This window comes from Microcaecilia unicolor, chromosome 2 (genome assembly GCF_901765095.1).
Source record: "Microcaecilia unicolor chromosome 2, aMicUni1.1, whole genome shotgun sequence".
Lineage (NCBI taxonomy): Eukaryota > Metazoa > Chordata > Amphibia > Gymnophiona > Siphonopidae > Microcaecilia > Microcaecilia unicolor.
In genome coordinates this window covers 441,233,561-441,473,080 of record NC_044032.1, presented here as the reverse complement: position 1 = coordinate 441,473,080, position 239,520 = coordinate 441,233,561, and the positions used below count along the sequence as shown (strand labels likewise).

The 239,520-nt window shown below is 44.5% G+C and overlaps 2 protein-coding genes, 1 long non-coding RNA gene and 1 other non-coding gene across 4 annotated transcripts; 1 reads left to right on the top strand and 3 right to left on the bottom strand.

Annotated features, from left to right (window-relative positions):
- Positions 1-4,364: 4,364 nt before the first annotated feature.
- LOC115462541 (BCL2/adenovirus E1B 19 kDa protein-interacting protein 3-like) lies at positions 4,365-54,110 on the bottom strand. The gene is made up of 6 exons (XM_030192536.1): positions 53,948-54,110; positions 22,361-22,544; positions 21,391-21,475; positions 20,327-20,433; positions 17,370-17,555; positions 4,365-5,291 (listed from the first exon to the last, which is right to left on the bottom strand). Exons 1-6 carry the CDS (start codon positions 53,985-53,987, stop codon positions 5,243-5,245), a joined length of 651 nt encoding a protein of 216 aa, XP_030048396.1. The 5' UTR covers positions 53,988-54,110; the 3' UTR covers positions 4,365-5,242.
- A 63,589-nt stretch (positions 54,111-117,699) lies between these two features.
- Positions 117,700-233,525, top strand: AUP1 (AUP1 lipid droplet regulating VLDL assembly factor). The gene is made up of 12 exons (XM_030190873.1): positions 117,700-117,867; positions 122,165-122,302; positions 122,851-123,001; positions 132,266-132,453; positions 146,837-146,909; positions 152,487-152,560; positions 176,122-176,188; positions 176,702-176,807; positions 192,572-192,715; positions 214,875-215,026; positions 215,908-215,996; positions 232,537-233,525. The coding sequence occupies exons 1-12, from the start codon at positions 117,827-117,829 to the stop codon at positions 232,583-232,585; spliced, it is 1,272 nt and encodes a 423-aa protein (XP_030046733.1). The 5' UTR covers positions 117,700-117,826; the 3' UTR covers positions 232,586-233,525.
- On the bottom strand, positions 145,325-148,548 carry LOC115461206. The gene is made up of 2 exons (XR_003940672.1): positions 148,484-148,548; positions 145,325-145,358 (listed from the first exon to the last, which is right to left on the bottom strand). It is a non-coding gene; the product is annotated as an uncharacterized LOC115461206 (long non-coding RNA).
- On the bottom strand, positions 218,840-218,906 carry LOC115463945. Its single transcript, XR_003941200.1, has one exon. It is a non-coding gene; the product is annotated as a small nucleolar RNA SNORD75 (small nucleolar RNA).
- Positions 233,526-239,520: the final 5,995 nt, after the last annotated feature.

Here is a 239,520-nt window from a genome sequence, read left to right as displayed (position 1 = left end):
CTCACTTTTCCTCCTCAAATCAACCCTGCAAAACAAATGAATAAATAACTCCAAAACATAACAAAAAATGACAAAAGCCACAGATGCCATCTTCTTGTCTAATCTATCTCCTCATAAACTCTTGAATAACCACACAAACTAAAAATGATGTCCCCACACTTAAAAGCTTGATTAGAACTCCACCAAAATGTAAATTGCAAGATATTTTGTAAATTGTAAGCCACTTTGAACTGAAACTTGTTTTTGGTTAACAGTAGGATACAAGAATGCATAAATAAATAAATAAATAAATAAATAAATAAAATAAATCGGAACACAAGAGAGTTGTTAGATTTTGTCTTTGTTCCCCCCCCCCCCCCAATTATTTATTATATTGACTGGAGAAGCTAGATTAAGACACTGGCTCTTTTGGTCTCTAGATGGACAGGGAATTAAAATGATCTGCCCAAGATCACACAGAGTACATGACAGAGGCATATCTTGAGCTCATGTCCCATGACCTCTCCTCAACATAATCTCTAAAGTACTCCTGCTCCTCTTGCTAAACCAAGCATTCCCTGAAATCAGAAGGTAAAGCAGTGCATCTGCACAAGTGACAGCCCAACACCCCTCCTATCACAATTAAAGCCATATTGCATAGATCTGAGGCAGGGAGTGTCCCTCTCAATAAGGACCAGGGGAGAGTTGTCAGCTAGCTCCCAGCCAGTGTGGCAAAAAGTTTTTATGTGAACCACTTGCCAGCTAGCAGGTCACGTGGTCAGAGCTCCAAGACTGTTAACCTTATGGCACAGTCCGCAGGTGCTTTTAACCTGTGGACCTTTTATTTCAAAGTGCACCTACTTGGGCACTTTTGCTTTGAAACTTGCTACAAGTATGAAGTATCCATGGATATTTGCACCTGCTTTTTCTGCAGTATTGTTTTCATGGAAAATAATAGACATACATTTGAACATGTAATCCTTATAAGTTATTTTTTTCTCCTTCACCCCTGAACTAAACACACCCCCATGACCTTGAGTGTGGCTATAAGCATACAGTTTCTGGAACAATCCACACACTTCTAACTCCAAAAAACACCTACTGTGAACTGCACTAAGTGAGGACAATTTCCAGACAGTGAATTTATCCAGTGGATTGCTATATACACACCTCAAATGGCTTTGAAAAATGCCCTAATAAAGATCTCAGGATATTGGAAAGTGTTGTTGGCCTTCCTTTCAAAGTAAACTCCTGTGCCATAAAAACTGGCCGTATCAGTATTGCTAGGTTCCCCTACCCCACCTAAAAGTTACAAAGCGGAGGGGGTGGGGACACTGATTCTAGAAATATCCTTGTCTATCTCTGAAGAGTGCAAGAGCAGGTACAACTACTACTACTACAAATCATTTCTATAGCGCTACCAGTCGTACGCAGCGCTTCACAGTTGAACAGCAATTCAAGAGGTGTGAGGAAGACAGCAGCTGTAACTGAAGAGGGTCCCAGGGCAGTCTGGTATTTATTAGAAAAGTGGTGTGCTTGCTCCTACAAACCTTGCATGAATATTAGCACGTAAAAGTCTTTTTATGTCCTCTCGATGTGGATCAGCAAATTGGTTGCAGAGGTTTATTGCCGCTGTCATAGGATTATAGATCCCAGGTCTCAGTTCCAACAATTGAAAGATGATACAGTGTCTGGTCCCATTGTTTCCAAGATTGCAATCCTGCTGAAAATTCTAGACTTTGGTTTTAGCTAAAGACAACCCTCCAATGAAACATTATTAAACATCCATCAGTTCTGAAAGGAAACAACCATTAATCCCAAACTGATAAATTTTCAGGTTATAGCTTATACATAGAAGCATTGAAATTCAGATGTTTTTTATGTAATAATTTATATTTACATGTTTGATAGCCCTACCTCTATGTATATGTGTTGAAGAATATAGGGAATAATTTGAAGCAGCTAGATTACACATTTCCAATTATTATATAAGATCACAGCTTGGCCGAATATAAGCATCCCCAACACCTGGCTGTACACATATTTTAAAGTACCAAGACAAAATAACACTCAGTATAAATACAATAGCCTTTCATTGTCAGGAGAGAATATTTCCACATATAAATTATAAAAGCCACCACAAACTCAATTCTAAATATTTCTCGATCCTTTGGTGGTTATTTTAGAATCTCTATTCTTGTTTTAGATGCCCATGTTACATGGACGTCTAAATCCCAATTTTACAAAGGCGGGATATGGACATCTAGCACTGCAGGACATCCATATCGCAAGGGGGTGTAGTCTGGGCATGTTTTGAGTGGGACTAGGGAGAGCCCAAAATATGGACCTCCAACTCTGATCACAGAAGTGGAAGGGACATCCATGTCTAAAAAAGATGGACATCTGTATTTAGACCTGATACTTGGCACGTCCAGGTTACAGAAAGGTGCTCTGAACCATGCATTTATATGTTTATAATTTGTATTTCTTAACCACTTTTCCATTTTTGTTATTTAGCTAAAAATGGTTTACAACATTTTATCAGGTCATTACAGTACAAGAAAGGAGATTTGGAGGGGCATTTTCAATATAAGGTCTAAGTCCGACTTTGGATGTTTTGTTCAAAACGTCCAGAATCTGAATAGCAAATATAGCCATTTTCGAAACAGCAAAACACCTATTTTTTCCCTGAAAGTGGCCACTTGCTAGATGTTTTTGTGCTCTGTGCATTTATCTTTTTGGGCCATTAAAAAAAAAAGTCCAAGTGAAAAACGCACAAAATCATGTCATTGGGATGTAGGAGGAGCCAGCATTTTTAGTTCACTGGCCACACAGACAACCCAGCAGAGGAGCACCCTAGGGGGCACTGCAATGGACTTCACATACAAGGACCCAGATACATGTCAGCAATCGTTGTCTAGGGATGGTCCCTGGTCCAGTTCACAGATGCAGTGGGTTCATAGAGGCAGTCGGGTCCAGTTCACAGTATTGTGGGTTACCAAAGAATACACAATCCACATGGGTTTGGATATATATAGAAAGTATATTGCATGTACATATATAGCCTCACAGCACTTAGTACAGGGAAATAGTACAATTTTGTACCTGTGTATGTGTTTAGATGGGAATCAATGAGAGAAAGGTAAGAATGGGAGCGGGGGGTGCAGAGAAAGATAAAGAGAGAGAAGTGCCTAAGAAAGCAGAGCCATGTGCTCTGGGAGAGAAAGCTTTGGGGTAGAGCTGGGGAAGAAAGGGGGGCCAGAACCGGGGCTCTGGTGGCTGGAGATGGGTGTGTGCAGGGAGAAAGACAAAGAGAGAAGTGACCTGAGCAGAGCCGTGTGCTTCTGCTTTATACCTCAAGAACAGAAAGAGATCAAAAAACTTATTTTCTTCCCAGCCTTTGATTTCAGCTCTTTCCTTTACAAACTGCAGTTTACTTTCTGAAGTCAGGAAGGTGACCATTTTCACAGGTTCTCCTTTGAAGTCCCTAGTTATGGAGCCTCTCTGTCTGGCTTCCTTTGTTCTCACAGAGAGCACTGCTCCCAGATGCCCAGAGAGGACATAGTTATGCTAATCAGGAGTGATTGAGAAACAACAGGGCTATCAGCCAGCTGGGCAACATTTAGGCCATTTGCTATCCTTAGTGATTCCTGAGGGAGGGGGGAGTTCTCTGAAATCAGAAGCTGGTTTAATATTAATCTAAGTGTGTCCAGCAATCCTGACAGTACACATCTCACCTTACCCCTTTATATTGTATAGTGAGCCCTCCAAAACCCACCAAAAACCTACTGTACCCAACTGTACACCACTACAATAGCCCTTGTGCCTGCAGGTGTCACCTCTATGTGGATACAGTAGGTTTTTGAGTTTTGGAGGGCTCACATGTTCTACCACAAGTGTACTAGTTAAGAGTGGATTATGGGCATGGGTCCTCTTCTCCATAGTGCACTGCACTGACCACCAGGCTGCTCTAATAGGATTGGCCTTAACATCTGAAGCTGTTATGGAGGCTGGTATATACTGTTTCTTTTACATCTTTGGGGAGGTGGAAGGGGGTCAGTGACCACTGGGGGAGTAAGGAGGGGTCATTCCTTTATTCCTCCAATGGTCATCTGTCATTTAGGTCACTTTGAGACTTAGTCATTATTAAAACTGGTCTAGCTCAAAACGTCTTAGTTTCAGTCCTGGACGTTTTCATTTTGCTCCATTATGGCTGAAAAATATCCAGGTCTTAGGAACGCCCAAATCCTGCCCTTAACACACCCCTGACAAGCCCCCTGAGATTTGGATGCACTGTAGATGAACTGCATAGAAAAACATCTGGGAAAACGGGTTCCAAAAATACCAATTTGGACGATTTGGTGAGAAAAACATCCAAATGATGCTTTATGCCACTTATTGGATATTTTTTTCTCTTTTGAAAATGAGCCCCAAAGTGACCTGTCCAAGGGCATAAGAAATGTCAGTGGGAGAAGTCAGATTTGGACCTTGGTTTATTCTCCTTTGCAGTCTACTACTCTGACTGCTAATAGTGAACAGAGATCTGTCTTCTGTAATTCACACAGAAAAGCCTCTCTTATTGGAGACGGAGGCTTCAGGCTCTAGTCCCTACTGACCACTATCTTCTCAAAGAAGCATTTGCAGATATGAATCCTTGCATCTGGTCTTAGATGCTCCCTTGTTAACTGCAAGCACCTCTTTTTCTTTTTTTAACATGTATGCACTGAATTGACTCGTGTTGTGATCTCTGGGCCGAGTACTGGATAAAGATGACAGGAGGTGGAAGGAATCGCTTGAACTGGGACATGAGTGTGCCAGTGCCACTCCTGAGAGATATTTTCCGCAGGAGCAAGTAACAGTGCACCTACTGCTGGAGCTGGAAGTCACTGCTTCCCATTCAAGCAATCACTGTTGGGAATCCATTGAGGGGATGGGTAATTGCACCTCTCCATAGTTCTAATGCTGATGATTGCCATGTCATTGCAACAGGCCTCCAGGCTCCTGCTCTCTCAGGTTCACAAGCACCAGCCCCAAAGAAAGAAAAAGTTGTTGAATCATTTGCTTCCTTTTCCTTTCTTTGCTTTCAGGCATCCTTCATCCTTACAAAACAAAGTTTCTGTTCCAGTTCACATGAGATCAGCATGGTCAATTCCTTATCCAGACAGTGTCCCATCTACAGTTCCACAGAATTTGGAAGTGAGAGGAGGCAATAGACAGGGAGCAGGGGAGATGTCCTGAGCTTGCAGTTTTCTGTATTCTGGACTCACAGGCTGCTTGCAGAGGATGCTGCCAGTCTTTTGCCAATATAGATTCTGAGAAGAAAGGAAACCAAAAGAAAAGTAGATTAAGTGCTGCATGGGGGAGGGGGGGAGTAGGTAGCACTGCAGGGTCCTGTTTTCTAGCAAACAATTATCAAACTCAAGCCAGTAGGTTTCCTGGCGTTCAAGACCTTGCTTGCTGCAGTGCAAAAGAAACACCAGTAGAGGGCAGAGTCTGATTTCCATGAATCTTACTTAATTTTTCACTGAAATTCTTTGCCTCCTGGCTAACTCATGAACAAGCAAACATAAAAACCATGCAGCAGTATCATACAACATAAAAATAAACCAAAACCCTTAGCATGTCCAAGTTATACAACAAAAACCTATAAAATACTCCAGCCATATATAAAGTTTCAAAAAAAATCATGTGCTATTAAAAAAATAAAACACTACATAGTCATAATAATCTTTATACAAATTATTTCATCTTTTTTACTGTGCTGGGACCATCATATAAGGGGCAGTAAATCATGCCCAATAAATGCAACACTTTCATTTACTGCTTTTATCTTGTTATAATCATAAGTCCCAATTTATATAAAAATGAATGTTAAAATAGTCTGTCATCATTTACCCTCCAACATTACTTTGTGCAGAGAATCTTTTAAAAAATAATAACAAAGGACTTATCTGGCAGTCACTGTTCCTTGAACATAGGGTACTGGGCAAATAGTTCCACAGGAAAGCCGATGTGATCACGTTTCGAGCTTTTACAAAAAAACACTTGCGTACTCTCGGATTACTCCAGGGCAGCATAACATTTTCTTTTTTAAAAGAGATTCTTGTGAAGCATTGAAATTTTGCAGCCATGTCTTGACGCAGAGCTTTAGCTCGAAACGTAATCATGTCAGCTTTCCTGTGGCACTGTATGTGCTGTATCCTATTTTCAAGGAACAGTGATTGCCAGATAAGTCCTTTATTATTTTTAAAGCTTCTTTGCATAAAATAACATTGGAGGATAAATGATGAAAGACTATTTTAAACATGCATTTATATATAAATTGGGACTTACGATTATAAGAAGATAAAATCAGTAACTAAAGTGCTGCGTTTGTTGGGCATGATTTATTGCCCCTTATTTGATGGTGCCACCACAATAAAAAGACAAATAATTTGTATAAGGATTCTTATGACTATGAGTTTTTTTGAATAGCACATGGTTCTTTGGAACTATAATATGGCTGGAGTGTTTTAGAGGTTTTTGTGATATTTAAGCCTTCACTTCTTTGCAGACGAGAGATGTACAAGCTACACAGCAGGCAGGAGACAACTGAAAAGATCCCCACAGATGGACCAAAGATGGGGGAGAGAAAAATGCGCGCAAGCCCAGTGTCACGAAACGCCTAGCAACCGTCTGTCCCAGCACTGCTCATGCCCGCCTGCACATGTGCATGGTGTTCTACACTGGCATGCCCTCCACCCCACTGCAATGGGTTTCTCTTGCCTCTGGGCAAGTCTCCCACCTGCAAGTTAATTCCCCGGTGGTTTCTAAGAACACTGGGGCCACAATCCCAGGGGTCCCATAGTTCTTAGAAAATACCCACAGTCCAAAAACACAAACCACCAGGATTCTTAGTCAGTCCAAGACAACAGAGCTAATAAACTAATAAGTTTATTATCAGAAAAGTGTAACAGTGAACTGTAAAAAAAAAAAAAGATAAAAACAGCAAACACTAACAGGTAAAATAACTGGTATCAACAGTAAAACTAACTAGACATTTTCTTACTACCTGACTAGTACGTGAGGAGTTCTGGAAAATAACTGCTCACAGGTTTTGAACAGGGTGTCAGTGCAGAGATCTTTACCCTCCACACTCCCTCTCTGAGACTGGGGATTTCCAGCACATACTGCCTGGATTTTGAACCTCAGGGCCAATCAGAGGCCTGAGCATTAACACTGAAGGGTATTTGGCGAATAGCAGTGCAGATTACTTTCCCTCAGGGCTCAAGACGAAGAAACAGTCACCTCTGCAACAGCTTTAAAGCAGAGGACAGACACCACCATACAAGGGAAATACATGCCATAAGAATAACAATACAAATCGCAAGCATGAAACTCCTCTATTTTGCCACACCTAGGCATTTAAAGCAGCGGCAAATGATGAAATGCTAATAAATGCGCCACGTCCTCTGGCTGGCAGTGCACCAAGTTCCTTGTCCTCAAAGAGCGGACCAGCCAGCCAGCCTGCCTTTCATCACGATGCAGCCAAGCCCCAACTCTCAGTTTGGGACAATTATTTAAAGCATTCATTGCACCACTGACACACAGCGTTCATGGAATTGTCATGGTGCAGCAGTTCCCTAACAGAGACCCCCCCCCCCCCAATATTCAGCCAACGGCGGTGAACATTTTTGAAATGCTTAACATCGACGGCTAGACTAGCCATGTCCAAGCCCCAGCACTGTATATTGGGGGCTAATTTCTGTGGGATTTGCTGCTGGAGTTTATGTAGATCCCGGCAGATATTCAGCCAGGGCCTGCATAAGACACCAACCACAAGAGGTTACAGCAGCCATTTGCAAAAAGGCAGCGGCAAGAGGCAGGAGTGAATGGGCTTTGCTGCTGCCCATATCGTCCCCCACTGGACCACCAGGGATACAGGTAGGCCCATGGAGGCCTACCCAGACTCCAGGAGAGAGGAGGTTTGGGGCTTCAAATAGCAGTGATTAGGGGAGGGAGAAGAAAGGCAGCTTCAGGGGACTTCAAATGGCGGTGGATTGGGGGAGGGGGAGGAAAGGCAGCAGGGGACTGGGGAGGGTTTAACTCCCAGCTTCTCCCTAATGCCGACCCTGAGCTGTCCACTTTTTCTGGGGCCAGTCAGAGGCAATATTCAGCGACACTGCCTGCTTCAGTGCTGCCAAATATTGAGGGTTAGGCGGTGGAAAGCAATTTAAGCAGACAGGAGCCTCACTTTGAATACCGGCCAGAGAGGGTATGGTAATCACATGCTTCTACTATCTGCAAAGGGGGGTGGGGGCACATCTCTGCCCTCTCACCTACAGTCTACAGGAACTAACATTCTTATACAATAAGTGACACCTTCATGACAAAATTAGGGTGTCTCTCTTTGCCTCCTTGACCTTCAGAAGATGACTTATTCTGTGTACCAGTAATTGGATTGGGCACCCTGATGCAAGCAGAACGTTGAAATATGTTGGGCTGAAAACCATTTGTATCAGAAAGGTTACTTGTTGCTGGTCTGAAAGATTTGCAGTGTCTTTTAAACTTGATTTTAATATTGACTCTTTGATGTGAATAAAGTTTTATGATGCTGTTATTTCTAAATCTTTTAGTTAACAAATAAAATGCATGCTTTGTGTCTGAGTTATTTATTCAGCAGGGTTGCCTTTCTCTCTTCAGAGTTTATATTAGGATCTAATCATGTTTTATGTATAACACTGTGTTAAATTACAAAGCATCCTTGGGGGGTCACAAGCTTTTTTATTTTCAAACTGCATGTGACTCATGAGGTACAGGAGTGTTTCACATTGAACCATGTAGATATTGGAGGCTGGATGACCAAACTGTGCTTCAAATAGAGGGACATTTGCTTGGGTGTTGCTCTTTTAACTCCTGCCTCATAGTGTTATATATTATAGCCATGAATTATAACCCTGTATTTACTATTGCAGAGTCCAATGTATATCTTGGAGTTAAAAAGCAGGGCTGCCCAGACCTGCATGGATGTGTGTTAGCCAGGGGCGTATCTGCGTGGGGCCACAGGGGCCAGGGCCCCCGCAGATTTCGCCCTGGACCCCCCTACCGCCGTTAACCCTCCCCCGCCTACCGCCAACCCTTTCCCCGCCTACCACGGTCACCTACCCCCGAGGTCCGCTCCTGCTGCGACGTCAGACTCCGTCTAACTGGAAGGATGCATTGCAGGTTTAACAGCACGATGAAGAAGTTAAAGACCTCGGCTGGGCTGGCGGGGGTTGGGGTCCCCCGCCAGCTGAAGTAATATTTTTAAAAAACGGCAGGAGCGGACCTCGGGGGGTAGGTGACCGCGGTAGGCGGGGAAAGGGTTGGCGGTAGGTGGGGGAGGGTTAACGGCAGTGGGTGGGGGACAGCGGCCGGGGGGGGGTTATAATGTGCCCCCTCACTCTAGCCCCTGCCCCCCCTACCGCCGAACCTCAGATACGCCCCTGGTGTTAGCAGAGCTATGTGAAGGACAGGCACAGCAGGACAGTTCCACAATTCTGTTATTTCATTTTATGAAGTAATCAAACCTAGGAAGGGAAGCCTTCTTCTCCCAGTCATTGCATCCCCTCTCCTGCATGCTCTTTGTTGTAAAAGGGAAGAGGGGGTCGGGCCCAATTGCAGGGCAATCCCGAGGACTTTGTGAGCAGTGCAGCCCCACAGGGAACAAAGGAGACATGATGTAAAAATTACTGCCTGGCCACTGTCTCCCCTGAAGTGGTCATGGTGCAGTGGGTGGAATGGAGACCTAGGGAGCATGTCACACAGGGCACGATGCTGGCTCAGGGTGATTCTGAGAGAGTGTGCTGGGGTCAGCCTTGGGGAGTAGATCACCAACAAACCCATCCCTCACCCTCACAATCATCACCCTTGCCCCTTAACCTTCCCTGCCCTGCAGGCCTTTTTTTAAACAGTTTTGGAATAGTCCTGAGGCTGTCAGGTTTTAAAAAAGCAGTTTAACCTTAAAGAGTGCAGGAGACCAAATCAGCATATGTGACATGCCCAAGTCCACCTCTATCATGAAGCCTAGAGCAGAACATGCAGGGCCTCATTCTCTGCCCATGCCCCTTAACGCTGAACAGCTGCCACTGTCATCGGGCCTTGGGACAGTCCCAGTTGAATATAACAATCCAAGAAGGAGGGAGACTCTGGCAGTTTGGAGCCTAGTGTTCCACAGAAAACCAGTGCTTCCATTGCAATTTTTTTTTTTTTAGTTCTGCCAGCCTCTCTTCAAGAAAACTGGACATGCCAACCAAACATCAGCTGTCTGGCAACCCTAAAGAGAGGAATGAATGCAGTGGCGTAGCCAGAAGTCAATTTTTGGGTGGGCCAACAGGATGGATGGGTGGGCACTAGACAGTGGTTTGCTGGTAAATGTTTAACAACAGGCTCTCTCCCCCTCTGCGACCCCACCCCCCGTCCACCTCCCCTCAAAATTGCAGAGCTGGCTATAGCCGGGGAGAGAGCCTGGGGGGGGGGGGAGGCAATGCTCTCTCCAGGAAAAAAAAATTAAATGATCCCAGGTTCCAATCTAATTCATGTTTAATGTGGGATAATATGCCATAAATAAGTAAATAAATAAATATAAACTTTTAATGTTGAGCACCTGATTCTCAAAGCGGACATATTCCAAACACTATAATGAAAATAAAATGATTTTTTCTACCTTTGTTGTCTGGTGACTTTGTTTTTCTGATCATGCTGGCCCAGTATCTGATTCTGCTGCTATCTGTCCTCTTAACTCCGTTTCCAGGGCTTCCTTTCCATTTATTTCTTTACTTTCCTCCTTTCTTCTTCATTTCTTGCTCTACGTCCGTAAGTAAAAGCTGGGTCCTCCGCAGACTTGACTGTCCAGTGGATCCAGCTTCTGCCTATTTTCTCCATCCATGTGCTGTTTTTCTCCTCTCTTCCTTTTCCCTCATATATCCTTCCTCTCTCTTCCCTCCCCTCCATCCATGTCAGCATTTCTTCTCTCTCCCTTCCCCTCCATCCATGTGCATCTCCTTCCTCTGTCTTCCCTCCCCTCCATCCATGTCCAGAATTTCTTCTTTCTCCCCTCCATCCATGTGCATCTCCTTCCTGTCTTCCCTTCCTTCCCCTCCATCCATGTCCAACAATTCCCTCCCTGCCCTCCCCTCCATCCACCCATGTCCAGCAACCATCCTCTCTCCACTGCCCTTCCCTCCATCCATGTCCAGCAACTCTCTTCTACCCTCCCCTCCATCCACCTATGTCCAGCAACTCTCCTCTCTCCTGCCCTCCCCTCTATCCACCCATGTCCAACAACTCCCCTGCCCTCCATCCATCTATCCATCCATATCCAGAAATCCTCCTCTCTCCCCTGCCCTCCCCTCCATGTCCAGCAATTTCTCCTCTCTCCCTGGTCCTTGTCCTCCCATCCATGTCCATCGATGCTTCTCTCTCCCCTTTGATCATCTCCCTCTCATTCCCTCTCCAGCACTCCCATTCCCCCCTCTGTCTCTCCCTTACCCAGTCTCCTAAATTCCTCCCCCATTTTTCACCCAGTTCATTAGTCCCCCATTCCCCATACTCTGTACTTACCACTCCTCCCAGTCCCATCTATCTCCTGCTCCTTCCTTCTGCTCACCACTCCTCCCAGTCCCATCCTTCCCTCTGCTCACCACTCTCTGCTGAATAAAGACAACGTGGATGCAGGCAGCACAGCAGCTCACTAGGTTTGCTTGCTGTGCTTTAAGTGAATGGCAACGACTGCGCAGGGGAGTAGAAACATATTTTAAATGGCTTCCTTCTGTAGTCGCAGCAGCGAACTGGCGGGCGGCGGCACTAAAAGCATAAAGCAGCGAAGCTCTTCGATTCCGTCCTTCGCTTTCCGTTTCCTGGCCGCTCAGTGTCCCGCCTTCCTTTGATGTCATTTCCTTTCGGGCGGACGGGACGCTGATGTTGGATTATTTGTAGTAAATAATTAGCAGATTTTAGTACACACAGCTTCAGCTTTAGAAATGTTAATTTCTTTCTTCATCTCTCTCTCATTCACCCCTGAATAATTCACTGCTGAGTCACTTTAAAGTTGAAGTAACAAAACATCTGTTTACTCACAGTTTGTAGTTAGATTATAATCAGACAGGCTTATATATACATATTACTATACATTTGTCTTATCAGCTCCTTCCATGTGCTTAGATGGTAATGGATGCTCACACCACCATAGATCCTCTCAGGTTAGGAGAGATCATGAGCTCCATGTGCTCCATGTGCTGCATGTGCTGCATCTAACCCCCAACAGGAAGTTGCATAGCAGTGTGACCTCTCTAAGTAATTCACATCAGAGGTCACAGAGTAATCACAGAGAAAAGATTGCTGACAGGCAATGCATGTTAAAATACAATTACATTCCAACAAACCCCTTCTCATGCATAACTGTCATGCAATTATTTATTCATACAAAGTCCAAGCTTTATACGCAGATTCACAAAATGTTCTCTGGGTAACGGTTTGGTCATGATGTCAGCTGTCATCTCACTGGTGTGACAATAGTGTAGACTGATGACCCCTTCTTTTGCCAACTCTCGCACGTTGTGGTATTTCGTTGCGATGTGCTTGGTGCGTGACTGAACCTTGTCATTCTGTGACAGTCGGATGCAGCTCTGATTATCTTCCATTATCTGGATTGGTCTCTTTTCAGCTATTCCAAAATCCAGCAAAAGTTTTTCAATCCACATCAGTTCTCTGCACGCTTCCGATACAGCCACGTATTCAGCTTCTGTAGAAGACAAACTCACAATACTTTGTTTATGACTGGCCCATGAAATTTGTACATTTCCATACATAAACACATATCCACTTGTGGATTTATAATCAGAATGATCCCCTGCCCAATCTGAATCACAGTAACATATTAGTTTTGGATTACTATTGGCTGAAACCTTTAATTTACAATCAATGGTACCCTTTAAATACCTTACCATCCTTTTAACTGCAGTCCAATCTGATTTGGTAGGTGAGCTGACCCTTCTGCTCAAAATTCCTACTGCATTTGCTATATCAGCCCTGTATGTGGTAGCTAGATATAAAAGCTTACCTATGGCTGATCTATATTGGATGTTATCTGGTAAAGGTTCTCTTACTGTTTCATCCTTCAGAAAATCAGTGATCATGGGAGTGCTTACAACTTGGGCATCTTGCATACCTAAACTTTCAATAAGCTCATTTATTTTCTGCTTCTGGCTTAGAAGATAAGAACCATCATTTTGTTTCTCAATTTCTATACCAAGATAGTATGACACATTACCAAGTTCTTTTATCTCAACATTCTGGTTTAAACACTTTACAATGTCCTTGTACTCTTGCTCACTTTTGCTTGCAATGAGCAGATCATCAACAAAAGCTAAAATGTATGCATATTGTCCATTTGTGCACCTAGTGTACAAGCATTTATCTGCTTCACCTTGCTTAAATCCTAAATTTGTCAATATTTCATGCAATTTGTCATTCCAACATTTTGCACTTTGCTTTAATCCATAAAGACCTTTGTTTAATTTACACACTAGCTGTCTTTGTTTTGTATTTATGAAACCTGTTGGTTGTTCCATGTACAAGTCTTCAGTTATATCTCCGTGAAGAAATGCTGTTTTCACATCAATGTGGTTGACTTGCATGCCTTTTGAGACTGCAATGCTCAGAAGTGTTCTTATTGTCGTGTGTTTCACTACAGGTGCAAACACTTCATCAAAATCTTCTCCATATTTTTGAAGATATCCCTTTGCCACTAATCTTGCTTTATACCTTTCCACTTTTCCTTGTGCATTCCTTTTTAACTTGAATACCCATTTGCATCCTATAGCTTTCTTGCCAGGAGGTAATTTTGTAAGAATCCAAGTATTATTTTTATCCAATGCATCAATTTCTTCTTGTGCAGCTTTATGCCATTCAGCAGCTTCTTCTGCTGGCATTTTCTCAATCTCATCCCATGTTAAGGGCTCTTGAGCTTCTGCTGACTTTGTTAGGTAAGACAGTCTTGGGGGTGGAACACCTTTGTTTTCCCTGGATGAGCGTCTGACAACAGGTTGGTCTGACCTTTCCGCATCCTCTAAATCTGAGAGTTCTTCTCCAATTGATTCCCCTTCTCCAACTGTACTGTCTTCTTCAATGATCCTTTCTGTGTCTGCTTCCTCTGCCTGTTCCTCGTTAGATACAGGTGAGTTGCTTTCAGACATCTGCCTTGGTATGGCATTTATATACACTGGCATGTCTATTATGGTTCTAGTTTCATATTCTGGATGATAAGGCTCATCTGGGATAATCCAGCCTTTATCAACCCTTTTGTTTTCATCAAAATATGTAACATGTCTTATGCCAACAATGCCAGTTTTCAGATTCAAAATTCTATATCCTTTGTGTCCTGGAGCATAGCCAACTAAAATGCCCCTTTCTGTTGTGGAATCCAGCTTATGCCTTCTTTGCTTTGGTACATGAGCATATGCTGTACTTCCAAATGTTCTTATGTGTGACAGGTTTGGCTTCCTACCATGCCATGTCTCATGTGGTGTGCGCTCAGCGCCTTTAGTTGGCATTCTGTTTTGTAGGTACACTGCTGTGAGAATGGTTTCCCCCCATAGTCTTTTAGGGAGATTGCTATCTGACAGCATACATCTGGTCATTTCCACAAGTGACCTAAATTTTCTCTCTGCAACAGAATTTTGCTCTGGTGTATAAGCTACTGTTGTGATATGCTGAATGCCTTCTTGTTCTAGAAATGTGCGCATGCTTTGTGAAGTGAACTCACCACCATTGTCGGTCTGAAGAACCTTTGGTTTTCTTTCAAATTTGTTGCTCACCATGGCTACGTATTTCTTCAGCATGTCTGTGACTTGACTTTTCTCTTTCAGCAAATAGGCCACACAATATCTAGAGAAATCATCCAAGAATATTAGCACAAATCTGTTAGTTCCCAATGATGGGATATTAAACGGTCCACATAAGTCACTGTGTATTAAGTCCAGCACTTTATTACTCCTATTTCCTGTGTATGCAGGAAATGAGGGTCTCACACCTTTTTGAGTAACACAGTCTATGCATTTCTCCATTTTACCAGCATCTGCACTTATCTGAATGCCGGTGGCCAGTTGCTTACTGTAAAGATCCTGGATCACCTTACAATCACGATGTCCCAGGCGGCGGTGCCAGATTTCCAGACTACATTTACCATCATTCTTCCTTACTTGCGCCATATGTGAGGCTTCACCTGAAATGTTCAGCTTATAAACATCATTATGCATAAAAGCTTCAGCATACACTTCATCATTTTTAGAGATTGTGCACTTACTGTTTTCAAAATGAATCACAAATCCCTTCTTATCTAATGTAGATACACTAAGCATATTGCAAACTGCTTGGGGAATATACAAGACATCACTTACAGGAATTTCTTTAACTTCATTAGACACTTTGCATTTTAAGAATCCAATACCTTTTGCTTGGATCTTAGCAGTCCCTGCGTTTGCAGTTTTAAGAATACCTTCCTCTGGACACATTTCCTGAAAGAAATCCTTACAATTGGTTAAATGGCATGTGCTCCCTGAATCCAAAATCCAAGTACTTTCATTTGAATTTTTATTTACCATAGTCAAAGATTTTTCTGCCATTAGAAAGCCCTTGTGTTTATCTTTGTCCTTCATACATTTCCTGGTTTGAAAATTCTTTAGTTCCATTGGCTTAGGTGAGCTAGAGGGAGTGTTTTGTGTTTCCTTACACCATTTAGATACATGTCCCTCCTTTCCACATGAGTAGCAAATCAGCTTGCCCTTGGGTGGAGTTTTCCCATAGCTCCGCCTTCCTCTGTTCTTTGCCAAGAAATTTGTTTCATTTCTCTCTGACTTGCTTTGAGAACACATCTCCTCAGAATCATTTATTATGCATTCCTGCCTTAGTTTTGATGTTGCCTGTTCAAAAGATTGCCCTTCAATGGCCTCATTTACAGACCTAAAAACATCAAACTTCTTTGATAGTGAGGTAAAAAGAAATGCTCTTTTCAATGCATCACACATGGGAATTCCAGAAAGTTCTAGCTTTTGAAATGAAGACATAAGATGCATAATGTGATCATTACATTCACTTTTATCCCTTAATTTGGTTTCATTCAACTCTGCTAACCAAATTGGTTGCTGCTTTGCATATGTAGTTGCATACATAGTTCTCAGCTTACATAAAATGTCCTTTGGTGTATCTTTTCCCTCCACTAATATGGCTTGTTTCTCTGAGAGAGCTTCCAGAAGCATGCACTTCACATAATAGTTTGCATTGTCCCATTCAGCCATATTTTCAGCTGTTCTGTCTTGGTCTAAGCATATATTTAATCTTTTTGCTCGAAGGAGACATATGAATCTTAGTTCCCACTGCCGATAATTAAACTCAGTTAATTTAGGCACCTTGAGAGAATAGAACAATGGTGAATTTCCTCCCTCAGCCATTTTCTTAGCCTTCTGTCTGCTGTGTGGGGGGAGAGAGAGACAGACTGAATCTTTCCTTTAAAACTTAAGAGAAAAATGTGGCCTTTTTTTCTGCCTGGTAATATTTCTCTTCTTTTTCAATTCCTGAGCCCTGGGCCCATAACCCTTTTGTTGGATTATTTGTAGTAAATAATTAGCAGATTTTAGTACACACAGCTTCAGCTTTAGAAATGTTAATTTCTTTCTTCATCTCTCTCTCATTCACCCCTGAATAATTCACTGCTGAGTCACTTTAAAGTTGAAGTAACAAAACATCTGTTTACTCACAGTTTGTAGTTAGATTATAATCAGACAGGCTTATATATACATATTACTATACATTTGTCTTATCAGCTCCTTCCATGTGCTTAGATGGTAATGGATGCTCACACCACCATAGATCCTCTCAGGTTAGGAGAGATCATGAGCTCCATGTGCTCCATGTGCTGCATGTGCTGCATCTAACCCCCAACAGGAAGTTGCATAGCAGTGTGACCTCTCTAAGTAATTCACATCAGAGGTCACAGAGTAATCACAGAGAAAAGATTGCTGACAGGCAATGCATGTTAAAATACAATTACATTCCAACAGCTGAGAGGGCAGGAAACGGAAAGCGAAGGACGGAATCGAAGAGCTTCGCTGCTTTATGCTTTTAGTGCTGCCGCCGCCCGCCAGTTCGCCGCTGCTGCTAGTCTGGAGAGATCAGCTGGGTGGGCGGGCCTGAGCTGAAATTGGGTGGGCCTGGGCCCACCCAGGCCCACCCGTAGCTACACCCCTGAATGAATGTGAGAGATTGCATGTACTCCCCTCCTCCCCCTAACACACACATTCTCTTACCCCATCACCAGTAGTCTACTTATGTCTTGGGGTGACCAGAACTCAAACACTCCCAAGTATGCTCCTCACCCCAATCCAATGGTCAGCAGGTGACTGAAGAGTAAAGAGGGGATGAAAAGCATCAGAAATTGTGTGGAAAAGATCCCAGCACTGCCCTTCTTCAGGCCTTTTGATTGCTGGAGGCTGAGGATGGCTTGTTTCTGTCTCTGTGTCTGAGGGAGCTGCTCTGTCTGCGGGTGTTTAAACACAAATTCCCTGCAGAAAGAAGTGAACAATGTTAAAGGAAGGCAAAAGCTGAATAAAGTTGTAAAAAAGGGCTTTGACTGCCTCGGTCCAGGAATGAGACTTAGCGGCGTGTTGTGGAGAAGGGACTGAACGAGTGATGCTATGATGTGAATAAGATTTCAACTGCCACACCTCATTTTTAAAATGCTACCAGACAGCACTGTAGACTTAAGAGACAGTCCCTCCACCACAAAACTTACATAAGACAAAGAGAAGGCTTCAGAAAATGTAGTTTACATTAACAAGGCTCTGATCAGAGAAAATTAGGATTTAAGATTTAATAGCAATTTCAGAAAGATGAGTCTTTAGTTGGGACTTGATAGGGCCAGAGTGGTAGCATGACATACCAGTTTATGCAGCGCAACGAGGTGGAATACACAAAGTGAGGAGCTGGTGGTGGAGGAGCAGGGCTCAGATAAGAACAACAAACCCGGTATTCATAAAAATACTGAGCTCTTAACGTCATCCTCCTAAGTTATGCCCCCAAATGTATGCCCTATTTTCAGCCAAACGTAGGACCGTAAATTTTCAGCTGAAAATTCATCTTAATTTAGAAGCTTAAAATTTATGCTTATACTGTAAAGTTAGGCCTACTATTCATTTGTTTATATTTATTCTAAAATTGGATATACTACTTTAACAAAAGATCAAAGTGCTTTATATAAAATTATTAACAAAAAAAAGAAGGAAAAGGCATGCCTTTAAAAATAGGAAAGAACACACCACATGAACAAAGCATATACAATCTGTAAAAAGAACATAAAATCAAACACATCTGAAATGGGCTGTTTCTGTGACTGCATAGAGTACCCAATTTATGAGCATAGTGATGAAAATCAGTGCTAATCTCCTAAACTGATTTGCCCTGCCTTAAATTCGCCCCTGTTGCCACCCACTTTTTATGCTCCTAAGTTTAGGAGTTTACTAAAATTTTGAGTATAAAGTTATGCACTCAGCCCTAGTAAAGTTGCAAAGGGACAATTAATTAGCATAAACCTCAACCCTTGGGGTTGATATTCAAAGCAATTTAAATGGACAGAAGAGCCTCCTGCCCATGTATTGCTTGTACCTGCCTAACCACCAGTATTCAGTGTCACTTAACTAGACAGTGTGCTGAATATTGGCACTCACCAGCAATGTCCCCAGTGGGCAAGTCAGAGGCATTACAAGTTGCAGAACCAGGAACTGGGAGTTAAGCAGGTGCTAGCAGTATTCAGTGCTGGCACCCCTATAGCTAACTGGGTACGTATAAACTGGGTACATATATACTTTGTCCAGCTAGCAATGCAGGTCCCAGCACTGAATACCTACCAGCATTTGCATAATACCAGATACCAGCCTTCAATGTACTGTCCTGCCCTCCGTCCCTCCCACTCTGGCAAGCTCTGATCCTTCTCCTAACCTCCTCTCCAATACAAGCTGCAATCCCACTCCCAACTCCCCCCCCCCCCCCAACTCAAAGACCAACTCCCCTCCTCCCCCCGTTAGAGGTGGTCTACTGGGGTGATGGGGGCAGGAGCAAAATGGCCACTGTGATCTCGAACAGTAGTCCCATGGTACTAGCACTAGTACCATGAGACTACCGTTAGAGGTCACGGTGGTAGCCATTTTTACTATGGAGTTGCGAGTAGGGTTTGCTCCTGCTCCATCTGGGAGTAAGGTAGGCATGGGGGGGCTCTTAAATAGGGAGGGGTGAAGAACAGGATTGATCATTGTGTCTAGGGGCAGTTGGGAGGAGGATCGCAGCTTGTGTTGAGGAACAGGAGGGGGTAGGCCCCTGTGTTGGGGGGGGGGGGTGGGGGATTGTAGCTTGTGTCAGGGGGGTCGGTCTTTGTGTCACGGCGGGGGGGGGTTGGGAGGGGGATCACAGCTGTTGTCAGAGAGGTGGGAGCAAGGTAGACGTACACACCCAACTTATGTGGGTCCTGGCCGATATTCAGCCAGGGCCCACATAAGTGTCTTATGCAGGTGCCACCTGAATATTGGCTGAGACCCAATTAAGAGCCTGCAGCTTGACCGCATCTAGTCAGTTGCTGATATTCAATGCCAGTGTCCAGACATGGTGCAGCATTCTGCACCATGGCCTAATTCTGCTGGTTGAATATTGACACGTTTGAATATTGGGCCAACATGCCCAATGAACAGAGTTACTGGGGAGCAGTGTAATGAGAGAGAAGACAGAGAAGACAGGAGAGATAGAATGGATTTATAAAATGAATGTACTTGTAGGTGAGCTAAGAAAAGCTTGAACTGTACACAGAAGCAGGGGTCATTTTAAGTACACATTTTAAGAACAGGAATTAAATATGTAGAACGCTGGCAAAAAGTAACTCTTGAAGATCAATTTTGAATGGGTTGTAGTGGATATAGGGAGTTCAGTGGGAGATCTGTGAGCAGAAGGCTGCAGTAGTCCACTGTACACAGGAGATGATGAGAGTGGATAAAGGTTTTAATAGTGTCTTTAGAAAAAGATGAATTTTGGTGATATTATACAGAAAAAAATGACATGTTTTAGCAAGGCTTTGCATGAGTACAGAGAAGGAGAGAGAGGAGTCGACTGAAGGGTCTATCTGTGGAAACAGACAGAAGGAGAGAAGTGGGTTTCAGAAGAAAGATAAGAAGTTCTATCTTGACAGTGGTCCATCTAAACAGGAATGTTACAGGAACAAGCTCAGATTTAGGGAAACAAGCATTATATTATACTAGCTGGCTACAGGAAGAAAAATAAAAGTTGCATTTACTTTAGCTGCAAGTGTTCAGGTCGACTGGCCCAGTGCCAGACCCAGTCAGGACTCCCTGTCAGCATAAGTCCCACCTCCCGCTGCTGGCTCTGTCGGTTGTTCTCTGGCTGAAAAGGAAAAAGAGCAGCATTCAGGCATAAGAACTTTCCAAGCATGGTCTCACTTCTGTGAGTACAAAAGAGAAACCTTTAAAAAAAGCCAGCAATGAATGTCACTGGGTACCTTATCTTGAAACTCAGAGCCTGACAGCAGCAGCTTCCAGTCTGTCCATTCTCCCTACCTATTGCACTGCAGGCCTCCTCTGATCTCTAACTCCACTGACTTCCCCTCCAGTGAGAATCCTCTCTGGATTCATCCATGCCCTCTTGAATTTTTATGTCAATTTTGCATGCCCCCCCCCCCCCCCCACCACCTAGGTATTACTAGTAAGAGCATAGAACGAGAACAAGGAAAACGGAAATATTGAATGATAACAACAAGAATAAAGAGGATAAAGAGGACAATTCACATGAGGAAAAATTACGAACACCAGTCAGCTGTTACAAAAGACGTGAAGGCAGAATCAGCATCAAGATGAGACAACACTGCACCCATAAGATAAGTGATTATTAAGTCAAATAGAGGAAGTCCTCTGTCATATAAAAAGTAAGTTAATTGTGAGAATCACAGGAGGGAGGCAGGGCAGCAGTGCCATGATGTCTGGTGAACAGCATTACTAGGAAAATTTATTTCCATTGTAACAGGTGATAACTGAGCACTGCACATTTATAATAAGATATCACATATTTTAAGCATTATAATCACATTAAAAGTATATCACATGAACAGCAAACAAAAAAGACAAAAAAAAGGTTTCGTTGTATACTAAGATATAGAAAAAAAACGGAACGGTTAGTCAACCCAGAACAATTTAGTATTGCCTACATCATCTAAAATGGCACCATAAATAAATTTAGGGGCTAGCAATGTTTGGTTTATAGCACAAGTGAGAATAGTGACCTTCTCTCCGTAACTAATCCCTCCCTATGCATCCATATTTGCCATATGTTAATCATCTCACTTACCTGTGCACTGGTTTGGTTCCCACTCCATGCAGCTTCTACTTCTGGTGGCTCAGGGGAGCACTGCAGGCTCATGGTTAATGGAGGACTGAAATAAAGGACACTGAAGTCATGTCTGCTATTCTGCAATGCACATTTCAAGTTGGATGGCAGAAGAACTCAGGTCTCAGCAGGAAGATCCTCCCCTCCCCCCATCACATCTCACAGTTCCAAATCCCACAATGAGCCCCAAAATTCATCCAATCGTTTGCTCTTAAATATGAATATTAAACCAAAATAAAACCTTTTTGTGATCTATAGCTGATGATGAAAGGGTACCTTGCACACAATATTCTTTGATTCAGTTTCCAGTTTGAATTTATCTTTTTTAAACTCCTGCTTTATTGTTTTGTATGGGCTCCTCTGCTGAGTCCACCACCACCACCACCAAGGAGAGATGGTCTAACTGCTGGTGCAGCCCTTCCATCTTAATACACTTCTTGTAGGTTTTGGCTCTGGCGTTGCTGCTTTAGCATCTCTCAGACCAGAGGCCAAATCAGTAATGCAAGTCCTGCCTCTGTTTTGTGTATTTTACAGCTGGGCTTGTCTCAGACGACAGCTGCTCTGAGATATACTGTCATGACAATTTCACCTAGTGCATAGCACCAATCTTTCTATATAAATTATAGCCATGTCTTTTTGTGTTTTTTATTGTTTCACTGTCTGCATTTCGGAGACAGGACAGGCCTGCTCTCAGGCATAATTGAGCAGCACTGTCGAATATAAAAAAGAAAATGGAAAAGAGAAAGCAGGCAGTGATGGGAATTAGAAGCTGTTCACATAACACAGCGTTTGGGGCTCTGCTGTGGCACCAGCTCACTTGGGACTAGACTTCAGTCACTAATCTTACACATGCTCAATCACCATGCTAGTATCCATCGGCAATTATACACTGCTGAACCACCATGCAGTACACACATACACTCACTGGTACCTGCCACAGCTAGATCCTCCTCGTGAGCTGTTCTTCTCAGACTCCAGCTGAGCATCCAGCAAGATCTGCTCCATGTTCTCATTATGAATGGAAGAAGATGAGGGAACGTGCTCGAGGCCCCCACTGATTCCATGGGGGTTGCTGCTGCTGCTGTTCAGGGTGTAGTGCAGCTCCATCCATGAACCTGCCCAAGAAAATCCAAACAGAGAATGACCCAAAAGGGAAACAGGGATGGAGGGAAGAAAAGTTATGTGGGAATGGCCAAGAAGGGTTAATTAAACGGAAATGCTGAGGCCTCGTGGGTTTCCAGGATATCCACAATAAATATGCATGAGATAGATTTGCATGTACTGCCTCCTTGGTATGCAAATCTCTCTCATCCATATTCACTGTGGATATACTAAAAACCGACTGGCAGGGTGTGCCCTGAAGACTGGGTTGAGAAGCTCTGTGCCTGTTACTTGCTATTGTTGTGAATGTATGCCTTACTAGATGTCAGTGATTTATTTTTCAGTTCTCTAGGGTTTGTTACTGACTCAAAGACAATCACATGATGCTGCAACGTCATCTAGAACCACCAAAGTGATTATATCCCGGAGTACTCAGCAGCATCCATTGCCACAGCTGCACGTTTCCAAGGAGCAGGCCATGCTCCTTGGAGTGACCTCCTGGAAGCAGTTCTTCAAAGGTTGCTGTTTGTCTGCTGGGACTAGGGTTGGTTCTGATGGGCTCTCTCTTTCTTCTCTCTTTTCTGACCATTTTTGTAGTTTAAATGACTCAGTCTAACTTCATTCCTATAATTTGGTGACACTGTCCGAATCATCCTCATTCCTGCACTAGGTCTCGTATGATGAGTAATCTCATTTTATGTTCTACATCTCCTAAGGCTGATGACTATCATGTGTAGGTCTGTGAAAAAGAAAACAGATTTGATCAGGGATCTCTGTTGTTCCCACAGCCTAGATGTGCCATATTTGATAGAAACATAGCTATGTCCAAAGAAGGAGTCTTAATTTTTTCATTGCTTACCCCCTGATTTCACAGCCTTTTATTCAACCAGCCAGTCTAAATGGAGTGGAGACCTTGCTATGCTTACTTCATCTATGGTGAAGGCCAAGTCTGCCATATTCTGAATTACTTCTGATAGAACTTGATACTTTTATTCTACTGTCCTCCCTCAAGTGCAGTTCAATGGCACATGCTGCCCTCAAGTTTCCCTCTCTTGTAATATTAGGAGACTTTAACCTTCATGTTGATGTTATGCTTCAACTGAGGTCTCTTTCTTTCACAAATTTCTTAACAGACCTCGGCTTATCCCAGTTTATTTCTTTCCCCACACATCAGGCAGGGGCAGGGCACGCTCTTGATCTAGTAATTGATCACAGGTTTTCTGCTTTGAATCTTAGAGACTTTCAGTCTTGGCCTGTCCGTTGGTCAGATCAGTTCTTAATCATTAAATGAAAAGATAGATATAACAGGCATACTAGGGGGCTCATTTTCAAAGTTCCATAGGTTACTATACTTTGTAAGTCTAAGTGCTTTGAAAATACGCCTCCACTTATCTCAGTTAACCACTGCAAAGAAGAAATATTATTCAAAACTAATCCACACATCACCTAATTCTTCAAAGCAACTGTTTACTCTTTATAACAGGCTTACGAACGGGAAATGTTCTCCTGTACCTGGGATCCCTTCTGTGGAATCTCTAGGTTCATTTTTCTCAGATTAGAGTCAACTTTTCCAACACCAAAGAATGCCCCTGTTTCTCTAACATTATCTGAACACTATGGATCAGTTTGGTCACAATTTAATCCCACTACACTTATGTCACTGAAGAGACTAGTTTCATCAATGAATCTTGCTCCTTCTTGCTTAGACCCAATCCCACCGAGTTAGCTAAAGATCACTTCAATGGGGCTTCTACCACTAGCATTGCAAATTATCTCCTAGAGTCTATCTTTAGGGTCGCTCCCACTGGCCTGGAAGAGGGCAGCTGTTTGCCCCATATTGAAAAAATTCGCTTTGGATACTTTGCTGTCGGCTATCTCCCAGTTTCCACTGCTACTTTTCTTTCAAAACTTACAGAAAAACTAGTTTTTCAACAGCTCCTTGCTCATGTCAAGGGCACCCATGCCTTACATCCAAGGCAATCAGGGTTCTGCTCGGGTCATAGTACAGAAACTATTCTTATCTCTCTGATGAGTGAGATACATGTTAACTTGGACAAAGGTTCAGTGATGCTGTTGGTTTCCTTAGATTTAACGGCAGCGTTTGACCTGATTAATCATTCTCTGCTGCTCCAATGTCTCTTTTCCTTAGGATTATCAGGTACAGTTCTAGCTTGGTTTGTCTCTTTTCTTCAAAACCGTTCTTTTGCGGTAACACTCGCTGGTGCTACTTCCTCATCTTTTCCTCTAGGGTGTGGGGTACCTCAGGGTTGATAAAGGGCATGGAACTCCTCCCATATGAGGAAACGCTAAAAAGGTTGGGGCTTTTCAGCTTGGAAAAGAGACAGCTGAGGAGGGATATGATTGAGGTCTATAAAATCCTGAGTGGTATAGAACGGGTAAAAGTGAATTAATTATTTACTCTTTCAAAAAGTACAAAGATCAGGGGACACTCAATGAAATTACATAGAAATACTTTTAAAACATATAGGAGGAAATATTTTTTCACTCAAAGAATAGTTAAGCTCTGGAACTTGCTGCCAGAGGATATAACAGAAGTTAGCATATCTAGGTTTAAAAGGTTTGGACAAGTTCCTGGAGGAAAAGTCCATAGCATGTTATTGGGCTAGACATGAGGAAAACCACTGCTTGCCCTGGTATTGGTAGTATGGTACTACTCCTAACTTTAAGGGCGCTTTGAGGCTATCTAACTAACCTTACTATACCCTACGTTCCTGCCCGACTATTATGTTCACTCAACAAGGTGCTGTTGCTGGGAGATTTCAACTTGCCTGATCTGGATTAGAATGTCCCGTTGGCAGAATCAGAAAGAAGCAGAGAGATCACGGATGCCTGTCAAAGTGCTTTGATCAGACAAATGGTGACCGAACCCATGAGGGAAGGATCAATGCTGGATCTAGTTCTCACTAATGGAGGAAGTGTTTCCAACGGCCTGGTGAGTGCCCACCTAGGCAATAATGGCCATCACAAGATATGGTTTGATGTAAGAGCGAAAGTCAAGTGCAGAAGCACAAAACTCAAAGTACTGGATTTCAGACGTGCAGATTTTGGTAAAATGGGGGAATACTTGAAAAAGGAGCTGACGGCAGGGGTAGGTATTAGAGAAGTGGAAGCACAGTGGTCCAAGCCGAATGCTGCTTATATATATGGCAACAGATCTTTATACAAAGAAAATAAAAACAAGAAAAACAGGAAGCCGAAATGGTTCTCTAAACAAGTGGCTGAAAAAATAATGGCAAAAGAGATACAAGAAATACAGAAAAACGCAACAAGAGGATCACAGAAAAGATTACTGGAATAAACTGAAAGAAGTGAAGAGGGAAATAAGGCTAGCAAAAGTGCAGGCAGAAGAAAAAAAAATGGCTAAACGTAAAGAGAGGTGATATGACCTTTTTCAGATATATTGGAGAAAGAAGAAAAGCTAGGAATAGAATTGGAAGACTGAAAGTGCTGAGAAAAGCTATGTGGAAAGTGATGAGGATAAAGTGATTGTGCTAAACAAATACTTCTCTTCAGTGTTCACGGAACAAAATCCTGGTGAAGTACCGCTGTCGGCTGTCAAGGATATATCTGGGAATGGAGTGGATATTGCACTGTTCACAGAAGAAAGCATTTATAAACAACTTGAAAATCTGAAAGTGGACAAAGGTATGAGGCCAGATGGGATACATCCAGGATACTGAGGGAGCTCAGAGAAATCTTGGCAGGACCTCTTAAGGATTTATTTATTTATTTATTTATTAGGATTTATTTACCGCCTTTTTGAAGGAGTTCACTCAAGGTGGTGTACAGTAAGAATAGATCAAACATGAGCAATAGGCAATTACAGCAGTAAAAATATTCAAAAACAATACAAAGTATGGCATGGTATACTAGCAATGTCAACACAATACGTAATAGAATATTATAATTGGTAGTGAAGGGTAAGGCAAAGTTGTAACATATAGATGGGTAAGCAAGTAGGAAGAATTAGAAAGTAAGGTGACTGATTTGAAGAAAGTTGCACATGGAGGAGTGGATAAACATGTCCCACTGCAGTATGTGCAGTCCGAGTCACTCCTTGTGTGTGTGTGTGAGATTAACAAGTTAGTTACTTCTTCCATTAAAGGCTTGGTTGAAGAGCCAAGCTTTCACCTGCTTCCTGAAGTAGAGATAGACTTGTGTTAAGCGAAGCCTTTCAGGCAATGCATTCCAGAGTGTGGGGGCTACTCCAGAGAAGGCTCGCTTGTGGGTATCACATCGTGTAATGTCTTTTGGAGAGGGTGTAGTTAGTGAAAGTCCTTGGGAGGACCTTAGTGTTCTTGGCGGTGTATGGAGGATCATCCTATTCTTTAGATACTCAGGGCCATTTCCTTTCAGGGCCTTGAAGATCAGACATAGAGTTTTAAATTTAGCCCTGTATTGTACTGGTAGCCAATGAAGTTTTTGCAAAAATGGTGTGATGTGGTCACATTGCTTGAAACCTTCTATGAGTCTTGCTGCTGCATTCTGAATCAACTGGAGCTGGTGCAGGCCCTTTGTAGTCAGACCATTGTATAGTGCATTGCAGTAATCCAGTCTTGATGTTACCATGGCATGCACAACTGGGATAAGATTTACCTTCTCGATGTAAGGAGAGAGGCAGCGTAGCTGTCGCAAACAGTAGAAGCAGCTCTTGAAGGTTGCTTTGATTTGGGGAATCAGTGTTGAATCTTGCTGTATTCCAAGGTTCCTGACTTGTGATTTGAGGGGGAGTTCATACTTCCCAAAAGGGATTTTGATGTCAGGTATGTATCCACTTGTGTTAGGGACCCAGAGAAGCTCGGTTTTACTTGGGTTCAGGCAAAGTTTGTTGTGTTTAGCCCATTCTTGAATTGATGTTAGACAGGTAATCAGTTTATTCATGGCTGTAGGTAAGTCAGGTTCAATGGGTATGAGTAGCTGCATAGATGTAGAACTGAGAGTCCATTGACTGAATCAGCTCAGCTAGTGGCTTGAGGTAGATATTGAACAGAATAGGTGACAGTATCAATCCTTTTGGTACCCCGCAGGTCAGTGTCCATGGTGGTGATGAGTTGTTGCCAAACATTATGGATTGTTGCCTGTCTGATAGATAGGATCTGAACCAGGCAAGTACTGTTCCATTGATACCTGTTTCTGTCAGTCGTGCTAGCAAGATATCATGATCCACAGTGTCAAATCTAGCAGTACTAACATTGAGGCAAATCCCTTGTCTCGGTTTCTATGAAGATCATCTAGCAGGGATACGAGGACCATTTCTGTTCCCTAACCGGGTCTAAATCCAGATTGACATGGATCTAGCCAGTTACTCTTTTCTAGCCATTCATTAAGTTGAACACAGACTGTTTGTTCTATGAGTTTCCCTAGAAACGGGAAGTTGGATAATGGCCTGTAACTTTCAAGTTTGTCCTGGTCAAGGTTGTTTTTCTTCAGCAGAGGGCGAACCACTGCTCTTTTTAATGCTGTTGGTAGTTGCCCTTTAGAAAGAGAGGTGTTCACAATTTTTGTGGCACCTTCTATAAGGCCCATACTTGCCTGCTGAACTATCTTTGATGGGCAGGGATCGAGGAAGCAGGTAACTGGTCGAATGTCTCTTAGGATTTTGTCAAGGCTCTCCTTTTGTCAAGGTTAAAAGTGTTCCATCTGTCTCTGTTTGGAGGGGGCGAGTTTGTGCACCCCTGGTTGACTGGTTGGGCACTGGGTGGGATTGCCTGTAAATCCTGATGGAGACTTTTAATTTTGGTGGCAAAGTGTGTAGCAAAATCATTGCAGTTCAGTTTAGACTGGACAGGCTGGTTCTGTTTACTATACTGAACAGCTGCTTGGTTGAATTGGCAGCCTGTGCCATGCATTGTGAGAAATACTGTTTTTTGGTTGCTAAGGCTTGGCGGTACTTTGCAATGTGCTTCCTGCAGTTTAGCTTGTCTTCAACCAGGTGAGATTTGCGCCATCTCCTTTCCAGTTTTCGTCCTTCACGTTTAAGGATCCGAAGTTCTGGAGAAAACCAAGGTGAGCGTTTGTGAGTGGGGCATAAGACCTTTTTTAGTGGTGCTGTTTTCTCTAAGGTCTTGGCTAAGTGTGTATTCCAGATGTCAACTTGTTCTGACAGTGTTGTCTTTTCATCTACATGTGAATAGTCCAAGGCCTCTAGGAAATTCTCAACGGTCAGCTTTTTTTTTGTCTCTGATCTCCTTCCAAACTCTGGGAGGTGCCATTTGTTTCAGGTGGTCACTTAGGGAGAATTTAATTAGAAAATGGTCTGGCCATGATAGAGGTGTTATTTCAATACTGTTATCCCAGAATTCTGGGATATCCACCCCTTTGTAGAATACCAGATCTAGTATGTGACCCTTTTCGAGGGTTGAAGAATTGATCACCTGTGTAAATCCTAGTGCTGTCATCGTGTCCAGAAAGGCAGCTGTGGTGGTATCTGGGGTTTTGATGTGTAGATTGAAGTCTCCCATGATCACCAGCCTAGGATAATTCAGGGTCACTTGAGTGATTAGGTCTAGTAGTTCTTGCACAGATAATGTGTTGTTACGAGGTGCTCTGTAAACCATGAGCAGCCAGATTGGTTTCTCCTCTTTAAGTTGGATTAAAAGAGATTCTGATCCATGTAGCTGGGGATGGATATTCTGCACAGTTTGATTGTGTCCAGAATCAAGACTGCTACCCCTCCACCCTGTCTTCCAGGTCTTGGTTGATGTTGGATGTTGAAACCTGTTGGGCATAGTTCAGCCAGTGGTAAACCCCCACTTTCATCTAGCCAGGTTTCACTTGTTCTTAGGATGTCAAGATGCTGTTCATTTATGGCATCATGGATCACCGAGGATTTCTTTGCAGCTGATCTGACATTCACCAGTCCTATAGTTCCCAAGGGTGGTCTGGGGATGCTATGGGTAGTTTTGGTGTGACAATGAGGTGATCTTTTAAGTACTGTTATGTAGGTGTTTGACCTCTTGCACTTTTGCCTTCTCTTTTTGGTTGGTTGGGGTTATGGTTTCCTCTCCCACACACCACTGGGATGCTTGCATGACACATTTTTGTGTCAGAAACTAGTTAGGTAAAATTTCTCTGGGTGGTACTGCAATCCACTCTTTGGAGTACGCCCTGTAGATCAGCAGTCTTCCTAGTTGGCAATGAGTCAGAACAGGTTCTTCAGGATTGGCAATGAGCAGATGTGGTCCCTCTTCACAAAAGCGGGGAAAGGGAAGAAATGGGAAACTACAGGCTGGTAAGCCTTATGTCAGTGGTAGGGAAAAAAATGGAGTCCCTGCTGAAGGACAAGATAGTTAACTTTCTAGAATCCCAATGGGTTGCTGGATCTGAGACAACATGGCTTTACCAAAGGAAAATCCTGCCAAATGAATCTGATTGATGATTGAACTAGATGAAGGACTTTCGCTAGATGAAATCTATTTGGATTTCAGCTAAGTCTTTAATATGGTTCCTCACAGAAGACACCTGAATAAACTGAAAGGCTGAACTTAAGACCCAAAGTGGTGAATTGGATTGGAAACTGGTTGACTGACAGGAGGCAGAGGGTGGTGGTAAATGGAATCCGCTCAGAGGAAAGGAAAGTGAGTAGTGAAGTGCCTCAGGGGTTGGTGCTGGGGTCAATTTATATATTTGTGAGAGACCTTGTTGAAGGGTTAGAAGGAAAGGTTTGCCTTTTTGCAGATGACATGACAAAGGTAGCCAATAGAGTGGTTACCCCAGAGGGAGTAGAAACCATGAGAACAGATCTCCAAAAATTAGAAGAATGTTCAAAGGTCTGGCAGTTAAAATTTAATATACTATTAAAGCTCTGTATTTTTGTTCCTAATTCAAAAACAAATTAAGTTAAATAAAAATGTACTCTAACATTTTTGTTAGAACTGTAACAAGAGTTCTAACAAATTCTTACCATTACATCTCGGGTAAGGGTCATACATGTAAAGGGGCATTTTCAATATGACATCTAAATCCAATTTTAAATGTCCAAAAATCAAGTGGTGAACATGGCCATTTTTGAACCTGAAAAACATCTTTTTGCTTCAAAAATGGCAATTTCCCAGACATTTTTAGCTGTTTTGTAATCAGTGTGTTTTTCTTTTGTGACCATTTTTGGAAAAAAAAAAGACCAAGGGAAAAATGCACGAAAACAAACGATTGGTATGTACCGAGGGCCAGCATTCTTAGTAGACTAGCCACAAAGACATCCCAGAAGAGCAGTGGGGCACCCTAGGGGAAGGTTCCCAGGTACACACCTTACTGTTATCCCCTTATATTGTTTGGGGAGCCCTCCAAAACCTACCAAAAACCTACTGTACACCACTACAAGAGCCCTTATGCCTGCAGGTATCACCTATATTTACGTACAGTAGGTTTTTGGTAGGTTTTGGAGGGCTCACACTTTCCACCACAAGTGTAACAGTAAGAGTGCAATATCGGCCTGGGTCCCCTTCTCTACAGTCCACTGTAGTGACTACTAGGCTACTCCAGGGACCTGCTTGCTGCTCTAATAGGACCGGCCATAACATCTGACACTGTCATAGAGGCTGGTATGTACTATTTCTTTCACATCTTTGGGGGATGGGAGGGGGGTCAGTGACCACTGGGAGAGTAAGAGGGGTCATGCCTTAATCCCTCCGGTGGTCATTTGTTCATTTAGGGCATCTTTTTATGACTAAGGGCCCCGTTTACCAAGCTGCACTAGAGGCGCGTTAGTGCTTTTGGCGCACGCTAACCATTAACGTGTGCTAACTGTGTAGGCATCCACAATATTCCTATGGGTGCCTACACAGTTAGCGTGCGCTAATTTTGTGCATGTGCTAAAAATGTTAGCACACCATAGTAAACAGAGCCCTTAGTCATGATTGGTCCAACTTTTAGTCCTGGATATTTTTGCTTTGTTCCATTATGGCAGAAAAATGTCCAAGTTGTGGAAACACCCAAATCCCACCCCGACATGTCCCCTTGTGATTTTGATGCACTGCAGATTAATTGCATAGAAAAACATCTTAAAAATGTGTTTTAAAAATAGCTATTTGGACATTTTTGCAAGAAAAATATCCATCTGCCACTTTTTGGACATTTTTCTGTTTTGAAATACTGCATTTCTGTGGTACAACCAAGAAGTTTACATATTATATATAGGCACTTTTCTCTGCCGACAAAGCCCACTGAAAATGAATGGGCCGTAAATCGCTAACATGGTTTGGTAAAAGAGGCCTTTTTTTGTACTTGGGGCAATGAAGGGTTAAGTGTAAAATTAAGTTCCCTTTATAGTAGGGGTAGACAATGATTAAAAACTTTAATTGTAGTTAATAGTGTGATTAAAAATTGTAATTACATGACTAATTGCACTTAATCATGGCATACATTTTGGGCACATGCTTTTCAATTTTTTAATGTTGACCCAAAATTCCTTCTGAATAAATGCTCAGCATGGCTGATTATCCTGCACATGCTTTTCTGGCTTTTCCGGCTTCAGGGACCCACTTGCACTATTCACCTGATTATCTGTAAGACATGGTAGGGTGACCCCCAGCAAGTACCGTTGCATATCAGAGGTTACTGCTTGCGTTTCGGAAGAGTATAAGGCTTGGTAGAAGCGTACAAAACAATCCCTCAAATCCTCAGGTTTAAAATGCTCCCTGCCATCACTATCGCGAACAGACACGACCTGCGACTGCACCCGCTGCTGCTTCAGTTGAGAGGCCAACAATTTACTAGCCTTGTTGCCCTCTTCATAGAACACTTGCCTCACCATATTCATATGGTGCACCACCTCGCCTGCCCAAAGAGCTTGCAATGAGTGGCACACCGCCTCAATCTGGTGCATCAAAACAGGAGTGGGGGACTAGGCACACTGATGGAAAGACACCATCGTAGGTTCTTATCTTGCCTGTTGTGATCCTTTTTCAGCTTACTGGCCCACATAATCAGTCGGCCTCTAACAAACGCCTTAAAACTGTCCCATAAAGTACCCAGAGAAATTTCTGGTGTGGAATTCTCAGCAAGGAACAAAAGGTATTTCTTGATTAAGATTCTGGATTACCCGGTCCTCATCTAGTAGAAACTCAATCAGTCTCCAAAACTGAAGTTTCGGATCCGGGCTCTGTGCTTTATATGCTAATCAGAGCGGAGCATGCTCAGACCATACTATATTTTCAATTTCTACCTTTTCCATATTAGAAAGAAAGCCCTTATCAAGGAAAAAATAATCTTTATGTGAAAAAGAAACATGGGAAGCAGAATAATAAGTAGATTGCTTATGTGTTCCATGAAAATGCCTCCACACATCTACCAGCCTCAAGTGCGCTAACAGGTCATGCAAAGCCTATCAACTTGCTTATATATGAGTTGTGTGGAAGAGTCTAATTTAGGGTGAAGCGTTACATTAAAATCACCCCCCCAAACACAAAGTCCATCAGGCCATTGAAGCAGATACCTCTCAAGGTGTCACATCCCTCACCTGTTCAACGCTCCTCCCGGCTAGGTCATCCCGCAGTTCCGTCTGAAACGGACGAGGATCAGGCTTAGGAGGGTCTGTTTCTGTTTTCCACCCGTGTCTTTCCTGGGCGACAACCTCGTGTGGTTCCAGAAGACCTGTAGACCGCCGGCACCTGGAGGCTCAACTTCCAGGGAACGGCGGCCTTCCCAGGCAAAGATTTGGGGTTGTCCGGCCGCCTTCCGACACCGACGTTGGACTCAGCTAAGGTGTGGGATCAAGGCACAAGGGCTCACAGTCTGACACTAGGTCCAAATAAAAAGCCCGTTGGGCTTCATTAGGAGCATAGATGGTGACCAGATTATAAATATCACCCTGGAGCTCTATTTGGACAGCTAAATAACGGCCATTTGGATCTGAAAACACATGCTTTACTATAGGTTAGAGAGATCCAGAAATCAAAATACCTACCCCTTGCTTTTTAGCAGAGGAATGGGAAGCAAAAAAATTGCAGCGGATATTACCTGTGGTGCAGAAGTCCATGGTGGCGTTTTAATAAATGGGTCTCCTGCAAAAAGCATATAGATGCAGAAATCCTAGATAACTCTTTAAAAAGACATTGTCTCTTATAAGGCAAATTAAACCCTTTGACATTCAAGGATACTATCTTGAAATAACTAAAAAAAAAAAAAAAAACCAGAAAAGAAACTGCTGCATATCCAAACCCAACATCACTCCCCAGCTAGCATACACAAGACTCCAATAACACGGTAAACCCAGTCCATACTCCCTTCCACCTCCCCCCACCTCACGAATGACAGCTCCCCAAACCCCAACTCCTCCTTCCCAAACCCCCTATACTCCTCCCTCCGGGTATAGTACTGTTCATCATGGAAGAAATGAAACCCCGCCCCCCCCCCCAAAGCCCTCTCACAAGAGCACACAATATAAGGCACATTTTAATAAAGCAGCCATGCACACTGACGCACGCCTGTATAAACCCCGCTAACAGCATGAAATAAACTACTGTGCAGTAATGCTCAACTACAGTGGAAACATGCAGAAAAACTAAAAATATTGCAAACGCTCTATTCAATCCCACAATACTTGAGCAGTACTTAATCAGTCATTGCATCTTGCCAGAAAAGTTAGAAAAAAATAACAGTGCATAACACAGAAAAAAAAATGCTGGGCATCCAGATATCATTTTCTGCTCACGATCCCTTTAAGTCCACAGAGCCCCTCTGGATCTTGCATGGAAAAAAACTAATCCTGGAAGCAGTAGTCAACAGGCAGCGAGGTGGAACCTCTGCCAGGCTTGTCAGAGAAGCTTGATGCTGCAAACGGCGGCTTTTAGCATTGGATACCCTTTGCCACTTAGGACAATCCTAAATCTTGTGGACCACCGGCTGTATCTCCTCCTCCACATGATCTGAATCAGGACACGGGCAAAGCTGAGAGGCTTCTACTGGAGACTGTATGTGATGCAGCTGCCTTCGCAAGAAAAAAACAGAGCAAAGGGGCACTTCCACCGATATCGCACTCCTTCCTTCCTAGCTGTTCCGTGAGAAAACAGAGTTCACCGCAATGTTTCAGAGTAGATGCAACTAAATCCTGTATAATGTCAGATGATATGTATCCCACACAAAATCTTCTTTTCCTCGGGCAGCCCTGAGGACTGCCTCTTGCACTTTTTAACTCTGAAAGCATGCCACTATATCTCTGGCTATATTGTTCCTGGCCTTCCCCAAGGACCAGTGCGTTCTATCTCAATCTGCTCCACCGGAATTATTGCTCCCCCCCCCCCCCCCCCCCCCACTCAGAGAGAAGGCAGCTGGCCACACGCTGTGCCACCGACTCACAATCCATATATTCTGGTGCCAAAGATGGGACCTGTTCTCTAGGTCTTCAGTTTTAAGTGCAAAATCTGTATTAGCTGTTTTCAGGTCCCCCAATTGTTTGTCCATGAGGGTGTTGGCCTCTGAATGGTCTTTGAGACGCTGATCTGACTGCTCATAGTAACATAGTAACATAGTAGATGACGGCAGAAAAAGACCTGCATGGTCCATCCAGTCTGCCCATGACAAACTCATATGTGTATACCTTACCTTGAATTTGTACCTGTCCTTTTCAGGGCACAGACCATATAAGTCAGCCCAGCAGTATTTCCCGCCTCACAACCACCAGTCCCGCCTCCCATCACTGGCTCTGTTACAGACCGTATAAGTCTGCCCTCCCCTATCCTCGCCTCCCAACCACCACCCCCTCTTCCCCCCAACTGCTCCACCACCCAATTTCAGCTAAGCTTCTGAGGATCCATTCCTTCTGCACAGGATTCCTCTATGCATATCCCACGCATGTTTGAACTCCGTTACCGTTTTCATCTCCACCACCTCCCGCGGGAGGGCATTCCAAGCGTCCACCACCCTCTCCGTGAAAAAATACTTCCTGACATCTTTCCTGAGTCTGCCCCCCTTCAATCTCATTTCATGTCCTCTCGTTCTACCGCCTTCCCATCTCCGGAAAAGATTCGTTTGCGGATTAATACCTTTCAAATATTTGAACGTCTGTATCATATCACCCCTGTTCCTCCTTTCCTCCAGGGTGTACATGTTCAGGTCAGCAAGCCTCTCTTCATACGTCTTGGAACGTAAATCCCATACCATCCTCGTAGCTTTTCTTTGCACCGCTTCCATTTTTTTAACATCCTTCGCAAGATACGGCCTCCAATGCGTCTGCCCAACTCAACCAGATCTCTCCACAGATCAGATCCTAAAGTGGTCAGCTCAGCACGCACAGCTTTAAGATCAGTCTTAATTTCATGCAGCCACTCACGAATATCACCCGCTGTCTCTTGCATATCCATCTGCAATCCAACTACACCAATCTGAGTTGCCTCATAGTGTCCGCCCATGCCATCATCTGCCATCTTGCCCAACTCCATAAGTGGAGCTTGCACCACCACTGAGTACAAAAACTGGGAAAAGTTTATCCCCCAAGACTTAAGAGCCACAGAGAAGGATATAGCTGCAATTTGGCAATCCTCTGAGGTGCTGTAAACAATCCCACAACTCCGGATGGCTGCTAACAATCAGCGATAAACAGGGCTTTTTTTGAGGGGTTACTTGGGGAACTGAGTAACGGCACCTTTTCCATTGTCTGCTAAAATTGACCCATGGTCCTCAAGTTTTAATGAAAGAGCTCAAGCTGTAAACACCAATTCTGCCTTGTTATAGATTCTGTGACTGATTGCAGGGGGCCTGGCTATTGTGGGGTGGGTCCCTCAGTGATCACCTCACCCCTGAAGGGTGGCCTGGAATTTGTGTGCCGGCACCTTTTTCACTAGAAAAAAATGCAATGGCGAAAAAGCTCAGGAAGCGAGGAGCATCTGGCTTAAGCGGCCATCATTGGCGGTGACATCACCTCCAAACTCTGATGTATTTTTACTCTTATTTATTCCTGGCTTGTGTATAGCCACAGTAACACAGTGGTGATGTAGTTCTTATTTAACCAGTTGTGGTTTGGTGGTTAGGCATTCATGAGTAGGCTAGTGGTTTTTCTCACAAAGCTTTAACCTGGAGCTTTATGAAGTATTACCTGTTTAAAAGTAGTAGTACTGCTTACTCATGAAGATCTCTACTGTTACTCTGCTATGATATATTTTGCTGTGTGACAGACACTACAGAAAAGGTATTTTTAGAGTTTTGAATGTTTTTTAGTTCCTGTTGATCACCTAGCTTTTATGAATGGACTAGTAAAAATGGCCCGTTTCTGGCACCGATGAAACGGGTGCTAGCGGGCACGGGACTCCCTTCCCCTCCCCTTACGGTACCTGTTCGGTCGGGGCAGGAAAGAAAGAGCCCCCTCTTTCCTGCCCATAGCGGTGGTGGTAGCTTGCATCGTGTGGGACAGGGTTGCCAGATGGGAAAAATTTTCCCAGCCCAAAATCAGCCCTAAACCCGCCCAAAAAAGGCCCAAAGTCAAACCCCGCCTCCCACGTCACCAACCCCGCCTCCCACGTCACCAGCCCCGCCTTCCACGTCATTAACCCCGCCCCATGATGTCACCACTGGCGTCGTTAACCCCACCCCTGACGTCAACCACGCCCCTGAAAAACTTCTATTGGACCACATCGGACCAATAGAAGCCCCAGGAAAGCTTCTATTGGACCAAATTGGACCAATAGAAGCCCCGGAAAAAAGCGCACAGCGGCCACAGGAAAAAAGCCCAAACCCGCACCCTGCAGCCGCCGAAAATTTTCCGCAGCTGCTCGCAGAAAACCCGCCCAGTGTTGCAGGAAGACCGCAACCCTGGCAACAATGGTGTGGGAGTCCGGCTCTCGGCGGTTCAAAATGGCCGCCGAGAGTTGAAGTCTCGCGAGGCAGCTTGAATTCTCGGTGGCCATTTTCAAACGCCGAGAGCCGGACTCCCACACGATGCAGCAAGGAAGCCACCACTACGGGAGGAAAGAGGGGGCTCTTTCTTTCCTGGGCCGACGGAACAGGTACCTCTAGACCACCAGGGAGACACGCGTAAGGGGAGGGGAGGTGACAGGGGGGGAGGGAGGTTGGTGAGGTTAAGCGTGTGCTACCGTGGGCGGGGCAGTAAGTTGTAAGGGGCGAGGCTATGTGGCGAAAGGGGCTGGGTTCATGTGCACGGCGGCGGCGGCTGGGATTTGTTGGAAGGGGAGGAGTAGGGAAACATGCGGAGCGTGTTTCCCTACTGCTCCCCGTGCGTTAATTTGTTTTCGTGTTCCTCCCTTGACGTCATCACGTGTGACGCAAGGGCGGGGCATGAAGATGTTGTGGTTTTACCACCATGAAACCACGAACCGGTGTGTGAGTGACTTCAGTGACGTCAGTGTCCTCAGAACGTTGAGGCTGCGTTTTATTATAGTAGATAGTTTTGTTAAAATAGGAATATTTTGTTAAAGGGAATGGGACTTGATATACTGCCTTTCTGTGGTTACAATCAAAGCAGTTTATATATTATATACAGGTACTTATTTTGGACTTGGGGCAATGGAGGGTTAAGTGACTTGCCCAGAGTCACAAGGAGCTGCAGTAGGAATTCAACCCAGTTCTCTAGTAGCAAATGTCACTGCACTAACCACTAGGCTACTCCTTTGCATTGCTTCTGAATCAGCAGAAAACATTTTTACTGTAATTTATTCTTGGCTCATTATTAACAGTAGTACCAGAGTGGCATTCTGGTTCTTATTTAACTAATTCTGATTTTGTGCCTAGATATTTGTGAGCAGGATAGTTGCTTGTTTTTAACTTTAGTTTTATTTGCTGAAATAGGGACTTGGAAGGTCAGAATCATTGATGGAAATACTTTTTTTTAAACACATCTTGATAATCATAATTATATTTATATTTTTTGTGGTGGGTTGTTGCTTTCCTGTCAGCTGAAACCTATAGAAAGACATATAATTCTATATCTAAACTGATGATGTACAACTACTCATACCTACTGAACCAGATCGACCCACAGTTTTGAATAAACTGCCTGTCTAACCACAACTCAGGAATGAGCAAAAAAACAACAAACTCTGCCTGAACCCAAGCAAAACAGAGATTATTTTTGTACCTAACACAAGTGGACAAATACCATGACTTCAAAATACCTGTAGGGAAGTACGAACTCCCCCTAAAATCACACAAGTCAGGAATTTTGGAATATTAAAATATATTAATATTAAAAGAATGTTAGGTATTATTAGGAAAGGAATGGAAAACAAAAATGAGGATGTTATAATGCCTTTGTATCGCTCCATGGTGCGACCGCCCCTTGAATATTGTGTTCAATTCTGGTCACCGTATCTCAAAAAAGATATAGTGGAATTAGAAAAGGTGCAGAGAAGGGCGACGAAAATGATAAAGGGGATGGGACGACTTCCCTATGAGGAAAGGCTAAAGCGGCTAGGGCTCTTCAGCTTGGAGAAAAGGCGGCTGAGGGGAGATATGAGGGGTCTATAAAATAATGAGTGGAGTGGAACGGGTAGATATGAAGCATCTATTTATGCTTTCCAAAAATACTAGGACTAGGGGGCATGTGATGAAGCTACAATGTAGTAAATTTAAAATGAATCTTAGAAAATGTTTCTTCACTCAACGTGTAATTAAACTCTGGAATTCGTTGCCAGAGATTGTGGTAAAGGCAGTTAGCTTAGTGGAGTTTAAAAAAAGGTTTGGACAGCTTCCTAAAGAAAAAGTCCATAGACCATTATTAAATGGACTTGGGGAAAATCCACTATTTCTGGGATAAGCAGTATAGAATGTTTTGTACTTTTGGGGGATTTTGCCAGGTACTTGTGACCTGGATTGGAAACGGGATGCTGGGCTTGATGGACCTTTTTTTCTTTCCCAGTATGGCAATACTTATGTACTTATGTAAAAGCATCAGTTGGACCGGTAGATGACTGAGGGGTAAAAGGGGCAGTCATGGAAGACAAAACCAGAGGCTTGAAGTAGATATTAAATAAAATGGGAGACAGTAGGTGACTTTCAGACGCAAATTTACCTGATCAGAGAATTGCTCTATATATTTATTTGGACTTGATATTTTTCAAAATGGTGTGAAATAATATTCAGCATTATTGTGGTACTTCCTTTTATGACAGTGCATACTTTCTAAGGAGGGAAATTATCAACATGGGCTACAGTTAAGATGTGCTATTTCACTATTAGCCCTAGTTCCTAATAACTAAGTCTCAATGCATAAAATGAGGCTTGTGTTAAATATCATGAGGTAGAGGTAAAATAACATGTCTTAATGACAGCTCATGTTGATAACTGTGCCTCAGAGGCTGTGTATTCAGCAATGACAGTAAAGGAGGGAAATTATCAATGTAGCCTATCATCAAGATGTGCTATTTTACAGTTAACCCCAGTTCTTAGGAACTAGGACTCATTGCATAAACCTGTACTAAAACAGAATGAGTTAGTGGTAAAATAACACATCTTAACGGTAGCCAACCTTGATAACTACAGTCCTAAATGTTACTGTTTTGCAATATTTTTCCTACGTAATAATTTATTGCCTAAAAACAAAATCAGTGGTAAGGCATATCATAAAGCAATATAAATAATGAACCAAGCCAAAAGACCATCAACTGATACAAAATATTAGTGGTCGGTAACAAGTAGGTGGATAAATTGTAAAATATTTGTACATAAACATCAAGAAAGGCAATTGCCTAGTGCACCAAATATCTGAGGTAACCAGAAGCCTGATTCCACTTGCTTTAGAACTGTGCTCTATGATCTCTATTAGAGAAAGCACTTCTGTCCACCACTCTATGGTCCTGCCTATAACATATTAAATCCTTCTCTGAAAAAAATGTAGGAGGCAATATTCAGCCCCTTGCACTGTTTTAAACACTGGCTGCTGTGGGCTTTTTATACCTGGATATTCAACACTGAGCCATTCCTAGATACCAGCAGCAAATATTTATTCAGTAATTCAGTGGCTGTCAGCTCTTATCCAAGTACCAGAGATATTGAGACTGGTATCTAGATAACAACAGGATAAAGTTAGGATTAGAAGCCGACCAAATTTCTGTTTCCATTTCAGATTCAGCACCGAAACCAACCCAAAATCTGGGTTCGGGTTTTTGACAAAAATGCCTGAGCAATTTCAGCTGAAACCAAACTTCTTTCCTCCCCCCCCCCCCCCCCCCATGATCACTCTTCCGAACTGCCCCTTCCTATCCAACTACCCACAGGCCCTTCCCGAGCCTACCTTAGTGAAGCCCTGGTGGTCTAGTGGCCTCTTTGGGGGCAGGAACAAATCCAGTCAATTGGAACCAACACGGGCAGGACTGAGTCCTCTGTCTATGCTGGTTCCAATCAGAAAATGGCTGCCAGGACCTCTCACAGGAAGTCTCAATAGCCATTTGGATTGTAACAGCACATGGGGTAGGAACAAGTGGAGACCATTCCTGCCCCTGAAGAGGCCATTAGACCACAAGGGCTACTTCAAGAGAGCAGAAGCACAGGGCAGCAACTTGTGGGGTTTGTTTCTGCCCCCGAAGACGCCACTAGATCACCAGGGTTTCACTAAGGTAGGCCCAGGGAGGTCCTATGGGTGGTCGGGTGAAAAGGGTAGGTGCGGGAGAGTCATAATGGGGGGGTCACCGCTGGGAGAGGGGGGGGTTTATGGTTGGGAGGATGGAGTAGGGGGCAGTTTCTACAGTTTCGGTTTCTGCCAAAACCGAGTGGTCAACTTTGGCTGCAGATTCGGTTTCGGCAGAAACTGAAGGTCCTGGGTTCAGTCAGGCTCTAGTCAGGATGGCCTTTTTGCTGTCCTAAATGTATCCAGATATTACCCGCTTACCATACTCAATACTGAAGCTAACTGTGTAATCTGTGGCACTGCCCAGATAATGTTCAGGTGGTCTGTGACTGCCTGAGTTTTCAACGGCATTTTCCATGTCAGTGACACTGAAAATCCATTTATGACTCTGTCAGTAGAACCTATCTAGGTAGGAGCAGTTCTTACCTGGATGTCCTACTGAATATAGGTCCCATATGTTTTCCACCTGTTCTGTTATTTAAAGACTCTAGGTAAATTCCAATGGTTCAGAAGAAAACCTGGGATGATCTGTGAGTCACTGGAGGTAGAAGTGGCAGAGTGAATGATTGCAGTTTAACTGATCCCATCCCAGAATCCTGTATACCAGGAATGGTAGACCTGATCAGGACAGCACTACCTCCTATCAGGTATATACCCCAGGTCTCCCCACTAAGAATGCCTATTCAATGACAGACCACAACAAACCACGGGGCTACATATATGTATCTAGTCAGAGAGCACTCAGCATCACTTTTGTCAGCCTAGGATGAACCAGGTGATTATCCAATGGGTAAAGTCAGATCTTTAGGGGTCATTTTGGAAAAGGAAAGTACAGGACAAGAGTAAATTTTGAATGTGACCAAATATGCTTTCCTAAAATTAAAAAGTATCCATCAGTTGAAACCTTATTTAGATGAGAAAGCATCGGTCACTGTGGCTCAGTTCTTATTGACAAGTACATTGGATTATTGTAAATTACTTCTTTCTCTGCCATCGCTTCTCTGGCACCCCATCAAAAGACTGCACACACTCTGAAGTTTATGAAAATAAATAAAACATGGAGTTCCCTGTAAGGTGGCCATACAGCATCCCTTTAAAATACTATACGATACAAGCTATGCCACCAAGCATTACCAGGCCTAATGGAGTCCAGAACAGAAAAGAGGCCTCAGTCTTTGTTCCTTCCAATTTAGCCCAATGAGTGACAGGAGCCTATTTCTCCACTGGCAGATTGCCCTAAAGTTTCTCTGCCAGCACTACAAGCATTTTCAAACATCACAGCTCAGCACTTCTGGATGTTGATCTCATACTCTGAGCTCAGCAGCTAGGAAATAGCAGCCCAAGAGTTTAAGAAATGCTTGTGGTGTTGGCACAGACAGTACAGTACATTCTCAGCAGGCGAAGAAAAGACTCCACCACCTAGGTCAGATGAAGGAGAGCTGCACACGAAGGGGGGAAGATGCAGGCAGAATGGATGCAGAAAAATGGAGGCGGAGAAAGGCATGTATGCAAAGTGAGGAAGATGCAAAGGAAATGGATGCTGGGGAAGAAGAAAGGTGGGGCAGATGCTGAGGAAAAGGAGGAAAGGCAGCAGGTACATGAGAAAGGGAAGGAGAGGGAAATGGAAGGTTGCTAGAGACCAGAGGCATAGCCAGGTTTTGATCTCAGGGGGGAGCAGACTTTTATAAAATAGGCGCCAGTTGGTGTCAGCTGGACAGCAGTGTTTGTGTTGTTGCTCAAGGGCTGTGGCGGACAATGATTAATACAGGCTGTCTCTGTTGCGTCCTGCCTACAAGGAAACAGTAAGTTACATCAGGAGGCAGGACGCAGAAGAGGTCCCTGGACTGGCCAGAGTAGGCAACCTGTCTTAACATCAAATAAAAATATTCAAATCGAGACCATCACCTCAGGAATAGCACACCCAGTCCTTCCACTGCTAGACACCTTGTTTAAATCAAGATGGGCTTTTGTTTGTGTGGTGACTCTACAGGATATGAAGAACACTAGTCTTGAGCATTTTTATTTTGGGTGACAAGGTGGCCCTTAGAGACACAGCTTATAAAATATGGAACGATGGGAAAGAAGCCATTATAAGAATGAACAATATGCTAGAAAGCATGTGCTCTCTCTGCAAAGACTTCCACACTGAGCAGAAGACTCACATTTGGAGGGCCATCTCCCACCCAAAATCAGGAAACTCCCATGAAACACAGAAGACTCAGGAGCAATCAGTCAGTGTTTTCTTTGCCTATACACAACCATTACCAGCTTCAAATCACATAACTGACACGTCCTAGTGTAAGATTAATAAGCAGGAAGTGTGGGCTGCCAGATCTAAAGCTTTTAAGAGGAGACGTATTAGAGAGAGGGGTGGAGTGGGTGGGGGATCATGGGCAAAATGGGGAGGGACATGAACGGGTAGGGGGGGAGTGAGGTCAAAATCTTCCATTTCAAAATTGCTCCCCTTTGAAACAGAATACTGGCTCTTAGCCACATGTTTCTATAAAGTCTAGCAACATTGCCATATTCTGTATTTTAAACAGGATCTTTGCCCAGCAGTCCCGTACTGGAAGGAAGACGCTCCCTATCTGATAATCATTACATGTGTTTGTGGGAGTCACTACTATGAAGATATATAAAGTTCAGCGTTGCCATATTGGGACAGACCGAAGGTCCATCAAGTCCAGCATCCTATTTCCAAAAGTGGCCAATCCAGGTCATAAGTACTTGGCAAGATCCCAAAACAGTACAATACATTTTATGCTGCTTATCCTAGAAATAAGCACTGGATTTTCCACATCTTAATAATAGCTTATAGACTTTTGTTTTAGGAAGCTATCCAAACCTTTTTTAAACCCCAATAAGCTAACTGCTTTTACCACATTCTCTAGCAACGAATTCCAGAGTTCTATTACATATTGAGAAAAGAAATATTTTCTCCCATTTGTTTAAAATTTACTACTTTGTAGCTTCATTGCATGACCCCTAGTTCTTGTATTTGTGGAAAGAGTAAACAAGTGATTCATGTCTACCTGTTCGACTCCACTCAGTATTTTATGGACCTCTATCATATCTCCCCTCAGCTGTCTCTGCTCCAAGGTGAACAGCCCTAGCCTTGTTAATCTTTCCTCATTGGGAAGTCATCCTATCCCCTTTATCATTTCCATTGCCCTTCTCCATACCTTTTCTAATTCCGCTATATCTTTTTTGAGATGCAGTGACCAGAATTTCACATAATATTCGAGGTACGGTTTTACCATGGAGCGATACAAAGCCATTATAACACTCTCATTTTTTTCCATTCCTTTCCTAATAATACCTAACATTCTATTTGCTGTCTTAGCCGCCGCTAAATTGGTGACTTCTAATGTAGAACCTTGCATTATGTAGCTATAGTATGGGTTCCTCTTTCCCACATGTATCACTTTGCACTTGCTCACATTAAACATCATCTGCCATTTGGATGTCCCGTCTCGTAAGGTCCTCTTGTAATTATTCACAATCCTCTTGTGATTTAACAACTTTGAATAACTTTGTGTCATCAGCAAATTTAATTACCTCACTAGTTACTCCCATCTCTAGATCATTTATAAATATGTTAAACAGCAGCGGTCTCAGCACAGACCCCTGGGGAACCCCACTAACTACCCTTCTCCATTGAGAATACTGACCATTTAACCTTACTCTCTGTTTTCTATCCTTTAACCAGTTTTTAATCCACAATAGGACACTCACTCCTATCCCATGACTCTCCAATTTCCTCTGGAGTCTTTCATGAGGTACTTTGTCAAATGCCTTTTGAAAATCCAGATACACAATATCAACCGGCTCACCATTATCCACGTTTGTTCGCCCTTTCAAAGAAATGTAGTAGATTGGTAAGGCAAGCTTTCCCTTCACTAAATTCATGTTGGCTTTGTCTTATTAATTCATGCTTTTGAATATGGTCTGTAATTTTGTTATTTATAATAGTCTCAACCATTTTGCCTGGCACCGACATCAGGCACTGAATTTCCAATTATAAAGAGCTGGCCAAATTACAGCCAGTTAAGGGGCCCTTTTACTAAGTACATAAGTATTGCCACACTAGGACAGACCAAAGGGGAAAGGTAAATGGGACTTGATATACCGCCTTTCTGAGGTTTTTGCAACTACACTCAAAGCGGTTTACATATATTCAGGTACTTATTTTGTACTAGGGGCAATGGAGGGTTAAGTGACTTGCCCAGAGTCACAAGGAGCTGCAGTGGGAATTGAACTCAGTTCCCCAGGATCAAAGTCCACTGCACTAACCACTAGGCTACTCCTCCACAAAGGTCCATCAAGCCCAGCATCCTGTTTCCAACAGTGGCCAATCCAGGTCACAAATACCTGGCAAAATCCCAAAAAAGTACAAAACATTTTATACTGCTTATCCCAGAAATAAGTAGTGGATTTTCCCCAAGCCCACCATGGGCTTACCGCAAGCCAATCTGGAACTACTGCCAGGCTACCGAAGGAGATAGCAGTAGTTCCTGCCCCTAGCGCATGCCATTTTCAGCACTTCAAAAATATGTCCTATTTTTGAAGCACTGGAACATAACCAGTGGTAACTGGGAAGCACCGCGCAAGCCCTTACTGCCATCTCAATGGGTTGCGGTAAGGGCTCCCCTCCTGAAATGGCCGTAAGGTAAGTGTTTCACTTACCGCACAGCCATTTCTTTTCTTCAGAAAAAGACAGCCTTTTACCCGCTGCGATAAAAAGGGACCTCAGAATGCATCAAAAACACACGCTAATGCTAGCACAGGCCCCCTTTTCCGCAGGTTAGTAAAAGAACCCCTGAATTCAGTATTTGGCACTTAACCGGCTATAAAGAACCACATAAAGATAGGACTGCCTTTTAAGCAGTCCTATTTATGCTGCTCATTTTAACTGGTTAAGCACCAAATATTGTATTTAACTGGTTAAGGGCCAACTCTAACCCCAGAACAGCCCCAAAGTAGCTGGTTTCTGCTTGAGTGCTAACCAGGCATTTTCAGCAGCATTATCCAGTTAAGTCTCTCTTGGCCTTTTAAATCATTTTGACTGTCAGGCCCTAAACATTTTCAAGTAAATAAAATGAATAAATGTATATTTTTTCAATCCTGATTGAAATACCCCTAGGAATGGCTCTGTTAAAGCTGTTCAAAGTGTGTCCAGTGTAGAATACCACACCTTCTTTCAGTCATATGGAGGAAAAATGGTTTTCAGAAAGCCAGTTGACCTGCAGATGTTGCTAATTACCAGCATAATGGCTTTGAAAATTTCACTTGCTGTTGTGCTTTTTAGATGACATCCTCATTCGTTAAACATTGCTGTGATAATTCACACAATTTTTATTTGTTGCATTTGTATCCCACATTTTCCCACCTATTTGCAGGCTCAATGTGGCTTACAATTTTCCATCATGACTTATGTCATTTCAGAATACATATACAATTGGTAATATATATAGAACATGAATTCTAAATGAACAGTCAAGTAAAAAAGGGAAAATATACAACTGGTATCACATATTGAACATGTATTGCATATTAAAATTAAACAATACGATATAGGGAGAACATAATCCGATTGTTAAGTAAATGATGGTGAATTACAGTTCCAATTTTGTCATAAGATACCAATTCTCCCCACCTACATTTCCTTTAACCTGAATTTTTTTTTTTAAATAAGTTTATTTAGAGCCAAGGAGGAATGAGAGTGAACATCCAGGGAGTTTGAGCATAGAGGAACTGTTTGCTACTGAGGCCCCGATGCTCAACGCTTACTGTACTTGCAACGTTTGATTTAGACTGGTTGTAGCCAGACTAGCATGCATGTTATTTAGCGTCTAATGCACAAAGGGATTTTGCGTCGCTTTTACCGTTTGCAGTAACAACTACCAATAATCCTATACAAATATATTACAACAGGTTCATTAGTATTAAAATGAACATTCCGTGTGATGCACCAACGTTTCTGTGCAATGCACACAAAGGAGCGCCTACCTTTAACGTTCAAATTTTCCGGCAGGTCTGGAGCTGTCGTTGCATGAGGGTAATTTCTCAGTGGAGCAGTCTGCTTGCCTTTTTTAACAGTATCTGCACGTATGTGAAATGTGCCCTGTATGTGTATTACATGCACTTGTGTCCCAGTAGTGTTAAAAATTTGTTATGGAAACTCCATGTGAAATCACTAGATGTACATCTATGACGTAGTTGTCACCTTTTTTTTTTCCTGGGCATGCACAGAACATCGATGCTTACTGCAAAACTGTTCTGCACATATGAAAGGCACTTTCTCTACCTAGCTGCTTGCAGAGTTTCCGCACATCTCATTTGCATGCGATTTCCTTCGAGCATCGATCACTGTTTCAAAATCGGTTATTTCAACCACAGATATATAGGCACACTCGGTATTTAACGGCGCTTTTTGAGCATCAGGGCCTGTGAGAGAGTGCGATGACATACTGGGATTAACCCTTGCCCTGAGGATTAAACTAACTGATCAAGGAGATAGAGACCCCTGACCAACAAACAATAAAGGTGCCATAAAGTGTGAGGATTTTTATAGCTATGCAGCCTGTGAAAAAAGTGAAAATGATGCTTGAACAGAGATAGGGAATACCCCTTCAGAGGAGACAAGACCTATTACTTTAATGAAACTGTTTAGTACTTTGTGCAACTACTTTCCTTTGTTTTTATGGACTATTTCTCTTATAGGCTTTTTTAATTCATTCTTGCACACTAATGCAGAGCCCATTAAAAAGCTTTTATTATAAACTGAAAGCAGTCTCCAGTCAGTCACCTTTTCGCCTTTTGTTTACTGTGCCTAATTACTATTAACTACAAACCGTTTAAGCTCATTGTCAGGGGATCCTTTAACTGGTCTGTGTGCTGTGAAGATTGTAAGACTTAGCGTGTATTTTTGGCTATAGACATTACTGTAATTGTTACATACCTGCCTCTGGGGTACCTCTCAGCCCCATTATATGAGAGGTCCGCTACACTAGTGATAGCTATAATACTTTAAAGGTTGTTGTTATTCCTATTGATCCAAGTACACTTTCACTGGAAATGACTTTTAATTAGTACTGGCTTGGAGGAATGGTACTGGACCCTTGTGGTGCAATCGGTAGCTTGCTTGCCTACTACACCATGACAGAGTTTCAATCCTGTGCTAGCACGGGATTTATGCCAGGTAGCCAGCCTCTGACCAACTCAGTCATCCATCCAGTTTCAGTCAGTAAATAAGTACCCAGCCTTAATCAAGGAGTAAAGAGGACTGAGGTAAAAAAAATGGCAAACCTTACCACTCCACTAATACTCTGCTAAGAAACTGTCACACAAGTTGCAACCCCAATAAGTCACTTGAACCATGGTACATGCATACAGGTAAATTAGAGAAGGTATAGAGAAGGGTGATAGAAATGAAAAAGGGGATGGGATGACTTCCCTTTGAGGAAAGATTAACAAAAGGAGATGCAAGCCGCAATCCAGTGAGAGAGTGTCCCTTTAGTGAGTGACTGGTTGCGGCTGATTATCTGAACAAATTGATAAAAATAATTGCGATAGTCTAGTTGGCGATGCTGTCCTTCTGAGGTAGACAGATAATGAATGCAGACAATCTAAAGTATGAAGTCTTCTTTGACTGTCATCCACATGTGGAGGAGGATAAAAAACTGGAAGAGTAATCACTTGGTTAAGATGAGCTGGAGAAACCACCTTTGGTAAAAACTTTGGGTGGGTCCGAACTAATGCCTTATCATGGAGCAGCTTCATGAAAGGTGGAGCAGAAGTTAATGTGATAAGAAACAATGTTTTCCACGTAAGATATTTGATCTCTGCTGTATCAAGTGGTTCAAAAGGTGCATAAGCGACAGTATTGAATACCAAACTGAGGTCCAAAGCAGACGTTGGAGGACGAACTGGGGGATGGAGGTGCAGCAACCCTTTGAGGAATCTTTGGAAATGGGGTGTTGCATAAGCGTCAAATTATCAATAGGATCATGGAAAACTGACAAAGCTGCTAAATGAAGTCTCACTGATAAATATGAGAGTCCTGACTGAAACAAATAGAGAAGATATTGTAAAATATTGGCCACAGGAACAGTCTATGGAATGTAACGGTGACGGACGCACCGGTGAGAAAAACATTTCCATTTTGCAGAGTATGATCTTCGAGTGGATTCCTTTCTGGAAGCTAGAAGAACTTGGAGAACTCCTGGTGTGAAAATCATGTCTGTTGTGGAGTTATGAACCAAGCTGTGAGTTGTAGAGACACTAGCTCTGGATGAAGTAATGTTCCCTGCTGTTGAGTGATCAGGTCTGGTTCCAGTGGAAATGGAATTGGAGATTGGGAGGAGAGGTTCAGGAGAATGGGAAACCAAGACTGACGTACCCAGAATAGTGCTATTAGCAGAAGAGTGGCTCCCTCTAATTTCGCTTTTTGGACTGTCTTCGATATGAATGGAAACAAAGGAAAAGCATATAGGAGTCCACTGTTCCAAGTTTTTTGAGACGCGTCTTCCACTTCCATTTGCGGACTGGGATACTTTGAGCAAAATCTGCTGCATTTGGTGTTCTGTGGGGATGCAAACAGGTCGATGATTGGATGTCCCCATTTGTGGAGTGCATAACAGTGGTCTTGAGTGGCTATTCTTGGGGTAGTAATTGTCTGCTGAGTGAATCCACCAGAACCTTCTGCTTTCCTGACAGGTGTAATGCTGAGATCGTGGCCTGCAGGAGTACATTGAACTGCCAAATGTCTAGAGCTTCTCTGCATAGACTGCGAGATCCTGTCCCTCCCTGCTTGTTGATATAATACATTGTCACCTGATTGTCTGTATGTATGTGTATGATTTGATTGGTTAGATGACCTTGAAACGCCTGAAGGGCTAGTTTGATTGCTTGCAGTTCTAGAAGATTGATACTATAAGTAGTCTCTTGGACTGACCAGAGATATCTTGTGTCTTGTATTGATGCATATGAGCACACAATCCTTCTTTCAATGCATCTGTTGTTAAATAGATAGATGGATGAGAAGGATGAAATGGCATGCCTTGAAGGAGATGGAGTATGTGAGTCCACCATTCAAAGGATTGTTTCGGTGCCTAAGTGCAACCATCTGTCCTGAGATGCCACTGTAATGCTCTCATGTGAAGTCTGGCCAATGGTACTGCCAGTATTGAAACCGCCATGTGGCCAAGAAGGACTAACAGTGTTCTCACAGTTGTGAAGGAGACTGATTGTAACTGAGAAATTATTATTTGAATTTGGTGAGCCCTGTTTAACAGAAGGTATGCAAATTGCAAAGGAGTATGGATGACATTGAAATCTATCTTCTGAACTGGTAAAAGTTGGGATTTCTCCTCGCTCATGAGGAATCCCAAGTTTGTCAGCAATGAGGTTGTCTTTTGCAAGGCTTGAAGGTTTCACAAAACTGCTTCCTCGGGAGACAACCGGTAATATACTTTTTACCCCGAGGGAGGAGCAGGACAAATGAAGTGGAGAGCAGACGCAGGAAAAAAGTACAACAGCCAGTTGTCTCCCAAGGAAGCAGTTTTGTGAAACAGATACGCTCTGCTGACAGAATTTCTCAAAATCAAGATAAGTGTTGGTGTACTCTCTTCTATGTAGTACGGCATCCTGGCAATTGAAAGTAACTCGGTAGAATAACGTTAAACCATTTACATAAGCGTTACCCATATAGAAGCCAGAATAGTAAAGAAAATCTGAGACCGGTGAAGAACTTCTTCGGCAATCCAGGGCAAAATATCTTGTGGAAAAAAGCCGAACACCTGAGGTTTTTTCCTCCTATAAAAAAAGACTCATTAATAACCACTCTTGTCATTAGAACACATGCATATCTAAGATAGTGCCTGTAACAAGAGTGCTGCCACATATTCTAGTTAATTGATAGATAGAAGGCAAGTAATCTCTTCCTGTAACTGATTTATATGTGCTGCAGGTATCTTCGGAGCAACCACATGAGTGAACGGTGGAAGATAGGAGAAGTGAATTTGGTAGCCCCTCTGAACAATAGGTAGTACCCAGATGTCCTTTGTGATGAAAGACCAAGCTTGTGCACAAAATTGAACTCAACCCCCATTGGTATTTAAGTTGTGAGTATAGGGTCAAAAAGTAGGAGCTGGTTTTGATGTCAAAGAGATCATTGTCTTAGTAGATCCCTTTCTCTATAGGATCTTTTTTGTTGTTGAGGTCTATTTTGTTTGTTGTTTTTGTAATTGGAGTTATATCTGTTATAAGGGTATTGCCTCTGAGGATTATACCGTTTATTAGGAGTATAATAAGAAGATTTGTTGTATGATGTTCTACTGTGATCCAGGTTGTCTTCTAGCATGTCAAGTGTCGTGCAGTCCTGTTTGATGTTGTCGATAATTTCTTTGACTCGATCTCTGAATAGATTGTTTCATGTGCAAGGAGTGTCTGCAACCCTATTGTGTACATCATCACGGAGAGCTGATGTTTTCAACCAGGCTAAACGTCTAGTAGAAATACCTACAGCAGCTCCCCTAATTGAGGTGTCATATGAATCATGAGCTGCAGATATCAAGTAAGTTGCCATTTCTTGAAGAGCTAAACGTATGGGAGATTGTGAAGTTGGCGGTAGATTATCAATCAACTTTAGTAATGTATCCAGAATAGTAAACTGATAATCTGTATAGTGAAATATGTGTAGTCCAATACGGGCATTTAGCATGGTATTTTGGTACATTCGTTTTCCAAGTAAATCCATCAACTTCATAGCTTTAGTAAGAGGAAAATTGGAATGATCTCTTGAACTCTTATTCTTCCTCATAGCCAAGTGAACCACTATGAAATGATGAGACAGCTAGGGTTTATCAAAGCCTAGGGTGCTTTGGACCTTGTACTTAAGAGGGTCTCGTAGTAAAAGATATGTTCCATTTGAAGAAGGTCCTGAGGATGTTCTGTATTCAACAATTGTGTAGAGGAAAGTTCTAATTGGTGAGTTGACATATGAGAAGGGGCAGAAGGATCAAATTGAGATGTCTGCTGCATACTGACAGAATCAGTTTGATTGCTGTGATGCACTTGAACAGATAGAGTGACATAGAGTGGTGCGAGGAATAAGATGACAATGTGTGCTCTCGGTACCGAGCTGACAATGAATTCTTTCAGTGCTGATGAGGAAAGGTAGAACCACTGTGGTGCCGATGTTTAAAGGAGGAGCTATGACAGTGCCAATGTGCAGGGGAGGAGCTATGACGGTGCCAGTGAGAAGAGGAATGGTCTTGATGTGCATGAGTCTGTCGGTTCTGATGTTGTTGTCTAGAACCATGTCAGTGCCGAGAATTGTTTGATGAATTGTCTAGACGACATGTCTGCTTTGCAGGAGACTGCCTCGGCTCCGAGACTGGAGCTTGCATTGTGACGCCAGCACTCTGTGTCTCGGTGCCAACTACTGAATTCGCAGGATTCAGGGAATGCTCCGAAATCACAGAAGTCTGAGGATTCTGAAAAACACCTTGTATATTTGTGGTTATAGCAGGTTCCGACATTTCTGCTGTGTTTTTGCTTTGCCACAGCTTTTTTACCCACTGGTTTTTAGTTGGTAGAGGACTGGTTATTTCAGTAGTTACTGATCTCATTTTAAGATCTTGTATCTTTCTTGTTCTCGACAGCATCTTGGCACACATAGCACAACTGGAATCTAAATGTGCTTTGCCAAGGCAGTGAATGCACTGGTTTTGAGGATCAGAGTTTGACATTTTGTTTTTGCAAGCCTGCTTTTTTGAAGACATAGTCAGAAATAAAGCCGAAGCTAAATCAAACTCTGCTAACGAAAAAATCTGAGAAAAGATGAATAAAATAAGAAAAACAACTAACAAACTAAGAATAATGAACGGGATAAGAAAATTGTCTGACAGGAGTGCTGAGTTGCAAAAGGTCTGACTGTTACTGTGGAAAGAATAAAACTGGAAGGGGGTGGTGACTGATTAATGTTATATTACTGTACTAAGGCAGGAATATATGCGAATGCATACTACAAGTTTTTATATGTAAAAGCTTTTAAGATTGGATACTGGTCCAGGTCTGTGACGTCACAGGGAATCACTTCACTTGTGTGGCTGCAAGATAATTCTGTCCAGGGAGAACCTTTGTGCACATGTACACGTTCCTCGGCCCACCTCCCCAAGTTTTCCATTTAACCACGCACAAAATTTAAATATGGTATGCTTCAAGCATCATGGTGCTATTTTTTTTAGCATTGCTGCTGTGGACTAAACTGCACAGGCTTTTGCATGCAGCTTTGAGAATCGGCTCCATAAGGTAGACAGCATAAATGCTGCCTTGCATTAAGATAACGCTCCTAGTTTCTGTCTTGGGCCCCCAAGATCTAAGTGTTACGCCCAAAAATATCTTCATGTGCTGCTCCTGCTCCTTTCTGTCTGCTCCAGCCATCATTCTCCCTTTGGACATGTTCAATATCAGTAGCAACCGAAATAAACCATAAAAGCAAGCTATTTGATCATTTGTACCTATTCCACAATTCACAACAGTTCTGCTATTAGAGTTGTCAGAAAACATGAATTATAGGGCTTCAACACAGCGAGCTTTATAACGGTACCCAACTACAGAATATATTTTAGAAAATAAATATACGTCTTTAGACATTAAGATAACATAATCTAGACTGAACAGCGGGTATTCAAAGAGCTCGTTTCTCCTCTCCACTGAAATGCACTACTCCCAAATGCACGTTTAGTATTTTGCCAGTGGCATCTTTACACCGAGGAAGAGTCAGCCACAGTTTGACCACGATCCAAAGAGTACGTGCAACAATTCATGCACCAGCTACAAGGTTATGGGGGTGGGGGAGACTGAGTGCCTCATACTCACTGTGGAAGCTGTCCTCATCTGATCCCTGGGGAGCAGACATCCTGGATCCCTCTGCTGCTCAGCCTCACTCTTAGGCTGCTGCTGCTGCTATGTCCTTATCCTGGGACTCTGGGCTTCTCTCACTTCTGTTTCGATAATGTATTGGCACCAAGCACCATTCCAACTTTCCCCTCCTTTTTTTTTTTTTCTAAACCTGCTACTGTTGCGAAGCTGGATGTGGATCTCAGACCCTGGCCACTGACAGTGCTGCTGGAGTGTCATGTGACCCCGCCAGGCTCAGCCTGTAAACAAAAGCTCTTCTGCTCCTCTTAAAACGGCAATGCAATGCTATACTAATACTACACAGTACCAGTGTTGTTGCCTTCAGGGCAGGAAAGAGGGTGGGCGTGGAAAAACAGGCAAGAAAGAAAACAGAGTATACAATGGGACCTCTTCAGACCTGCAGTAAACAAACCCTGCAAATAAATAAATAATCTAGTCACCTACAGTATATATAAAACTTGTTATAATGAAGCTGCACTCCAGGACTTAAATAGCAACAAATCTACCTATAAAAACAATTTACTTCCTGCTGGAAAAAAACAGATGTAGCCTCCAATACAGAATAATCAACCACTAACTAAAAATAGGAAGTCTGAACACAGTGCAGCACTGGAGATACAGAAATGCTTTTCCTTCTGTACAGAAAGAGGCAGACCCAGTAAGGGGAGGCCACCCACAAACGGGCCGAAGGTCAGCGAAGACGAGGGGGAAGGGGAGGGGCACCAAGAGACAATCACCAGTGGCCAAGGCCACAAGATGGGTCAAAAAGCCTACAGCAGACAAACGGGGGGCAGCCAAACAAGGTAAAGCCGCACGGGAACCCAGAGCCACTACAAGAGCGGCACTGAGAACCGGAAATTCACAAGGAAACCATCCCAGGACATTGATGCTCTTATGACGGAGCTAAGGAAACAGACTGAGCAGCACGGCGTGCCGTCAGTAACCCAACAGCTTCAATCCATGGGAGGCATAGTGGTGATGCCTGCCCCACAACTACCCAATGCAACCCTGGGACCAGTTCCAGAGGCATCTGTTGCTACCCACGTGCCGGAGGGGGGTAAGTCACCCAATACAGCCATGGCCAATTCACAGATAGCATATCCTACTACACAGAGCCAGGACACCTCTTTAGCCGTGGTAATTAGGAACGCACTACATGACTATGAGTTGAGACCAGCTGCAAGCTCTACTATGGGGCAAGCAGATAAGGTGCCACTCAGTACGTCGATGCAAACATGTAATGTAGATGGCACAGCTAGCAAGCAGCTGGGGGAACCCCGAAGGAGTACGTTACCCCAGAAGTGATGTACTATGTGGGGTATCCATGCTCTCTAGTTGCGTGTCAAAAGCCATGAAAGAAAAAATGTGGAAAAAAGAATTTATAGACATATTTTCACTCCTCTTTCGGGAGCAGGATGATGACAGCAACTTTAGGGACAAATGTTTGTCACCATTTGAACGGGACAGAAAGCCCAGAATATTTAAATCCATTACAAATTGGATATCTGCATTCTACATATTTATGACAGTCATAGTTGAGATAGAACCAGAAATGAGCCCTTATCTAGTCAAGTACATGGGCTCCATTATTGCGCATAAGCGCTATGGGGGTTGGGCATGGCTTAATTACGATATCAGATTCAGAAAGAGTATGGCGGATGACCCATCCATATCATGGAAACATGGGGTCGTAGATTTATGGCTGGATCACATGTCGGTTTACCAGCCTTTCAAGCAGGAAAGGGGTTATAATCATACAGACACAACAGGGCACAGACAGGAGCAATCCTTTCCGACAACAGTGCCAGGTCACAGGCACTATGGGTCACAGACAGGGAGAAAACCATGCCGGCAATACAACCAAGGCCAATGCACATGGCACCCTTGCAAGTTTCGCCACTACTGCTCAGTGTGCGGTGGACACTCTGCAGCGCACTGTAGACTCCCCAGGGATAAGAGACAGGCAAACTTTCAGGCAGGACAGAGTTCTGAAGGAGTTAGATCCCTCCCCCATCAAGCATGAAGCCATGTCACGGTGGTTAGCAAGGTACCCGGATAGATTAGCTGCAGCATCCATTGCTGCGGGCTTCAAAACCAGTTACTCTATTCCATACAAAGGGCCACAACATGATGCAATGAACTACCCAAGGAATGCAACTTCTATTTGCATACACCACCAGGAAGCAGGGGAAACAATTAACAAAGAACTGCTGTTGGGGAGAATAGCGGGCCCGTTTACAGAGCCACCATTTACTGCGATGATAATTTCCACAATTGGTATAGTACCAAACAAGGAACCGGGAAAATTCCGTCTCAGTCACAATCTTTCCTACCCAGTTGGAAAGTCTGTGAATGACTACATAGACCCGCACAGCTGTTCAGTGCAATACGTGTCATTTGATCAGGCTATAAAAATCATAAGAAATCACGGCACACACGCAAATATGGTGAAAGCCGATGTCGAGTCTGCATTCCTCCCAGTCCATCCGGATTCATTTCCCCTATTAGGTTTTAGGTTCCAGGAACACTTTTATTTTGACAAATGCATCCCCATGGGCTGCGCAATCTCTTGTGCATACTTCAAGCAGTTCAGTTCCTTTGTTCACTGGGTAGTCGAAAAGGTGGCACCGTGCGGAGCGCTAGTCCACTACCTCGACGATTTTCTCTTTATAGGGCAGAATGCTCACGAATGCGCAGCCATGCTGAAAACCTTCACTCAGGTGGCAAGTGACTTTGGCATTCCACTAGCAACACAAAAAACAGTTGGCCCATGCAACATTATTACATTTCTGGGTACAGAGCTGGATGTGAATAAGCAAAACTCCAGGCTCCCAGAAGACAAAATACGCAGGCTCACCTGGTTGTAAAGAGCAAATAATCAAGAAACTTCAGACAGCCCAAAACACTGCAGCCAGACTCATATTCGGAAAAACAAAATATGAAAGTGCTAAACCCCTACGAGAAAAACTACACTGGCTCCCACTTAAAGAACACATCACGTTCAAAATATGCTCCCTAGTTCACAAAATCATTCACGGTGATGCACCAGCCTACATGTCAGATTTGATAGATCTACCACTCAGGAATGCCAAAAGATCATCCCGCACATTCCTTAATCTGCACTTCCCTAATTGCAAAGGTCTAAAATACAAATTAATGCACGCGTCAAACTTTACCTACTTGAGTACACAGTTATAGAACACACTGCCGCGCAACTTAAAAACGATCCACGAACTAATGAGCTTCCACAAACTACTGAAGATCCATCTCTTTAACGGGGCATATCACAAAGATCAATCAATGTGAATACACAAAACTCCTCCACATATATTCAGGACTATCTAACAATATCTGCTTGGAATAATACTATTATGTTTTTATCATTATCATGTTGACTAAGATCCTTCTGAAACACTAAATGTTTATTTTCTAATATTTCCACCATTCATGTATTGTAAGCCACATTGAGCCTGCAAAGAGGTGGGAAAATGTGGGATACAAATGCAATAAATAAATAAATGTTACAGAGCAAGAAGGCGACCTTAAAACAATTTCAGGAACTCCTGGGTCTCCTCAGCTTCGCCACCAAAGTCATTCCCATGGGGCATATCTTTGCAAGGAAGTTAGCATTAGCAACCACGGGGGGTAAGAAGACCACACTATCACATCACAGTTACTAAAGACATCAAAGAAGACCTAGTAGTATTGGCACAGTTCCTCAGGGCATTTAATGGAATATCGTTCTGGCAGGATGCCCCAATAGAACATAAGTACATAAGTAATACCATACTGGGAAAAGACCAAGGGTCCATCGAGCCCAGCATCTTGTCCATGACAGCAGCCAATCCAGGCCAAGGGCACCTGGCAAGCTTCCCAAACGTACTAATGCTCTACAATTATATACGGATGCAGCTGGGGGAGAGGGTTCAGTATATATTTCCAGGGGGCCTGGTGTGCGGCTTGGTGGCCTCGGATTGACGCAGGGACCACGAGAGATATCACATTCTTGGAGTTGTTCCCTATAACGGCGGTTTTCCATGCCTGGGGCCAATGCTTAGCGGACAAGGCAATCATCTTCCACTCCGACAACATGGCTGTGGTAGAAGCCCTTAATAAATTGTCAGCCAACAAACTCCCAACGATTAACCTGCTCAGAGAGATAGTGTTACAGTGTCTAGTTCTCAACGTTACTATTAGAGCTAAGCACATCCCGGGAAAAGAGAATTCTATAGCAGATGCTCTCTCTCGTTTTAAGTTCTCAGAGTTCAAGGCCCGTGCCCCAATGGCAGACGAGATGCAAACTCCAGTTCCAGACAGCGTTTAGCAGTTTGGCCCATAGAGGTTTGGAACTTGGTGCTACAATCCTTGTCAGACTCAACACGAAGAAGATACACGGCAGCATTCCTATCATTCATCACATGGAAGAGCAAGGTTATGCGGACATATTCAGTGTAAATGCCCTAGTCCACTTTATTCTAACGTCCCGTAGAGCAGGAGTCAGTAGGGCACGTATAACAACCACGATAGCCAGCATCAGCTTCTTCACGAAAGCAGTAGGTATAGATAACCCGACGAGGAAATTTACCATCACTAGAATGATGAAGGAATGGAACAGGGCGACGGTGACACAGCCAGATAACAGACACCCCATTACACTAAATGAATTGACTCACCTATTTGGTACAATCAAAGAGGTATGTACCAGTGCTTACAAGACCCGCCTATTCAAATGTGCTTTCTCCTTGGCTTTCCATGGTGCCCTTCGAATTAGCAAATTGGTTGCAAAATCAAAAGCAGCCTGTCTAGACATGGGTTTGCTACTCCGAGATGTGACCTTAAAAAGGCACATCCATTGATTTATTCATTCGGAATCTATACTTGACTGCTTAATTTACACTATAATTTACTCTATCATTTATGAACTTTAATGCAATGCCACTTTGTATTTCTCATTCCGGAAATGGCGATCGCCATTACGGCATAATGTAAGCCACATTGAGCCTGCAAATAGGTGGGAAAATGTTGAATACAAATGCTACAAATAAATAAAACAGATCAATTGGCCAAAGGAACCCACATCCTTCTAAACCAGAATGTGGAGGACCTCACATGCCCCTTCAGCAACTTCAAAGTATATTTGAGGGAGAGGCCACAGGCACCCGGTTGGCTACTGATTCATGCCAATAATACCCCGTTAACCCGATTTCAATTTTCCAGGGTACTACACCTTTGTGTCCAGCGAGCGGGCATGCAGCCAAGCATGCACTCATTTAGAATTGGGAAGGCTAATACTGCGGCAGCCCAAGGATTGCCCACGGAATGAATCAAGGAGCTAGGACGATGGAAATCTAATGTATATAAACGTTACATTAGACCCAATAATCGGGCAACTCGACAACATAACGGTTTCTAATTAATCAATGGGGTTGACCCAATGTTCCTTGTTGCACTATTCCTTTATAGCTTGATAACATCCCACTTCACATATGACTTACAGGTCACCAGGATGAACAGAGGCGAATTTGGATATGCGGACACTTGTATGCTCACTAGGCACATAGAAGGGCAGCTCTCAGACCGGCCGGGGAGAACTTCGGTATGCATGCAAAAAAGATATCAGTCACTTGGATAGGTATTAGAGGGATGACATGGCCACAGCTAATGCTGACCTTATTATGGAAGCTGCAGACCCAACCACCTCCGGATACAATAATAGTACATTTGGGAGGCAACGATCTGGCACGGGTCAACAGCATATCACTCTTAAAACACATACAGAATGATTTCCTTAAATTGGCTTGCCTGCTACCAAGGTTCCGCTTAGCATGGTACAATATCATCCCCCGGCGGGTGTGGAGGGGTGAAAGATCGCACCGGTCTGTAGATAAGACCAGGAAAAGATCAATAGATAGATGGAAAAATTTATGCACAACATAAAAGTCCATGTTATCAAGTATGAGCTAATAACAGAATCTTGTGAGGGCCTGTACCGAGCAAACGTGGTGCATTTATCAGATATAGGCTTAGACATTTTCAAGTCGGACTTTCAGGATTACATTGAGGCAATAACTTTCTGGAATGGCTGCAGTCAGGATCAGGGGGCGCCCGCGGCAAGCAAGGAGTCGCTACCGCGGGCAGAGGCATCAGGCTACAGCAGTTATACAGTAACAGCGACGGGCACACAGCAGATTAACAGATAAAAGTTATAAGTTATGTGGAAAATCGTTATTTGGAAACGCTTGATTGTAAAATTGAAATGTAAGCAAAGAAACATATGCCTGCATCGTAGCTGATTCACAGCTTTTCTCCTGGCTTTGACGGCCTGGAGGCCCAGATCATCAGATTGGGAAAGATCGTAGGTGAATCCTTCAACGGGATACACCGGAGAGACAACGGGTGCTACGAGAGGCAGCACAGAGAGGAAACAGGGTGCTTGGACGGCACAACCTGTGGGACAATAAAAGAAGCTGTGTACCCAGGCATGAGAAATGTTAACAGTTATGATGTCAAGTAATGGAATATGCATGTATTAAGTTTAGAAATACAATGTTAAGTGTTTCCTGGCTGCAGCCAAATAAATTCCAAATTTTGTCAAAAGCAGACTCCGGTGCATTAATGTCTGACACAAGAGGTTATGTCTGAGCATGTGCCGAGTGCCCGAGTTGTGTGTAAATATAAATTTATCAGGGTTGAACATTTCAAAAGCTGACATATTCCAGTCACTTAACTGAAAATAAAATAGGCTTTCATTTGTTGTCTGAGCATTTTATTTTACTAATCCATTTGGTTCCAGCCTCTCCTTTCTGCTTTTCATGTCATCTTCATTTATGTTCTTTTCCAGAGTCTTATTTCTATTTCTTCTCCTGTCTTCCTTTTCTCTCTGTCTCCAGCGTTGATCAATCCCCTTCGTCGTTTTTCTGTCTCTCTTCTGTGCATCTGCACTCAGCAGCTAGATTTTACCCCTCATTCTCCTTTCTCTCACCCTCTAGTTTCCTTTTATTAACGTCACCTACTTATGAGCTTTCTATCTTCCACTCTCATCCCTCTCCAGCCCTTATTTATCTTCATCCAAGTCGCATTCCCTCACCAACCCCAGCTAGTTACCTGTCATTCAAACTCCTCCTGTTTCTCTTACCTCATTCCCTTCTAAGGTCTGTCCCTTTCTTCTGTTCTTTTCCGGTGCTTCTCAACCCTTTTCCACCCCCTACAGGTCCTTCACCTATTTGCCTTTCTCACCCTCTCCCTCCCTCCAGTCTTCCTTCTCACCCCTCCTTCGTGATGCAAATGAATTAGCATCTTATTTTTCAGAGAAGATTATGTTGATAAGACAGTTTTTAATACAACAGCCTGTATTATCTAATGAATTATTAGAAGTTAATTCTATCTGCAATAAAATTCCAGTTGACAGGCTCTGGTCTACCTTTGACTTAATTTCTCAAGCAGAACTATACCTTAGGACTAGATTCAGGGGGTCTTATACTAAGGCGTACTGGTGTTTTTAGCACGCATTAAAAATAGGCGTGCACTAAATGCTAAAGACCCCCCTTGTATTCCTATGGGCGTCTTTAGCGTTTAGCACATGTCTATTTTTAACACGCACTAAAATTGCCAGTGCACCAATGAAAAAGACCCCCTCACTAAATTGTGCCAAAACATCGGTGTGGAAAAAATTATGCGTTGAGCGGTATTCTATAAAGGGCATCCACACTTTATAGAATAGCGCCGAAGGACCTCTTTTACAAAGCCACGCTACCGATTCTGGGTGTGGCAAATGAGAGGAAGTTCATTCAATTCCTATGGGCTTCCTCTCATTTGCTGCGCGGAAATCACAAGTGGCTTTGTAAAGGAAGCCCTAAGTGCCTAATCCATGCCTAACTTAAGTCACCTGGGGTCTTTTCTGCATCTTGAAACGTCCAACAGTTGCGCTTTTGGGTGCTTCATTCTTGCCATGAGATAAGCAATTTTTCTTTGAGCACTGACATGCGTAGTCTGTATTTTGAATGAAGTCACTCTATCCTTGCAAAGGTTTTTGCTGATGATGGGGTTTTTTTTTTTTTTACCAATATAGCTCTGTAAAATTTTGTTTCGAGCTACTTTGAGGCTTTTCCTTCCCTGTTTTCTTTACAACTTTTCTTTATAAGTGCGCTATATTACAGTTTCACACTTTGTGGATTACTGTTTGTTTTTGGTAGATTGTGTTTGTAATTCCACACCCATTTTGTCATTATAGTTAACTTAAGTCACCTACATTTACGCTTACTGAAAGGAGACATAAATGCCTGTGCCTAAATTAGGCACAGATCAGGCATATTCTATAAGAATGTGAATAATTCATTGGAATGCCCCTGAAACATCCCCTACACATGCCCCCCCCCCCAAAAAAAGTAGGCATCATGGAATTTAGCACAGATTGTTATAGAATACGATCCACGCGTAAATTCCAACAGGCCAATTAATACCAATAATTGGTTAGCAGTCAATTATTGGCGCTGATTGGCTCATTAATGAATTAAGTTCTGCACACAAATTGGCAATGCATGCTGATTTGCATGTGCAATTTTAGTCACCATATAAAGAATCCGGGGGTTACTATCCAAATTATCCAGATCTTCATGTTCACTGTATTCTTGTCCAGCTTATTTACTTAGCAGCCTGCCTTTGGAAATGATACAATGGATAGTGACTTGGGTGAATTCTATTTTGCTAACATTTTCATTCTAATATGGGAGAAATTGTTCTTACACCCATACCCAAGTCCTCTGTTTTAGATCTGACTCTTGCAAATAGTTATAGACCGATTGCCAGAATACCATTATTCACAAAGCTGATAGGATCCATTGGTAGTCAACAACTTTCCAGATATCTGCAAAAGTTGAATATTTTACATCCTTCACAATTTGTATTTAGAAGTCTACATAATACTGAAAATCTGCTTCTAACCCTTGTTTCTCATGCCAAGAAGTTAATTAGTAATAGTGTTCAAGCAGTACTTTTACAATTTGATACCTTGGCTGCTTTCAATACAGTTGACCATGTATTATTGCTGACTAAATTAAGGGGGTCTTTTACAAAGGCACGCTAGGATTTTTTGCGTTCGCTAAATGCTAGTGACACCCATAGGAATATATGGGTGTCTCTAGCATTTAAAATGTAAAATGTTTCTATAATATTTTATAAAATTTCATAAGTTGTTTAGAGAATAGCAAACCAAAAATGGGCAGCCTAGTACACCCCATTGACAAGTGTGGTGAGTCATGAGCTATGCTCATGTGAAACAAGTCTCCACTGAGGGAATAAATATAATGTGCATTTTAAAAAACCCATGGATGAGGAAAGAACAACAATGTCCCACGGGAAGTCACAGGAAAAGGAGAAGAGTGGGAACAGTATCAGTCTGTTAAAAAACAGACCAAAGATGCTCAAAGTAGATATTAAATTTTAATAAAGGATGACTCAACTCGGTACCATGTTTCGCCACTGGAACTGGAAGTGCCTTCTTCAGGAGTTTGCACAAATACAGATAATAACAAATATAAACATCATGAGTATACATCAAAAAAATCAAAATAAAAGTAGGTTACAGAATTGAACAATCAGTTAAAATACATTTACAAAAGGGTAAAAAGAGGACAAGCAAATGTGCAACATTGTTTTAAAAGGACCAAAAGGTATACAAAAAATGGTCTTAAAAAATAACATGCATCTATTAGAAACAAATGCATGAGGTTGAAAATGTGTATATGTGTCAAAACCATAAGAGTATGTGTACGCATGGTAGGTGATATAGAAACCAACCTTGGTAAACGTGTCTAACAATCCTTATAGTAATGTCTTTAAAAATAAATCTTTAATAAGTAAAACGTTGTGGTCTGAAAAAAGAAATAATGAAAATGAGATGCGGAAACAATGTGATACAAAAGACATTGATAACATCACACATTCTATATAGTGTGAAGTGTTTTTATCGTTGTTTCTTTTTAGTTTTTAATTTCTAATCACACATTGTTATCAATGTCTTTTATGAAGACCAAAATGGGCACCGACATTGGAAGGAAGCCTACAAGGTATGGGCATGGGGTAAAGTGTCAACACTGGCTGGATGGCCCCAGGGCAGCATGATTGGGTTAAAGCAGCAATAACATTGGCTGGAAAGCACAGGAGTCAAGGAGGAGAGCCAAGGTTTGGCTGGAAGGCCATAATGGGCTAAATTCTATATATCACGCCTAAAAAATCAGCTCTGAAAAACAATAGGAGTGGCCTAGTGGTTAGCACACTGGTCTTGCAATCCAGAGGTGATCGGTTCAAATCCCACTGCTGCTCCTTGAGATCCATTGCCTTAGGTACAAAGTTAGATTGTGAGCCCGCCTGGGACAGAGAAATATCCAGAGTACCTAAATATAACCCACCTTGAGCTACTACTAAAAAAGGTGTGATCAAAATCCAAATAAATAAAATACACGTAGGTGTATTCTATAAACCACACCTAAATTTAGGTGTGCTTTATAGACTATGCCCAACACCTGTTTTCTGCAACTATATTTAGTCACAACCATTTATGCCAACGAAAACCTGGTGTAATGCTGACACCTAAATTACGTGCAGAACAAGCATATTCTATAACACTGTAAATTCTAGGAACGTCCATAACCCGCCCATTCTACGCCTATCATCATGCCCCTTGTTTAGATCTGTCTTAGAATTTACATGCATCACAGTATAGAATATGCTTAGGCTTTTGTGCTCATGAATTTGAATGCCAATTAGTGTCAATAATTAATTGTTAAGTTCAATTATCGGCACTGATTGGCTTGTTACGCTAATTAAGTTGCACTATATAGAATCCAGGAGAATATGCCCCAAACCTGCCAACTCAGATGTGCTGTACAGTTGTAAATACAAGAGGAGAGCCAGCACAACAGCAAGACAGGCTGGAAATGGTCTGCCAAGCTATGTACCTCCAACTTATAATTCTGACACTGAGGACTTTTGTCCCAGCTTAGAAACCTGTAGTGAAAATCACCTGGGGTGAGGGAACAATTCATGGAGTGCTCAAATAAGATCTTGAATACTGGGTTCAATTTTGGTTGCCGCATCTCAAAAAAGATATAGTGGAATTAGAAAAGGTGCAGAGAAGGGCGACGAAAATGATAAAGGGGATGGGACGACTCCCTATGAGGAAACGCTGAAGCATCTAGGGCTCTTCAGCTTGGAGAAGAGACAGCTGAGGGGAGATATGATAGAGGTCTATAAAATAGTGAGTGGAGTGGAACAGGTAGACGTGAATCATTTGTTTACTCTTTCCAAAAATACTAGGGGACACGCGATGAAGCTACAAAGTAGTAAATTTAATACGAATTGGAGAAAATTTTTCTTCACTCAACGTGTAATTACATTTTGGAATTCGTTGCCAGAGAATGTGGTAAAAGGCGGTTAGCTTAGCGGGGTTTAAAAAGGGTCTGGACTGCTTCCTAAAGGAAAAGTCCATAGACCATTATTAAATTGACTTGGAAAAATCCACTGCTTATTTCTGGGATAAGCATCATAAAATGTATTGAGCTTTTCTGGGATCTTGCCAGGTATTTGTGACCTGGATTGGCCATTGTTGGAAACAGGATACTGGGCTTGATGGACCTTTGGTCTTTCCCAGTGTGGCAATACTTATGTACTTATGTACCATTGCTGATACTGATATAGACCCTGCTGATACTAACATAGACCCTGATTGCCACACTTCTCTCCTTCCAAATCCACATTATTTAGACCCTCTTCCCTGCTCATGGTTTAAGCATTCTAAACATGGTCTTTTGCCACAGTCATTCATTATGATAGAACATAGCCTTTCCACTAATTAACCTGTATCCAATCTCTGTTTTCTATCAAAATTAACAAAAAAAGTTGTTTTTCAACAATTATCTGATTATGTTGAGCACAGGTTTATTCTTCATCCTCTCCAAGCCGGATTCCAGTCAAATCATTGTATAGAAACAATAATAACTTATTAAGCGATCTTCACTCCTGTCTTGACAGAAGCCAAGTCATCCTTCTTGTCTCCTTAGACCTGTCCTCTGCTTTAGACTTGATTGACCATTCTCTCTTTCTTAACCACATTATCGATATTAGTCTTTGTGGACAAGTTTTGAAATGGTTTACCTTATTCCTCTCTGATTGACCTTTCATAGTCAAAAGTCAGAACCTGTCATCTTCTCAATATTCAATCACTAGTGGTGTGCCTCAGGATCCGTACTTTCACCACTTCTGTTTAACATCTTTATTAGTCCCTTAACAACTATAATTCAAAATTCAGTGATAAAGAGTTTCATCTATGCAGATGATACCCTTCTTTTCTTCCCTACATGTGTATTACAACCTGACCTACAACCCCTTCAACACTGCCTTTCTTCAGTAGCCAACTGGCTTTCTAGCCACAAACTAGTACTCAGCTCAGAGAAAACCACTGGACCATGAAATTTTATAGGGCCTGATGGATCAGTTTGGCATTTGCGGTGAAGTCCTGCGATGGTTTGCTGGTTTCTTCAAGTCTAGGCAATATCAAGTTACATTATCTGGTAATTTATCTTCACCCTGGCTCTCTGTATGTGGAGTGTCCCAGGGTTCCCCACTTTCTCCCATTCTATTTAACATAACGATGGCCCCACTAGGTAGATTTCTAGTTTCATGAGGCTATAACACCTTTATTTATGTTGATGATATTACACTTTACTTATCATTTATGGAGAACTTAAGGGGTCTGTTTACTAAGCTGTACTAGCGGCTTCTGAGTGGCTTTGATTAGTAAACCCCCAACATTAATGGAGTCCTACCTAGGATTAAATCCGGCTTAGATTTAGGAAATGGGAAACGGGACTTGATATACCGCCTTTCTGTGGTTTTTGCAACTACATTCAAGGTTTACATGGAATATACTTATTTGTACCTGGGGCAATGGAGGGTTAAGTGACTTGCCCAGAGTCACAGGGAGCTGCAGTGGGAACCGAACCCAGATCCCCAATATCAAAGTCTGCTGCACTAACCACTAGGCTACTCCTAGGCTGCTTTCAGATTGAAGGTAAATAGAGACAAACCAAGTTCCTAATCCTAACTAATTCTGCTCTCCCAGTGACTAACAAATATTTCTCTATTGATAATGGGCTAGATTCTATATATGGTGCCAGAAAAATCCACATGGTAAAAAAATATGCCTTAGCGTATTCTCTAAAGTACGCCTAAATTTTATAAAATAGGCTTAAATTTCTGTGTGGTATATAGAGTAGTGTGGTAGCCGTGTTAGTCCACTCTTAAGGTTATCAAGAGAAATCAAACAAAATAAAACATGGAAAAGAAAATAAGATGATACCTTTTTTATTGGACATAACTTAATACATTTTTTGATTAGCTTTCGAAGGTTGCCCTTCTTCGTCAGATCGGAAATAAGCAAATGTGCTAGCTGACAGTGTATATAAGTGAAAACATTCAAGCATTACTATGACAGTCTGACAGGGTGGGAGGATGGGGGTGGGTAGGAGGTATGCATGGGGACATCAAAGCATATCATTGATATTCTAACAGGATGGGTGTGGATAGGTGAGGGGTGGGGTGATCAACAGAGACATACAGCTTTATGGTTTATAATGGGCTAGGAACCTGTGTGGTATATAGAAAACACTGAGCTCCTCTCCACGTGACCAAAGTTGGTCATGTCCATTTAGGCCATGTTTTACTTGGTGTAAATCCCGACACCTAAATTAGGTGCAGAGCGGGCATATTCTATAATAATGTGCATAGATTGTAAAAATGCCCATGCGCCACCCATGGTCACGCCCCTTTTTAAATATACAACTTAGAATTTACACACACCACATTACAGAATACACTTAGTGAGTTGTGCACGTAAACCTTAATGCCAATTAGTGCTGATAATTTTACTACTATTATGCTGTTAACAAAATTGTAAGTTTTATGTTAAACGGTACCTGCTGTACACCGCCTTGGGTGAATCTCTTTATAAAGGCGGTTAATAAATCCCACTAAATAAATAAATATCCAGAGTCTGGACATTTGAGGTCTATTTTTCTCCTTATTTAATAGTTATTGACTTTGCCAGTATACGCAAGTGAGTAGAGCTCACAATTTCTGCAGCTAGGAAGTGTGACTTTTTGTGAATATTTTGCTGAAGTTGAGTTATTGAGTGAAAAATATACTTGCCATACAGTGCTTTGCACATACTAATAAAACATTAGCCTGTTTCTGTTATGTAAGGTTTATGAAATAATCATGGAACATGTGACAGCTTTTTCTTTTGAGATGGCAACCCTAGTGCAAACATTTGGTTGTAGCAGACTTGCCAAGTCTGCTACATTCAGTGGGAGACACCCACTTTGGTGGGTCATCTCCCGTACTCCCGCAATAGCAGGAAATTCTCCCTCTGAGCCACTGCCACTGCTGTGCTGCTTCTCCCGATAAGCAGCGGTGGTGGCAAAACAAAAAACAGGCACAAGGCTGAAGCAGGGGCGTATCTGAACTTCAACGGTAGGGGGGGCCAGAGCCGAGGAGAGGGGGCACATTTTAGCCCCCCCCCCCCGGCGGCACTGACCCCCCCCCCCGCTGAAGACGAAGACGACGACGCCACCACTCCCCCCCGCCCGACTACTTTAAACCCCCCCTCTCGCGGAAGACAGCTGCAACTACTTTGACCCCCCCCTCCTCCCGCCGTCGCGCCTCACCTCCCTTTGCTGGCGGGGGCTGGCCCGCCAGCCGAAGTCTCCGTCCTTCCTTCCGTCACTCTGCCGTCATGCCTCACTTCCCTTTGCTGGCGGGGGACCCCAACCCCCGCCAGCTGAAGTCTCCGTCCTTCCTTCGTTTGGGTTTGGTGGTTTCTGACGTCCTGCACGCTGCACGTTGTACGTGCGTGCGTGCAGGACGTCAGAAACCACCAATCTCAAACAAAGGAAGGACGGAGACTTCGGCTGGCGGGGGTTGGGGTCCCCCGCCAGCAAAGGGAAGTGAGGTGCAACAGCGGAGTGACGGCAAGAGGAGGGGGGTTGAAAGTGTCATTAGTAAGGGGGTCCAGGGGCAAATCTGCGGGGGCCAGGCCCCTGTGGCCCCATAGCAGATACGCCCCTGGGCTGAAGTCTTCAGGCATGTGCTGTTGGCTCTGCTGGTCCCCTGTTCCAGAACAGGAAGATGACATCAGAGGGTGCAGGGGACTGGCAGAGCCAACAGTGCATGCCTGAAGATTGAGGCCTCAGGCCTGCTTATTGCTGTTTTGCCACCGCTGCTGCTCATCGGTAAAAGCAGCTGTGGCCACAGGAAACAGAAGATATCGGATGGAAGGGGGAAGGGAGAGAGAGAGGTGGGATGCTGATTAGAAGAAGGGGAGGACAAATTATGGATAGAAGAGGGGAGATGCTAGACGGAAAGAGGTAAAGAGAGAGAGAGAGAAGATGAGTGGAAACAGGGAGAGAAAACTGAGTTAGAACCAATCCTTAGTCAGCTGGAAGATTTTTTGGAGAGAACTCATCCTTTGCACTCCAGTCAGATTAGATTTAAGAAGCACTGCAGGACTGAAATTAAACTTCTAGGGCTGATGACTTTACTGGGTCAATATTTGTACCAAGATGGTGTGGTGAACATTGTATATCTTTGATTTTTATTGTATAATTTTGTAAACCACTTAGTTACTGAATTATATGGTACATCAAATATTAATAAACTTGAAAATTGAAAACTTAGAAACTGCCCCCATCACCCTTCTCTCTTATTTCATACTCGGATTTATAATCCTGTTGTCCTTAACAAATCCCAAAATTCAACGAGACAATGCTAACATTAGCCTAGCCCATGTCTGTCTGATGACCTGTGGTATAAAGGATCTCCTCTTCCAGTGTGGCAGCTGGTGCTGGCAGAGGTGAGTAATACCAGTTGTATGAATTACTGTTGTTAGTTTTATTGGTTCCCAGGCAAAGATGTGACTGGCCAACAGGTAAAATGTGAACCTTACTCGGTAGGTTAATTTTCAGTATTATCTAGTTTAGTGTGCAGCTTCCGATAGTCACGTGCCATCCATCAGATCAAAATAAAAACTGGAAAGGTGAGAGCCACTTGCACTCAGATGAAGGCACATGTCAGAGTGAACAGGAAGCAACACCCAGACCCAGGATGTCTGTGCCAATGTTCAGAGGTACAGACCGTGCAGCCCATCCAAGCTCAGTATACTTCTGCCATTATCTAAAAAAAAAAAAAAAAAAAAAAGAGGCAAATCCCCCCTAGCACAGTGTCATAAAGAAAAAAGCTCCTTACTTACACAGGAACTTAACACTAAAAACCAACCTGTTTAAAAAGGCATACCCTACCGATCCAACTTAAATGCCTAATCTCTGCAACACAACCAAACTAAAGCACGTAATGGGCATAATACAACTCTTCCGTTCTCCAATTCCCTAATGTGGCTGTGCCACATGAACTTGATCTTACCACAACATCACCCTGTATTTGTTCACACCGGAGCCTGCAAAGGCCTCTCCAGTACTATGTAAGCCACATTGAGCCTACAAATAGTTGAGAAAATGTGGGATACAAATGTAACAAATAAATAAATAAATAAATAAATAAATAACACCTGTAATGGTAACAACCACTACTACACCTGCCTTGTGCCCATTTAAAAGGTTGACAAAAGGAGAAAAAACAGGGGGGCAAAATTAGCTACAGAAAACTCCACATGAAGCAAACCAGGGTGGATGCTAGAAATGCAAATACAGCAGTCTGTAGTAAGAGTAATCTGCATGAGAAACCAGTTTTCATGCTGTAATGCACATTTCACCTTCATTGTGGTGAAACCCTAGCAATAAAAATGACACAATTTCCATCCAGTTTGCTGTTGTCTCCTTTATTTCACCTACTTGAAAGTTCAGTTATGTCCAAAGACAAGACTTGGGGGGGGGGGGAGGGGGGAAGATCGCTGCCAGACTGGTGCTAAGGCCCCTTTTAGATTCCCCACTAAATAAATGTATATCGTTTATAGGAGCATGTTAATAACTGTGTACACTGCTTTGGATGAATCCCTTCATAAAGTCAGTTAACAAATCTTAAAGAAATAACAGTCAGGGCTAGTGCTACCTTTTTTGTGGACCTGAGCAAACAACGACTGTCCTCACTTTTCCTCCTTTCCTCAGAGATTCTAAGAGCCCTTCACGAGCCTCTCAGCCTCTTGTCTGTCCTGACAAAAACTTCATGAGCGTGTGAACATCCTTTAACCTCATTGCATGTGTACAGTAAAGAGCTAGATTTCTGGTGAGAAGCACTTGTTCCTCATAATGTCAGTAGTGGACAAGCAGTTTCTTTTGAAAGCAGGGGGTTAATCTGTGGACTGTCCCCATGGAAAATGGTAGTAATCTGCTTGCAAAATATACTTAGACACATTCTTTAAATTTTGTTACCACAACATATTTGACTCAGCATAAAACCTCAGGCCTGGTGGGTATATCTTATATATGTGATTAATCAGGTGTGGATGCTATTCAAAACTACCATCCTGGAAGCCCAGACCAGATATATTCCATGTATTAAAAAAGGAGGCAGGAATGCCAACAGACAGCCAGCATGGTTAAAAAGTGAGGTAAAGGAAGCTATTAGAGCTAAAAGAAAATCCTTCACAAAATGGAAGAAGGATCCAACTGAAAATAATAGGAAACAGCATAAGGAATGGCAAGTCAAATGCAAAGCGCTGCTAAGGAAGGCAAAGAGAGACTTTGAAAAGATCATTCCGTTGGAGGTAAAAACTTTTCTAGGTATATTAGAAGCAAAAAGCTGGTAAAAGAATCAGTTGGACCGCTAGATGACCAAGGGGTAAAAGAGGCACTCAAGGAAGACAAGGCCATAGCAAAGAGATTAAATGAATCCTTTGCTTTGGTCTTCACCGAGGAAGATGTGGGAGAGATACCAGTGCTAGAAATGGTATTCACCCTCCGAAGGGACACCACCTTGTAGAGGTGGAGGGGCTTGTGTGTTTCAATGACTTAGAGGGATATGCTGAAGGGTTACCCATATCAGACAGGCCGCTGAGGAGAAACCAGACAATGAGTGTCCCAAACTGGGAGAGTGGTAAGATGGTGACCTGAAGTTCGTGTGCCCAATGGCCCAGCTGCCCTCTGAAGTTTTGTCTTCTTTACGTAAATTTCCTCTCTGCAATTGCAGTTACCTTAACTGAGAGGAAGGGGACAACTGGCGGTCAGCCGCCGATGGCCAGCGTTTTATCCCCTGAGCAGCAAGTGCGGGACCGCTGCGCGACGAACTGCCCACAGATGAAAGGGTTGGCGAGTCCTTTGACTAGCGCCGGCGAAGGAGCGTCGACGCTCTTGGACCTGGAAAAAATAACTCCATCGCTCCCGAATTATTCAACCACCATGTCCAAAGGAGTGGAGGAGTGAGTTAGAGGTATATGCTGAAACGGAGGACGTTTACAGCAGAACCCAAATCGGCGGAACCACTCCTAAACACCTATGAGAAATCAACTTGGAGTTTTTGGCTCCCATGGAGGTTACATTGAATACCATCTGGAAGGCGCTTCGGGACCTAACGGTGGCAGTAAATAATTTTGTTTCAGATATAATTTTATTAGAGAGTTACATTGACAATTCAACTGAACCCTTTGAGAGTAAAAAATTGATATAACAAATTATTCTACAAGAGCAAGAAGTGGTTATGATAACAGACCAGAAATTTTGAATAATAAAATGAATATTATTATAGATGATTAATATCGAGATTATTGTTTTCCCAGAGTTCCGGGTATGACTCCTAAAGTTTTCCTGAGAAATATTTCCTCAAATTATTACTTTAAAAGGTGTGACGCTTGTGAAAACTGGGATTACTTTAATCAGTGGGATTTGAATTAGAGATTTTGTATATGTATTGTTAAATAACTTCTGGTTTTTAAAAAAGAAAGAATGTAATCAGATGTATTATTTCTAATATTGGACAATAAGTATGTTTTTCAATGAAATGATTTGACTATACACTGTATTGGCCTTGAAGAAGCCAACCAGATGATCAATGTGGAATAATGAATTAGACGAGTAATATCTGGGGATAATCAGGTTAATGCCACGGGGTTTTTTTTCTGTTTACTGTTTAATTGATCTCCTTATCTTGTTTCACTCTCCCTATTTAGTGGTCTAAGGAAGAGAATAGAATTACCTGACTGAAATAATTCCTACATATTACTTTCTCTGTATTTCCAGCAAGTTGTTTTATCGCTTGTAAAAATTTAAATGGTTATAAATAAAAAAATTTAAAAAAAAAAGAAATGGTATTCAATGCTGATGAGTCAGAACTGAAACAAATCTCTGTAAACCTGGGAGATGTAATGGAGCAATTTGATAAACTGAACAGTAGCAAATCACCTGGACCAGATGGTATATATCCCAGCGTAATGACAGAATTGAAAACCGGACTTGGCAAACGCCTTTATGGTACTATGTAAGCCACATTGAGCCTGCAAATAGGTGGCAAAATGTGGGGTACAAATGTAACAAATAAATAAATAAAAATGAACTTGCAGAGCTATTGTTAGTAATATGTCATTTATCTTCAAAATCAAGCATGGTACCAGAAGATTGGAGAGTGGCCAATGTGATGCCAATTTTTTAAAAGGCTTCCAGAGGGGATCCAGGAAATTATAGACCAGTGAACCTCACGTTGGTGCCCAGCAAAATAATAGAGACTATTATAAAGAACAAAATTACAAGCTTATACACAAGCATGGATTAATGAGAGAAAGCTACTAAGTAGTAAATTTAAAACAAACCGGAGAAAATATTACATAAGTACATATGTCCAAAGGTCCATAAAGCCCAGCATCCTGTTTCCAACAGTGGCCAATCCAGGTCACAAGTGCATAGCAAGATCCCGAAAAAGTTCAATAAATTTTATGCTGCTTATCCCAGAAATAAGCAATTGATTTTCCCCAAGTCAATTTAATAATGGTCTATGGACTTTTCCTTTAGGAAGCTGGCCAGACCTTTTTAAAACCCCTCTAAGCTAACCACTTTTACCACATTCTCTGGCAACAAATTCCAGAGTGTAATTACACATTGAGTGAAGAAACATTTTCTCTGATTCGTTTTAAATTTACTGCTTTGTAGCTTCATCGCATGCCCCCTAGTCCTAGTATTTTTGGAAAGAGTAAATATTTCTTCACTCAACACGTAATTAAATTCTGGACTTCACTGCCAGAAAATTTGGTAAAAGCATAGTTTGGAAGGGATTTAAAAAGGTTTGGATTCTTTCCTAAAAGAAAAGTTCATAAGCCATTATTAAGATTGACTTTGGAAAATCCACTGCTTACTTCTGTGTCTGCACGTTGCTGGTGAAGTATATGCAAGTTCCCTTGACAAAGCGAGGCACCGCGAAACAGGTTCCTGTCGGGACAAAACATTCACCGGCTGTTTAATGGAATGCTGACAAGTGAGATCTAAGCAATGCAGGAGGGCTGAATCCACAGCATGAGCTACAAATTATAAAGCAGCAGGGGGTTTTTCAGCCAGATAAGTCTAAACATTGATCCTGCTTAACAAGTATAAACATTGTTTCTGCACAGGTTTAAGCTCTGTATATAAGCTACAAACGATAGCGCATAAAAATTTACAAAAAAATGATATGAACCAAAGAAGAATTTTTTGTTATATAAGCACAGTTGAAATATGGATTAATTTACTGTAGAACTCTTGATTTTGAGGTGGTTGACAGCACTATCGGTGGTTGGGGGTAGTCGATGATTATAACTGAGTCACTAAAGCTGAGGCTTTAAGGAAGCACAAAAAAGAAGTGCCTGTGTGACAGTATGAGACATCCCCTCATTAAAGCATAAATAAGTGTGAGCTGCTCCACTGACAGTTTGTTGTGTATGGTTCAAATTATAAGTGGTGGAGGGTTGCCATTTTTTGTTATATTTTTTGATTACTTCTAGGATAAGCAGCATAAAATCTGCTTTACTGTTTTGGGATCTTGCCAGGTATTTGTGATCTGGATTGGCCACTGTTGGAAACAGGATACTGGGTTTGACGGACCTTCTGCCTGTCCAAGTATGGCAACGCTTATGCTCTTATGTTCTTATGTAGTAATTGTACTGGGTCAGCCAGGTGGTTCTTGAGATACAAGTTGAAACCCTCTGCTCAGTGTGCTGTGGCAGTAAAGAAAGCAAATAGAATGTTAGGTATTATTAAGAAAGGAAGACGTACTAGGACTACGGGGCATGCAATGAAGCTACAAAGTAGTAAATTTAAAACAAATCAGAGAAAATATTTCTTCACTCAGCATGTAATTAAACTCTAAAATTCATTGCCAGAGAATGTGATAAAAGCAGTTAGCTTAGTAGGGTTTAAAAACGGTTTGGATAGCTTCCTAAAAGAAAAGTCCATAAGCCATTATTAAAATGGACTTGGGAAAATCCACTACTTATTTTCTGGGATAAGCAGCATAAAATATATTGTACTGTTTTGGGATCTTGCCATGTACATGTGACCTGGATTGGCCACTGTTGGAAACAGGATACTGGGCTTGATGGACCTTTGGTCTGTCCCAGTATGGCAACACTTATGTACTTATGACTTTAAGTAACAGTCTTTTAAAGGAGGAGGATGAAATTAAGGCCTATAAGATGTATTTAGAGGAATATGTGGACAATAACTTACAGGCTTATTTTTGAAAGAGAAGGGCACCCATCTTTTGACACAAATCGGGAGATGGGCGTCCTTCTCCCAGGGTCGCCCAAATCGGCATAATCGAAAGCCGATTTTGGGCATCCTCAACTGCTTTCTGTCGCGGGGATGACCAAAGTTCCCGGGGGCGTGTTGGAAGCATAGCAAAGGCAGGACTGTGGCGTACTTAACACATGGGCGTCCTCGGCCGATAAAGGAAAAAAGAAGGGCGTCCCTGACGAGCACTTGGCCGACTTTACTTGGTTCATTTTTTCTTGCGACCAAGCCTCAAAAAGGTGCCCGAACTGACCAGATGGCCACCAGAGGGAATCGGGGATGACCTCCCCCTACTCCCCTAGTGGTCACTAACCCCCTCCCACCCTAAAAAAAAAACTTTAAAAATATTTTTGCCAGCCTCAAATGTCATACCCAGCTCCCTGACAGAATTATGCAGGTCCCTGGAGCAGTTTTAGTGGGTGCAGTGCACTTCAGGCAGCCAGACCCAGGCCCATCCCCCCCCCCTACCTGTTACACTTGTGGTGGTAAATGTGAGCCCTTCAAAACCCACCACAAGCCCACTGTACCAACATGTAGGTGCCCCCCTTCACCCCTTAGGGCTATGGTAGTGTTGTAGAGTTGTGGGGAGTGGGTTTTGGGGGGTTCAGCACCCAAGGTAATGGAGCTATGCACCTGGGAGCAATTTCTGAAGTCCACTGCAGTGCCCCCTACGGTTCCCGGTTGGTGTCCTGACATGTCAGGGGGGCCAGTGCACTACGAATGCTGGCTCCTCCCATGACCAAATGCCTTAGATTTGGTCGTTTCTGAGATGGGCGTCCTCGGTTTTCATTATTGCCGAAAACCAGGGACGACCATCTCTAAGGATGACCATCTCTAAGGTCGACCTAAATGTTGAAATTTGGGTGTCCCTGACCATATTATCGAAACAAAAGATGGACGCCCATCTTGTTTCGATAATACGGGTTTCCTCGCCCCTTCGCCGGGACTTCCTGCGAGGACGTCCTCAGAAAAACTTGTGCGCCCCATTTGATTATGCTCCTCTTAGTCTCTGGACCCTCATTGTGGGTAGTGCGGGATGCTCTTAGGCAGTCACATGAGGGTTCTTTATAAAAATTGCATTGCAACGTAAGAGGGCCTGAGAATCTCATAAATTAAAATGGAGAACTTAAATTAAGGAGGTTTTAGATAAGTGTATAGGCTCTCAGTGGGTCTACAAGCAACTACTGTATGCTAGATTGAACTTGGAGGGTCTAGTAAGTGAAGAGTTGGGATATATTTGTGGTCACTTGAAACTAATCAATATGAATATAGTTATAAGGCTTCTAGATTTCTGACCTGTCATTTGCAACAAAACAGGCAGATCAATATGTTGTGAAACTAAGGGGAAGTGATGGGCAGCTTCTGTCAGGTTCGCTACTCAGTTGTGACTCACAGATTAGAAAAATGGATATGGACCCTATCTGGGCTCAGTCACTGTGCCTTCTCTCACACCCAAGTTCTTCATTCAGTTGTGACCCACAGATTAGAGAAATGGATCCCTCTCTAGACTCAGTCAATTTACCTTCTCTCACATCCAAGCAGAAAACACTCTTGGAAGTGACCCAGACTATTAAGTCCTTACCAACTGGTAAAGCACAAGGTCTGGATGTCTTCTCTGGGGAATTTTATCATACCTTCTGGACAGAACTGCTCGTAAACATTATTAACTCTGTCCATGAAAGGCAGCCTCTCCCTATGTCTATGCTGAGGGTCTGGATATCAGTTTTATCAAAAGAGAGTAAGGAAAAGACAGATTGTAAATCCTAGTATCTAATTTCAGTCTTAAATTTTGACACTAAAATTATAACAAAAGTATTAGCTAATTATATGGCTAAGGTTCTTCTTGATCAAGTTGGTTTGGTACCTCATAGACAGGCTTCTGATAACATATGTCCAGTGGCGTACCAAGGGGGGGCGGTCCGCCCCAGGTGCCAGTGGGTGGGGGGTGCTCCGCTCCCGCCGCCTCCCGTGGCCGTTCCCGCGGCGCCGCACATTAAAAAAACCGGCGAAGCAGCGTCGCAGGCAGCGCCTCGCGCCCTGCTTGTAAAAAAAAAATAATCAAATCTCCTTCCTTCTCCTCCTCGTCTTGACGTCTTGACGTCGACTCGGGTCGACGTCAAGACGGAGGAGAAGGAAGGAGATTTGATTTTTTTTTTTTACAAGCAGGGCACGAGGCGCTGCCTGCGACGCTGCTTTGCCGGTTTTAACGGGACTGAGGTGGGGAAGGAGAGGAGCGAAAGGGACTCGGGTGGGGGTGTTCAAAGGGGAGAAGGGGACTGGAATGGGGGTCTCAGACAGGGGAGGGGAGAAGGGGACTGGGGTGGGGATCTCAGAGGGGAGAAGGGGACTGGGGTGGGGATCTCAGAGGGGAGAAGGGAAGGGGAAGGGAGAAGGGGACTGGGGTGGGGATCTCAGCCAGGGGAGGGGAGAAGGGGACTGGGGTGGGGATCTCAGAGGGGAGAAGGGGACTGGGGTGGGGATCTCAGAGGGGAGAAGGGAAGGGGAGGGGAGAAGGGGACTGGGGTGGGGGTGTTCAGAGGAGAGAAGGGGACTGGGGTGGGGGTCTCAGACAGGAGAGGGGAGAAGGGGACTGTGGTGGGGGTCTCAGACAGGAGAAGGGGAGGGGAGAAGGGGACTGGGGTGGGGGTGTTCAGAGGGGAGAAGGGGGCTGGAACTGGGGGCTGAGAGAGAGAGAGGGGGCAGATCCTAGATGGAAGGGGGAGCGAGAGGGAGGGCAGACCCTGGGTGGATGGGAGAGGGAGGGCAAATGGTGGATTGAAGGGGCAGAGAGAAAGGGCAGGCAGTGGATGGAAGGGACGGCAGAGAGGGCAGACACTGGATGGCAGAGAGAGAGAGAGAGAGAGTGAAGACAGATGCTGGATGGAAGGAAGACGGTGAAAAGAAGATGAGGAAAGCAGAAACCAGAGACAACAAACTGTAAATAAAATATATTTTTTTAATTTTTTTGCTTTAGGATAAAGTATTGTAGATGTGTTAAATGTTTATAATAGAACATGTAAATAAGGTAATCTTTTTATTGGACTAATTTTAATACATTTTGACTAACTTTCGGAGAACAAAACCCCCTTCCTCAGGTCAGGATAGGATACTGTAACAGCACTATACTGTACTGACCCGAGGACGGAGGTTTTGGCCTCTGAAAGCTAAATGTATTAGTCCAATAAAATGGTATTATTTTACTTTCTATATTTGTTTTATTTCTATTTGTTAATTTGTAAAGTGGTGATTGGTACTTGTTAGTTTTTTTCAAATTTACATCTGCTGTCTTTATATTTTGCACAGTACTAGGGGACAGTTTCTGTTTCTGTGGTGTTGCATTGTATGCAGAGTCTGGCATTGGGGGTTCAATTTAATTTTTGTCTAAATAGAAAGTTTATGATTACTTATTCTATAGTGGATTAGGGTGTATCTGTGTTTGTGAAAAAGACATGGCTTTCAGTTGGCATTGACTGTGCAGGATCTACGATCTGTACTATTCTGTCTGGTTTCGTTTTACAATAGGTGAATTGATGTTCTAGTGCTCACTGTAGTGTTTAAGATGCTTTCCTTTTCCTTGTGTGACTCGTAGAAATGACTGCTTATGGTATGGTAGAATTGCTCTATAGGTCCTGAGTGTTTTGTATTCTCGGCATGCCTAGTACTGGATTTGGGGGGGGGGGGGGTGTTAAAAAATGACCGGCCCCGGGTGTCAACTACCCTAGGTAATATGAGCTTGTAATATGATCTAGCCGGGGGCTTCTTGAGGCAACATCTCCTCAAATGAACTATATGTATTAATTTCTGTCAGAGAATTAAGCCGATGCTATCATCCTTATATCTCCTCCATATTTGAATGAACTACCCTAGGTACGCCACTGCATATGTCACATGATAAATTTGATGCTGTGCTAACTTGCCTTTTAGACATTGATGCTGAGAAGACATTTGACCAAGTCTATTGGGGATTTATAGATCAGGGGTTAGCTAAGGTGGGGTTCAGTCATAGATTCAGAAGATGGATTTGTGCTCTGTACATACAACCTTGGGCTTATGTTAGAGTGAATGATCGTAACTATTTTTTTTTTAACTCAGTAGAGGTACGTGTCAGGGCCACCCTTTATTGCCTCTACTGTTCACTCTGGTTATTGAACCATTGTCTGAGGCAATTTGGGTAAACCCTGATATTAGGAAGCATGAGGTGGGTGGTCAAAAATATAAAGTTGCATTGTTTCCAATGACATTTTATTGACTCTTATAGACTTTTGACTACGCCTCTGAATTTAAGTGAATTTATATGTTATTCCAGAGTTTCTGAATTCAAGATTAATTTAACCAAGTCAGAAGGTCTTAATGTTAACTTAGACAGACCTCTGTAATGAATTATGGTCCTCTTTCTTTTCAGTGGGTAAAATCCAAGCTTAAGAATCTGGGGGTTTAACACCACACTACTCTGACTTGTTTCAAGCAAATTATCCTTGTTGTTAAAGAAATGTGAAGGGATCTAGAGCAGTGGAATATATTACCACTTTCCTGGTTTGGTAGAATTTTGGTGCTCCAGATGAATATCCTTCCACATTTGTTAAATTTGTTTCAAGTGTTACCAGTAAGCATCCCCAGACAGTTCATAATCCAATTACTGGACTTCCTCGAATAGTTTATATGGAATAATAAGAGACCAACAGGCTAATTTTCGAAAGAGATGGACGTCCAAAAAATGACATAAATAAGCATTTGGACATCCATCTCATAGAAACGTCCAAATCAGTATAATCGAAACCTCATTTTGGGCATCTTTCTCCAAAGTCCGTCAGAACAAAGTCCAAATCTCAAGGGGGCGTATCAGGGGCATGTTCGAGGTGGGACTTGGGCGTTCCTAAGACTTGGACGTCTTTGAGTCATAATGGAACAAAACAAAGACGTCCAGAACTAAAATTTTGATGTTTTGAGCTAGGCCTGTTTTTATTATGAATAAGGCACAAAAAAGTGCCCCAAATGACCAGATGACCACTGGAGTGAATCAGGGATGACCTCCCCTTACTCCCCCAGTGGTCACTAACCCCCCTCCCAACCCCCAAAATTGTGATGAAAAACATTACTTGCCAGCCTCAGATGTCATACTCAGGTCCATTACAGCAGCATACAGGTCCCTGGAGTAGTTTAGTAGTGGGTGCAGTGCACTTCAGACAGGTGGACCCAGGCCCATACCCCCACTACCTGATACACTTGAGGAAACTGTGAGCCCTCCAAAACTCACCAGAAACCCACCGTACCCACATATAGGTGCCCCCGTCACTCATAAGGGCTATGGTAATGGTGTACAGTTGGGGGTAGTGGGTTTTGGAGGGCTCAGCACACAAGGTAAGGGAGCAATGGTGAGATGTGTACCTGGGAGCTTTTTATGAAGTCCACTGCAGTGCCCCCTAGGGTGCCCAATTGTTGTCCTGGGATGTCAGGGGGACCAGTCTACTGGCTCCTCGCACGTCCCAAAGGCTTGACTTTGGACATTTTAGACTTGGACGTTTTTGTTTTCGAAAATGGCCAAAAATCAAAGATGTCCAAATCTCAAAATGTCCAAATCACAAGATGACCATGGTATTTTCAAACACACAAGATGGACGTCCATCTTTTTTGAAAATGACCTTCTTCCCGGTTCGGAATTTGGACATCTTTTTAAAATGTCCAAATTCTGATTTAGACGTTTCTTTCGAAAATGCCCCTCCAAGGCACTCTGAGTTTGTCCAATTTCAAGACTGAAAGTTGAGGGGCCTGGGAGTTCCCAACTTGAATATCTATTATAAAGCTGCCCAAGTTAAAATCATGATTGAATGGTTCATGAACTCTGTCTACAAACTCTAGATCAGGATCGAGCAAACCTTTATCGGCTCTATGGACCTCTCCTGTCTCATGTGGCTACTTCCTCATTTGCACCAATTGGAGGGCATGGGAAGTCCAGTTATTACACATGTCTTTTGAGTATGGGACACCATTGATTCTGATTCTAATTTTTAGTTATCCAAATATACCCCCATTGTGGGCAATCCTCTGTTCCTGATAGGGCTCAGTCTCAGTGTCATTGAGGAGTAGTTTATGTTGGGAGTCGCTAAATAGGGTTAGCTATTTGACAGTGTGGAGCTGGTCATCTTTCAAGAGATAGGCCATATATAGAATAAACTAGAGAAGTTTTTTTTTTTTTTTTGCTTATAGACAATTGGTTCATCTTCTAACTTTGCTGATGACACAAGAATATTCAAAGTTGTTAAATCAGAAGAGGATTGTGAAAAATTGCAAGAGGACCTTACGAGACTGGAAGACAGGGCATCCAAGTGGCAGATGACGTTTGATGTGAGCAAGTGCAAGGTGATGCATGTGGGAAAGAGGAATTTGAACTAAGGTTATTTGATGCAAAGTTCCACATTAGGAGTCACCAACCAGGAAAGAGATATAGGTGTCATCGTTGATAATACATTGAGACCGTCTGTTCAGTGTGTGGCGGTCACTAGGGAGGCAGATAGAATGTTGGGTATAATTAGAAAAGGAATAAAAAACAAAAATGAGGACGTTATAATACTCTTGTGTTTCTCCATGGTGCGGCCGCACCTCAGGTACTGTGTGCAGCTCTGGTCGCTGCATCTCAAGAAAGATATAGTAGAATTAGAGAGGATACAGAGAGGGGCAATGGAAATGATAAAGGGGATGGGATGAAGTCCCTATGAGGAAAGACTAGGGTGGCTGGGACTCTTCAGCTTGCAGAAGAGAAGGCTGAGAGGAAATATGATAGAGATCTATAGGAAAATGAGTGGAGTGGAATGAGTTACTCTTTCCAAAAGTACTAGGACTAGGGGACACGCAATGAAGTTGCAAAGTAGTAAATTTAAAACAAATCAGAAAAAAAATATTTCTTTACTCAGCGTGTAGTTGAACTCTGGAATTCATTGCCAGAGAATGTGGTAAAAGCAGATGGTTTAGCAGGGTTTAAAAAAGGTTTGGCTAACTTCCTAAAAGGAAAGTCCATAAGCTATTATTAAGATGTAAGAATGTAGTCTAAAAAACAATTCATATTCCAGTTTCTCATATCAAGGTACCAAAATTTGGAACTCATTACCTAAACAAATTAGACATATTTAAGGATTACATGTAATTCTGTAGCTCATTGAAGATCCATTTCTTTACTTCAATCTTCAACAAATCAATGAATTCAACCCAAATCAATGTTATACCTGACAATTCCTTCTAATCCTTTATTCTCTTTACAAACCCTTTGCCACAGAATCTATTCCCTTTTCACCCATCCTTATACTACTGATTATTACTACAGTATCAAATAGTTACTCTATGCTCAATTAAGGTTCCTTTTGTCTACCTTCTGCAATCCTAGAGCCATTCACTCTTTTCCTATCTATATTGGTTCAGTTCAAGATATTAACATTTGTATACATTCTATACACCAATGGTTTCTAATTGTTCTCATACCTCACATTAACATTATCAGCTTTTGTCTCACCTACTACTACTACTTATCATTTCTATAGCGCTACTAGATGTATGCAGCACTGTACACTGGACATAAAGAGACAGTCCCTGCTCAACAGAGCTTACAATCTAATTAGGACAAATAAGAGATAAGGAAACTACTAAGGTGGAAATGATAAAATATGGGTACTGAACAAGTAAGTAAGGGTTAGGAGTTAAAAGCAGCATCAAAAAGGTGGGCTTTTAGCCTAGATTTGAAGACGGCCAGAAATGGAGCATGACGTACTAGTTCAGGAAGTCTATTCCATGCATATGATGCGGCAAGATAAAAGGAATGGAGTCTGGAGTTAGAGGTGGAGGAGAAGGAGAAGGGTGCAGATAAGAGAGATTTACCCAGTGAACTCCCAGGGAGGAGTGTAGGGAGAGATGAGCGGAGTCAATAAGAGGAGTTTGAACTGTATGCAGAAATGGATAGGGAACCAGTGAAGTGACTTCAGGAGAGGGCTAATATGAGCATAGCGACACTGGCAGAATATAAGTCATGCAGCAGAATTTTGAACAGACTGAAGAGGAGAGAGATGGCTAAGTGGGAGGCCTGTGAGAAGCAAGTTGGAATAGTCTAAGCGAGAGGTGATAAGAGTGTGGATAAGGGTTCTGGTAGTGTGCTCAGAAAGGAAAGTACGAATTTTGGTGATATTATAGAGAAAGAAATGGCAGGTTTTAGCAGTCTGCTGAATATGTGCAGAGAAGGAGAGAGAGAAGATGACCCCAAGGTTACGAGCTGATAAGACAGGGAGAATGAGAGTGTTATCCACAGAAACAGAGAATGGAGGAAGAGGAGAGGTTGGTTTAGGGGAAAGATAAGAAGCTCAGTCTTGGTCATGTTTAGTTTCAGATGGCAGTGAGACATCCAGGCAGCAATGTCAGATAGGCAGGCTGATACTCTGGCCTGGATTCCTGCTGAGATTTCTGATGTGGAGAGGTAGAACTGGGCGTCATCAGCATAGAGGTGATACTGAAAACCATGGGATGAGATCATAGTACTAAGGGAAGAAGTATACAGTGGGGGAAATAAGTATTTGATCCCTTGCTGATTTTGTAAGTTTGCCCACTGACAAAGACATGAGCAGCCCATAATTGAAGGGTAGGTTATTGGTAACAGTGAGAGATAGCACATCACAAATTAAATCCGGAAAATCACATTGTGGAAAGTATATGAATGTATTTGCATTCTGCAGAGGGAAATAAGTATTTGATCCCCCACCAACCAGTAAGAGATCTGGCCCCTACAGACCAGGTAGATGCTCCAAATCAACTCGTTACCTGCATGACAGACAGCTGTCGGCAATGGTCACCTGTATGAAAGACATCTGTCCACAGACTCAGTGAATCAGTCAGACTCTAACCTCTACAAAATGGCCAAGAGCAAGGAGCTGTCTAAGGATGTCAGGGACAAGATCATACACCTGCACAAGGCTGGAATGGGCTACAAAACCATCAGTAAGACGCTGGGCGAGAAGGAGACAACTGTTGGTGCCATAGTAAGAAAATGGAAGAAGTACAAAATGACTGTCAATCGACAAAGATCTGGGGCTCCACGCAAAATCTCACCTCGTGGGGTATCCTTGATCATGAGGAAGGTTAGAAATCAGCCTACAACTACAAGGGGGGAACTTGTCAATGATCTCAAGGCAGCTGGGACCACTGTCACCACGAAAACCATTGGTAACACATTACGACATAACGGATTGCAATCCTGCAGTGCCCGCAAGGTCCCCCTGCTCCGGAAGGCACATGTGACGGCCCGTCTGGTTTGCCAGTGAACACCTGGATGATGCCGAGAGTGATTGGGAGAAGGTGCTGTGGTCAGATGAGACAAAAATTGAGCTCTTTGGCATGAACTCAACTCGCCGTGTTTGGAGGAAGAGAAATGCTGCCTATGACCCAAAGAACACCGTCCCCACTGTCAAGCATGGAGGTGGAAATGTTATGTTTTGGGGGTGTTTCTCTGCTAAGGGCACAGGACTACTTCACCGCATCAATGGGAGAATGGATGGGGCCATGTACCGTACAATTCTGAGTGACAACCTCCTTCCCTCCGCCAGGGCCTTAAAAATGGGTCGTGGCTGGGTCTTCCAGCACGACAATGACCCAAAACATACAGCCAAGGCAACAAAGGAGTGGCTCAGGAAGAAGCACATTAGGGTCATGGAGTGGCCTAGCCAGTCACCAGACCTTAATCCCATTGAAAACTTATGGAGGGAGCTGAAGATGCGAGTTGCCAAGCGACAGCCCAGAACTCTTAATGATTTAGAGATGATCTGCAAAGAGGAGTGGACCAAAATTCCTCCTGACATGTGTGCAAACCTCATCATCAACTACAGAAGACGTCTGACCGCTGTGCTTGCCAACAAGGGTTTTGCCACCAAGTATTAGGTCTTGTTTGCCAGAGGGATTAAATACTTATTTCCCTCTGCAGAATGCAAATAAATTCATAGACTTTCCACAATGTGATTTTCCGGATTTAATTTGTGATGTGCTATCTCTCACTGTTACCAATAACCTACCCTTCAATTATGGGCTGCTCATGTCTTTGTCAGTGGGCAAACTTACAAAATCAGCAAGGGATCAAATACTTATTTCCCCCACTGTAGATGGAGAAAAGAAGAGGTGCCAGGACAGATCCCTGAGGTACACCAACTGATAATGGGATAGAAGTAGAGGATGATCCACCAGAGTATACACTAAAAGTACGATGGGAGAGATAAGAAGAAAACCAAGAAAGAACAGAGCCCTGAAATCCAAGGAGTAGGCGGTTATCACCAGTGTCAGAAGCAGCAGATAGAGAAGAATGAGGATAGAATAGAGACCTTTGGATCTGGATCTCACCTAGATTGTAAACCACACTGAACCCTGGAAAGGAGATATTAGCGGTATTTTATTTTTGTTACATTTGTACCCCGCGCTTTCCCACTCATGGCAGGCTCAATGCAGTTTACATGGGGCAATGGAGGGTTAAGTGACTTGCCCAGAGTCACAAGGAGCTGCCTGTGCCTGAAGTGGGAATTGAACTCAGTTCCTCAGTTCCCCAGGACCAAAGTCCACCACCCTAACCACTAGGCCACTCCTCCACTCAAGAATTGATTTGATTTGATCTACTGTAGGAGTGTTTAAAGTAAATTAATGGGAAAAATACTTTCTGGGAAGATATATGTGTGGATATTTGGGAAACACTACTATTACTACTACTTATCATTTCTCTAGCGCTACTAGACGTACGCAGCGCTGTACACTTAAACATGAAGAGACAGTCCCTGCTCGACAGAGCTTACAATCTAGTTAGGACAGACAAACAGGGCAAACAAGAGATAAGGGAATATTAAAGTGAGGATGATAAAATAAGGGTTCTGAACAAGTTAATAAGGGTTAGGAGTTAAAAGCAGCACCAAAAAGGTGGGCTTTTAGATTGGATTTGAAGATGGCCAGAGATGGAGCTTGACGTACCGGCTCAGGAAGTCTATTCCAGGCATATGATTATGATAATACTGAAATTACAATATATAAGAAAAGCATAAAAGGCACTTTGCAAACAACCATTTTATGAATTGGAGAATAACATTTTCAGATCACAGCAGCTTTAGTTTCCCTTGCTTTTCAGTCTAGTAGCTCATAGGAATCTGTTCTGGTTTTCTTGGGCTGCACTCAACACTGAGAAACCAATGTTTTGCATCAGACACCACAGAAGCAGTGCCAGCCTGGAGGCATCTAGTGACCCAATGTAAGATGAGACCTCACTCTGAAGTGCATACTGAGAGGAGTTAGAATTAGAATGATCTTAAGGCGGCCAAACAGGTAGAAAAGGTGATGGCGGAAGTTGGAAGGATGCTTGGATCCATAGGGAGAGGAATGGCCAGTAGGAAAAAGGAGGTGATGGTGCCCCTGTATAAAACTTTGATGAGAGCTCATTTAGAATATTGTGCACAATTCTGGAAACCCCACCTTCAAAAAGATACAAACACGATGGAGTGGATCCTGTGAGTAGCTACTAAATGGTCAGCGGTGTTTTTCAAAGCATATGGGGACAGACTTAAAGATCTCAGTATGTATATGATAGAGATATTTAAATGCATACGTGGCATAAATGAACAAGAAGCAAGTTTCTTTAAGGAAGCTCTGGAACGAGGGGGCATAGGATGAAGGTGAAAGGAAATATTGAGGAAATACTTTTTCATGGAAAGGGTGGTGGATGCATGGAATGGCCTCCCAGTGGAGGTGGTAGAAATGTTTCTGTTAGCCATGTGAACCATTTACAGCTACAGGCAGAACTTCCAATACCTAGGTCAGTCTGAAGAGGTTGATGCATACATTCTGCTTACGCAGCCCCTGCAGTGTCGAGGGTCCACTTGCAGCTGATCCTGGATCTTCTGAAACAGACACTTCTCACTTTGGGGTCTGATTCAGAATTTGTTGCCTGGGGTCTCTTAACTTTAATTTCTGTCACTGTCTCCATTTCATTCATGAACTTGTAACTAACTTCCCTAAGAAAGACAGGAACGGATTTGCTACAGCTGAGTGCAAATATTTCTTTGTGAAACAAAGGGTCTAATCTTGTTATATATAAACACCTTTGAAGCAGAGCCCCTAAGGCACTTGCTCACTGGGAAGCTGAACTGGGAGTGCATTATGAAGAGCAGGAAGGGAGACTGCATTAGCAAAAATTGGAGTAGCAATTGATATTCAGGAAAATAATGCTTGTTATGTAGTGTTGGCATTTGACTGCAGCCTTCCTACACCATTGTTTCCCTTCTGTCTTGCCTATCTTTTGGAAGCAGTGCAGGTAGAGGGGAACTATGGGTCATATTTCATGAAGCTGTCAAAAGGCTCAAGGTTATTGGAGAAATATTGAATATAGAATTCAGATGTGGACAGGATGGGTAATACCTTGGAACCCAGGCATGTTTTATGGAATAAGAAGTTCCTGCACAGAATACCCTTCTTAGACACTGTTTTAGTGCTGCAAAATTAGTACTTAAGAGAACTAAAAATGTGAGGAGGTTCCCCTGTGATGCAAATGGTTGGCTACACCTGTTTCCCAACTTCTTCAAGCCAGGTACCCCTTAAGTTGAACAAATTTCAACCGAGTACCCCTGACCTCTGATCCATAGAGATTTTGAAATGGAAATTCTATTAAACAGTTAACTAACTTGACAACAAACATTACAAATATAGGTCACTGGAAATGGCATACAGACCAAGACACAGTTGGCATGATCTGTTATATTTCACTCTCATATAAATTGGTCCCTTGACAGGTGGTGTGTTGTTCTTACAAACTGAATAAAAATGAACAATGAGAATCACAGAGGGGGTCTATTTATAAACGACATGAGAAAAAAAAAAGTTTGTTTTTTTTTCTCATTTCCTTTATAAATAGACCCCCTCTGTGAGTTTCATTGTTCATTTTTATTCAGTTTGTAAGAACAACACATCACCTGCCAAGGGACCATAGAGACCAATCAGATTCCTTGTTTCATTTTCCCAGAAAATAAAAAATGAAACTTGAATGGTCACGATGGGCAGCTTCTCCAGGTACTCTATAACTCCTCCCCTAGCTTATTTTGTATTCTCCATTCAGTTTCTGGCCTTTTCTGCACTGACTCCTAAGCTACACATATATTCATATTTGATCCCACCAGAAAAGATACCCTGAAATAATACCCGTAGCACAAAAACACCAATAAGAATTCATTTTTTTATACACTCAAAGAACCCATAATAGCTGGAAAATAAACACCCAGGGCCTGATATTCAGTTGTCAGAGATCAGAGTCTTGCTGACCACTGCCGGCATTATACCTGGAAATTGAACGTTGGATCATGTCCGAGCTCTGGCACTGAATTTCTGGATATATGGAGCCGACAAAAACATAGCCTGTTGAGTGCGATATTTGGCATTTAACCAGCTATGAAGAACCGAATAAACATAGGATTACATTTTATATGGTCCTATTTATGCGGTTATTTTAGTCGATTAAGTGCTGACTCCGCCCCCAGAATGGCACATAAAATAACTGGCTTTGTCTTCGGCACTAACTGGGCATTTTTCAGTGGCGCTATCTGGTTAAGTGGCACTGAAAATGCCCGGTTAGCCCTGGATAGGCGATTTAAATGGCCAGGAGCCTCTCCTAGTTGTTTAAATCATTTTGAATATGGGCCTCCAGATTTACAGTTTATAAACACCTAAGAACAGAAGCCCTATTTGTACACAATAATGTTCCAAAAAAACCCTCTGTGATCTGTGCATGAGAAATAACTAAAACCTATTAAACTAAGATCATTTACAGCAAATAGCTGCCATAGAGCACAGTCTCTGACCTCTCTGCATGAACTGGTGTAGGATGGTAGTACTAGACCAGCTGGACAGCACTGACAAGGGTGTGGTTTATAAACTATAAACTCTGCTTGAACTGGCAGGGCCTAAGTGTAGTATGAATGAACTCATTGCTGTCTCACTGAACAGCAGCAGGGCAGGGAACTGACTGTCAGCTCCTCCTTAATTAGGAGGGAGTGAGTGAGGGACGTGACTGCAGTAGAGGAAGGGATGAAAGAAGGGAGAGCAGAAGACATGTACGTGCTGAAATACACGCAGCAGGCTGGCCTGTACAACTTTATGTCAGCTACTCTCTGGGTTCTGCCATTTGCTTGCTTCTCACTGTCTCCTGTCCAGACTCCACCGGTAGTCTCCCAGTAGATCAGATGCCTTCAGTAATATCCAGTGGCGTAGCAAGGGCGGGGCGGTGGAGGCGGTCCGCCCCGAGTGTCAGCGTGTGGGGGGGTGCTCCGCTCCCGCTGCTCCCAGCCACCCACCCTACCTTAAAAAAAATTTTTTATGAAGCATCGTTGCAGGCAGCGCCTCGCGTCTGCCCTGCTTGTAAAAGAAGTAAATCTCATCTCCTCATCGTCGTCGGGTCTCGCTGTGTCCCGCCCTCCTCTGAGGTAACTTCCTATTTCCGCGAGGGCAGGGACACAGCGAGACCCGACGACGATGAAGAGATGAGATTTACTTCTTTTACAAGCAGGGCAGACGTGAGGCGCTGCCTGCAACAACGCTTCACAAAATGTTTTTTAAAAGGTAGGGTGATGGCAGGAGAGTCGGGTCGGGGTGGGGGTTCTTAGATGGGAGAGGGGTGTTGTGGGGATTTTTTTTCTACTGTTTGGGTTTTGCCTTGTTTAATGAAACCTGTGATAAACTCCTTGGATTGAGACAACAGCAGTGAGTATAGCAGTTCCTGAGGCTTGAGGTTTCCTTTTTTAAGAATTATAGGTCTTTGCTTGCTTATCTTACACTTTACTACACTGGCAAACTTTATACAGATGTATATTTTGATCTTTGAGTTTGCAACCTTTTTTATGGATTCAGCTCAAATATGAATTAGTTTTCCATTTTTATAGAAGCACTGAGGCGCTGTGCCCTAAACCACTGAGACTATATTATATTTTATTATTACTTATTCTATAGTGGATTAGGTTGTATCTGTGTTTGTAAAAAAGACATGGCTTTCAGTTGGAATTGACTGTGCAGGATCGATGATCTGTATTATTCTGCCTGGTTTCATTTTACAATAGGTGAATTGATCTAGTGCTCACTGTAAGATGCTTTCCATTTCCTTGTGTGACTCGTAGAAATGACTGCTTATGGTATGGTAGAATTGCTCTATAGGTCCTGAGTGTTTTGAATTCTCGGCATGCCTAGTACTAGATTTCGAGGGGTGGGAAGGATGTTAAAAAATGACCGGCCCCGGGTGTCAACTACCCTAGCTACGCCACTGGTAATATCATGTAGGCCACAAGGCAGTGTTTCAGTGTAGCTGCAGAGATATTCTGACTTTTGAACCATTAGTAGAACATTTTGGTTTTCCTGAGTGTCCTTGATGGTGCTTTAACTCAGGTGTGACCCATCTGATCATCTTGCACAATCTACTGGATAAATGAGAACTATTCTCTTAGAGGCCAATGTAATAAAATGTGTTCTGAAATTTTAATGTGGATTTTTTTTAACTCATGCCCCATAAAAAATTAATGCATGATACGGTAAGCAAATAACATGCAAATGCATCATGAGTTTTAAAAATTGTGCAAATCGAAACTGTGTATAAAATATGAATAATTGCTGAAGGGTTAGAAGGAAACATTGCCAAAAAGTTAGAAGGAAAAGTTTGCCTCTTTTGCGGAGGATACAAATATAGCCAACAGAGTGGATACCCTGGAGGAAGCAGAAACCATGCGAAGAAATCTGCAAAAATTAGAAGAATATTCAAAGGTCTGGCAGTTAAACTTTAACGCGAAGAAGAGCAGAGTGATGCACTTGGGTTACAGAAATCAAAAGGAGATGTACAAGATAGCAGGTGAGAGACTGATGAGCACAGCTCAGGAGAGGGACCTTGGGGTGATGGTGTCTGAGGATCTGAAGGTGGTGAAACAATATGATAAGGCCCCACTTGGAAGACTGTATTCAGTTTAGGAGGCTGTATCTTGCTAAGGACATAAAAAGACTGGAAATGATTCAGAGAAGTGACAAAAAGGATATTGGATTTGCACAATAAGATGTATGAGGACAGACTAACGGGTTCATTTTCAAGTGGCATAAGTCTGCATTTGGACGTTTTACTCACAAAAACGTCCAAATCAGTATTTTCGAAACCTATTTTTAGACGTTTTTCTCTGAAGTCCGCCAGAAGTGCGTCCAAATCTCAAGGGGGAGTGCCAGGGGTGTGTTCAGGGTGGAACTTCGGCGTCCCTAAGACTTAAATGTTTTTCAACCATAATGGAAAAAAACAAAAACGTCCAGGACTAAAACTTAGACGTTTGAGCTAGACCTGTTTGTATTACTAATAAGGCACAAAAAGGTGCACCAAATAACCAGATGGCCACTGGAGGGAATCAGGAATGACCTCCCCTTATTCCCCCAGTGGTCACTAACCCCCCCCCCCCCCCCAAAAAAAAAAAAGTAAATGTGATGAAAAACATTGCTTACCAACCTCTATGCCAGCCTCAGTTGTTATACTCAGGTCCATTAGAATAGCATGCAGGTTCCTGGAGTATAGTGGTGGGTGCAGTGCACTGCAGACAGGTGGACCCAGGCTGCTACCTCCCCCTACGTGTTACACTTGTGAAGGAAACTGTGAGCCCTCCAAAACTCATCAGAAGCTCACTGTACCCACATATAGGTGCCCCGTCACTTGTAAGGGCTATGGTAGTGATGTACAGTTGGGGGTAGTGGGTTTTGGAGGGCTCAGCACACAAGGTAAGGGAGCAATGGTGAGATGTGTACCTGGGAGCATTTTATGAAGTCCACTGCAGTGCCCCCTAGGGTGCCCTATTGAGGTCCTGGGATGTCAGGGGGACCAGTCTACTAAAAATACTGGCTCCTCCTACATCCCAATGGCTTGATTTTGTGCATTTTGCAATTGGACGGGGTTTTTTTTTTTTTTTTTTAATGGAACAAAAAACAAAACGTCCAAATCACAAAACATTGTTCGGAACAGTATTTTCGAAAACAAAAGATAGATGTTTTTCTTTTTTTAAAATGACCTTCTTTCCTATTCGGATTTTGGACTTAGACGTCATATTGAAAATGCCCCTCCACATGACCTCAACATGTATACCCTGGAGGAAAGGAGAAACAGGGGTGATATGATACAGACATTCAAATATTTGAAAGGTATTAATATACAAACAAACATTTTCCAGAGATGGGAAGGTGGTAGAACCAGATGACATGAATTTAGGTTGCAGGGGGGCTGACTCAGCAATAATGTCAGAAAGTATTTTTTCACGGTGGTAAATACCTGGAATGCAAGAAGAGGATAAATGGGTTGACGTTTGTACAGTGTTTACTCATGTTTCTCTGCTTGAGCATAATATTAAGTGCAGAACTTCTTCAAGAAGAGGAGCCAAACAGGAGACAACCGAGAAGGGGAAGAAAGGAGAATGGAATGAAAAAGAACTTTCAGTGTGAATCTCATGGGGACCCTGTGGTATACAAAGATGATAGGACCATGAGAGGAGGGAATAAGTGGAAAAACTACGATTACAAGAAAAGGAAAAAAAGGTCCAGTGTGGGGCCAGAAAATCCATCCCTGTCAAGAGAGCTGCGACAGTAGGTCCAACAATGGGATGTATGAAGAAAAGTCATTGAGAAACAGCATGACAAGGCTTAGGAGGACTCTGGACTTGGAGAGGGTCAGATGTTGTGTAGGGATAACTGATAACATAGTAACATAGTAACATAGTAGATGACGGCAGAAAAAGACCTGCATGGTCCATCCAGTCTGCCAGGCTTCATAACTGAAAGAGGCTACATTTTAAAAGTTCATGAAGTGGTGTATCCGTAAACTCAGTAGTGGGTACAAAAGCTTTCATGTTGAAAACCCATGGTGAAGATGAAAGGAGATATGTATGTGTGTGTGTGTGGGTGGAATTGTTAGTGGAATGTCGGGCCGACATTTCAGTCTGCCGGGTGATGTGTGTAAAGGGGTCTTAAAAATAATTTGTTTTGGAAAAAAAAGTAATTGTAGGCTCACCTTGTAAGTCGGGGTTTTTTGTTGATATGTGAAAGTAAATGTCGTACAGAGACTGTGAAATGTTGTGGACGTCAGACATGCTTGCTGAGTCTCCCTGCATTGCCCTGGTAACCCAGGGTAAACATTCTGTTAGTAGCTGTTTGTGGACAGTTGGGAGGGAAGCAACTTACTGACTGCATGTGTACACTTTGAAGTCTCCTGTCAAGCCTAAAATACCTTTAAACTTGATGATATTGGTATCAGAGGTTAACAGAACATACCATGGCAAGGGTGTGAAACTGAGATTTAGTACAGCCAGAACTGTGTGAGACTGTGGAGAGCCCCGCAGTGGTTTAGTGAGCTCTCCAGCGGTTGTGTGTGAAAGAACAGAGCCCTGACAAGTTTAACACTGCAGAGAAAAGTTTGTTTCAGAGCTATCAGCCCAGAAACTCTCTGAAAGATTTCTGACCCTTAAAGAGTTCCTATTGGGGCTGAACTGAGACAGGGAATATACTGAAGACACCTCAATCTCAAAGTGTTTGCAAAGAAGTATTTTTAAAGGACCAGTCTAGCTAAAATAGTTAAAGCGGAGTGGAAGCCTTGCAGAGGAGGCCTGTCCCATTTCCTATCCCAGCATATGAGTTATGGGTTGGGACAGCTCACCTGCACTGCTGTTGTTTGAAGCCTGGCGCCAGAACAGTGAAGTTGATGGTGATGCCATATTAAAGGGATATCACTGTTATTTTATTTAGCAGAAGAATTAGTGATTCCCTGCAGAGATTTTAATAATCTGACTAATAATTGGTGAAGCTGTTGTGTGAGGAGAATAGCCAGTCTGTGAGTATGAGAGTATGAATGTCCAAATTTGAAAGGGAATCGAGAGGGATAATTAGGAAACCTGATTACCATTTCCTTTCCTTAAGCTAGACAGGGACTTTATAGAGCAGGGAAGAGAGTTTAACACCACTAAAGCCAAGTATATGACAAAGCTGTAATTAATTGAGATACAGGAATAGTTAGTTAAGGTCTTCCTACTTTGAGTTCAAGTTAGGAAGCAGGTACAACAGGAGCAGAGCATCACAGCTGGAGATAAAGATGGATGCTGGATCTGGAGGAAGGAGAGCTAGCAAACGCAAGAAAGCATCGAGCCAGCAAAACCAAGTAATTACCAGAGATTGTGGTTGTGGGGAGAGATAACAAAATTGGGTACAAAGACGGACACAGAACACACAAACTCGTACTTACCTGGGTGAGTTGGATCCTGCTTTGTCCTGGAGATCCTTGTCTGAGAAGAGAAAAAAAAAATTAAGAAATGAATCATTTCTATATAGTTAGTGGGAAAGTAAAGAAGGCGTGAGAAACAGAAATCTGAAACTTATCTGATAGCTGGCATTTCAGTGGTAGCTCAGAAGGGTATTTTGAAAAGGAAATACAAATGATGTTAGTGATATGAGCTTGACACTGTTGTAACATGTTATGATAATTATGATATAGCTGTTTTATAAATTTTTGTTAGCAAACTGTTTTACTTAGAGATCTGTATAGTTAATCTATTTAATCAACTAAATAAAAAAACATCCTAAATATCAAAGTTAATGTACTTGCTCCCACTAACAAACCATTGGGATTGGGAAACAGAAGCATCTAATTCCAACAAAAATATTCTCTTTGTGAGCATCTAGCTGGTATGAACTCACTTCAAAACCTGAACAACCCCAACTGTGACAAGTGGAGGAGTGGCCTAGTGATTAGGGTGGTGGACTTTGGTCCTGGGGAACTGAGTTCAATTCCCACTTCAGGCACAGGCAGCTCCTTGTGACTCTGGGCAAGTCACTTAACCCTCCATTGCCCCATGTAAGCCGCATTGAGCCTGCCATGAGTGGGAAAGCACAGGGTACAAATGTAACAAAAAAAAACAGTAAAAATAAGCAAAGGTGCAATTTTGGCAGTGATTAGATGGCAACTCCAGTAACTGGGAAGCAAAGTAAAGTCTATGCCATGATCGAGGCTGGACAGGTTTGGGTAGGCTGGAATGGAGCTTTGATGACAGTTTCAGTAGTTGGTGAACAAGGTCAGTGCCAGGCAGACTTCTACAGTCCATGCTCTGAAAATGGCAAGGACAAATCACGATCAAGTATGCACATGTAGTATCGCTTCGTACCTTATGCTATAAATTATCTTGTTGGGCAGACTGGGTAGACCAAACAGGTCTTTTATCTGTTGTCATCTACTATGTCAATAAGGTGCTCATTTTCAAAGCACATAGGTTTACAAAGTTACATAATAGCCTATGTAACTTTGTAAGTCTATGTGCTTTGAAAACGAGTCTCTATGTAATAAGTTTAGTGTACATTTTTAAGTTTGAAGGTGACCTAAACACTGTAATAAGACCCTACCCTGCTTTTTACTTCAGTGGTTAGGGGTGGAAGTTAACCATAAATTTAGGGGTCCTTTTACTATGATAAATTGAGGGAAATGGTTAAAAGGAAGCTAAAAGGATCAGCTGCAATGGTTAGGACTTTAAATCAGGCATGGATGTTTTAAAATACCATCTTGGAAGCCCAGACCAGATGTGTTCCATTTATTTACAAAGCTGGAAAGAAGAGCAAACAGCAGTCAGCATGGCTAAAACGCTATTAGAGCCAAAGGAACATCCTTCAGGTAATGTATAAAGGGGTGTTAAAAATTATTTTTACTTTTCCCTGAGATGGCTACTGCAGTATGCAGGTTTTTACTGTTCTGTTCTCTTTTCTGATAAGCTCTGTCTACTCAGGTGATTAGCATGCAGTTAACCAGAGTATAGAATATCACTGTGAAGACTCAGAACTCTTGAACCAAACTCTTCTTTAATGCAAATCAAACAAAAGAAAATAACTTACAGATGTAGATGTGTTGGACAAGAGTCTCTGCCTTTCAGAACTGAGAGTCTGTTTGCTACCAGCTCACCCTGTATTTCACTGCAGAGATAAGCTAGGGTGGCTTTCAACACTGAAGAGTGAATGCTGTAAATATTTTTAAATGGTAAAAACCTGGTCATTTGCAGCAGGGGCGTATCTGCTATGGGGCCACAGGGGCCTGGCCCCCGCAGATTTGCCCCTGGACCCCCTTACTAATGACACTTTCAACCCCCCTCCTCTTGCCGTCACTCCGCTGTTGCACCTCACTTCCCTTTGCTGGCGGGGGACCCCAACCCCCGCCAGCCGAAGTCTCCGTCCTTCCTTTGTTTGAGATTGGTGGTTTCTGACGTCCTGCACGCACGCACGTACAACGTGCAGCGTGCAGGACGTCAGAAACCACCAAACCCAAACGAAGGAAGGACGGAGACTTCAGCTGGCGGGGGTTGGGGTCCCCCGCCAGCAAAGGGAAGTGAGGCATGACGGCAGAGTGACGGAAGGAAGGACGGAGACTTCGGCTGGCGGGCCAGCCCCCGCCAGCAAAGGGAGGTGAGGCGCGACGGCGGGAGGAGGGGGGGGTCAAAGTAGTTGCAGCTGTCTTCCACGAGAGGGGGGGTTTAAAGTAGTCGGGCGGGGGGGAGTGGTGGCGTCGTCGTCTTCGTCTTCAGCGGGGGGGGGGTCAGTGCCGCCGGGGGGGGGGGGGGGCTAAAATGTGCCCCCTCTCCTCGGCTCTGGCCCCCCCTACCGTTGAAGTTCAGATACGCCCCTGATTTGCAGTACCTTGAAAGTATGCAACAGGGACAGCAAAGTCAGCTTATAGTCCTTAGAAAACCATGCTGTAGTCACACTCTCAAACCCCACAAGGAAAGAAGAAGGGTGGACTCCAGCCCAAATAACAGTGACAAGGCTAACCAATAAGAAAAGTCCCACAAGGCACTGGGAACTGGGACAAGTGCTCAGGAAAAGTCTATTACAGAGCACTGCAGGAAGACCAACATTTGTACTCCAAAGGCACTTCCTGCCTTTCTTAAAGCCACAAGCAATGTAAACTGTTACAGTCTATGCATTCTAATATAACAAATGTAAACTGTTATAGTCAATGCAATCTGATATAACAATGTCCAACATGTACATATAAAAAAATAAACAACCTGCCTCCATGAATATGGGGGCAGAACAACAATGTTAGCACATTTAGACTGAGTCTGGACAAAATTTCTGCATGAAGGAAGCTCGTCCCTCATTATTCAATACCTCTCAGTGAAACAGTAGTAATGAAAACAAAAGCAAGTTCATTTTTATAATACACCACTACATTCCACAAAATAAAAGGAGCAATTTCCCACATACCATCTTTTCTTTTGATGTATGCACAGGAAAAAAAGATGTTAAGTGCTCCCAAGTTTCAACCTAATTAATGTAAAAAAAAAAAAAAAACCAAAAAGAAAACCCTTTGTATTTTTAGAGAGGAACTCTGATTATTGAGCACATTTCACTAGGTGAAAATGTCTCTGCACAAATACAGGGAGTCTCTATAACCTGCACCACCAAATGACACAATGATTACAATTTAGAACTAATTACTATTCTAACTGATGAAACTGATACTTCTGTGCACATCTGTATGCTGCACAAGCCAGCATGTTTGAAAATATAAGTGATATCAAATAAAATTGTTACCAACAATAAAGTTCGGCAACATGGATGCAGCATAGCAGCAGATCATAGGTTTGTTTTGTTTTGATTTGTTTTGGTGTACGGGGATGACAGCTGTGAGGGTGGTGGGGGGGGGGAGAGGAAAGGAGAGATTAACCTCCTTGGCTTCAGCTTTGTGATGTCATGCCATCTCCTGTCTCAATCTAACCTCTTTGGCACCAATCTTGCTATCTTCTCTGTTGCTGACAAGAAGGTTTAATACATGGAGGTTTAATAGACAGGAGATACAGTGACGTCAGAACGCTGAAACCAATTAGGTCAATCTAAGTTTTCCCATCCCAGCGCAGCCATCATCCTGTTCACTCAAAACAAAGCAAGCAAACCTATGAGCTGCTGTATCCACCATGTCATTCTTTATTGTTGGTAGCATTTTTACTTAATCTCACTTATATTTTGAAACATGCAATCTTGTGCAGCATATGGATGTACACAGAGGAAGTATAATAACGGAATAACTTTTCATAGGTAGAGTAGTAATTTGTTATAAATCTTAATCAGGGGTCAGTTAGAGGGGCTGGTTACAGGGACACCCTAGTACGTGTTATATTCATGCAGAGATTTTTTTTCTCCTAGTAAAGGGCCACTAAAACAGACATTATGTTATGAGAATCAGGTGCTCAACATTCAGAATTTCTATTTATTTATTTATGACATTCCTATCCCACATTTAGCATATATTGGGCTGAAACCAGGGAGCATTTGAAAGCTTTTTTTTTTCCTGTGCCTAGATCAAAAGAGAAAGATGGTTAGTGTGTGCTCGATGCAAAGAGCTCCTAGCTCTCAGAGAACAAGTCCATTCTCTTGGGGCTAGAGTAGCAGACTTGGAGGAGCTGAGGGAGACAGAGAGGTACGTGGAGAAGGCCTACAGGGACGTTGTAGAGAAGTCCAATCTCCAATCTGGCAGCCCCTGTGCTGCCTTGGAGGAGGCAGGTCTCCTAGGAGGAAAGCATCACCCTGGTGAAGTAGGAAGTACTCCTGTAGCCAGGACCTGCCCACCAGGGGATGTACTATCCTCTCGCACCAAGTATATGTCTCCAAGTTCTGCCCAGGAGGGAAGGGTTAGGACAGCTGTTGTAGTTAGTGATTCGATCATTAGGCATATAGATAGCCGGGTGGCTGGTGGACGTGAAGATCGCCTGGTGTGAAGGTGGTGGACCTCACGCGTCACCTAGATAGGATTTTAGATAGTGCTGGGGAGGATTCGGCTGTCTTGGTACATGTGGGTACCAATGACATAGGAAAATGTGGGAGAAAGGTTCTGGAAGCCAAATTTAGTTTCTTAGGTAGAAAGCTCGAATCCAGAACCTCTAGAGTAGCATTTTCTGAAGTGTTACCTGTTCCACACGCAGGGCACAAGAGACAGGCAGAGCTCCAGAGTCTTAATGCGTGGATAAGACGATGGTGCAGGGAGGAGGGTTTTAGATTTGTTAGGAACTGGGCAACATTCTGGGGAAAGGGGAGCTTATTCCAAAAAGATGGGCTCCACCTTAACCAGGATGGGACCAGGCTGCTGACATCGGTGTTTAAAAAGGAGATGGAGCAGCTTTTAAACTAGAGACTGGGGGAAGGCCGACAGTCGCTCAAAAGTCCATGGTTCGGAATAAGGTATTGTAACCCAAGGGGTTAAATAATCTCAACTGGGCTGAATAAGGGTTCTATTCAGTGACATCACTCTCAGACATCACTCAGCTGAGCAATTGGTTGTCTGGGAAACGGCTTGTTGGGCAGTTGGGAGGTAAGCAGTGTTGCCAGGTGGGCGGTTTTACCGCCCAATTGGGCGGTTTTCCGCGACCCGCCGCGGGAAATTTTTGCCCGCGGCGGGTTGCGGTTTTTTGGGCTGTTTTTGGGCTTCAGGGCTGTTTTTTCGGCCATGGGGGGGCGGGGTTAGTGACGTTTTTGGGCGGGGTTAGTGACGTTTTGGGCGGGGTTAGTGATGTGGGAGGCGGGGCCGATGACGTAGGAGGCGGGGCCGATGACGTGGGAGGCGGGGCCGATGACGGGGAGGCGGGGCCGGTGACGTGGGAGGCGGGGCCGATGACGGGGAGGCGGGGCCGGTGACGTGAGAGGCGGGGCCGGTGACGGCGGGGGCGGGGTTGATGACGGCGGGGGCGGGGTGATGACGCGGGGGTGGGGGTGTCAGGGGCGGGGTTTGTGTTTGGGCGGGTTTTGGGCTGTTTTTTGGGCTGGATTGGGCTGGAAAAAATTTTTCTACCTGGCAACCCTGGAGGTAAGATATGAGACTGAACAGACCTGTAGTTATGTGCTCTGTTTAGTTGTGCTGGAATTCTGTTTAAAAAAAAACTGAGAAAGTGAAGTCTGAAGGTGGCTGATGTATGATTTGAGCTGAAATGGTACTAATTTGTAAGAGCCTCGCAGTGATTTTAAGGCTCTAGATGTATGCTGATGCATGCTAGTCTGAAAGTCTTTAACCTGAAATGAATGAATCAAGACAATATGCTGTAACAATTGGAAAAGCTGGAAAAGTTTGAGAACAGCTTGTCACTCTGTAAGTGTTCATGGCAGCAGTGGAAGTTTTATTTACAGTTCTATAGCTGCTGCATGAGACAGAGATACCTGGTGAGATTGGTGAACATCAGCCATTTATTCAACTCAGTTGAATTCCTTTGTAAGTAAAGGAAGGTAATAAGTGAGAGTTTGGCAACGTGGAAAAGTTCTAGTTGAAGAACTTTGGAATTGTTGCACAGTTTCTGTAAACTGAGGCTGTTGTTATTTCTAGATTTACTTATTGGTATTTATACCAATTTTATAAATTGTGTTGGATAAGGCTGGGAATCATTGTTTGGGAGGGAATTAGCATAGGGACAAATAATTATCCGTTCTTTTATTTGGGGTAAGATAGGGATAACAGAGTGGAAGTAAGAAGGAACTTGAAGTTTCTTTGTGGTTAAGTCAGGGATAAGATAGGGTTTTACTTCCTTTGAGTTTTTGAGTTTAGTGCAGTAGGTTCTACAGTTCCTGGTTCCTGTTCCCTGGCCAGAGGATCTTCGGCTTATCATCAGATATGGTACCCAACGTGAATTAAAGAGGAGGAAGAGCTGACAGAATGACATCAAATTTGAGTATCCTTTTAACTGAGAAAGAAATGAAAGAAGGACTATTAGAACAGTAATGTTTATACTTACCCTGAGATCCGTCTGAAGAGGAACCTGGAAGAAGAATAGAGACAAAGAATTTACTCCTAGCATTAAACGGTCACTAAATGAGTCTAGTTACATGCATGTTCAGCTTAGGAGATAGAAGTATTTAGAAAGTACTTATCCGATATTGATATTTTTCTGGACAAATAAATCTGGGGAGGGAATAGAAAAACAAACGTTAGAATTTTCTGTTGTTAAACCTATGAATGTTTTATTATTAGGTAATTGAAAATAGGGGGCATTAGGAAATTTAAGCAAAGAATTTTAGGTATTAGAATGTTTCTATGAATAGAGTTATTAGTGAATTCTTATTATCTGAGCTGAAGATTAATTTTTAAATAAAAATTTTCTGTTAAAAAAAATCATTTCCATCTTGATCTAATTTTTTTTGTATTGTTCCGTCTGTTCCTGAGAAACTTTCCTGAGTGCCTGGCTCGACTACATTAAAGAGGCACTCAGACTGCCTTCTCAGGAGGGGCGGGGCTTACAGTATCTTTTAAAGATATCACCAAAACAGGGAAGATAGGGTATCCTGATAGTGAGGTTGCAAAAGAGACCGTAGTAGATCAGGTGTCCTTAAATAAAAATAAAAATCAGACAATAGATTGCAATTTAATACAGTCAAGTACTGAGCATGATGTAAATAGGAACAACAAACATAGTTTGAAATGTTTATATGCAAATGCCAGAAGCCTAAGAATTAAGAAGAGAAAGTTAGAATATATTGCACTAAATGAAAAATTAGATATAATAGAAATCTATGAGACCTAGTGAAAGGAGGATAACCAGTGGGACACTGTCATACCAGGGTACAAATTATATCGTAGTGATAAGGTGGATCGAATTGGTAGAGGGGTAGCATTGTATGTTAAGGAGGGCCTTGAATCAAATAGATGGAAAATTCTACAGGAAACAAAACACATCTTGGAATCATTATGGATTGAAATTCCATGAGTAAAGGGGGAAAGGATAGTGATAGGAATATACTACTGTACACCTGGCCAGGATGAACAGACGGATGTAGAAATGTTATCGGAAATTAGGGAGGCTAACAAACTGGGCAACACAATAATAATGGGTGATTTCAATTACCCAGATATTGACTGGGTAAGCTCAGTATGGACCATTCCCTCCCGCTTACTGAGTGGAGGAGTGGCCTAGTGGTTAGGGTGGTGGACTTTGGTCCTGGGGAACTGAGTTCGATTCCCACTTCAGACACAGGCAGCTCCTTGTGACTCTGGGCAAGTCACTTAACCCTCCATTGCCCCATGTAAGCCGCATTGAGCCTGCCATGAGTGGGAAAGCACGGAGTACAAATGTAACAAAAATAAATAAATACTGTGAGGGGAGGTTGCAGTTGCCTTTGGCCAAGCAGGAACAGTGAGATTCTGCATATTGGCTCCAAGAGTTTGCCTGTTTGATACTATTAACTGTGTTTTCTTCTAGACTTCAGAGCACCATTGCTTGGCTATTCGAAATACTGAACATTCCAGGCTGCACGATACCCTTAAGGGGCGGTTTACTTGGAACTATTTCTCTGTCTCCTTCCGCTGGTAGATGGACACAATCCATTAGTCTGGACTGGTCTGGTATTATTAAAGGAAAGAAAATTATCAGGTAAGAACATAATTTTTCCTTACTGTGGAAAGATTTTCTTATTACTACATCTGATTTTCTTAGACTTCCTAGTTCACACTTACCTCCACTAGATGGCAGAAACAATTCATCACCAAAATACAGACACACAGAAATCAAAGCAACCAGTGATCTGCAAGCAGGGCCGCCGAGAGAACGGGGTATATAAAATAATGAGTGGAGTGGAACAGGTGGATGTGAAGCGTCTGTTCACGCTTTCCAAAAATACTAGGACTAGGGGGCATGCGATGAAACTACAGTGCAGTAAATTTAAAACAAATCAGAGAACGTTTTCTTCACCCAACGCGTAATTAAACTCTGGAATTCGTTGCCGGAGAACGTGGTGAAGGCGGTTAGCTTGGCAGAGTTTAAAAAGGGGTTAGACGGTTTCCTAAAGGACAAGTCCATAAACCACTACTAAATGGACTTGGGAAAAATCCACAATTCCAGGAATAACATGTATAGAATGTTTGTACGTTTGGGAAGCTTGCCAGGTGCCCTTGGCCTGGATTGGCCGCTGTCGTGGACAGGATGCTGGGCTCGATGGACCCTTGGTCTTTTCCCAGTGTGGCATTACTTATGTACTTATGACAAAAACAAAACAAATTTTTTAAATATAATTTATCATGAAATTAGGTTCAAAAAATGTGTAATAAAGAACTTCACTCGCATAGTCTATTAATCCATATGCTTTGTCAAACAGTCCATATACAACAAAGTGCTTGGGATGAAAATATCTTTCATAAAAACTTATCTGATCATCGTTCATCCCATTAAATGCCGAGTGGTAGGTTCCAATGGTCCCGTTTCGCACTGCTTCTTCAGGGAACCACACCGCAAAAACCATGAAGTTCTGAAAACAAAAAACCCATGACTTAATACAAAGATTCTTAATACAAAGCTGCAAAGGACTAAAATATACATCAACCTATGCATCCAGCTTCTCCTACATAAGCACACAACTATTGAATGCATGTTATGATTCTGCCGGTTTGGCTGAGGGGGAGGGGGGACGTCTCTTCTGATTGGCTGCCAGGGGTTGTGCTGACGTCAGGGGATAGTACTTTAGCCTGCAGCTGAAGAGTTTCTCTGCTTTTGCGTTACTTATCTGGTGGTAACAGGAAAGCCTGATAGGTTTCTCTCAGAACGTGCTCTAGGTTCTGACAGGGATCTGTGTTGATTTAGAGTATTCTTTTCCTTCCCTCTGGGTTAGCTGCTGCTGTGTGTGTGTAGCTCTGTAATCAGGGTCAGCTGCTCGTTTGTTTAGTGGGGGCTGGGCATTGCTCAGCCTCCGGGGCTCTGGGCTGAGTGAGAGCGTTCTCCTTTGTTTGTTTGTTTTAAGGATTTCTCTTCCCAGTGTCCTGGCCTGCTGGCTCAGTGAGTTTAACCCTTTGTGTACTGTGTGTATTGTATTCCTGCCTCTGCCAGTGTGTTTGTTTGGATGGGCCCCACTCCCTCTCGGGAGGGGAAGCATTCTCTCTGATTGTTTGTTGATTTATGGCACTCTCTCTCTGCTGGCTCTACAAGCTTAACCCTTTATGTTCTGTGTGCCTCTGTCTACAGTGGGTTTGAGGCAAAGGCTTTCTGCCTTCCTTTGTGTTTGGTTCCTCTGGCTTCTGCCTGGGGCTCCTACCCTGGTGGGGAGGGGGTTGCTGTGTTAGTTCCCCTGTCCTGCGCTAGTCCCCTGCGTGGGCGTGGCCCGCTCTGGTCCTTTGTTTCCCCCTCTGCCCTATTGCTGGTGTTCAGCGCGTGTCTGGCATCTTGGGGCCCTCTGGGTTCTTTCACCCCTCCCTGTGTGTGATTGGGTTCCAGTTCAGCCGTGAGGCTCGCACGAGTGGCTCTGTCTGCGTGGGTTCCGGTTCGGCCGCGAGGCCCGCCTGTATGCCTATTTCCCTTCTTCCTGAGGGACTGGGGGGAGGAGTAGCTTAGGGGGTATTGTGTAGCTGGGGTGTGCGGTGGTGGGTCGGTCTCCCCTTGGCCTGGGTCGGCGCCCTGCTGGCCTCGGCCAGGGCCCAAGGGCTCACGACCAACCCAACGGATTACAGAACGCAAAAGCCATGAGCTCGACCGATCCATCCCCCATGCAGCTGCTCCAGCAATTGCATGCTCAGCTACAACAGGTATCGGGAGTCGTGAACGCACTGTCTCAACGGGTAGACTCGCTGACTGTCACGGGGGCTGCGGAGGTCCTGCCAGCAGCTACTCCGCCTAGTTCCCACGCATGTGGCCGAGGGATTCGGGTGGCTACGCCCCCGAGGTACGAGGGCGACAGTAAGACCTGCCGGGGGTTCCTCAATCAATGCCAAATTGTCTTCGAGTTGCAGGCCCGGGATTTTCCTTCGGATCGGGCGAAGGTGGCTTATATTATCTCACTACTGGCAGGCCCCGCTCTGGCCTGGGCCTCGCCCTTATGGGAGAAGAAGGATCCCGTCCTGGATAATTTGGCAGAGTTTTTGAAACAATTTCGGCTCATCTTTGAGGAACCCGGGAAGCCCTCCTCGGCGGCGACTCAGCTGTTGAACCTACATCAGGGGCGACTCTCTCTGGGTGAGTACGCCATCCAGTTTCGGACTTTGGCCGCAGAGCTAGGTTGGGATAACCCAAGCCTGACTGCGGTATTTTGGCATGGTGTCTCGGCCAACATTAAGGACGAACTCACAGGCCGGGAGCTGCCCTCAGATCTGAATGACCTCATCCGTCTCTGTACCCAGGTGGACATCCGGTTCAGGGAGCGGGCCTGTGAACGTCGCGCTGGTCAGCAGGTTGCAGGGGCTAACTCGAGGAGCTCGCACAAGAGCCCTGCTTCCCCGTCGCTGGGTGTGCCCGATGGGTCTGAACCTATGCAGGTTGACCGGGCGGCCCAGGAGAGACAGCGGAGACGCTCTAAGGGGCTGTGCCTGCATTGTGGAGTGAAAGGGCACTTTGTCCGTGAGTGCCCGAAGAGAAAGAAGTAGGGAAACCAGCAGCCCTGATACCGGCTAGGGAGACCGGGTCAGGGCCAAAGTCCTTCTCCCCTTGGATGCAGGTTTTGGTGCCAGTTCTACTGGCGATTAAGGATACCCCTTGTTTTGAGGCGCTAGTTGACTCGGGGGCGGGAGGCAACTTTATCAGCGCGGACCTGGTGCGGGTTCATCAAATTTCTACGATGGAGTTACCTCAGCCCATCACCGTCTCAGCAGCTTGGGGACTGGTTCGGGGAGTTCTCCGCTCCAGAACCGTGCCTATGACCATACGGGTAGGAGTCTTACACAAAGAAGTTATCTCCTTCTACGTCCTTCCGTCGGCCACTGAGGCCATAATCCTGGGATTACCCTGGCTTCGCCTGCATAACCCTTGCATTGATTGGGCCCGGGGTGAATTGACGGCGTGGGGCCCGGGCTGCCAGAAGGTCTGTTTGGATAAGGTCTCGCCAGCCCCAGTGACGCTTCCTTTGGATCGAGCCAATGTTATGTTACCGGGGCCCTACAGATCCTTTGGAGATGTTTTTTCCAAACAGCAAGCAGAGATTCTGCCTCCTCATCGCTCCTATGACTGTGCCATAGAGCTACTACCTGGCACTGAACCTCCCCGTGGCCGCGTATACCCCCTATCCCGGCCAGAGACGGAAGCCATGTCCCAGTATATTCGAGAGAACCTAGCTCGAGGCTTCATCCGGCCCTCTAAATCACCCGCGGGGGCTGGATTCTTCTTCGTGGAGAAGAAGGATGGGGGGTTGCGCCCCTGTATTGACTACAGGGGACTCAATGCCATCACACGGAAGGACAAATACCCCCTTCCCTTGATTTCTGAGATGTTTGACCGCCTCCAGGGGGCCCAGATCTTCTCCAAGCTCGATCTCAGGGGGGCCTACAACCTTGTGCGGATCAAGGAGGGGGATGAGTGGAAGACGGCGTTTAACACCCGCGACGGGCATTACGAATATCTGGTAATGCCCTTTGGACTTGCTAATGCTCCAGCCGTCTTCCAAGCCTTCATGAATGACATCTTCAGGGATCTCCTGTATAAGTTTGTGATGGTCTACTTGGACGATATTTTGATTTTTTCAAGGGCTGAGGAAGAGCACCAGGAGCACCTGAAGACCGTATTGCAGCGGTTGAGGGAGAACCACCTCTATGTGAAATTGGAAAAATGTGAATTCCATCGCTCCGAACTGCTCTTCCTGGGGTACATCATTTCTAACCACGGGCTGCGTATGGACCCCAGTAAGCTGACAGCCATCCTGCACTGGCAGCAACCTACGGGGCGTAAGGCTCTACAGTGCTTCTTAGGTTTTGCCAACTACTATAGGCAGTTTATTTGGAATTACTCGTCCCTGACTGCCCCTCTTACTGCCTTGACTAAGAAGAACGCTGACGCTCGCAACTGGTCGCCTGAGGCGTGTCAGGCCTTTGAGAATCTGAAACAGGCATTTGTTGGAGCTCCAGTGTTGCGCCATCCCAACCCGACAAATAAATTTTTCGTGGAAGTGGATGCATCATCGGTTGGCGTAGGAGCAGTGCTGTCCCAGGCCCACCCCAGTGGGAAACTTCTCCCATGTGCATTCTTCTCTAAAAAGTATACCCCTGCCGAGAAGAATTATGCCATCGGGGATCAGGAGCTATTAGCCATTAAATTGGCCCTGGAAGAATGGCGTCATCTGCTGGAAGGGGCGCAGGAGCCCTTCACGGTGTTCACGGACCATAAAAACCTGACTTATTTACGAGAAGCGAGAAGGCTGAATCCTCGCCAGGCCCAGTGGGCACTATTCTTCTCCCGCTTTGATTTCATTCTGACCTATCGTCCAGCGGAGAAGAACATCAAGGCAGATGCCCTCTCCAGGTCCATGGAGGCTGACCTGGAGGAAGAACCCCTGCAGTATGTAATTAAACCTGATGTCATTGTGCCCGCGATGACGCTAGCAGTACCTGCAGGTATGACCTTTGTGCCACCCCGGCTGAGAGAAAAGACACTCCAATGGGGGCATGCCTCTCGAATGGCAGGACATCCCGGGATCCTGGGAACCAAGCGGTTCATCTCCCAGCAGTATTGGTGGCCTTCACTTGATCGGGATGTGCAGGAGTTTGTGGCTGCGTGTCCTGAGTGCGCCCAGCATAAGGCTGACCGTCGGAGACCCCAGGGGTTGCTGATGCCTTTACCGGTACCTGAGAGACCGTGGACCCACATTGCCATGGACTTTGTTACGGATCTGCCTAACTCTGAAGGGCACACAGTTGTCTTGGTAGTGGTGGACCGGTTTTCTAAAATGGCCCACTTCATACCCATGCCTACCCTTCCTTCGGCGGTGAAGCTGGCACAGTATTTCATCAGCTCTATTTTTCGTCTCCATGGTCTGCCAGAATCTATTACCTCTGATCGAGGAGTACAGTTTGTCTCAAAGTTCTGGAGAGCCCTGAATCGGGCCCTTGAAGTAAAGCTGAACTTTTCGTCGGGATATCACCCACAATCCAATGGCCAAACAGAACGAGTGAACCAATGCTTGAAGCAGTTCCTACGGATGTATGTCAATGAGCACCACAACAACTGGAGTCAGCTGCTGCCTTGGGCAGAATTCGCTCATAACAACCGAGTGAGCTCGGCCATGGGCGCGTCGCCCTTTTACATCGTATATGGACGACACCCGCGGATACCAGCCCCCTTGAAAACCAACTTGGATGTCCCGGCAGCGGTTGATGCGGTGACCTCGCTCCAAGCAATTTGGTCATCAGTTCAGAAAGCGCTGCGAGTGACCTCCACTCGTATGAAACGCCAAGCGGATCGGTCTCGCAGAGTGGAACCGCACTTCCAGCCTGGCGACTTGGTGTGGTTGTCCACGCGTAATCTTAGTCTGAAGATTCCCTCCTCCCGCTTTGCACCTCGATTTGTGGGCCTATATCCCATTGTGAGGCAAGTGAATCGGGTCTGTTATCAGCTAAAGTTACCACCTACATTACGGGTACATAACACCTTTCATGTGTCCTTGCTGAAGCCTGTGATTCTGAGAAAAGGGGCTTTGCCCGCGTTGCCTGCTAGTCCAGCCATCTCAGCCTCCCAGGGGGAATACGAAGTCCGGGATGTCTTGGATGCAAGGCGCTTCCGGGGACATCTCCAGTATCTCATTGCGTGGATGGGATATGGACCGGCAGACAATTCCTGGGAACGCTACTCATGTCCACGCGCCAATCCTAGTCAGACGGTTCCATCGCCTTTTCCCTCACAAACCTAAACCTCGTGGACGGGGTAGGGGGGGCCCTTGAAGGGGGGGTGATGTTATGATTCTGCCGGTTTGGCTGAGGGGGAGGGGGGACGTCTCTTCTGATTGGCTGCCAGGGGTTGTGCTGACGTCAGGGGATAGTACTTTAGCCTGCAGCTGAAGAGTTTCTCTGCTTTTGCGTTACTTATCTGGTGGTAACAGGAAAGCCTGATAGGTTTCTCTCAGAACGTGCTCTAGGTTCTGACAGGGATCTGTGTTGATTTAGAGTATTCTTTTCCTTCCCTCTGGGTTAGCTGCTGCTGTGTGTGTGTGTGTGTGTGCGTAGCTCTGTAATCAGGGTCAGCTGCTCGTTTGTTTAGTGGGGGCTGGGCATTGCTCAGCCTCCGGGCTCTGGGCTGAGTGAGAGCGTTCTCCTTTGTTTGTTTGTTTTAAGGATTTCTCTTCCCAGTGTCCTGGCCTGCTGGCTCAGTGAGTTTAACCCTTTGTGTACTGTGTGTATTGTATTCCTGCCTCTGCCAGTGTGTTTGTTTGGATGGGCCCCACTCCCTCTCGGGAGGGGAAGCATTCTCTCTGATTGTTTGTTGATTTATGGCACTCTCTCTCTGCTGGCTCTACAAGCTTAACCCTTTATGTTCTGTGTGCCTCTGTCTACAGTGGGTTTGAGGCAAAGGCTTTCTGCCTTCCTTTGTGTTTGGTTCCTCTGGCTTCTGCCTGGGGCTCCTACCCTGGTGGGGAGGGGGTTGCTGTGTTAGTTCCCCTGTCCTGCGCTAGTCCCCTGCGTGGGCGTGGCCCGCTCTGGTCCTTTGTTTCCCCCTCTGCCCTATTGCTGGTGTTCAGCGCGTGTCTGGCATCTTGGGGCCCTCTGGGTTCTTTCACCCCTCCCTGTGTGTGATTGGGTTCCAGTTCAGCCGTGAGGCTCGCACGAGTGGCTCTGTCTGCGTGGGTTCCGGTTCGGCCGCGAGGCCCGCCTGTATGCCTATTTCCCTTCTTCCTGAGGGACTGGGGGGAGGAGTAGCTTAGGGGGTATTGTGTAGCTGGGGTGTGCGGTGGTGGGTCGGTCTCCCCTTGGCCTGGGTCGGCGCCCTGCTGGCCTCGGCCAGGGCCCAAGGGCTCACGACCAACCCAACGGATTACAATGCACTACCAAACGTCATGAAAACAATGCACAACCTCACAAACTTCCGGAAATCATTAAAAACCAACTTGTTCAAAAAGGCATACCATAACGATCCAACTTAAACACCTGAATCCTGCAACACAACAAAACCTATACCAGACCTGGACAATACTTAACTCTTCCTCCTTCATTACCTAATTTACTCTAATACAGTCTGTCACTCATGAACTCTAACGCAATACCACTCTGTATTTCTTATACTGGAACTGGCGATCGCCATCACGGTACTATGTAAGCCACATTGAGCCTGCAAATAAGTGGGAAAATTTGGGATACAAATGCAACAAATAAAATAAAAAAATAAAAATCCCTCTCCTAATAATTCCTAGCATTCTGTTTGCTTTTGTGGCCGCCACCGCACACTGGGCAGATTTCAGCATATTGTCTACAATGACACCTTTTCTCGAGTGCTGCCTCCTAAAGTGGACCCTAGAATCAGATAATTATGATTCGGATTATTCTTCCCAATGTGCATCACTTTGCATTTGTCTACATTAAATTTCATCTGCCATTTGAATGCCCAGTCTTCTGGAAATGGCGATCGCCACTACGGTATTTGTAAGCCACATTGAGCCTGCAAAGAGGTGAGAAAATGTGGGATATAAATGCAGAAAATAAATAAATAAATAAATAAATAAATAAGCCAATTAGGATAATTTCTCTTACCCCTCCCCCATGCTGCCGTCATCCATGTATACTCAAAACAAAGCAAACAAACCTATGAGCTGCTTCATCCATGTTGTTGTTCTTTATTGTTGGTAGCATTTTTATTTGATCCCACTTATATTTTCAAGCATACCAGCTTGTGCAGCATAATGATGTACACAGAGGAAGTATAATGGAATAACTTTTCATAGTTAGAGTAGCAATTTGTTATAAATCGTAATCAGTGGGTCATTTAGAGAGGCTGGTTATAGGGACACCCTAGCACGTGTTATAGTCATGCAGAGATTGTTTTCTCCTGGTAAAGGTCCACTAAAACAAACATCATGTTATGAGAATCAGTTGCTCAATATTTAGGGCCCTGTTTACTAAACTGTGCTAGAGGCATAGTGTGTCTCTAGCGTTTAGCATGTGCTAATTTTTAGGAAGCACTAAAAACTCTAGCACACCTTAGTAGGGCCCTGTTTACTAAGCCGCACTAGAGGCACGTTAGTGTATTTAACGCACACTAAGCATTAGCACACGCTAACTGTGTAGATGCCGATAATATTCCAATGGGCATCTACACAGAGTGAGCTAATTTTAGCACACGCTAAAAACACTAGCTCACCTTAGTAAACAGGGCCCTCAGAATTTCTATTTATTTATTTACTTGCTTATTTATGACATTTATATCCAACATCAAATATGAATTAGGTTGAAACCTGGGAGCATTTAAAATCTTTTTTTCCTGTGCCTTGATTAAAGGAGAAAGATGGTTTGTTGGAACTTGCTCCTTTTGTTTTGTGGAATGTAGTGGTATATTATAAAAATGCACTTAATATTGTTTATTATTACTATTTATAAGAGAGATATTGAGTAATGTATATAAATGCATCCTGGGAATAATGATGGCTAAGGAAAAGCTGCAGTAGGAGAGCTGGAGCTGAATGACATTTATCTTTTCCAAATGGTGATGCAAAGCTTAATGGGTTTTCTTTGTTGAAAGACCAGAGTAAATAATTTCTTAGCTTCTTGTTTAAAATCAAGGATGAACAAAGCTGGTGGAGTGGAAATGAGTTAGCGTGAGTTCAGCAAACAAAAGCTAGCCTTAAAACTATTAGCTTGTTGATATTCAGCAGAAGTTAACCAAGTCGAATTCAAGCTTCCTGTTATGATTTGATAACAGCATTTTCTCAGTTATTACCCAAATGCAAACACAATTATAATGTTAATTATATGACCGTGTCTGCCTCTGATGGCAATTAGACTAACCCAGTAGTGCCAAAACCTAGTCCTGGAGGCACTCCAGGCAGTCAGGTTATAAGGATGTCCGCAATAACTATTCATGAGAGAGATTTGAATGCACTGGAGATAGTGCATATAAATTTCTCTCATGGATTTCATTGTGGATATCCTAAAAACCTGACTGCCTGGGGTGCCTCCAGGACCACGTTTGAGAACCACTGGGCTAACACATTCATACAACAGTAGCCGCAGTCCATAATTTAGTAATTCTCAAATGTTCTTTACTTAGGTTTCCATCAGAGCCCTTTCTTTGACAGTTTTGGATTTCTGCAGTTTTGTGTTTCCCTTTCTTGAGTTTCTTGTTTTGCAATAGCGCAGTCTGTGTTAACAAGCTTCTCAAACAGAACTATCTCCATCACATGTATGAATATGATCCAGTAGGAAATCATGTGCTTTTGTTAATTAAAGCTGTGGCCAAAAAATATTATGCGCTTTATTATGCAGGCAAACAATACACTGCAAAATACAAAATAGCAAGCAGCACAGTATTAACTGCTAAGTTCACGCAAAGTTAATTATTTTCAGTGGAAAATAAATCTGTTAAGAACATAAGCATTGCCATACTGGGACAGACCGAAGGTCCATCAAGCCCAGTATCCTGTTTCCAACAGTGGCCAATCCAGGTCCAAGTACCTGGCAAGATCCCAGAACAGTAAAACAGATTTTATACTGCTCATCCTAGAATATGCAGTGGATTTTCCCAAGTCTATCTTAATAATAGCTTATGGACTTTTCTTTTAGGAAATTATACAAACCTTTTTTTAAACCCTGCTACTCTAACTGCCTTTACCACATTCCGTTGAGTGAAGAATATTTTCTCTGTTTTAAATGTACTACTTAATAGTTTGTGTGGCCCCTAGTCCTAGTATTTTTGGAAAGAGTAAGCAAGCGATGCACATCTACCCTGTTCCATTCCATTCAGTACTTTATATACCTCTATCATATCTCCCCTCAGCCGTCTCGTCTCCAAGCTGAAGAGCCCTAGCCACTTCAGCCTTTCCTCATAGGGAAATCGTCCCATCCCCTTTATCATTTCGTCGCCCTTCACTGCACCTTTTCCAATTCCACCATGCTTCCATCACGTTGCAAAAGTAAACAATTTATACAAAGTACAACCAAAATTTAGGGCTCTGTTTACTAAGCCATGCTGTAGGCGTGCAAACCTTTTAGAAGAACGCACTAAAAATTAGCACATGCTAATGCTAGAGACACCCATAGGAATATAATGGGTGTCTCTATCATTAGTGCACACTAATTTTTAGCGCACGCTAAAAAGTATGCGCGCCTACAGCATGGTTTAGTAAACAGGGCCCTTAATTTTTATTTTCATCAGCAGGAACCAAAGCACTCTAAAACAAGTCAGAAACAACACAGTTTATACCTAATTGTTCAACCACCCTTAGGATTCAGCTTTGGATTTAAAAAGCAAAACCATGTGCATGTAAGGTCTGGATAAACAAATTAAAGCAATGAAAGTTTAAAGCATATGCCCATAATATGTAATACTAGTAAATCAGGCTTGTTTCTGACACAAATGAAACGGGCGCTAGCAAGATTGTCCTCGGAGTGTGTATGTTTGAGAGAGTGTGTGTGACTGACTGTGTAAGAGAGAGAGAGTGAATGTGCGAGTGTGTGTATGTGACAGAGAGAGTGAGACTGGGTGCGAGTGTGTGTGTGAGAATGAGAGTGTGTGCCATGAGCCCCCCTCCCTCCCTCCCTCTGAGTTCCAGGGTCGCCCCCCTCCCTCCCTCCCTCAGAGTTCCAGGGTCGCCCCCCCTCGCTCCCTCCAAGTTCCAGGGTCGCCCCCCTCTCCCTCCCTCCGAGTTCCAGGGTCGCCCACTCACCGATTTTCCAGGGTCGCCCCCTCCGATTTCCAGGGCCGCCCCCCCTACCTCTCTCCCTCCCCCCGAGTTCCAGGGTCACCCCTCCCTCCCTCCGAGTTCCAGGGTGTCCCTCCCTCCGAGTTCCAGGGTGGCCCCCTCCCTCCCTTCGAGTTCCAGGGTGTCCCTCCCTCCCTCCCAGTTCTAGGGTTGTCGTCCCTCCCTTCCTCCCTCCCTTCCAGTTCCAGGTGCACTCGCTCCAAATTGTAAAAATCATCTTCACACGAAAGCAGCGTTAAAATGCGTGCAGCCTCGGCCCTTCTCTCTGTGTTAGCTCTGGTCCTGCCCTCATTGTGGAAACAGGAAATGAGGGCGGGACCAGAGCTAACACAGAGAGAAGGGCCGAGCGTGCACACATGGGGGGGGGGGGCGGCAACCTGGGGGGGGCGTGGCGTTGCAGCAAGGGTGGGGCCTCATGCTGGTATCATGCTGTTGGTCAGTGCTGCAGTTGACGTACCTGGAAGTACGTGACGTCGGTTCAGTAGGTGGAGCCACGGAGTCAGCTTCAGAACGTTGGAGGTGCGTTATATTAGATAGGATGTGGTAACAATAATGAAACAATGTTGGAATATTCACATAGCAGGCAGCCTGAGCCAACAGATTTATTTCCACTGAACATAATTAACGTTGTATAAACTTGGCTGGTAATAGTGTGCTAAACTGTACAATGTTTGCACATTTAGACTGACTCTGGACTTCTGTGTGAAGGTAGCTCTGCCCTCATTATTCATAAGAACATAATAGCCATACTGTTTCCAACAGTGGCCAAATCAGGTCACAAGTACCTGGCAGAAATCCAAATAGTGGCAACATTCCATTCTACCAATCCCAGGGAAAGCAGTAGCTTCCCCATGTCTGTCTCAATAGGAGACTATAGACTTTTCCTCCAGGAACTTATCCAAACCTTTTTTAAACCCAGATATGCTAACTGCTGTTACCACATCCTCCAACAAAGTTTCAGAGCTTAACTATTCGTTGAGTGAAACAATATTTCCTCCTATATGTTTTAAAAGTTTGTCCATGTAACTTCCTTGAGTGTCCCCTAGTCTTTGTACTTTTGGAATGAGTAAAAAAATCGATTCACTTCTATTCATTCTACACCACTCAGGATTTTGTAGCCCTCAGTCATATCTCCTCTCATCCGTCTCATTTCAGAGCTGAAAAGCCCTAACTTCTTTAGTTTTTCCTCATATGAGAGTTCTATGAACTGGAAAATGTTGGCAAATTTAGGGCCCTGTTTACTAAGCAGTGCTGACGCGTTAGCATTTTTAGCACACGTTGATTAACACACACTAACGCTGTCGCCCACAGGAACATATGGGCAACTCTAGCATTTAACGCGCTTAGCGTGGCTTAGTTAACAGGGGCCCTTAGACTGACTCTGGACTTCAGCATGAATGTAGATCTGCCCTCATTAATGAATATCTGTCTTTTAAATAGTAGTAATAAACAATATTAAGTGCATTTTTATGATGTTCCACAGCATTCCAGAAACAAAAGGAGCAAGTTCCCACAAACCATCTTTCTCTTTTGATCTAGGCACAGAAAAAAAGGTATTTAAAATTTCAAACCTAATTCATGTTTAATGTGGGATATAAATGTCATAAATAAGTAAATAAATAGATAGAAACTCTGAATGTTGACCACCTGATTCTCATAACATGATGTCTATTTAGTGGCCCTTTACCAAAAGAAAAAAAAATCTCTGCACGAATATAACACATGCTAGGGTGTCCCTATAACCAGCCAAATGACACACTGATTATCATCTCTCTATATAAAACGCACCTCCAACGTTCTAATGAAGCCGGATGCTTCAAAGTTCTAAGTTTGTAGTTGTGTAGATCGCTGTTTGCCCATGAGTGTCTGCCCCGCCCTCGCATCAAAACGTCATGACGAGGGAGGGTAAAACGACGTTACCAACACGAAACCTTCAAAGAATCCACGGAGTCAGCTTCAGCACGTTGGACCTGCTTAAAGTTTGGAACGCTGGGTGACTGCACGGGGGGGGGGGGGGGGGAGGGGAGAGACCAGGATCGCTGGGTGGCTGCAGGGGGGGCAGGGGAGCACAGCAGAATCGCCGGGTGGCTGCAGGGGGGGCAGGGAAGACAGCAGAATCGCTGGATGGCTGCAGGGGGGGCAGGGGAGCAGAGCAGAATCGCTGGGTAGCTGCAGGGGGGGCAGGGAACAGAGCAGATTCGCTGGGTGGATGCAGGGGGGCAGGGGAGACAGCTGAATCGCTGGGTCACTGACGGGGGGGGGCAGGGGAGAGAGCGAAATCGCTGGGTGACTGGAGGGCGGGCCAAGGGAATAGCTGGGTGACTGGAGGGAGGCAGGGGAGAGAGGACAATCACACACACACACACACTCAGTCATACACAGACACTGGCACGGTGCTGCCAACCACGCAGGGGGGGGAGAGGCAGGGAGTCCTGAGACCGCAGGGGGGGAGGGGGTCCTCAGACCTGAGAGGGGGAGGGGTCCTCAGACCACACAGGGAGGGGGGAGGTATCTCTGTCATACACTCTCTCACGGTCAGTGTCTTTCTCTCTCACTCACTATGACTCACACTGTATCACATACACTCTCTATGTGTCACACAGGCGGTCTCACACACTCGCTCTACTACAATCTCGGACTCAGAGAGTCTGTGTATTGCACATATATTCTCTCACACTCTGTCTCACACACACACACTGTATCTGTGTAAAACACACTCTCTCACACAGTCACTGTCTCACATAGGCACTCGCACACACTCTGTCTCACAGACACACTCGCACCCTCACTCACTCACTCTCTGTCACACACACACTCGCACACTCTCTCACACACTCTCTCTCTCAAACATACACACTCCCAGGAAAACCTTGCTAGCGCCTGTTTCATTTGTGTCAGAAACAGGCCTTATTTCCTAGTTTATAACAAATTACTACTCTACCTACGAAAAGTAGTTCCGTTATTATACTTCCTCGGTGTACAACCGTATGCTGCACAAGCTGGCATGTTTGAAACAATAAGTGAGATTAAACAGAAATGCTACCAACAATAAAGAACGACAACGTGGATGCAGCAGCACATTAGTTTGCTTGCTTTGTTTTGAGTGTACTCCGAACTAAGGCTGCGTGAGTGCATGGGGAAGGGGAAACACAGACCAACAGTGGCTTCAATGTTTAGACGTCAGGCCGTCTCCTGTACCTCATTGGGCTCATCTCGTCTCCAGTTTTCATCCAATCCCCTGGGTGACGCGTATCCGCACGCCCACCCCGGAAGGAATCCTTTTCAACTTTAACTCTGGAAATTGTACCATGGGAGCCCCCCCTCCCCCGGGCTGCGTCACACTTCCGGAAGGTGTCTTTCCATTCCCCCAGCGTGCCCCACGCGGGCTAGCAAGCGGCGGGTGAGATGTGGGGTGTTGGCGGCGAGTGAAGGCACTGGGCCCGGCGGGAGAGAGATGGAAGCACCGACGGCCGAGAGGCTGTTCGACTTGCGGAGGTGAGAGCGGTTGCTGCGTGTCTCCCCGTTTGGTTTTGAGAGAAGATGTAGCCAGTTTGCTCCGTTCCCTTCCACTACGGAGCTGATAGGCAAGTGGAGGGGGGATAGTCGTGGCCTTCGACCCCTTTGCTCGCTGATCCTGCCGCTAATATATTCAGCACTGTGAGGGTCAGGCGGCTGCGCCAACACCTGCAACGGTAATGTTTCCCACACCACCTCCATGAGGCGATAAAGAGAAAAGAGCACGAAAGTAGGATTTCATCATTGGGCTGGTGCTCAGTAAGGAGTGGAAGTGCCAAGAAATCAAGTACAAGGCCACAAACTGAACCCTGTGGTGGTTCATGCACTTTGGATGTCTATCTGTATATACGTTTTAAATAGGAAAGGCTGTGCTTTTCAAAAATATTTAGTTGTGGTATTAAATTCTGGGTCATGTACCCTTGTGGCTGGCTCTCTGTAGTGGAACTGGTCGCTTTTTGATTTGGGGTTACCAGTTTCATGGAACCGGAGACACGGAGGGCGCCGATTCAGTTAAATCAACAATACGTCGCTGTTAATTTGTGTGGATTCAGTTGACGATGAAGTTGTTTTTTTAATTATACTCGCTCCTCTTAGCCACTCCCATCGTGAGGCTAACCACATAACAAAACGGAGTAAGTGTGGTTCCAGTGCACATCTGTCTCTTGCGTGCATGCAGCATTCTAATCTATATATAGGGTTTCGAAAGCGCGTTCGTTGTGCCTTTTGTCATTGAGTAAATGTAACTAAACGTGGCAGCGAATACCTTAGTCCACAGGAAGGTTATGTACTACTTTCGGATTCCTAATATCTAGACTTGTGTAAACGTATAAAACTTAGTGGTAGTCACATATGTTAGCAGGGACTCCCTGCTTTTTTTGTCTGGCTACGTAGCGTTCTTAACTTGAGCCAATGCAAACTTATTTTCTCCGGTTACAACTTGAAAAAAAAGACATTGGGGCTCATTTTCAAAGCACTTAGCCTTCGGAAGGCTAAGTGCTTTGAAAATATGCCTCATTGTATACCTTTTTGCAATTTAAAAAAAAAAGCCCTCAAGACTGAAACAATTGAGAAATCTTTGAAGTAAACGTTTTTGTTTTTTGGTGAAAACAACAATACAAATACACATGTCAGTATGCACTAACTGCCAAAGAGGAGCAGAACAATTACCAACATGAAAACATGAGTATCAGCATACAATTTTCAGGGTATCTCCCCCCCCCCCCCCCCCCCCCAATACTGCCTCCATCCAATGGCAAAACAGAACAAATGTAATGCAAATGAATGGTGTCTGAAGCAGTGCCTCCCCCCCCCCCCAAACCCTCACCCAAAACTAACCCATTCATAGTATGGAGTCACAGAACTCTAGGTAATAAACCAAGGATAATATAGAGCAGTGGTTCCCAAACCTGATCCTGGAGGCATCCCAGTCAGGTTTTTGGGCTATCCATAATGAATATTCATGAGAGAGATTTGCATGTAGTGGAGCAGTGCGTGCAAATATCTGTTATGAATATTAATTGTTGATATCCCAAAATCCTGACTGGCTGGGGTGTCTCCAGGACCAGGGGGCCAGGCTTGGGAACCACTGATAGAGTTAAAAAATATATATATAACCAGTCCCCAGTTGCAAACTGTGGGAGGTGGTGGAAATGAAAACGGTAACGGAATTCAAACATGCGTGGGATAAACATAAAGGAATCCTGTTCAGAAGGAATGGATCCTCAGGAGCTTAGCCGAGATTGGGTGGCAGAGCTGGTGGTGGGAGGCGGGGATGGTGCTGAGCAGACTTATACGGTCTGTGCCGAGACTGGTGGGTGGGAGGTGGGGATAGTGCAGGACAGACTTATATGGTCTGTGCCAGAGCCGGTGGTGGGAGGCAGGGGTAGTGCTGGGCAGACTTATACAGTCTGTGCCCTGAAGAGGACAGGTAGAAATCAAAGTAGGGTATACATAAAAAGTAGCACATATGAGTTTATCTTGTTGGGCAGACTGGATGGACCATTCAGGTCTTTTTCTGCCGTTATCTACTATGTTACTATGTAACTGAGAAATCTTTAAAAGACTCGACATGGGCCGTGTTTCTGCGCTTAGTGGCATCTGCCTCAGTGGTCTGACAAAATAACTTCATAATACAATGTAAACATATATATTGGATTGCAATAGTCAGGAAACAACCAAGTGTACTGGTGTCCCTGCATATAATCGTTATACTTCAAAATAAGTGTCAAAAATATGGCAATTATATGCAGGGACACCAGTACACTTGGTTATTTCCTGACTATTGTATTCTATCTAATATATATATTTGGATTTATTTACCGCCTTTTTGAAAGAATTCACTCAAGGCTGTGTACAGTAAGAATAAATCAAACATATATGTTTACATTGTATTGTAATATTTTTTTGTCAGACCCCTGAGGCAGGAGCCACTCTGCACTGAAACATGGCTCATATTGGGTCTTTTGCATTAAACATTTCTCCATTGCTCCAGTCTTGAGGGATCTTTTGGTGGGGGGGGGGGGGGTTGTCTTGGTTTTTGTATTTTTGGACCCTCTCTTTTATTACTTATTTCCTTTGCTATATGATCATATGTATATATTAGGAAGTTTACAGTCAACTATTCTTTTGTGAGCAACACCTAAGACACTAAGGGCCCTGTTTACTAAGATGCGCTAGCGTTTTTAGCGCGTGCTAAACGCTAGACACACCCATATATTCCTATCGGTATCTTTAGCGTTTATCATGCACTATTAACTCTAGCGCACCCTTAGCACTGCTTAGTAAACGGGCTCCTAATTGCGAATCTGAGTGTACTGACAGAAATGGTTAATTTTAAAGGCAAATTGGTGGTGGTTCTGCTTGAAATGTTCCCTGATTGTGGGCTTCTGGTATTGTGCAACTCCACAGCCACGTTAGTGGCTGTTGGTTACGTTTACTGTATTGTTAATATTCACCTGGGTAAGTTCATTGCAAAACATTGCGCTTTATAGTATTTTCATTTTTTATGGAACGCATTACCTAAAGCCTTTAACGTGCGGCCACCTAAACTTCCGGAAATCACTAAAAACTAACCTATTTAGGAAGGCATAACCTTCCGATCCAACCTAAATGCCTAACCTCAGCAACATGAGCAAACTAAAGCACGTAATGGTCATAACACAACTCTTCCATTCTACGATTCCCTAATGTGGCTGTGCCACATGTACTTTATCTTACCACGACATCACCTTGTATTTGTTCACACTGGAGCCTGACTCTGTGGAGCGTTGTGCTCCTTCCTGGCTCATTTTGGCAGGCGCAGGGCAGCTGTTTTCTTGGGCACGCATGCGCACCTGAGTGTGCAATCTTTCCTGCCGCACTACATGGCAATGCTGAAGCGCCAGCGCTCCCTTGGGGCCCTATTCACCTGCGATTCCGGCAGTTTTATATGCAGGCCTTTCAGAAGATGTGACTGGGGAACTGAGGTGGATCACTCCCAGTTTCTTCATATTTGGTATTTAAGGGTTTCTGAGAAGGAGGCCTGGGGCAGTTTCCAGACTCCTGTGGGAGTCCTCAAGTTTCCCACAGCTTTGAGTCTCCTGCAGCTTCCCAAGGGTGAGGTTGGAGGCCCAGTAGATCCATGTGGCTGTTCTGTGGCAGCGAGAGCCTTAAGCTGCAGCTTGGAAAGTACTTACTCTGAAAGTCTTCTGGTGGACATGCTTGTGCCGTGCTAGGTGATTTATGGTTTGGATGCACCCCCTTACATTTGCACTAAGAATATTTCTGGACTCTCCTCGAGGAGGTTCAGGGTGTGTGTACATTATTAATGGAGGGGAGAAAGGGATCAGGATTAGGGATCCTACTCTAGGGTTTTCACTCTTTTTTTTTTTTTTTTTTTCCCTTAGAGCATGGCAGTACAGATAGGGTTTAGCTAGTCAGGCTGTTGACTCCATGTTTCTGTGAGAAATGCTACATTTTTAGGCTACTGAATTGCACTCAGTCACCATGGTAATTCTGCACTCTGTGCTGCCCTGGTGGCATTTGCTCTGTATGCACTGTACATCAAATTAGTTTTATTAAGGAAGGTGGCTTGCCTTTCTGCCTAAAAATTACAGGTTCAAGGGTGGTTTATCCATCCTGTTAGAAACTGTGGACTCGGCTATGTTTCTAATGGGGCATATTTTATTTCATTCTCTTATTGCTTGCCTGATTGGAACAGTTATCACTACACTATTTTACTAAACATTGTCTAATACATCCTGAGGTTAGATGCCTTTTTTTCCCCTCTTAACTCTAGGTTTCCCAGCGATGGAGTCCTTCTCCTGCTCCTCTTCCTGTACACCCCAGTTGGTCTATGCCTGCTGATTCTCAGGATTTTCATCGGTGTTCATATTTTCTTAGTGAGCTGTGCACTCCCAGACAACCTCATCAGAAGGTGAACAATTCTTGGTCATTGGAATTATCTAACAACCAGCCAGGGGCTCTTTTGTTTTCCCCTTCTTTTACACAGCCATCATATAAGCTCCTTGATATTTTTATTGCTGTAATTATTGATAGAAAGGCATGGAAAAGATATTTCTAAACCTAATTTGGTGATTTCTATGGGGTATTTTACCTGGTCAAGTTGACCACACTTTTATGAATTATTTCTATGGCTAGAAATTGTATCTGAAATACTGGGGATCCTTAAAATGCCCACACATCAAGTGCTAACGAGTTTTAGTATTTTTCTTCAAAAGATGGTACAGTTAGCATAATACCCACTTATCCCATGCTGGGACATTGGGTCAATACTAAACAGAAAAATGGCCCTTGTGAGCTACTAATGCCACTTTCTGCGAACAGAGTACTATAGCTCCAAGCCTTTTTCTCTGATGTTTTATTATTTGTCAGTCTGTCTGTGATTGTGTGACCTCTTCTCTGATTCATCATGCATGTGATGTGCTGGAATCTTGCTGTCTTTAGCATCTTGTCTCTCTGCAGATTCATCATGCGGGTGATGTGTTCAGTCCTGGGACTCTGTGTGAAACAGAATGACCCCAGGCTAAGGGATTCAGCTGTGAAGGTGTACATTTCCAATCACATCACACACTTTGATCACAACATCATTAACCTCCTGACCTCATGTAACACGGTGAGTAATTTTTTTTAAGCTCATTTCTCTGTAAAGATCTTGTGCAATAATACATCAGTTTGTACACCTGTGTTCCTGTACATCCTATGAATGCTAGGACAGACATCTGCTTTACCTTCATTCTGTATTTTTAGAGGTTCCTTTCCTAGCAAAAGAAAGGTATACACATTTTGCTATACAGAACATTTACCAACTGGTTCAGCTACCTCTGTGTATAGCAAAAGATCTATTGAAACTTTTTTTCCCCTAGCTTTCAAAGTAGGAACAAAATTTTGCATGCATGAGAAGTTCAGTGGGTTTTTATCTGGGATATCCCAACATGACAGTTCATATCTTAAATGTAAGAGACTTAAAAGACCTTAGGCTTTTGCAGCCTTTGTGTAATTAGGTGGGAAAAGTTAGCTCACCTGCAGGGTCTGGCTGCTGTGTCCTGGTCTGGCTCTGCTGCTGGGGGTGGCTGAAGTAACAGGCTTTGGGTTTGCCATGACTAGGTTTAGCAGCCAGGAGGCCTGGGGAAGCAGGCAGAGGGCAGAACCGTATACCTGTGTCCCGTAAGTGCCTGTGTCTGTGCAAACCAGTGGCATGCCAGGTCTGGTGGGTGTTGCAGGAGGCAACAGGCAGTAGAATTGGGCCCAGAAGCAACAGCCTAGGACTGGCAGAATGCCATAGCACTCACTAGTGTTGCACGGTGGGAGTCCAGGAGCCGGCACATGCACAAGTAAAGAATGAGGGCCAGGAGAGGCCGTGCTAAGCATACACATGGCCTTTAAGTGATTCTGGAGAGGCCTAGGATAGCCATGGGGAGCGGCAGAGGCAGCTGGGGTTCCGCCTTAGTTCGGGCACTAATGGGAGGCCCGTGAGTGCTTGACCATCTACAGCAGTGCTCTGGAGCTGCTGGGGCCCCAAGATTGCTGCAGAAAGCAGATGGCCCAGGACACTGTTAATGGGATTGTTGTATGTTTGAGGGCTTGGATTGTTTGGGGGGGGGGGGGGGGTGGCATTGTAAGTTATTATTTTTTTTAATTCGGGGGTTTTAGCAAAGGTTCAGGGATATGGGGAGTCATGTTAACCTGGTCATGTGCAAGCCTGCTTTAAACAGGGCACTAGGGCAGAGCTGTACGTGGGAATGAGCAGTATTGCGGCTGGATTTTTGAAAGTTTGTGGGTGTGTGGGCAGTATAAAAATGGTCGGGAGTGTTTTGGGGCTCTGGTAATATTAGGTGTGTAACTGGTAAGAGAAAAGTGATTTAAGAAATGTTGTTAGGTGGCATACTGTCTAAAGTAACATGGTAAGTGCTTGCTGTGATGTCATCAAGACTGATGACACCTTTAGATTCTAAACTGCACCGTTTTGGCAGTTGGGAGGGTGAACCTTGTTAGGCAGAATGTGTGCTGCTTATTGTCTGTTTGGGTGGCTAATAGGAGTTTGTCTAGTGTGTGAATGGAAGTGACAAGGTGCCTGTCAGAGTAATTGTGTGAGCTAATTTAGAAGGTAGATAGCTGACAGGTATAGATAAGCTCTGCAGACACAGAAGAGAGTTCATGATGGAGGAAGGAAGCAAATATATTTGAGATCTAATTACAGGCTAGCAACCTTTTAGCTGGTAATTGGGAGAATTTGTCTTCCAGTCTGTACTTTTCCTAAAGCTGGAGGCAGCTTTTTGATAACTGGCACTGACAGTTGTACTGGCAGTTCAAAGCAGAGCTGAGCAGGCAATTGACACAAAAGCAGAAGTACATAAGTATTGCCACACTGGTACAGACCAAAGGTCTATCAAGTCTAGCATCCTGTTTCCATCAGTGGACAATCCAGGTCACAAATACCTGGCAAGGTCCCAGAAAAGCTCAATACATTTTAAGTCAATTTAATAATGGTCTATGGACTTCTCCTTTAGGAAGCCTCCAGACCCTTTTTAAACCCCGCTAAGCTAAGCGCGTTTACCACATTCTCTGGCAATGAATTCCAGAGTTTAATTACATGTTGAGTGAAGAAACTTTTTCTCCGAATTGTATTAAATTTACTACTTTTGTACTTTCATCGCATGCCTTTTTGGAAAGAGTAAGCAAACAAGTCACATCTACCCATTCCACTCCACTCATTTTATAGACCTCTATCATATCTTTTCTGAGCCGTCTCTTCTCCAAGCTGAAGGAGCCCTAAATCCCATCCCCTTTATCATTTTCGTCGCCCTTCTCTGTACTTTTTCTAATTCCACTATATCTTTTTTGAGATGCGGCGACCAGAATTGAACACAATATTCGAGGTGCGGTCGCACCATGGACCGATACAAAGGCATCATAACGGCCTCACTTTGTTTTCCATTCCTTTCCTAATAATACCTAACGTTCTATTTGCTTTCTTAGCCGCTGCAGCACACTGAGCAGAGGATTTCAACGTATCATCAACAACAATGCCGAGATCCCTTTCTTGGTCGGTGACTCCTAAGGTGGAACCTTGCATTACATAGCTGTAGTTCGGGCTCCTCTTTCCCACATGCATCACTTTGCACTTGCTCACATTAAACGTCATCTGCCATTTAGATGCCCAGTCTCCCAGTCTTGTAAGGTCCTCTTGTAGTTTTTCACAATCATCTCGCGGTTTAACAACTTTGAATAACTTTGTGTCATCAGCAAATTTAATTTCCTCACTAGTTACTCCCATCTCTAGATCATTTATAAATACATTAAAAAGCAGCGGTCCCAGAACAGACCCCTGAGGAACCACACTATCCACCCTTCTCCATTGAGCATACTGACCATTTAACCCTACTCTCTATTTTCTATCCTTTAACCAGTTTTTTAATCCACAGTAGGACACTACCTCCTATCTCAGCTGAGTTCTTTACATTTAAGGCAGTAATGATGAAAGCAGTCATTTTTAAGTTATAGAAGTTGGCTGCTGTTGCCTAAGCTTTATAAAAGCTGAGAAAGAATGTTCCATTTTGTGTCTTCCTGGAGGTGCCTAGCATTAGAATTATTTTTAAAGAGGAGCACTCTAAAGCTTACACTGTAGTCACCACCTCATCTAGGGTGTTCCACAAGGCTCCATCCTTTTTCTTCTCCTTTTCAATCTGCTTCTTGATTCCAACCATAATAGTGGTTTTTTCCTTTGCTGCGCCTTTTTATTGGAATTCACTCCTACTAGACATTTGTGCTGAAACCTTTCAAAACAAAACTAAAGAGTTCTGTTTTTGCTAATGCCTTTTCTGCAGAGTAAAAATCGCTGTCGCTCTCTGTCCCCTTCCCTGTCCTACCCCTCTGTGTCTCAACCTTTCTATTCTGTCTACTTTCTTGTAAAACTTTGTAGTTCCATTCCTTTTCTCAAACTTGTTTTGATTTTATTGTAAACCACCGAGAGCTGCCAGTCACTCATGGCGGTATAGCAAATTCAAATAAACTATAACCATAGATGATCCCCGGTGTTATAACTTGGTGTTTTGTTTTGGCTTAATTATCCTTGTAAATGTGTTACAAGTACCAGGCAGTTATCAGCTTTTCTGGATTCAGTAGGCTCTCAGTCACATCCTTCTGACCCAATAACTGTCCACTCCATAGAAGTAATGTCTCACGTTTGCTTCTGTTAGGTTATATTTTAATATTATGTTGTCATTTCCTGATTTTTCTTCCTTGTTCCTCTCCTTTAGCTTGTGGACTGTATTGAGGGGGCATTTTTCTTTTTCCTATTTATTTTAAGGGGCATTTTTGATATGACATCTCAAGTCGGATTTTGGATATTTTACACTAAACACCCCAAATGCAAATAAGAAATATGGCCGTTTTTGAAACAGCAAAATGTCTCCCCCCCCAGCAAAAAAATGACCACATGCAAGATATTTTCGTGCTTCGTGCATTTATCTTTTGGGCTATTTTTGGGAAAAGAAAAAGTCCAAGTGAAAAACTTAGAAAATCAAGCCATTGGGATGTGGGAGGAGCCAGCATTCTTAGGACCTGGGATGTCCCTAGGGTGAGGAGCCACACAGACATCCCAGCAGAGCAGTGGGAGCATCATAGGGGGCACTGCAGTGGACTTCATATAAAAGCTTTCAGGTACACATCTCAACGTTACCCTCTTATACTGTATGCTGAGTCCTCCAGAACCCACCAAAAACCTACTGTACGCAACTGTACACCACTGCAGTAGTCCTTATGGGTGAAGGGGTCACCTATATGTGGGTACAGTAGGTTTTGGGGGAGTGTGGGAGAGCTCTCACTTTCCACCACAAGTGTAAGGTAGAGTGGGATATGGGCCTGGATCTTCCTCTCTGTAGTGTGCTGCACTGATACTACACTACTCCAGGGACATGCTTGCTGCTCTAATAGACCTGGCTATAACATCTGAAGCTGTCATAGAGGTGCTGGCAAGTAATATTTTTAATCATATCTTTGGGGGGTGGGAGGGGATCAGTGACCACTGGGGGAGTAAGGGGAGATGATCTCTAATTCCCTTCAGTGGTCATTTAGGGCACCTTTTTGTGTCTTATTCGTTCTTTAAAAAAACAGGTCTAGTCCAAAACGTGAAAGTTTCACCCTAGTTCAGTGGTTCCCAAATCTGATCCTGGAAGCACCCCAGCCAGTCAGGTTTTTGGGATATCTAGCATGAATATTCATGAGAGAGATTTGCATTCATTGGAGGCAGAGTATGAAAATATCTCATGAATATTCATGGTAGATATCCCAAAAACCTGACTGGCTGGGGTGCCTCCAGGACCAGGTTTGGGAACCACTGCCCTAGGTGTTTTCATTTTGCTACATTATGGCTGTAAAATGTCCAAGTGTTAGGAACACCGTAAACCCACCCCTGACACTTGCCCTTGCAATTTGGACGCACTGCAGACTAGTTGCATAGATAAATATCTGCGAAATAGGTTTCAAGATAGGTTTAGAAAATACCGATTTGGACGTTTTGAGAAGAAATTCATCCAAATACTGCTTTGACACTTTTTGCAACATTTTTGTGTTTCGAAAATGAGCCCATTGGTTATACTAGGGTTGTTGTAGTATTTTTGACCCCTCTTGTTTTCTGTATCAAGATGTTTTTTGTCTTGAATGTAATCTCAAATTTATAAATAAAGTGTCACTGTTCATTTTAGAAGGTTTATGGCTGCTTATAGGTTTGATATACTGTTCTCAATAAACATGTCAGAAGGGAAGGTTGAAAATTTGTAGTGGACTGGTTGATGCTCTGACAGTAGAAAGGCCAAATGTCAAGAAGTTTTAAAGAACCATTGAACTCGGGTGCAACCATTAAGTGTGGGACTACTTAGGATCACTTGATTTATTTTCCTAGTTAGATAGGAGAGAGCAAAGTGATCTTTCATAATTGACAACACCCACTGAGAAAGAGGGTAACTTGCATAATAGGACAATCCCCATGTAGCAGAGAGAGGTAGTTTATTTATGTTAAATCTATTTTATTGATTACAAATAATAAACCAACTATAGGCAACAAAAACATCAGATTGCAAAAACATGTAATATCAGCCAGGAACCCACAGAATTTCTTCATTGTCACCCCCTTATTATCCTAATGTCCCACACAGTATGGTACCTAACAAGTGATCTCCCTCTGCCCAGCCCACCTTACCAACCCGATAAATCCCACAAAGACAATGTGCATAGCCACATATTTCAGAAGAGTAAACAAGAACTAGGAAGAAACTAAGGACAAAATAAAGGACCACCTTCCTACGATTCGCAAGCAAAATGGGGAGAACAAAAATAACAAGAATTTGCATGAGAGAGTCTGGGAAATCAAGAGGTGTAGACTAACTAGTTCTGCCTATTAGTCCAAGACACAAAGAAGTAGCTGCTTAAGTTAAACATTAGCTGGGAGATTTTGAAGAACTGCCTTCACTGAAGTAAAAATAAGTGTGTTTAACCATCATAGGCAACCTTAATCGCGCCTGATAAAGTAATGCATTTGAAATCTTCCAAGCATGTAACAACACATAGAGGAACAAAAGCTTTCTGTTGGGTGTGCACTTTGACAGTATATCATGGAAACAGAGGACTTTCCGATTTATCATATTCCAAATTCTTCCTTTGACATAGAGCCTTTAGAATAATCTGCTTGTGCACCAGATGGAAAACATGGAACACAGCCACAAAAGGGTGTGCGGTATCACCACTCTTAAAACCTATCATTTGGGCCCACTCAGTTTTAAAGGTATCCTCCAACAACCCCAAATTCAGGATTTTGTGAGCTAAGTCTGCAAATGTCCCACGAGGTCCTCATCCTTCAAAGATTCTGCATTTATAATTCTGTGCAGTATTCTGCTACTTCCTTCATGCCACCCAGCTGCCAAAAATTTCTGAGGAGAAAAATGTGGTATCAAATGTGTAAATGTTGAGGGAAAACCACTGATTAGTCCAAGATTTTTTTTCATAATGTTGCAAACTTGTACTACTGTTTGGTGACTTTTGAAAGATTCATATATTTAAATTTAAAACAAGTGTATGTACATATCTGCTTCCATTTTAAGTACAAATGAAGCCCTGCATTATGTGTATAGGAGCAAGTTCACATCTGGCTCTGCCTTGCCTTCAGCTCCACTTTTCTTTTTCTACAAATTAAGCCCTGGCCACACATTAAAAGGCTTGGGGAAAGAGACAGGCTTTCACTTGCTTCCTAAGGTGGAGGTAGGTGAGTTCAGCATGGCCGTTCTGGGAGTGAGTTCCATAGTGTAAGGGCTACTCCTGAGAGCGTTTGCTGGTGAGTTTCACATTATGCAGTTTCCTTTGAAGGTATAGATGGTGATGCGTCTTGAGAGGACCTTCAAGGTGTGTAGAAAGCTAATTTATTCTTTAGGTACTCGGGGGCAGCTAATACTCAAAGCTTACTGCGCTAGCAACGTCTGATTTAAACTGGTTCTACCCAGTCGTGCAATCATGTTATTCAGCGTATAATTCACAAAGGGGTGCTGCATGGTTTTTATTGTTCGGGGTAGCGGCTAGTCCTATGCAAATGTATTACAGACAGCTCATTAGTATTAAAATGAGCATTCCGAGTGATGCATAGAAAGGAGCACCTGCCTTTAACGTGGAAAATTTTCTGTCTGGTCTGGAGGCCTCATGTGAGGAAGACTTCTGGAAGCAACAGTTTGCTTGTATTTTTCAATAGCAAAACTTGTCGGAGAGCAGAGAACAGCTTACAGGGGCAGAGAAACAGCTGGGGAGTGGCTTTCAGCAAGATGATTTTTTTTCTTTTTTCAATAGCAAACTGTCCCAGAGCACCAGAGCAGAGAACAGCTTAGGGGTGGAGAAACAAGCAGACAGCCTATCAGCTAGGGGGGGATTTCAGCAAGAAGTAGATTCCCAAGTGAAATGGAGGGACAGAGGGAAGACAAGCTGCAGGAGGAAGGTTGAGCCAGCACCAGAGCACTGCAAGGGAAAGGAGACGGGAGGATGTTGGACAGTGGAGCCAGCAAGTACTGAAAGGGAAAGGTAAGAGTACACTAGTCCTACCACATGCGCAGAGCAGGGACAAGTTACTGAGAGAGTGTTCTGCACATGTGCTAGGTGCTTTTCCTACCAAGCTGCTCACTAAAATTGCGTGCAACTCATTTGCATGCTTTTTTCCTTTGAGCATCGCTCGCTATTTCCAAGTTGGTAAGTTCTACTGAGAATCTAAACGTACGCAGTTTTTAATGGGGACTTTGTGCATCTGGCCCTCAGGCTTATGTTGCCTGAGTGCCTTGAAATCGGTGTTGAATTTTGACCCTGTAAGTTATGGTAGCCAATTTTTGTTATGATAGCAAAAAATATGAGACAAGGTTTGTGTGTGTTGGGATGCCATGCCTTGTCTTATTCTTTCTTAATATGTGGCTTTTGATGTTAGCTTTTCGATTGGCTGCAACATAGTGTCATACCCATCTGTCTAGGTCTTTGTAGCCAGTCTGATTCCAAAGCTGTATGAGATTTTATGGATTGTAGATTGAATTTCATTTTCAGTCTTATGTAGTAATCTTTGCTGATCTTTATTTTTTAGCAGCGTTTATATTTGTCGCTCCTAGATATTTACATACCTTCCTGTTCAAGTTCTTCTACATTTATCTTCTTAGAGGTTTTTAGTTTTCTGGTAAGGAAGGTTTCCTTTGCTCAATTGTTGAGATCAAGTCATTCTGATGCCTGAGAAATTCTTCATTACTCACGGTACAAATTCAGATTATCCTTAAATTATGTTCATTGTTACCAGAGGGGTCCTTGGTGTTTCTCAAATTAAAGCTAAATCCATAGCAAATGAGTTAATAAAGGTACTGTTTGGTTTCAAAACAAGAATGGTGAAAGGGATTCTCCCTGAAATATTCCTTGCTAGATCTAGGTGTTAAAAATGACAAGTTGTACTTCATAAATCTGATGAAATGTAGCCTTATGCATTTTTGAAGTTTAAGCTTGCTATAGTTTACCACTTCTGGGTTCATTCTGTATGTTTCAAAATAGGGTTGTTTTTTTTACAAGATCCCACGTTTCTGGATGATTTTATGGTCTAGCCATACTATACTGAGGTTTCATTATTTTACAATTCCTCATGATCTTTGTTCAGCACCCACTGTTCTTTGACTTCTATTTTATTGCACTTCTGTTCTGCTGCCCTGTTTAGAATATATAATCACAAACGTATGTAAGTCTCATGCTGAATAACTTAAAATCTTAAGTTGTGAGTAGTTTTGGATACATCAGTTGGGTCTGTTTGGAAGAACACTTCTTCCAAACAGACCCAACTGTCATGTTAACCATTGTGGTAATGGCTGCCTGAACCTCTTTCTAGTTTATCAATTTTGGTCGACAAATATTTAATGTTTAAGGCAAAAGTTGGGCACTCCATCAGCCAGGACGTTTCTCATCCTAATTTCCAAGTTCTCTAGTTGAGTAACAAAGAAAGCACTGATATCTTGGACATGTGGAAAAACAACATATTTCAGTGGAAATCAGTTGCACTGAACAAAATATTAGTCATAACATGTTGTAAGGGAACACCATGTGGAGTAGAACAACAAAGAAAAGAAACCGAAAATAAGGCAGAGCAAAAACCCAGATGATAATATAAAGCAGGGTGAAACTGATTTCTTTTGTTGCAGCCTAATTTTTTCCCCCTGTTATTAATGTATGATTTGGCTTTGCAGTTCATGGTTTAGTTTCCTTACTGTGTTTTATACTTACTGTTTTGCAGTTAAGCTAGATGTTCTTTTGTGCAGTTTCTTTCATGGAGATTTTGTTTTGAGTGAATTTGTTTGGTTGATGCTCACTTTGTGTATTTTTTTTTCAGCCTGTTTCGAAGGGGGCTTCTGGTTTTGTATGTTGGGCCCGGGGTTTCATGGAGTTAAGTGCCATGGGTAACCACCTTGAGCTGATCGAACACCTAAAGCAGTATTCCTCCCAGGGGTACAGCCTACCCCTCCTGCTTTTCCCCGAGGAAGAAACCACCAATGGCAGGGCTGGCCTGCTCAAGTTCAGGTAACTGAGCTCACTCCAGGATAGAGTTGGACTTTTCTATTGGACTTTACCAGCTTACAGTAAACTATAGGTCAAAATTGTTTTTTAAAAGGAGAGGGTGAAAAAAATCAGCCTTCTACCTGAGGCTAGTTAAGTGTTTTTGTTCAGGTGAGGTTGTAAAACACTTGCTCGGTGCTTCGGCAACCATAGTATTTTGGGCTAAATTACTGGAGAATAATAGAATATAATCAAGGGGAATACAGATGGGAAGAAACATGCAAAAGTTCTCTTTCTAGAGAAAGGTACCTTGTAAACTTCTTCCCCATGTTAACCCAAAGGTAATAAGGCATGATCCCACCCCACTGTTCTGGGATGTAAAGGAATAGTCAGTGGTGACAAAAATATTTGTCATGCAGCAGGATATTTGGAGTACCACTGTAAATGGCATGCCAAGTATCTTTTATGAGGATATGTGTATATGTTGAATGTCAAACACAGCAGTGTGAAGTGAAAGCTACCAATGCAGGGGATTCCAGATGGCTTTTTCCTGAGAACCTAACCCAGACCAAGGATCTTAATTAAAATTAAACTTCAGACATATCCCTCCCGGGTTTTTGTATGAGTGTAATACGAGCTACTCGCAAGTCACTGTGTTTCATTTGCAAATCATATAGTGCCTGATAATAAACTTGGGTGCAGAAGTAAAGGCCCAATAAAATTCAGCTGTATAAAATCGGGCCTAGGGATCTTAGTAGGTGAGGCAGCTAGTATGTCTTTGATCTCCTTCACCACAATGGGCTTCTTAAATTTCAAACTTGGCAGTGCTTTTTTTTGAGGTTTTAAACACATCCAATGTCACTCCTGACACTCGCTTCAGACTGGAACAGCGAGGTATGAAATTTTTCAAAGCTATTTGAGAATCGTGCTAAGGTAACCCCATCTCATCCCTGTGAGTAATGAGCTGTTGCCTGTGCCCTTTCAAAAATGAGCTAATAGCTGGCCTCCCTTATCTTCCAGCATATTAATGGCCAGATGTTTTAATAAAAATAACCTGACCTGCTTGCTGTCTCAACAGCTTATTGTACAAGTATTTGTGCTTAAAGCCCACCTCTTCAAAGCTGCCTTCGGCACCTAACTCTTACCTTCTGGATATCCAGACTGCCCCAATTTGACTGCCCCTATCGAACTGACTATTCACTTGTCCTTTAGATTGTAAGCTCTTTGAGCAGGGACTGTCCTTTTATGTTAAATTGTACAGCGCTGCGTAACCCTAGTAGCGCTTTAGAAATGTTAAATAGTAGTAGTATAGTAATTTTGAGTATAATCTAATGTCTGATTTTGATATATTGACTCTCCAAAGACCTGATTTCCTGATCTAAATTATTAGGGTTTTTTAGGTCCTGTTTATTGGCTATTCCTTTTGGCAGAAAAATCTCTCCCCGAGAGAGGCCTAGCTTCTCACACCAATTTGGGATGAATATAATCTTAATTCTTCCTCTGGAAGAAGTCTGATTTGCACCTGCGAGTTTTGACATTTACATTAGTCTAACAGCCTATTATTAAAGTAACAGTATGAAGCTGTAAACAATCTGAGTGTTACGTTCCTCACCTGATTCCAGGCCTGCGCGTCTGATTTGCTGGCGAGGTGCGGTCCGGCAGAGCTAGCCGGCTTTTTGATGTTTCTCCAGGATGGGTCTGTTTCAGTTTCCCAAGTCTGGCAGCCGTCATTTGGCTTGGAGCACGGGCAGTGGCCATCTTGGCTAGCTCAGGAGGGGACGGCCATCTTGTATAAACAAGATCAGGAAGGAGCTCCATATTTGGTCTTGGGAGGAACTCCTATGGGGGCAGCCATGTTGGCTTCACCTGAGTTTGGTTTGCTCAGATTGCTCCACTATTTAAAGCACTGCCTCCAGGCCTTCATTGCTTTGGCCTCATTTGTTCTGAGGAGTTGCTGTCGGAGTGCTGTTCACCGACTTCCTTCAGTTCCTGTTTTCCTGTGTTCCAGACCTTGGCTAGTTTTCTCGGATTTCGCTTGTTTGCTGCCTGCCTTGACTTTGGACTGAATTGACTATTCTTTGCCTGTTGGAGTACTGGTTCTGGACTGTGTCTGTTTCCTGCTATCCTGGTCAGCGGCTGTGCAACCCCGCCGGTTCCTAAAGTCCTGGTGGCCGCCTGCAGCTGGGGGCTCAACTCCCGGTGAACGGTGGTCGCTTCCCAGGTGAAGCTAGGAGTTGTCTGGCTGCCTGACCGAGTGCGGTGTCACTCCATCTCTGCCATGCTCACTCGGGGCACAGGGGCTCACTACTACCGGGTCATATTACTGAGAATGCCAGTTGAAAGAAAATAGCTGCATGGTTGGATATGTGAACTGAATGGGTCTTGACATTAATAACAAATGGCTTGGTGTACTGTAGTAAAACATGGCTCATAAATAGGCCTTTCCTTGTCATCAAGCAGATGAATCCATTACGAGTGGGTTGTGTCCAACCAGCAGGGGGAGATAGAGAGCACTGAAAAACCATAATGCCTCATGGCCAGCTAGCTCCATCTGCCTCTATCTCCCCAGCAGGGTGGTTGCAGCTTGTTCAAGCTCCTTCAGAAAATCTGCCTGGGGTGGTTCCTGTGCTTTTGCCAGTTGTAGCAGGGGTGTTGTGGCTGATGGTGCCCACTTTAAAGGCAAATAGGTTAGCCCTTTCCCTGCCTTATCCGGCCCCCGATGTGGAAATAGACAAATAGGCAAGCCCTGTCCCTGTCTTTGCCCACGCTGTGGATGCAGGCACATAGGTTCGCCCTTTCCCTGCCTTACCCACGCTACTGATCCTCCGGAGTTGGAAATTTGCCTCTTTCGCTGTTGCTTCAAACTTTCCTCACAGCGTTAAAAAAAAAAAAGAGAGGTTTTCTTCTGATTGTGCAGTGTGACCAGAGCTCGGAGACTTGGTCTGGTGAGGTAAGACCATTTTGTAGCTCTTCCGGGGAGGGCCCGCGTTCAGGACGATTTTGAATTCCGCCGCTTTCGGCGATGGCTGCTGAGAAAGTTAAGCGCTGTTCCATTTGTGGCAAGCGCAAATCTTCAGCGGTGCTCTGTAAGGCGTGCTTGTCAGAAGGTAGAGCCGGCCCAAGCATGGCGAGCGATGTTTCTTCCCGCTCCTTGGAGCTGGCAGTGGGCGCCATTTTGGAGCAGCATGGCACGACCCCCGCTGAGGCGGAGGGGTTTGAGCCTGGAGAGGCGCCTCGTGTAGAGGCTAATAAAAGAGCTGTTTCCCCCGGACTGGAACTGGGAGGTTAGGGTGAGCCATTTTCCCCTGAATTTGTTTTATTGCTGCATACATGTTAAAAAGAGCTCTTCCGCAGGGGTCCCCTGTGGCCCTGCTTTCTGTATCCCCTCCAGTGGAGTCTGGCCTTGGATTACCATCAGGCGTGTTTTCCCCTGACAGATGGCCGCAAGAAAAGCGCAGAAGGGTGGATTCCCCTTCAGAGAGTGGCGCTCCCCCCCCTCCCCCCCCCCCCCCCCCCCCCCCCCGTGGTCTGGATGTGAGGACTCTGAGGGGTCTGGCAGGCCTTCGTGGTCTGGAGAGCCAGAAGAAGGTGCAGGATTGCCAGCGGATCCAGATGATCCTTCCGCGGTGAGGATTTTCCACCGCGATGAGCTGCCAGCGCTTATTAATGATGCCTTGCAGGTCCTCTCTATAGAAGACCCTGGGAGTACTGAGACCTCCTCCGGTAATCCGAGGATGGCAAGTACTAAGAAGCCTGCTCGAGCCTTTCCTTTGCATGACTCCATCCAAGAGCTTATCATGGCTCAATGGGCTGACCCCGAGGGGCCTTTGAAAGTCGCCAGAGCTATGGGGCAATTATACCCTGTAAGTGAGGAGCATTTGGCGCGCCTAGCAGTGCCTAAAGTGGATGCCCTAGTCATGGCTGTGACAAAGAAAACTACCCTCCCAGTGGAAGGAGGAGTTGAAGGACATGTAGGACCGTCGCCTGGAGGCAGCTGTGAAACAGTCCTTTGAAATTTTCAGGCCTATCCTTATGGGCATCTGCATGCAGCTGCTACGCTGCCTGAGCCTGCCTCGCTTGGTTACAACAGGCAGTGGAACAGCCCAGAGATGGAGCGTAGCCGCGAGGTGGCACTGCGGATGGAGTCGGGCTTGTCATTTTTGGTTGACGCCCTTTATGATCTGGTCAGAGCTTCGGCTAAACAGATGGCTGTAGCGGTGGTGGCTTGCCGTCTTCTGTGGCTACGGCATTGGGCAGCTGACATGGCCTCTAAGCAAAGGTTGGTGAAGTTGCTCTTTCAAGGCCTTCTCCTGTTTGGTGAGGAGTTGGAGAAAATTGTGAAAGGCCTGGGGATGCCAAACCCCAGCGCTTACCCGAGGATAGGCCGCGGCCTTCTTCCAAGGGTCAGGCAGTTCCCTCCTCTTACAGACCTTGCTTCCGTGAAGCTAGAAGGTACTGCCCAGGGCGTTTTGCTGGGTTCACTTCACGTGGCCATTCTCAGCAGAGGAACTCCTTTCGCTTGGACAAACGTTCCGCAGCAGCAGGCTCAAGACCTGGAGTTCAAGGGCGACACTCTGAATGATGGTGCGCCAGCCCCCTCCTCGATTCCTGTGATAGGAGGACTACTTTCCCTGTTTCTCGAGGAGTGGGCCAAGATTACCTCAGATCAGTGGATCTTGGACCTGATTAAAGAAGGCTACAGAATAGAATTCAATGCCCCGATAAGAGACATGCTTGTGGAGTCCCGATGCAGTTCTGCTGCCAAATGGGCAGCGGTAGAGGAGACCTTACAAGGCTTGAGTCACATAGGGGCGGTTTTCCCCGTGCCTCCCGCCGAATGCGGGTCTGGCCGTTACTCCATTTACTTCGTGGTGCCGCGAAAAGGAGGGTCTTTTCGGCCTATCCTAGACTTAAAAGAAGTCAACAAATCTCTGAGCGTGCGGCATTTTCACATGGGAACCCTGCGCTCCGTCATAGCGGCAGTACAGCCAGGAGAGTTTCTCACGTCTCTGGACCTGAAAGAAGCTTACTTGCACTTATCAATTTGGCCCCCGCACCAGAGATTTCGGCGTTTTGCAGTGATGGGAAAACATTTCCAGTTTCGGGCCTTGCCATTTGGCCTTGCCACAGCTCCCCAAACCTTTTCCAAGGTAATGGTGATAGTAGCTGCTTTTCTCAGGCAAGAGGGTATCCGGGTTCACCTGTACCTAGACGACTGGCTCATCAGAGCAGACTCTGCAGAAGAGTCATCAGGTTACAGCCTGAGTGGTCTCAGTACTGCAATCTCTGGGCTGGGTCGTCAATATAGCCAAAAGTCACCTGACCCCCTCTCAATTTCTAGAATATTTGGAGGTCCGGTTCGACACAGCCTCGGGCATGGTCTTCCTACCCGAGCAAAGGTGGTGCAAGCTTCAGAACCAGGTCCGTCTGCTCCTGAGGATGCCTCGCCCGCGAGCTTGGGACATAGTCCAGCTGTTGGGGTTGATGACGGCCACTTTGGAAGTGGTGCCTTGGGCGAGAGCGCACCTGAGACCTCTGCAGTGTTCCCTGCTTCAATGGTGGTCTCCACTATCTCAAGATTATCAATGCAGACTCACGTGGCTCCCTGCGGCCAGGCTCAGTATGGAGTGGTGGCTGTCAGACAGCATGCTGCGGCGAGGAATGCCGCTAGCGCTCCCTGATTGATGCCTGGTGGTAACAGATGCCAGCCTGAAGGGCTGGGGCGCACATTGCCAGGAAGACGTGACCAGGGTCTTTGGACATCCAAGGAGTCTGAGTGGTCCATCAATCGCTTGGAGTTAAGTGATTTTCCAGGTGCTTCTGGCCTTTCAATTGACTCTGGAAGGATTGGCTGTCAGAGTTCTGTCAGACAACACGACAGCAGTGGCCTACATAAATCGCCAAGGAGGCACTCAGTGCATTGCACTAGCAGCGCAGGCCGCACAGATTTGCCACTGGGCCGAGCTTCATCTGCAGTTTCTGTCAGCAGCTCATATTGCAGGTCAGAGCAACGTGCGAGTCGATTATCTGAGCAGGAATTAAATTGACCCAGTGGAGTGGGAACTTGCAGACGAAGTATTCCTGCAGATATGTGCCAAATGGGGAAAGCCCGTAATGGATCTTATGGTGTCAAGCACAAATGCCAAAGTCCTGTGCTTCTATAGCAGACGGAGAGATCCTCGCTTGCAGGGTTGGATGCCTTGGCTCAACCCTGGCCTCAGGGCCTCCTGTATGTGTTCCCTCAGTGGCCCTCGATAGGGCGAGTACTCCTGCGGATTCGGCTACATCAAGGAGAGGTGGCTCTCATTGCCCCGGATTGGCAATAAATAAATAAATGCTGGTGGAGGCTCCCCTGCCGTTACCTCTGGTACCGAACCTGTTGTCACAGGGCCCGGTGACCATGGAGAACGTCTGCCGCTTTGGTCTTACAGCATGGCTATTGAGAGGGCGCAATTGAGAGACAAGGGATATGCCAGTAAAGTCATTTCCACTCTCCTTCAGGCCCACAAGCGTTCCACTTCCGTGGCTTATGCCAGGATTTGGCGCTAATTTGAGGCTTGGTGTGCTTCTGAAGCGATCACACCCATGCGGGCTACTGTCTCACCGATACTTGACTTTTTGCAGGATGGTGTACAAAAAGGCTTGGCCTATAATTCCCTGCGTGTTCAAGTGGCAGCCTTAGCATGTTTTTGAGGGAAGGTCGCTGGCTTCTCTCTGGCTGCTTGCCCGGATGTGACACGGTTTCTCAGAGGGGTGCTTTGGCTCCATCCTCCCGTGCGGGCTCCGTGTCCGGCCTGGAACCTGGGGTTAGTTTTAAAGGCCCTTCAGTGTTCGCCCTTCGAGCCGCTTAGGCGAGCTTCGGAGAAGGATGTGACCTTAAAGACGGTCTTTTTGGTCACCATGACATCGGCGAGACGAGTATCTGAGCTCCAGGCGCTGTCCTGTCGAGACCCATTTCTGCAATTCTCAGAGTCCGGAGTAATGGTACGTACGGTGCCTTCCTTCATCCCTAAGGTGGTTTCAGCGTTTCACCTAAACCAGCCTATTTTCCTGCCCTCCTTTTCTAAAGAGGAGTTTCCAGAAGCCTATGTGCAGTTGCACCTTCTGGATGTGCGAAGGGCTCTGTTGCAATATCTGCGCATGTCAAATGCCTTCAGGACCTTGGACCATCTTTTTGTTCTTTTGTCAGGTCCGCGCAGAGGGTCTCCAGCGTCTAAGGCCACTATAGCCCGTTGGCTCAAAGAAGCTATCTTTTCAGCATATCTGCTATCTGGCCGGCCTCCGCCTGAAGCCTTTAAGGCACATTCCCCAAGAGCGATTTCCTCTTCTTGGGCTGAAACTGGAGCACTCACTCTTCAAGAGATATGTAGTGCAGCTACTTGGGCATCGAAGCTCTCTTTTGCCCGACATTACAGGCTGGATGTGGCTGCCTGGAGAGACGTGCATTTTGGAGCACAAGTGCTGGCGCGTGGTGTGGCTTGTTCCCACCCTATCTAGGGATTGCTTTGATACATCCTACTCGTAATGGATTCATCTGTTTGATGACAAGGAAGGGAAAATTAGGTTCTTACCTTGGTAATTTTCTTTCCTTTAGTCATAGCAGATGAATCCATGAGCCCTCCCTCAGTGGTTCAATGTGTGATTCATGTTACTTTTATGTTCAGTTTTTTCCTGTAGATATGTTCCCTCATTGGGAGAAGTTGGAAAACAGTCTTCAGGATTTCTGTTCAGTTACAGGAGGATGAGTTCATTCCCTCCTTTGAATTATAGCTCCAGTTTTGGGGCGTTCATCCGCTGTGAGGAAAGTTCATGTTATTATGCTTTGCGATGTTACACTGCTTTGGAAGCTTCAAATACTGAAGAGGCAGGTGGAGCTAGCTGGCCATGAGGCACTATGGTTTTTCAGTGCTCTCTATCTCCCCCTGCTGGTTGATGGACACAACCCACTCGTAATGGATTCATCTGCTATGACTAAAGGAAAGAAAATTACCAAGGTAAGAACCTAATTTTTCCATTTAAACCCTTAGGTTTTACAGATGCCAACTTATAAATCCATCATTGTTCTCTATAGTACAGACTCTGCAGGTGTTACCACATAGATCACTCGGTCGTAGTCCATTGAATGTTGCCGACAGTGATTATTGTAACCTATGGTTAACCAATGGAGCAGTTCATTTCCTTTGTAATCAAACTTTTATGTTCCATTTTAATCTTAACTTTGTATTTCTAGTCATGCATCCAGTATAAGTTCACACGGACAAATGATGGCATATATTACATAACCTTTTTACAATCGGTTTGATCCATTCTCCAAATTATTTCTCTGGTGGTTTCTAAGTTACCCTACAAAGTGGAGGTATACCAAGGGCAATCTCTACAGGCTTGGTGACCCTCATTTGAGGATCTTTATTCCTAGTTTCATGTTTGCTGCCCAGAAGTTCTTCTAAATTTCTTCAACACTAAGGAATCGATGGTCTCTCTCTGAACTCAAAATACTCGATCTACTGGCCAAAAACGATGGATTTCAATGATAAAAAAAAGTTAGCAAATAAGTTAAATTAGTTAATATAGTGGATGTAAAGATATACAAGATGGAGATCAATTGAGTACTACATTGTTTCAAAATTCAGTTGATGCAATATTTTTTTTTTTGTTTTGATCCATTTTAGATTAAAAAGCGATTCCTATGACTCAAGTTTTCATCTTAAACATATTTTTTATGCAAGATTTAAAATGTTCTAAAGAATTTTGTTCAGTTGAATATCAATATGGATATCAAGTGAAAATTTTGAAACAAGCTTACAAATGAGCAAGATTTATTAACCAAGTTTCTCTTTTGAAACCTGGAGAACACACTATTTCTATGCAGTAGCATTCTTTTTATTTTGACAAATAACTCATACTTGGACCTCATCTGAAAAAGAACCTGGTTTTGTTTTTTTTTAGTGGGGGGGGAGGGAGGACCTTTGGTACCAGCTGAAACCCAGCATCTATTTTTCTCTCTCCCCTACTAGGGACATATATGAAGCTACTATATTCTTTAGCATGGCAATTTACATCAGATTTTTCCTTTTGCTAATCTTAACGCCTGCAAACCAGTTTAACTGGAAATTGCTACTGATGTAAAAAAAAAAATTGCTAAATTTATAACATGCTTTTTTACTTCCCTTTACTACTGAATTTTTACTCCAGCTCGAGTCTGGAGTGAAGATTCTGAGAGCAAAAAGGGTCATTTGAGGTGCGATGTGTAGCGCTTCACACCTCCAATAACCCTGGCCAGGAAAGATCCCTGATCATCTTAATCACCGATTACTTGCCTGTGGTGCCACAATGTTGCAAAATGACAACACTTAGTTCCTAATTATGCATCAAAAAGTGCTGCTAGTGGTCGGCCTGTTAAGTAAGATAGGTTGCCATAGATCACAAGGGGCCAGGTGTAGCCATGTGCTTGACAGGAAAGGAGAAAAACGCCTGACAGAAAAAGGAGGCAGCTTACTGTAGCAGGGTGTGCTGTGTTTTCTGTAATCATACATTTTTATAATGCAGTGCATGCCATTAGTTTACTGCATCGAGAGTAACACTTTACTCTCCGAGGAGAAGCAGGCTGAATAATCCTCACAAGTGGGTCGGCAATCCATGCCGGCCCATGAATGGGCATTCCAGATAGCAGAAATCTTGCTAGAGCCTTCTGGGCGCGACGTGCGCCCAACTGCGCATGCACAGAGTGCCTTCCCGCCCACCGTGCAGCCACGCTCCTCAGTTGTATTTTTTTCTGCATGAGGAGCGGCAGTTCTTTTCTGGCTCCGCTTCTTCACCCGGTAGAGCCTTCAGTGCCTTGCTTTTCCCGCGCTTAGTCTTTCTTTCTTTTTCTTGCATAAAAAAAAAAAGTTCCCCCTTTAATTTCTTAGTTTTTTGTTTGACCCGCGTAAATTTCCTTTCTTTTTGTCACGGCCGTCTTTAGTCCTACTTGGCCAGGTATTCTCTATTTTGTACTTCTTTTTCAAGCACCATCGCGTTTTTTGATATGGCTAGGGCAGTCTTCTCTTCCATGTCATCGAAGACTCCCAGTGGCTTCAAACGCTGTTCTCAGTACAACTGGACCATCGCAGGCACTGATACTCATTCGTGGTGTATTCACTGCCTTGGGCCAGGCCATAGCCCAGCTCGTTGTGCCCTTTGTCTTCGTATGAAGAAAAGGACTCAACTGGCTCGAGAAGCCCAGAGAGAGAAGCTTTTTGGGGCTCGGTCCGGTCCTTTGGCATCGGCATCGAGGTCATTGGCATCTGCATCGAGATCTGTAGTGGAGGTAGGCATGGCTACTGAGAGACCCCGACACTGGGAGCAGTGAGGCATCGAGTGGGACTCCACCTGCCTTGAGGCCTCCTGCTAATCAGGCCCCCCGGGACCGTCCATCGTTGGACCCGACCCCGAGGAGATGTGGGAATATGATGTCCTCGTCGGCACCGAGGAGCCTCGGTGAGGTGCATCGAGTGAAGGCTAAGAACACCAACCCCATTCTCCCTCAATGCATGGTGCTGGGAGCTCCAGGGCGCTGCGGGCATCGGCACCTGAGAAGCATTGGCCCTGTAGCCTTTTCCAGTGGCGGCTCTTGATGAGCGCATTCGGTTGGGAGGGAGGTTGATATTTTTTCACCAAAGGTGGCTTCTCATAACCTCTGACCAGTGGGTTCTTCAAATAGTCCAGTTAGGATACACCCTCAATCTGGAATCCAAACCTCCAAATTGCCTACCGAGAACTCATTCATTCAGCTCTCCGCACAAGCAGGTACTTGCAGAGGAACTCTCCCCTTCTGTAGTCAAACCCGTTCCACCAGGAGAAGGGCTGGGATTCTATTCCAGGTACTTCCTTGTGTCCCAATCCCCTAGACCTAAGGACCCTGAACAAATTCCTGGTCTGAGAAAAGTTCAGGATGGTTTCCCTGGGCACCCTTCTTCCCATGATTAAGGAAAACGATTGGTTATGCTTTCTGTACTTGAAGGATGCCTATATGCACATCCTGATACTTCTAGCTCACAGGAAGTATCTTCGATTTCGGTCGGGAATGCAGCACTTCCAGTACAGTGTGCTGCCCTTTGGCCTAGTGTCAGCACCCAGAGTGTTCACAGAATGCCTAGCTGTAGTTGCAGCTTCGCTACGCAGACTGGGAGTGCATGTGATCCCTTACATTGACAATTGGCTGGTGAAGAGCACCTTGGAGGACCGTGCTCGGGAGTCCATGCAGAAGATTATTCAGATGCTGGAACTATTAGGGTTCGTAATAAATTAACTCAAGGCCCATCTCACCCCTGTTCAGAAATTGGAGTTCATTGGGGCATTGCTCGACTTGAAGACGGTCCGAGCCTATCTTCCAGAGGCGCGGGCAGACAACCTTCTGTCTCTAGTGTCCAAGGTTTGACCGTCACAGCAAGTCACAGCTCGGCAGATGTTGAGACTTTTGGGGCACATGGCCTCCACAGTTCATGTTACGCCCATGGCATGTCTGCACATGAGATCTGCTCAATGGACCCTAGCTTCTCAGTGGCATCAAGCCACGGGGAATCTAGAAGATGTCTTCCATGTGTCCACCGACTTTGCACATTCTCTTCAGTGGTGGACGATTCGCTCCAATTTGACCATAGAATGCCCATTCCAAATTCCTCAGCCATAGAAAGTGCTGACAACGGATGCATCTCTCCTGGGGGGCGGGGGGGGGGGGGGCTATTGTAGATGGGCTCTACACTCAGGGAGCCTAGTCTCCCCAGGAAACAGATCTTCAGATCAACCTCCTGGAACTCCGAGCTATCTGAAATACTCTAAAGGCTTTCAGAGATTGGCTGTCCAACCAAATTATCTTAATTCAAACAGACAAGCAGGGGGGCACTGGATCTCGCCCTCTATGTCAGGAAATCATCCAGATGTGGGTTTGGGCATACTGTCACGGTATGTTTCTCCAAGCCACTTATCTGGCAGGTGTAAACAACAGTCTGGCCGACAGGCTGAGCAGGGTAATGCAACCTCATGAGTTGTTGCTGAATATGGCCATAGCCCACGAGATCTTCCGAGCGTGGGGCACCACCTTGATGGATCTCTTTGCCACTCAACTAAACCACAAGGTCCCTCAGTTCTGTTCCAGACTTCAGGCCCATGACAGACTAGTGTGAGATGCCTTTCTCCTACATTGGGGAACAGGCCTTCTGTATGCATATCCTCCCATACCTCTGGTGGGGAAGACTTTTTGCTGAAACTCAAGCAAAACCATGATCCTGATTGTGCCATACTGGCTGTGTCAGATTTAGTTCCCTTTTCTTCTGGAGTTGTCCTCCGAAGAACTGTGGAGATTGGAGTGTTTTCCGACCCTCATCACTCAGAACGAGGGGTCACTTCTACATCCCAGTCTCTGGCTCTCACGGCCTGGATGTTGAGAGCCTAGAATTTGCTTCCTTAGGTCTTTTGGAGGGTGTCTCCCGGGTCTTGCTGGCTTCCAGGAAAGATTCCACTAAGAAGTGTTATTCTGTTAAATGGAGGAAGTTTGCCATCTGGTGTGACATCAAGGCCATAGATCCCCTTTCTTGTCTACAAAGACTCTGAGGCATATTTTCAAAGCACTTAGCTTTCCAAAGTTCCATAGGTTTCTATGGAACTTTGGAAGGCTAAGTGCTTTGAAAATATGCCTCCATATCTACCTTCTTCACTTATCAGAGTCTGGTCTAAAGACCAACTCCATAAGGGTTCACCTCAGTGCAATTAGTGCTCATCATCAGTGTGTAGGCTCTGAACAGCCTTTAGTTGTTTCTCTTCATGAGAGGTTTGCTCTTGTCAAAGCCCCCTGTCAAACCTCTGCCACTGTCATAAGATCTCAACTTTGTTCTCGCCCAGCTGATGAAAGCTCCTTTTGAGCCACTGAATTCCTGCCATCTGAAGTACTTGACCTGTAAGGTTGTTTTCTTGGTGGCTGTTGCTTCAGCTCGTATGGTCAGTGATCTTCGGGCCTTAGTAGTGGATGCACCTTATACTAAGTTTCATCACAACAGAGTTCCTACCAAAGGTGGTGTCGGAGTTCCATCTGAACCAGTCAATTGTCTTGCCAACATTTTTCCACCGACCTCATGCCCACCCTGGCGAGAGCAGCTTGCACACCTTTGGACTGTAAGAGAGCATTGGCCTTTTACATGGAGCGGACGACGCCCTTCAAACAGTCTGCCCAGTTGTTTGTTTCTTTCGATCCCAACAGGAGGGGAGTCGCCATTGGAAAACGCATAATCTCCAGTTGGCTAGCAGATTGCATTTCCTTCACTTATGCCCAAGCTGGGCTGACTCTGGAGGGCCATGTCATGGCTCATAATGTTAGAGCCATGGCTGCATTGGTGGCTCACTTAAGGTCAGCCTCCATTGAAGAAATTTGCAAATCTGCGATGTGGCCTTCAGTCCACACATTCACATCTTATTACTGCCTTGAGCAGGATTCCCGATGCGACAGTTGGTTTGGGCAGTCAGTGTTGCAGAATCTGTTTAGGGTATAGATTCCAACTCCACCCCCCTAGGCCCATTTTGTTCTGGTCCAGGCTGCACTCTCAGCTAGTTTTGTATATAGTTTCAGGTTAATCTATGTTATGTCCTCGCCGTTGTGATGCCCAATTGATCAATGTTTATTATTTTGAGTGAGCCTGAATGCTAGGGATACCCCACTTGTGGGGATTATTCATCCTGCTTGTCCTCAGAGAAAGCGAAGATACTTACCTGTAGCAGATATTCTCCGACGACAGCAGACTGATAATCCTCACAAACCCGCCCACTTCCCCTTGGAGTTGTCTTCTCTGTCTTTCTTGTACTCTTAACTGAAGTGAGGAGCGTGGCGGGTGGGAAGGCACTCTGTGCATGTGCAGTCGGACGCACATCGTGCTCAGAAGGCTCTAGCAAGATTTTTGCTACCTGGAATGCCAGTTCCTGGGCTGGTGCTGATCGCCGACCCACTTGTGAGGATTATCAGCCTGCTGTCGTTGGAGAGCACCCGCTACAGGTAAGTATATTCGCTTTCAGCGTGTGTTAAGAAATGGTGAGCAGAAGCTCGGCATACAGTTCTAATGCACAGTTCATCACATTGGCCCTCAGTGTGTGACTGAGACTGTTTAGCTGGTTTTTTTTTTTTTTTTCTTAGGATTGTAGGAATTTTGGGTGAAGCATATTTTGTCACATGTAGCACTGCTGGGTCCAATAGTATAACATTATTAATAGTACTAGAATTATTTAGTAATAATGGTACTTTTCTGGTCTTGTTCTTCCTCCCTTTCTCAGTCTTCACCCCCCCCCCCCCCCCCCCCAAAAAAAAAAAAAAAATCCTTTAGTTCTATTCAGATAATTAAGCTGACCAAACTAACTGTATTTTCTTAAACTGCAAAATGTTTTTCAGCTCCTGGCAATTCTCGATCCTGGATGTTGTTCAGCCAGTAGCATTGCAGGCCCAGAGACCCTTCATAGCTGTGGTGAGTACAGGAGCTAGGAGGGACAATGGGAAGTGTTGATTTTATATTATGCCATGCAGACAAGGTACAGAAAATGTATCCGAGGACAAGCAGGACATTGTTTGAAAGAATTGGTTGACATCATCTGGTGGAATGTAAGAATAACCATATTGGGTCAGACCAATAGTCTATCTAGCCCAGTATCCTGCTTCCAACAGTGGCCAGTTCAGGTTACAAGTACCTGACAAAATTCCTAATAGTAGCAAGATTCATGCTACTGATCCTATGGACAAGCAGTGCTTTTTCCATGTCTATCTCAATAGCAGACTATAGACTTTTCCTCCAGGAACTTGTCCAAACCTTTTTTTAAACCCAGATACATTAAATGCTAATACCACATCCTCTGGCAACGAGATCCAGAGTTTGCCTATTTGTTGAGTGAAAAAAAATTCCTCCTGTTCGTATTTATAGTAGTACCATGTAACTTGAGTGTCCCCTATGTAATTTTTCAAAGAGTTAAAAATCAATTCATGTTTACCCGTTCTACACTAATTAGTAGTATTTTGTAGACTTCTATCATATTCCCCCTCAGCTGTCTCTTCCAAGCTGAAGAGTCCTGACCTCTTAAGCCTTTCCTCATATGAGAGGTGTTCCATCTCCTTAATGATTTTGGTCACCCTTCTTTGAACTTTTCTAATTCTGCATATCTTCCCATTCCTCTTGTGGGGAAGACTTTGCTGAAACTTAAGGAAGACTGCAGGACTATGATCTTAATCTCGCCTTACTGGCTTCAGCGGATCTGGTTCCTCTTCTGGAGTTTCCTCCAAAGAACTGTGGAGATTGGAGTGTTTTCTGACTTATCACACAGAACGAGGGATCTCTTGTACATCCCATCCTTCAGTCTCTGGCCCTCTCGGCCTTGATGTTGAGAGCCTAGAATTTGCTTTTCTCGGTCTGTCAGAGGGTGTCTCCTGAGTCTTGCTGGCTTCCACAAAAGATTCCACTAACAGGTGTTATACTTTTGCCATCTGTTGTGAGGGCAAGGCCCTAGATCCTGTTTGGTGTCCTACACAGACCCTGCTTGAATACCTTCTGCACCTTTCCGAGTCCGGTCTCAAGACCAATTCCATAAGGGTTCACCTCAGTGCAGTTAGTGCTTATCAACATGTAGAAGGTAAGCCCATCTCTGGACAGCCTCTAGTAGTTCGTTTCATGAAAGATTTGCTTTTGTCAAAGCCCCCTGTCAAACCTCTACCCGTGTCATGGGACCTCAGTGTCGTTTTCACTCAGCTGATGAGAGCTCCTTTCGAGCCACTGAATTCCTGCCATCTGAAGTACTTACTACTACTACTACTACTTAACATTTCTAGAGCGCTACTAGGGTTACGCAGCGCTGTACAAATTAACAAATAAGGACAGTCCCTGCTCAGAAGAGCTTACAATCTAAAGGACGAAATGTCAAGTTGGGGTAGTTTAGATTTCCTGAGAAAAGGTGTAGTGATTAGGTGCCGAAGGCGACATTGAAGAGGTGGGCTTTGAGCAATGATTTGAAGATGGGTAGGGAGGGGGCCTGGCGTATGGGCCAAGTACTTGACCTGGAAGGTCATTTTCTTGGTGGCTGTTAATTCAGCTTGTAGGATCAGTGAGTTCCAAGCACTAGTAGTGGATGCACCTTATACTAAGTTTCATCACAACAGAGTATCCTCTTTCCACACACCCTAAGTTCCTAACAAAGGTTGTGTCGAAGTTCCATCTAAACCACTCGATTGTCTTGCCAACATTCTTTTCCTGACCTCATGCCCATCCTTGTGAGAGCATCTTGCACACCTTTTGACTGCAAGCAATCATTGGCCTACTACATGGAGCGGACAAGACCCCACAGACAGTCTGCCCAACTTTGTTTCTTTTGATCCCAACAGGATGAGGGTCGCCATTGAGAAATGCACAGTCTCTAATTGGCTGGCAGATTGCATTTCTTACACTTATGCTCAGGCTGGGCTGACACTGGAGGGTCATGTCAAGGCTCATAATGTCATAGCCATGGCTGCGTCAGTAGCCCACTTGCGGTCAGCCTCCATTGAAGAAATTTGTAAGGCTGTGACTTGGTCAGCCCACACATTCACATCTCATTCCTGCCTTAAGCAGGATACCTGACACCACAGTCGGTTCGGACAGTGTTGCAGAATCTGTTTGGGGTCTAGAATCCAACTCCACCCCACACTAGGCCTGTTTTACTTGATTTGTATATAGTTTTAGGTTGATCTCAGTTATCGCCGTTATGAGACCTAGTTGACCAATGTTTGTTTTCTGTGAGCCTGGATGCTAGGGATTCCCACTTGCGAGAATTAATGCCCTGCTTGTCCTCCGAGAAAGCGATGTTACTTACCTGTAGCAAGTATTCTCCGAGGACAACAGAGCTTATATTCTCACAAACTCTCTCACCTCCCCTAGTTGTCTCCTGTTTTTATTTTTTCTTGCTGTAGTATTTAACTGTGGTAGCTGTACCTGAGCAGCAGGTGAGAAGGCACCCGTGCATGCGCGGTCACCAGTTCCTAATCCGCAACAGAACATGAAGCAAATTGAGGCAAGGCTTACCTTGGCTGAATCTGTTGACTCTGTCCCATTAAACCATGTTTATCTGTGTTCAGTGATTTTGTTCTTTATAATAGTTTCCACTATTTTGCCCAACTCTAATGTCAGGCTTTATCAGTCTGTAATTTCCCATATTACCCCTAGATCCCTTTTAGTTTAAATCTATCTTATATAATCAATATCTCAAATACATAATTGCAATTTTAAAATATAAAGCTATCATTCCAAAACTAGAATGTCACAGAGTATGCAAACCTATATGCCAACTAAGCCCTATCCCCTCAAAATTCCCCTTTACCTTTTCCAACCCCAGGTATTCTGAGACCTATAATCCCCACCTTTCCCCGAACACCTGCCGATTTAACATATTATGAACCAGCAAAAACAATGAGTTGATTTCTTAATAAAAGAAGTTGGGGGGGGGGGGGGGGTTGGAGGTGATTTCTTCTCCAAGTTGTTTAAAATAACCAATTGTACTTGGAACAGGAAGGGTGTCCATGAATAGTGTCTAAATCAGAAGAAATTTCTTTAGATCGTCCTCAAAGTTTGTTCATCCACAGTAACTCATGCATCTGGTTTCTCCATTGCACCAGAGTTGGAGTAGTGAATCCATTGTAGAAGTATGCAGTGTTTAGCAATCAGTGATGCCTTGTGCAAAAACACTCAAGTTTCTGGTGCCCTCTATTATATCCAACACACAGATTTGCAGAGTGGGCTCCCAAGTTCAGCGATACATCCTTCCTAGATTTGTCCAGGCTGCAATCCAAATGTTTATAGGAAGTGTCTGGTGTGCCACACTTAAGACAGGTCCCATCTGTAGGGAGATCCATCTTTTTCATTCTGGAAGGATGGGGTATACTTTTGTAATAAAAGCTTGTAATGGAGTTCTGGTAGTTGAATGCTTTTAGCCAACTGCTCAGCAGAATGTAAAGAGCCAAAGTCAGTAACCCTGAATCCATTTTTAAAAGTAGGCTTTACATTAGTCACCCTCCAATCTTCAGGTGCTATGGACGATTTTAATGACAGGTTACAGATCACTAACAGCAGATCTTCAACTCCATATTTGAGTTCTTTCAGTACCCTGGGGTGTATACCATTGGGTCCAGGTAACATATAACATAGTAGATGACGGCAGAAAAAGACCTGCACGGTCCATCCAGTCTGCTCTTTACTTTGTCGGGCTACCACTTGCAGTCTGTGTCTTCGCATGAAGAAACGGACCCAAGCATCTCAAGAGGCCCAACGAGAGAAGCTCAGTCTGGTCCTTCAACATCGACATCGGTGCCGAGGTCAGCGGCGTCGACATGGAGGGACACATCGACGTCGGGAGCGAAGGTAATGGCTGCGGAATGACCAACTCGTGCTGGGAGCAGTGAGGCATCGAGTGGGTCTCCACTTGTCTCGAGGCCTTCTGTTATGCAGGCCCCCCAGGACCGACCTTCGTCAGACCCGGTCCTGCGGAGACGTGAGGATTCCACGTCTTCCTCATCAGTACCGAGGAGTCTCGATGACTAGCATCGAGTGAAGGCGAAGAAGCACCATCATCGTTTTCCTTCGACACACTGTGCCGGGAGCTCCAGGGCGTCGAGAGATTCAGCACCCGAAAAGCGTCGGCACCGAGAGGATCGCTCTCCCTGTATTCAGGAGGTGCCGATGCGTCGGTCTAGCAGTCCGGTACCTGCTCCCGAGCCTCAACAGATTCTGCCACCGGCTCTTTTACCGACCCCGCAGCCTTGTCCGATGGCGGCTCTCGACGAGCGCATTAGGGCCCTGCTTCCAGAGCTTCTGGAAGGGTTACTGCGCCAGTCTGCTTCTGTGTCAGGAGTGCGTGCGCCTTCCAAACCATCTGCTACAACGGTATCTGGCCCTTCGCCTGTGGTGAGGTCCCCGACCTCGGTGCCGCCTGCCACCCAGGTCGACTCCCCTTCGACGTCGGTGGAGGAAGCTTCATTGGAGTCCAGGCGGACGTCGACTTCTCGGCACTGCCATCAAGGACGTCGTTCCTCGGCGTCTAGGCAGGCTCAGTTTCGGACTGCTCTGAGAGATGTCTTGTCTGATACTGAAGCTGAGCGATCGTGGGAGGAAGAGGAGGATCCCAGGTACTTTTCATCTGATGAGCCCTATGGGATTCCTTTTGAACCTTCACCACCACCAGAAAGGAGACTTTCTCCACTGGAGAGTCGATCATTTACCTCCTTTGTCCGGGAAATGGCTGCGGCTATTCCCTTCCCTATGGAGGTTGAGGATGAGCCCAGGGCTGAGATGCTCAAGGTCCTGGATTATCCTTCTCCACCTAGAGAGGCTGCAACGCCTCCTTTGCATAATGTACTGAAAGAAGTCCTTATGCGAAACTGGTCGTTCCCTCTGTCTAACCCCGTGATCACAAAAAGAACTGAATCCCAATATCAGATCCACGGGGAACCTTGGATTGATGAAGTCTCAGCAACCTCACAATTCCATGGTTGTGGACTGTGCTCTCAATTGTTTGCTGCAATTCCTGTGTCTCTAAATGGTTCAGTTGCACTGCCTCTTATCTTTTCCTTTTATCAAAAGTACTACAAGAAGTACTACTACTACTATAAATCACTTCTAACTTAATGTTGGATATTTTATGTTGGATAGTTTTTACTGTTCTTGTGAGACTGGCTTAGAATAAGAGAACAAGTTTAATGGCAACTCAACTGTGCAAATCTTTCTAAATCTTTACATTTTAGAAGATTATTGGGGGGGGGGGGGGGGGGAAGCTTCTTTAAGAACAATCTATTCAGCTTGAGGTTTTGAAGTAGGATTTGGTAGAGGTTGGGAACTCCATTTGAGTGGTAGTACTCTCCTTCAAAATACTCCCTGTGTTGATCTTTGTTTTGAGGCCAGGAAATCCATGGCCAGTGCTTTGGAAAAAGTTATTTCTGTCTTGCATTCTGTGCTCACTTTAATTTATTTCTCTGTGCTATTCATTTCCCCTGGTTATTTCAGGTCTCTCACCGTTCTCTCTATCTCCCTTTACAGAGTTTGGCAGACTCTTCTTGGATCACAGAGCTCCTTTGGACCTTCTTTGTTCCCTTCACAGTTTTTCAAGTAAGGTACTAACTATCTCTCACTATCATGAGGGGAGGGGCAGAAGAGAAACCATGGTTAAGGGCAAAAGCTGTAGCTTTCCTGGTGAGAGAAGACAAAAGGCCACCTACACACAAGCTATTGAACCAAGAAGGAAGCTGGTCAAATTAAGTAATACTTAATATCACAATAAGGTGTTCATACACTGAAAACAACAAATGTTCAGCTGGTAATTAGTCATTTACCTCTTGAGTTAAATGTTTTACAAACATTCAGTTTATCAACAATTTTTTTAACTTGAAAATTAACACTTGTATACCCAGATATTTTTTGAAAATTAATACTGTTTATAAAAACATTCACTTCAGTTCAAGAAGTAAACTATTTTTTCTTATCTTCACCAGCGCAGAACAGGTGAGTTATACTCATCAGCCAGCAGATGGAGATAGAACAAAACATTGTGAGATCTACTCTACTACCCTATAAAGGCACCATGTAGAGAGGTCATCTGTATTTCTGTCGCTAGCAGATGGTGACCATCATACCCTGCAGCTTCTAGTCTAGTTTTGAAGTGTTAGCTCCTGGCCCAGTTGGAGAACTGGTAGCCACTTAAGCAGCATTCTGCTACTGCATCTTTGAGACACTTGGAGAAGTCTGAGCCTCTTGCTGGAGGCTTTCCCCCTCCCCCCCATTAATTTTCTCTATTCTTCCTTGGAAATTGCTACTGTTTAAGGGTTTTAGCCTGTGGAGACTGGCTGAGTTGTCGTCGTCCCCCCACCCCCCCAGATGTCTTTGCTAACTGGCCTAAACGGATGGGTTATGCACTTCTACCACCAGGTGGATGAAGATTGAAAGCTACAGACTTCTTGTGGTGCCTATAAGTTAGCTGTACAGTCCATCTGAGTCTATTTCTGTGTCTCCCAGCAGGAGGTAGAGGTCTGAACCTGTGCAGTCTCGACTGGTCTGGTAGGCCTGGAGGTTTGTAGCCCTGGGTGGGTGGGGGTGGGGGGGGGAAGAAACGTTACTGGGGTCAGCAGTGTTTGTAATTCATTGTGGCTCCTAATTTTTCAGCTTTTTCCTCTGAATGTCATGCAGTGCAGGACTCACGCACACCATTAGTGTGGTTCTCAAAAGGATAAAATGGTGTGCGCGAGTCCTGCACTGCATGACATTCGGAGGAAAATTCTGGAAAACATCAGACGGTTTGTAATCAGTCTTTGAAGCCTTTTAGTCATTGGTGTGACCCCTGATGCATGTGCGGTAGCACCGAAACACGGCCCGTGTCTGGTCTTCCTCCAATCAAATTCTACTATTAAAAGTTTTTTTGAATGAAAGAACTGTGTTCCCTCTGTTTTTAAAGGCCCTTTGTGCTCGTTTTTTTGTTTAATTTCTATAAAACATATATAATTTAAATTCTCACCCTCTCGCAGACTCATTCTTTCTCCTTATTGGTCTCACAGAAAGTGGAAGCAGTTCAATCAACTCTTCAAAATCTTTTAGACTGGGTGCAATGGTTCCTGCTCCAGAAAAAGGAGCCAGGACTGGTCAGGTGTTCCATTTATTTTGTGGTTCTGAAAAAAGAGAAGTATTCAGTTTTTAACTATCAAAAAGTGACAGGGCACTTGATGTCTCTATTCAGAATGGAAGCCTTGCAGTCTGTGATTGTGGCACAGAAGATGGGGAGGGGCAGATATACAGAACAGTGAAGCGCTCAGCCGCTAACTTTCTGCTCTCGAGTCCCGGACTTGGGCTGCCGGTGTTATTATCCCTGGCCTGATCCAAGCAAACTTTTTGAAGAGAATGTGTGACATTTTAATAACAATGGTAATAATTTGTTTTATTTGAGGTGGACAGTTTTTACACAGAGATGATGCTGCAAACCTCAAGTACCTGGAATACAAGAAGCCAGGGGGCATTACAAACCAGTTCCTGTTGAAGAAATCCTTTATCCTCTTCCTCTGACTGCAGCAAAGGAATGGGGAAGAAGAGGGCGGGGTTCAGATAAGAGACAAATGGCCCATCCAGTCTGCCCATCCTCAGTAACCACTAACTCTTCATTTCATAAGGGATCCCACATGCCTATCCCATGCTTTCTTCAATTCTGACACACACTCGCAACTTCTCTCTCTCTCTCAAACATACACACTCCGAGGAAAGCCTTGCTAGCGCCCGTTTCATTTGTTTCGGAAACGGGCCTTTTTTACTAGTATGAAATAATAAAATATATTCTGTGTATTAAAAAAGGAAGGAAGACCAAATGACAGCCGGCATGGTTAAAAAGTGAGATGAGGGAAGCTATTAGAGCTAAAAGAAAATCCTTCAGAATATAGAAGAAGGATCTGACTGAAAATAATAGGAAATTGTAGAAAGAATGGCAAGTCAAATGCAAAGCGCTGATAAGAAAGGCAAAGAGAGACTGAAAAGAAGATTGTGTTGGAGGCAAAAACGCATAGTAAACACTTTTTTTTAGGTGTATTAAAAGCAAGAAGCCGGCAAAAGAATCTATTGGACTGCTAGTTGACCTGAGGGGTGAAAGGGGCACTCAGGGAAGACAAGGCTATAGCGGAGAGATTAAATTAATTCTTTGCTTCGGTCTTCATTGAAGAAAGATGTGAGAGATACCGGTGCCAGAAATGGTATTCAGTGCTGACAAGTCAGAGAAACTGAATCAAATCTCTGTAAACCTGGAATATGTAAGGGAGCAATTGACAAATTGAAGAGTAGCAAATTGCCAGGACCGGATGCTATACATCTCAGAATATTGATAGAATTGAAAAATTAACTTGCAGAACTATAGTTAGTAATATGTAATTTATCTTTAATATCGAGCATGGTACCGGAAGATTGGAGGGTGGCCAATGTAACGCCGATTTTTTAAAAAGGGTTCCAGAGGTGATCCGGGAAATTAACCGATGAGCCTGACATCGGTGCTGGGCAAAATGGTAGAGACTATTATACAGAACAAAATTACAGGGCATATTCAGAAGCATGGTTTAATGAGACAAAGCCAACATGGATTTAGTGAAGGGAAATCTTGGCTTACCAATCTACTACTACATTTCTTTGAAGGGGTGAACAAACATGTGGATAAAGGTGAGCCGGTCGATATTGTGTATCTGGATTTTGAAAAGGCATTTGACAAAGTACCTCATGAAAGACTCCAGAGGAAATTGGAAAGTCATGGGATAGGAGGTAGTGTTCTATTGTGGATAAAAAACTGATTAAAGGATAGAAAACAGAGAGAGTAGGGTTAAATGGTTAGTTTTCTCAATGGAGAAGGTAGAAAGTGGGGTTTCACAGGGATCTGTGTTGAGACTGCTGCTTTTTAACATATTTATGAGTGACCTAGATGTGGGAATAACTAGTGATGCGTCCTGCCCCTTAAAAAATGGGTGCTATATACGGCCCTATTCTACCCGACTGTCTTCAGTCACACATTTAAATAATGATTGCTTACCAAACCTGAGGATCTTATCCTATATAGTAAAATTCACCCTCAACGTTCTGAGGACACTGACGTCACTGTCAGGTCCTCCGGGCACTTCCTTCCGGTTCGAAGCCTTTGTGGTGGTGAAACCACCGAAATCACTGTGTATGGGCCCCGCCCTCGCGTCAAATGTGATGACGTCGAGGGCGGACCCATGGCGTCAGTGGCTTCACAACCAACAACGGAGGACTCAGGAGATGGAAGGTCGCGTGTTGCCATGCCACAGAGCACACGCTGAAAGAATAAGCTCCGTGCTCACCCCCCCCCCCCCCCCCCCCACAAACGGCGAAAAGTGATTGATAGCAGTATCAAGGCACTCCGAAACAAAGTAGAAGAACGAGGAAGCGCTCCTCAGACGATATCACTGGACAGTGAGAGAAGAAAAGCCGGAATGGCAGCAAAAACAGTCTGCAAGGAGCGACAGAAGCAGAAGTTGGTGCCCAACAAAATGGCCGACCCTGGGAGTACCGGAGAACCAACACCCGGATCAGCTTCGGTAGGTGAAATAGCGGCGGAAATTAAAGCGGCGGAAGAAGTGCCCTTACAAAGTAAGCTGCAACAACTTTATGATCGCACGGAGGAAGCACATGACACGCTGCACTCGGTGAATTTGGATGCGGCCCAGCAACGCACTTCGCGCTCTCCTATATCCACCTAAACGTAAGTTAACACAACATCGTACAACAAAGCTATTTCACCGGGTGAATGAAGCAACAGAATATGTGCAAACTTTGAACATGCTGCAGACGGAAGAGGAGAGCACAACCGAAACCTGAACACCTGCACACACTGAGATGGACTAATGCCACTATAACAGAAGGGGTATGTCAGAATGGGGTACAGGTTAGGCTGAATGGATGGTGGGAGAAGAGAGAATGTACAATTAAAGGAGGTTTAATAACAGAGGAATGGTAATATACAAGAGAATGAAGTTAAAAGAAGAATTTAAATGGGGGGGGGGGGGTTGCCAATAAGACCTGAGTAGCCAAAGGGGAGGATGATTTGGCGGGTAAAGGGAGGGGGGGTCGATTGGGGATGTTTAAGAAACAGTTCACTCAGAAGGGAAAAATGAAAGGACTCAGGAGATGAAGGTGGCATGCGTTGACGAGGTCCGCAACAATGGCGGTCAGCGGCTTCACAACACAGAAGGGGTGGGTAGGGAGGGGGGTTTCGGGATGAAAACCTTGCTAGCGCCATTTTCATTTGCTGCAGAAATGGGCATGTTTTACTAGTATATATACAGTGGTGGAAATAAGTATTTGATCCCTTGCTGATTTTGTAAGTTTGCCCACTGACAAAGACATGAGCAGCCCATAATTGAAGGGTAGGTTATTGGTAACAGTGAGAGATAGCACATCACAAATTAAATCCGGAAAATCACATTGTGGAAAGTATATGAATTTATTTGCATTCTGCAGAGGGAAATAAGTATTTGATCCCCCACCAACCAGTAAGAGATCTGGCCCCTACAGACCAGGTAGATGCTCCAAATCAACTCGTTACCTGCATGACAGACAGCTGTCGGCAATGGTCACCTGTATGAAAGACACCTGTCCACAGACTCAGTGAATCAGTCAGACTCTAACCTCTACAAAATGGCCAAGAGCAAGGAGCTGTCTAAGGATGTCAGGGACAAGATCATACACCTGCACAAGGCTGGAATGGGCTACAAAACCATCAGTAAGACGCTGGGCGAGAAGGAGACAACTGTTGGTGCCATAGTAAGAAAATGGAAGAAGTACAAAATGACTGTCAATCGACAAAGATCTGGGGCTCCATGCAAAATCTCACCTCGTGGGGTATCCTTGATCATGAGGAAGGTTAGAAATCAGCCTACAACTACAAGGGGGGAACTTGTCAATGATCTCAAGGCAGCTGGGACCACTGTCGCCACGAAAACCATTGGTAACACATTACGACATAACGGATTGCAATCCTGCAGTGCCCGCAAGGTCCCCCTGCTCCGGAAGGCACATGTGACGGCCCGTCTGAAGTTTGCCAGTGAACACCTGGATGATGCCGAGAGTGATTGGGAGAAGGTGCTGTGGTCAGATGAGACAAAAATTGAGCTCTTTGGCATGAACTCAACTCGCCGTGTTTGGAGGAAAAGAAATGCTGCCTATGACCCAAAGAACACCGTCCCCACTGTCAAGCATGGAGGTGGAAATGTTATGTTTTGGGGGTGTTTCTCTGCTAAGGGCACAGGACTACTTCACCGCATCAATGGGAGAATGGATGGGGCCATGTACCGTACAATTCTGAGTGACAACCTCCTTCCCTTCGCCAGGGCCTTAAAAATGGGTCGTGGCTGGGTCTTCCAGCACGACAATGACCCAAAACATACAGCCAAGGCAACAAAGGAGTGGCTCAGGAAGAAGCACATTAGGGTCATGGAGTGGCCTAGCCAGTCACCAGACCTTAATCCCATTGAAAACTTATGGAGGGAGCTGAAGCTGCGAGTTGCCAAGCGACAGCCCAGAACTCTTAATGATTTAGAGATGATCTGCAAAGAGGAGTGGACCAAAATTCCTCCTGACATGTGTGCAAACCTCATCATCAACTACAGAAGACGTCTGACCGCTGTGCTTGCCAACAAGGGTTTTGCCACCAAGTATTAGGTCTTGTTTGCCAGAGGGATTAAATACTTATTTCCCTCTGCAGAATGCAAATAAATTCATATACTTTCCACAATGTGATTTTCCGGATTTAATTTGTGATGTGCTATCTCTCACTGTTACCAATAACCTACCCTTCAATTATGGGCTGCTCATGTCTTTGTCAGTGGGCAAACTTACAAAATCAGCAAGGGATCAAATACTTATTTCCACCACTGTATATTGCGTTGTTTCAAAGATCTGTAAGGTGAACGTGATCTTTTGTCATTGCTGTTCTTTCACATAATTTTGGGTGAATGCATATCTGTGAGATGTACATCTCATTACATGTAGCTCTGAATTTTCATCTGATAAGATTCTACTCTTCATATATTACATTTTGTAGGCTGTAGGAATTGTATTATAACATTATTCTGATGTTTCTTTGTCGGTTCTGGAGGGCTGCTTGTTTGACCCCTTTCACTGCTCTCCCAGCAGAGAAATTCCTTCTCCATGGAATGATGTATATGACATTAATTGGCCACTTTCTATTACTATACATTTTTTCCTCTGTTTATTTCTTTGGCAGCATGGAAACTATCATGATCTTGTAGTCACATAGTCGCTGTGTAATGGTAATATATTTTGGATATGTCTGTTCGAAAATACCTTAGACGTCCTTGGATATGGGTGTCTTTGATTTTCGGCCATTTTCAAAACCAAAGACGTCCAAGTCTAAAACGTCCAAATTCAAGCCATTTGGACGTGGGAGGAGCCAGCATTTTTAGTACATTTGTCCCCCTGACATGCCAGGACAACAATCGGGCACCCTAGGGGGCACTGCAGTGGACTTCATAAAATGCTTCCAGGTAAACAGCTTCCTTACCTTGTGTGTTGAGCCCCCCCCCCCAAAAAAAAAAACCCATTATCCCCAACTGTACACCACTACCATAGCCCTTACGGGTGAAGGGGGGCACCTATATGTGGGTACAGCGGGTTTCTGGTGGGTTTTGGAGGACTCGCTGTTTCCTCCACAAATATAACAGATGGGGGGGGGGGGGGCCTGGGTCCACCTGTCTGAAGTGCACTGCACCTACTACTAAACTACTCCAGGGACCTGCATGCGCTGTCATGGACCTGAGTATGACATCTGAGGCTGGCAAGTAATATTTTTAATCATGTTTTTTGAGGCTGGGAGGGGGTTAGTGACCACTAGGGGAGTAACGGGAGGTCATCCCCTATTCCCTCCAGTGGTCATCTGGTCATTTCGGGCACCTTTTTGTGGAGTGGAGGAGTAGCCTAGTAGTTAGTGCAGTGGACTTTGATCCTGGGGAACTGAGTTCGATTGCCACTGCAGCTCCTTGTGACTCTGGGCAAGTCACTTAACCCTCCATTGCCCCTGCTACAAAATAAGTACCTGAATATATGTGCATAACAGCAATGAGCAGCTTTAAAATAAGTGCACACTGAAAAGAAAACTATTACAGAAAGTACGTTGCTGCTTGCCCAGTTCCCCACCACCACCACCACCTTTGCTCTCCCTCTCTCCACCCTCAGGAGGGCATGAGGTCCTTGAGTTTCTTTAGCATTTTTGGCTGTGGATCAAGGGGCAAGGAAGAAAGGAGAAATTGGCTTCACTGTCCCCCGTTACTACCACCCTGTACACATAAAGACTTATTCCTGACATATTCCTTTCTCTTGTACAGTATGGTTTGTTTTCTAAGAAACCCTTCCCTATCCCAGTTCATATATTCTTGGGCACTGCTGCCAATGTGTCTTTCACAGTTTATATTACTCCTCTTACATGTCCTTAGTAATGCTTTTTACTATCTAAGCAGATATGCTTATCACAGTTTATAATGTTCTTCTTACATGTTTCTTCTGTAATGCTTTTTACTATGTAAGCCGCACTGAACCTGCTGTATGTGGGAAAGCGCGGGGTACAAATGTAATTAATAAATGAATAAATAAACCGCTTTGAATGTAGTTGCAAAAACCTCAGAAAGGTGGTATATCAAGTCCCCTTTCCCTTATTCGTAATAAAAACAGGTCTGGGTGAAAACGTCCAAATTTTAGTCCTGGACGTCTTTGCTTTTTTCCATTATGGCTCAAAGACGTCCAACTCTTTGGAACACCCATGTCCCACCTCGACCACACCTCCAATATGCCTCCTTGAGATTTGGATGTCCTTGTTACGGACTTCTGAGAGAGACTTCCAAAATCGGGTTTCGATTATACTGTTTTGGACGTCTCTATGAGATGGACGTCCAAGTGCCGATTTGTCACTTTTTGGACGTCCATCTCTTTTGAAAATGAGCCTGTTTGTCTAATAAAGCTAATATATATACAAATATATATATCTACTATAATAAAACTCACCCTCAACGTTCTGAAGACAACGTTCTGAAGTCACTCACTGAAGGGTTCATGGATTCATGGTGGTGAAGCCAGAACACTGACCATGTCTCTCTGCCCCGCCCTCGCATGACGGACCAATCAGAAAAAACACACTCAACATTCTGAAACACAAAGGACCATCACAACACCGTTCCCAGGCAACACTAGGCAACGTAAGATGGACCAATCAGAGGAAACTACGTGGTAATAAGGGAGGAGCATTCCCCAGCAGAATGGCTCATTATCTGTGCAGCACGGAGAGCACAGAACCACCGCTGGAACGAGAGAAGAATATTCCTGCTGTGGGTATGTGCAAAAATAGACTGGGGGAGAGGGGGGGGGGGGAATTTTTAAATGCCTAATGCCAGTACTGAAGAGTGCCAGAGGGCCTATAGCACAGACTATATTTGGGATCGCTTGACATGGAGTCAGAGGAGCCGGAAAACAACGTGCCCATCACCATCTGGGATGTGGGCGAACAGGACAAGCTGTGGCCCAGCTGGAAGGATTACCCGCGACCCAGCCAGCAGCAAACAGCGACCAAGGAAGGGGGAGGAGCGTGTTTCCCTACTCCTTCCCTGCCCGGGAATCGCTAGAGACTGGCTGCCAAACTAACGAAACAACCGCACACCGACGCACCACCTCCATCATTCGAAAGGCATCCACTCTTTCTTCAACAGAAATACAAACTAATAATACAAAACAAACAAAGATTACATGGTTTCTCAGGCGGCTGCAGGTAACTCCCCACCCCCTTCCTCTTCCCCTTTTGCCGAAGCGGCCAAGGACATGCCCAACCATCCCCAGCCTCAGGCAAGCTGTCTCCCACCTCGGGGATTCCCCGAGCACCCAGAAAAAGACGGCGCTGATTCCTGCAGCGCATAAATGTTCCAGCATTCCCCTGCAGCCGGCCTGAAATGGACCAAACATATCGGATCACCCCCCGACGGCCCGAGACTGTGCTCCTTCTCCCTTCCGCCAACTTAAAACAACCATCCCCGTCCTCAGGCAAGCCGTCACCCACCTCCAGGATGCCCAGAACCCCAGCCCAATGGAAAAAGATGGTGCTGCTGCCAACAGCACATTTCTCTTCCAGCATTCCCCTACAGCAGCCCTGAAACGGCCAAAATATACCGACAGACAAAGAACGTGCTCCTCTACCTTCCGCCCATCTAAAACAACACTGCTGCCTCAGCACAACACAAAAAAAAAACACTCAACAAAGGCTGACCCCCCCCCCCCCCCTACAACCACATTTACATTTCACCAACAGAAAGATCCCCCTCCACAAACCTCCTTGACAGACAAAACCACACACACACAATACAACAGAAACACACCCTCAAAGCCACACACCAATCCAACCCACTTTGCCAGCACAGCACATCCCCCAACCCCCAAGCAAAAAACAAAATAAAACAAAAAAAGACACACATCAACAACCTGCACACACACCGCACCCTCTCACACTCACACACACACACAAAATAACTCCGTGACACATACACACACACATACAAAAAGAACCACATGCTAGCGCCCGTTTCATTGGTTTCGGAAACGGGCCTTTTTTACTAGTATATATATATATATATAGATATGTTTCATTGAAACACTAAGGAGTTTGAAAAACTACAGAGTGGTTTTATTAAAATGCTTTTTCTCCTGTAATGAAAAATGGAGTAGCCATTTCTTATAAATAAATCCTTCCAAATTTGCTATCAGGACAAGAATTATTTGATATTGAATTTATATGCCCCTTCTAGTGATGATTTGTTTTTCTAGATATTACATATTGAATTATTGGAAATGTTTCCTGGAAGTCTAATAATTGCTGGAAAACGTCAATACTGTCTTAGACAGGAAACCTAATAGACATTCTTAACACCCTAGTAAGAACCTAACAATTTTAATTGATGACATGGGATTGACGGACATTAGAAGACTGTTACATCCTATGGAATTGAGCTTTACTTGTGAACAAAAAGTTCACGAGTCCATCAGTCTTTCTCTATAGTTAACTATTATTTACTGTCTCAAAGCCTAGTCTCATCTGTAAATAAAATTGAAATTGGTAGCTTCCTTAGCATCCCTCCGGACCGGACCAGGATTGGACTGTTGGGTTGTGCCCGCCTACCAGCAGGTGGAGACTGAGAAAAAACTCTGACTCTAGAGAGCCAATAGGAGCCCTGGCCATGTGACCTTAGCCTCAGTATTTTCTCAGTCTCTCAGCAGGTAGGAAGTGAGGCCATTAGTCTCTCTCTCTCTCTCTCTCTCTCTCTTTCTCTATAAGATATTACAGATATATTTATAATACTTTTTCTGTGCCTGGAATCGTAATTAGAGGCTTGACAGGGTTTCTTTTCTTTCTTTGACAGCCTCTGGGGTGTTAAACTCGGGTGTCTCGAGTCCACCCCCCTTCCTCCCCATCTCCCTGGCTTAGCAGGGAAGGGCCGTCCCGAGTCCATCAGTCTTTCTCTATAGTTAACTATTATTTACTGTCTCAAAGCCTAGTCTCATCTGTAAATAAAATTGAAATTGGTAGCATGTTCTTTAGTGATCATGCTGGTATATCTTTAATACTAGATAATTCCATTGATCCATCTAAACAGTCTTTATGGTGATTTAACAGTGCACATCTAGAAAAGGAAGAATTCTTAACTTATATGAATAACTATCAAAATTCTTTGACCTTAATGTTGACCCTGTCTCTTCTAATATTATGCATTGGGATGCATTTAAAGCTACCATAAGGGGAAATATCATGAGCTTTACTGCTAATATGAACAAACAGGATAAAAAATAATCTATGATCTGGAAATGGAAATAAATCACTTAGGAATCACAATTGAAAAATAAATGCTCTCAGTTTAATGATTTATTGAGTAAAAAAAAACCATGATCTTACACAACAATCTACATACTATGAATCTAATAACAAATCGGGGAGGAGTTGGGCTATCTTAAGGGAAAGAAACTTAGAGGAGATAACAGCATTAAATGATAAAAGTGGTAAATTGATAAATCAAGATGGTACCTTGCAGATATTTTGTGATTTTTATAAAAATCTGTATGAGTGAAAGTACCATGGTTGACACTATATGTGATCAGTTTCTGCAGAACATTGATATCCCCAAATTAACTAAAGCATAGTGTAACATTCTTGAGAAAGATATCACTCTTGATAAGATTTTGAACGCTGTCTCTGGTATGCAAAAAAAAAAAAAAAAACTCCTGGTATGGATGGGCTCATGATTGAATTTTTTATTGCTATTAAACATCTGTTAGGACCACAGTGTTATTACATGAGGGTGATAAAGAAAAACTATTTCTTATCTACTAACTTTCTTTCCTTGGGACTCACCAGAACAGTCCAGAACCCCACCTAAACTTTTTTTTTTTTTTTGAAACCTTTAACTGTTTCTGCCAGACATCTCTACTTAAGAAACCAATGATCTCATTTTCAGACCCAGCAGACCTCCTTTAGAGGGAACAGGAAAGCCAATACTCAAGCAAGGTAGAAGGGCTGTGGATCCATTCCTTGACCTTTCAGATAAATTGATTATATGTAGCCACAGAGTTGATTCCTAACCTCTAAAATAGTTTGAGGGAACTCAGAGGTAGCAATTGTGTGGAAAGTGTGGTGCATACTCATAATCTTTTTAATGGGTTTCCAGTTTATCTTGCTGTTGTGCTTTAGCTTTTTTTAAAAAAGTCTTCATTTTCTAAGGAAAAGGGAAAAGTATGTGTTTAAATTTCAGACCAGGTTACCATTGCTTGGTTATTGATATATTGATGACCTCTCAGTCTTTAGGGTACCCTTATAGGTAGGCACTGGTTGACAGGTATAACCTGCTTGTTCTTGACTGGTCTGATGAGACTCAAAGAAAGTAAATTAGCAGGTAACAAATTTTCTGAAATTCCCAGCTGAACATTTTTTCAGTGTGTACGATAACCTCATTGTGATATTAAGTGGATGCATTTTTTATTTTGTACTTGTTTCAATAGCTGCTCTTTTTGGCCCTCTTCCAATCCTCTCCTGGCATCTTATCTGGAGACTTTTTACTGGCACTGCCTCCAGACCATCTATTATGTTTCCCTCTGGGACTGCACAGCTATCATTGAATTTCAGCCATGTAGTGCCCAAACTCCTGTGCTGTTTTGCAAGACTAAACAGTGAAGGAGTTTGTGTACCATATGACTCGAGCACAACCCTGTGGTGCCAGAAAGAACAGAACAGCTGTTCCAGAGCAATCACTGACAGTAAGCCCCTGGGGAAGATGAAAGAAAATTAATAAACCAGGGAGAGAGGCAATTTTGAGGACCTGACAATGGGGACATGTGGTTGAGCGAGTCTTATTGCAGTGGAGTTCAGAGAGGGGAACTGGGTAGAAAGTTATTTTGGGGTTGGGGGGGGGGGGGAGATGGGGAAAAAATTTGAGTCCAGAGGATACTTTTTAGTTTTATCACTTGGAGTGCAGCTGAACTAGATGCATCATCATCAGAGCGAGCCTCTACCTTGCCTGATTGCTCAGGGCACCTACTGCTTTACTCATGGCCCTGGCTATGTGCTGAATGTTTTTTTTCCCCCATCTTATCTGTGTATGCAGGACCTGCATTGCCAACCTAAACATATGCCTCAGTATTTGTTGTACCTTTTTCTCATCTGGTTTTCACCTTATCAAGTTAGTGCTTCTCTGTGTAGCATTATACTTAATATTCATTTGTATTGAAACTCCATGTTGCTGCATCTACTAGTTGCTGGCAGCATCATAAAGGCGTATAATATGCAGTTGTTTCTCTAACACCAGTCCCATGCTTTTTTTCTTAATTAGATTCTGGTTCTTTGCTTGAAATCTGTATTTGATCCTATAAAATCAATAGACTTTTATATTCTGGGAAGTAGCACCCCCCCCCCCCCCCCACACACACACACAGTCTTACACTTAATAGCGATAACTTTAGCTAGAAGAGTGAGCAAACATTGCTCTTATTTTCCATATCTACAAGTTTTTCATAGGAGGGGTGGGTCTTTGAACCCACCTAAAAATTGTTGCCACTAGTGAATTTGGCTTTCCACATCAACCAATTCATAGTACTTCTTACCTTCTTTCTGAGGCCTCACATTCACAAAGATGGACGGGCTCTGTATATATTGGATTGTAAGAGTACTAGTTTACTATGAAAATACAGCCACATAACAGTCCATGCAGTGTTTCATCTTTGGACTAACACAGGGGGTAGATGACTTTGGTCCTTGAGTGACATGAGTTGATCGTGTGTTCATATGCGTGAGATACATTTGCATAAGGTAGAGGCATACATATTCAGTGGGATATCTAGAAAACATGACTGACTTGCATCTCTATGAGGATCAGAGTTGACTATCCTTGCTCTGTCAAGTTAGGCATTGTAGTGATACAGACCTTTATCAAACTGGTCAACCAACTGCATTTCTCATTTGCTGTAAGCTAGTAGTTTTTCAACTAAATGATACAGTAAAGGCACATCCTGTAAAAACAGATGCACTCAGTTGTGTGTCGCCACAAAGTCCCGATAGGAGAATGGTAGATCCGCTCATCCTAGAAGAGGCAGTTCTATGGGGTCTGTTTAATTGAAATTTTTTCTCTTATAAAGACTTCTACTGGGTTGCTCTACAAGAGCCACAAATAGTATTGGAATAACCTTGAGCAGCAGGATTCTCCACTTGTGATGGATTGATCCTGCTTGTTAAGTCAAGTTGCTTGCCTCCATAGCAAAATTAATTGATTACGTGTTGCTGCCTTCCTAAAGAGTCGATTCCTAACCTCTAAAATAGTTTCAGGAAACTTAGAGGCAGTCACACTGTGGGAAGTCTGGTGCATACTCAGAAAATGTTTCTCAGAATTTTCCTGCATCAGAGTTGCTCCATGTCAGCACCGCTAGATATCATCGCCCGTCAATATAACTAATTTTATTCTGCTTTCTACAGAGAATCCCATTACATACAAACAACTCTGTTTTAGTCCATTGCAGACCTAGCTGCCTATTTTATTTTGTATTTATTGGGATTTGTTAACTGCCTTTATGAAGAGTCACCCGAGGTGGTGTACAGCAGGTACAGTTTAACATAAAACTTACAATTTTGTTAACAGCATAACAATAGTAAAATGACCAAGTATAAACATAAATACAATAAATGAGGTATACTTGAAAACAGCAAATTAGAACCTAATAATATTACCATGAAACAGGATCAAAAATATACACATTTACCAGCACTGAAATTCAAATTACAGAAATGCGATGTCGGCATAATACCAATGAAATATCTAATAAACACACAATTAGAACATTCAAATAACATAGCTATGATACTAAAAATTTTCTGTAATACGGCTTACCACAGTCAGGTTTTCAGGATATCCACAATGAATGTTCATGAGATAAATTTGCATGTAGTGGAGCCAGTGCACTATCTCATGAATATTCATTGTGGATAACCTGAAAACCAAATTGGTTGGGGTGCCTACATGACCAGGTTTGGGAACCACTGGCTTACCATATAGCTTAGGGGCCAAATTTAGTCAAAAAGTATTACATTCAATATTGATGGAAAAAATAATTTTTCTATACTAAACCAGTTACTGTAATTCTGTCAATTTACCATGCATGAGAGAACATATAATAGCCTAATGGCTCTGAGTTGGTCAGTTGTCTTTTAAATTGTTCATTCAAATCTTTGCTTACACCAGTACCTTGAAACATTCTCTGAAGTTTAGAAGTATATTCCAACCCACAAGCTTGCTAAAGTTTGGCCTAGAATTTTTCTGGAATATATCTGGCACAAACTGCATTAAAATAACTTTTGGTTTCGATATTTGTTAAACTCAAAACTTTTTTTGGGTTCATGTTTATGCAAGGCAGGAAAAAAAAAGAGGCATTGTTTTCTATAGATGGAAAATGAAAAGAAAAATAGTTGTAGATATATATATATATATATATATATATATATAGAGAGAGAGAGAGAGAGAGACAGAAACAAAACCCCTGAAACTTCAACATTAGACTAGCCTCTAGTAGGAGCCAGTGGAGATGAATCAGGTAAACAAAAATAGAGCAAGGGTGACTTTAGATCAGTAGCCACACATTGTGAAAATGAGATGTTTATTGGCATCCAAGACGCAACATGAGCTGTTTTTCAACCTACAAGGCCGCGAGGGTTTGTTCTGTTTCTATGTTGACGGATCAGGTAAGACAGCATGGGCCCCATTTACTAAACCACGATAGTGATTCCCAACGTGACAAATGTGCTGCAGCTCATTTATTTTGCATGGACTGTGTCACATTTGCCATGCAGGAATCAGTAGCATGGTTTAGTAAGAGGGCACTATATGATCTACTTTAGTCACGGAGAATATTAGTCAAATGGCTGTATTTTTTTTGTCACTCAGTTTCTTCAAAAATCATTTAAGGCAATCCAGATGATGTAACAGTAATATAATTGTGCTAATAAAGCTTCAACCACATAGCCAGCAACCGTTATATTTTGATATTCGTGGCTTTGGTATGTTAGTGCTGAAATAAAATACATTAATAGATTGGCTTTTAAACAAATAACTATTCAGCATGTTCTTAAATTCTTGTTATCTACCCTTCCTCACAGGTCGGGGCTTGAAAATGCATTTAGGGTGTAAAAGGGGTTGCTATCGAAGAAGTAAGACATGCTGTAATGGTTAGAGCAGTGGGCTCAGAACCAAGGAAGCTAGGCCTCAGTCCTGCAACTTGCCTTTATGATCGTGGACATTGTCATAGGTACAGACTTAGGCTCTGGGGGAGGGGCATAGCTTTGGGTGGAACTTGGCCCCTTTACTTTTGCATCAGGCTCACCTAGCAGTCAGATGTGGCTGACGGGGATCCCCAAGCCCTGCGAGCTGAAGAAATTCAACTGCCCAACTCAGCTAAAGCGCTGGTGTCAGTACTGCTACTAATGCCAGCTCCTTGAGCATTCTCAGTTCTTGCAGCACCAGCATAAGTAGTTCAAAGTGCTGCGTCAATTGCCACTCTTTAGCTGACTTGGGGCAGGCTCTGGATTTCATCAGTTTGCAGGGCTTGGGGATACTTACCAATTATCCCCAAAATAAGATTACCAATTAAGGTATTCTTATTTTTAGTTTTGGTAGAGAGAAGGACGGAAAAAGAAAGGGAGGCCTTGTGCTTACCTGTGTTGTATATCATCCCCCTCCCCCCTCCCCCCCCCCCCCCCCCCCCCCCCCCAAGAAATTCATGTCTAGCTACACCACTGTTCTGGAGACAAAGAAATAGCGGCACTGAGCACATGTATATTTGACCATATTTTAGCCTTAATGTAGTGGTTGATGCTGCTGAAAATGGATATTTACCCACAGAAATAGGTTAGGAAATTGTTCTGTATGTCTGTACTTTTTTGCAGGAAAATCATCAAGCTGTTTTAACACCATCAGCCAGAGTGATGCAGGAATCTTAACTGGTAACCCTGTGATATTCCTGTTGCCAGTGATTCCCTCCAGTGGGCTCTATGTACCCCTGTATTATTCTTTAGGTTACAAATAAACTGCTTTTGGGAGCTGGCTTGCGAGCCTTACCAAAAAAAAAAAAAAAAATCATATGGTCTGTAGTTGCCTTAAGACAATGGAAGTTAAGTTCTCCGAGGACAAGCAGGCTGCTTGTTCTCACTGATGGGTGACGTCCTCGGCAGCCCCTCCAATCGGAATCTTCCTAGCAAAGTCCTTTGCTAGCTCTCGCGCGCCCGCGCGGCCGTCTTCCCGCCCGAAACCGGCTTGAGCCGGCCAGTCTTCTTTCGTCCGCACTCGGTACGGCTGTGTTTTTGTCGTGTCGAGCCCCGGAGAGTCGACCTCGCGCGTCCGTTATCTAAATCGACGTGTTTTTCTTCGGAAAAGTTTCATTTTCGTTCGGAAAGTGCTCCGGAAACCCCCTTGGGTTTCGTTTGCCCCTTCCCGTATTTCCAGTTTTGCCCCGGTAAGTTTTCTTTCGTTGTCGGGGTAGGCCTCTTTTCGGCCTCGGTCGAGATTTTTCTCCCTTAAAGTTTTGGTGCTCCAAATTCGTCATTTTGGATTTTGACTTCGCCGGCGTGATTTTTCCGCCCATGACATCGAAGCCTTCCAGCGGCTTCAAGAAGTGCACCCAGTGCGCCCGGGTAATCTCGCTCACTGATAGGCACTCTTCGTGTCTTCAGTGTCTGGGGGCCGAGCACCGTCCCCAGAACTGTAGTCTGTGTTCCCTCTTACAAAGGCGGACTCAAGTAGCGAGATTAGCCCAGTGGAACGTTTTGTTCTCGGGCTCTTCGTCGGCATCGGCACCGGGGTCATCGTGTGCATCGACGTCATCAGCGTCCAGACCTTCTTCCTTGGCTGCCAGTGCATCGAGTGCATCGAGGCATCGGCCCTCTGCATCGGCGCCGAGACATCGGATAGCTGCATCGACGTCGGTGGTACCGGGACCTCGTCTCCTGATGTCGTCGGACGGTGGTGCATCGAGTGGAGTGCAGGTGAGGGCTGTCCATTCCCCTGCTGGTGGCGGTGAGCCCTCGGGTGGGTCTCCTCCTACCCTGAGGGCTCCTGCGGTACAGCCCCCCCGAGATCGACCCCCTTCGGTCTCGGCCCCGAGGAAGCGACGGATGGATTCTACGTCCTCCTCGTCGGTGCCGGGGAGCTCCGGTGACATGCTTCGGAAGAAGTCGAAGAAGCATCGACACCGGTCCCCTCCCCGCGTCGGCACCGAGAGCTCTGGGTCGCCGAGGGAGTCGGCACCCAGCAGGCATCGGCACCGAGAGGACCGCTCACCCTCTGTTCAGGAGGGGTCGATGCGCTCCACTCTGGACAGCCCGGAACAGCCTCCACGCCCGGAACAGGTTCTGACGTCGACGCCTGCATCGACCTCCATGCCTTTCTCTGCAGCCGCTCTGAACGAGAGCCTCCGGGCCGTTCTCCCAGAGATTCTGGGAGAGCTGTTGCGCCCTACCCCTCCGGTAACGGCGGTGCTTGCGCCTCCGGTACCGTCGAGCGTGGCGCCGGCTGGCCCATCGCCCGGGGTGAGGTCCCCGACGTCGGTACCGCGTGCGGTGCCGACTGCGGCCACCTCCCAGGAGGGCTCACCGACTACGTCGGCGGAGGGAGCTTCGCCGATGCGGGCGAGGGAGTCTACCTCTCGACGCCCCCATCGTGGACGTGGCTCCACGGAGTCGAGCCGGGCGCGGTTGCAGACGCAGGTCCGTGAACTTGTGTCTGACACCGAGGGTGAGGCCTTGTGGGAAGAAGAAGAAGATCCCAGATATTTCTCTGACGAGGAGTCTGAGGGTCTTCCTTCTGATCCCACTCCCTCTCCTGAAAGACAGCTTTCTCCTCCCGAGAGTCTGTCTTTTGCTTCCTTTGTCCGGGAGATGTCTACGGCCATCCCCTTCCCGGTGGTTGTGGAGGACGAGCCCAGGGCTGAAATGTTTGAGCTCCTGGACTATCCTTCTCCACCTAAGGAAGCGTCCACTGTTCCCTTGCACCATGTCCTGAAAAAGACATTGCTTGCGAACTGGACCAAGCCACTAAGTAATCCCCACATCCCCAAGAAGATCGAGTCCCAGTACCGGATCCATGGGGACCCAGAGCTGATGCGCACCCAGTTGCCTCACGACTCTGGAGTTGTGGATCTGGCCCTAAAGAAGGCTAAGAGTTCTAGAGAGCATGCTTCGGCGCCCCCGGGCAAAGACTCTAGAACCTTAGACTCCTTTGGGAGGAAGGCCTACCATTCCTCTATGCTCGTGGCCAAAATTCAGTCTTACCAGCTCTACACGAGCATACACATGCGGAATAATGTGCGACAGTTGGCGGGCTTGGTTGATGCTCTTCCCCCTGAGCAAGCCAAGCCTTTTCAGGAGGTGGTCAGGCAGCTGAAGGCGTGCAGAAAATTCCTGGCCAGAGGAGTTTATGACACTTTTGATGTTGCGTCCAGGGCCGCTGCTCAAGGTGTGGTGATGCACAGGCTCTCATGGCTGCGTGCCGCCGACCTGGAGAATAGACTCCAGCAGCGGATTGCGGACTCGCCTTGCCGTGCGGACAACATTTTTGGAGAAAAAGTCGAGCAGGTGGTAGAGTCTCTCCACCAGCGGGACACCGCATTCGACAAGTTCTCCCGCCGGCAGCCTTCAGCTTCTACCTCTACAGGTAGACGATTTTTCGGGGGAAGGAAGACTGTTCCCTATACTTCTGGTAAGCGTAGGTACAATCCTCCTTCCCGACAGCCTGCGGCCCAGGCTAAGCCCCAGCGCGCTCGCTCTCGTCAGCAGCGTGCGCCTCAGCAAGGCCCCGCGGCTCCCCAGCAAAAGCAAGGGGCGAGCTTTTGACTGGCTCCAGCAGAGCATAGCCGACATCCAAGTGTCAGTGTCGGGCGACCTGCCAGTCGGAGGGAGGTTGAAAGCTTTTCACCAAAGGTGGCCTCTCATAACCTCCGATCAGTGGGTTCTGCAAATAGTCCGGCAAGGATACACCCTCAATTTGGCCTCAAAACCTCCAAATTGTCCACCGGGAGCTCAGTGTTACAGCTTCCAGCACAAGCAGGTACTTGCAGAGGAACTCTCCGCCCTTCTCAGCGCCAATGCGGTCGAGCCCGTGCCATCCGGGCAAGAAGGGCTAGGATTCTATTCCAGGTACTTCCTTGTGGAAAAGAAAACGGGGGATGCGTCCCATCCTAGACCTAAGGGCCCTGAACAAATATCTCGTAAAAGAAAAGTTCAGGATGCTTTCCCTGGGCACCCTTCTCCCCATGATTCAACAAAACGATTGGCTATGCTCTCTGGACTTGAAGGATGCCTACACACACATCCCGATACTGCCAGCTCACAGGCAGTATCTGCGATTTCAGTTGGGCACACGCCACTTCCAGTACTGTGTGCTACCCTTTGGGCTCGCCTCTGCGCCCAGGGTGTTCACGAAGTGCCTAGCTGTGGTAGCAGCGGCGCTTCGCAGGCTGGGGGTGCACGTGTTCCCATATCTCGACGATTGGCTGGTGAAGAACACATCCGAGGCAGGAGCCCTGCAGTCCATGCAGATGACTATTCGCCTCCTGGAGCTACTGGGGTTTGTGATAAATTACCCAAAGTCCCATCTTCTACCAGTGCAGAAACTCGAATTCATAGGAGCTCTGCTGGATTCTCGGACGGCTCGTGCCTATCTCCCAGAGGCGAGAGCCAACAACTTGTTGTCCCTCGTCTCGCGGGTGCGAGCGTCCCAGCAGATCACAGCTCGGCAGATGTTGAGATTGCTGGGCCACATGGCCTCCACAGTTCATGTGACTCCCATGGCCCGTCTTCACATGAGATCTGCTCAATGGACCCTAGCCTCCCAGTGGTTTCAGGCTGCTGGGGGTCTAGAAGACGTGATCCACCTGTCCACGAGTTTTCTCGAATCCCTGTATTGGTGGACAATCTGGTCCAATTTGACTCTGGGACGTCCTTTCCAAATTCCTCAGCCACAAAAAGTGCTGACAACGGATGCGTCTCTCCTGGGATGGGGAGCTCATGTCGATGGGCTTCACACCCAAGGAAGCTGGTCCCTCCAGGAACGCGGTCTACAGATCAATCTCCTGGAGTTGCGAGCGATCTGGAACGCTCTGAAGGCTTTCAGAGATCGGCTGTCCCATCAAATTATCCAAATTCAGACAGACAATCAGGTTGCCATGTACTATGTCAACAAGCAGGGGGGCACCGGATCTCGCCTCCTGTGTCAGGAAGCCGTCAGCATGTGGCTTTGGGCTCGCCGTCTCGGCATGGTACTCCAAGCCACATATCTGGCAGGCGTAAACAACAGTCTGGCCGACAGACTGAGCCGGATTATGCAACCTCACGAGTGGTCGCTCAACTCCAGAGTGGTGCGCCAGATCTTCCAAGCGTGGGGCACCCCCTTGGTGGATCTCTTCGCATCTCGAGTGAACCACAAAGTCCCTCAGTTCTGTTCCAGGCTTCAGGCCCCCGGCAGACTAGCATCGGATGCCTTTCTCCTGGATTGGGGGGAGGGCCTGCTGTATGCTTATCCTCCCATTCCTCTGGTGGGAAAGACTTTGTTGAAACTCAAGCAAGACCGAGGCACCATGATTCTGATTGCTCCTTTTTGGCCGCGTCAGATCTGGTTCCCTCTTCTTCTGGAGTTATCCTCCGAAGAACCGTGGAGATTGGAGTGTTTTCCGACCCTCATCACGCAGGACGAAGGGGCTCTTCTGCATCCCAGCCTCCGGTCCCTGGCTCTCACGGCCTGGATGTTGAGAGCGTAGACTTTGCCTCTTTGGGTCTGTCAGAGGGTGTCTCCCGCGTCTTGCTTGCTTCCAGGAAAGATTCCACTAAGAGGAGTTACTTCTTTCTGTGGAGGAGGTTTGTCGTCTGGTGTGACAGCAAGGCCCTAGCTCCTCGCTCTTGTCCTACACAGACCCTGCTTGAATACCTTCTGCACTTGTCTGAGTCTGGTCTTAAGACCAACTCTGTAAGAGTTCACCTTAGCGCAATCAGTGCATACCATTACCATGTGGAAGGTAAGCCGATCTCAGGACAGCCTTTAGTTGTTCGCTTCATGAGAGGTTTGCTTTTGTCAAAGCCCCCTGTCAAGCCTCCTACAGTGTCATGGGATCTCAATGTCGTTCTCACCCAGCTGATGAAACCTCCTTTTGAGCCACTGAATTCCTGCCATCTGAAGTACTTGACCTGGAAGGTCATTTTCTTGGTGGCAGTTACTTCAGCTCGTAGAGTCAGTGAGCTTCAGGCCTTGGTAGCCCAGGCCCCTTACACTAAATTTCATCATAACAGAGTAGTCCTCCGCACTCACCCTAAGTTCTTGCCAAAGGTCGTGTCGGAGTTCCATCTGAACCAGTCAATTGTCTTGCCAACATTCTTTCCCCGTCCTCATTCCTGCCCTGCTGAACGTCAGCTGCACACATTGGACTGCAAGAGAGCATTGGCCTTCTACCTGGAGCGGACACAGCCCCACAGTCAGTCCGCCCAATTGTTTGTTTCTTTTGATCCCAATAGGAGGGGAGTGGCTGTAGGGAAACGCACCATATCCAATTGGCTAGCAGATTGCATTTCCTTCACTTACGCCCAGGCGGGGCTGGCTCTTGAGGGTCATGTCACGGCTCATAATGTTAGAGCCATGGCTGCGTCGGTAGCCCACTTGAAGTCAGCCTCCATTGAAGAAATTTGCAAAGCTGCGACGTGGTCATCTGTCCACACATTCACATCTCATTACTGCCTGCAGCAGGATACCCGACGCGACAGTCGGTTCGGGCAGTCAGTTCTTCAGAACCTGTTTGGGCTTTAGGATCCAACTCCACCCCCCGAGGGCCCTGTTTGTTCTGTTCCAGGCTGCACTCTCAGTTAGTTGGTAAATTTTTTTAGGTCAATCTCAGTTATGTCCTCGCCGTTGCGAGGCCCAATTGACCATGGTTGTTGTTTTGAGTGAGCCTGGGGGCTAGGGATACCCCATCAGTGAGAACAAGCAGCCTGCTTGTCCTCGGAGAAAGCGAATGCTACATACCTGTAGAAGGTATTCTCCGAGGACAGCAGGCTGATTGTTCTCACAAACCCGCCCGCCTCCCCTTTGGAGTTGTGTCTTCCCTTGAAGTGTATTGTTTTGCTACATACTGGACTGGCCGGCTCGGGCGGGAAGACGGCCGCGCGAGAGCTAGCAAAGGACTTTGCTAGGAAGATTCCGATTGGAGGGGCTGCCGAGGACGTCACCCATCAGTGAGAACAATCAGCCTGCTGTCCTCGGAGAATACCTTCTACAGGTATGTAGCATTCGCTTTCTGGAAGACTGTATAGATGGAGTTGCTTAGGATCTTCCCCCATCCACACCCTGGCTATTCATGGGCCCAGCTTTTATAAAAGCATCATCCATTTCATTCCTTTTCTCAGGATTAGTGAATCCTGGGCTTTGGTAGGTGTTCTGTTACGATAGTTACTGAAATAATGGTCCTGTAGTGGAAGATGCATTTTGTTGGAATCGGAAAGGTGGGGTGGAGTGAGTCTATTCTTAGCACCACTATGGATATGATGTTTGTCTTCAGAGACTAGACAGAAGTTTGTATTTTTGCTTAGGTGGATGTCACCTGTGTTCAGGCAAGCTGATGAGACCAGTGAAGCTATGGCATTGCGAGTCCAAGAGGTAAGATGAGGGATTGAGTGTGTGGTCTTGCAGCTAGAGCAGAAAAGGAGGAATGCTTGGGACTTTAGAGATGAGTTGATTTCATATAGGCAACCAGTCTAATGCTGAAATGGGTGGGACTGGGGATTGTGGCATTTAAAAATAAAATAAATGAAGAGAATTAGCAGTTGTTAACTCATTTCCGCATAGAACTTTGTAGATATCTGCAGAATAGAAGTCTTGTATAGCATAACATCCTGTTTTTGATTTATAGTGTCACTAAAAATTAGGACTTTATTACAGCAAGACATAAGGCCTTGATGAATAGGTCTGGTAAATACTTGGGGTAAAAGCACAAGCAATATTCCACAGCCTGTTAGTAAAATCAAGCTAAGATTACAAAGCGAAATTCTAGCTCCAGCATAGTCGTACTGCAGGGAGCTCATTAGGAAGATAAAGGAGAAGACATTAGTGTAGCTTATGAATGTGTGCTGTTAGCTCTTATATATCTTAAAGTCAGGACTTTCTCTGCAGCTGCTGGCAGTGGAGTTGGGGGTTGTTTCCACACGCATTACTGCAGCAGACAAAGCAGAGTATGTGAAGAGGCAGAGACATGTCCCACCTCTCATTTCCAGTACAGGTGAGTATCTTTTAGTTGTGGGTTATTTTAATGGTATGAAATGCCTAAACCATATTTTTCCCTTATTTCTGCTTTCAGAACTTATAGAACTCGCAGCTTTTAATCATTCAACACCAACACCGGCCTTTTCCTTGCAGACATGCAATATTGAAACAGAACCAGCTGAATCATGCAGCATATAAAATTTAAGCTTGGTACAAGAAGTAATAATACCAACCTTAGTGATTATTTTCTTTCAGGTTTTTTGTTGGGTTTTTTTTTTTTGTGAACTTTTGTAAGCATATTTCATGCAGTGTCTCTGACACATGAGATCAATCATACTGTGAACTGAATTACAAATGACATCTGAATGAGGTAATGGTCAGTTATGTCAATATAGATCAATATAGAGAGGCAGTTGTCTACAGATTGAAATGGGGGAAACAAATGGTAAAAACACAATATGAAAGTTTAAAATGTTTATCAAAATTTATTTGTATTTATTGTGTAGATTTTGCTCACACCTTGTTCAGTAGTAGCTCAAGGTGAGTTACATTCAGGTACACTGGATATTTCTCTGACCCAGGAGGGCTTAAACATTATTAAAAATACAATTTAATTAAAACCCAAGTTTTAACATAAATCATCTATGTAATTGATAAGTTGTTGGGTTTTTTTTTTTAACTAAAAAGCCAGTAGAACAAAGTTACTATAGAATATGAATACAGACCTATTGGTTGAAATAAGTATGATTGGCTCAAGGCAAGCAGGTAGGCAAACAATTTATCGGTGCCCGTCACATCAAAAACTACTCAATAGGAGTCTTGCCGTTAAACAAATTAGTCGCGTGTAATTGCAGACAATACTGCCCTAGGTTCAAAATGCATGCAAAGGGACAGATTTATAGCCATTGTAAACATATATGGCAGATACTAATCAAATATCTCAGATTAACTGTATGTGGACTACACTGCTCCAGACTCAGACAAAAGATGGAACACTGTCACCATTTTATTTAAATTAATTTTATTAGAGCAACCAAGCCAGAACAATAACAGTACAAAAAAATGTTCCGATTTTGTGATATACATTCCCTCCCTCCCCCCCCCCCCCCCCCCCCCCCCACCCATTACTCCCCAGACTGATACAACAGAAAAACACCACCAGACTTGGTTGATTCTTGTCCAGGTTGATTCTTTTCATGGGTAGGAACAAGAGGATGAGTAAAACAACAAACTCGACAGTTCAAAATCCAGCTGCGAACACGATGTGACATGACAAGCTAAACAAAGTTCCAAGATACTTTGAAAGCGTTTCCAGTGGCCAAGATGGTCCCAGCCCACCCAATGACATAAAATCATAAATGTATACACCATATTAAGCCATTGGGTCACATTAGGAGGTTCAGGATTCATCCACTGCAACAAAATTGCACGTTTAGCTAAAAGAAACAAATGGAACAATAAGGTATAATATAGTAGATGTTGGCAGATCAAAACCTGTTTGGTGCATCCAGTCTGCCCAAAAAGATAAATTCATAGCATAAGGTAAGATGTGATACTTCATATGTACACCTGATCTTGATTTGTCCTTGCCATTTTCAGGGTACAGACCGTAAGTCTGCCCAGGACTGTCCTTGTTCTAAAACTTATGCTTTAGTTTGTTAGGGCGTACTAAACTGTTTGTATAATCATTAAACAAAAAGGCCTGCCAAGGAAAAAGATAGGTACAAAATAAACATTTGTAACGTTGCTCCCAATCGGAGGTGTAACCAGATGTCAGGGGGAGCAGATATTTGTAAATTTAGGCGCTTTGTGTTGGACAAGCAGCAGCGCTATTATTGTCGCTCAGGTGCAGTGACTGTGGCCGACAATGATTAACACAGACTGCCGCTGCTATGTCCAACCTACAAGGAAACGAAGTTACATCAAGGAGACTGGAGGTAGCAGAGGTCCCAGGACCGGCCAGAGCAGGCAGCCTGTCTTAACTGCAAGTAAAATTATCAGATTGTGACCATCACCTCAGGAACACTCCTTCCACTGGTAGACACTTTGTTTAAATTAATGGGATTTGTTTGTTTGGTGACCTGAAGGCAATGAAACAGTGCGACAAGGCAGTGGCCGTAGCGAGAAGGTTGCTAGGCTGTATAGAGAGAGGTGTGACCAGCAGAAGAAAGGAGGTTTTAATGCCCCTGTATAAGACGTTGGTGAGGCCCCACCTGGAGTATTGTGTTCAGTTTTGGAGGCCGTACCTTGCGAAGGATGTTAAAAAAAATGGAAGCGGTACAAAGAAAAGCTACGAGGATGGTATGGGAGTTGCGTTCCAAGACGTATGAAGAGAGAATTGCTGACCTGAACATGTATACTCTGGAGGAAAGGAGGAACAGGGGTGATATGATACAGACGTTCAAATATTTGAAAGGTATTAATCCGCAAACTAATCTTTTCCGGAGATGGGAAGGCGGTAGAACGAGAGGACATGAAATGAGATTGAAGGGGGGCAGACTCAGGAAAGACGTCAGGAAGTATTTCTTCACGGAGAGGGTGGTGAATGCTTGGAATGCCCTCCCACGGGAGGTGGTGGACATGAAAACGGTAACGGAATTCAAACATGCGTGGGATAGGCATAAAGGAATCCTGTGCAGAAGGAATGGATCCACAGAAGCTTAGCTGAAATTGGGTGGCGGGGGGGAAGAGGGGTTGGTGGTTGAGAGGCTAGGTTAGGGGAGGGCAGACTTATACGGGGTCTGTGCCAGAGCCGGTGATGGGAGGCGGGACTGGTGGTTGGGAGGCGGGAAATACTGCTGGACAGACATCTATGGTCTGTGCCCTGAAAAAGACAGGTACAAATCAAGGTAAGGTATACACACATGAGTTTATCGTGGGCAGACTAGATGGACCTTGCAGGTCTTTTTCTGCCGTCATCTCCTATGTTACTATGACTCTACAGGATACGAAGGCTTTTAGTCCTGAGTGTTTATTTTTTGTGACAAGGGCCACCAAAGGCAGCCCTTGCCCCAGAGTCTACTTTCAAATAGGGCCAGACAGTTTATGAAATAACAGAGAACCCTGGAAAAAGACACTAAAACCTATTCAGAAAACTTACTAAAACCTATTCAGAAAACTTACCACACCATAGCAGTCCTAGTCCACCTATGAAAGCCAGTACTATAAATATTACACTGGGCCCTAGAGCACCATTATACCTGTTACTAGGAAACTGGAACAGACTGGACTGTTAATTCTTACATAGACACCACACACTTGCAGAATCCTTCACCTTAGCTGCACATGTAGAATATGGACAGACCCTCACCTGATACAAAATAGGGGACCACAAAAAACATGCAGACAAAAACTGAAGTGGAGGATCCTCCTTTCCTCCACCCAAGAAATCCAGACTCTATAAGCACGGCAATATTAGTGAAATAGAAACAGAAATGTATTGTCCCCTGTACTTTGCAAAGTAAAAATGTACATTTTATAAAGCAGGCACATCTCGGTCCTTAAAGTATTAAATTTTTTAAAAAAATGTATTTTCTACCTTTGGGAATTTTATTTTTCTAATTAGACTGCTCCCTGTCTCTTTTCTGCTTTCCATGTACCAGTCTTCTTCCAAATTCTTTTCTAGGTTGACCTTTCCATTTCTTCTCTTGCCTCTTGTCTTCTTTATTTCCTTCTCTACATCTGTCTGGCACTGATCTTTCATTTTGTTTCCCCACCCCACATACACGCGCTTTTCTGTTCTCTGCATGTATATCCACCCTTTGGATTTTACTCTCATTCTCCCTTTCTCTCACTCTTTAGTCTCCTTTTCTTCTCATTCTCCAACATTCCCATTGTCCCCCCCCCCCCCCCCCCATCCCCTGTACTCACTCTAAACGTCACGTCTACCCTTCCTCCACTGCCTCCTATCCCTTCACCAGCTCCAACTCCATCCCTGTCTTCCTTCCCTTGCCTCTAGACCCTTCTTCTGTCTCTTACCCTATACCCCATGTCCTGTAGCCTTTCTTTATCTATTTAACCCCATTTCCACCATCACTCAAACCGTCAGAGACTTATACCCCTCCCCTGTATCTCCATCCCTTTTCATTGCCTCTCATTCTCGCCAGTCTTCCAGGTCATTCACATTGTCTCAACCTTTCCCCAAACTTCATTCCCTTTTCTTGCCCCTCTTCTCTTCTCTCATTTCACACTCTCACTCATTCTCCCAACCCATCAACATACCCCTATTCATAACTACCGTCTGCCAAGTACTCACTATCTCCTCAAAATTCCCACTCCATCTTTTCTATCTATAATTCCCTGCTCTGTTCCTCAATGCTTGTCCCCCCGACTCCCCCCCCCCCCCCCCATGTCTCCTGGTCCCATCTACCTTCTGCTCTGGTTGTCTTCTCCCCACCCTCTACTTCCATTCATCTTCTGCTCTGTTCTGCATCTCCCCAGTCCCATCTTCAGTTCTGTTCCACTTCTGCCCCTCCCCAAATGCCATCCATCTTCTCTATACCTCCCCCCTCCGAATGCCATTCATCTTCTGCTGTTTCTAGGATCTCCTCTCCAGTTGATAATTTTTCTCACTTCATGTCCATCATCATCCCCTCTGTGTCTCTATCATTCCTATAAAGCATCTCCCCTCTTCCCCTTCCCTGCATTCTGGTATTTCTCATCCTTCCTTCCCTTACAGTCTTTTTTTTTTTTTTTTCTTTCTTACATTTGTACCCCGCGCTTTCCCACTCATAGCAGGCTCAATGCGGCTTACATATTATATACAGGTACTTATTTGTACCTGGTGCAATGGAGGGTTAAGTGACTTGCCCAGAGTCACAAGGAGCTGCCTGTGCCTGCAGTGGGAATCGAACCCAGTTCCCCAGGACCAAAGTCCACCACTCTAACCACTAGCCCACTCCTACCCACTCTTCCTTCTCTTCCCCTCCTTCCCCCGGGTCTGGGTATCTTTCATCCTTTCTTCCTCTTCCTTGCCAGTCCTCCAGTGTTTCTGTGGCTACCGGTAGCATCGGCAAGTAAAGCAAACTGCCTCCAGCTTGCCCTGCAAGTGTTCCCTCTCCTGTGTCTCACCTGCTCTGACACAACTTCCTGTGTCAGTGTAGGTGGGACATAGCAGAGGGAACGCTTGCAGGGCCAGCCAAAGGCAATTTGCTTTATTTGCAGATGCTGCCAGCAGGCAGAAACACTGGAGGACCGCCAAGGAGGAGGAGGAAAGGCCAAGAGAGATATAGGACTGCGTAGGACAGGGGAAAGAGGGAGAAATGCTGGATCACGTGTTGTGCAATTCCCTGTGCAACCCCGTAGTGATGCCTAGGACAGTGGTTCTCAACCTATTTTCAGTCAGGACACACATGATATTAAATTTAAACATGCTCTACGTCCAGAAAAACCATATTTCCCCCACAACAACAGGTGCAAATCATAACTGGCACATTTTCTCCATAAAAATGAAATAAATCTCTCCACTACCAGGCACATTGTGAAATAACACAAAACCTGAAAAAAAATCTTAACATACACAAAGCAAATCTGCTGTGGAACAGTAGCACAGGTTTTAAACAATAATCCTACTTAGCAGGCAGCACTACAAATATTACACAGGACCCTAGAACACCAGTACACCTACTACTGGTAAATATAGAACAAGTGGGACTTCTACAGAGTTGTTCACAGAACCTACTTGCCAACAGAATACCACATCTTGGTCACACACCAAATATAGAACAGGGGATCACAAATTACAAATATAAAGATAAAAATTGAATTGGGAACCCCAATGATTCAAACTAGGCATGTTCCTCAACATAGGAGAAATGAAAACACAAAAATGTATGTACTCTTGTACCTGAAAAAAAAATTACAAAAACATCCATGATTCACATTTCCCAAAGCTAACATATTCCACTAAATACATTCAAAATAAAACACTTTTTCCTACCTTTGTTGTCTGGGTATTTTATTTTTTCAAGCTTGTTGGGCCCAGTTTCTTCTTTTCTGTTTTCCTCTCTTTCCTGTAAGTGGGGCCCATTTGTCCTTCCTTCACTTTCCTCTTATTTTCTGCTATTCCCTCTCTGTCTCTTGACATATTTCCTCTTTCTCTCTTTTCTGTCTCTCCCCTCAAATTTCACCTTCTCACTCTTGTCCTCCACCTATATTTTCACTTGTTAGTACCTATCCACTTTCCAACTTCTTCTCATCCTTACCTCTCCTCTCTCACTCTCCCCTGGCGTCATATTTCCTTCTCTTTCACCCTCTACCCTCTGTACTTACCATCCTCCTCTCACTCATCTGTCCTTGAGAACCACCATAGCCTCTCCCCATGTTGTTCCACCATGCCAAGATCTCCCCTCCCTCTCCCTTCTTACACCCTTGTAGCCCAGCATCTCGCCCCCCCCCCCCCCAACCCCTCTCTCTCCTCCACCCCTATGGTCCAGCAATTCCCTCTTTCCCTCCCCTTTCCTCCTTATCGTCCAGCAGTTCCCTGTCTCCTCTCTTCCCCTTTCCTCCTTATTGTGCCAGGAGACATGGCTACACAAATACCCAATGCCGTGCGCCTTCCCAGGTTGTATAGGCAAGTGAAAGCCTGCTAAGTGTGGTTTACTGTGTGCACAATCCAGGAATGAGCAAGCCATCAGGATTTGTGTAGCTGCATCTCCTGTGGGTCCAGCATCTGTCCGCTTTTCTTACTCTCGCCCTCCTCCTCCTCCTGTGGTCTGCTGTCTAACCCCCCCCCCCCCCCACCTCCTCCTCTTTTCCCGCTTCCCTCACCCATAATAGTCTGGCATCTCTCCTATCCCCCCATCCTTCCAGGTCTAGCATCTGTCCCCCTTCCTCTCCTGCACATCTCTTCTCAGTCCCTCCCCCCCACAAGTCCAGAAACTCTCCCTTTTCTTCATTCAGCCCCCTCATAAGTTAATCAGCACTCCCTCTTTTTCCCTCAGCCCTCCTCTGTCAGCTTTTCTTCCCTCAACCCCTACTGAGTCCAGCACCGCTCCAGCCCCCTCGTAAGTAAATCTACTACTGAAGACCCATCTCTTTGACAAGACTTACCACAAAGATCAACAAATGTGAACTCCTACACATAAATCCAGAACTGCCTTATGATATTTGCTTGCTATGTTACTATCATGCTTTATCATGTTTACCCAAGATCTTTTTGCAATACTAAATGTCTATTTTCTTATATATTTCCACTATTCATGATGTATTGTAAGCCACATTGAGCCTGCAAAGAGGTGGGAAAATGTGGGATACAAATGCAATAAATAAAATAAATAATCAGCACTCCCTCAGCCCCCTCATAAGTTAATCAGCACGCCCTCTTTTTCCCTTAGCCCCTCCTCTGTCAGCTCTTCTTCCCTCAACCCCTACTGAGTCCAGCACCGCTCCCTTTTATCCCTCAGCCCTTTTCCTGATTCCAGAACCAGTTTTTCTTTTCCCCTCAGACCCCCCCATGAGTCAAACACCACTTTCTCTCGTTCCCTCAGTACCCTTCCTGAGTCCAGTACCTCCATCTTCCTTCAAATTCCCACCCCCTTGTCCAGTGACTCCTTCCTTCAACCCCCTTCCCCAAGTCCAGCACCGCTTTGTTCTCCCTCTCCTGCCCCCCCCCCCCCACCCCAGATCATCAACCCTGATTTGTTTAGTGGCCCCTACAGCAATAACACGCTGCCTGAACCGGTGTTGGATTCATCCCTCTGCTTCATCCTGCCCCCAACACAACTTTCTGTCTACGTGAGGGTGGGACATGCAGAGGGAAGGATCTGATGCCAGCTCAGGCATTGTGTTATCGCTGCAGGGGCCGCTAAATGAAGCAGGCTTGACGGTCTTGGGGGGGGGGGGGGTTTGTGGAAGAGGGGAGAACAAGGTGGTATTGGTTCTTGGGGAGGGAGGCATGCTGGTTCCACGGTGGGGGGGGGGGGGGGGGGAGAAATCCCACAAATTTAAAAATCCCTGCTGCTGTGTGCTGGCCTCACCGGTTGAGAACTGCTGTTTTCTTTCAAATCTGTTTGCCTCCCCCCGCACCCCCACCCCTATCTATGCCTCTGCTCCCAGTGCATTGCAGAGGTGATCTTGACCAATGGTTTACAAATCTGTTGCTGAAACGGTTGAGGAGAAAGATCAATTCCCAAATCTCTTGACCAAGCAGCCACCCCTTTTTGAAAGTTCAAGGAACGGAGGTCTGCTCAAAGGACCTTATAATAAAATGACTCTCTGCATGATAGCACAGCCCAAGAGAGGTTTCCTCAGCTTTCTCAGTCTCATCCTCTGTCAGTGCACTCGCAGGCATGAAGGAAACATAATGCGACACTTGCAGATATGGAAAATTAATCAACTGGGGAAAGATATTGAGTACACAATTGACCAAAAGAGATGATCTTTCCATAGTCAGTGACACAGTGTTTAAGCAAGGAAACCCCCTTATCCACCAAAGTAAAAAAAAATGTATTAAACATATCCACTGTAAAGACACTTATCTTGAAGAGGCAACCAGGCAGTTGTCCTAAATTTTAATTTCTTTTTCTTACATAACCAAACTCACATCTTTCGCAAAGGAGCAATATGCTGTGTTTAATATAAGCAGGCAAGCGATGTGGTGTGGCACGGAGGACTTACTCGGGAACAATGGTGCCATGAGTCCTTGTTTATAGGAAAGGGGGGTATGACAATCAGTTTGTTTCAGCCTCCAAACATGTCAAAAATGGCAAGCTCTGTTATACAAATCCAACACTGTCACCATTTTAAAGGCTCATTTCTTGCCTTCTAACTTTGTTAGACAGATGACATCAAGTGTGAAACAAATGCATCCACTTGAATTATAACCCCATCATTAACAATGAGATAAAGCATACAAACAATGGAAACTCTTCTAATAGAAGGAAAACTGTATTTAACAGCCAAACTATTTCTCATCAAATTGCAAGCATTATCCTCCACAGTATCTTTAAAAAAAAAAAAGGGGGGGGGGGCTGATGGGAAACACTACCTAATCCAATTCTGGTTTGATGAGGGGATGAAATAATATAATCACCTCAATTGACCTTTTTATGACAAAGTTAAAGGAATGTGTTATTTGCAATAACTCATTACTGTAATTACAGAACAAATTAATACAAATGGAGGACAAGGGCACATTAGCAGTTACAGATTTGCAATTTCCACCTTTTGGATTCAGTTTTTTTTTTTTTTTACCACAAAGCTGGGTCTGTGTATTTCCTTATAAATTTCACACTCATTGCTTTCTCTTATGTAGTCTGCAGGTCTTTGTAGGTGCAGAGAAAAGGGATTATTGTTCCTGTGAGCAAGCTGATGGTGTAATCTGGTAGCACTTGTAGAAAGAAAAGACTAGAGATGTTCTATTGGTAAAAGCCTTCAAAGCTGCAAAAGCAAACTCTCAAAAAAAATCGGAGAGACGGGGCTGTCTCCATGGGGTGATGGGTCTGCTGCACAGTGGCATTTAGTGGAAGAGACTCTACTGTCTGCTACGTGAATTTAAGTATACAAACACGGAATTAATGAGAGTGCACATCAGTGGAAGTCACCAGTTGGTGTGATTGTCATGTCTATATACAGTACTAATTTCATTTTCAGGATACTTTGAATCTATAATGGAATTTAGGTTTCTGTCCAGTCTGTAACCTGCCACTATGTGCAAACAGTGCATGGTGTGCATAAAAATTTAGGAAACTCAAGCCCAGCCACCCAGGTAAAATGTTTTAAATATTATGTACAGTGTAATGCAGGTGGTGGGCTTCTGGGTGGGGGATGGACTCTTCAGTCCCTAGGGAACAAAAGGTTTATTTAATCATTTAAATATACCTTGTTTCCCCCTAGGCAACTGGAAAAAAACGTTGGTATATTAAAATTGCTCACCAGAAGGATATGGCACCATCTGGAACTGGATAGAAAAAGGCCCTGTGAAGTTCCGCTGAGTAGCACGAACCTTATATTGATGCACATGCACATATATATGACCTCACGTGGCAGGCCGGCACTCGCAATACAGTGGAGCTTCACAGGGGCTTCTTTCTATCCACATCCGGATGGTTCCGCATCCTTCTGATGAGCAATTTTAATTTGTCCGGATAATAGGACATCTGGATGATCGTCATTTGAATAATCTGCATCGTACTGTATTCGTGTGCAGAATTGGTGGTAAGGTTTGCAGCGTCTGTCTATGGTCTGTCTGTCTATGCCACTGGAATGGAAGCCAGTATTTGAATATGTCAGACATCCATTAATGATCATGGCTTGGCATGACAGCAAGTGGTATTGAGGTGTCTACAAAATGTCAATGACATAGTAAATGCCAAGGAATGTATTGAGATACTGCAGACGTGCATGATTCCATCAGTCAAGAAACGTTTTCCTGGTAACTACATATTGCAGGAGGATAATGCCCATGCCATTGAACAAAAGCAGTTGTTGACTAGAAAAAAATCCCAACATCTTTACTCTTGGTCAACCTAGTCACTAGACACATCGAGTCAAACTTGTGGCATGAACTAGCACTGAAAATATCAGTGGCATCCTGACAGGGGCACTTGCTGCAGCCTGGAACCAAGTGGTCACCATCCAGCATCTTCTAAAGTTGGTCAGTTTAATGCCAGCCTAATGCAAGGCTGGCTGTAAGAGTAAAGGCTGACCTGTCAAATACTAAACGTCACTAACACACACATTTTTTAAAACAAATTGTCATGAACACAGTATCCAAATAGCAGCTGAGCCACACTCTAATTGTAAAATATATATCAGTACCTGTGTTTGGTTTAAGTTTTTATCAAGTTTATTAGCATTATAGACCACATAACGAAAGTGACATCTAAGCGGTTTATATAGATAGTACTAAAAAAGACTCAAAATACAATTGCAAATAGGAAACAGGTGATCTCCAAATATGACATGTCTCCCCAGTAGCGCGTTACCAGAGCTTCTAAGATTAAAGTAGATTAGATATTGTAAGTTTTCCTCAGTAGGTATGTGTTTAGGTTGGATTTAAATGTTTGTAAGGATACTTCCATCCTTAAATGTAATAGAAGATTATTCCATAGCATAGGCTCTACAACACTAAAAATAGATGATCGCACATTATTGTAAAAGATTTGAGGAAATGTGGGCATTACTATGTCTTGTTTAACGTGCATAATGTATGGATCAGAGTGTAAGGTATTAGTGCTCATGAAAGGAAAGGAGGCGATCCTGCATGCAAGACTTTATGTATTAATGTTAAAAAGTTTATAGGAAATTTGTACCAAAATTAGGAGGCAGTGCTCTTCTTTGAGTAAAATAGTCGTAGCACCTAGCTCCTGGTATTAGTATAACTGATGTATTTTGATTAACCTCGTATCACTTTGGCTCAGACCTAAGAATAAAGAGTTGTAATAGTCTAATTGATTCAGTACTATTGGATGGATCAATTACGCAAGGCTACTTGTGTGAAGAATGATTTCACTGATCTAATCTGTTTTAGTTTGAAAAAGGGTGGTCATATAAGAGAGGATATATGAGGTTTAAAAGTCAATTTATCAAAAATCACTCCTAGGACTTTAAGTGTATGTTCAATGACAATTGGGACACCTGCAATTGAAAGGGGACTGAAAAGCTGACAGTCTACTGATCCCGACAGGATGCTTTAGTTTTTATTTGCATTGAGCTTCATTTTATGTGAATGTAACTATGCCGTGATTGTCTAGTTTACTATTAAGATGGTTGCTGGTTGTGTGTCATCTAGAATGCCACGTATCTGAATATTGTCCGTATATGTGAAGGAAGTTAAATACAAAGACTGAATAAAAGTACATATTTGAGCCAAAATGATATTAAACAATGCTGAACCAGTATGGAACACTGCGGAACCCCACAGATATATGAATATGGTGGAGAAGTGGCATGTTGCCACACCACAACACTAGTACAGCCGGTTAAATGAGTGAAGCCATTCTGTCAGCTAGATCAAACGCTGCTGAGAGGTCCAGAGAAATCCGTGCTACAGTTTAGCTTTTGTCTAGATGAAGGGATGTTTCAGTAGAATAGTGACATCAGAATCCTGTCTGGTATGGCTGTAGTGAATTAGTATTGTCCAAGAAGGTTGTTATTAACTGATCAGCTATTAAGTACTCAACAATTTTTGAGAGAAAAGGTAAATTTGCTGTAGGAGGATAGTTAGAAACCTCAATGTTCTTATTGGAGTCCTTGGTCAAGGGTAAATAAAATGTTTTCCATACCAAAGGGAGGGAAGTTCAAAACTCCACAATGATGTAACAGCAGCAAAAGAAGGGTGGAGAAAAAAAATAAATCGAGCGATGTGCAATCCAAAAATATTTTGTTTAAAATGACCCAACACAGTCACCATGTTTCGGCAGGAAAGCCTGCATCAGGACTCCATGCGAATGGAAAGTCTGGCTAATGGAAGCACAGCAGCTGTCAATCTGTGATTTCTGCCAAAATTGTCAGATTTAGACTTCAAATCATGCTCACTTTAAATTTGGCCTGCTTGCCAGTTTTATATACAGTAACTGTTTTAAACATCCTATGGAGCCTTTCCATCAGCCAGCCTTTCCATTCACATGGACTCCTGATGCAGGCTTTCCTACTGAAACACGGTGACCGTGTTGGGTCATTTTAAACAAAGGCTGTTTTTGGATTGCACATTTCTGGACTTTGGGGGGGATTTTCCTCCACCCTTTCATTGTAAAGGAACAAATCCGGACCATAATGAGGTGGTCATATGAATATATGACACAAATAAAGTAAAGAATTTCTTTTTTTAACGTGGAAGGGATGGAATCATGTGGTAACTTGGTAATGTTAAGGAGTGACAGTGCTTTTTGGATATCTCAACTGAAGGTAGGTTGAAGGAGGCTAGAGTACTCTGAGGAACTCAATTTTGTGAAACAGGGTCATTAAACATGGTGATATAGTTGATGTGGATATCAAGCCCAATGAAACATTTTGCAATGAAGCATATATAGTACCAACCTTAGGGCCCTGTTTTTTACCACGCGCTAACACTAGACACCCATAGGAATATATAGGGGTGTCTAGCGTTTAGTGCACTTTGGTAAACAGGGCCCTAAGTTTGAAAATATACATTTAGATCTGTAGCTGCGGGTAAGGAGGAATTTGTTGATCCTTTATGCTGTTTTCTTATATGTAGGATGCATTTATGATTAATACAGCATTACAGAATCAAAGTGCGGGAAGCCACAAAGAATAAAACCAAACATAACCAGAACAGAATAGTCACTTGATACATTATTGCTGATAGAAGTATCTGCTCTTGTAGTTTTTCTTTACCATTATGCCTGACTTTCTAACCTTTAGCTTTTTATTAGTTATGGAATGTACCATGTGAACACAACATTTTACTGCGCAGTTTTATCAGGGTTGCAATTCTAGTATTTCTGTGGTGATATAGTTGTGTTTACAAAGGTAGCATGGCTCAACTGCTGGAACCTGTGAAGTCTGAATGTGTGGATAATAAAATACTTCTTCCATATTCACAAGCAAGGAGCTGATAGATTTGGTGACTTATTTGACTTTTACTCTCTGTACTTCTGTGCACAGTGTTTTTGTAACTTGCAATTAGCATTGTTTTAATGTATACTACATCTGATTTATGCTATGTATGCATGAAAATGAGAGTGTAAATGTAAAGTAAGAAATTTGGCATAACATAACATCTGGTCTTATATCCCACTTACCCACTTTGAAATGCAAGGTGTAACAGTAAAATCAAAAACCAGAGCGATACTCCAGGAGGACAGTTTAAAAAAAAAAAAGAAGTTAAAATTGTGGTTAATCTTATAGTACAAATTTCTGAGAGCAGAGTCTTAATATTTTTCTCAAATAACAGATAAGAATGAGATAACCGAAATATCCCGGCAAATTTTCCAATGACTAGTGGTTGAAATGCCAGTGTGATGGGAGGGCAGCAAAGATTCCTAAAACCAGAAAGGGGAGAAAAGTATTACATTGCCAAAATGACTTTTAAAATTAAAATATATGGTGTGGTCTCTCTAGTCATAACTTTAGCTGAATTAAGGATGAGCTATTTTCAGACAAGTTCCTTTTACCAGGGTAAATTTGAAAATGTCCCACTTTATGACTGCCACATGTCTTTGTGCCCATAAGATGCTTTCTCCAAGAGAACCTTTTTGCTATTGTCAGGGTGATACTTGGTTAGACAGATTGAGAGAGCTAATATTTCTATAGTGGCAGTGTGCTTGTGTTTTTATTCTTACCAAATAGTGATCAGACAAAGATGTACATAAACATGTTTTTCAGGGTCAACACAAGCACTGAAGAGCTAGGTTTACTGAGACATTACCACACTTTAATATGAATTAGTAACATAGTAACATAGTAGATGACAGCAGAAAAAGACCTGCACGGTTCATCCAGTCTGCCCAACAAGACAACTCATGTGTGCTACTTTTTGTGTATACCCTACTTTGATTTGTACCTATGCTCTTCAGGGCACAGTCCGTATAAGTCTGCCCAGCACTATTCCCGCCTCCCAACCACCAGCCCCGCCTCCCAACCAGCGGCTCTGGTACAGACCGTATAAGTCTGCCCAGCACTATCCCCGCCTCCCACCACCGGCTCTGGCACAGATCGTATAAGTCTGCCCAGCACTATCCCTGCCTCCCAACCTCTAGTCCCGCCTCCCACCACTGGCTCTGGCACAGACCGTATAAGTCTGCTCCGCACTATCCCCGCCTCCCAACCTCCAGCCCTGCCTCCCACTACCGGCTCTGCTATCCAATCTCGGTTAAGCTCCTGGTGTGTTGTTTACCACAATGCCAGTCTATGCATTGGGACCTAGTTACCAATAATGCACATTAATGGCATTAGTGCATATGATCACAGTAGCACTCTTTTAAAGGCTGGTTATATTAAATTGAGGTTTAGGCTCCTCCCTGGTACTGGTAAAAATTTCATTAAAATTTTTGCATACAAAACAAAATAGTGTACCTACTGGATATACTCCATGACTGGTTTGTATTAGATGCTTTATAAGAGTATATTAAATAGAATAAGACTTGTTTCATTGAGCTATAAACCTTATGGATATGTTAAGATGTGTGTTTATTTTTCTAATTCAGAAGCTATTTTAAGGGCTGAAGGGGCCCTTTTACTAAAGTTTAGCACATGCTAATGGAATTAGTGTGCGCTAAATTCTAAGAAGCCCATAGGTATAAAGTGAACTTCTTAGTGTTTAGTGCGCACTAATTCCGTGAACGCACACCAAGCTTTAGAAAAAGGGCTGCTCAGATGTGTGTCTCCCCTGTTGTGCGCGAGGCTATAATATTGCTGTCAGATTTTTGCTTGACTATGAGACAAGCTGGGCATGACTGGCTGGGTACTTCCCCAGAATTTCTTAAGTAGTTTGAATCCCTGCCTAATCCTCTCTCCTTTGTCTTCAGTTAAACTTTACCTGTTAATCCACCTTTGAAACTTTATCTTTTTTTTTACGTGATGCCCTCTGATGATTAATTCTTGCTTTTCAATCTAGTTGAGACACAGTATTCCATAGAGCAATGACTTGTCTTATGTACATATCTGTACAATACTGTTTGGATCTTGTAATCTATATAAATATTTAATGGTAGTTTGTCTTTTCCAGCTATATTTGTTCTGCATGATATGATGTGATACCTTCCTGCTGCTCAGATGATCAGTGCTTAGTTCAGTCATAACTCTTTTTAGCTCCATCTACAATTACAACCCTGTCTACTCTATGTTCACGTATAACTGATATGTATTTGTCTCTTGTAGCTCCCAGCCAGTCATTAGGTGCAAGACCCCGGACATCTGGCACTGGAGGCTTCAACCTAGAAGAGCTTAAGATTTCAGGGATGGCTCAGCGAGTGAAAGAAGTGTTACCACATGTCCCACTCAGCGTCATTAGGACTGATCTAAGTAAGATTGCTGTCTTTATCCTCAGCATCATGAGAGCTTATAACCAGGCACACAATTATTATTGTGAGCAGCATAATTTCACATAATTTTATGCCAGTGTCTTGGAAATAAAGGTGTTCATGTGTTAATCCACAAAAGGTAAAATAACAAAAAAAAATACCACTATTACATGAAATGTGCCAGAAGAGGAAGGTAATATCTTGTCTTTGCTGATAGCAATATTGGAAACCTGTTATTGTGCATAAGTCACAACAAACATAGTGCTTCTGTATAGACAGCACTTTCAGCACACCTGAATGATATTATTGAACCTAAAACTGAAAACTTTTTAAAAGTATAGTTAAGGTGCAAAAGGAGCCTATAAAGAAGTGATATTGAGCTGTAATCGACATAGTAATGAGCGGGCTGGTATTTACTGTTTAGGACTTAGCCTGTAGTTGGTTAGCAGGTAGGTGGGCTACTGGGGCCATGACCTGACCAACTTTCATCTCACACACAGTAACAAGGGATCTTAGGAGTGGAACAGGTGGATGTGAAGCGTCTGTTCATGCTTTCCAAAAATACTAGGACTAGGGGAATGCTATGAAAGTACAGTGTAGTAAATTTAAAACAAATTGGAGAAAGTTTTTCTTCACCCAACGCATAATTAAACTCTGGAATTCGTTGCTGGAGAACGTGGTGAAGGCGGTTAGCTTGGCAGAGTTTAAAAAGTGGTTAGACGGTTTCCTAAAGGACAAGTCCATAAATCACTACTAAATGGACTTGGGAAAAATCCACAATTCCAGGAATAATATGTATAGAATGTTTCTACGTTTGGGAACCTTGCCAGATGCCCTTGGCCTGGATTGGCCACTGTCGTGGACAGGATATTGGGCTCGATGGACCCTTGGCCTTTTCCCAGTGTGGCAATACTTATGTACTTATGGTTTGCCTCCTTCCCCGATCAGAAAAGTCCCACTGCCCTGAATTGATTTATCTAGATATGAGTAAATTTTACATTCATATAGTACCTCTCATACAAATAGTCCTAGTGTGCTTTTATGGATAAATGCCTCAAAGTAAGTGAAGTTGGTTCTGGGAGTAATGACTTGATGTTTCAAAGCTGTGTGACAGTTTCCAAAGCCACAGCCAGCAGATCTTTTCCAGCATACACAGCTATCACCCAAAGTAGAGGGCCACAGTCTCAGCCATTAGAGAGGAACCTGGAGAGCCAGGAATATTTAACTGATGTATGAAATCCTGCTTTTCTGGGGAGTGTCATATGTCTTCCATTTACCACTATGGTAGATCTTCAATATGGCAGGATAAGTTAGCTTGAAGCGAACTCTTGTTTACTAAGGAAGCGCAGATGACAGTAAAACACTTCCTTTTTTCCATCAGTTCTGCAGAAAAGTCTTGAAACACCCAAACATGTTCCCTTTCGTAAAAGAGAGTATCCCTCTTAAGGCACAATTGCTGCAGAATTTCCATGCGATGCTGGAAATTGTGAAATTTAGCTATGATGATCCGAGGGTGCAAATCACCAGCACATCAATGTCCCAGTCTATGTGCCCGGTCCAGCCACACCGGCCCCATTCCAGCTGATAAGGGCAGTTCCTTTTGATAAAATCAGAGCATCGGGTACTGATTCAGGGATGCCCACAAATTGTAAATTATCTGTCCAAGATCTATTTTCCAACTCCTCAATGCGATTGTAGTGGAGCTGTATCTGCATGCGTGTGAGGGCCTCATCTTCAATAGAGGAGATGCATGTTTCAACTCAGCTGTTTGGGATGTAATATTGGTAAATAACATCTCCAAATGTGATAATTATGTTGATAATCTTTCGAAGCGGGGTTCTAGGGCAGCAGCTACCTCCAGGGTAATCTGCCACTGCTGCTGGAGAAACTGCGGAGCTTCCGCACACATTCCTGCCGCCATATTTGCATCTGCAGCTCTTGTTTCTTTTGCAACAATAAATTTTTATTGAAAAGAGCACATTAGAGGAATGGGCAAAAGAATCAATGTGCATGACAGTTTGGGCACAGGAGCTACTAGGGTTTGTCATAAACTATCTCCAGTCCCAAATTGACCCGTCCCAATGATTGAAGTTCATAGAAACCCTGCTAGACATGACTCGGGCTTGAGTATTTCTCCCATGGCATTGGATGGAATACTAGAGAGCTCTGGAGGCTGCCTTTTCATGCAGAGTAGCCACTGTGGGGGAAACAGCTTTGAGAAGTGACTGGATATTGCCAGTTTTGTGTTGGAATTCCTAATGAAGGTTGGCAGAAGACAACTGAAGTTGACAAGAAATCACATTTGAAAAGAACCATTTCTTCCCAATTGAATAAAGCTGTAAAAAGGAGTAGGAAGAAAGAGATAATTCAGGAAAAATATATGAACACTAGGAAAAAAGGCCCGTTTCTGACACAAATGAAACAGGCGTTAGCAAGGTTTTCCTCGGAGTGTATACGTTTGAGAGAGTGTTTGTGAGAGTGACTGTGTGAGAGAGAGAGAGTTAGTGTGTGTGTGTGACAGCGAGAGAGTGAGACTGGGTGCGAGTGTGTCTATGAGAGAGAGAGTGTGTCTGTGAGAATGAGTGTGTTTGCCAGGGCCCCCGCCTCCTTCCCAGTTCCAGGGTTTTTCTCCCCCCCTCCCTCCCAGTTCCAGGGCTTCCATACCTCCCAGTTCCAGGGTCGCCCTCCCTCCCTCAGTCACTTTTGGGGGCATACCTTACTGCAAGGTCCCTGCCTCACCTTATACTCTCATCTGACAGGATTCTGTGCTCTCTGCTTGGCTCTTTCATTCTCTCCTCACTTTAAAAAAATAAAATCTGTGAACCATAAAATTTATTTTAAACAAAGAATTTGCAGAGAGTTAGGGAGTTACCTGTCTGACTGACTGCTGCTATTTTCAGAGCCAGAGCGTTTCCCTTGGCTCCGGCTGTCAGTGCTGTGCTGCAGGGGGGATCAGCTGGTAATTGCCGGCTTTGTTTTTTTTTCTAGCGGCATGGCGATTCGGGAGGTAGTCGGTCGGGGAGGAGGGGGAGGTCGGAGAGGAGAGGGCGAGTGTCTGAAGTCGGACAGGAGAGGGAGGTCTGTGGCAGTGTGCATCAGTCCGTTGGTGTGCCTCGTGCTGCTTTCATGTGGTTGGTCAGTGTCTCTGGTGACGTACCAGGAAGTTCCGACGTCAATTCATGAGATGGAGAGCACGAATGCCTCAAGGTTTAAGTGCCAAGGAGTCAGCTTCAAAACGTTGGAGGTGCTTTTTATTATATAGGATGTATGAGAAAAAAGAAAAAGAGAGACGACCAATCGAATTCCAACTTAAGGGTAGCTTATTTAAAATATAAGACAAAAAAATAGTTCTTTCCTATTGACAATGGACTTGTTAGATTCATCGCAGTCCTGCATTTTGGCACAGAAGGTGTCTACCTCAGGAGTCCCAAGTAAATCAGTTGATAATATAAATGTCAGTCTATGCAAGGGTATCAACTAAGGTTGGACCAATAAGTCGCCATTCAAATACATAAATTTGTGTGTAGGAAAAGAAGGGGGGGAAAGGTCTCATCAGTCACCATGTTGACGCTCTACTCATTAAATTTTAAGCAGCCATGTTCAAAACCCTCGGTGATGTAATCATTGACCAGAAAAACCCCCTTCCATCCAAAGACAAGTGATGTGCACAAAATATTGCTAAATTAATTGTATAAACTGTGCTGAGTGACCGGCTGTATATTGATAAATAGAGTAGTGTGGCTCCTCCTTGGCTCCTCAAATCCCGGCAGACATCCATTTCGCCATCACTTTGTCAAGGGATTGAAGCTTGGAACAGTAATTCCACACGCCTGCTGCTAGTGCCGAGGGTTTTGAACATCTTAATGAGTAGAGCTGATGACTTATGAGACCTTTTCCCCCCATTCTTTTCCTACACACGAATTTGTGTTTGAATGGTGACTTATTGGTCCAATATTTTTGTGCTTGAACTGGACTGATACTTTAGCCTTTGAATAGTTTGATATTCAGTAATCTATGCAAGAGTGTCAGTAAGTCCAGACGTAAAGAACAGATGTTGCACCATTGGTGCACAGTTAAACTATCTGGAAAGTAGCAATGTAGAAAGACGTCTTGACTTCAATAGATCAGTCCTGCAAAATCGCGATGGAGCGAACTGCACATGGCAGAAGTTGAAATGCTTCCGGCATAGGAGCTATTGTAAGACCTTGATAAGCTGGCACAGGGCGAATGCACAATCACATGCGAATGCGGCTCAAAGCTCACTCTATGAAGTGCCAGCTTATCAAGGTCTTTATTACTCTTCATAGAATGTGTTTCGAGCCACATTCACCCTGTGCCAGCTTATCAAGGTCTTACGATTAGTGTCTCCTACCTTCTCATCCTTGTGACACATTTTGGTTTGGATGTGAAGGACTCCTAACGCAGGCATTGTTTGCCGAAACACGGCTGTGTCAGGTCTTTTTGACGCGTGCCATAGATACTGGTTGCCATAAAAGTTTTTTTGGTTCCTTCGATGCATCTTCGCTGACTTTCTTCCAGTCTTCTTCTTGACGACCTTATCCTTCTCTGTTGCACCTCGGCAGTCACTTCAGCCCACAGGGTTAGTGAGCGCCAGGTCATAGTAGCTTATCTTCCTTACACAATTAAGTTTTTCAACAAGAGTGGAAGTTAGTGTCTGCTGTTCTGTCATAACTAGTCATTTGTTCTGCTAACATTGTTCCAAACCCTCACAGCCACAAAGGTGAAAATGTGCTGCACACTTTTTGGGACAGCAAGAAAGCCTTGGCCTTTTATCTGGAGCAGACTAAAGCCCATGGAAAGTCCACCCAGTGTTTGAAAAGAAACAGGATGGGTATTGCCATCAGAAAAACATTTTCAAATTGGTTAGTGGACTTCTGGCTTGAGTCTAGAGGGTCATGTCATAGTTCATAATGTCAGCGCTATGGCAGCATCAGTAGCCCACTTCAGATTAGCCTCCACAGAGGAAGTTTGCAGAACTGCAACGTGGTCTTCAGTCCACACATTCACATCTTGGTACTGTTCGGAACAGGACCCCTGACATGTCAGTTGATTTGGGCAGACAGTCTTTCAGGTCTGTTTAGGATGTAGAATCTAACTCCACCCCCTTAGGTCCATGTCTTTCTGTTCAGGCTGTCTCCCCCCAAAATTTATTTTTTCCAGAACTCAAGCCCTGCCTGTTGCAGGCCTTGTTAGTATTTCTTATTTTTGTTTGAAGTAGGCTGCGTGACTAGGGATTCCCATCTGTAAGAATATGGCTTATGCTTGTCCTCAGAGAGAAGGTTACTCAAGTTCACCGAGGACAGCAGGATGCATATTCTTACCTCAACAACCTCCCCTTGGAGTTGAATTCTGTAAGCTGTACATATTACTAATAAGGTCCCATGCAACAGTGGCAAGCAGGAAGGTATACGCATGCATGGTGTAACACTTCCAGAAGCTTTGCTGGAAGTGTCATCGGATGTAACCTACATGAGAACATCACCTGTCTGTAAAAATATGCATCCTGCTATCCTCAAGAAGGTGATTTACTGTTTTCTCTGAATTCCACAAGAAGCATATGGAGAAGCTTAAATTATATTTTGAAGTTGCTTTGGCACATCCTGCTCATTCACTGGTCTCTTTTTGGAGGGTCCCTCTGTTGCGTCAGTCTGTCCATATGCATAATTTATCATCACTTGTGAAAAGATGTGGGGAATACGTATTGAAGGAGGGAGGATGGGGTCATAATGTCTGTTTGCCAAACTGCCTCCCGTACATCTGAAGTCTCAAGATAGGTGCAGCTTTATATACAATAATCTATATGCAGCCATATATAGCCCCCAACATTCCTCTGAATTACTCTTTACTGGGTCTCTTACCATATGTTTCCCCATATAGATATGCAAGAGTTTATGAATAGAAAAATATTGTGACAGGATGGCATGGTTCTAAGCAGTTACTAGATCATGTTTTTTGGGCCTTGCAGTGTATTTGAATGGTCTGCAATGTCTTAGATGACACTTCCTGTGCAACACTCCTCTATGCTGTTGTCACATCCCATCTTGATTATTGCAGTTCAGTCTACCTGATTATCTCCCGAAAAGACTCCAATCAATATAAACTACTGCCATTATACTGACTCATTTAATACTGTAGCAAAAGACTGTTGTCTAGCAGTCTAACACAATACTATATTGTTTTTATTTTTAATAACTGACCTTCAGAGGTGAGCTTTCACTTAAGCCTTTGGTTTTGAACATACAGAAGTAGGTATTCTACCTTATGTCGTCATCAATCTGTGTCAATTTTCTGTTTTTATATAAACTTTCAATGTGTAAATTCTGAATAATCAAAGTCCTTTATGATGCTTGTAGTCACTCATATGTCATGACATATATAAACTGCTTTTCATTTCTTTAAGAAATAGTACTTATCTCAGATGTCTTCCTGGGGGAAACAAAGTGCCAACACGTGTTTCACTCAGCTTTCTCAAGGTATCCCCCTCAATTCTTCTGCTTTGTGTCTCTAACCTGCTGTTCAGGGGGATGCCTACAAAGCTATTTTTACAGGAGCTGCACCATATATGGCCTCAGTGATTGTCCCTTATATGTCCACCCATCTACTTCAACTTCAGAAAAGTGTCTCTCCATCCCATCTGTTTACCTGCTCAGCTTGAAATCTACTTGACATTGAGCCTTTTCTTCATAACACCTACTCTTTGGAACACTCTTCCTATTACCCCATGCGCAGAACAATCATATTTGAAGTTCAGGACTTCATTGAGAGCCTATTCTCTCAAGCTTTTGGGAGTGCCCTGGAACTCTGAGCCCAGGATACATCACACTATCCTCTTTGTTTCCTCCTGTTCTTTTCCTTTCCTGTCACTATTTGTAATTTGTTTCTTTTAAATTTCTTGTTTTAATTTTGTAAACTGCTCTGTTGGGCGTTATCAGAAGGGCGGTATATCAAGTCCAAAATAAACATAAAATGCTTTAACTTTTTTCTGTTTTTGTGTGGTGTAGCTTATTTTTTGTTTTTGATTGAGTCTTTATTCTCTTTTCAGGCCCTGAATATATGGGGGGTTTCTTCAGAATACTGCAGTTTTCCTTATGTACTACTTTCTAAAATGGGGTTTTCCATTTCACTTTATCAACACTGCTCTGTGCCCAAAATATTTGAGACTTTGTTCTACCTAACTTTCTGGGTTTTTGTTCACAGCCCACCAGAATCTCTTGGCTAGTCTTTCCTCTGTCTGCTTTCATGAACAGTTGGTACAAAGAAACCCACCTGACAGTTTGTTACATCTGTATGGAATAATCTCTTTAGTAGTAACTAGCTGTTCCTGCTGGCCTTGCTCAGCGATAGGTTAGTACTTTGTAATTGAAAATAGCAAGGTTTGTGTGTAATACTGTATAAGTAAGTATTTTTAACTCGTTTATGATGGTTGTTACATTTTGTTTGATGTCTTTAATGTGAGAAATGAAGCATAAAGAATAGGTATACATAATATATATATATATAGATATAGTTTTATTTGTACAAACAGAAATAGAACACACAGGAATAGGGTTGTTTTGCTGAGGGGTGTGTGAGAACGGATGACTGAGTGCACGTGTGCTATTGTGTGTGAGGGGGGTGTACTGCTGAGGGGTGAGTGTGCATGGAGGTGTACTAATCTGGAGTGTGTGAGAACGGGCGAGTGTTAGTGGGGGGTGTGGTACTGAGGTGTGAGTGGGGGTGTGCTATTCTGAGGTGTGTGATTGGGGTTGTTTTGCTGAGGGGTGTGTGAGAAAGGGTGACATTGAGTTAATATTCCCTTCCCTATCATCAAGCCGATCAATCCATGGACTGGTGGGTTGTGTCCATCTACCAGCAGGTGGAGATAGAGAGCAATCTTTTGCCTCCCTATATGTGGTCATGTGCTGCCGGAAATTCCCCAGTATGTTCTCTATCTCAGCAGGTGTGTGGTCACACAGCAGCAGCTCTGGCTAGGTCTCCAAGCCTAATTGTTTAGATTTTGTTGAGTACCTGGGGTTGAGGGCTCTTCGTGAGCAAGTGCAAACCTGGTGGTGCCAGGTCCCTCCTTTTCTCCCCCCTCCCGCTGGCTCCGTTAAAAAAAAAAAAAATTTAAAACGTTCAAAAAGGACGTCCATTCGCAGCTGCTCACTGGAACAAGTCGTCGCTGCTCGGAGCAAGAAGCAGGTAATTTTTACCTTTTACTAGCTGGCAGGGGGTTCCCCGAACGGTCTCCACATGGCTATGGCCTCGGATGGCAAGGGCGCGAAAAGATGCTCCCCGGAACGCGTTCGCGCGCCTAGCGGGAAGCGGGGGGATCGAAGGTAGAGTCGCCCTTTTTGGGTGCCCTTTCGGAACCGGGAGAGTTCACCGGTTTTTCCTCCGGCGCGGCGGCCTTTCCCGCCTTAGGCGCCCATCCCCCGCTGGCCGCCCTCCCGGTCGTGACCAGCCACGCGGCTCGGTCGGCTTCTTCTTGGGCCGCCCTCGAGATGGGAGACGTTAACAGCTTGGTCGCCCTTGAATCGGGCGACAGTAAGAAGTCGGCAAAATTAAAACGCCCTTCTTCCCGCGCGGCTCCTCGGAGTTTCGCGCCGGACGCCATTTTGGACGCACAACACGCCTCCCCCGCTACTTGGAGCGCAGATGGAGAGCGCCTCTAGGGTCGCGGCACAGGCTGCAGAAATGCACAGACTGGGGGGTTTCTCCCCTGAGTTCATTTTGCTGCTGCATCAGGCCTTTCTTATGCAGAACACTGCCCCTGCCCACCTCTCTGATCGGGGTGATGAAGCCTCTATGCTTAAGCGCCCTCGGGTGGATCTTCCACCCTCGGGGGACTCGGTCTCCTCTGATGTGGATGACGGCAGCGTGTCTGAGTTCTCCCAGAGATCCTTAGCGGAATCGATGGAAGAGACTGATCCCCGCTCGGATGGAGCGGACGACCCCTCTGCAGCGCGGCTTTTTCGCTCAGAGGATTTGCCCAACCTGCTTGTGCAGGCCATGAGCATTTTGAAGATTGCCTCTCCGGAGGAAGGCTCTCTCTCAGCCTCTACTGGCTCCGCCATTATGCTGGGAACGAAGCGCCCGCCTAGAACCTTCCACGTTCATGAAGCCATGCAGACCTTAATTTCAGCGCAATGGGATGCCCCTGAGGCAAGCCTGAAAGTAGCTAGGGCTATGTCCCGCATGTACCCCTTTCCTGAGGGGGAACGGGAAGCCTTTGGCCCACGGTAGATTCCTTAATCACTGCCGTGACTAAGAAAACGGCGCTGCCGGTGGAAGGTGGCACTGCCCTGAAGGACGCCCAAGACAGGAGAATGGAGGCGGCCTTAAAGTCGGCCTTTGAGGTGGCCGCTCTGAGTTTGCAAGCCTTGGTTTGCGGCTCCTACGTGGCTAGGGCGTGCCTGACTGTTTTGCAGCGGGCTTCCCCCTCGGACCCTTCCTGGAGGGCAGATTGACCGACCCTGGAGTCGGGTCTGGCCTACTTGGCAGACTTGCTGTATGATGTTTTGAGAACCTCGGCCAAGGGCATGGCTCAGACAGTCTCTGCGCGGCGGTAGCTCTGGCTGAAGCACTGGTCTGCTGACCATGCCTCTAAATCTCGCCTAGCCAAGTTGCCTTTTAAAGGCAAGCTGTTCTTTGGGGACGAGCTGGACAAGATCGTGATGGAGCTCGGCACGTCCAAGGGCAAGAGGTTGCCGGAGGTCAGGACTCGGGCCGGCAGTGCCCGTCATGGTTCCTCTAAGGGCCGATTCCAGGAAGCCCATCGGTATCGCCCGGGCAAGTCGGCCTCCTCTGCCTCCGCTTCCTTCAAACGGAACTTCTCCCCCAAGCAGCATTCCTTTGATAGGGACCGCCGTCCCGGAGGTTCGTCCTCCGGCGCGCCCCCAGGATCGCATATCCAATGATGGGGACCTGGTCCATGGCCCAGTGCAGATAGGAGGAAGGTTGTCCTCATTTCTGGGCGAGTGGACCAGGGTAACTTCAGACGCTTGGGTTCTGGAAGTCATCAGAGACGGCTACAAGCTAGAGTTCTGCCGACCCCTAAGAGACGGGTTTGTAAACTCTCCTTGCAAGTCTCAGGTCAAAGCAGCTGCCGTGCAGCAGACTTTGAGCAGCCTGATCCGCCTAGGCGCGGTGGTCCCGGTGCCAGTAGGTCAGCTTGGCAAGGGGCGCTACTCCATTTACTTTGTGGTGCCAAAGAAAGAAGGGTCTGCTCGGCCTAATCTCGACCTCAAGGGAGTCAATCAGGCCTTGAAAGTTCGGCACTTCCGGATGGAGACCCTCCGCTCCGTAATAGCTGCGGTGAAAAAGGGAGAATTCCTGGCCTCCCTGTACATCAAGGAAGCTTACCTACATATTCCCATCTGGCTGCCTCATCAGCGCTTTCTGCGCTTTGCAGTGCTGGGTTGACACTTCCAGCTCAGAGCCCTCCCGTTCGGGTTGGCTACGGCTCCGCGGACCTTCTCCAAAGTAATGGTGGTCATTGCGGCCTTCCTCCGCAAGGAGGGAGTGCAAGTCCATCCCTATCTGGACGACTGGCTGATCCGAGCCCCTTCCTATGCGGAGTGCGGGAGAGCTACAGACAGGGTCATTGCTCTTCTGGGCTCCCTGGGATGGATCAACAACTGGGAGAAAAGCCAGCTGCGCCCGACTCAGTCCCTGGAGTATCTGGGAGTTCGATTCAACACCCAAGTGGGCAGAGTGTTCCTGCCGGACAACCGGAGCGTCAAGCTTCAGACCCAGGTGGGCCAGTTCCTAGCCTCCTCTACTCTTCGAGCTTGAGACTATGTGCAGCTGTTGGGCTCCATGACGGCCACGATGGAGGTAGTGCCCTGAGCCAAGGCTCATATGAGACCACTACAGCACTCTCTTCTGCGGCGGTGGACTCCAGTCTCGGAGGATTACGCCGTACGCCTTCCTTTGGATCCAGTGGTGCGAAAGACGCTGAGCTGGTGGCTGAGGCCAGGCAAGCTGTCCGCAGGAATGCCTCTTACGACCCCGGAGTGGGTTGTCATCACGACGGACGCCTGCTTGACGGGCTGGGGAGCCCACTGCCTGGAGCGGACAGCGCAGGGGCTCTGGTCTCCTGCAGAGATGAAATGGTCCATCAACCTCCTGGAGCTCCGAGCCATTCGGTTGGCGCTTCTAGAGTTTCTCCAGGTACTGGTGCTGAGGCCTGTACGGGTCCTGTCGGACAATGCCACGGCTGTGGCCTATGTCAATCGCCAAGGAGGCACCAGGAGCGCCCCTCTAGCCAAGGAGGCCATGAAGCTATGCCTGTGGGCGGAAGTGAATCTGGAACAGCTGTCGGCGGCCCACATTGCGGGAGTCATGAATGTCAAGGCGGACTTTCTCAGTCGCCATACCTTGGATCCCGGAGAGTGGCAACTGTCTGCTCGGGTGTTCTTGGACATCACGAAACGCTGGGGCCGGCCGAGCCTGGATCTGATGGCGTCCTCGGCCAATTGCCAAGTGCCGCGTTTTTTCAGCAGAGGACGGGACCCTCGATCTCTGGGAGTCGATGCTCTTCTCCAGCAGTGGCCGGCACAGGAGCTCCTCTACGTGTTCCTGCCCTGGCCCATGATGGGCAGGGTGCTAGGCCGGGTGGCAAAGCATCCAGGCCAGGTGATCCTGGTGGGTCCGGATTGACCCAGACGTCCCTGGTATGCGGACTTAGTCAGACTCTCGGTGGACGGCCCTCTGCGGCTGCCAGCGGAGCGGGGCCTCTTACATCAGGGTCCCGTGGTGATGGAGGATCCCTCCCCCTTTGGTCTTGCGGCCTGGCTCTTGAGCAGCAGCATCTGAGGAAGAAGGGCTTCTCAGACAAGGTCATCGCCACTATGCTGAGAGCGAGGAAGCGCTCTACTTCCACCACTTACGCCAGGGTTTAGTGTACCTTTGCATCGTGGTGCGAGGCAGGCTCTGTATCGCCCTTCACTGCTCCAATATCTTCAGTGTTGGCGTTCCTGCAAGAGGGGCTGGAGAAAGGCCTGTCGCTCAGTTCGCTGAAAGTCCAGGTGGCGGCTCTAGCTTGCTTCAGGGGTCGTCTGAAGGGGGCTTCCCTGGCTTCACAGCCGGATGTGGTACGCTTTCTCAAAGGAGTTAATCACCTGCGCCCCCCTCTACACGCGATAGTGCCTACGTGGAATCTCAATCTAGTGCTACGGACCTTGCAGAAGCCGCCCTTCGAGCCCTTGCCAAGGGCATCGCTGAAGGACCTGACGTTGAAAGCAGTCTTCCTGGTGGCTATCACATCAGCCAGAAGAGTTTCTGAGCTCCAGGCGCTCTCTTGTAGAGAACCGTTCCTGCGATTCACTGAGGCAGGAGTATCGATTCGCCCAGTGCCTTCCTTCCTGCCCAAGATTGTTTCGATTCCATGTGAATCAGCAGTTTTACCTACCCTCCTTTCGTAGGGAGGACTACCCAGAGGAGTACCCTGCGCTCAAATACCTGGATGTTAGACGGGTCATCATCAGATACTTGGAAGTGACCAATGATTTCCGGAAGTCGGATCATCTGTTTGTGCTGTTCGCAGGCCCTCGTAAGGGTCTGCAGGCATCTAAGCCTACGGTGGCACATTGGGTCAAGGAGACGATCGCATCAGCTTATGTGGAGGCAGGGAAGATTCCGCCTATTCAGCTGAAGGCACACTCTACTAGAGCACAAGCAGCCTCGATGGCGGAGTCCAGATCTGTCTCCTTGGAAGAGATTTGCAGAGCGGCTACTTGGTCGTCGGCTCATACCTTCTCACGACATTACCGCTTAGATGTGGCTGCTCGGGCCGAGGCCCAGTTTGGGGCTTCAGTTTTGCATTCAGGGATTTCCATGTCCCGCCCTGAGTGAGTACTGCTTCGGTACATCCCACCAGTCTATGGATTGATCGGCTTGATGATAGGGAAGGTAAAATTATGTATCATACCTGATAATTTTCTTTCCCTTAATCATAGCAGATCAATCCATAGCCCCTCCCAGATATCTGTATTGTTTGTGTTCTGGTTATATTTCAGGTTCAAGTTCAGTCTTCATTTCCTGTTCACGAGGACTTCGTGTTCAAGTTCTTCCAATTGAAGTCTCTTCGAGTTGAGACGATTTTGTGTTACAGTGAGCTGCTGCTTCCTCTCCCCCCGTTTTGGCGGTGGCTGGATTGATAACCAAATTATGCCGGCGCTCCCTTCCGCTTCGTGCGGCTGTAGGGTAGCTTTGTATCCCTCCCGCTTCGGCGGTGTTAGGGTAAGCCAGCTCCTCCCGTGGTTGCGGTAGCAGGATAAGCCAGTTCCCCCCGCGTCGGCGGGTGTGGTTTCCTGCCCACCGCCCCGACGGTGGTGCGCTGGAATATTTCCCCTCCCCCGCTTCAGCGGTGGTGAGCTGGGCAGAGTGTCCCTTTGTGGGTGTAATTCTCTAAGTGCTGAGTCCTGCGGATAGAGCTTTGATATCGACATACTGGGGAATTTCCGGCAGCACATGACCACATATAGGGAGGCAAAAGATTGCTCTCTATCTTCACCTGCTGGTAGATGGACACAACCCACCAGTCTATGGATTGATCGGCTATGATTAAGGGAAAGAAAATTATCAGATATGATACATAATTTTACCTTAAATCAGAAAATGTGGAGACTGGATCCCTACCTAACACTAACTTTTCTTTTCCAATCAATTTGTTTAGGTTGATTTTCTTGATTAGTTGTTTCTTTCAATCTAGCAAGTGCCTGCCATTTGGCTTTCACCATTTTCCTGTCAAAACACTGCCTTCTTTTCAAGGGCATATTGCCTTTTTTTGAGGAGCGTTCCGCTGATGGGGTAGTGAATTCATGCACACACCAGGGGCGGGGCCAGAGCTTGAGGTTGGGGGGGTGCACATTTTAATCTGCCGCCTCGCCGCTCTCCCCACCGCACCCCACAGTAGCAAATACCTTTGCTGGTGGGGGTCCCCAACCCCCTCCAGCAGAAGCCATCTTCAGCGCTGGTCTCTGGCACCGCCACATTCGCTGCCCTGCCTTTTCTTCTTGCTGACGTCTTGTGCATGCACAGGTCGTCAGGAGGAAAAAAGAGGGCAGCGAACGCGGCGCACCGGAGACCAGCGCTGAAGAAGGCTTCGAGTGGCGGGGGTTGGGGACCCCCGCCAGATAAACAAGGGCTCGGATGAAATTTGGGGGGGGGGGGGGCAGACCCCACGACCCCACCTAGCTACGCCACTGACACACACACATTTCCCAGCCTGACCCCAATACTTTCTTCCTACCCTGTGCCCAGCTGTCTCTGATCCCCCCCCCCCCCAAACCTTGTACTGAAATGGTTAGTGAAGAGGGAATTAGAGAAGGACAACTGCACAGCTGCTGTCCGTGTTTCTCCCCACCAGTCTCTGAGCCCTCAAACTGTCCCAAGCAGTTTGTCGCTTAGCAACAGTAAGAAAGTGACCTGCATCATCAAACATATAAACGGCGAGTGACCGTACTCACTCGCAAATGCGCAGTAGAGACTTCCCTCTCTGTCCCGCCCCCGCGTCAATACGTGATGACGGGAGTGAGACAGAGAGGGAAACTGCGCTCCCCCCCCAGGTCGCCGCCACCGGTAACCCCCCCCACCTCGAGTCACCGCCGCCACCCCTCCACCCGAGGTCACCGCCACTGGTGCAGCCCTACCCGGAGTCGCCGCTGCCGCCACCCCTCCACCCGCCCCGTCTCATCGCTATTCAACTTACATCTCCGCAGCAGGCAGATCAGCTGAGCTGCCGTTGGCCTTCCTTCCCTGCCTGTGTCCCGCCCTCGCCGACGTTACGTCACACGAGGGCGGGACACAGGCAGAGATCGAAGGCCAGCGGCAGCTCAGCCGATCTGCCTGCTGCGGAGATGTAAGTTGAATAGCGATGAGACGGGGCGGTGAACTCGGGGGGGGGGGGGGGGGGAGTGGACAGGGGCGACCCACCAGCCTGTTTTAACGGGCTCAACGGCTAGTAACATATATAGTAACATAGTAAATGACGGCAGATAAAGACCTGTACATCCTATTCATTTAATGGATGAAGGTAGTTCTCCCCCTCCTTTGAGTGCCCACGTGAACTGAATCGCTTTAAACTACACAATAACCTCAGCAACGGCAGGTAGAGTCTGCAGGCCGGGTTTGGTGGCCGTAGCTCTTCGGGGGCCGGAGCAGTTCGAACGTGGATAAACACGTGCATCTGCTTTATATATATATATATATATATTAGTAAAAAAAAGACCCGTTTCTAACAGAAAGGAAACGGGCGCTAGCAAGGTTCCAGGGTCCCCCCCTCCTCCTCCTCCCCTCACCCCCCTCCTCCCTCCTTCCCCCTGATTGGGAGTGCTGAATTTTTTTTATTATTTTTTTTTTTTACAGGTGGTGCATTCCCCCCTCCCCCTCGTCCCCCCTCCCTCTCCCCCTCATTCCCCCTCCACCTTCCTCCGAGTTCCAGTCCCTCCCAGTTCCAGACCCCCCCTCCCTCCCTTTGAGTTCCAGGCCCCTTCCCTCCCCTCTCTCCTTTCCCTCCCCCTCCCTCCCAGTTCCAGGGTCCCCTCTCCCTCTCTCACAGTTCCAGGGTCCCCCCCCTCCCAGTTCAAGGGTCCCCCCTCCCTCCCGGTTCCAGAGTCGTCGTCCCTCCCTCCCTTCCAGTTCCAGGCCCCCTCCCTCTGAATTTTAAAAGTCATCCTGACATACCTCGTCGGGGTTACGGCAGCCGGCAGCAACGGTAAAAAGCATGCAGGCTCAGCACTTCAGTTTTCCCTTCTCTGTCTCTCAGCTCTGGTCCCACCCTCATTTCCTGTTTCCGCAAGGGCAGGACCAGAACTGAGAGACAGAGAAGGGAAAACTGAAGTAAGTGCCAAGCCTGCATGCTTTTTACCGCGTGAGGTAAGTCAGGATGACTTTTAAAATTCGGAGGGAGGGGGCCTGGAACTGGGAGGGAGGGAGGGAAGACGATCCTGGAACTGGGAGGGAGAGAGGGGCTTCCTGCCTCCCTGCTTCGAATAGTAACATCTCCTGACATCAGGCAAGCAGGCTTCTACTGCGGGAGAGTGACGTCAGGAGATGGCTACGAACGCAGTGAGAGACATTGGAATGTTGCAGGAGCAAATTATTATATTAGAGATATATATATATATAGAGAGAGAGAGAGATTGTAAGATGTGGGGGCTGGGAGAGATGGCATTAACTCAGTTTTTTTTTTCCTTATCTGTGTGGTGGTGGTCTGATTATTACTTAAGTTCTACTCAACGAATAGTTAAGCTCTGGAACTGTTTGCCAGAGGATGTGGTAACAGCGGATAGTATATCTGGCTTTAAAAAAGGTTCCATGGTGTACCACAGATCAGTCCAGAGACTTGTGGGTTGTGTCCCTCTACCAGCAGGTGGAGATAGAGAGAACCTCCAAGGTTTGCTATATGTGGACCTGTGCAGCCAGCTGAACCTCAGTATTCTCTCTATCTAGCAGGTGGAGAGACATCTCTGTGTGGCTGTGGTTTGATCTGGCTACTTTGGGCCTAGTTTAGCATAGACCGGTGTTGATTGGCTGTTTGCAGCTTGTGGTGTACACCTGGTGGTGCCAGGCCCCTCCCGGTCTCCCCCTCCGTTGCCCGGGGCTGTTGGCCTGATCTGGTGTTTTCTTTCTCTCCTGACTAAAAAAAAAAAAAAAAAAGGTAAGAGACTTTGTTTTTGTTTAATCATACGGAGGAACTAGACGTTCTGCTGAGTCAGTTTTGGGGCAGGCGTTTGTGGAGCATGTCATTGCCTTCTGAGGTGGCTAAGCGCTGCTCCCATTGTGGGGGCCAGAGAGCAGCATCAGGGGAGTGTGTGTCCTGCAGCCATCAGCCTGCGACGGGGGTCCCCCTCAGGCGTCCGGTGAGTCAGAAGCGCAGGGGATGGTTTAGGCTGTTTCCTTGGAGCAATTATTGCAGCGCGCGTTGGCAGACACCATTTTTTCCTCAGGTGTGACCCGCTCCGCATGTGGCGGTTGATAGATAAGAGGCGCAGCGCGCTTCTGTGGTACAGGCTCCGATTGAGGGAAGCGATGTATAGGGAGCAGGGGAGTCCCTTGCAGTTCCTTTTTCCCTGGATTTTGTTTTATTAATGCACCATTTCTTTCTTTTGAAGAAGTCAGGAGCTTCTCTTCAGGCAGCCCCGTCTCTTCCTCAGCAAATTTAGGTTGCTGCAGCCTCTTAGTCTTTCCTGCCAAAATGTCCTTGGGTGGAGATTTTGGATCCCGAGGAGCTATCTGACACAGATGGTCCGGTTTTGTCTCCGTGCTGTCCCTCAGAATCTTTGGATTTGGCAGATGAGGTCACCCTGCCCTCTGAGGAGGGGGATGATCCAGTGGCTTTTGAGGTTTTGGCCATTTCCCCTCTGATTCGTCAGGGGGAACAGGTCCGGTTCCCTCTGTTATGTCTGGCACCGAATGCCCACCTCGTTCCTTTCATGTGCATGAGGCCATGAAGATCCTTATTTCGGTATAGTGGGATACGCCGGACAGTGGGCTTAAGGTTGCTTAGAGCTATGTCGCGTCTTTACGCGCTACCTGCTACTGGCTTAGACTTGGTGAAGGTCCCTACGGTGGATTCCTTAATCACAGCGGTCACTAAGAAAACCACTCTCCCTGTGGAGGGTGGCACGGCGCTCAAGGACCCTCAGGATTGTAAGTTGGAGACTTGCTTGAAGCTGTCCTTTGAAGTAGCGGCCTTTCCATGCAGGCCTCAGTTTGTGACTCCTATGAGGTGCGGGCATGCTTATCGTGGGTTCAGAAAGCCTCCTCTCCGGAAGATCTCGTGGCTGTTTTGCCTTCCTTGCGGATCTTCTTTATGATCTTTTGAGGGCTTTGGTGAAGGAGGTTTCCTTAGTGGTCACAGCGCTTCGCTGGCTGTGGTTGCAGCATTGGGCTGCAGACGTGGCCTCTAAGTCACGTTTAGCAAGGCTTACTTTTAGGGGAAAGCTTTTGTTTTGGACAGACTTGGAACAGATTGTAAACTACCTCGGTGACTCTAAGGGCCAGCGCCTCCCGGAGGACAGGTCCAAGTTTGTACGACCGGCGGGACCTACACCTAAGTTTAGGGATACACTGCGTTACCATCCAGGTCGCGGGGCCTCTTTTCAGAGAGCATGGTCTTCTCAGAGGCCTTAGCCCTTTCAAGGTGACAAGCGGGCCTTTTTTTCCTGTAACAGAAACCAGCCCGCAGCCAGGTCCGCCCAACGATGGGGCCCTGGTCCATATCCAGCCGGTTATTGGGGGCAGGCTGTCCCTATTCCTGGTGGAGTGGACCAGGGTAACATCCGATGAATGGGTCTTGGAGGTTATCAGAGACGGCTACAAGTTAGAATTGGCTCGTCCGATAGTAGACTCTTTTCTGGAATCTCCTTGCAAATGTCCCGCCAAGGTGCGGGCCGTTCTACACACCCTCCTCAACTCACAACAGCTGGATGCCGTCCATCCCACACCCCCAGCAGAAAGAGGGTGCGGTCGATATTCCATTTATTTTGTGGTGCCAAAAAAAGGGCGGTTCTTGGCGATCCATTTTAGATCTCAAGTGCGTCAACAGGTCCTTACGGGTTCGGCTTTTCCGCATGGAAACCCTCCAATCGGTGATCACAGAGGCCTATTTACACATTCCAATCTGGCCTTCCCACGTGCGCTTTCTTCGCTTTGCAGTGCTCGGTCGTCATTTTCAATTCAAAGCGATGCCCTTTGGCCTAGCCACAGCGCCTTGGACCTTTTCCAAGGTCCTGGTAGTAGTGGCGGCCTATCTCAAGAAGGAAGGGATTCAGGTCCATCCCTATCTAGACAACTGGCTTGTGCGGGCGTCTTCTTTCAAGGAGAGTCGGCGGGCAAATGACAAAGTGGTCGGGTTGTTTCAGTCGCTTGGTTGGGTGATCAACTTCCTGAAGTGCAGCCTAACACCTTCCCAAACACTGGAATACTTGGGGGTGTGCTTCGATACCCGAACAGGGATATTCTCTTCCTTCAGCTCGAGCACAGCGGTTACGGGCTGTTTCAAGCGCTGTTTCAAACTCCGAACCCGCGGGCTTTGGACTGTGTACAAGTTCTAGGTTCCATGGCCTCCACCTTGGACGTGGTAAAGTGGGCCAGAGCTCACATGCGCCCCCTCCAGTGGTACCTTCTGAGCCATTAGTCTCTGCTGTAGGAGGATTACGAGGTTTGGGTGCCATGTTCGGCCCGTCTTCACACAATCATGCACTAGTGGTTCACTCAAAAGAATCTGGTGTCGGGCATTCCTCTGGCAACCCTGGACAAGAAGATAGTGACCACGGATGCATCACTGTCTGGCTGGGGGCTCATTGCCTGCAACAGACGGCCCAGGGCGTTTGGACTTCGACTGAGGCATCATGGTCCATCAACCGCTTGGAGTTATGGGCGATTCGTCTGGCCCTTTGGGAGTTTGTCTCTTCTCCGCAGTTGCCCAGTTCGAGTTCTTTCGGACAATGCGACGGCGGTGCCTATGTTAACCGCCAGGGGGGGTGCCAGGAGTACACCCCTAGCGCGCGAGGCATCTCTGATCTGCCGTTGGGCAGAGACTCATCTCTCTTTCTTGACAGCGGCTCATATAGCGGGGTCACAGAATGTGCAAGCAGACTTTCTCAGTTGCCACCAGTTGGAGCCGGGGGGGGGGGGGGGGGGGGTGGACGCTGTCCCCTCTGGCCTTCAATCAGATAACTGCCCGTTGGGGGATGCCAGAGATGAACTTAATGGCCACCGCATTCAATGCGAAGATTCCCCGTTTCTTCAGCAGGGGATGAGAGCTGGGCTCAGAAGGCATCGTTACCCTTGTTCAACCTTGGCCCAGGAGCCAGCTCTATGCCTTTCCCTCGTGGCCAATGGTGGGCAGGTTACTGACTCGCTTTGCCAGTCATCCCGGTCGAGTGATCCTTGTGGCCCCGGATTGGCCCAGACTACCCTGGTACGCAGATGTGATCAGGCTTCTGTTTGATCGTCCTTTTCTGCTACCAGCGTAGGACGGTCTCCTGCTGCAGGGGCCAGTCACGATTGAGGATCCCTCCCCCTTTGGTCTTGGCCCTTGAAAGGGCGAAGTTGAGAAGAAAAGGGTATCCGGACACGGTTATCGCTACGGTGCTGTAGGCTCGGAAGAGATCCACCTTGATAGCTTATGCTAGAGTGTGGCGTACCTTTGATTCGTGGTGTGCGAGTTTGGGATTGTCAGCGGCTTTTGCTTCAGAATTGGTTATCCTTGCGTTTTTTCAGGGGCTGTACAAAAATCACTCTCATTGAGTTCTCTTAAGGTGCAGGTGGCAGCTCTGGCATGTTTTAGAGGCCGGCTTCAGGGGCCATCCATTGCCTCCCACCCGGTTGTGGTTCATTTCTTGAGGGGCATAAATCGTTTGCGCCCTCCTCACGTGCCAGATCTCCCATCCTGGAACCTTAATCTAGTTCTCAAAGCACTTCAGCATCCTCCTTTCGAACCCTTTTTGGGGATTACGATAAAGGATCTCACCTTGAAGGCAATTTTCCTAGTAGCCATTACTTCCGCTCCGAGAATTTCAGAGTTTCAGGCCCTTTCTTGCAGAGACCCCTTCCTGCGTTTTACGAAGGCGAGGGTATCGATGAGGGCAGTTCTTCGTTTTTGCCCATGGTGGTTTCTTGTTTCCACTTGGGGCAGTTCCTGCATTTGCCGGCCTTCCGCCGGGAAGATTACCCTGAGCCAGTGGCGTAGGAAGGGAGGGGCGGTCCGCCCCGGGTGCATGCGCTCGGGGGGTGTCTGCCCCGCTGGTTCTCTGCTCTCTCTGCCCCGGAACAGGTTACTTCCTGTTCCGGGGCAGAGAGAGCAGGGAACCAGCGGGGCTGACTCAGCTCCGAGTGACGTGCACTCGGGGCGGATCGGCCCTCCCGCAGGTAAGAATGCGGTCCGGGGGGGGGGGGGGTCGTGCCGTGCTGCAACCGGGGGGGGGGGGGGGGGGGGGTGCGCAGCGGCGACCCGCCCCGGGTGCCATTAGCCCTCGCTACGGCACTGCCCTGAGCAATTCCAGGCTCTTCGCTGCCTGGACGTGAGACGGGCTCTTCTCAGGTATTTGAAGGTGACTATTGAATTTTGTCTCTCTGACCATCTCTTCATCCTTTTTGGAGGCAGTAAGAAGGGTCATATGGCGTCCAAGGCCACCATAGCCCATTGGTTGCGGGAGGCCATCTCTTTGGCATACATGGCATTGGGCAAGCAAGCCCCTTGGCAAGTTCGTGCTCATTCTACGCGAGCTCAAGCTTCCTTCTGTGCAGAGTCCCATTTGGTTTCTCTGGAAGATACCTGCATAGCTACATGGGCTTCGGTCCATACATTCACTCGTCATTATCGGGTGAATGTGGCAGCTCATCAAGATGCGGTGTTTGGCTCATCGGTGATTTCTGCCGGGTTGGAGGTGCCCCGTCCTACTTGAGGACTGCTTGGGTACATGACACAAGTCTCTGGATTGATCTGTGGGATACCATGGAAGGAAAAATTAACTCTTACCTGATAATTTTCTTTCCATTAGTCCCAACAGATCAATCCAGAGCCCCCCCCCCCCCCCCCCCCCCCCGGGTTTACTGTCTGCGGTTTTGTTGCGGTTGGTTAGTTGGGGTTTTTTTTCAGGAGAGTTTTCTATTGTTTCCATTCCACTGCTTTGATATCGTTCATACTGAGGTTCAGTTGGCTGCACAGGTCCACATATAGCAAACCTCGGAGGTTCTCTCTATCTCCACCTGCTGGTAGAGGGACACAACCCACAAGTCTCTGGATTGATCTGTTGGGAGTAATGGAAAGAAAATTATCAGGTAAAAATTAATTTTTCCTTTGGACAAATTCCTGAAGGAAAAGACCATGGTCTGCTGTTGACAGACATGGGAAGCAAGTGCTTGCCCTGGGATTTGTAGTATGGAGTGTTGCCACGATTTGGACTTCTGCCAGGTACTTGTGACCTGGCTTGGCCACTGTTTGGAAAACAGGATACTGGGCAAGATGGACCATTGGTCTGACCCAGTATGGGCTACTCTTATGTTCTTATGAATGATCTTGAGAGAAATGCACTAAAGGTACCAAGTAATGGATCAGTTTGTTTGGTACTTCTCATTTTTCTTACTGTTCAATTTTTCTATCTTGTTTAGTACCAGTATACTTAAATGCACATGTCTCTTCTCAGCAAAGACCAATTGTGTGGACACAACTATCACAAATCTGCTAGAGGGGAAGGTCTCATTCACAGCTGAGCAACCATCTTCTGCTTCAACATCCCAGCTGTCTACAGCCAAAGGTACCCAAGAGTCCTTAGGCTCCACATCATACAGCCTCAAGGTATAAGTTCCCTTTAAAGTGTTTGATAACACATTGTTAATTCCTGTAACACACAGGTTCTCTATTTCTGTTTGCATGTCAGGATTTGCTTTCCATTGTCAGTTGACAGATTCAGGTTCTGTCACCCATCTGTCTCTTACAGCCCTGCTGTGGGAGGGACGGGGCAGGTGGTATATAGTTGATGTAAAATGAGAACTTGCTCTCCTTCCAAACTCATCTTTGCCTGTGGATAATTGTCAGAGTCCTCGCTGCTGAACTTTGCCTTAAAGGAAGAATAAGGAAATTGAATTTGTTGTTTGAATGTGATCTTGGTACCTCTTACCTTCAGGTACAGGGAGAAGACTAGAGGCAAAGGAATGTATGCATTCAGATGAATCCTGGGGAAGGGTACAAAGCTACTGAGTGGAGGAGGACAATTGGCATTACCCCAGGGTTAGGAATTGCTGGTGGAAGCACAGGGAAGAGACGAAGAGGGGAAGAAAGCACACAAGGAGATTAAACATAAAAAAATGAAGGCAGATAAGGACCATATGACCTATCCAGTCTGCACATCCATGCCATCTACTTTCCCTTTCACTCCCTCAGAGATCCTGTGTATTTAGTAGCAGGCTTCAGATTTGGTCCTCTAATAGAAAATTAGAGAGGCAAGATGGTGCCCTACTATATAATGTTCTGAACAAATTCCACAGTGAATATGTATGAGAGTTGTAGGCATTGATTTTAATGCTATCCATAGTGATTGTGCATGAGATAAATTTGCATGCAATGAAATCAGACTTGTGCTTCCCCAGAACAGGTTTTAGAATCACTCCTATAAGCTGTATTAATGTCATGTCATGTTTTTTATTTGAAATTTGAGTTTTATTATATTTCTTCTACAGCCTCTTGCTAAAACCTTTGCTCGGTCTCCTGAAGACAGACATCTCTCACTGCAGCAAAGGAAAGATGCCCTCTATGAGTACGCAACAAGGTATGAAAACTTGTAAAAGAGCAACAGAGCTGTCCCTGCATAGAAATGACACAAAACGGGAGCATTTGATACCTTCATCAGGGACTTCCTGTTGATTTGTTTCATTGTTTGGGTGTGTATATTGACTCTAAGCTTGTGTTTGATAATCAAATCTCAAATGTTGTAAAATCTGTTTTTTGTTTTTGGTTATGTTGTTTTTGATCAATCTGGCATTTAGATTTTTAATTCATTACACACTTCATGCTTTGTCATTGCTTGTCTAGATTATTGCAGTATAGTTTATTTGGGTCTTCCTGAATTTCAAATACGTCGACTTCAAACTGTTCAGAATTCTGTAGTTTGTATGCTGTTCAAATGTTTTGATCCTGTATCCCCATTATTTCTTAAACATCACTGGTTACCTATTTCTTATATTTGGTTTAAGATTTTGTTTCTTACTTTTAAGACATTACATTCTGGTACTTCTGCATACATATTTTTTTATTTAATCATTCATATACCTCTTGTACTGTTCGCTCACTTGATGCCAATAGTCTTACCATCCCCTAAACAAGTTCGTTATGAATCAACCTGAAATTCTGCTTATTTTTTAGCCCCATTTCTTTGGAATAGTTTACCTATAGATATTAGGTCTGAACTCTCCGTGGTGGTGATTAATATGAGTTGTGATTTTGTTTTGTTTTTTTTTTTGTTTTTTTAGTCTTCCAGACTAGTCTGTTAGCTTCAATTAGCTTATTCCTGTTTGGATTGTCCGCATACTAGGTTTTCTTAATGCTTTTTTCCTTTTATCTCTTTGTTTGGATGATTCTTTATTTTTCTATTTATAATGGCATTCTTTTTTTATGATTTGATCTTTTTTTATGTAAAGGTGGCATATCACGTTTTAAATAAACATAAATATCCATGTGATTCTTGCCCTGCTCATAAACCCCCCTTTTGAGGTACTTGTCTCCTGTAAGCTCAAGTATGTGACCTGGAAGGTGGTAGTTTTGGTGGTGGCCATTGCCAAAAGGGAGAAAATAATCCAGTTTGTGGACGAGCAAGAGCCCCAGGCTTGAATCCGGAACAGGTAGAAGGCAAATATTTGGCCTTAAGTCCACTTTCAGGCTCATTTTCAAGAGATAGACGTTCAAAAAGTGACGTAAGTCAGTATTTGGACGTTTATCTCACAGAAACGTCCAAATCAGTATTATCGAAACCTCTTTTTGACCGTCTTTCTCTGAAGTCTGACAGAAGGATGTCTAGACCTCAAGGGGGCGCTTTGAGCTAGACCTGTTTTTATAGCGAATAGCTGCAGTGGGAATTGAACCCACTTCCCCAAGATCAAAGTCAGCTGCACTAACCACTAGGCTACTCCTCTACTCCACACAAGAAATGCCCCAAATGATCAGATGACCACTGGAGGGACTCAGGGATCACCTCCCCTTACTCTCCCAGTGGTCACTATCCCCCTCCCATCCCATTTGATTAAAAATACTACTTGCCAGCCTCAGATGTTATGCTCAGGTCAATTAGAATAGCATGCAGGTCGTTGGAGTAGTCTAGTAGTGGTGCAGTGCACTGCAGACAGGTTAACCCAGGCTTCTACCTCCCCTTACTGGTTACGCTTGTGAAGGAAACTGTGAGTCCTCTAAAACCCACCAGAAACCCACTGTACCCACATATTGGTGCTCCCTTCACCTGTAAGGGCTATGGTACTGTTGGGGGGTAGTGAGTTTGGGGAGGCTCAGCAGACAAGGTAAGGGAGCAACAGTGAGATGTGTACCTGGGAGCAGTGCCCCCAAATATGCCCTATTGCTTTCCTGGGATGTCACTTTTCCACTATTCTATCTGATGCCAAGCTTTCTCTAACATCTGGGCCTTTTGCATATTGTTTATCATTAAACCTGGGCTTTGAATTCAGATCTATAGATGAAAAGGAGGTCTCATTACATATATCTAAATACCAGAGTGCTATTTTTCCATACTTCATAACAAGAGTGTACATTCCCTAATTACCTGTCCCAATGCAACTGAAGCTTTTACCTCATCAGTGCATGTAAATGGTTTCATCCCTGTGTGGATTCTCCGATGCTATGTGAGGCTTTCTTTCCAACCAAAGCTTTTACCACACTCAGGACGTGTAAATGGTTTCACTCCTGTGTGTATTCTCTGGTGCGTTGTGAGGTTTACCTTCTGACCAAAGCTTTTACAAGATTCTATGCATGCAAATGGTTTCTCTCCCCTGTGGACTTTCTGATGCACTTTGAGATTTACATTACAACCAAAGCTTTTACCACACTTAGAATATGTGAATGGTTTCACTTTATTGAAAAGGATCAACTAAATGTTTTTCTAGTTTAACCACTCTTACCAGCATTAATCCTGTAGTACAAAACACCTTTAAATGAGTGCTAGAAAGAAGGATTCCTAATACCATCTACTACTATCCCACTAGTTTAACCACTCTTACCAGCATTAATCCTGTAGTACAAAACCCCTTTAAATGAGTACTAGAAAGAAGGATTCCTGATACCGTCTACCACTATCCCACTACCCTCCCTAGCCCCAGTCCATAGAACACAGCCCAACCAGTTTGAGTCCTCTTGTCACGACCATAACTGGCCATTATAGTATAGCATCTGTCAGAAAGAGAAAATTCTATGATAAACATCGTGCCTATTGACCTCAAGTGACAAGGAATTTACTCCATTTCATGAGTTAAAATAAAAAGGAAGGTAACCTGAATAGAAGGTCATGAGATTACAGCTCCAGGAATTTACAACCTAAAGGGAAAAAAAACAAGTTTAAAAAAAAGTATATTAATGATTTTTGCCGAAACAGAACTATAGTTCTCATTCTGAAGCCTCAGTGTTCATGATTTTCAGAAATCCTTTCTGTCCACTACTCTTGAATTCTACATAACAGGCTATGCATACTAAAGACCAGCCAATTTATGTAACACCCATTTTCCAAATATTAATTGTTGGAAAGCACACATTGATATGACTTTCATATGATTTAATAAATTCAAAGAGAAATAGGTTACTAGATTCCTGGCTTTATACTAAAGCGATATTCAACCCTTTCCACTGCCCCCCCCCCCCCCCCCCCAACAAGTCTTAAAATAGTATTTCTACCATTAAAAACCTTTACTTACCAGTTTATATTCAACAAACAGCAGACACCTACAATAGGCCTTCAAGAGCAAAATTAAATAAAACCAAACTAATCTGTTTTCACATTAGTTTTACATTTCCAAATTTGTCTGATCAATGCATATCAATTTGGTCTGTTCTGGGCAGGAACAGCTTCCTTAAAGTTGGGAACTCTTACTAGTATGATCAAGGAGCTATTTTTGAATTCAGTTAATATTGAGTATCCTCCCTATCATCTCAGCATTGCTGAAAGGTAACAATACTGCATGCCTGCACAGACTTGGTAGTTGACAGCATTTTGGGGCCAGAAAGGACAAACTTCAGATAATCCTACATTAGCTTCATCCACGTAACTACATAAGCATAAACACATAGCATTTCACACTGACCCATGCCTTATTTGCAGCTTAAATATTGCCAGACACTAAGAGGGTAACTTTAAAAAGTCATTTTTGTACATGTGGTCATGTGTGTTTGTGACCCATTAATGCCAAACTGCATAAATGTATGTGCATAGACATGAAGGCACATACTTTGCCAGCAGATATAGCTGGGGGCACAATGGGTGATTCAGTTTGTAATTTCTGCCACACTGGTATTTTATAAAGACACTTAGGTGCCTGTGTGTTCATAAGATAGTGGCTTAAGCAGACACTTATTTGCACTCTTAAAAACAGACACCCTGTTATAAAATTACCCCCTACATGGCCACAAGTAATTCTGCACCAAAGTCCTGCTCAGATGTTGGTAAATATGATTTAATCAGATGTTCCTACCAATATAGTTTGTCATTTGCAGGCACTGTAACAAGACACCACGGGCAGAAAAAAGTAGGGGGAAACAAGACAGCAAGAACCATTCCTTTTACGGAGAGCAGCACCATCACAGTTGTGCTCACAGTGCTGTTCAGTTGTGGTAAATATTCAGGAATATGTCCCTTCCCAAACCATTTACAACCAGAGTAAAAGGCAAAGGGAGAAAGTAATTAGCCAAATGTCAGTGTCAGAAGCTAGAATTTAGTACTTCCATTTCTGGTTCTCAGTTACTCTGTTCTGTAGGCCTCTCTCTTGTAATCAAGTTTTCCATAGAAAATATACTTATGTAGCACTGCTACATCTGCACCAAATTATATCATTGAACAACTTGAGGAGCTACAGACAGAGTAATGAGCTCATTTATGAAGTGAAAATGCAAGGCACTGTACAGGAATATAGTTGCAAGTACATAAGCACTGCTATACTGGGTCAGACCAAAGGTCCATCAAACCCAGCATCCTGTTTCTTACAGTGGCCATTCCAGGCCACAAGTACCTGGCAATCAAGAGTACAATCATTCCTGCTTGTGAAGCACCATGTTGTAGGTATGGCAGAGATTGTGGCATTGTTCTGCCTTCTCCTAGCACTGAATCTTTTCTGCCAGCTCAGGGACAGAGCCTTCGACTCTGGAGGAGTACTGTTTTGTATCTGATTTTGGTCACTCCTGGGTGTCTGTCAGAGGAAGCATCAGATGGCCTCTTAGGAGGAGACCCTTGGTCTTCCCTCAGACCTTGTCTCATCCAGAGGAGCACTTTTTTAAATTTTATGCAGGAGATGGCTAAAGTCTGGCCTATTTGCTAGAAACTGATAAGCCTAAGACCAAGATGTGTTACACTCCAGTTTGATGTTCCCCACCCCCAAGGAAGGTGTGACAGTGCCCATGCTCTGAATCCTTAAGCTATTATACTTCAGCTGAACATTTCTTCCTCTTCAGCAATACTACTCTTGAAATTCAGAGCCTTGCAGTGTTTGTACTTTTATTAGGGCTGCAAGTTTATCACAGTTAATTCTGTGATTAATGCATTAATTATTAATTGTGATTAAAATTAATCACATTGCAGCATCTCCCGTCTTCTCCAAATATCTCTTCTGCTCTCTCCCACTCGAATATCTCTTCTCCCCCCTCCCCCTCCACACACACTTGCTGCCCTTCCTTAAAGGAAGTCTTCTGTTGGGCAGCGGCAGTGTTGCAGATACGCTGTCTGTCCTGCCCATGCCAAAACAGGAAGTGATGTCAGGAGATGGGAAAGCTTCAGACCAGTGTATGTGCAATGCTGCCACTGCTGGGGACCAACAGAGGGCACCCTTTAAGGTAGACTGGCAAGGGGGGGAGGGGACAGATGCAGTTCACATGGTGGGGGGAGGGTAGAAGCTATGGCAGAGGCGGTGAGCTCCAGTAGCTACTACTTGCCACCAAGTTTGTGTTGCTAGAGAGGGAGGAAGGGAAGAGAAATAATGGACATGGGGGAAGATGAAAGGGAGGGATGTTGGATCTGGGGGTGGGTGGGAGGGAGATTATCAGACCTTAAGGGAAGGGGGATGGGATTTGATATTTTACCTTTCTCCGTGACTCAGGATAATGGCTGCAGTTTCTGCGAGGTGCCTGTTTGGACCTGCTCCTCTAGCTTGACAGTATAAGAATTCAGCCAATGAGATCAATTGGGTGCCTTGCTGATGTTAGTAGCCTATCAGTTCTTTTTCCACACTGTGCGGCGGACGTTCACTCCTCTCGGAAAGGAAAAGCATCTCTTCAGAAATAAGGAAACAGCAAGTGCCATCCCAAAGGACCCCGGGTAGTTCCAGATCAACTTTGCTTTCATTTATGAACTCTGCGGGCTCATTGCAAGTACTAAAGGGTTTTGGCAACTCCGTTGTAACCCCTCAGGGGTCGTCTTCAAAGCAAACTTTGTCTGACTCTGCAACTGCACCGAAACTATGTCTTTCTAAGAAGTGTACTTCTGGTGTGAAAACGTCTTTTCTGTCAGCTCCGAATAAGTTCACAGGGTACTGCACATATACTGCAGCAAACAAAAAACAGTCTACCTCTAAGAGGCAACAAGTGCAGACCAACCCAGCTCCTCAGCTAGCAGTAAAAAAAAAACAAAAAAACTTTGACAGCCAGTAAGTCTAAACATTTGTCTCCTTCTATTGACCCACAGATATCTTCTCGTATTTCTGTGCCAGCTCTGTAACCTTCCCAGCACTCCAGCTCCTCAGGCTACACAAGATGCAGCTTCTACTACTACTACTTAACATTTCTAGAGCTCTTGTAATTATTCCAAAACGTTTTACAACAACCTCTGTCTCACCAATATACTATCCATTCTCCTTCAATGGCATCTTTTCCAACACTACTTTCACCTCCTGCTCCATTTGTGTGACCTAGGATCTCTTTTGACCAAGTTTCTTATCTAGAACCTCGGAAAACAGCTCCTATATCATCTATCAGAACCCTGGCCCTCATACCTCTAAAGCAGATACAGCTCCAGATCCTGGAAATTATAGACCGGTGAGCCTAATGTCGGTGCCGGGCAAAATGGTAGAGACTATTACAAAGAACAAAATTACAGAGCATATTCAAAAGCACAGATTAATGAGACAGAGCCAACATGAATCTAGTGAAGGGAAATCTTGCCTCACCAATCTATTACGTTTCTTTGAAGGGGTGAACAAACGTGGATAAAGGCGAGCCAGTTGATATTGTGTATCTGGATTTTCAAAAGGTGTTTGACAAAGTACCTCCTCCCTCCTCTTCTCGTGGGCCCTGTTGAATGCCCGCTCGGTCTGCAACAAACTTTCCTTCACCCATGATATCTTCATCTCCCGTTCCCTTCAACTGCTCGCCCTAACTGAAACCTGGCTCACCCTTGACGACTCTGCCTCAGTCGCGGCCCTATGCCATGGAGGTTATCTTTTCTCCCATTCTCCCCTCCCAGTTGGCCGCGGTGGCGGCGTAGGGTTACTACTTCGCCCTCCTGCAGTTTTCAACCTCTCCTCCTACCGCAGTCTCACTGCTTCTAATCCTTTGAAGTTCACGCCATCCGTCTATTCTACCCGCTGCCACTCAGAGTTGCAGTCATTTACCGCCCCCCTGATAAGTCCCTCTCTTCCTTCCTCACCGACTTCGATGCCTGGCTGTCCGTTTTTCTTGAGCCCTCATCCCCATCCCTCATTCTCGGAGATTTTAACATACACACTGATAACCCATCTGACACATACGCTTCTCAGTTCCTCACTCTAACCTCCTCCTTCAATCTCCAACTGAGCTCCACCACCCCTACTCACCAATCTGGCCACTGTCTTGACCTCGTCCTCTCCTCTACCTGCTCACCCTCCAATTTCTGCGCCTCAGCTCTTCCTCTCTCTGACCATTACCTGATCACCTTCACACTTCATCACCCTCCCCCTCAGTCCCGCCCAACATTAACCACTACTTCCAGGAATCTCCAGGATGTCGACCCTCCCACCTTATCCTCTAGTATCTCTGATCTCCTCCCTTCCATCATGTCCTCCGAGTCTGTCGACAAGGCTGTCTCCACTTACAGTGCCACTCTCTCCTCTGCTCTGGACGCCCTTGCACCATCCATCTCCCGTCCCACAAGGCGTACTAATCCCCAGCCTTGGCTGACCCCTTGCACCCGACACCTTCGCTCCTGTGCCCGATCGGCTGAACGCCTCTGGAGGAAATCCCGCACCCATACTGATTTCATTCACTACAAATCCATGCTATCCTCCTTCCAGTCCCCCTATTCCTCGCCAAACAGGACTATTACACCCAATTGACTAATTCCCTCAGCTCAAACCCTCGTTGTCTCTTCGCCACCCTTAACTCCCTCCTCAAAGTGCCCTCCGCTCCCACCCCCCACCCCCCACTCTCCTCAATCACTGGCTGACTACTTCCACGACAAGGTGCAGAAGATCAATCTCGAATTCACCACCAAACCATCTCCTCCTCTTCACCCTATAACCCACTCCCTCAACCAACCAACCCAGGCCGCCGCCGCCTCTTTTCCTGATATCATTGAAGAGGAAACCGCCCATCTTCTTTCCTCCTCCAAATGTACTACCTGTTCCTCAGACCCCATCCACACCAACTTACTTAACACCATCTCTCCTACTGTCACCCCCCACATCTGTCATATCCTCAACCTCTCTCTCTCCACTGCAACTGTCCCTGACACCTTCAAGCATGCTGTAGTCACACCTTTCCTCAAAAAACCATCACTTGACCCTACCTGTCCCTCCAACTACCGCACCATTTCCCTCCTACCCTTCCTCTTCAAGATACCTTTAGATTACCTTTAGATTGTAAGCTCTCTTGAGCAGGGACTGTCCTTCCCCTTGTTTAAAATTGTACAGCGCTGCGTAACCCTAGCAGCGCTATAGAAATGCTAAGTAGTAGTATACTTGAATGCGCCGTTCACAGCCGTTGCCTTGATTTTGTCTCCTCTCATGCCATCCTCGATCCGCTTCAATCCGGCTTTCGCCCCCTACACTTGACAGAAACAGCACTGTCTGCAATGACCTGTTCCTTGCCAAATCACATAGTAAACATAGTAGATGACGGCAGAAAAAGACCTGCACGGTCCATCCAGTCTGCCCAAGAAGATAAATCCATATGTTCTACTTTTTTATTTGTACTGTTCTCTTCAGGGCACAGACCGTATAAGTCTGGCCAGCCCTATCCCCACCTCCCAACCACCAACCCCGCCTCCCACCACCAGCTCTGGCACAGACTGTATAAGTCTGCCCAGCACTATCCTCGCCTCCCAACTATCAGTCCCGCCTCCCACCACCAGCTCTGGCACAGACCGTATAAGTCTGCCCAGCACTAGCCCCGCCTCCCAACCACCAGCTCTGCCATCCATTCTAGGCTAAGCTCCTGAGGATCCCTTCCTTCTGCACAGAATTCCTTTATGTTTATCCCACGCATGTTTGAATTCTGTTACCATTTTCATCTCCACCACCTCCCGCGGGGGAGGGCATTCCAAGCATCCACCACCCTCTCCGTGAAAAAATACTTCCTGACATTCTTCTTGAGTCTGCCCCCCTTCAATCTCATTTCATGCCCTCTCGTTCTACCGCCTTCCCATCTCCGGAAAAGGTTCGTTTGCGGATTAGTACCTTTCAAATCCAAAGGTCAGTACTCCATCCTCATCCTCCTCGACCTATCCGCCGCTTTTGACACTGTCAATCACAATTTACTTCTTGCCACACTGTCCTCATTTGGGTTCCAGGGCTCTGTCCTCTCCTGGTTCTCCTATCTCTCCCACCGTACCTTCAGAGTATATTCTCATGGCTCTTCCTCCACCCCCATCCCGCTCTCTGTTGGAGTTCCTCAAGGATCTGTACTTGGACCCCTTCTTTTTTCAATCTACACCTCTTCAATGGGCTCGCTGATCTCATCTCATGGTGTCCAATATCATCTTTATGCCGATGACACCCAGCTTTATCTCTCCACACCAGACATCACTGCCGAAACCCAGGCCAAAGTATCAGCCTGCTTATCCAACATTGCTGCCTGGATGTCCAACCGCCACCTGAAACTGAACATGGCCAAGACCGAGCTTATTGTCTTCCCACCCAAACCCACTACTCCTCTCCCTCCACTCTCTATCTCAGTTGATAACACCCTCATCGTCCCCGTCTCATCTGCCCGCAACCTCGGAGTCATCTTCGACTCCTCCGTCTCCTTCTCTGCGCATATCCAGCAGATAGCCAAGACCTGTTGCTTCTTCCTCTACAACATTAGCAAAATTCGCCCTTTCCTATCTGAGCACACCACCCGAACTCTCGTCCACTCATTACCTCTCGCCTTGACTACTGCAACCTACTCCTCACTGGCCTCCCACTTTGCCATCTATCCCCCCTTCAGTCCGTTCAGAACTCTGCTGCACGTCTTATCTTCCACCTGGACCGATATACTCATATCACCCCTCTCCTCAAGTCACTTCACTGGCTTCCGATCAAGTACCGCATACATTTCAAGCTTCTCCTACTAACCTACAAATGCACTTGATCTGCAGCCCCTCCTTACCTCTCTACCCTCATCTCCCCTTACGTTCCTACCCGTAACCTCCGCTCTCAAGACAAATCCCTCCTTTCAGTACCCTTCACCACCACCGCCAACTCCAGGCTCCGCCCTTTCTGCCTCGCCTCACCCCATGCTTGGAATAAACTCCCTGAGCCCATACGCCAGGCCCCCTCCCTGCCCATCTTCAAATCCTTGCTTAAAGCTCACCTCTTCAATGTCGCCTTTGGCACCTAACCACTATAGCTCTATTCATGAAATCTAGACTGCCCCAACTTGACATTTCGTCCTTTGGATTGTAAGCTCCTTTGAGCAGGAACTGTCCTTTTTTGTTAAACTGTACAGCGCTGTGTAACCCTAGTAGCGCTCTAGAAATGTTAAGTAGTAGTAGTAGTAAAGACTCCAGAAGAAATTGGAGAGTCATGGGATAGGAGGTAGTGTTCTATTGTGGATTAAAAACTGGTTAAAAGATAGAAAACAAAGAGTAAGGTTAAATGGTCAGTATTCTCAATGCAGAAGGGTAGATAGTGGGATTCCCCATGGGGTCTGTGCTGGGACCGCTGCTTTTTAACATATTTAGAAATGATCTAGAGATGGGAGTAACTAGTGAGGTAATTAAATTTGCTGATGACACAAAGTTTTTCAAAGTTGTTAAATCGCGAGAGGATTGTGAAAAATTACTAGAGGACCTTACAAGACTGGGAGACTGGGCGTCTAAATGGCAGGTGACATTTAGTGTGAGCAAGTGCAAAGTGATGCCTGTGGGAAAGAGGAACCCGAACTATAGCTACGTAATGCAAGGTTCCACGTTAGGAGTCACCGACCAAGAAAGGGATCTCAACGTCGTTGTTGATGATGCATTGAAACCCTCTACTCAATATGCTGCAGTGGCTAAGAAAGCAAATAGAATGTTAGGTATTATTAGGAAAGGAATGGAAAACAAAAGTGAGGACGTTATAATGCCTTTGTATCGAATATTGTGTTCAATTCTGGTCATCACATCTCAAAAAAGATATAGTAGAATTAGAAAAGGTACAGAGAAGGGCAACGAAAATGATAAAGGGGATGGTACGACTTCCCTATAAGGAAAGGGTGAAGTGTCAAGGGCTCTTCAGCTTAGAGAAAAGACGGCTGAGGGGAGATATGATAGAGGTCTATAAAATGAGTGGAGTGGTAGACGTGAATCATTTGTTTACTCTTTCCAAAAATACTAGGACTAGGGGGCATGTGATGAAGCTACAAAGTAGTAAATTTAATACAAATCATAGAAGATGTTTCTTTGCTCAATGTGTAATTAAACTCTGGAATTCGTTGCCAGAGAATGTGGTAAAGGCGGTTAGCTTAGCGGGGTTTAAAAAAGGTCTGAATTGCTTCCTGAAGGAAGAAGGAATGGATCCTCAGGAGCTTAGCCGAGATTGGGTGGCAGAGCTGGTGGGTGGGAGGTGGGGATAGTGCTGGGCAGACTTATATGGTCTGTGCCAGAGCCGGTGGTGGGAGCCGGGGCTGGTGGATGGGAGGCAGGGATAGTGCTGGGCAGACTTATACGGTCTGTGCCCTGAAGAGGACAGGTACAAATCAAAGTAGGGTATACATAAAAAGTAGCACATATGAGTTTATCTTGTTGGGCAGACTGGATGGACCATGCAGGTCTTTTTCTGCCGTCATCTACTATGTTACTATGTAAGTCCATAGACCATTATTAAATTGATTTCAGGAAAATCCACTGCTTATTTCTGGGATAAGCAGCATAAAATGTATTGAACTTTTTTGGTATCTTGCCAGATATTTGTGACCTGGATTGGCCACTGTTGGAAACAGGATGCTCGGCTTGATGGACCTTTGGTCTGTCCCAGTATGGCAATACTTATGTACTTAAGTTGTGAGCTACTCTAAATTTATTAAGACCATTCTCAAAGATCTTATTTTGATTTCTGAAGCAGCGTCAATGAATAGAAAAGATTTTGAGGCTGTTTTAATGCCTGTAGGCTCTCCTACTGGACTCTAATAATGTCCCTATTCATCCTATATTACAAGGATTGTAGGCAAAAATATGGCAAAGTCCTTATACTCAACAGCCTATCTCAGAATGATTGGTTGCTAAATATAAAGTTCAACCAGCACCTGGTCATGAAGTCAACTGCATTATACCCTCCAGGTAAAGACCCTAAAACCTTGGACACTGTTGTGAGAGAGACTTTCTCTGGAGCAAATTTGGCTTCCTGAATAGCAGCCCAACAACTTCAAATTCTCCATTACCAACACTCCAAGTTGTATTCTGTTCTGGAATCACTTTCCTCACCTTTACCTGATGTAGCCTCTTATGCATACACTGGAGGATATGCTTCATCTTATTAGAAATGCCTATGATCTGTATGATACCACTTCACGCATTCCTGCTGTCTATTGCAGCTAGACGTATTGTTTACATGCTTCAGGTCAAGGTTAAAGATTCTGTCACTCTCCCATCCCCTGATGCTCCACAAGGTTTTTACCTCCCAATATTTTCTAATACCCAGAAAGTCGGGCAGCTTCCGTCCCATTTTCTATCTCAGGAACTTGAAATCTTTTTCTCAAAAGGATAAATTTTGAATGCACTCCTTACAGTTAATACTTCTGCTTCTTCCTCCAAGTGCTTGGCTGGTAACATTGGATCTCAAGGACACTTATGCTCGTATCCGAATACATCACAGCCACTGGAAGTACCTTTGCTTTACTTTTGACAACCGACGTTTCCAGTACAAGGTCCTGTCATTCGAACTTTTGTCCGCACCTAGGGTGTTCACCAGATGCCTGGCAGTGGTAGCAGTTTTTCTTTCCTTACTTACTGACTTATTCCTGGAAGCTCCAAAGAGGATCTGTTACAACATCTCCATCTAACCATTTCTACTCTTCAAGGATTGGGATTCATCATCAACGAAGAAAAATCAGTCCTCTTTCCTTCTCAAACTATTCAGACTCAACACAGGCTCAAGCATTCTACCTTTTCTCCGTGCTCAAACAGTTCATCAGCTAGCTTCACAACTCTTGCCAGCACGAACATGTACAGCAAGAACTCTTCTTCATCTTTTAGGTCACGTCAGCTACAACAGCAGTTGTCACTGTCACACGTTTTAAGAGACCCGTTCAATGGTGCCTCAAACAGTGGGATCAGGTCAGTCATAACTTGTGACACATCATCCTTTTCTCCCAAACAGCTCTTCTTTTGTGGCTTCACCCACCCAATCTCTCTCAAGGAGCTCCATTCAAACCTCTTCTTTCCAATATCATACTTACAACAGATGCCTCTCCCGTAACTTGGGGAGCTCATCTACTAAACTGTTCCATTCAAGGAACTTGGTCTCTTACAAAACAAATGCTTCACATCAACATCCTGGAGTCTTCTATGCAATCAAAGCCACCTAACAGCTTCAACGGGGGAAAACTATCCTCCTTCGTACAGACAATCAAGTAGCAATGTTTTACCTTAACAAACAGGGAGGCATGGAATCCCCTCATTCTTTGCTTAGAGACTTGCCACATCTTCAGTACTCTCCTCTCCATGAACTCATGGCTCATAGCATCATACATTCCAGGCATTCAGAACACCTTAGCCTACAACCATTAGAGTCCTTCGTCCTCACAAATGGGACCTGTGTCTCATAGCAATACAAAATATTGTTCATACCTGGGGTACTCCTGTCATAGATCTCTTCACAACAGCGACAAGAAGTGTCTCCTCTTCTGCTCCAGAATGCCATCACACCACGGTCTGTCCATTGATGCATTCACAATTCCATGGGCAGCTCATCTTTTCTATGCATTACCCACAGGTCCACAAATCTCAAAAGTTATTCAAAAGGCAATATAAGATATGACCCAACCTCATCCTAGTTGCTACGAATTGACCCCACCAGGCATGGTACCCCTGGTTCCACAAACTGACAAACCTCTACATTTGGGTTCTTATCCTCACCTTCTTTTACAACAAGACGGTCAACTTTTACATCCCAGTGTCAGCAGTTTAGCTCTCACAGTATGGAAGCTCCAGGGTCATCACCTGTAACCTTTCCTTCACATCTACAGAACATTCTCTCAGCACCTCATAAACCTCCACTACGAAATCATATTCTTCAAAGTGGAAGCGGTTTACCATCTGGTGTGCTTCAGTCAAATCATTTTGATCTCTTCTGCATTCCCATACAAGCATTACTCGACTATTTATTGCATCTATCAGACTCAGGCTTCAAATACACATCTCTGAATTCACCTGGCAGCAATTTGCTTCTATCATAAAGACCAGCAGGGGAAGTCTTTTTTTTTTTTGTCTCCTACAGTTCGTCATTTCCTCAAAGGACTACTTCACCTCAGACCTCCTGTACAGGCCCCTCCTTCATGGGATCTTAATTTGGTATTATCTTGTCTGTTACAGCCTCCATTTGAACCCTTGGCATCTACTTCTCTACAATTTCTTTTGTGGAAGACATTTTTTCTAGTGGCCATCACTTCTGCCCGAAGAATTAGTGGACTTCAGACCTTAGTCCATTACCCTCCTTATCTTCACTTCTTCCCTTCAAAGGTTGTATTCAGTACCCACCTCAAACTCTCCCTAAAGTGTGACTGCATTTTTTCTTAATCAAGACGTACTTCCAGTATTTTCCTCAAAGCCTCACTCTCAACCAGCAGAAGAGCAGCTACATACCTCAGATTGCAAAAGAACATTACTTCTTTATCTGGACAGAACAAACTGTTTCAGAAAGCCATCATAGCTTTTCCTTTCCTATCAATCTCATTCTCTAGGTTTATCTGCATTCAAAACAACCTTATCTTAGCTGACTGCATTACCTTTTGCTACAAGCAAGTCCATCTTTACCCTCCAAGTCGTCTTGGACCTCACTTTGTAAGTGCTATTGCTACTTCCACTGCACACTTTTGTGGTGTACCTCTGCTGGATATTTGCAAAGCTGCTACGTGGTCCATGCTTCATGCTTTTTACTCAACATTATTGCATTGACACTGCTACAAGAAATGATGCAAGTTCTGGACATGCCATTCCTCAGTTCTTATTCTTCTAAACAGTGACTCCACCACCTTTTCTGACTTTTTTCTGGGTTACCATTACTCTGTTTATACATCTGCAACCCTCAGCTTGGAAGTCATGGAGAAAGCATAATTGCTCACCTGTAGCAGGTATTCTCTGTGACACTCAGGATAATGCATACACACTCCCTGCCCTCTGACCCCTTTATCAAGTTTCATCACAGACAGTTTCAAGACCGTCCAACTTCTTGGCGAGGCGGAAAGGCACCTGATTGATCTGATTGGCTGAATTCTTACACTGTCAAGCAAGAGGAACATGTCCAAACAGGCTGCTCGCAGAGACCGCAACCATGTGTGTCTGCATTATCCTGAGTATCAGAGAACACCTGCTACAGGTGAGCCTACTATGCTTTCTCTGATTACAATCAAAGCAGTTTATATTATGTAAAGTACTAATTTTGTACCTGGGCAATGGACGGTTAAGTGACTTGCCCAGAGTTGCAAGGAGCTGCAGTGGGAAATCAATAAAATACTTTTAATTGTGATTTAAAAATTTTTCATTGAAATACAGCCCTAATTTTTATCAGAATCCAGTACATTCTTGTTTGTTTACCTGACAACCAAAGGAGACAATTAAGACCATTCCGTGCTTTACAGTGGCTCTGAAGTTAAGTACACACACTGTCCATATCGGGTGTGCAGTGGAATTCAAAGATTATTGTAACTTTGTATCTAGGTTTACCTGCTACAAATTGCGTTCTTTACAAGTTATTCAAAATACTGCAGCTCAACCCATTTCTGGATGTTCATGATTTCAGCATATTAAACCTGTTTTGTAATGGTTGCCATTTGATGAAAAAATTTTGTTTAAATTATTGTTTTTAATATATAAAGCGATAAATGAATCAGCACATTTGTTGCCGTTCTAAAGATCTGGGTTGCAATCTGCTCACTCTTAGATCTGAGGCATCTGCTAGCTTGTATTCCAACCTTAAAAAAAGTGCTTTATGAGAAAACTTATAAATGCTACTTCAATTGTTGAACCAAGAATATAAGAACAGACAGGAAAATTTTGACGCGTCATTGGTTTGTTAAAACTTACGGTACTAATACAAATTAGAGAATGTTGCAATAGATATAACTAGGAACAAGATTAAGAATAGGAGTATGATTATTACAAACCTATGTTTTTGAATGATGTAGGACACTGAAAAATTGAATACAAGATGGAAAATTTGTGTAACAGTTATGTATGGCTGTGTTGTATACAGTACATATTTGCTTTTATGATATTTAAGAAGTTTTTATACCTGTTTTCTTTTTTTTCGGTATGTAACTTTGTATGCTGCTTAGATATAAGCGGGTTATAAGTAAATAAAACCTAAACCTCTAGGAATCCTAACAGGAGCTGCAATGTTAATGCTTGTTTTAGCCTCTAGAAGTGTCAGTCTGTGACTTACTCCTTTCACTAGAGAGAGCAACAAACTGATACATTGCTTGAGCCTTTGTTTAGTAATGTTACTTTGTTTTCTTACCTACAGGAGATACTTGGAGAAATATGGGTTGCCATCAAAAAAGGAAGACCAGTAGCATGGTGTATCAGCATAAGCCCACGTGCCTGGCTAGAACTGATGATGATACAGTACGAAAATGCTCAGTGTGGATTTTAGGGTTGAGAATAACATGGGGATAGGGGCCTTTCGTGGAACTTCTTTCTGGTCTCTGAGAACTATTCAAATATTTGTGTCTTTGAAAGGCATGGACAGACCCAAGAGAGGGAGGAGGACTTTGTCTTGTGCCTGACAAGCTGCTCTTTGGACCTGGATGTCTGCATGGCAATTATGCATGAAATTTTTGGTTTCACAATTAACTTCAGCTTGTTCAGAGATCTGTGATTACTTTTAGTAAAGGGTGGGGAAACTTTAGATATACAAAATACAATACGAGACTCCCAGTGCCCTTTTTTTTTTGTCTCAAATATAAGTACTTTGTATTTCAGGCCTAAGTAAAAACACACTTGGGACTACTTAATACATTATTTTCCTTCAGAATCAAGTAACTTTGCTTTTGCTGATTGATTCCTGCTATAATGAGTCTGATAAGTTTGGAATGGGCTGGGAGAGGGGGGCAGCAGTGGCATCTTGTTTCATATTTAGTTAATGTGCACTCTTACCTTCAAGTCATTTCATGTCTTAGTGCCTCAGTTCATAAATAAGAACAGAATAATACTTAATGGCCCTCTTCTTGACTCTGTCAAATGTCATGCAGTGCTCTTTGGAATAAGCTGCTGGTGACATCTACTTTAAAAGCTTCATGTTATTCCTGAAGTCATATGATTGTACCAAGCATTGAATCCAGGTTGGATGAAAGGTGCTATATAAATTTTACATTCATCATTGTGAATATTTTGCACATCAAAGTCTAATATGGAACCATTACCAAAATTGCAGATGTGCATTAAATTAGCCACTGCTAAATGAGGCTATGGGGAAATGTGGGTGCAATAAACTTTCCAGTTGTGTAATTTTTCCAGATTTCTCTAGTTTTCTTCTTCATTTTGTTGCATTTTACTTCTCACCACCCCTCCAAATTATTTGATTATTTTCTTGATCCGGAAGCTTTGTGGTCAATATATTTTGGATTCTGAAAAATTCAGGTTGACAACCCTCCATCTAAGGAGAGAAATGGAGAGAACCTACTTCTGTAGCTGAGAAATTCTCTAAAGAAGACACCTGCAGATGTGAATATTTACAGCAAACTATGTTCTTTCTGGTTAAACTGTCCTGATGTGCCTGTTTAGAAATGGTATGGTGTAGATATCCTCCAGAGGGGGCTCAAGAGGTTTGACACAGACCTAATTACTAATCCTGTTGATGTTTTGTTTTTCTAACTTTTCATAAAGTGCTTTGAGAGGCAAATTTGAGGTGTCTTACCTGTTGTAATGGGCTATTGTGAACACAGGTCATAATTTAACATAAAAAGAATAAATTCCCCATTGTAGCTCTGTTATGACTTTCCCATGTATTAGGGGTAACTATCGCCCTACATGGGTGCTTGTCTGCTAGACTCGAGCTGTGTTATGAGTCGGTAAAGTACTCCGTGTGCCTTGAAGATAGAAACTGTCACTGATAGTGATTTGGTTCAGCTGTGTATGCTCGCACTGTTCTGCTGTTTTTAAACATCTTTATTTCAAATCAAAAGGTGGCTCCATATCTACTGTTGAGAATAATCTGAATATGCTTTATTTACTAAGGTCATATTTTGGTAACAAGTGCATTGTAAAAGTGAACTTAGTCTAATGATTTGGTTTTCCTGCCTTTTATGATGCAACTAGTAAAAAAGACCCGTTTCTGGCTGAAATGAAACGGGCGCTAGCAAGGTTTTGCGCGGAGTGTGTATGTTAGAGAGCGTGTCTGTGAGAGTGACTGTGTGAGAGTGAGAATGTGCAGGTGTGAGTGTGTCTGTGAGAGAGCGTGTGTGTATGTGAGAATGAGTGTGTGCGAGTGCTTATGTGAGACAGTGAGTGTCCTTCCCTGTCCCCCCTGTCAGGTGTCAGGACTGGGGGGACTGTGGACAGTCATGAAGGCAGCCCCTACCAAAATAATGAAAGCAAGACCATTTGTATAATAATCACTGCATTCCAGAGAACAAAATGGAGTAAGTTCCCACATGCTATCTTTTGCTTTCTGTATTCAGTAGCTGACAGGCTTGCTAGACTTACCTAAGTGGCTGCAGCTGCAATACACTGAAAAGAAAGCAAGGAAACCTATGAGACGTAGATACGGCCGTCCCCTTGGCCTCTGATGCTCCTCCCTTCTTCTTTTTGACTTCCCTCTGATAGGTCTGTCATTCGGTGTGACGCTCCTCCCTTTTCCTGTTTCAGTTCCCTTTGATAGGTCAGAGCGGTGCAGCTGTGACACTCCTCCCTTCTCTGATAGGTCAGGGCGGGGCAGAGATGTAGTGTGCTTAAAAATGGTTACAGAGCTTCGAACATACGAACTGTTGAAGCCTCAGAGTGTGCTTTAGAATGTTGAGGGTGCTTTTTATGTGCAGATGGGGTGTGGTCTACGGCCCAGATGGGCGTGGCTGAGACTGAGGGTGAGTAGTCCGAATAGCCTACCAGGAGGACAGGAGTTCAGGACAGATGGAGTGAGCTTCAGAACGTCTGAGGGGGGATTTTATTTATATAGATAATGCTTATGAAACATGACAGCAGAGAAACTGATAATTGGAGGAAATAAGTCCTACATTTGTAGGTTCCTGAGTTGGGCACTGATTTTTCACCTGAAAATTCACCTAAATTAAAGCCTGTGAAGTTAGCTACCTAGTCCTGAAAATTTGTTAAGCCATTATCAGTTTGTTTGTTTTTTTCCCTGCCTTAAATCTACCCTCGTTACCTCCTGCTTTCCTAGCTTCTAAATGTTAGATTACTGAATCTAGATTCAAGTTTCCTACTATTAGACTGACAGACGTTTGTTCAGAAGAATCATTATGATCTGATTACTATAAATGTTCTTTTACAATTAACTGGAACCACTTTAAGAAAATTTCCAATCTACAACACCATGTTACATCTAGAGGGAGAACAGAACACAATACTTTCTGGGATGCTGTACTACTAAGACTGCCTGAAGATAGAATATTCAATTTGGAAATTGACTGGCCTAAAGTTGGTCTTGAGATTCTGGATGAAATAGCACCTCTCCGTTCCGAAACTAAGTTGGTACGGAAGAGTGATAGATGGTTCACTCCAGATCTATTGAAGCTAAAATGTGAATGCAGAAATCTTGGAACGCAAATGGATTAAAGACAAATCCAATCTATCTAGGGCCAATTGGCGAGCAGCAGTCCATATCTACAAAAAAAGCTACTATTTTATCCAGGAAAAAAATATATTATTTGAAGCTGATTCAAAAAGGGGGATGTAATACAAAACAACTGTTCTTCATTGTCAATTCCCTTACTACACCTTCAAAATCTGAAGACTTTGCGAAAGAGGAACTTCCCTCGGCAAAGCAACTAGCCATATATTTCCAAGACGAGGTTACTAAGCTTAGATATATTTCCAGGACAAGGTTACTAACCTTAGAGTTGGTCTCTCCTCTACCACTGACTAAGATTTTGATTCACTGGCGACCCTGTCTCCTAAAGAAGGCATCCCTGCAAATAGAGCCTGGAAAGAATTTGATACTACACAGTGGCCTACCTTTACCAAACTATTCTCAAAGTATGCTCCCTCCTATTGCATATTAGATATCTGCTCTTCCTTCTTAATGAACACGACCCCATCTGTTCTCTCATGGATTGAACAGCAACTGTCACACGGAATCTTTCCTCAAAGCTTGACCGAAATCATTATTACACCAATACCAAAAGACCCCAACCAACCTAGACAAATGGTTTCCAACTATAGGCCAGTGGCCTTCATTCCATTCTTTACTAAATTAATGGAGGGAATGGTGGCTTTACAACTCAATCGCTACTTGGATTTGCATGCTCTTCTTCCAGCATCTCAATCCAGATTCTGTGGACTTTTTAGCACAGAAACAATTTTGAGCTCCATGTTAGACCATATCCGATTACTGTTAAGTGAAGGAAAAAGCACATTGCTGCTCCAATTTGATCTGTCTTCAGCGTTCAGCCTAGTAGACCATACTCTCCTACTATGGAACCTCGAGGAAATGAGAATCGCAGGAAATGTTTTAAAGTGGTTTAGAGACTTCTTGGAAAGTAGGTCATACAGGGTCATGTTAGACCATGTCCGACTATTGTTAAGTGAAAGAAAAAGCTCATTGCTAATCCAATTTGATCTATCCTCAGTGTTCAGCCTAGTGGACCATACTCTCCTACTATGGAACCTCAAGGAAATGGGAATCACAGGAAATGTTCTAAAGTGGTTCAGAGACTTCTTGGAAAGTAGGTCGTATAGGGTCAAAGTGAACACAGACTTATCCCTAAACTGGAGTAACAGGTGTGGGATCCCATAGGGCACCCTTCTTTCTCTTGTGCTGTTCAATGTTTTTTCTCCGATCCTTAAGTTCACTGTTAGACACAAATGCCTTTTTTCGCCTTTCTCCAGTACATCTACGCTGATGACATCTCAGTGTTAAACCCCATCCAATCAGTTTTCAGAATAGACATAGCTAGGGTTCAACAATGTATCAATCTATTAGAAAAATGGATGTGTGCTCATAAGTTAAAACTCAATATGGAAAAAAGCCAAATTTTTATGTTTTCACTCAAAGCCAGAACAAATCCCTAAGATGATTACCATCAATCACGTGGACTTTACTCTTTCTCCAACCAATAAACCCCTAGGCGTTCAAATTGATTGTGCTCTTTCCCTGAAGGCACAAGTTAACACCTTGGCCAAAAAATGTTTCTTCCTAATGAGAAAGCTACGTACCATTCAAGTACTTGAACTCAGTTGATATGAATGGTTGGTACTGTGCTGTTCCTTTCATCTTTTTATTACTGTAACTTAATATACCTGGGCTGCACAAAGATCTTTAAGAGACTTCAAACCATTCAAAATATGGCAAGCAGACTTATCTTCAGGCTATCAAAATTCGACATCTCTGTCCCCTTTTTACATCAGACTACATTGGCTGCCCATTGAGGCGAGAGTATTTTTCAAATTAGCATGCTTCCTTTTTAAAACACTATAAGGGACTGATCCCCAGCTATTTGCTAGCTCATTGATCCCCAGCTATTTGCTAGATCAACCGGAACTAGGAGACAAAGCTGCTAATTAATTCGCTTTCCCTTCTCAATGTAAGAAGAGACTAACACTCTTTGACAAATCTTTTTATGTTCAACAGCTAGACTTTGGAAAGATATTGCTGGAACGTTTTCTCCTTCACAATCATATCTCATGTTTCAAAAGAAGATAAAAAACTTTCTTATTTAAGAAATATTTATATTAGATTTCTGCTCGTCTCCAAGGCAACCATTGTAATTCTCAGAGGAATGTTCTGATCTCTATATCCCTTTCAGATGTTTGTAAACCACTTAGAACTGAAAAGGTGTTAGTGGGATATAAGCCCAAATGTAATGTAATTATTCTAAATTTAGGACTCAAATGGACTGTTGTCAAAGAGGCCATTTTAGGAGATTAAAAGCTATGACTTTAGACCAGCGTTTCTCATCCTGGTCTTGAGGCATACTTAGCCAGTCAAGTTTACATAATGCTCACAATGAATTTGCATGCACTATCTCCATTGGATGCAAATCTATCTTGTGCATATTCACTGTGGATGTCTTAAAAACTTGAGGATTGGGTTAAGAACCTCTGCTTTAGATTATTTAGACTCTGTAGAAAAAAAGGCATTCAAAAGGCACATATTTTTCCCGCAAATTATATAAGACAAAGCTTTTCCCTTACCGCTAGCAGCAGATGAAACCAGAGACTAATGGGTTGTGACCATCTACCAGAAGGTGGAGGTAGAGAGCGCTGAACAGAAGTGCCTTATGGAATGGAATGCTCCTTGGCCAGTCAGTATTTTGTATCTCCAGCAGGTAGATAGATGCTGTCTCCCATGCTCCTGGCTTCATCTAGCTAGCTCCTGTTCTGGTCTCAGTGCAGCTTAGCTAAAGGGATGGGCGGCTGCACGGTGCCGCCTTTAAGGGAGTACACCTGGTCACTCCAGCGCCCTCCCCCTCCCTGCATCTTCTCTCCAGCCCTTCCCCCCCTGTCTCCTTTCTCACCAACCCCCCCCACCCCCCCACCCCCCCCAACTTTCCACAGCTAGGTTTTTATGGGCTGCAGCATCAGGCTTGGCTTCAGGAGGATCACTGGTTTCCAGTTTTGGGCAAAGAAGAGAGTTTAGCAACAGCTGTAAGTCCCACACGCAGGGCTCCCAACAGCTGCACAGTCAGCCTGTGTGCCTTTAAATTTGTTATTGCTTTTGGGCGGGATGTCCGGTTTCACTTTCATTCTCTATTGTCGATGACTGCGGAGTTTGTAAAACACTGCTCTCACTTTGGTAAGTGAAGAGCAGCATCGAGACAGTGTCTGGGAGGCTTGTAACGAGAGGCTGTGATAGTTTCCTGCGCAGCAGAGACACACCCCTTCTCCAGATTGAAATCTGCCAGCGGTCATTTTGCAGCATTCTTCCAGTGTTTGAACTTCTGGTCCATCCTTGGAGGACTACCCTCACATCGGGGGGGGGGGGGGGGAGAGGGAGGGAGTGTTCCGAGCCCTTCTCCCCAGAGTTTATGCTCCTTCTAACATAAGGCTTACCTTCTGAAAACTTCGGGGCATGGCATAAGCAGTGCCTTTTTGAGTTCTCTGGAGCAGGCAGCCTTATCTGCAGGTCCATCTTCTATGAACCCCGCCCTGAAGAGGCGCTATTGTGACTGAGGTGGAGTCTCTGTTTCCCCTGCCCCAGTATTTTTCGGAAGGGGGTTCTCGCTAGACAGTCTCCTGCGGCACTGGGGCAGGAGGATTTGGAGGAGGGGAAGTTCCCTCCGGAGGAGTCCGATGACCCCACCACAGTGTGAGTCTTCCATATTGACGAGCTTGC

What these genes read in the sequence shown, in the direction of transcription:
- LOC115462541 (XM_030192536.1), bottom strand. Translation starts at nt 53,987, where the DNA reads ATGTCTGCTCCCCAGGGATCAGATGAGGACAGCTTCCACA. An exon ending in AGATGAGGACAGCTTCCACA is followed by an intron (nt 22,545 to 53,947) that starts GTGAGTATGAGG and finishes TTTCTTGGGCAG; the next exon opens with GTTCATGGATGGAGCTGCAC. An exon ending in CTGCTGACCATTGGATTGGG is followed by an intron (nt 5,292 to 17,369) that starts GTGAGGAGCATA and finishes CTTTCTTCTCAG; the next exon opens with AATCTATATTGGCAAAAGAC.
- AUP1 (XM_030190873.1), top strand. Translation starts at nt 117,827, where the DNA reads ATGGAAGCACCGACGGCCGAGAGGCTGTTCGACTTGCGGAG. An exon ending in GCTGGCCTGCTCAAGTTCAG is followed by an intron (nt 132,454 to 146,836) that starts GTAACTGAGCTC and finishes AATGTTTTTCAG; the next exon opens with CTCCTGGCAATTCTCGATCC. An exon ending in TTCACAGTTTTTCAAGTAAG is followed by an intron (nt 152,561 to 176,121) that starts GTACTAACTATC and finishes ATTTTTGCTTAG; the next exon opens with GTGGATGTCACCTGTGTTCA.